General features: G+C 47.1%; 2 protein-coding genes across 2 annotated transcripts; one reads left to right on the top strand and one right to left on the bottom strand.

Moving 5' to 3' along the window:
* Positions 1–38,721: 38,721 nt before the first annotated feature.
* LOC139057626 (putative uncharacterized protein DDB_G0282499) lies at positions 38,722–178,494 on the bottom strand. The gene is made up of 10 exons (XM_070536178.1): positions 178,375–178,494; positions 172,978–173,000; positions 164,370–164,384; positions 156,963–156,986; positions 146,672–146,686; positions 142,641–142,655; positions 134,039–134,196; positions 100,811–100,908; positions 90,132–90,812; positions 38,722–38,843 (listed from the first exon to the last, which is right to left on the bottom strand). The coding sequence occupies exons 2-9, from the start codon at positions 172,988–172,990 to the stop codon at positions 90,191–90,193; spliced, it is 960 nt and encodes a 319-aa protein (XP_070392279.1). The 5' UTR covers positions 172,991–173,000; positions 178,375–178,494; the 3' UTR covers positions 38,722–38,843; positions 90,132–90,190.
* Positions 178,495–202,073: 23,579 nt separating this feature from the next.
* LOC139057625 (uncharacterized) lies at positions 202,074–238,796 on the top strand. The gene is made up of 6 exons (XM_070536177.1): positions 202,074–202,093; positions 214,311–214,509; positions 215,118–215,184; positions 216,487–216,803; positions 235,185–235,335; positions 235,717–238,796. Exons 2-6 carry the CDS (start codon positions 214,313–214,315, stop codon positions 237,403–237,405), a joined length of 2,421 nt encoding a protein of 806 aa, XP_070392278.1. The 5' UTR covers positions 202,074–202,093; positions 214,311–214,312; the 3' UTR covers positions 237,406–238,796.
* The last annotated feature ends 37,313 nt before the right edge of the window (positions 238,797–276,109 follow it).

Here is a 276,109-nt window from a genome sequence, read left to right as displayed (position 1 = left end):
AGGCTTCACGTGTGCTCACGGACTCTGCGAATCTTTTACGCAGGCATTTTGCTGATACCTAATCCTGCAATCCGGCTCTGGTGGCTTCGCTATCGTTGCATTTCATACGCTAGCAAAGGTGCATTTCCTACGCTAGCATCATCTTTCAATTTACGGAAGTTCGACTGTGGCACTACCCTTCTGCCCCGCTGGCTCATCTGTACGGACCCTCCAAAAGCACCGAGCACACCGCCTGCTCTTTCACTTGGCAGAAAGAGCGGCAGCAGGCTTCACGTGTGCTCGTGGACTCTCCGCATCTTTTACGCAGGTTGGGAATCGGTTCATTTCTGGATTTTCACTGTTCTTGCCGCTGCTGTCATTGCTGCCATTTGTATCAATTTGTGTTTTTGGCATAGCTATTTGGTTTAAGTATGTCCAAGGAGATCAGGGGTGCGATCTTGTACGCGTTCCAAAATAGAACGGAGGCGGTCCGTTCTACCGAGCCGCACATGGTTGGTCAGTTTGAACGGTGAAGAACGCCATGACGTCAATTGTGAAGTGATATCTGCTGTCAATCATTCCGTGTTGTCTGCTATCGGACAAACGCAACGGAACGGACCGCCAGTTTCGCGACGGAAAGAACGGACCGCCTCCGTTCGAGTTTGGAACGCGTACAAGATCGCACCCCAGGGGTGCGATCTTGTACGCGTACCAAAATAGAACGGGGGCGGTTCGTTCCACCGAGCCAAATAAGATTCGTCAATTTGAACCGTGCCGAACGCCATGACGTCAATTGTGACGTGATATCTGCTGTCACTCATTCCGTGTCGTCTGTTATCGGACGAACGGAACGGAACATACCGCCTATTTCGTGACGTAAAGAACGAACCGCCTCCGTTCTATTTTGGAACGCGTACAAGATCGCACCCAACATTACTTTTTGATGAGCTGAAGCGTGAACTTAGGGCGGAGTTCAAGGATTTCAAAGACACAATCGAGCGAGATTTTCGCAAGGAACTAAGGGATAATAAAACTTTTTTGGCTACAGCAAACAAGGAGAATGAACAAATTCGGAAAGAAAACCAAGCGCTGAGAGTTTCAAATAATGAATTAAAGGCACAGTGCTCTGATCTCGCACGACAGGTACACGACCATGAGAGCAGAATACTTCGGGCTGAGCAGTATTCCCGGAAGCAAATGTCGAAATCAAAGGTATTCCGTACGAGCCCTCCGAAGACCTAGTTGAAATGGTCATAGAAATTGGAAAGAAGGTGGGCGTTCCGCTTGCTGCGACTGATATCGGACGAGCGCACAGAGTTCCAACGGCACACAACCCAAGCAAAAAAAATGTCGTGCAGTTCGAGCAGAGACAAAGGCAGGATGCCTTTTTGAGAAGTGCGCGCGCAGTAGGCCTGAAGCGCTCTGATCTCGACATTTACTCTCGGTCAGCGGTGTTCGTAAATGAACATCTGTGCCCAGAATTGAAACGACTTCTTGGTCAAGCTACGGCGCGCAAGCGCGAGACCGGTTGGAAGTATGTCTGAGTGCGCGATGGAAAAATCTTTGCGCGGCAGACTGATAACGCACCAAAGATCAAAATGGAAAACAGTGATGATGTAAACAAAATGACCAGTTCTTCCTGAAATCGGTGCAGCGAATGAGGCGGTCTGTGTTATGGCCAAAAATATTACGGCGCTGCGGCAAAAGAAAACATCGGCGACTTATTTAATGCTTATTTTCTGTTGCCAAATAAGACAAGTAGCGCACATGCTCATGACATTGCTTCTCTGTTGGTTCATGAAATCTTTGCTTTACCATGTAAAAACAGCATTTTCGCGTATAAATTGTTTGGGAAAATTTATTTTACTTATTTCTATTTTCTTAGGATGTACCAAGGCTCGTGGTGTTGTAGCTTGTTTGTTACAATTTTTCATTTGTACAGCCTATCCTGTTTGGGGTTGTAAATTTGGTTCTACAAGGATAGCTGTCGCTGCTTTTGTCGTTGCACTGTTCTTCGAACGCAAAATTGCTTTCGCAATAAACTCGGATTTAACCATACACGATTTCTTGTTGACCTCTCAGAAACTAATATGAGCACTTATAGCATTAGTCCGTCAGTCTTAAGGTATGAAAAGGTCGAGAAATGCTATTCACCTTTAACTTTTATTCATCTTAATATGCAGTCAGCGCGTGGCAAACAGGATGAATTCTATATGTTTCTTAGTGATTTCAGTTTTTCTTTTTCTGTAATTATGTTGACAGAAACGTGGTTTTTGGCAAATGATAACATGCACCTAGAAGGTTATAACGGAGTTTTCATGAACAGATCGCTTAGAAGAAGTGGAGGCGTATGTATGCTTATTAAACAAGGCATAAATTATGAACTACTTGATCACCTATCTTCATGTACGTCAGATATTGAGTTAATATGTTTGAAATGCGGAAAGCTTCTTATCGCTGTGGTGTACCATCCACCCGACGGCAACTTAAATGGTTTTTTTCAGCAGCTAGACGCGATATTCTCTTATGTTAACATAGATCAGTGCAATTAAGTTCTAGTTGAGGATTTAAACATTGGCCTGCTTTGCAATACATCAAAACAAGCGGAATTTGCCATACTTCTTAATTCATATTTGTTGCCAAATGTGATACTGGAACCAACTCGCATTTCAGCAACCAGCGCCACGTTATTGGACCTGTTTATAAGAAATTTACCACGTGAAAGCCTCTTTTCTGTGACAGTTCACATTACACATAGTGATCATTTGCCGATATATCTAGTGATTCATAAGTGCCACATTGAATCAAAAGCCAACCTACATATTTCGGTGCCAGAACATAACTGAAAACTCTCTTTCGCAGTTTCGAGACGATATCTCCAGAACTAGTTGGGAAGCAGTGCTTTCGTGCTCATCAGCAAACGCCACATATGACAATTTTATGGAGATAATTTCCCCTATCTAGCGATATTTTCCATATAGAGAAATAAAGGAGCCGAAAAGTTCACGGAAACCATGGGCCACAAAGAAGGTGTTAAAAATGATTAATAAGAAAAATGGCACGTATCAACTATTCTTGAAAAATCGCGATCCAGACACATTGGATTCGTTTAGGAAGTACAGAAATTATTTAACTAAACTTATGAAAATGGCGAAGCGCAATTATTATTCTTGCATGTTCGAGTGTGCTGCAGGGGTTAAGGATATGTGGAGCAAAATAAATTCAATTACCACATTTCATAAAGCTAATTTTACTGTAGAAGAGATAACTGAAGGGGATCGAACATACAGGGGCAAAGCATTGGTAGAGAAATTTAATAATCGCCTAACTTCGTCGGTAGACAGCGTCAGGGACATTACTGCACTACATTACATGTCAGCCTCACAAGTAGCTTGGTCAGTTTATCTTTCCCCTACAGATGAACATGAGGTTATGTGCGTTTTTAAAAAACCCAAGAAAAGTAAATTGGAAGATATTGACGGTTTAAAGAACGCTTCAACCTGTTTTGTTATAGATATATTAGTCTTCCCTTTAGCGTACATTTATAACCTCATATCAGGCACAGGTATTTTCCCACAACGTATGAAGCATACAAAAGTTACAGTACTGTTTAAGGGGGAAGACGAAAATGATTGAAAAACTATAGGCTCATATCCGTTCTACCATTGTTTTCAAAGTCCATAGAAAAACAAATATTCATATTATTATCTAATTTCTTTACAAAACACTCGGTGATTACGCCGGCTCAGTACGGTTTTAGGTCAGGGCTGTCGACAGAGGTAGCACTGCTACAGCAAAAGGAAATTATATTACGCACTACAGAGGACAGGAAACTTACACTAGGTATATTTGTTGACTTCTCTAAAGCCTTTGACCGGATCAATCACAATACCCTTTTGCAAAATTACAAGAATTACCCTATTACGGCATCCGAGGCAGTGCACTGAATTTAATTGCCAGTTATGTGAGCAATAGGCTACAGTGTGTCAGTATAAACACAGAACAATCGTCCTTGAAGAAAGCTACTCAAGGTTTACCTCAAGGTAGTATATTGGGGCCACTACTTTGCATTAGTTATACCAACGACATGATAAACATAACCCAGACAATCCAATATGTCATATATGCGGATGACACTTCCTTGTTTTCCACAAGTGTAGACGTAAATGACAATATTTCAGCAGCAAACACAACACTAGGTGACTTGTATGCATGGTCGACGGTTAACTCCCTACAAATCAACTGCTTAAAAACCAAAGCTGTTCTGTTTCGATCGAAGGGAACAACGTACACAGATACTTCATAGCTATACATGAAAGATTTCGCTATTGATTTTTCTTCAACAGCAAAAGCATTGGGAATAATTTTTCACGCGCATATGTTATGGGATCCCCATGGTGAAATTGTAAGAAAAAAGCTAAGGCACTAGGCATGCTTAGGAGATGTCAATCATTTCTGCCGATTGCTCAGATGTTAAATATCTATAACACGCTTTTTTGTTCACAGCTAAGCTATGGTCTTTTTGTGTGGGGCAGTGGCACCCTGCAATCTAAAAAAAAAAATTACTCGCGCTTCAAAAAATGCATTACGTTCTATAGCAAATAACGAATATAATGCACATACCTCGCCTTTATTCAACAAATTCAAATTATTAAGATTTTAGAACATGTATGAATATTGTTTATTAGTCTCCTTGAAAACTTAATTTAACAAAGGCAATAATATTCTTACCTCCACAGCATGCTTAGAGCGCAGCACCTCCTCTCGACCTACTAGACAGAGCAATTATTGAAAGGTTCCTAGATGTCGAGCAAACTATGGTCTCCAAATGTTGAAACATTCACTCCCCCATATAATAAACACGCTCAATTTTTCATTAGAACGATTGCGCCTTCGTTCGCGACAGGATATGTCCAATCTTTCTTACTGACATTATGTATTTCTTGATGTGTTTTCTTGGTGCAAGAAATGCACCATGAGATGCTGCATTTTTACGATTTTTAATTTGTTTGTGTTCTCGAGAAGTGCAAATCTTTATGCGTTTTTCGTTTTTGTATATTCATATTCCTTGTTGTACCAATGTCACTATGTATTTATCTGCCTATTTACTTGTTTTCATGACTATGAATGCTGTCACTTTTCTGCCTTGTATTGCTGGGATGTGGGGCCTGTCAAGCTGTGTTTATGTCGCCGTTATCTTCCCGCATTCCACACCACACATTGTATCTTTGCCTCATGTATGAATATGTAAACATTGAAACACTGTGGTGAAATAAACTCCAACTAGCTTGACCTAGACTACAGCAATGTCTTCAGCTAGATTGACCTACAGCTAAATCCGCAAAGAGGCCGTGCAACACGCGATCGCCACAGTGCTTTCTAGTGTACCGATTTTCTACTGGCTCTTAGATGAGTGATGGCGACGAAACTCCGTGCCATTCCCATTTTTTACAACCCAGGCAACTTAGTGTTTAGGATGGGGGACATGAAAGGTTGCTAAACTACGGCGAAATTTGACGCGCGAAATTCGCAACTATATCGCCAACTCCTATTCAAACATGCTAGAAGTGTACGAGAAATGTATGAAATGTATGTTTAAAATAATCAGAAACTTATGCTCCAGTTTATAATTTTTTCAAGAAACATTCTAGCGTTATGGTGAAAATTTCTTCCTCTTGCCAGCCTGAGCTAGGAGACACCAATCAACCTGATTTTTTTCTAAGGCACACTGTATGACCGAGTTGTTCAAAAAGCGTGTATGACATACAGAGAAGTCATATGTGACAGCCAAAATTCCAATATTTTAAATATTTGAATATTTTGGGCGCTTCTGTCACTGCCACTACCGGTAAAAGTGCAAAGTTTAAATTTTTTCTCGAAACGCCGGAAAATCCAGAAGCCACAAATCAAATATTGAACGATATCCCAGTTGACGTGCTCTAGCCAAAAAAATAAATACATCAAACTTTGCAGGCTTAATGGAACGCCTGAAAAACACTTGTAGAGTTATAAATTTTTGTAATACCCCAGTCTGTGTTTTGGAAAAGCATCCCACTCGCTATAGGGCCAATTGCCCTTGGTACACTCAAACATCCATCCTGATACGTGTAAGCTAGGAGTGAAGTAAGTGCCCTCGTAGGCCAAATAGCACTAACGCAATGGAGTAGTTGAAGGCACAGGTTGTCCGTTATATCTTGGCAGGACAAAAGTCTGTAATGGCCAGGTCACGAAGATGGCAGAGGCCAGTGGGGCCCTGGACTGAGGGTCCCCTTGTGACCATGCCAACTTAAACTCTTTTCCTGTAAAATAACGTTTCCCTCCCTCTCTCCCCACATATATATATATATATATATATATATATATATATATATATATATATATATATATATATATATATATATTATATATATATATATATATATATATATATATATAATTACGTGTGGAAGGACACAGACGAAAGAGGCTATTTACACTGGAGCCAGGCAGCCAGGCCGACACTCGCTCGCGCCAAGGGCACCGACGAATTTCATCGCCGTTGTCGTCTATGGAGCATCGCTCGATGACATGGTAATACTACCAACCTGCTGGTAAATATTCAAGGCACGTGGCGAGTCGTAGGGCTCGAGTCGGGTGACGTGACCATGCCATTGGTTGTCACAGCGGAGGACATCGTGCGCCTGGCTAGATCGATTTCATAGGTGACATCGGTCACTTTGCGGAGCACGCGATATGGGCCTGTATTACAGGAAAGCAGTTTTTCACAAAGGCCAACTTTACGAGATGGTCACCAAAGCAACAAGAGGGTGCCTGGCACAAAATGTACAACACGGTGACGGAGGTCTTAGCATTGCTTGTGTTTGTCTTGAGACACTTGTAGACAAGCGCGCTCAAGTTTCCTAGCATGGTCAGCATGGGCTATTGCCTCACGGGCCTAATCTCTAGTTGGAGCTGTGGCGGATGGAAGCACAGTGTCCAATGGAAGCGTCGGTCCGCGGCCATACAAGAAGTAAAGTGGGGAAAACCAGCAGTTTCGAGACGGAAAGAGTTGTACGCAATGGTAATGTAAGGCAGAGCCAAGTCCCAGTCACGGTGGTCGTCTGAAACGTATTGGGATAGCATGTCTGTAAGGATGCGGTTCAAACGCTCAGTGAGGCCGTTTGTTTCGGGGTGTTAGGAGGTGGAAAATTTATGCTGTATTGAACAGGCATGCATGATGTCATCAATGACTTTGGCCAAAAACATACGGCTACTGTCCGTTAGCAATTGACGCGGAGCACCATGCATCAAAACGATATCATGCAGGAGGAAGCTCGCAACATTAGCTGCGCAACTGGTCGGAAGAGCACGGGTTACGACGTAGGGGTCGCGTAGTCCTCGGCGACTGCAACACACTTGTTTCCTTTTGTAGATTGGGGAAATTGGCCGAGAAGGTCTAAGCTGACACGAAGGAAGAGCTCGGCTGGGATGTCGAGCGGCTGCAGGTAACCAGCGTGTAGCCGGGAAGGCTTCTTGCGTCCTTGGCAAAGTTCACAAGCCGCGACGTAACGTCGTACAGAAAGGGCAAAGCCCGGCAATAAAGAATGGTGACGTACACGGTCATAGGTTCGAGATACGCCAAGATGTCCTCCCGTTGGTGCGTCGTGAAGCTCTTCTCGAACGATGCAGTGGAAGTGTTTAGGTATTGCAAGTACGAACTCAGAGCCGTCCGGGTGAAGGTTACGACGGTACAGAGTACCGTCGCGGAGGACGAACAGGCGTAGAGCAGCATCGGCCGGAGAGTGTTTGAAACGGTCGATGCGTGCTCTGATGTAGGCGTCACAGCGTTGCGCGTCGGCTAAATGAAACAGCTGTGATAAGAGAGTATACGCAAGAAGCACTAGCAATATTGGAGGAGTCGCAGTCGTCAACAGGGTACCGTTACAAGCTGTCAACGCATTGGTGCAGGCGGCGTACACTGTGGAGTATGAATATTCTTGTAGCCTCAAAGCCCTTTGACCAAGCCGGCCTGTAGGATCTTGAGCGATGAGAGCCAGCAGAGAGCATGATGATCAGTGACTACGGAAAAGCGTGCGACCGTAAAGGTAAGGACGAAACTTCGCAACCGCCCATAGGACAGCAGGGCATTATCGTTCTGTAATGGAATAGTCGCTCTCCGGTGGTGCTAGGAGGCGGTTCGCATAAGCAGTAACGCGACCTCGGCCACGCTGACGCTCGGCTAGGACGGCACCTACGCCATGACCGCTGGCACCTGTACGCAGTTCTGTGGGGGCATCAGGGTCGAAGTGGGCGAGAATGGGTGGTAAGGTTAGAAGAGCGACGAGACGAGAGAAGGCGGTGGCTTCTTGCACTACCCCGCGAGCTATACGCCTTTCTTCAAAAGATTAGTGAGGGGTCTCGCAATTGTCACAAAATCGGGAACAAAACTACGAACGTACGAGCATAGCCCTACAAAACTTCAAACGTCTGTGACTGTCTTCGGAACTGGAAAATCCCGGACAGCGAGTGTTTTGCCCTGATCAGGCTCTACTCCGGAAGCGTCAACGAGATGGCCCAGAAGAGTAATTTATCGGTGGCCAAAACGACATTTGGACGGGTTAAGTTGCACCTTCACCTTTCGAAATACACCAAGTATAGATGTGAGACGCTCAAGGTGAGTGTCGAACGTTGGCGAGAAGACGATGACGTCGTCGAGGTAGCAGAGGCCTGTGGACCATTTGAAATCTTGGAGCAAAGAGTCCATCATCCGCTCAAAGTGGCAGGGGCGTTGCATAATCCGAACCGCATTACTTTAAATTGGTATAGGCCATCAGGTGTGATGAACGAGGTCTTTTCTCACTCCATATCGTCAACAGCAATCTGCCAATATCCCGAACGAAGATCAATAGACGAGAAATAGCTGGAACCGTGCAGGCAGTCAAGGGCGCCGTCTATACGTGGGAACGGATAGACGTCCTTTTTTGTATTGCTGTTCAGGTGACGGTAGTCTACAGAAAAGCGCCACGTGCCGTCCTTCTTCTTACCAAACACCACAGGTAACGCCCTGGGACTCGAAGAAAGCTCAATGATGTTTTTTATCTAGCATTTCGTTCGCTTCATCTTGAATCACTCGGCATTCCGACGCAGAAAAGCGATACGGTCGTCGGTGAATAGGCGTAGCATCGACAGTAAGAATCTGATGCTTGACCGCGAGCGTCTGGCCTAAAGGTCAATCGTCAAATTCGACAATATCTCGGTAGGACGATAATACTTGGCAAATGTCTTCAGCTTGCCAAGAGGACAGGTCCGTCGCAACCATCTTATTTATGTCGGGACCGGCGCCCGAGGCTAGCGCGAGGGGCATGCTAAGCTCGCGAGAACCATCGGTCGATAACGCTGCCACGCATTGGTCGTCGAGATAATCAACAGTGGCAAGGCAAATACCTTGCGGTAGAATTTGCTTTAGAGACAGGCATATGAGTGCCGTTCGCAGTAATAGTAAGTATACTGTGAGTATACTGTAATGTATACATTAACATCATACTGTATTGCAATGTCGGGCAGAGAAGTGATGAGGTACTCGCTATCAGGAACTGGTGGGAAGGAGAACAGTTCAATGTGGGCTATTGACTTTGGCGGCAGGTGAAGAAAACTGGTGGGGCGTAAGCGGCAGTGGGGCGCGTTAGAATGTTCTGTGAGCATCGGCAACTCGAGGCGAAGAGCACTGGAAGAGTAGTCATTAAGAGCGGAATGCGCGGAGAGAAAATCGAGGCTATTAATGAGGTCGTGGGGGCAATGAGCAATTACGGTGAAGGGGAGAGGAGTGTGGCGGCCGGCGATGCTGACACGTGCCGCACACATGCCGATGATAGGCACAGTGCCACCATCCGCAACGCGGGCGGCGCGTGCCGATGCTGGGACGAGGAGCTTGTTCAGTCGTCATCGGAAGGCAGCACTCATTATAGAAAGATGTTCTCCTCTATCAATGAGTGCCATGGCAGGTTAGCCGTCAACGTAAACGTCAAGAAGGTTTCGATTCGTAGGTAATTTGAGCAGAGGATTTGAAGGCAGTGTCGACAACGCAGCTTGACCTCGAGAAGCTGCAGTGACTAGTTTTCCGGCTCGATCCTGTAGGCGATAGGTGGTGACGAGAAGCGACGGGGTTGGTGTGAACGAGACTGATGGTGTCAAGGTAAGAGCGAGCGGCTGTAGCGAAGGTTTGGTGTAGGAGCATCAGCGGCAGTGGGTTCATGGCGAGTGGCATAGGGAACAGAAGATTCAAGGGTGCGGAAATAGCGGGCAGCGTATGTCCGAGGTGGTGGTGGCCATCGGTTGCAGCAGTGACGAGCGACGTGACCGATGTGACAGCAGTGGAAGCAGATCGGGCTGTCATCAGGGGTACGCTGTTCGGAGGGTCTACGGCGAGATGTGGCAGAAAAGGAGTGCCGGGGACGAGGAGGGCCGATAGAGAGCTGGGGAATGCTGGGCTGAGAAGTGGAACACACGGAGTTCAAACCCATGTTCTCAAATTCCTGTCTGACGACGGCCTGAATCATCGCAATGGTAGTTGCAAGGCGGATCGGGAGGCGTTGTGGGGAAAGCTGGCGAACACGCGGCCTCGAGTTCGCGGCGAACAATACGGGTGATGTCGTCACAGGTGGTGGGCTGACGCAGTCTACCCTCACATGTCGACGTAGCAGCAGTGTTAGGTAGCCGCGTAACGTGGTGTGACATACGGCGGCTCCTAGGTTGTTGAAGGCGATGGCCTTCTTTTACGATGCCGTCGATAGTCGAGAGATTGCCGAAAACAAGCGAATTTAAAGCGCTATCAGCGATGCCTTTTACCCCATGTGCCACTTTATCTGCTTCGGACATATGATCGTCAGCTTTACGGCATAGAGCCAAGACGTCGACGATGTAGGAAAGGTATGGCTCTGTAGATGATTGAACACGAGACGTAAGAGCCTTTCTAGCGGCAAACTTGCGCCCGATGGGGTCACCGAACAGTTCCCGTAGCTTTTCTTTGAAACTGTCCCAAGTGGCTATCTCGTCGTTATGTATTTCGTGCCACACGCGTGGGGTGCCACCGAGATAAAAGATGACATTTGCGAGCATAGTCGTTGGGTTCCCCCTATTATTAGCACTGGCGTGTTCATAGAGCTTGAGCCAGTCGTCAACATGCTGTTCCTCCCGGCCAGAGAACACACCTGGGTCTCGATGTGGGGCAACCGCGGCGATTGAAGCAGTCGGACAAGCCGAAGCCGTTACAGAGGCTGATTCGTCACCGGGAGGCATGGTGACAATTTCTATGTGCCAACCACTTCGGAGTTTCGCGGCGAGGAGGAGGATTGATAACCTCCTTCAGAATGTTACGTGCGGAAAGACACAAACGAAAGAGGCTACTTACATGCTATGTACACTGCAACCTGAAAGCCAGGCCGACACTCGCTCGTGCCAAGGGCATCGACCAACTTCATCGCCGTTCTTGCGGCGGCTCGTCTCTGGAGCATCGCTGGATGATATCGTAATATATATATATATATATATATATATATATATATATATATATATATATATATATATATTTATATATATATATATATATATATATATATATATATATAAAATACCGAGACCGATAACGTTGCCCAGCGCTGTTCATTCCAAAAAAGGCAACGCCCCCAGCTCACGCACGAAGAAGTAGAACAGGGCAGATGATGGCTATGTACAAATGAAAACGACGAAGTACGTTAATACTGCTTACACTAACTTACCCCCGTCATGGAAGCGTCATGGAAGCAGGTTAGAGACTATCTAAACGGGGAGTGAAAGGCTTCATCCACGAGAGGTGAACAATTTCGGCATTCCGGCGGCGCCGGTCAGTGATGAAGTGTACTGGGCGGACGAGATAGTTCACTGCAGATGTTTGCTGCACAACGGTGTATGGGCCAATGTAGTGTGGAAGAAACTTCTCACAGAGACCTGGGGTGCGGACTGGAGTCCAAAGCAGGGCTTGGTCTCCAGGGCAAAAACTTAGGTCACGTCGTTTGTTGTCGCAGTCACGCTAGCGCTCAGCTTGGGTAGCTTCTCTGCTTTGCCGGGAGATTTGACGGCAATGTGCAACTCGGGCAGCAAAATCTTCTGGAAGCGACGCGTTAGGCGAAGGAAGTGCGAAAAAGAGTTCTCTATGGAATATGGTGGAAAGAGATCGTCCACACACAAGGAAGAAAGGGCTGTAGCCGGTAGTCCGTTGAATAGCACTATTATATGCGAATGTCACAAAAGGAAGAATTTTATCCCAGTCAGTGGGGTCCGGACGGATGCACATGTAAATCACGTCAGACAGCGTACGGTGAAAGCGCTCAGTAAGGCCATTTGTTTGCGGATGATAGGTAGAAGTAGATTTGTGGACGGTATTTGTGGCCCGAAGAACTTCCTCGAGAACTTGTGAAATGAACGCCTTGCCACGGTCACTGAGAAGCATGCGAGGAGCCCAGTGGCGCAAGACGATGGTGTGCAAGAAAAAGTCCGCGACCTCAAAAGCGGTGCCGAATCGAAGAGGGGCAGTCTCGGCATATCTTGTTAAATGGTCGACCGAAGTGACAATCCAACGGTGACCGGAGGGTGTCAACGGCAAGGAACCATATAAATCAATGCCAACAAATTCAAAAGGTGCGTCCGGACAAGGGAGAGGTTGTAGTAAACCGGCGGAGGGGATGTCGAACGTTTGCGGTGCTTATATGACGCACAAGAGGCAATGTATTTGGCCACCGTTGTGGATAGGCGAGGCCAGAAGCAGCGGGTTTTTATGCGGTCGTAAGGCTTGTGGAAGCCTAAGTGGCCAGCCAATACGTCATCGTGAATAGCGGTGTAGTAGCGGTGTAGCGTGTAGCGTGTAGCGTGGAAGTAGCGTGAAGTAGCGGTGTAGCACGCCACCTTGAAGGCGGAATTGTCGAAGTTGGCGTCGCAAGCGGCTGTTGGGTGGTTCGGTGAACCCACTAAGGCGATCCATGAGAGCTCGACAGTAGGAGTCGGCGAGCTGAAGCGAGACGAAATCAGAGCGTGATGAAAGCGTAACTTGGTCCAGAGGCGTTATCGAGAGTTGGTGAGAGGCAGGCGTAGCATCGGAATGACGGGGTGGGGAAGACGACGGCGCGTTACCGGGAGAGAGTGAGTGTGGGCAGCGAGACAATGCGTCTGCATCATGATGGCATTTTCTAGACTTGTACGTTATAGTGAAGTCATACGGTCATATGGTCTGAAAGCGGAGTATCTAGCGTCCTACGCGTCCTGATATGTTTTTCATTGATGACAGCTAACACAGAGCATGATGGTCGGTGATGATGGTGAAGTGGCGGCCGTAAAGGTATGGCCGAAATTTCTGAATCGACCAAACGATGGCCAAGCACTCTTGCTCTGTAATGGTGCAGTGCCGCTCAGGTGCAGAAAGATTTAGGCTGGCATATGCTGACTTGCTCTTTAGATGCTGTATTACGTTGCAGAAGTACTGCGCCAATACCTTGTGCGCTTGCGTCAGTATGGAGTAGGACGCGGGCTCGATTATCGAAGTGGCGAAGCACTGGTGCGGAAGTAAGATGCCGCTTAAGAGCTTGAAAAGCCGACTCGCTGTCACTAGTCCACGTGAAAGAGGCACCGGTAACCAGTAGCTTGTGTAGAGTAGCTGCTATTGCTGCGAAGTTGCGTGTAAATCTACGAAAATATGACGCCAAGCCGAGGGAACTGCGTAGATCTTCCTGTTGCTGGGGGTGCGGAAATAGGAGAACTGCACTAATCTTTTCGGGGTAAGGCTGGATGCCATCTTTTGAGACGACGCGACCCAATAATTTTATCGTTTTGCTTGCAAATTTGCATTATTTTCTATTGATATGCAGACCACCATTCGCAAGGCACTTGAGAACTTCGTCTAATCGATAAAGGTGTTGGTTGAAGCCAGACGAAAAGATGACAATATCGTCCAGATAACAGAGGCAGGTCTTCCATTTTAGACCACGAAGTACGTTGTCTATCATGCGTTCAAATGTGGCAGGAGCGTTACAAAGGCCAAAAGGCATCACGTTAAATTCATAAAGTCCGTCTGGTGTAGGGAACGCGGTCTTTTCTTGGTCAGTCTCGGTCATCGGAATTTGCCAATATCCTGGTCGAAGATCAAGGCTGAAGAAATACTCCGCCCCTTGTAATGTGTCCAAAGCGTCATCAATTCGAGGTATCGGATATACGTCCTTGCGTGTGATCTTATTTAGCGCTCGATAATCCACGCAAAAGCTAACGGAGCCATCTTTTTTCTTTACCAGGACTACGGGATACGCCATGGGCAAGATTAAGGTCGTATTATCTTCCGCGCAAGCATGTCAGCAATCTGTTGTTCAATGACCTTTCGTTCGGACGGCGATACACGATAGGGGCGTTGTCGTATTATAACGGAACCATCGGTTTCGATGCGGTGTATATCCGCAGGAGTTAGGCTCAACACAGGGGAACAACTTTCGAAACAGGCTTTGTGCTTTGCCAAGACCACCATTAAGGCTTCGGACTGCGCGGCTGTTAGGTAAGAACCAAGAACGGCTGGAGGAGGGAAAGATTCATCCAAACCTGAGGTTGGCGCTGGTGATGAAGAAGGGCAAAGCGTGACTATGGAGATAGGTTGAGTGTCGGCGAGGGTTGCCACAGTCATCCCTTTGGGCAGCATCACAGGATCTGAGGTCGTGTTGCAAGCAGACAGAAGGGCGCGGCCGCGTGAAAACCGGACAAGACAGGTGGCAATGAGAATTCCGCGAGAAGTACAGCGGGAAGAAGGGGCGACTAGGGTGTCTCCGTCGGCGATCTGACTGGATGTTACGGCTACGTCTTCGTGACTAGGATGCAGGACGTCGTCTGTAGCGATGACCAAGTTCACGCAGGAAAGTGAAAAGTCCGCAAGAGGTTCAAGCTCTGTAGCCATGGTGTGGACAACTTCCTCTGACGGCTGAAGCAGAATGTAGGAAGTCCCAACGGAGTATTAGTTCATGGATACACGTTGGAAGGACGATAAACTCGATGTGGTGGTGTATGCCATCGATGAGAACACTAGCAGTACACCGTCCCTCGGGGTGAATGAATGCATTATTAGAACCACGCAAAATAGGTCCAAGATAAGGCGTTTTTACTTTACGGAGCCGGGAACACAGATCACTCCGAAGAACAGAAACGGCGGCACCGGCATCGATGAGAGCTGACGCGGGAACATCTTCGACAGCCACAGAAAGCATGTTGGCTGGGCGAACAGGTGGAATTTTTGAAGACCGATAAGAAGCAGTTTCCCCAACAGTTTTCCGAGTGCTGGTCGACAAAACGGGAGGTGGGGCGAAGCGTTGATGTAGAGCGCTGGTAAGGCGATGGAGAACGACGCAAGTCGATGGAGAACGAGCAGCTGGAGGTGACGGAGAACGCTGTTGAGGGAACGAGTACGATCCGGGATAGTAGTCGTCTGATCGGCGAGTGCGGTCCCTTTCGTGCTCAGCATAGCCTCGTCTTTCATCCTGCTGGCAACGGCGGCAGGAGCGAGATATATGGCCACGTATACCACAGTAAAAACAAACTGGACGAGGTGAACGCCACTGAGGGTGCGATGGCGCAGCAAGTACTCTGGTTCCCATCGAAGCCAAATGGCCATAGCAAACGCCAGCAGGCACGGAAGTCACGGTAGGCGTGGGTAGCGAAACAACATACGCGTAGGTAGGTGTGGAACGCACTGCTGGAGCAAGATGGGTCGTGGGTGTAGTCATCGCTGTCAACTCCTGCTTTACGACCTCGCGCAAGTCGAAGGTGGGGGTTGGGGCGCAGGCAGCAGGTAGGCGCCATAGGTCTTGTAGTTGAAGTTCTTCGCGGATGATGGTGCGGATAAGAGCACGTAGATCTGGAGAATGGGGAACCTCAGGATCGCTGCTGTCATGTGGAAGACGAATAGACTGCAGCTCATCGAGGCGTTGACACGTTGAAGTGATGTCTTGGACAGAAGCCGGATTTTGCACGATTAAGGGGTTGAACGCGACAGGCCCGGTGCCTTTTAAGATGTGTCGAACGCGCTGGGCTTCCGTCATGCTAGGTTTCGCACGGCGGCACAGAGCCAAGACATCATCTATGTATGAGGTGTAAGACTCTTGGGGAAGTTGGCGGCGCGTTCCCGGCTTCTGTTTGGCGACTTCTGCACGGCCAGACGGGGAAGCTAAGATTTGCCGCAGATTGGAGGCAAACGTGGACCAATCCGCGATGTCGGATTCGTTGTTGAAATCCAACGTCTTTCCAACACCGGTCAAGTAGAAGGCGACGTGCCGCAATTTCTGGGTGTCGTTCCACTTGGAAGAACTCACGCGGTCGTAGTAGTGGATCCAATCGTCGACGTCATCACCGCGGAGTCCCGCAAAGACAGGGGGATTGCGCTGAGGGCTCGTCACAGTCCAAGAGGGTGCCGCAGGCGGGGTCGTCTGTGTGGTAGGGTTAGAGGCGCCGGAAGGGCCGGCGTTGGAAGTGTCCATTGTTGTAGGGGTAGCTGGGTGCAGGCGGCGACCGGAACGGAGCTCCAGGGAGGACGGGAACGAGACAGGACGTCGGGGTCTTGACGTACCTCCACCACTTTATAATACCGAGACCGATCACGTTGTCCAGCGCTGCTTATTCCAAAAAAAAAAGCCAATGCCTCCAGCTCACGCGCGGAGTAGTAGAACAGGGAAGATGATGATGGCTATGTACAATTGAAAACGACGAAGTACGTGAATAGTGCTCGCAATGTATATATATATATATGTATATATATATATATATATATATATATATATATATATATATATATATATATATATATATATATATATATATATATATATATATATATATACATATATACATATACATTGCGAGCACTATTCACGTACTTCGTCGTTTTCAATTGTACATAGCCATCATCATCTTCCCTGTTCTACTACTCCGCGCGTGAGCTGGAGGCGTTGGCTTTTTTTTTGCATAGCATACATTCACAGCTTTCTAATGATAAATCGCATTACTATAAGCCAACGCCAAACAGTACTGTTATATATATATATAAAATTAGCGTTCGTACTTAGCTTAAAACTATGTCATATCTATGTGTCAAACTATGTGGCCATCCTTCTAGCCGGTCACTGTCAAAAGCGGAAGGCAACTATTCTACGACCGAAAAAGAATGCCTCGCCATCGTTTGGGCTACAGCTAAATTTCGCCCTTATCTTTATGGCAGGCCATTCAAAGTCGTCAGTGACCATCACGCGTTGTGTTGGCTAGCGAATATAAAGGATCCTTCAGGACGACTGGCACGATGGAGCCTCAGACTACAAGAATACGACATCACTGTAACCTACAAGTCCGGACGAAAACACTCCGATGCCGATTGCCTATCACGCGCCCCCATTGACCCGCCGCCGCAAGATGAAGATGACGACGCCTTCCTTGGCATGATAAGCGCCGAAGACTTCGCTGAACAGCAACGGGCAGACCCGGAGCTAAAAGGCCTGGTGGAATACTTGGAAGGGCACACCGACGTTGTCCCCAGGGCATTTAAGCGCGGATTATCTTCCTTCACGCTTCAAAACACTCTCCTCGTGAAGAAGAACTTTTCACCAGTCCGCGCCAACTACCTTCTTGTTGTCCCGTCAGGACTTCGTCCAGAAGTACTGCATGCCCTACATGACGATCCGACCGCTGGACACCTCGGTTTTTCCCGGACACTATCGAGGATACAAGAAAAGTATTATTGGCCGCGCCTGACCGCCGACGTCGCCCATTATGTCAGAACATGCCGAGACTGTCAGCGACGTAAGACACCGCCGACAAGGCCAGCCGGATTACTACACCCAATCGAGCCTCCTTGCCGACCATTCCAGCAGATCGGGATGGACTTGCTGGGACCCTTTCCGACGTCAACAACCGGAAACAAGTGGATCGTCGTGGCGACAGACTACCTCACCCGCTTCGCTGAAACTAAAGCACTGCCGAAAGGTAGCGCAGCCGAAGTGGCGAAATTTTTTGTCGAAAACATCCTGCTTCGACATGGCGCCCCAGAAGTCCTCATCACCGACAGAGGAACGGCCTTTACAGCGGAGCTCACCCAAGCCATTCTGAAATACAGTCAGACAAGGCACAGGAGGACCACGGCCTACCACCCGCAGACGAATGGCCTTACGGAGCGGCTGAATGAGACCCTCGCCGACATGCTAGCGATGTACGTCGACGTCGAACACAAGACCTGGGATGTCGTCCTGCCGTACGTAACATTTGCTTACAACACGGCGGTGCAAGAAACAACACAGATCACGCCGTTTAAGCTGGTTTACGGCAGGCACCCGACGACGACGCTCGACGCCATGCTGCCCCACGTCACTGACGAAGAGAATGTTGACGTCGCTAGCTATCTCCAGCGCGCCGAAGAAGCCCGACAGCTCGCCCGCCTACGGATCAAGAACCAACAGAGGACTGACAGCCGACGCTACAACCTCCGACGACGCTTTGTTGAGTACCAGCCAGGCGACCGTGTTTGGGTTTGGACACCGATACGCCGACGAGGACTCAGTGAGAAACTACTCCGACGCTATTTCGGACCCTACAAGGTCATCCGACGTATTGGCGCTCTGGACTATGAGGTCGTGCCAGACGGCATTTCGCATTCACAGCGGCGCCGCGCACGATCTGAAGTGGTCCACGTGGTGCGCCTTAAACCCTTTTACGGACGCTGACGAAATTCCTTATTTTTTGTTGTTGTTTTCTTTGCTATGGGTGTTTTTATTTCGCTTGTATGTAGCATCGGGTCGATGCTTTTTAAGAGGGGGGTATTGACACGTGTACTTATCTTTATCGGGCGACCACGTTTCGCCGCTTAACAACTGTAATCGAACAGCGAGGGACGCGCCTGAATGTATCCGATGTTTCTGGAAAGTTATCGATGCTTCTACCTGGCTGTCTGTTGTCGCCGAACCTTGTGTTATCTGATTTCATCCCATAACGCGAATGGTGTAGAACTTTGTGGAAGGCGCACGGGTCCGAACGATTAGTCTGGAACGTTCGACGACTGCTCTATAAAAGCCGACGCACTTGACCCGCTGATCAGTTTTCCGACGATCGCCGACCGTGTTCGCCGCTATCGTTGTGCTATAAGTGTAGCCTGTTTTTGTGGGCACAGGTTCGCCCAATAAAAGCTCGTTTTGTATTCCACCGTATTGCTTCTTTCTTCACCGTCACTACCACGTGACAATATCATTAGATAGCTGTGCATGTCTTCTATTCAAGTAGTTTTTGCATGACCCTAATTGAATAGAAGACATGCACAGCTATCTAATGATATATGACATAGTTTTAAGCTAAGTAAGAACGCTAACTTTTTTTAAATATATATATATATATATATATATATATATATATATATATATATATATATATATATATATACCAGTACTGTTTGGCGTTGGCTTATAGTAATGCGATTTATCATTAGATAGCTGTGAATGTATGCTATGCAAGTAAGAAGCTACACGCAGGTCTTCTTTTATACACGCTAAAAAAAATGTTCAATGTTCGCGCGTGTGATCACGCCGACAGCATAAACATAGACCCTTTTTGTCCTTACAGCAGACTTCCCAGAAGGCTTCCAGTTAAGCCCTCTGGAAAAACACAACGCGCAGTAACCTATAAATTTATAGAGCCCTGCAGCTGGCACGATTTTTTTGTACAGTGGAAGTGTGCGACAAGTGAATGTTACTGTCAAGTGCAACACGGAATGTCTGAACGTGAGCACGACGCATGGCGCACGATCTTTATATGAACACTTCAAGATTACGTTCCTACAGCATAATATGCGACAACATACTTGCTTTTTCTTGTAGAACTTGACTAATAATATGCATGGCCGGAAGTTTCCGTCGGTCGTGAATGCACTGCTGCCAGTGCGCGCACGAAAAGGGTCTATATGGTATTGCAGCCTAGCAAGGAGATATTGTTAAGAAAATGAGCCTTATATACTGATAAACAAAGTGTAACTGCATTTTTATTAATATAAAAGCAAGCGATGTTAAGCGCGTCAGCGTCGACTTGTATTTTTCACATGAATGCGAAAAGTGTGTTATCAACCGCGTCTGAGCGCATCATGCTGAACAGGGCACAGGCGACTAGTATAACCTAGCACGTTCGGGCTTTCGAACTGCGTTAATGCGCAACACCAGAAGTCCTTGTTCACGCAGGTGTAGAGTTTCATTTATTAATGCGAATTGCTTTCCTATGGAAGTCCTTGGGCTCCAGGGAGCAAGGCACAAGGTGTCCTGCTTCCTGTTTGTCGCAATGAATGCTGATATGTCGCACTGTATTGCAGTGCTTTGCGTGAACGGTATCAGCGTTATTTCTCAATTTACTGGCTACTTAAGTGCAAATAATTCGTTTTGTGAACCGCACGAAACCTACATTCTAACTCCGCAGAATTCCAAGGCAAAATTAATGCGTCGTGATATTCCATGTGTATTGAGTGTTCAGTTCACCTGACACACACCACGGACAAGCCGCATTGCGCTAGAGCCTGAGTCCGTCGGCAATAAAACGCAGACCTTGACACCGCTTATCCGTGATCTCTGTTGCAGACGAAGCCAGCTTTGTCGTCTGCAACGTAGTCTGGCAAGCCGGGGCGCGCGTCAGAGAGAAGCCGGTGCTGACATTAAAATTCAAGAACGAATTCTTTGCACTCAAAAATAATACATTTTTTCACTTTTCCCATGAATAGAAGACATACAGGGCTGTCTAATGATATAACGGACGTATATTGAAGACGACCACCAATTCTTCTTTCTTGGCCTTGAACACCAAGCCTTTTGCAAAAAGCTGTACCTTACATATATTTCAAGCGATTGGCTGAACCTTTAGATATTTTGCGGCTATATATACTATGTCAGCCGGACTGCAATTTATATTTAATTTGCGGCATCTAGATTGTCTCGCGTTCCGAGAAACAAATTCTAACTTTGCAACGTTTCCCGCTTTTGCTGGTGCAAAAGTACCAAAGATTTTTAGATATTTCAAATATTTGTTACTTTGGCAGTCAGATCACTTCACTGTCTAGACACACGCTTTTCGAACGACTGGATCATACAATGTACCTCCGAAAAAAAAAAATGTTGATCGGTGCCTTGTAGCTCAGCTGGGCGAGTCCAATAAATTTTCACCAAAATCCTAGAAAAGTTTTGGGAAGAAAAATAAACAGGGATAATGAGTTTTTTAACTACATCTCTCACGGTCAAAAAAACGTTCGTTGATCTCTCGTGCAATGACCACACTGTATGGATGCATGTGGCGCTATGATGTCAGAATGCGCCCATCAAGCGCGGCCACTTTTACTTACACGGTGTGGCTTTCTGACCCACTTTACCTAATCTGGCTGCCATCTATGTACGAAGAGGCGGGAAGCTAAAAAAAAAAGGACCTTCGAACATTGTTTTTGCATACATGGCTCATACAAGGCATTTTTCTTATTTTGCATACTTTGTTGCTCAGCGCGAAACTTGCCATGGGCAGACTCTGCATTTTATTCCCATTTATACCTAACAGTATTGCCCTCTTCATGGCGACAAATTTTATTGTATACTCTTCTTACACTAAGCTCCCTTGTTTTAAAGCTGCTAAATGTGTGGCTGGGCCTGAGAGAATCTGGAAGCAGACTGTGCTGTGTTGCTGATCAGTCTTTATCGTAAATTTCACTTTTGAGTTACATTTTGAGAAATATGTTAAGGAAGAACGCACAAGGGTTCGCCTTGGTGATAGTGTCTGTTCCTTCAACTTTTTCAGTGCCCACCCGCCCTACCCGTCTCGCCTCGCCTCGCCTCGCCTCGCTCGCTCGCTTCCTTGCTTGCTTGCTTGCTGCTGCTGCTGCTTTGTACGCGGCGTAAAGGGGTGGCCCAGAGGATGCCTACACATGGAAGAGTCGTAGCACAGAGGAAAGGCGACGAGAGTAACTTGTTTGGACCTTTCCATCGCCTGGAAAGCGCACAAAGCTCTATGGAGCAGCCTGGGCGTCGGTAAATTAGCCTCTTCACAGCTGATATTATCTGTGACCCCTCGCCAAAACATTTGAGAAACATCTATGTGAAACAACGTCGAACCTTCGTCAACCTAGATGAGACCCATATAATGCATCGTTGCTCTTTATCATCCATTAATGATTGACTGCTTAACTGTCTATGCTGCGCGACGCCAAGCGCTTGAGCCCTAGGAGATAGGTGGCATTTCAGTCGGTGTTAGTACTCCCCAAGGGAAAGCCTATCCCACGACCACCGGAACGCATCGGTGATTTGGCGTGTTTGGCATTATATATTCGCAAAATCTGAATGTTAATAATGTGCACAATGCTCAACGTCTGCCTACATTAAATTTGCCTCATTTGATGTCTCTCTTGTACCGCCTGCAGAAAAGAACTGATTCATATAGTTCAGCTCTATTCCCCTTCTGCAAGCAGTGGATGGGACACCAGACTTAAGAACGCGGGGTCGTGAATTCAAATCTTGCCACTGGCAACGTTTTCTTTCTTATTTTGCGGGTTTATTGTGCTTTTGCATAGATTAATTTAGTGATTCACCTGACGTCACAGAGGGACGGGTTTCCTCGTTGGGTAGGCATGGCGATGCTTATGCACTTAAAAGCTGTGCAAATGTTTTCAGTATTCAGACGCTTCTTAATGAGGCTGATATGATACTCTGCCATAGAACATAAGGGCCACAAGTGTTTTCGTCAAATAAGAAATAAAGTGTCTTACCCGAAGTCTTCTTCAAGTTTTAGTAATCTTGGGAACCGCCTTGGAGGTGTGATAGCAAGTATCACGCCATAATCATCCGTTAGTTTAATGATTTCCTCGTACGCTGTCTGTATTACCTGTGAAGTGGCAGGAAACAAATTATTGTCATTTGGCGCGATAGAATAGGCTGTGCAGTGCGATACTGTCTTCCGTCCAATTGTATTAAATTGTGCACATTGTTTTTATTTATTTTTTTAGGATTAGCTCAGCTACAATTAAGGCAGATATACAATCGGCTTTTCAATTCTAAAGAACGCGGAACAGGTGGTTTAGCCGCATTACTGTTCTAAGCTTTTGAGAACATTTTCGCCCATTCGTTCAAGGCCGCTCTGTCGTCAGAGAAGACAACCATAAAGTACCTCTAGATTACTGCGAGCTCACACAAATATAGAGGATGCAGCATCAACAGACCAACGTAGCACACGATGTTACATCTTCGTTCATGTATTGTGGCCAACAAAAACGGTTTTTATGACAAGAATCAAAAGGAGATGGTGACTTCCACCACTTACATAGAGATGCTGCCTCGAGTATCTATCCGGAGTATTGAAACGAAATGTTGGTCTTCTCACACTCAAAATCTACCACTAGGTAATAAGCACCGACGCAATTGTTAATACCATGTTTACTCCATTCTAAGCACCCCCTTTTTTTCCCGGTCGCGATGCCCAAAGTGAGGGGGGTGCTTAGATTCGAAATATCTATAATGACCCCCCCCCTTCCTCTTTCCGCTGCGACATCCCGACAAGACGGGTGCGAGAAATAACATTTTATTTCGCAAACATTCAAAAGAAAAATCGGTGCACACAGTGAACCCACCGCTTGTGTCGGATGCTCAGTTACTATCACAGCCACTCGAGTTCGTCGCACCGCTTGAACTGCCGCTCTTGGTATCCCACATCAGGTCGTCTTCCGCTCCGTCGAAGTGGTTTGTTATCGAGCAATTCTTACATGATTTGCCTGCAACGTCCACTTGGGCCTACTTCCAAGCGTCCGAAATCCACTTTGCGATGGTTGATGGGGACGCCTTCTGTAGCTTTCGCCATACATCCGTACAGTCCGGCTGTACGGCGTACTCGCGCCGCGGACACCGTGCCACCTCGGGACTCCGACGGCTCCGGCTTGATGACAGAGTGAGCAAGCGCGCTTGGCGGCCTTGGCTACGCGCGCTTGCTAACAAATAGGGGGGTGCTTAGATTCGCATGCAAACTTTTTTCCCAATATTTTTCGTGAAAATAGAGGAGGGGGAGGGGGTGCTTAGAATCAGGGGGTGCTTAGAATCGCGAAAATACGGTATGCCCCTTAGCAGCCTTCGGGTCTCAGTAGGACCAGAGTCCTTCCATGTTTTTCTGGTCACGAAACTCCGCCGTCACGCTATGGGAGAGGTTCATATACTGCCCAAAGGTGCCGCGACGCGGCGCCACTGTGCCACAGAGGGCATCGTTCGCGTACCGAAACGCGCGCGCAGTGCGAGGCAAGCTGAGTGATCGGGTGCGTTATGTGCATGTGCTGCGCTATTTTTCGAGTGTTGGGCTGTTTGGTTGAAGTGGCGGGGTGGGACAACGATGCCGAACACGTGTTGCGTGCCTGGGTGCCGTTCTGGCAACAAGGGCACGACCGAAAAGGTGTCGTTGTTCTGTTTACCTAATAACAAGGAGCAGCGCGAGAAATGGAAGCGGTCCATACCGCGGCAGGGAAGTGGCGGTTTTAATTTCGAATCGAAGTATACACGTGTGTGCGCGAAACACTTTGACGCCTCGGACATCGTCACAGCAAAGGGGGTGGTAGGAAACCAACCAGTTGAAGCGGTACCAGTTAAAGGGACGCAGTAGGTATCACGATTATCGTGTAAAGGTGACCACTTACAAAAAATTGCAATGCTGATGATGAAGGAGAATAAGGGTGTTGTGAGATCTGATCAGGGCATTGATGACAAAACACATTTGCTTTATGCTTTGTTGCAACCTCAATTTGTGTTATACCAGGATAGAGTAGTTCACAGCAATAGCGCCCTTACCCCGAGCATCTATAAAGGTATAGCATTAGAATTCCTTTAAATGTAAGTGTTAAAACAGAATAATATTCATTGTTTTATTTTCCATTGTCCTTTAGTCTTGGCTATTGGTGGGCTACAATTCTTCAATTGCACGTACTTTTAAGTCTATAAGCTGCTATGAGTAAGAAGATTATCAGCACACCGTTAGCTACATTTGTATTGTGATTTGCTGAGCAAGTTTTGTTTGCATGTTTAAGTAACAGCCGAAGAAGTAGAAAGGTGGTATCTCTAACAGGCCATTTAAAAAAAATTGCTGTATTTGTGATGTGGCTACTTGTGTTCGTTTGAGAGTTCTTTAGCCGTGTGTTATGAAATGCTTATGCTTTACACTTGCTTGTTTATAGAAACAATCGACTATGCATTCTGTACTTATTGTCATTCGTTTGCTGGTGTTTGTTTCCTGCCTCCCAATGCATACCTATCACGTTTGATCTTATTTATTTATGCGTATTATGTCATGCTTTTAACAAACTTCTTGCATTGTGAATGGTGGACCATTTATGACCGGACGCCTCTGTGCTATCTGTATTTCCCTCCGCTTATTTTACATGATAAATAAATGATCGTGCTTGTATTTTGTTTTTGCACCAACACGTTTTATTTCTTTTCTTAATCGAATTTTAAAGGTTTTTTTTTCATTTTTCGACTATGATAAGAATATCAGGACCGGTGATTGCTACATTTTAACATATAGTAAATAGTTGCGAATTAAGAACCAAAATACCTAGTCTCGTCGTTTCTGCGTCGAAACCACGAGCAGCGTGAATAAGTGCTGGGCTTACTGACGCTTCTGAACGACTGCTTGCTAAGGCAATTGCCTAATTACAGCTAGATTCAACTGTGCAGGTCCTAACACTTCAGGTTCGCCTTAATCTGTTGTTAAAAGCCGCACCGAAGACATTTAGTAGCGAAGTTCGTCTTGCATTAATTCTACCTAAACCTTATTCAGAAATGGCATCGCTTCGCAAGAAATTTTAAGCGCATGGAGCCGCTCAGTTCCCCTTTCTTTGTCATTAAGTATTCTACGGTAGCAGCCCTTTGCAATAGCAATTTCATTCTTTTGATCTCGTTATAATTAAGATACTGCCCACAGAGTCCTTCTCTGCCACTGTTTAACAGAAACTGAACAGCTGTGCTCGGCGAACAATCTGGCGCCATGCGCAACGGAGAGTTGGCGCTTACTCATCTGGTGATAAGTGGGACCACTGGCGTTTTGTTGCGAATGCGCGGTGTTTAATTTAAGGCAAATATTAAAAAGCGGAGCCCACCGAAGCGTTGAGGCGAACGGTGATGACGAAGGAATCCGGACCGAGACCGCCCGGCCGTGTACGGCGGACGCATTTCGACAGGGGCGAAATGCAAAACACCCGTTTATTTAAATTTAGGTGCATTTTAAAGGATCCCAGGTGGTCAAAACTAATCCCGAGTCCCCCACTACGGCGTGCCTCATAATCGTATCGCGGTTCTGGCTCTTAAAATTCCAGATTTTTTTTTGTTTCGGTCTGAGACCGCCGGAAGCTCCATGTTATAAGCGGCTTTTTTTTTTTTTTCGTCCCGTGCGCTCATATCATCGCAGAAGACACGCTCAGGCAGTAATTTAATCATATTCAATGTTACAAATAGTTACGTGAGAGTAAAGCGATCGTTGAGGAAGTTGAGAAAGCTAGAATACCGAGGCTGCCCCACACACAACCACAGCGGTAGCGGCGTTCGCATGCCCTCTCATGCACGGTTGCGCCTCTAGCGGCGGGCGCTGGCGCTATATGAAACTGAGGCGGCAGTTTCGTGACCAGAAAAAACATGGAAGGACTCTGGTAGGACACTGATAACCATAGCCGTGTAGCGCCCTCCGTTAGGCGCCGCCTAGAACACGGATAGTGAGCATGCGCTTGGGAAGAAGTTAAAGACGGCGTCTGTTCGCGGCACGCGAAGCCACGGCTCGCGCTTCTTTTCCGGTGTGGATTAGGGCCAGCTACATTTCTCCTTCGCTCCTGAGGCATTAGCCTACAGTCGCAATCAATCTTACTGTCCACTCAAGTTTTGAAGAATATTCAGAGGGGGAGTGATGACAACAAATTAAGCCGACACATTATCTTCGGCTGCCGCTCTACGAATTTTGCAGTGCTTATTAGGCCAAAAATAAGGCCTATTTGTGCACGAGTAGCAGCGCGGAAGAGCGGTCCTAGCAGGGTTGAGCCCAAGCTATGCACATTCTTTACCTTCCTTGGCGCACAATAGCACTATTCGCTCATAGGACAGGTTGCAGAGAATCGGGACAATGCCCGCCCTACTCCTTGTATTTGGCGCACGGTGTACTACAGCGACGGTACGGCATCCTGGCTTGTAGCATTTTGCTTGGTGGTCTTGCATGCCCGTATTTAATAAAGCAGCTCCGTAAATACAGGATTTCCGATAAATATTTGTTATATCTAAGGACTAGAAGCATGCTAAATTACTCCTGATCCCATTGCAAAGAACGCTACGCAGTTTTCTTTTTCATATTCAACATTTTTCTTGCTATTGAATTTTTCTGACGTACTTGAACACAACCTACAAGCACGTTTTTCTTTTTTCAATGTACAACGCAATTAAGCAATGCCAACACTCTTCTGGCGCGGAACTTCACCTCTGAGCGACTGCAGCGCCCACGGACGCCGCTACGCGCGGACGCTAAATGTCGGCGCTCTCGAACGGCAATGCAAATTGATGACAAAAAATGTTGTGCGGCGCGTACTCGCGGCGCTAGCCTGCGACGTGCTAGTCCCTTCTAATAGCCTGCTACGCTGGTCCAATGGTTCGGGTGCTCGGCTGTGACCCCGCGGTTCGCGACACAACTAATTGAATCTGTTGAGGAGTCAGTACAACGAAGTTGACTTTATATTACTAGACCTTAAAGAATTATTCTATCCTCTATCGCTCCCTAAATTACTGCTGAAATTAAAAGCAATCATAGGCACTAATAAATACGTACGGTTTTCAAACGGCATGTGAGCCCTAACTGCAGAGAATTGTCGCGATGCGTATAATGGGGAAAAAGAACGCTTTGTTGGGAGAGCCGAGAAGGATGCTAGTTTGATGGGTGATGTTTTTCTGCGCGTTAAAGTGTTAGAGGTTGCGTGATGAAGCACGCGCAACAAATGGTGAGGGATGGACTGGGCGGGGGGGGGCGCATACGCGGCACCCGCGCTCCATCTTGGAGACGAACTGCGGCAGGTGCGAAAGTGGGCGAGCCGAGATGGTTGGCGGCTTCATGAGCGCTGTAAACCCGCATACCTAGTGTTGGGGGTCATATTATTTCGTGTTTTGTAAAGGCGTTGAAGCGAGAGGAAGAAGGAGACGTTCTGCCGGCGCTAGCAGAGCATTTCTTCCCGCTAGCCTTGTGACAGCGAGTGTTTGAAGTCATCGAGCGAAATCTCTTCATATGCGCCTGTGCGTGCTTGACACCATACTTGTCATATTATTTAGCAAGTTGATCTTTACTGCAACTTACACGGCCGATCACTGCAAACCTCAGCGTGGTTGCCGCATGCTTTGCTATATGTATCAATGATTCGCCTTTCTTGCGATGTTTAAGTTTTTGTTGTTACTATGACTCATTTTTTATTTTATTTGCTGATGCTTACTTTTGTACTGTAACCCACACCTGCGTTAGGTCTTAAAACAGGGTGCGAGCATTCAAACAAGTACGCCCTATTCCATATGGCTGCTGTTTCCACAATAACCTTGCTATACTGTGATTTTTCCACACATATGTCTTGTGTATTATCATTGACCCAAATTTTTCTACTGTTGTAGTAATGAATACTCTTTTCAAAGAATAGTTGGTTCATACTTAAAGCGCAGTGTCAAGGCGCTAACCGTTTTTTTTTGCGTTTTTAATGGCTTATTGACATATCGTCATCATTATTATTCACAACGCACAAGAGTGCGGCTACCTGTGTTATAACTGTAATTATCATCGGTGCTCGACCCTATATAGGGTCCTACCAATTCCATGACAAATTCGAAGGACGCACCCTCAATGCACTTGTAAGTGTTCAGAGTATCAACAGATGGTATTTGCGTTCTTTCCATTGCCCGGTTATATGATCGTAGCTTGCGCCTATGCAAGTCGTTTACATTGTATTGTTTTCTTGTCATTGAGGTTACATATTCTGGAATGAAATGTCAGTTTTCCACAACACTTTTCGCATTCTTGTCCGGGAAATGCTATAATCTAAAGAAATTACGATAGCATCGCTGTATGGGTGTGAGACTTTGTAGTGCATTTTGTGCTGAGAACTTGTGCCGTTAATGTGCCTTTTTCATTGTTGTAAATTGTGCGCTTAAACTGTACGTAGTATAAATTGCCAACTAGCCGCAACCAACGCTTTACTCTAAAGAAGGAGCAACCCGCATTTGGAGAAAAATGCCTACAGGTATAATGTAAAGTGGGCGCATACTTACCTTCACGGGATAAATAGCACGTAAGAATGTATTGTTTACATCATAGGAATCAGTGTCAATGTCCACTAAGCCAAAATATGATATCCTTGCGTTATAATAGAATCTTTTGGTGGAGGCGTCTGATTCACTGGTCTCAAACTGTTTCTGAAACAGGTCGCTGCTGAAACAAGTATAAAATTGTCACTTTGTAGCTTCGCACAGATGAGAAATTATTAAGAGGAGTGCAAACCAACATTCACGCACTGGCGCTAGTTTTCTCTGCTGCGCCTTGTTATATCTATCACAGCTGTGTATCACCAGTTACTTTATCACTCCACTGCTCTCTATCAGCTACAATAAGTTCTCCTCCGTGTGGCAAACTGCCAGACACACACTGCCAATTCAAAAGGCACCTTTTTGTGGTAGAATAGGTACAAATAGCCTTAACGAAAAATACAGCTTGTACGAGCTAGCGTGTACAAATCTTAAAAGTAGAGGAAGCGAGGTACGAGAAACGATTTTGAAAACAGCAGTGTTCTGTTAGCGCTCTCTCGGCTCAAAATGGGGACTATTTTTGTGTGATAATTGCTGCATTCCATAGTCAAAATAATTACTTGCGTTGATAGTGACGCTGGCAAACTTGCAAAAAAAAATTCAATCCGAAATTGTGCATCGCCTTCGAAAACATCATTTTCAAAAGTTTCCAGCTCGCTACATTTTCCCTAGCTTTTGTCACCGCGTTTGATGCTTTCGGCGTCAAATGCAACTGAGAACGCGAAGTGCGGGTGTGGGTGAGGAAATGCACAGGTCTGGAAAGGGGTTAGAAATTGTAACACTAGTTAATCGATGGTATGGTGGCTGCGTTAAAGTGACAAGATGCCGGTTTAACTGCAGCAAGAAAGCAGCGTTCTTGTTTCACTTCAGTCATTGTTCTTGTGGCCGCTTTATTTCGGTGTGCACTGTTTCTTCATAGAGCTTCGTTCACCTGCTTATTATGGTTGCTTCAAGGAACATTTTCAAATTTTTTTAAATATTACACATGGCCGATAGCAAAATTATAGTCCATGTACTAGTCTACTCGAAGAGATGGACATTGCTTGCACAAAAATAGAAATACACAATGAACCAATTATCAAAAATTTACCAAATAAATGTTTTACTAATTTCCTTATGACACACACTGCAGTTTACAAGTTCCAGCGGATGAGACTGTGAGGCATCTCCATTTTAAAAGACTCGTGTGGACGACACCATTTACGAGATATGTGCAGTCAAACGAGCGGTAAAAATGCACGGTCGTTTCACTTACTTTTTTAACTAAAAGTTGTTTTATGCATCGAAGTACAAAAATCACTGGAAGGGCTATGCCTTTCTCCGCCAAGATCGGGAATTAATATGTGAAAAATAGTGCCATTGTCAGAATTTTCTGTAAGCATATCTGCCGTGCGAATTCCCTGGCTGGAATCTGTAAATTTTAATATGTGTCACCAGGTAATGAGTGCACGAAAAGCTTAATTTGTGAATTTTTGAGTTATTTGAATATACATTTCAATTTTTTGCGCAAGTAGCTTTTTAAAAGTTTAAAACTGTTTGCTGAAACATTTGCTATATACTGCAGCCAAGAGGTACACCACTGTCTTGTCACAGTTTGGCGGTCGCCAACTTAGTCATTGTGTAGCGTTGCTTTAAACTTTAGGGAACGCTACCGTTGCACACTCGAATCGCATGGCCACGCTCAATGCTCACTCTTGATAGTCTTGATATGAGTCCATTACATTATCTGCGAAAAATACAGAAAGCTGGCAAGTAAATATTACATTGTTTGTGCACTCGACACAAAATTTGACATTTGAGATGACGCAAACATGCAATTATGCCGCTTTCGTTCGCTAATTTTTACTATTTACATTACCAAAGGTAGCAGGAACAACTTTACTGTTTCCGCATGGCACCAAATAATGAAACATTATTAGTATCATCCTAAAACAAAGTATTCTTCATAAATATATTAGGCGTTAGGTAGGTGGGATACCCCGTATAACTTTGGCACTCGAATCCCGCCGCTCACGCAAGCGTTTTGAAAGCTGTCTGTTCAAAGATTTCAGTTTAACACCCTCATTCTGCTCCTCTTGTAGCGATACATATTGCAAGACAGCCATCTTTCCCAAGTGCGCTGCACAGCTAGAGGTGGTGTGACAGCTGGCACGGTGTGTAACAACAACTGCCGATCGATCGGCTTGGAGACCGACAAATTGTTCGACATCTCTTTAGCGAAGGGCACGTATTACAATACAATACAATACAATACAATCTTTATTGTGCATAAGGAAAAACAAAGTACATATAGCAGGCCTACCAAAGCCTCAGAGGGCTTGACTGGCACGACCTGCACGACCTGCTCTTGTTATCTAATATAGTTACTAGCGTTGTTTCTATAAATAATTTTCGGATCTGTAGCATGCTTGATGCATAATCTACGTAATGGAACGTTGAATCGGTTATTACCACATGTCGACTGTTCTTGCAGAAAACGGAGCGCTCTCGGCATTCTAGCTAGAAAAATTCTAGCAAAATTGAAAGACCAGCTGCTGTAAGTATAATGAACGGAATTTTGTCGGAATCTGAAGACGTTCTGAGCTCGAAGCTGATAGCACCTCCGACCGTTTCTATTTACGGCCCTCCACTCTCAATGAAACAATGTAATCTTTTGCAAACGCTCAATTTCAATTAGCGTATTGCAACGCACTGAACCATGCCTCTCTGTGGCACTCGAGAGGGACCAGCCAGGTGTTCCGAAGTTGTTGAAACGTAATGGAACATGTAGCGCAAATGAAACGAACGCAGCATCATTCGCTAACTACGCGTCTTCGGTGATCTAAGTTTCCTACTTATCACCAGGACATATATGCCCTGCTATAAACCTGCCTCTGCAAAAATAATCAGCCAACTCAGCCAACTCTTCGAGGGAAGATGGAGACGCTACAAGTGAACGTCGTGACATTCTTTAATTTTCGCACATCCTATGCGGTCAAGTGGAGACCCTAACGTCTTTCGGGGAAGAACTAAATTCTCCGAAATTACAAATTCCCCTTTTCTGCAGCGCCAAAGGCGAGACTGCATGCCTGGTAGGGGCCATACGCTGCCCCAAGGACGCATCGCGCACAGTAGCGGACAGGGAGCTGACTGGCCAGCCGGACAGGGCGCCTTTCATCGCGCGCCCCAGTCACGCCTCCTCATGAAAAGGCGATGGCCCCGTGCATAGTCGCCGGCGAGCGGCACGCCAGAGCGGCTGCTCTAAAACCGGCCTCGGCTACACGCTTTCGTTGAACGAAGTGGAAAACATTCTTACATATAATTCTGCACAATCAAGTCATACAGCACAAATACGTGCAGTCACCCTAATTAATCTCTTATGTTCGTTCTGCCAACCTCACGCCCGAAATCGAAACTTGCAAAGGATAGCGGTTGCACCGTCACCGCTGTCAGCAGTGTTACAATCCAGTGGCACTGCGACAGCCTGTCCAATATTTATGCATGCGTGGTCGTACAGGTTTCTGAGCACGCGAGTTGACTGGTTCAGCAGCATTTGTGCCGCACACATTCCGATTAGAACTGTTCTTCGCTTTAGTTAGTCACGTGAGGCCGGTAACATATTCTAATACGGTGATCGCATCAAAACCTAAAACCGTGATAACAGGGATAGTTCAATGAGATCTGACACAGGCAAAATTAAAAGCACTGTATGCACTGTACTATCCATACTGAGGATTGTAGATATCACTGATGTGACACTGTTCGAGTTTAAGTATACATGGAAACAGTGGGCCTCATCCCACCAGTCCAGACTGACTTATTAGCGCCATGGGAACAATCACGGAGCACTCTTGATGCATATTGCCGAAAGCAGCATGTATATATATATATATATATATATATATATATATATATATATATATATATATATATATATATATATATATATATATATATATATATATATATATATATATATTGTGAGACGAGGTTCAGGAAAGCAGCCTCCTCTTTATTCTCTCGAGTGGGAGCCCCCCCACCAGGCCCCAAAACGGTGATGATGAGTATGTACAGGTGCGAATATGCTCGCACTAATTTCCCCGCGCGCGCAACCGGCCAGCCAGGCCGCGACTTAGTGAGGAGGGTACCGCCGAACGAAGCGTTTCAGGCGCGAAACATGAATGATCTCCGAACCACGATAACGATGCTCCGAAGAAACGTCTACGGGAGTAACGCGATAGTTCACGGGCGATGTTTGTTCATCAATAATGTAGGGCCAAGGAAGCACGATTCAAACTTCTCACACAAACCGGTTGTACGAATGGGCGTCCAAAGGAGCACTTCCTCTCCAGGACGAAAGGAGACGTCGCGGCGAGAGATGTCGTAACGTTGCTTGCGACCTAGCTGACTGACTTCGGTGTTGAAGCGAGCACGATGACGGCATTCCTCAAGTCTCGAGACGAACTGTTCGGGTATAATGGCCCAGATGTTAGTTGGGGCATAGAAGAAAGAGGCGTCGATGCTGAATGTTGGTGAACGGCCGTAAACAACGCAGAAAGGTGAGTACACCGTAGTTCGTTGGATAGCGGTGTTGTGAGCAAACGTCACGAAAGGTAAAAGTTTGTCCTAGTTGCTGTGGTTTGGCCCGATATAGATTGATATCATATCTATTAGTGTGCAATGAAATCGTTCGGTTAAGCCATTTGTATGAGGGTGATATGCATATGTCGTCTTGTGAACTGTGCCACAAGCTCCGAGTACTTCTTTGATCATTGTTGACAGGAAAGTATTGCCGCGGTCACTTAACAGTACACGAGGTACACCATGACGCAGCATAATGACATCCGGAGAGAAGATAGTAACGTCGGAGGCCGAACTAGATCGTAGAAGAGCGGTCACTGAGTAACGTGCGAGGTGGTCAACAGCTGTCATGATCCATAGATGACTTGCCGGCATTATGGTCAGAGGGCCGACTAGGTCTATCCCAACGATGGCAAAGAGTCTCGGGACATTGGATAGGCTGTAAAAGCCCAGCAGGAGGCAAAGTCGGCCGTTTGCTCCGTTGACATCGGACGCAAGAAGCGACGTACTTGGCCACAAAGGAAGACATGCCTGTCCAAAAGAAACGGCTCCTAACGTGGTGGTATGTCTTCTGGAAGCCCAAATGGCCAGCAGAAGGGTCATCGTGAAAGTCTTCAAGGACTTGTGTACGCAGCGAACGTGGAAGAGCAGGCACCCAGCGGTGTCCGTTGGAGTTGTAAATGTAGCGGTGCAGCACATCGTGGTCTAGCTTAAATAGTCGCAGTTGTCGACGTAATCTGGCATTTGGTGCAGAAACAGTTCCGCACAACCGCTGAATATTGCCGTCGCAGTAGGGATCAGAACGTTGGCACGAGGCGAGCTGAGTGAAGCGATTGGAACATAACCTGCCAGTAACCGCTAGAGGTAATAACGAGAGGGGAGACTTCGTCTCATCGTCAAGTGCCGAGCAATGGAGAGATGTACTCAAAGGTAATACTGGCAGGGGGTAGCGAGAGAGAGCGTCGGCATCTTGGTGCTTTTTCCCAGACTTGTAGACAATGTGAAAATCGTATTCTTGTAATCGGACCATCCAGCGACCAAGGCGTCCAGATAAATTTTTCATTGACGACAACCAGCATAAGGCGTGGTGCTCGGTCAAGACCGTGAAGTGGCGTCCGTAGAGCTATGGCCAAAATTTTTGTGTTACCCAAACTACAGAGAGACATTCCTGCTCTGTGATCGAGTAGTTCTTTTCAGCAGCCGTTAATCCACGACTGGCGAAGGCAGCAACTCTCTATCGTGACGTGCGATCACGCTGTAGAAGGACAGCACCGATCCCACGGCCACTAGCGTCGGTGTGCAAACAAGTTGGTGGGTTCTCATTGACGTGACAGAGGACAAGGTCGGTGGGTAATGCTTGCTTGAGGGCTTGAAAAGAAACTACGCAGTCGTCTGTTCAAGGGAAAGCAGTGCCCGACGTGAGCAACTTGTGCAGCGGTGACGTCACGGCAGCAAAATGAGTGATGAAGCGGCGGAAGTAAGATGCCAGGCCCAGGAAACTTCTTAATTGTTTGTCATTTTCAGGGCGAGGGAAGCGAAGCACGGCAGCAACTTTGTCGGGAACTGGTCGAACGCCATCTTTGTTGATGAGGTGGCCCAACACTTTCATGTTCTTTCTGGCAAAATGGATTTTCATTGTGTTGAGTTGGAGTCCAGCGTTGGAAATGCATGTGAAAAATTTGTCCAAACGCTCCAGGAGCTGAGGAAAAGTTGTAGAAAAAACAACGATGTCATCTAAACAGCAGAGATAGGTCTTCTACATAAGGCCACATAAAACTGTATCGATCATGCGTTCAAATGTTGCAGGAGCATTACATAAGCCGAAGGGCATGACGTTGAACTCGTAAAGTCAATCTGGTGTTGCAAAGGCTATCTTGTCCTAATCAGCTTTGTGCATGGGGATTTGCCAGTACTCGGATCGGAGGTCTAGACTAGTGAAATATTCTGCTCCCTGGAAGGAGTCAATGGCATCGTTGATCCTTGTCATCGGATATACATCTTTGCGCATGATCTTATTAACGGCTCGATAATCGACGCAACATTGTATAGAGCCGTTTTTCTTGCGAACCAAGACAACAGGAACGACCAAGAACTGGACGATGGCCGAATGATGCCTCGTTTAAGCATGTCTTCAATGTTATCCGCAATGACTTTCCGTTCTGCGGAAGACACGCGATACGGACCGCGCCGTACAATCGAACTGCCTTCCGTTTCGATGCGATGCACTGCGACGGAAGTGTGCCCCAGAAGCTTGGAGTGAACGTCAAATGAGGCGCTGTGTTTTTGCAAGAGTGCCAAAAGGTCTTCTTTCTGCGCAGCGGTCAGATCGGGACTTATCGCGGCCGTTAAAGCAGCGGCAGGAGTATGATAATCAGTTGTGGTAGACAAAGGTGGCGATTTAGTGTGAAGCCGTACCAGCGAAAAAGGTTCGGTATCAGTAAAGCAAGTCACAGTAGTGCCCTGGGAGAGCACAACTGGCGAAGAAGTAGGGTTAAGAAGACCGTCGAACGCTCTACCGTCCTTAAACCGCACAAAGCTAGGAGTAACGCTAAGCCCACCAGATAATCAGTGACCACTAGGCGTAAGGAACACATCACCGTTAAGAATAGTGTCGGAAGTCAGTGTGAGAATATGCTCATTGCCCGCGGGAATGAAACACTCGGTAGACGTGACGAAACGTAGGCTATGAGCATCGATAGCGGATAAGATTCAGTGTCCGTCAGATGAATAGTCCGCTGACGGCAAGAGATGAAAGCTGAGGTGGAGGACAAGAATTCCCATCTCAAAATCATCGCGTAGGTACAAGAATACAGCACGACCAACTGAATGTGGTGAAGGATGCCATCAATGAAAACACGCGCAGTGCAAATACCGGAGGGCTGAACAACAACTGCATTAGCATAACGAAGGGAAGGGCCATTATAAGGTGTCTGCACTTTTCGCAATCGAGAACACAAGTCAGTACTAACAACGCAAAGCGATGCACCTGTGTCAACCAAGGCTTCGATTCGGACACCAACACACAGCAAAAGTACATTTGACGGGCGCTCCGGAGGAGTTTCACGTTGTCCAAAGGACGCAACTTTCCCACCTGAAGCTGTACCATTTAGTTTTGCGGGCGGTGATCGGAAGACAAAGTAGCCGGTGGAAGAGGAGAAAAGGAGCGCCGCATCGGTGATGGAGAACGACGACACGGGAACCGCATTGAACCGGCATTGTTGAAGTCCTGTGGAGATGGGGAACGTCATTGATAGTAATCGTAGTAAGGACGCTGACGTTGTGGTACAGGGCCAGCCTACTCATCCCTTTCAAACCCGTCATAGCCATGTCTTTCATTTTGCTGACGGCGTCGGCAAAGCCTTGAAATGTGGCCACGGATGCCGCAGTAGTAGCAAACCGGTCGAGGTGGGCTCCATGCGTTGCAAGATGAAACAGGTGTACGTCTTGCAGTGATAGTATTCAGGGACACGTGCGGTGCAGGTGCCTGTTATGGCGGCTGCTGGGAGGGTGGCACTATAGAGGCAACCTGAGCATATGTTGGTGTAGGGATAGGGTGCGCGATCGCGACTTGTGAGCAGGTCACGGCAGCTTTCTCTACCCTCACAATATGGCGTAGGCCGCAAACAGGAACCATCACATGGAACTCAGGAAAGTTTGACGAAGCTTGGGCGTGCAGTTCCTCACGGATGATGGAGCGAATCAAGGCACGTAGCTCGCTGTCGTTGGATGCCTTGAAATCAGATGTGTCAGGGTGTAGGCGGAGCATATGAAGCTCATCTAGAGGCTGACACGTACTGATTATGTCTGCGACGGTAGTGGGATTCAGCCCTACAAGAGCTGCCACAGTCCCAATACCCTTGAAAACGTGGCGTACACGGTCACTCTCTGCCATCGTGGTGTTCACGCGACGGAAGAGGGCGAGGACGTCTTCCATGTACGAAGTGTACTACTCGTCCGAGAGCTGAACACGCTCAGCAAGCTTCTTCTGGGCGATATCGGAGCAGACAGACTAGTTCGCGAAAATCTGGCATAGGTGGTGTTTAAAGGTGTTCCAGTTGACGAAATCAAGCTCATGATTGTACAACCATGTCTTCGCAACGCCGGTTAGGTATAAGGCGACGGGAGAAAGTTTTGCTGATTCGTTCCAGTGGTTAACGTCACTCATGCGCTCGTATAGCTCCAACCAGTCTTCAACGTCGTGACCTGCAAGCCCAGCATACACCTGTGGGTCCTTCTGAGGGGTGGTGACTGTCGAAAAAGGGGTGCCCGCAGGAGTAGGCAAAGCGGATGCAGTGGTATTGGCCTGGCGACATGGTTTTTTTCACAACCCGAGCGGAGCTCCAGGGATGTAGCGTAGGTGAATCTGGAGAGAGACCGGGAGCGAGAGGACCAAGAAACCAGACTACACACTGCAGCACATGTGAGACGAGGTTTAGGCCGCCAGTCTCCTCTTTATTCTCTGGAGCGAGAGCCCCGCCACCAGGCCGCACAACGGCGATGATGAGTATGTAGAGGTGAGAATATGAAGCGTATAAATAATGCTCAGAACATATATATATATATATATATACACATATATATATATATATATATATATATATATGTATGTATATATGTTTGCGGTGGTCTGAATAAAAGCCAGAGAGAACTATCTAAAATATCGAATAATGTAAAATATATACGGTATATGCACTTACTAGGCATCGAAACCCAAGCCGATCTTGGTGATGTTGTAATAATGTCTCAGATCAATGAAGTCTTTTACATCTTGGTTCCAGTCATCGCGGTAACTTTTTCTGAAAAAAGTATACTTATTATTTCGGTACAAGGAGTCCAGAAGTATGAGGTCGCAGATGCCATCGTCCGGGAGAAGCACGCCTTTCTTATAGCGGAAGATGTTGAACGTGCAAGTGAAGGGAAAGCGGGTGTCCTCGCCGAGCACTGCAAACAAGTCCCGCAAAACAAAAAAAAAAATTGTTTTACGCTTTACAGTATGATACATCGTGTTGTCACTGTATGGCTCTATGAGGACCACTTGAGGGCCAAATCACTAAAAAATTCTAAGTTTGGTGGTCAGGGCGTCAAATTGTTATAATTATAGAAGCACAGCCAAAGTACAGATGTAGCACTAAGTAGACGAGCCTTCAGTTTATTTTCACTCTCGATAAATGTAAACAAGGAGCCGTTAAAATTATTCTGTTTATAGACAACCCTGTTTGTTATATATCTCGTTCAAACACCATCCTAAATTGGATAACAATAGAAGAGATGTTAAATACAATGTCTGGCAAATGATTCCAGTTCCTGTCCATATTAGGAGCGTTTTAGATAATTTCTAAACCCTGAATTGTTACCTATTTTCACGCGTTGAAAGATGGGTTTAGTTGGTTTTTCCGGTTCTGCGTTCTCGGTGAAATAGAAAGGCCACCTTGTTTAAATCTGAAGAGACTAACGGCCACCATGCGGGTAATGTTTAGGCACGGTCGTAGTTATGGCAGTGAACTGCGGCCTGTGCAATAAATTATGCCTTCAACGGTTCCGGAGCATTGTGAATGTGCTTCATTGGTGGTGGAAAGATGTGGCCCGTTGCACTGTCGTAACTAGAAATGGGACCGAGATCAAGTCTATCTAACATGACTGGACGGCTATCGGTAATTCTTGCATGAGGCTAAATGCCTGTGGATAGGAAGAGCAAATGCTCAAAAGGCGCTCTATGCTGGATTCCCGCTACTCTAGCCAATGTACCGAGTGGACTCTAGCTCAGGCGATATTTATATTTGATGTAACTAAGACGTAGGTTATTGGCTAATGGTTAAGGCAAAAGTCAAAGTAGGTGAGTTATTTACTGTCCGAGCAATAAAGTTCATTTTCAAGCGCTCCAGATCACATTCGAGTTTTACGAAGGCCGCGAACATTAGAATGCAGATTTATCGTGACTGCCAGTGTGAATAAGTTCATAGTGAGCAGAAATTTTCTGACTGCTAAGTAACATCGGTGAGCGAAGTAAAATGCCAGAGAATACAATACAGCATAAGGAACAAAATTGAGTTCCAAATTTTCTAAAGCCTCAAGTGGTCGTTTTCAACTACGTATGCCAATTCCTAGAGAGAACTCTGCGATACAGAATCTTATGTTTACTATAAGTAAATTAAGCCTAAGTAAAATCTTTCATTACATTTTTCACGTTTCTGGCCTGTTTAGGAGCAATAAATATAAATATTAAGCACTCGCTATAATGCTCCTTCATCTTGAGGTTAGCTTGGTGTATTTGTGAACTGAATGAGGCACCCTGCTTGTGTCTAGTAAAAATTAGTGCCACGTAATCGGTGCTACGTACGCAATGTCCAAGGTAGGGGCTTAATTCCGTCAGTTACAGTTAATTAGGTGTATAAGCAATCCGAAACGTTACGAGTGAGCTTTATGAGCGTCGAAAGATGTAGACCGCTGGTCTGGAAGACCTACGAAGGCCATCAAGATCGAATGTAGATAAAAATTTAAAAAATTTCTGTGCACTAGTAACTGCACATGGTGTCTTCTCAATTTCCTACTCATTACGTTTTCGAAAATATCATAGTACCGCTACTGGCTTTCCACTTTCCCGAAAAATCTCCGCCTGACAACTACTTGATATGTGCTTTCGAAATACGGCGTGTGCTAAATCCAACCTCTAGCAAAACTTTCACTATCCTGGCTTGATTAGAGAGGTGTCCAAGTAATTGCTAAATCCTTTTTTTTTGTTCCATGTTGCGTAAACAGCGCTACGCGATACAAGCGCTAAGGAAGTGATGTAATTGGCGCTGAGATGTTCCCGCCAATTGTTTACCGCTTGTGCGTGTCTGTGTTGCGCTGCTTAGACAAGATGAAGCTAAACCAACCTGCCAAAATGTCACTTTTGTTGATGTCTTTTTAGGCTTTATGCAAAGTTTCTGTTAAATCTACCCAGTGCCCTTCGTAAGCAGAAAAGAGCATCTTGACTACATAATTGATTGGGCAAAGCTAGAGATAACATGTAGGCAAAGGGCAATTTGTGTGCGCTAATTACAGTCTTTGCAGTAAATCGCAGATATAAGCGGTTCAGTGCAGTTTATGTGTCTATGACCAACGCAGAATCTGTGCCAGTGCCCTGCTGGGAGAGCTATGAACGCAACTAATATCAAGGTCCTCAGAATTGGGCGTTGACACTATGATCAATGTTTGGGCGAAGGAAAATATCTGAGGAGTAATTGCTGACTTTGTAATTAAAAACATTTACAAGCGCACAAAGGCCTTATCTGCCGACAAGGTTTCAAGCGGTACACTAATCCAGGGGTAACGTGTTAAAGAATGTGAAATATTTACAGGCACTCGAAACTTCTAATGGACGTCCTGAGTATGGTTTTTGGAAGTTCCCGCAAGCAAAACACGAGACTTGAAAGAAGCGACAACGCGAAGCAGTGCTGTCCCTTTCTTCCAGTGTCGTGTTTTGCTTGCGTTAACTTCCCGAAACCGTAATTCACCAGCTGGCCTGCAGTCACACTTTGCTGTGCTCCTGCATATAAATAGCTTCCCTGGAAAATAGCTTGCAGTTCTGCAACGTTACACAAGCCTTTTGCCTATTTTGACGAGAACAGCTTTCTTTGGAATTTCTGAAGTATTCTCGGTTGGTCGGTGCCCGGTAAATTGGTGCTCAAAAATCATTGGTTGAACTCGGCAAAAAAATTGTTCTTCGTTCAAACCCGCAATTAAACACTGTCTATTAAGTTTAATGCTCGCAGAAACAAATCGATTCCGGATCACTAATACATTTTTTTCTAAAGTGCAATCCTGGAAACGGCGCAATAATCAAAGAAGAAATTAAAAAGCTTTTATGCTTTTTGCCAACTGCAGCGTACTGTAGGCTGTAGAATTGTTAGGCAGGCTAGTGGTAAGTGATCATAGGTTAGTGATGTCTAGGATTGCTGTCAGCTTGAGGGGAAAATAAAATTACAACCGAATTGGAATTTGCTTACAATCAATGGAATTGGCTTTAGGAAAGCAAGATTAGGATAAGAAAGGAGGTAACGTATGAAAGCATAAGCAAACTAATTTCACAAGTTGTAGTTAATTTCACTGGCAGGACGCTAAGTATATAAAGCTATCCCAAGTAACAAACGACTTAATAAAACAATTACAAATAATTCCAGTGTCTAACTCGAGAGATCACATCGATTTCGCTGGAACATTAAAGTTGATACAGAAAAAGCGAGTGATATGTTCTAAATTAGAACATCCAGAATTGTATTGAAGCCCTAACAAACGGGGGCAGCAATTACTCAGCGAGAAAGAAACTTTGCGTAGCAAAAAGAAGACGTAAGCCATGAGAGATAAGCAAGGTAACCTCATCGGCAATTTTGATGAAATAGTAAATGCAGCAGAGATCTATGCAAATATGTGCAGTAATCAGAGCAACCACGCAAGCTTCATTTCAAGTAGTGACGAACAGAATAAAGAGGTTCCTTGTGTACCTAGCGATCACGTTCAAAGTGTTCTGGACCACATGTCCTGCGAAAAAGCAACGAGTAAAGATGGGTGAGCAGATTTATTCAAAAATGGAACAGATACTGCCACGTTGTAGAGACAATGAATAACCAGACACTAAGAAACATTGTTAGTTACGAAACTACCTATTCACTGGGCGAGCCTGTGCCCAGAAAAACAAGTTACACCCAAAGCGCAACGATCGCGGCGGGCACAGCTGGCGCTCGCCGAAAGAATCTGTGGGTCAAGAGCGTCAGGTATTCGTACATTACTCGCGGAAGATTCCAATGCAATTGCCGGTGCTCGCGTGCCTTCCCGAATGTAGAAAACCGGTCCCCTCACGCATGCGGTCTGATTATGCAAGGCAAGCAGACAACATAGACAACAGAAATAATCGGTTACAGAAATCGAGAATGTTCTCATACACGCGGGCACGCCTAGGCGATAAAATGTAATATTTGTTGGCCAGGGACCACAAGCATAAACAAGGCGTCCTATCAATATCATACTAATTTTGTGTTATTATAATAAAAATGCAGTGACCATGAAAGCGCAGCCTGAAGTAGGGCGTTGTGATAGGGAAAACGTCAACAGGGGCCACGCAATCGCATGCAAGGTCGTTTGCTTTTTTTAAGGCACGCTACATTCTGGACTTCTTGCGTTTTCACCATCGCCGCGACTTCATCAGAGTTCCTTTTAATAGGACGCTTCTTACAACTGAAAGCATGCTCATAAGGTAGAACAGACAAGATTCTTGGTACTATGTTCAGTTTGTTATATTCGTAATTTGTTATATTATAAAGAAGTTGTTTACGATACAATGGTTCTCAGTATGGCTCAGATGCCACCATTGGAATCTGAACATGGCAACGTTTAACACTAGAACGTTATCTAGTGAGCTGAGTCCAGGAGTGCTAGTGGAGGAATTAGAGGGCATTAAATTGGGTATAATCAGGCTCAGTGAAGTTAGGAGGAAAAAAGAAGCATATACAGTGCTAAAAAGCGGGCACATCCTGTGCTACCGCGGCTTAGCGGGGAGACGAGTACTAGGAGTCGGATTCCTGAGTAATAAGGATATAGCTGGTAACATACAAGAATTCTAAAGCATTAAATAGAAGGTGGCAGATCTTGTGAAATATAATAAGAGGTACAAATTGAAGGTCGTACATGTCTAAGCCCCTACATCAAGTCATGATGACAAGGAAGTCGAAAGGTTCTATGAAGACGTGGAATCGGCGATGGGTACAGTCAAAACAAAATACACTATACTAATGGGCGACTTCAATGCTAGGGTAGGCAAGAAGTAGGCCGAAGACAAGTCAGTGGGGAAATATGGCATATGCTCTAGGAATAGCAGGGGAGAGTTATTAGTAGAGTTTGCAGAACAGAATAATATGCGGATCATGAATACCTTCTTCCATAAGTGGGACAGCCAAAAGTGGACGTGGAGGAGCCCGAATGGCGAGACTAGAGATGAAATAGGTTTCATACTCTGCGCTAACCCTGACATCATACCAGATGTGGACGTGCTCGGCAAGGTGCACTGCACTGGCCATGGGAGGGTAAGAACTCGAATTAGCCTAGACTTGTGGAGGGAACGAATGAAACTGGTACATAACAAGCCGATCAATGAGCTAGCGGTAAGAGGGAAAATGGAGGACTTCCGGATCAAGCTACAGAACAGATATTCTGCTTTAACTCAGGAAGAGGACCTTAGTGTTGAAGCACTGAATGACAATCTTATAGGCATCATTAAGGATTGTGCAGTAGTAGTCGGTGGTAACTCCGTTAGACAGGATACCAGTAAGCTATCCCAGGAGACGAAAGATCTGATAGGGAAACGCCAATGTATGAAAGCCTCTAATCGCACAGCTTGAATAGAACTGGCAGAACTTTCCAAGTTAATCAACAAGAGTAAGACAGCTGACATAAGGAAGTATAATATGGATAGAATTGAACATGCTCTCAGGAACGGAGGAAGCCTAGAAATAGGAATAGGCAAGAATCAGATGTATGCGTTAAGAGACAAAGCCGGCAATATCATTACTAATATGAATGAGACAGTTCAAGTGTCTCAGGAGTTCTATAGAGATTTATACAGTACCAGCGGGACGCACGACGATAATGGAACAGAGAATAGTCTAGAGGAATGTTAAATCCCACAAGTAACGCCGGAAGAAGTAAAGAAAGCCTTGGGAGCAATGCAAAGGGGGAGCCAGCTGGGGAGGATCACGTAACAGCAGAGTTTGTGAAGAATGGTGGGCAGCTTATTCTATAAAAACTGGCCACCCTGTATACGCAATGCCTCATGACCTCGAGCATACCGGAATCTTGGAAGGACGCTAACATAATCCTAATCCATAAAAAAGGGGACGACAAAGGCTTGAAAAATTATTGATCGATCAGCTGACTATCCGTCGCCTACAAAGTATTTACAAAAGTAATCGCAAATAGAATCAGGAGCACCTTAGACTTCTGTCAACCTAAGGACCAGGCAGGATTCCGTAGAGGCTACTAAACAGTATACAATATTCACACTATCAATCATATGATAGAGAAATGTGCTGAATATAACCAACCATTATATATAGCTTTCATTGATTACGAGAAAGCGTATGATGCTGAAGGCAGAGAAAGACGTTTCGAAATCAGTATAGTAGGTTCGGATTGCCTCACATCCCTAATGGGCGTAACAGGAAGTCCTCAGGCAAATATATGGGGGCGGCATAGTTGCACTAGCGGATAATACAAGGCATTTTTGGAAACTGGCGAATTTGTGGAAATGCAGGGACAAAGCTAGGGCTCAAGCTTACCGTCTAGAAATCGGGAATTGTGGCACTTACTGAAGGGGCGAGTAATAGCTTGCTATCAATTCATTGGCAAGTTGTATTCATACTCTAGTAAATAAATACTTGATGTATACCTAAACCAAAGACCAACGTAATCAAGCATGTACCACGAGAATATAAAAACGAAGGGGAAGCGGAATGAACAGTAATTAAATATAGAGGACTTTTGCACACCAATAAATATGAGGTGGTGTGAGGAATTAGGAAAGCAGTAAAGTGCAAGTGCTAGCACTTGAAAATGCTAGTCGTTGCTTTGAAGAAGCAATCTTTTCGGGTTTCGACAATAACCAAACATCGGTAGGCCTGTTGGCTTTGAGAACCCAAAGTAAAACCACAAATCAGGCAGTGCCGGGTGACAAGAGACGGGCTTGTTTTGAAGTCAGAGAAGCACACACCAGACTTAGTTTTCAATATAGACTCGGAGGCACGGACAAAAGCAAAAGGGCACAAATACTTGTACCTGAAACGCGTGGACAGAGGATGAAGGAAGTCGTCAAGAATTTGGAAACCTAGTAGCCGTAAATCTATTTGTAAATGTAAATATGCTAGCACCAATCATCAGTAATAAAGCAATAGAAGCAGAGACAGTGAATTGGATGCAAAGGATGGGAAAGAAGCATAATACAAATGTGCAAGTATGTTAATAAAGAAATTCGCAAAATCAGTACGAAACCGCACTGTGCAGTGCATTGCTATTTTGAGGCCCGAGCTTTTAGCCTCGGATAAAAAATGTACAACAGCAAATATAGGATGAGGCATGCGTATACTGCACCAAAAATCCTGAAACTACTCTGCACATAGTTATGGACTACGAAAGAATTCACTCAGCGAGTCTCATTGCCGCGTCCGCTTTTGTGCAGCGCTGTGATGGAAAGCGAAGGATAGCAGCAACCTATTAGGCCTGTAGATTAGGAGACGTTTTAGCAGTGGTAGCGAAAAAAAAGCAGGACGGTGATTAATACGTGCGCATCTATTACCGGCATCGTTATTGGTATTAGGTAGACATCAAGGTTTTATATAAAAAATATAGCCCCTCGTCGGCGTTCGATTTCGCCCCTGCGTTGTCGAGCTCCCACTGAAAAGGGAAACTGACTGGTGGAGTTTCCGAGGCAAGAACTGCAAATACATCGACGTTTTGAAGACCTCATTTTTCGCCGCGAAATGTTAATACCGTTTTTCTAGAGGGAGCACCCGAAGTGGAACTTGTCGACACCGGAGCAGCCGTTTCCGCCATTCACGAGAACCTTTGTCGTAAATTACGAAAAGTAACTACAGCTCCCTCTGGCCTGGTGCTCGCTACTCCCAGCGCGCAGAGAATTCAATCTTCAGCTGTATGCACGGCCCGTGTGGCCATCAGCGACGTGCTCTACATAATCCAGTGTTTTGTGCTACCATCATGCTCTCACGACCTCATCTTTGGTTGGGATTTTCTGTCACGTCATCATGCTGTCATTGACTGTTCGCGTACAGAAGTGTCGCTTTTACCACTGTGGTAATCACTGCTGACCAGCTCTCATCACTTCACCGACAAACTCGCTGTTGATGCCGACACAACCATACACCCTGAGTCGTCCATGGGTGTTGTCCTGTCGTTCGATGCCTCATCTGACGCGACTGTAGTGTTCACGCCGTCCGATTTGTTGGCTCACCGCAAAGGCATTGTTCTTCCGTTTGCAGTGTTTACTATAACATCTGGGTCAACTGTGATTCTGGTCACCAAGTACTACCAGTACCCGATCAGCCTACTGCGTGGACAGACCGTAGTATACTTCCAGACGGTCGACTGCGTTGACGACCTCGATGTTCCTACCGACTCCCTCCGTCACGTTGACGCCATCGCTTCGGTCTCAGACTCGTCACCTTGAGTGGGTTTTGACAACGCCATCGACCCTGCTCTTCTCCATCTCATCGCCGCCAACTTCTCGCTCTCTTTCACAAGTTTCTTTCTCTCGTCTTTCGGCTGTCATCAGACGTCATTGGGCAGTGCCACTCGTATTTCTCAGACCTTCGACACCGGTTCCCACTCCCCCTTGTGACAGCGCCCGTATCGTGTCTCCGATGAAGAGAGCCGAATCATCTCAGAGCAAGTGGACGACATGCTCAAACGTAAAAGTCCTTGTAAAGTAAAAGACCAAGTCCTGGTCAAAGTCCTTGGTCTTCACCTGTCGTATTGGTAAGAAAAAAGATGGCTCCATTCGCTTTTGTGTCGACTACAGAGGCCTAAACAAGATAACGAGAAAATATGTTTATCCACTGCCTCAGATCGATCACGCTCTCGACTGTTTACAAGGCGCAAAATATTTCAGTTCCTTGGATCTGCGCACCGGGTACTGGCAAGTACCAATGGCCTAACCTGACCGTCCAAAAACCGCATTCGTTACACCCGATGGCCTCTACGAGTTTAACGTCATGCCCTTCGGGCTGTGCCACGCACCTGCTACTTTTGAGCGTGTGATCGACACCATCCTTCGCGACCACAAATGGAAGACCTGTTTATGTTACCTCGACGACTTCATCGTCCCCTCAACCAATTTTCCGACACACCTCGCTCGCCTGCATGATATTCTGACCTGTCTGGCATATGCCGGCATACAGCTTAACCTCAAAAAGTGCTGTTTTGCTCGAGCAAGCTAACCACCTTGATTCACGTTATCTAAAAAGACGGCGTCCTCCCGGACCCAGACAAACTCTGCGCCGTTGCAGGCTTGCAAAAGTCCACCTCTATTAAAACCCTGAGAAGTTTTCTTGGCTTATGTTCCTACTTTCGTCGCTTCGTACGCAATTGCTCATCCATCATGGCGCCCTTGACAAGTTTATTTTCTGCCGGCAACGACATAGCAGCGTGGTCACCTAAAGCTGATGCTGCATTTCAGCAGTTGTGCCACTTGTTGACCTCACCACCGATTCTTCACCTCTACGATCATGATGCTCCCACGGAAGTTCATGCTGACGCCAGCGGAATAGGTCTTGGCGCGGTCTTAGCGCAACAGAAGGCTGGCTATGATGAATACGTCGTCGCTTGTGCGAGCCGTACTCTAAAGAAAGCAGAAATAAATTACGGCGTCACAGAAAAGGAGTGCCTAGCGATCATATGGACGCTAAGCAAGTTTCGCCCATACCTTTCCGGCCGTTCTTTCGCAGTATTTACTTACCACCATGCCTTCTTGTTGGCTTTCTTCCTTGAAAGATCCATCGGGACGCTTGGGACGTTGGGCGCTTCACTCGCAAAAGTGCGACATCCGCGTCATGTACCGCTCCGGTCGCAAGCACTCCGACGCTGACGCGCTCTCTCGCTCCCCACTGACGCCAGATTTGGCGTCTTTGTCACTTTCCTCGTCCACTCTCACCGTTGACCATCACTTACATGCTCATAGAGCAGCGCTAGGACCCCACACTTGCATTGTTACTTGACTACCTTGCCGCGCCGTCTGACGTCCCTTCGACACGAGCACTGCGTCACCAAGCAACCTAGTTTTCCGCGCGGGACAACATTCTATATCGCCGCAACTACATGCCCGACGGTCGGAAATGGCTCGCTGTTATACCTCGTCATATGCACTCTGATATCTGCGCGTCTTTTCACGCAGACCCCCTAAGCGCTCATGCCGGCGTCATCAAACACACACAATGTTGCGTCAGCGCTATTATTTGCGAGGCGTGTATAACTTTGTGTAAATGTACATTCACTCTTGTACTACATGCCATCACGGCAAGACACCTACCCAGCGTTTAACAGGATCTTTGCAGCCGCTACCGTGTCCGTCTCGTCCGTTCGACCGCGTCGGCATCGACCTCTACTGCCCGCTTCCATGTAGCGGGTGTGGAAATCGGTGGATTATTAACGGCCTAGACCAACATACGCGCTACGCTGAGACTGCAGCTCTGCCAGCAGCGACCGTCCATGACGTTGGCTTTTTCATCCTTCGCAATTTCGTTCTTCACCACGGTGCTCCCCGAGAACTACTGAATGATAGAGACCAGGGGCGTAGCCGGGGGGGGGGGTCTTATCTGGCTTCAGCCCCCCCCCGAAATTGTTTCGTGCAGTCCATGCACCGCCGACCAAAGCGACCACCAGCGCCGGAAATCACTCTGGATTTTGTCTAGAATGTCTTTTTGACGCTCGAAAAGACATTTAACCGCGAAGATTGCAAACTCGGGCTGGACATCGTGGCAACGCCCATACACCGGGAGTCACATAACGCCAAGCAGCCCCATCCGAGCACAAAGTTTCAAGGGCGCTTTGATGGTGAGCGGGCTCGCCGCGGCATCTCACTGAGGCCACGGAATCTATGGAGCGCATGGATATCAAGTGCGAAACTTTATGGGTATAAATCTCATAAGCTCTTGATGTGAAGGTGCATTGACATTTCCAAAGTTGTGCTTTAGATTTTCAATTGCGGAACTTTGTGGGTTTAATGTTGTTATAAACATATGACGCCAAATGTCTATTGACTTTCCTAAAGTCTTACATCGAAACATACGAGACAAGCCAAATCAACACACTAGCAGACGAGTTGACAAAGCAGGCAGCGAGGTCCAATGAGACGAAGCGTTGGGGTAGTTCATTTGTGCCGTCATGTCACATAAAAAAATATTAACATTTTTTTAACCTACGCCAGAACATCCATGTCAAGACACTAAAGCCAGCCAAAGTGACTACGTTCTTATTTATTTTTCCTACTTTGCCTTTTATACGCAAGGACACATTGAGCCTCTTCAATATTTTTTCCTTGTTCTCACTACCCTACCCGCGGGCTGCCAGAGCCAGCCAGAGCGCATACGTTTTTCTCGTATGGCCCCGACCACCGTGCGATGCACTTCGGTGCGCGTTCGGTTTGCTCTGGCCGAGTGGATTTTCACCTGACAGAGTTTTGGACGCCTTCTGGCTAGCAGACGAGAAAAAAAAAATGGTGGCTCGCCGCCATCACTGTGGTGACTCGAAGGATTGCACCGCATTCCTTGAGCGTAACCTTTCCGGAAAGTCTTGTTTCGCCGCTGTAGGATACTGAGCAGTATGGGTATGGTTATCAGTGGACCAAGCGTCTCATGTTTTCTTTGTTATTCCTTCCGGAGCCCCATTAGGTGCCCGAAGTAGGCATTTTCTGGCCAACATACTTTCCTATGCGTTTTTTTTTTTCATTTCGGTGCCTCCGCCTCACAGAAAAAAATACATTATTGCGGCGCAGCGAATTGTCGCATGGTGAAAGTTCGATGTTGATACTTGTTTTGCGGAAAGTAATGGGCGACGGGACGCTTCAGTTGCCGGATCCGTTTATTATATTATTGCGAAAGCAATTATATGGACACTCCAGGCGCATTCATGCCGTCGCCGTCGCCCTCATGTTTCGTATAAAGTCCAAGGGTGATAACATCGTGACCACGCGCTGCATGCTGTATGTGCGAGTGAAAGCGTAGGAGGGGAGGGGGAATGGGTGAGCCGACGATGGTGGCTCAGTCTTGTGTGCGCAAAGGAGAAAAGCGGGGAGCAAGTGCGCCGCCTTCCGTCGCGCGCAATACATCGGGGGGAGTGGATGGAATGGGTGCGGAATCTAGGATTCTGTGAATCTATTTATTTATTGATTTATTTAGTCATACTGTTAACCTTCACTTGAGGGTCGTTACAGGGAGGGTCAGTAATTGCATTGTACATAGAACATAGAACAAACATTGGAGATTTGTAGGAGAACATTTGTATAAATAGAACATTTGTAGAAAAAAAAACACGCACAGCTACATGCAAGGAACAAATATCAGCTATACAGTGTGAGCGAAATACTTATCAAGGCCAACCTCAAAATCACTCATAGCATTTTTTTGTACCACCTAATTCGGTAATTCATTCCACATTTTAATAGCGTCTGGAAAGAAAGAAAAGCGGAATAAGTCTGTTCGAGCTACTATTGGTTGCACGAAAATACAGCGTGTTCTTCGTGGTAACCTTTTGTGAAAGAGCGTCAGATAATCATCCTTGTTTATTTTCACATCTGCATGTAATATTTGAAAAAGCAATTTCAATCGCTGCTTCTGCCTTCTTGATTCCAGTGGTTCCAAGTTACATATTTTTAACATTTCAGTTACCGAGTCACGTCGTCGATATTTAGAGCAGATAAAGCGAACTGACATTCTCTGAATTCTTTCTAGTTTATGTTTTAAAACCTTTTGATGGGGGCTCCACACAGCTCCAGCGTATTCTAGGCTCGGACGGATATATGTCTTGTATACAATCAACTTGACTTCTTTCGTCGCCTGGCGTAATTTCCTTTGCAAGTAGCGCAACTTCCTGTATGTTGATTGACAAATATTTTCAACATGAGGACGCCAGTTCATTTTATCTGTTATGGTTATACCCAAATATTTGAAGCTACATACTTTTACCAGTATATTATCAGCAATGTTATATGTGAACGAGATCACTTCCTTTCTTTTTGTTATATGTGTGTAAGTGGTTTTTTTTAAATTAATTTCCATACCTCACTTTTGACACCATGAGCTTAAGTTTTGAAGGCACTGGTTGAGTTTAAATTTATCTTCCCTGCATGTTACCGGACAATAAATTAGGCAGTCATCTGCGAAATGCGAAAAGCTTAATTTTTACAGGTGATTGGACAACCGCTGAGATATCATCAATGTATAGCAGAAAAAGTAGTGGCCCTAATACGGAACCCTGCGGCACGCCCGAATACACCTCACGATTTCCTGAAATGGTATCTGCCACCCTGACTGCTTGTTGGCGATCAGTTAAATACGCTCCTATCCAATCGAGAACATCCGCACTAAGACCGACATTTCGAAGCTTGAAGAGCAATTTACGGTGTGAAACTTTGTCAAAAGCATTCGCAAAATCTATGCATATAACATCGACTTGTACACAGGCATCTATAGCAACACAGAAATCATGAATCGTTTCGATCAACTGCGTTACAGTTGAAAGGCCACTGCGGAATCCATGCTGAAACGGACATAATAAGTCATTTTGTTCCAGAAATTGTCTGATGTATTTTGCCACTATATGTTCAAATATTTTACAACACACCGATGTGAGTGACACAGGCCTATAATTGCTCAACATTGTTCTCTTTCCACCCTTGAAAATTGGGACCACAATTGCTCTACGCCAATCTTGAGGTAGCGAGTGGCATTTTAAAGACTTCTGAAATATAATTACTAGGTAATACGACAACCACTCCGCGAATCGTCGCAGAAATTCATTCGGTATACCGTCAGGCCCACATGACTTTTTCGTGTCCAGAAGGAGCAGCTGATCAAATATGCCTTCTCGGTTAATAGTAATATTACCTACTTGAAGTGGTAATGTAGGAGCCGATTCATATTCTTTGTTGTCATCCTGGTCCGTACAGAACACTGACTGGAAATATCGATTGAACCTGTCAGCGATATCGGGCTTTTCCGTAATTACTTCCGTTCTTTCTACAATCTGTTCAATTCCTTCATTCGTTTCCTTAAAAAACAGCCAGAACTTTCGTGGAGAGCTCTTCAGAAAGTTAGTGAGGGTGTTATTAAAAAAATGTTTTTTTAGACTGCGCCATCTCTGCCTTCAAGTTTTCTTTTGCACGCGATATCTCCATCGGGAACCTTTTATTTTTGTGCAATCTTTTTATTCTGCGCTTCATCTGAATTATTTTTCGGCTTATCCATGGGTTTCTTCGTTTTGTTTTTTTTTAGTGCGAGTAGGTACGAAGTTATCTAAACAGTACTGCACAATTTTCTTAAAACGGTTCCAAAGCTGTTCAACCGACTCAAGCCTTGATATCATCTCAAATTCGCTAAACGACGTTTCAAAAAAGTCAATGATAGTCGTATCATCAGCACGACCGTAGTCTTTAACATGTGCATGAACGTGACGCTTTGCTCCAATGCTGATGTCACAGAACACGTCAACCACAACCATTTGGTGGTCCGATATACCGTCCTCAACTGATACGACGTAATCGGCCACTTTACTTGATATGAAAACCAAGTCTAACAATGACTGTGACGAAGGGGTGATTCTTGTGTAGTCTTTTACAATTTGTGTGAGATTATGAGAAAACATTAGTTCTAATAGCATGTCAGCGCTACGGGTTTCTACATGACCAGTTGAAAAACTTTCCCAGTTAATATGCGGTAAGTTGGTCTCCAGCCATTATTAGTCTTGTGTTTCCATTTACATGATCGCACAAAAACATATTTAAGTCCTCTAGAAACTCGGGTGGAGTGCTGGGCGGTCTGTAGACGGCCCCAATAAGATACGTAATGTTGGCGTAATTCACCTTGCACCACACTGTTTCTGGTAAATTGCAATCCACGTTTATTGCCACCATTGTGCTTTTAGTTATCACTGCCACGCCACCACCTCGAGTGTCCCTATCCCTTCGAAAAATCTTGTATCCCGGCGGTACAATGCAGTTATCCGTTATGACACTATTCAGCCATGTCTCTGTTATGACCATAATATGGGGACTGTATGTAATAAGTAAGTATTCTAAATCTGTTACTTTGTTTACAATGCTTCGCGAATTTATTGAAAGAAATTTGAGCTATGACCGCGATTGTGCAACATGTTTATTTTCCTTTTTTGACGCATTATATACAGTTACTTGTTCTTACATACATAGACTGATTGGAGACTTATACGTATACCTAAATATCTTGTTGCGAGGTTTTGTGTATTCATGCAGTGAACTTTGTTTACAGTGACACTTTTTGTCCTTTATCAAGCCGTATTTTCGCATTTGTATATCCCATTGTATCTTTGCATTTCTAATGTACGAGGGCGAGTCAAATGAAAGTGAGCCTACCCTAACCGCGCAATAATGGTTCGGTTCATTATCTGTGAGGCATGCGCGTAGGAGAACGGCATGTCTCATTTACAAAAGTGACACGCAGCTGTGTAGATAAAGGTTCTTTAATGCTCTCATACACTGGGTTGAATATGGTTGCGTCACATAATGGACACTTCAAAAGTTGAACAGCTCGGTTCCCCGAAGTTTTTGACAGCTGAAGGTGTTTCCAAAACAGAAATTAATCACCATATGACTGCCGTGTACGTTGAACAGTTCATTTCATTGACCACTGTGAAGCGTTGGAGCAAACGGTTCAAAGGACGTTGCAAAGGCATTCCGAGTCCGGGCCAAAACCATCGTGCAATCACCCCCCTTCCCCCCCCCCCCTCCACACACACACAATTTCAAAGGTTCATGACCTGCTGAAACAAGAATGGAGGATAAGCATCGATGAACTGGCAGACCGTCTGAACATCAGTCACGCTTCGGCTCACGCCATAATTCATGAGCTTCTCGGTTATCGGCTCTTTGCTGCGCAATGGATCCCCAAGATTTTGATCCATCGCGAGAAGACGGAGAAGTTTCGCGCTGCCTTGACTCATCTGATCGGGTATCACAATGAGGATGACTTCTTGTTTGCAACTGTGATCGGGGACGAACCATGGTGCCACTATTACGAGCCTGAAATACGAGGGCAAAGCTTACAGTGGAAACATTCGAATTTACCACGCCCAAAGAACGTAAAGGCCATCATTTCCGCTGGAAAAGTGTTGACTTTTTTTTTCGATCGACAGGGTCCATTACTGATAGAATTTGCTAAATTTTGAGAGGCTATCAATTGTTTCCGATATTGTGAAACGCCCGAATGGCAACGTGTCGCAATCAAGAACGAACAACGCGGAATATTGACGAATGGGGTCATCTTGTTCCACGACAATGCCTGTCCCCACGTCACTTATGTGGTTAATACAAAACTGGCAAAGTTCAAGTGGGAAACGCTGCAACATCCGCCATAGAGCTCAGACCTGTCAACTTGCGACTTCTACATTTTGGGGCAACCGAAAAAACAGCTCAAGGGAACCAGATACAGACTTTTTGAAACAGCAAACCAAGGAGTTTTATAAGACGGGAATCACGCAACTCGCTAGTCAATATTACAAATGTCTAAATTCTCATGAAGACTACTTTTAAATAAAGTACCCCGTTGTTGGCTCATTCATTTGACTTGCTCTCATATATCTTGCAGAACTCCTGCTTTTTATACGTGCTCTCTGTCGCGACTATAACTTCGGTGCAATTACTCACGATACACGACAAGGGACAGCTACTCCTGCGTAATACATTGGAACAAATGACAGCGTCACTGAGATTTTTCACTGGCCATTGCATATATACAAGAATGTAAGCACGGTTCTTGAATGACAAAGTTTCATTAACATATTTGTCCTCAACATGTTCAGTTCATCGCTTTTTAATTTTTCATATCAGCGGCATGCATTGTTTTCCTGGTTTCGAACTGATATAGTTCTAAAGTTCGTGTGATATTTTCTTTACTTAATAAATAGACAAAAACATGGAAGCATTGACGTCAGTTATGTTGGGCACAATTTTTGGCACATACGAGTATAATATTTTATAAAAAAATACATATTTTACTTGCATTTACAATGCATAGCTTTCAAGAATTCGTTTGCAGCATCTTTGGCAATGACAATGCAGTTTTATTCATGTATTTGATCCCAGGATAAATTGTTTAAGAGGAAGCTTTAGCTCGGGCCCAATCCGACGCGGCCTATTCAAATACTTGTAAAACGCAGAAACGCTTTTCTGAGATAATCCTGCTAATCGCTTTTATTGAAAATGGTTGCATTTGAGAGAGAAAGTGAAATCCTAGTGTCTGTTGGAAACATAACTTCGATTTAGGGCCTGAATTTTGTTTAAAATATTTTGAAAAATTCGAAAGTTTGAAAAAATAGAAGCACGACGTTTACAAACTAATAGCTATGCATGAAGAACAGATATTGTGGTTCTGTAAACGGCATTTATTATAACAGTCAAAGCGGACAAGTTTGTTATGTCAATTTGTGTCTTACGTGAATTGGTTAGGTTGTGCACAGTTGTTCTGCAAAAGCCGTATTTCCACAATACTAAATTTTTTTGAGATTCATGTGTAGCATTTCTATATTGTCCGCTGTAGATGTACTATTAGATCCAATTCACAGAATTGTGATATCATTTTTCATTGTTGAGTCACGGAGTTTTAAACATGATAGTTTCGTTTTCTGAAGATTTTCAATTTTGGACAATTTTTAATGAATAATTGACCACCTAAATGAAAGATTCGAAACCAGTAGTCACTAGAATTAAACTTTTTCTTTTAAATGCAACAAACCTCCTCAAATTTGGTGAAGTGGTTGCAGGGAAAAACGAATTCCCCTTCTACATGTACTTAAAGAGGAGCACACGAGCTAAAGCTTCCGCTTGAGGAGGTTGAGCTGCAACGTGCAGCTATATATATATATATATATATATATATATATATATATTGGGCCAGTGGCGTAGCCCCCCCCCCCGAACAAAATTTCTGGCTGCGCCACTGATAGAGACCGTATCTTCCTGTCGGAGGGCGTCCAATCCTTCCTCGCTGAGTGCAGGTTAATTCACCGCAAATTGACCGCATACCATCCCCAAACCAATGGTTTGAGCGAGCGCTTCAATCACACTTTTGGCGACATGTACGCGCTTTCGTTACGTTCACATACAACACCACGACGCAAGCGACCTTCGGCTTTTCTCCTTTTTCCTTGTGTGTCCATAGGATACCCTACTGCCGTACCAACCTGACGCTGGAGAGTATACTCCACGTTCCGAAGTCGCGAAATATGCTGAAGATTTCCCTCAGCTGGCACGCGCCCTAACTAGGGAAACACGAGCATGTCAAAAGAGAAGACATGACCGTGCTCATCAACTACCGCACCACTTTGCTCCTGGGTCGTTTGTGTGGCTTTGGGTACTAGCCCACGTTCCTGGCCTTTCTTCTAAACTCCTGGCGCGTTATCACGGTCCGTACCATATCATCGAGGACACTTCACCAGTCAACTACATCGTCCAGCCGCTCACAGTGTCACCAGACCGGCATTGTCGTGGACGAGAAACAGTAAATGTCAGCCGCCTGAAACCGTGTTACGACCCACTCATCTTCTCCGCGCCCGGGGCATTGTAATGAAGCAGACGCGCGCCTCTGTATGTGCCGACTGACGAGGAAGAGGAAGGACCGTGTCGTAATCTCCAGCGAGCCCCGTGCTACGGACAGCCCTTGCAGTGCCTTTACCAAGCGTTCCACAACGTTCTGAACGACAATACACCTCTTTGCAAGAGTAAGGAAATGTAGGCAAAATGCTAGACTCATAAATCTGTTAGATTCCCTGATTATCTCAAGTTGGCTAGGTGACATTATGTCACCGCCTTGTTAAAAAGAGGATGCCAGGGAGTCATCTTTTTCATCATCGCGTTTACGTTAACGTACTCGCACCCTTAAATACAAGTCCTTCAGGGACCCACGTCTGAAAGTATGACAAAGGCGACTTCGTTTAGCGTACAAAAAGACACAAACACTATTATATAGATGTCTTATAAGATAGCTGAATCAACTGCGATGTATTTAGCATCGTTGTCGATTGTCTGACAGGCACTGCTACGTGTACAAACTGGCTGCCATTAATAAGTGAGCGATGATGCTCCTTCGACAAACGCCTAATTCGCGACAGTTGCGATCTGTACATGGCGCGCCTAAGTTTCTCTGTTCACGCCCAGTGAGATTGCTTGAAGAACACGAATGGCCATGGCGCAATTCTTCGATCGCCGTAATTTTGACAATGATCTTTTTTGAGCCACGCATAATTTAGGTCTCAAGTCTCTGTTTTCACGGCCCTCTCTCTGTAGCTCTGCAGCGAAATTACTGTCAGTGGAATAACTTGGCCAGAGTGCTTTGCAGGCGCAGCATTTGTCGTTTATGGTCACCCTTTATGCTGCTATACCCTTCTTCGCCAATGACCATATCTCTAGACTTATCATGTATTCCTTCTGCCATCCGACAGTAATCAACGATCGATTGCCGGTTTCACACTTCCCACGTAATCCACCCTTCACACTTAGGACCTGTATTCACGATGTTGAGGCTATGTTGCTCACAAAGATCTAGCATTGACTTATCATTGCTGTTGGTATAGCCATCTAGATCCTGTATATGGACATTCCTATCACCTAATAGAATCATAATGGCATCAATCCCGACAGCCTTAATATGAGCACTTAGGCATTCCACAAACTTTTGATTCTTCTGTGTGCATATATTTCCTGTTCACAAATACGCTAAGCCCAGCCAAATTTTCTTTCCACTCATTGTACCTGATAACCAAAGATGCTCTTGACATTTTGAATTTACACTCTTCCGCTTGGCCTCCTGATGGCTGAGCATTCCAATTCGGCCTCCCTTTCTCTCCGACTAAGTGCTGTTGAACCCTTCCCAAGCATAATTCTCAATCACTGTCGGCTCTTCGGGGTCTCTAAGGTGCGTGTCTGTACTGCGCGAATATACGAATGATGCAGTATGCAAAACGAAAAATCCAATGATGATGAAGCAGCCTATAGGCCGCTTCATTAGGCCACGACTCCTGGATTACGCCTGTTGTACATTACCATTTAGCCTACAGTTGAAGCATCTCTTGATGCCCCTTGGTATTTTCTGTACAAATTTACCCGTGGAGCGGTTAACAGCCGTGTGCATGGCATATGAACCGCATAGGTATGCATACGTATGCCAGGGCATACATGGCATACATGGAGCGACATTTTATGCGCCGCTATCATGCATTACTCAATCTTAGAAGCGCGAAACTGGCCAACAATCCTCTAACGCTACCTGTCGGCATCAACACTGCCAAATTCGATGGCATCGATCGCTATACAGCTATACGATGGCATATCGCTTATCCGATACTGGCCGCAGTGGTCGTTTTCCATTATGGCAAACCGCCAAAACGCTCGTGTACTTACATACAGGTACGCGTTCAAGAAAGATTATTATGTGGCCAAAATAAGTCCCGGCCTCCCAACTACTGTCGTACCTTACAACAGTACAGTGGTAATTGCGAATAAAACACCAGAATTTATTTTTCGTTAATTTCAAAAGGCGACGCGCGCCTCCTCGACCTACCGACACTCAGGCTGCCCCTAGCGAATTCGGATATGTTTCTGGCCGCGTAGCACCAAAACAACTCAAAAATGAAGCCTGGACATTCGAAACAGCCAGCGAAACGCAGCTCGAAACAGAGCAAGGACAGTCGCGAGACGCTCAGTGCGGGTTTCAAAGGTTGGAGCAAAAGCGATTAGGTCGTCGAGGTAACACATAGTCCTCTTCAAACCTCGGAGAGGGGTGTCCATCATTCTCTGGAAGGTCGTTGGTCAAAGCCCGAAAGTCATGACTCTGAATTCGAAATGTCGGCAGGCGGAATATAGGCTGTCTTCTCGCGATCCTTGTTGTCAACAGCGAGCTGTCGGTAGCCCGATCGGAGGTCAATCGGTGAAAAATATATCGCCCGATGCACAGTCCAGTGCACCATATACGCGAGGCAATAGATACACGTCCTTCTTGGTGCTCCTGTTCAGATGGCGATAATAATTAGAAAATGTCCAGGTGTTGTCTTTTTTCTTGACCAGGGCTACCGGTGAGGCCCGCCGGCTAGCGGGAGCCTCGACGATGTTCTTCTTGAGCATCTTCGCAACTTCGTTTTGATTGATTGCGCGCTCTACTGCAGACACGCGGTAGAGGTGGCGATGGACGTGACTTGCGTAGCCGCAGTGAATCTGATGAGTGAATATGGCTGTCTGGCCGAGCGGGCGGTCATCGAAATCGAAATATCGCGGTAACTAAACAGAATGCGCCTATGGTCTTCAGTTACAGCTGGAGAGGGGTCGGTAAGGGATAATTTTATCGACGTCGGGGTAGGGTGACGAAGCCGAACGAGAACACGCGGCGATAAAGCTGAGAGAGGCAGAAATAGTAGACGCGACCGGAGATATATCGTACTCGTGCAAAGGTGTCAGACGGGCCACTGTCACGTTACCGGGAAGAACATGTGGAGCACATGAAAAGTTGAGAACGTAACAATGCTGATTGCAGCATTTGGGGAGCGCGACGCCATGCTGCAGAATAATGTCAACAAGCCAAGAGACGATGACGATGTTGTTGCCACAAGGAACATGTCGTCAAGCGTTAACATGCACACTACTGTGCCTTAAGGCGGCAAAGGGGCGAATCATGTAGACCAGACTGAGGGATGATGAGCATAAGAAAGCAGCTGACTGAAGAAAGGTCCAGCTGCACGACACCTGTAGCGCAGTCTGTTAGGGAAGAATGGGTCGAAAGTCCAGCCCCAAAATCAGTTTATGTGGACAGCGCTCTAACACAATAAATAAGGTGGTGGTTTGATGGCGGGGAATCGTTACTCGTGCTGCACACATGCCGACAACCAGTGGCGTACTGCCGTCGGCAACGTGTACTGTGTGGCTTGAGGACGTTTTTGAGTCTTTAGCGAACGGCGGCACTCATTACAGGCGTCGGAGCAGCGGTGTCGACGAGGGACTTGAATGGGACTCCATCCACCTCAACGTCTAATTTATTCGCAAGTTTAGGCAATGTGATCGTAGGATTTGCAGGCCGGGTTGTTGATTTAGCGTCACCTGCGGGAGCTGGACCGACTAATCTTCTTGTGGCACGAACGCAGGGGAGGAAGAGCGGCGGGACTGCGAAGAACGAGTCCAACGACTTAGAGGCGATGATGACCGGCTGGTTCGGAAGGTTGTATGCACTTTGTCGGTATTTGTAGATGAAAGGGGAAACTGGGGGCACCTTGATCTGGACGGTGGGACCTAGGGTCGCTCCACCAAGGGCGCGATGATCAACGACTGCGGCTTTAACGAGCGATATGTCCCATAAGCGACCAATTGAAATAAATCGGCTTATCGTCCGGTGTTCTCCAGTCGGCCGGGTTAGGACGGCGAGTTCGAACAGCTGAAAACGGAGAAGCAGAGGTTGGGTGGGGCCGGTCCTGGCTGACAGCGGTATTACGAATGGGCAGAGAGACTGGATGCCTAAATTTGCTATATTGTCACGTGGTGGTGACGTTGAATAACACAGTAGCAATACTGTGAACGACAAATCTAACCTTTGTTGGGCGAACCTGTGCCCACAAAAGAGGCTACACTTATTGCACAACGATAGCGGCGAACACGCTCGGCGATCGTCGAAAAACTGATCAGCGGGTCAAGCGCGTCGGCTTTTACAGATCAGTCGTCGAATGTTCCAGATTAACTAATGGGACCCGCGTGTCTTCCACAAAGTTCTACACCATTCGTGTCACGCGATGAAATGTGATAACACAAGGTTCGGCGACAACAGACACGCGGATAGAAGCGTCGATAACTTTCCAGAAACGTCGGATACATGCAGGCGCGTCCCTCCTCTGCGATTACAGTTGTTAAGCGGCGAAACGTGGTTGCCCGATAAAGATAAGCACACGTGTCATTACCCCCCTCTTAAAAAGCATCGACCCGATGCTGCAAACAAACGAAAGTAATAAATAAGCACTCGTAGCAAAGAAAACAACAAAATAATTGAAGTTCGTTAGCGTCCGTAAAACGGTTTAAGACGCACCACGTGGACCACTTCAGGAGGTGCGCGGCGCCTTTGTGAATGCGAAATGCCGTCTGGCACGACCTCATAGTCCAGTGCGCGAATACGTCGGATGACCTTGTAGGGTCCGAAACAGCGTCGCAGTAGTTTCTCGCTCAGTCCTCGTCGGCGTATAGGGGTCCATACCCAAACACGGTCGCCGGGCTGGTACTCGACGAAGCGTCGTCGGAGGTTGTAGTGTCGGCTGTCGGTCCTCTGCTGGTTATTGATCCGCAGGCGGGCGAGTTGTCGGGCTTCTTCGGCGCGCTGGAGGTAGGTAGCGACGTCAAAGTTCTCCTCGTCAGTGACGTGCGGCAGCATGGCGTCGAGCGTCGTCGTCGGGTTCCTGCCGTAAACCAACTTGAATGGCGTGATCTGTGTTGTTTCTTGCACCGCCGTGTTGTAGGCGAAGGTGACATACGGCAGGACCGCGTCCCACGTCTTGTGCTCGACGTCGACGTACATTGCTAGCATGTCGGCGAGGGTCTTGCTCAGGCGCTCCGTGAGACCATTCGTCTGCGGATGGTAGGCAGTTGTCCTCCTGTGGCTCGTCTGGCTGTACTGCAGAATGGCTTGGGTGAGCTCTGCTGTAAAAGCCGTTCCTCTGTCGGTGATGAGGACTTCTGGGGCACCATGTCGCAGCAGGATGTTCTCGACGAAAAATTTCGCCACTTCGGCTGCGCTGCCTTTCGGTAGAGCTTAGGTTTCAGCAAAGCGGGTGAGATAGTCCGTCGCCACGATGATCCACTTATTCCTGGATGTTGACATCTGAAACGGCCCCAACAAATCCATCCCAATCTGCTGGAATGGTCGACAAGGAGGTTCGATCGGCTGTAGTAATCCTGCTGGCCTTGTCGGTGGTGTCTTGCGTCGTTGACAGTCTCTGCATGTCTTGACGTAACGGGCGACGTCGGCGGTCAGACGCGGCCAGTAATACCTTTCCTGTATCCTCGACAGCGTCCGTGAGAATCCGAGGTGCCCAGCGGTTGGATCGTCGTGTAGGGCGTGCAGTATTTCTGGACGGAGCGCTGACGGCACCACAAGAAGGTAGCTGGCGTGGACTTGTGAGAAGTTCTTCCCGAGCAGGTTGTTTCGTAGCGTGAACGAAGACAACACGCGCTTAAATGCCCTAGGCACAACGTCGGTGTTCCCTTTCAAATACTCGACGAGGCCTTTTAGCTCCGGGTCCGCTCGTTGCTGTTTAGTGAAGTCTTCCGCGCTTATTATCCCAAGGAAGGCGTCGTCGTCCACGTCGTCTTGCGGCGGGGGATCGATTGGGGCGCGTGATAAGCAGTCGGCGTCGGAGTGTTTCCTTCCGGACTTGTATATTACCGTTACGTCATATTCTTGTAGTCTGAGGCTCCACCGCGCCAGCCGTCCTGAAGGATCCTTTAAGTTAGCTAGCCAACACAACGCGTGGTGGTCGCTGACGACGTTGAATGGCCTGCCATAGAGGTAAGGGCGGAATTTAGCTGTAGCCCAAATGATGGCGAGGCATTCCTTTTCAGTCGTAGAATAATTGCTTTCCGCTTTTGACAGCGACCGGCTAGCATACGATATCACCCGTTCAAGTCCTTCTTTCCTCTGGACTAGGATGGCACCGAGGCCTAGGCTACTGGCGTCAGTGTGGAATTCAGTATCGGCGTCCTCGTCGAAGTGTGCAAGTACCGGCGGCGACTGCATGCGTCGTTTGAGTTCTTGAAATGCGTCGGCCTGCGGCGTTTCCCAATTGAACTCGACATCAGATTTCGTTAGATGTGTTAGCGGCTCCGCAATGCGCGAAAAGTCCTTGACAAAGCGCCTATAGTAGGCACACATGCCAAGGAATCTGCGCACTGCCTTCCTGTCGATTGGCTGCGGGAACTTTGCGATGGCAGCTGTCTTCTGCGGATCGGGGCGTACTCCAGATTTGCTGATGACATGGCCTAGGAATAGAAGCTCATCGTAAGCGAAGCGACACTTTTCCGGCTTCAGGGTGAGCCCTGATGACTTGATGGCCTCTAATACTGTCGCAAGCCGCTTAAGGTGATCGTCGAAATTTCCGGCGAACACGACGACGTCATCCAAGTAAACAAGACAGGTCTGCCATTTCAATCCTGCTAGAACCGTGTCCATCACGCGCTGGAACGTTGCAGGCGCCGAGCAAACTCCAAATGGCATAACCTTGAATTCATAGAGGCCGTCTGGCGTGATGAAGGCGGTCTTTTCGCGATCCCTTTCGTCGACTTCTATTTGCCAGTAGCCAGACTTGAGGTCCATCAATGAGAAGTATTTAGCATCGCAGAGCCGATCTAATGCGTCGTCTATCCGTGGGAGGGGGTATACGTCTTTCTTCGTGATTTTGTTCAGTCGACGATAATCAACGCAGAAACGTAGGGTTCCGTCCTTTTTCTTCACTAAAACAACTGGAGACGCCCACGGGCTTTTCGACGGCTGGATGATGTCGCCGCGCAGCATTTCGTCGACTTGTCTTATAGCTTCGCGTTCTCGCGTCGAAACTCGGTAAGGGCTCTGGCGTAGTGGTCGAGCGCTCTCTTCGGTGAATACGCGATGCTTTACGACTGGTGTTTGTCGAATCCTTGATGACGTCGAAAAGCAGTCTTTGTATCGTCGAAGCAGACTTCTGAGCTGTTGCTGCTTAATCACGGGTAGACTTGGATTTATGTTGAAGTCTGGCTCGGGAACTGCGGTCGTCGGGGTAGATGCAACAGAATCCGAGAGGACAAAGGCATCGCTGGTTTCCTGTATTTCCTCGATGAATGCGATCGTCGTGCCCTTGTTGATGTGCTTGAACTCCTGGCTGAAGTTTGTCAGCAACACTCTCGTGTTTCCTCCGTGCAGTCGAGCGATCCCTCTTGCGACACAAATTTCACGGTCGAGTAGTAGACGTTGGTCGCCTTCAATGACGCCTTCTACGTCCGAGGGTGTTTCGGTGCCGACCGAAATAACGATGCTGGAGCGAGGCGGGATGCTCACTTGATCTTCGAGCACACTCAAGGCGTGGTGGCTACAAGGGCGCTCCGATGGTATCGCTTGATCTTCCGACAGCGTTATTGACTGTGACTTCAGGTCGATGATGGCGCCGTGTTGGTTCAGGAAGTCCATGCCGAGAATGACGTCTCGTGAACACTGTTGCAGGATAACGAAGGTGGCAGGGTAAGTCCGGTCATGAATGGTAATTCTTGCCGTGCAGATTCCAGTCGGCGTAATGAGGTGTCCTCCAGCGGTTCGAATTTGAGGGCCTTCCCATGCAGTCTTAACCTTCTTCAACTGGGCGGCGATGTGTCCACTCATGACGGAGTAATCAGCCCCTGTGTCGACTAAGGCGGTAACTTCGTGGCCGTCGAGTAAAACGTCGAGGTCGGTGGTTCTTTGTCTGGCGTTGCAGTTGGGTCTTGGCGTCGGATCACGGCTGCGTCGTGTTAAGCTGAAGCTGGAACGTCGCGTCGTCAGGTTGTCTTTCGTCGTCGTATTCTTTACTTCCAGACTTCGTCGGGACGGCGGCGTGTCGGTATATCGTCGAGGTAGTTTCTTCGGCGTCTTCGTCGGCGGCGGAGGATCTTCGTCAGTTCGACGAACAGCAACCGCACCTCCATCGGTTGCTGCTTTTAGTTTTCCGGATATGGGCTCGCTGACCGGCCCCGAGCTGGGCCAGTGTATGGTCGGCGCTGCGGCGACAGGTAGCGGCCTGGTGACGGCGAACGGGATGGTCGTCGAGGGCTCCATTGAGTAACGGCGAGGTAGTCGGCGATGTCACGTGGGCGCTCTCCAAGCTGTGGACGCGGCGCGTTGACGGCGAAACCTCGCAGTCCCATTTTCCGATATGAACATCGTCGGTAGACGTGACCCGCTTCCCCGCAGTGGTAGCAGAGCGGGCGGTGGTCAGGAGCGCGCCAAACGTCGGTCTTCCTCGGGTAGGTGCACTGGGCGACGGGTGGGCGCGTTGGCGGCGGCGGCGGCGGACGACGGAATTGCGTCGTTGCAGGACCCTGGCGTGGTCGCGGAGGGGGACCTTGACGGCGTACGACGGCGGCGTAGGTCATCGCTTCGGGCTGTGGTTGCGGTAATTGGGGTTGCACCTCCGGGACTCCAAGCGACCGCTGAACCTCATCTTTGACGATGTCGGCGATCGAAGCCACTTGGGGCTGCGACGAAGGCAGGACCTTGCGCAGTTCTTCGCGCACAATGGCCCTCATGGTCTCCTGAAGGTCGCCGGAATCCAGTCCTTGGATGGCGTACTGTGGCGTGAGCCCCTGGCGGTTATATTGCCGGGTGCGCATCTCGAGAGTTTTCTCGATCGTCGATGCCTCTGCAGAAAACTCAGCTACGGTCTTCGGCGGGTGACGAATAAGTCCTGCGAAAAGTTCTTGCTTGACGCCCCGCATCAGGAAGCGGACTTTTTTCTCCTCTGACATTTCCGGGTGGGCGTGCCGGAAAAGACGGGCCATCTCCTCCGTGAAGATCGCGATCGTCTCGTTTGGCAGCTGCACTCTGGTTTCTAGTAGTGCTTGGGCTCGCTCTTTTCGTACGACGCTTGTGAACGTTTGTAAGAAGCCGCTTCGGAACAGGTCCCATGTCGTTAAAGTGGCTTCTCGATTCTCGAACCAGGTCCTGGCGGCGTCTTCCAGTGCGAAATAGACATGCCGCAGCTTGTCGTCGCTGTCCCAACTGTTAAACGTAGCGACCCTCTCATACGTCTCGAGCCAGGTTTCCGGGTCCTCGAATGTTGATCGGCGGAACGTCGGAGGGTCCCTGGGCTGCTGCAGCACGATGGGGGACGCTGGGACTGCCATTGGTGTTGCCTTGTCCACAATCTTTTTGGTTTTCTCAGGTAGAAGTCCGTGCTCCGGGGGCAGTCCTTGCAGTCGGCGGCTAGCATGCTGGTCTTGGGCGACGTTGGTTTTGTCGTCGGGCTTCGGGCTAGGATCGCGGCTTTGCGGGGGCGTTCGGTACATGAACGCGCAAGCACCTCCACCAGATGTCACGTGGTGGTGACGTTGAATAACACAGTAGCAATACTGTGAACGACAAATCTAACCTTTATTGGGCGAACTTGTGCCCACAAAACAGGCTACACTTATAGCACAACGATAGCGGCGAACACGCTCGGCGATCGTCGAAAAACTGATCAGCGGGTCAAGCGCGTCAGCTTTTATAGATCAGTCATCGAATGTTCCAGATTAACTGATGGGACCCGCGTGTCTTCCACAAAGTTCTACACCATTCGTGTCACGCGATGAAATCTGATAACACAAGGTTTGGCGACAACAGACACACGGATAGAAGCGTCGATAACTTTCCAGACACGTCGGATACATGCAGGCGCGTCCCTCCTCTGCGATTACATATCAGGCACTTGGTTCGGCATTGGTGTTTTTCCGGTGGATTCTGCATTCCGCATTGCATGCACGCCTTCGCATTTGGCGTCGGGCAGACGTCGGAGCGGTGGCCCTGTTGGCAGCAAATGTAGCACACCTGCCTAAAGAAAGTCAGAGAACTGCGAGGTCGACAGCACCAGTCGCAGCAGCAGCAGCGCAGCAGCAGGGAGAAAGAACTGAGGCAACGCCATCCGAGATGGTTCAGCTCGGAGGGCGAGCGGAGCCGATCCCGGAGGCGATCCCGGAGCCGGTCACGGAACGGATCCCGGAACGGGTCACGGAGCCAGTCACGGAGCCGTTCACGGAGTCGGTCCCGGTCCTTCCCACCCCTGTCGCCCCCGGCCATAGAGGGCCAGCAGCAGCAGCAGCAGAAAAAAAAGAAGCCCAAGGGTGGCACTAAGGTGAGCTGGGAAGAAGGCCCTCCCAAAACTTTGTTTCCGCACTCGGGTAATAACCAGAACAATAGAGAGAAACAGCTAGAGGAAGAAAACAGGGCACTCAGGCGAGAGCTAGAAATTAGCCGTAGAGCGCGCGAAGAGCAGAACGCAAAAATCAATAGACTAATGCAGGAAGTACAGGACCTCAGGTCAGGTAGCGCTCCCAGGCCGCCATCAACACCCCCGCAAAGTCAACCTACCGAAATGACTCAGGCCAACCTCACCAAGTTTATAGCAGAAATACAGCAAGCTATGCAAAGAATGGAACAGCAGATAACCATGCAGGGAACAGAAATCCGCACCCTACGAAAACAGAAAATTACCGAAGGCGTCAAAGACAAGTTCAACCAGAGACGTCCGGCGTTAGAAAACTACAGTACTAGAGACGACGACCCCGAAATTTAAGCATGGACAGTACAACCATAAGAACTAAAAAAGAAGAAAAACTAGAAATATGGCAGTGGAACTGCAGAGGATATAGAAGAAAACAAGCACTACTACAACAGTACATCAACACACAACTAACTCCACCCGACGTAATAGCTCTACAAGAAACAGGGATTACCCCAACACTACAGGGCTACACGTGCTACGAGAATCCGGAGGAAGGGAGAAGAACGGCAATCCTAGTCAACAAAAACCTCATCGCTATAAGCCATGACAGGATAGCAGACACAGACGTAGAGCACGTAATAGTCGAGATCATACCAAAAAAGAAAAGGAAGGGAGGAAGCATATTCATCGTAAATATATACAGCCCCCCGAGACAAAGCAGGGCGAAATTCGACGCGCTGTTCAAAGGAGCAGACAAGCTGGCTAAAGGAAATGCACTAGTCATACTGGGAGATTTCGACGCCAGAGAGGAGAGCTGGGGATACACGAGAACGGATCAAAAGGGAAGAGCGGTAACTGAAGCAGCTGACAATATCGAGTGTGAACTCATCACGGAAGTCGATACCCCTACGAGGATCGGGAACAGCGTGAACAAGGACACGTGCCCCGATCTCACGTTCGTCAAAAGAACTAGGCAAGCGGAGTGGGACAACCTAATGGAAAACCTAGGTAGCGACCACTATATCCTCAAGACGCAAATCACAATAGCAGACAAAATTAGACGACAAATAGGGAAAGCAAACATAACGGACTGGAAAGCGTTCAGAGAAGCATGTGGCGATACAATAAAAATCATCGAATCTATAACAGACTGGGGGAACATGCTCAAAGAAACACAACGCAAATTCACCAAAGAAATTGAGCGTACGCCGCAGACGCCGGACGTGGACTCTAGGCTTCTCAGACTATGGGAAGCCAGAAGGGGGCTCACAAAAAGGTGGAAAAGACAGAAATACAACAGAAAGCTCAAGCTAAAGATCGCGGAAATCACGAAAAAAGCAGAAGAATACGCGGCGCAGCTAGCGAAGCAAAATTGGCAACAATTTAGTGACTCTCTAAACGGAACCTTCAGCACTGCAAAAACATGGCGTGTACTGAAGGCACTCCTAGATCCGGCAAAATCAAAGACCGAAAACAACAAAGTCATATACCGACTGGTGCACCAATACGAGGGAACAGATTCGGAACTATTGGACAAAGTACGCAAAAAGTGCTACGGCGACGGCGACCCAGCAGCCTACACAGAGCGCTACAAAGGAGACGAAAATGGAAGGCTGGATAGACCCATCACCCGGGAAGAGGTGTACGCGGCGATAAGAAGCGCAACAAAGAACACAGCCGCAGGTGCGGACAAGATCAAAAACGCGCTCATCCGCAACCTCGGAGACGAGCTAGTCGAAAAGCTTACCGAATATCTCAATGGACACTGGCAAGCGGGAACAGTACCAGAAGAATGGAAACACGCGGAAGTCATCATGATCCCGAAACCAGGCAAGAAACTTCAAGTGGAAAACCTCAGACCAATCTCTCTTACATCATGCCTAGGCAAGATCTATGAGAGAGTGGTTACGAGGAGGCTACAAAATCATATGGAAGAAAACGAGCTGTACCCCCACAGCATGTTTGGTTTCAGAGCCAGGCTCTCGACCCAAGATGTACTGCTGCAAATCAGAGAAGAGGTACTGAGCAATATCCCGCTCAACGGAGAGCACATCATCATGGCACTCGACGTCAAAGGCGCCTTTGACAACGTAAGCCACGAAGCCATCCTGACAGGACTAGACGACCTAAATTGCGGCATGAAAATACACAGCTATGTCAAGGCATTTTTGTCCAACAGAACAGCAACAATCGGCCTGGGCGAGCTGAGATCCGAAAAGTTCAACACCCCAAACAAAGGCACACCGCAGGGATCGGTCATCTCACCCATCCTGTTCAATGTTGCTATGATTGGACTGGCCCAATAACTAGACCAAATCGACGGCGTACGCCACGCCGTGTACGCCGACGATATCACTGTATGGGTCACCAAAGGCTCACTCAGGGAAAAGGAAGAAAGACTACAAGAAGCTGCGACATGCGTAGAGAAATATGTCAAGGCAAGAGGTCTAGCATGCTCAACGGAGAAGTCCGAGCTCCTAAGAGTATGGCGAGGCAAGAAGAATCGCACCGTCCCAGAGGAACTAAACATGAAGTTGAACATCCACCTCGAGGGACAGCCAATCCCGGAGAAGACGCTCATCAGGATATTAGGAATGTGGATACAATCGAACCAACGATGTACCCACACCCTAACACTACTTAAAACTGCAGCCAACCAAGTGGCCCGCATGATAACGCGGGTCTCGCGGAAAAGACACGGCATGAAGGAAGCAGACACACTCAAACTGGTCAGAAGCCTGGTGGTCAGTAGAGTGACGTACAGCCTCCCGTACTACCACTGTACGAAGCACGAAATGCAACAAGCGGACGCAATCCTGAGGAAAGCCCTCAAGACGGCGCTCCACCTACCGCAGTCAACATCGACCGACAAACTCCTGGCCCTGGGGCTACACAACAGTCTCGAGGAGCTCCAAGAAGCGCAGATAATCGCGCAAATGCAAAGACTAAGGCTATCGGCAACGGGCAGAAGACTCCTGAGCAGATACGGCGGTGAAGCTACCATAAAGGAGACACAAAGCACGGAGACGATACCGGACGAATACAGAAACACCATCAAAGTAGCACCGATACCCAGCAATATGGACCCGAACCTACACATGGCACGAAGACAAGCAAGAGCAGAGTATGTACAAAGAACACTGGCAACTAGACATGACACAGTGTACGTAGACGCCGCTACCTACACTCAGGACAAAAACCACAAGAAAAGCAAAGTCGCAACGGTGATCAACTCGGACCTAAAAGAAATCACCAGCGCATCAATTCGGAACTGTACGGTAGTTGAGGCCGAAGAGGCAGCCGTGGCTCTAGCGGCAGCGGAGGGCTACCGATCCAACAGGTCCTTAACCATACTCACAGATTCACAAGCAGCATGCCGCAACTACCTAAACGGCAGAATCAGCCACAGCGCGCTCCGCATCCTCCGCTCAAGTGGCAAAACCGTCAACAACCAGGCCAAACACACGATAGTTTGGGTGCCGGGACATACCGACATTACGGGAAATCAGGAGGCCGATAGGATAGCTCGAGGGCACGCAACAAACCGAGCATCCAACATTCCCGACCCCGCTGAGGAACCCGAGCCGGTAGCCCAAAGCTATTCAGGGATACTAAATTACTACAGAGGCATCAGACGAAAATACCCGCCCCCTCACAAACAACTAAACAGAGAAGACGCCGTAGCATGGCGACAGCTACAAACGGGAACATTCCCGTGCCTAAACATGCTAAGTAAGATCTACCCCACGCAGTACGAGAGCAAGTGCCCATGGTGTGGAGACAAACCAACCCTATACCATACCACATGGGCTTGCCAGAAAACAGAAGGGCTAGCCATAATAAAAAACCCGAGTGCGGAACAGTGGGAGAGGATGCTATCCAGCGACATCCTGAAAGTCCAACAAGGACTAGTAGGGCGTGCACGCAGGGCAGCTACCATCAGCGGAGCCCTGGACTAGGGGAACCGACCCTGGAGAAAAGATGGAAGACTCCATCTGATGCCGCAAAAATCACTGCAAAATAGAGGAAATAAACGTTTTTCATCATCATCATCTGCGATTACAGTTGTTAAGCGGCGAAACGTGGTTGCCCGATAAAGATAAGCACACGTGTCCATATCTTGCCTGACAACGGCCTGTATACCCGATACAGAATATGAGTTGGCTGGGCAATGCTGATGAGGAACCACGGGAAACATGGCTTCGAGCTCGCGACATAATAACCGCGTCAAATGTTCTTGTCCAGACAGAGGAGCTCCAGGTGGCTGTTCTTCCCACCAACATCTCGAAACTGTATTTGGTAGCCTGTTGGCTGCGTAATGCGGCAACTCTTCATCGGTTCGAAATTGCGGCACACTTTGATGATCGCGTCCATTGAGTCATAGTTCTTGCAGATAAGCAGGTTGAATGCGTCATCTGCAATGCCCTTCAGTAGGTGGCCAATCCTGTCGGTCGCGTTCATGTCTTTGTCAGCTTTACGACAAAGCTCGAGGACATTTTGAATATATGCCACGTAAGGCTCGACGTCTGAGCACGGGTTGATAGCTCCTTTTTCGCTGCCAGCTGACGGCCAAATGGCTTTCCGAAGAGATGTAGAAGCATCTGCTTCAAGAGGTTCCAACTCGTTATGTCGTGTTCGTGGGTCTCATGCAATGCTAGCGCCATTTCTCGGACGTAGAATATCACGTTCGCTAGCATTACCGTTCGGTCCCACCGATTATTTTCGCTCACACGCTCACGCGAGAGAATCCCGTTTTCAACATCCGTACCAAAGATGCTGTATTGAAGGTCTCTGGATCTGGTGGCTTGGACAACACGACTGAGGTCAGAGTCTGCGGCACAGGATGTCGGTGATTGGTCATTGTGGCGCTTTGGTTGCCGATCGTCGTTTGAGGGCTCACGCGGCCGCCGCTGCGGCACTCCGTGTCGTTAGCCAACACCTCCACCGAAATGTTGCGAGGCGGAGACAAGCCCAAATGTTATATACGCAAGGCGAATGCACAAGGCCCCAGCTGACACTATAACATGGCAGCCGACGCGCCCCAGCGACAACAACACTTCCCCATCGTCTTTTCTCTGCACGTATTGAGCTGCATCGCGAGAATATTTACACACCCAAGTGCAAAGTTTGCAGAACACTGATAATAAGCACACAAGTAAACAGGACAACAAGGACAACTGTCTCTACACACAGCCAACCGATCCTCCCTGTTCCTTCACCAAGTGTTTACGTCCAAGACTAGCGTTACATCGTGCGGCGTCTTACTCAAGTATCAGTTTAGTGATTAGAGCCTCGACTGAAAGGAATGGGTCGCAGACAGCGTTGGAGGAAACACTAAAATGTGAAGCTGACCACTGCTCGCCCGCCTCAACATTTTTTTTTTAACCAATGCATTTAGAATTGAGGGTAAACCAGCTACTGGGCTGTGTCTAGTCTCGTTGACACAGTTGTTAGACTTTAGGCACGCGTTTCGCAGTCTCCCCATCATGGCTCGCTGTCTCGCCTGTTCGCACACTCTTAGCCATTCGTAGCTACATGGGTGCCTCTGACTTCTGTCAACACGTTTCTGCAGACTTTGTCCGCAGGCTGAGCCTCATAGAATAACAGTAGTGATACGCGCACCGGCAATTAAGCACCCCGTACAAGGAGCGTTCTTTCTTTAGTATACCACGCTGTCACTACGCTCACATTTATGAGCTTTTGACGAGTGGGCTGTTCTTCAATTGGGGTATTCATTGCACCGTCTAAGCACACTTCATAGACTGCGGTAAAGGAGTTTGTCATTGTGGGCCGTCTGCAGTAGGCAGTTAGGCCTGGCAAAAGGATGTGCGACATCATGGCTTCCCATCCTTGATGACGGTGTCAACAATCTTACATTCATGAGGAACGATTAATAGGTAATTACCCCTGCGTTTGAGCGTTTCATGCACGATTAATAAAAACCGTGCGTAGGGAGAGCAGAAAAACTGTTTGTGTGCTTAGTGCGTCACGCCGCCAATTCTTCATGTTTGAGACATGAGCGCCTTAACACCAGCACGTAGCATCAAACTATATTTCCTAACTCACGTAAATACAGGAACTATTGGGCATGTTTTTTTCAATTATTTTGTAACATATGTGTATTGACGTCAATGTATGTATGTATGTATGTATGTATGTATGTATGTATGTATGTATGTATGTATGTATGTATGTATGTATGTATGTATGTATGTATGTATGTATGTATGTATGTATGTATGTATGTATGTATTGTGTGTGTATGTGCATTGACGTTCCGTGGCAGAAATGGCGTGAGGCCAGCTCTGCCACGGATGTGCCTAGGTTTCTGTTTACAAGACGGCCGTCAGGAAATTTGACGCTTTTGTCAGATATCCAAGCCATGATTGGGCAACAATTTACCATGGTATGCGATTTTCGGTTGCATTTTAATGAACTACACACACGTGCCACTTGTTAAAACTATAAATTGGAGTCCACTTATTAGTGGCATTGTATCTATGTATTAATCGCGATTTTGCATATTGAATGATTAGTATCATTCTAGTGGTCTGAATGTAAAAAAAAAGCGTGTTCAAATCTGAAGTACGCGACCAATGTTCCAAATGTGCGTAAGAACCTGTCAGTTGTACAACCTATTGAGTATCTTCATAGTATAGTACAATGTGTATGGGCTGATAAAAATATTTTAGCAATTTTCTAGCCAATATGAAAGTTAAGGACACGAAGTTTCGGACAGAAATTTAGCTGTATGCGCCAGTATTTCCAAACTAGGAAAACGGTACAAGGTGCCCTATTGTTACATAAAGAAGGTGGAGAAATTACCATCCTGCGATTGTTCATTTAATTGAGAGAGTGCGAACAAAAGATAACCGCCTTCAGTTCTGCTGCAAATATGCGCTGCTTCTGCTGCGTCATTAGGCCTTTACTCTCAGCAGGCACGCTTGCGTGCTCATTCATTATAAAGTGTTTCTTCTCCGGCATTCGGCAAGATTAATAGAGAGCGTGTCTTGGTCAACATCACTGGAAAATGTTTGTCTCTCTGTGTGTTTGTTTTTTAAGGCAGATCAACTTTGTTGTGCCGTACGCTTCTCTCTTGCCTTCTGAAGTCGGGGCCATATATATTGTCAAGTTCTATAGAAACAGGAAACAAGACAGTGTTCACTAAGCTCATATAAAGCACCACTTCCATGTGTTCGCTCCTGGTTCAGTGGTGCTGCGGTTGCAACGTATGCAGTTGCACATACATTTAAACATTACAACTGCTATCTACTCAAAAGATGTTTCAAATTGTTAACTGCCGCGACGATAGCTAAAAACGGTAGTAAGGAAAAATGGCGTTGCTTACTACCGTATACGCATCCGTAGGCAGCGTGACTTACATGGAATGGGTGGTTTTGGAATGCAGATGACCGGTGTTCGATAGGCCTTCGGTGTCTTCTTAGGAGACGGGGTCGTCGCCGTGATCGTTGTCGTTGGTTGTGGTCGTGGTCGCTTCGTTGTCGTTGTCGTAGTAGTCGTCGTGGTGGTGGTCGTAGTTGTCGTAGTAGTAGTTGTCGTGGTAGTGGTCGTCGGGGTCTTTGTCGGTGGTCGTCGTCGTGGTCGGGTCGTTGTCGTTGAAGTCGTCGTGGTGGTGGTCGTAGTTGTCGTAGTAGTAGTCGTCGTGGTAGTAGTCGTCGTAGTAGTCGTCGTAGTAGTTGTCGGGGTAGTGGTCGTCGGCTTGGCAATGTTCCTCATCGTAGTAGCGGTCGTCGTCGTGGTACTTTTCACAGTAGTAGTCGTGCTCGTAGTCATGGTCGTTGCGCCTGGAAATACAAATATTATATTATTATTATCCTATTAAGGAAAATAGTGAGGCAGGCGAATCTGTCAAAAATAATTCTGACAATAACTTTTACAACTACGCTTTCTCTTTATTGTTTAATCTGCAGGGCACTTTCCCTATTACGATGAATAAGACGTTCACGTAAACGCGGGCTTTCATAATCGAACCCTTATCAAAACTTCCTCAGCTCACTGAGGCGAAAGGCGGATATTGGGAGTTTAAGAATATTAGGCATTTAGAATACGACTCGAATAGCCACTACTATTTTGTTCGTTTTCGATTAGAGCGAGCACTATATGATGTTGGATATTTGTTTCTTTATGTTATGTAAGGGATAAAACCACTTACTGGGGTCACAAGGGAAAGATAACGATACATGTGAGGAATGTTACAGATGAGCGTGTGCCGCGTAGGGGCGTGATGCACAATGCAAACCTTTCAACAAATTTTGCCGCAATAAAATTATTACGCTTAGTGTAATCACCAAGCTTAAACGACTGATAGGATAACGAAGCTTGTATGCCCGCCGCTGCAAGCACTCGCGCTGCAGTCGACAAACGACGTGTCTGTAATGATAGCACAGGTGACAGACAGTAGTAAGGGTACGTCGATTTATAAAACTTACACAGTTGTCACAACTGCTGACATAAGAAGGAATTTCTACGATGAGAAGCATTGCGAACATAATGATGTCCTAAGGTTTCTTTGTAGAGATGTGGCTTGTCTATAGCAGATAGGTTTATCTCCCCGTAGATATGTATATCTGCGCCACACGACCTGACACGGCTGAACGTTGTAATTTGCTGTTACGGCCGATTGGCCAGAAGCCACAACTGATAGCCCAGGGTGGCGCATGCAGTCATCTTCGCGGGGCGCTCTGAACTGTCATGACAAAGTGCATTGAAGTGCATTGGACAGTCTTGGTTCATAATTGTATTCGGGGTGCGTTGTTGTGGAAAGCTGTGCTGCCACCTCCTGTCTACTGTATGATAGGCTGTGTTTGTGCGCGGCCTGACTTTTCATACTCGTCATGGTAGTGTATTGGGTTGCAGCAGATGGGTGTGTGACAGCCATTTCTAACAACTGGCAGGCTTGTCAATGGTGATTTTTAAGCACTTCTACCATTTCCTTTTTTGGTTGAAATTTCCCTCGCTCACAGAGCTGCGGGTTTATATTTTTCCCAACGCTTTTGAGGCTATAATTCTCTGTGCGAATTGAAACAACAGAAACATAAGAAGCCTAGGCGTTTCTCATTTTTAAAACTGATTGCTGGTGGGCAATTCGTTGCCGTGTTCCCTGCTGTTATAATCAATATCTTACAATATTGCTCACAGAATCAATTCAGCCCTAAGTCGAAGCGGCTTATTGTCTCCGCCCACTCGCGGCATACTCTGCGAGCGAACGTACGAGAACGACGGACAGCAATCCTGTCTATGAAGCGAATCGGGACGTCAATGCCATGAAATATAACAAAAGAAATTGCGAATAACATCACGTATCACGACTGATACGAGAATCAGGTAGACTGTTCGCACACGCGTGAGGCTGTGAAATAATATACACCGCATGGACGGAGCGAATATTCTTTGCTTGAGTGCGCTCATAGCCATTATTGTTACAAGAAACCGCATGAATATTCAATGTGGGCAACAACTTTTAAGCCGACAACACCTGTCGGCTTTGTCCATACCTATCGATTCTTATCGACTACAAAGTCCCGTGCCGGCAAGCGGCACCATTTTATGGGGCATCAGAGCGTCGGCATAAAGCGGCCTGCGATTTGATATGTAAGGTGTCCCAGCTAGCTTTAGCCCAGCTGTTCGACGAAAAAAGAGATTAAAGAACGTGGTACGTTCGCTCGTCAGAGCTGTTACGATAATGTTTTATAAGGTTTTATAACGAGACAGACAATGGGACACCCTTGCAGAACGTGACACGAAGCCTACCTATTATTTCTCCAAATTGTTAACGTTCTTTCGTGAACAAAGAACTGCAGCCTATAGTAAACCACCTGACATCGCGAAACCTATGCGCCCATGTCAGGGTGTCTACCAAGTTGATATTTTCGAATTCCCTGAGTTTTCCACGTTTTCCCTGAGTGACAAAGGACTTTATTTTCTGTAAACACAGGGCTGGGACACCAAATCGCCCGATGCTGTCACTCTCAAGTAAGCATTAAGAAAAAACCTAATTTAGTGTGAATAGAAAGCAGTAGTGTTTATTTTAACCAAGATAGAAAACTGAAGGGAGGGGATAATAACATGCCCAGCAAAAAATATCTTCGAAAAAGAAAAATGATAAAGGCTATTGCAGATCGAGTCGAAAATTGTCAAATACAAGTAAAAATATATGCATACAGAAGCATATATTTTCGAAAATGAGTTACTTCTCTCAAGCGATAGCAAGATCATTGGTATTATGCCCGAACTTTGACCGAAGTGAGATTTTCTCAGCTGCTGGAAAGTCGACCTCAACTATCCTCACATAATCTCAGCCGGCGCACAATGCCTCCGTTTTGTGTTTCACCGCCTTCATGAGTTTATTTTAACGCGATAGCGTTAAGGAGCTCGTGTCGCAGAAAAGCCGGTGTCGTCGCCGTCGGTGTCGGTGTCGGCGTCGGGTGTCGGCGTCAGCGTTTTGCGGCGTTGACCGTGAGCGATAAATCACGGCAGGCACTCCATAAATAAAAAGCAACTTCCAAGATTGGCCCGGTGGGAATCGAACCAGGGTCTCCGGAGTGTGAGACGGAGACGCTACCACTCAGCCACGAGTTCGATGCTTCAAAGCGGTGCAAACGCGCCTCTAGTGAATGCGGTGTTGCCTTCGAAACGAGCCGTGGAAAGTTATACTGCGGTGTATATCGGTAATTATGAACATGTAACGTACAGAAGTCACAATTACACGAGTTGCGAAGTGCGTTTCCGCTGCATTTCTTCTGCGCTTTCCGCACACGCAGAGCCATCTTGCGGCAAACACAGAAGACCCCCTCCTCTCAATGTACGGCGCTGCCCCGACAGGAGGCGCGCCGCGCGCGCATTGGGACCGCTGCCAGGCGCGTCGCGGGACTCCCTCTCCCCTGACGACGCTTCGCCGTGCTCCCGGTTTAGATTACTATCTATCTCTTTGCCCGTGCCGATCACGACGTTTGGCTGGCGTAGATCGTTTCCCCTCCGAGACACCGAGTTCTTTGGTTCGTTCCGTTCGCTCAGGCGCACGTTTCGTTGCCGCGCCGAACCCTGCGTTGCTCGACGCTCACCGCGTGATAGGTGGGCGCTAAGTCCGATGCGGGGCGCATCGTAAGCGATCGCTGTGCCGTAGCGCATTGTCTTATACCCCTTGGCGGGTCGACAGGAATGCTGTCGCGTCCCACTCTTGAAGGCGAAGCTTAAGCGTCCTCCAATTTTTGGTTTGGATGAGGGTCACCTTCATTTATGCGTGAGCTAACACTTTGCTTTTTGAGCTCAAGTTCCTTCAAAGAAGAGGCGGCAGGGTTTCTTTCCCGAACATTCCTTCATACGATAGCCATTTCTGTTATTGTCCTCGTTCTGCCGCGCGTTCGCCCCACGAACCATTTGAAGCATTCTCATTGTCAGTTGTACAGTCAACGCTCGATTTTTAGACTTCCAAGGGGCCACGAAAATGTCAGAAAAATCAAATCGAGCAGTTCGAAAAAAAAAAGAATGCATGTCTTTTACTCCCCTTACGGACTCAAATCGTCGCAGGCACGTCCTAAAAGGCTCTGAAGGCCAGCCAGTACACTTAGTAAGCATACCGGTGCTTGTACTGTGATAGGCGACGGCGGTGCGCGCGTGTATATAATTATGGTATGCGTACTGTCTCCCGGGACAGTTGCCCCTTTCCACGGTTGTTAAGCTTCACCGCACTACTTAATTTAAGCTTCCCCGCGTAACATAACTGTGCTGAGGAGAAGCTGCCTTTCGGAAACCGGCATTATGCAGCGTACCATACTTCCTAAGCTTCAAAGCCAATCGCGAGGACTACAAAGTCGGAGTCGGTGCTCGAAGCAGCTAAGCCTCGGGTTGCCGCGGTGGTGGCTACGGCTGCCAGCGGATCTGCGTGCGGGGGCGCTGGTTCGAGGCGGCGAGATAATCAGAATGGCGGTGTTGTCTTTGATGAATGCCGTTTCGGACCTGCGGTCGCGGTGAACAATCCGGAAATTCGGACAGCCAAGAGAATTCGTTACGATTCTTCTCTTTTAGTCGAGCCAGGAGTGGGGATACTTTCATTCCCTTTCAAGAAAATGGCAGCTACGTTTCCGTGATTGAAGCACAAATTCCCTCATTTTTCCTTGAGCATTGCCAGACTATCCAAATTCCCCGAGAATTCCCGGTTTCCCTGGCTCGTCTGTTTGGTATATACTATGTTTTCCTCCCCATTTTAAGATTGCTATTTATTAGGAAATGCGCAGAAGATGCGCACTTACGGTACATTTGAATGCCCAGATAAATCATATGAATTTGGTAAGGTTTCGGTTACGTAGACTACATAGGCTCGAGGAAAACACTCACGCACACCAGCACGCGCGTAAGCACGTACACACGACACACACACACACACACACCAATGTGTATATATATATATATATATATATATATATATATATATATATATATATATATATATATATATATATATATATTTATATATATATATATATATATATATTACTTATCTGAGTAAGATTGGACATCAACTTAACGTCGAGCCCCGCAGGAAAGTTCCTACGGTTAGTATGCAAGGCAATGCACACAATGGAATTCACCATTGCCACGGACACAATGCGCTCTTGCCTCAAGAGAAACCATGCTCAAAATTATCCTTGTACATTCCTGATTCCATTCATGGCTAGATTCATAACATTTAGCATAGTCGTAAGTAAATAGGGGCAGCTTACTTGGCCGCGGGGAATACGACGACTTCGTCGGGATGGACGCCATTTTCAAACGCGTCCACCGAGCCCTCCGCGCAATTGACTTCTCTCATTCTTGGCCAGATGGCAGCACATGTCTGTGCATTCCCTTGAGCAGGAGAAGTTGGCAGCAGCTGCAGTTCCGGCAAGGCCTTGAATGCTAAGACCGCGTGTGCAATATATTGTACGCTGTGTCTCACGAGGATTTACGTGGGTGCCCATTCACTCATTGACACGTTTACGATAGAGTGGGCGTAAAATTGCGAGCCAATTGGGAAAGATGTGCGTAGATACTGTGCTCAAAACATACTATGAGAGGAAGCGGTACTACTCCCTATAACGAGCGGTACCCACTCTTGCCAACGTTCCTGGGCTGAAGCACATTCTTTGAAGGATCGCGATGCAAGGATCGTGGATGAGCAAATTTCTGTATCATCGAGGAACGCCTTACATCTCGAAGTGCCGGTCACACGTACGGACAGTTGCGCCAACTTCGCTACACAGAATAATTCAATTCCTTAATAAATCAGTTACGATTTCTGCGACGAACTCCTGCACCCATCTTCAATGCACACAATTCAGTCCGGCATGATTGGAGTAAAGTGCATTAGCGAACACTCAGTTGAATTTCCGACAGCTGAACTCACATTATCAACGTGTGAGTGCTAATGGTTTCGTATTCGTGCGTGGTCGTTGAGGCAACAGTGGCATTCCACCGAACGCGCCATTTCACGGAACACACTACTCCGTGCAAAAGGTCAATATATGGTTTTGATTTTTTAGCTCAAGCTTGATGAATTTACAGATTTTGCTTACAACCACTCCCCTGCATGACGTCGTGATTTCCCTGAGGGTATGTTAAATAAATAAGTAAATAAAAGAAAGAGTAAAGGGGACCCACAGATGTGCGCAAGGAAATGTCACTTTATATTCTCTCCCACGCAAAAAAAAAAGAGTGCCCGATGGTTTTAAACCACACATTCTCTTGTCCGATATCTCCCCTGGCACATATTATCGCGGCATACTTCTGTGCATACGACTTAAATGAACAACGTCGATGCAGTATTTAGCATAAAAGGAAGTCCTGTGGCTGCAACATAAAACTATTTCAATATGTTTTTATTCTAACCTCCTGACGCCAAGTTCGCGTAACCGGCGACGAAAGCACCGTGTGGTCACCCGCAGAGTTGTCTGAACAGACCAGTCAAACGCTCTCCTCGTTCATAGGAGGTCACTTTTGTTGGCTTGAAAAACAAATAACATTGCCTACACTGAGCGGCTTCTCTTATCTAATTGGCTGACAGGAGGCGATGAGCATGCTAATCTGGAGAGGCATTCGATGGGGCTGAGCCACTGCACTGAACGTCGATAACTGGATGAAGAAGGTGGTGCCGGCGTCAGCCATTGGTCCGCTTTTCCTTACTTAGCTTGCGGTGGCTGGTGAAAAATCGCGGCTGCACGCAACGGAAGCTTAAGAATGACGCTGGAACAGATCCTCAGCAATGCAGAGTTGGCAGAATGAGGTCGTAAACGTGCCGAAAGTGCTCGAGAACGCTACACGGCCTTGCCAGACATTTTATTACACGCAAATGAACCCCTGCTCTCCAGCAGGGGCGAGTAGCCAGCGCCTTAGCGATTGGCGGCAGCCATCTTTTATTCATTTCGGAAGGGTGCAGCCTGAGGCTATTCCGAAGAAAATTCAGTTTTGTTCAGCATTTTATTGCATCTTAAATGCGTACGCGTCACTTTGACGCGGTGAGCTCTCGCTGTTTTGTGACGTTACGTGACAGGCAGGTGAGGTGGGTACAGCCCGAAAATTTTTCACCAATTGCCGGGGGGCTAATAGTGAAAAGGCGCCGAATCGGAAATAACTATCATAACTATTTTTTTTCTTTTTTCGGTGAAATCATACATAATCAGTGTGTACAGGTCATATCAGACGGCTAGCAATCGCGGTTTTCGTGACTTCGCGTGACAGACAGGTGAAGTGGGGGTGGTCCAAAAATGTTTTTGCCCAATCGCGGAGGGCCTATTGCAGAATTGTATTCGAAAAGTTTGGAATACTTTTACGTTATAGCCCCACAGTTTTACTTTGTGGCGCCCCTGCACTCCTCTGTTTCTAGGCACACTGGAAGCAATACCTTCGATCTGGCAAAAGATACATATAATGTTTTCATCACAGTTTCACAAGAATTCACGTTGAAAGTTTCAATTATCCAAAAAAGATGACATTTCTCTCTTTCTCTTCGCTCGAAACTACCGGCACCTGCCAAAATTTACATCGCGAAAGTCCAAGCATATATATATAGGCCACATATGCTTAGGGTATCTGCTACTCGAAAATAGTTAGATGTCATTTCCAACTTTAACATCAATGGACTAACATATCTCTAATATAATAAGCACTTATAGCCCGATCGGTTGCCTTAGTTCATATCTAGTTTCTATAGTAATATTTGTTTGGTGACCTTTGTACACGTATTTATCATAGATGGTTGCTACGTGGCCCTCACCATCCCTAATTGCTTGCACGAAAAATGCTGATAGGCAGAAACCGTGCTACTCTCGAAATATTCAACAGGTTGCTGTCCTGTGAGTGTTTATGTTCCATCATAATATATTGAAACGAAAACAGAAAGTAACTGTTCAGGATGTTTGTTACGCTCAAACACATGAACGTGCCTCGTGTCTAAGGTCCCCCTTTTGGAAATACTGCAACTGTCAAAAGTGCCCATGAACCTGGAAGTACTTCCAGGTTCATTCAGTACTTTCTGAATTGTTCGATATGAAATTTATGCTGATATCAGGATCGCTTTGCGAACGCTTAATGGCCACGCAGTCTCTAGGACACGTCCAGGTGCGTCACCTGTGTCGGCCACCTGCACCATGGTCGTAAGTTGGGGCAGTGAATCTTAGCCTCTGGTGATTTAATCAGCCATCTTCCTCCTAGCTCTGCATGCTTGACAGCAACAGAGCTTTTCGTGTGTGTGTGCGTGCGTGCGTGCGTGTGTGCGTGTGTGTGTGTGTGTGTGTGTGTGTGTGTGTTTGTGTGTGTGTGTGTGTGTGTGCACTCAGAAGTGCACTGCAGCCCACACCGGTCCGTGTCCGTGTGAGCTGTAGTCCTAGCTTTTCCCGTCTATACGTGAGCATGGAGGGACAGAAACATGGCGCGCCAATGTGGACATATATATGTTGGAATACCATCCGAGGCACACATTCCTTAAATTTGAGCGTTTACATGGTTCGCTGAATATAAGTGAGCCCAGTGGGCATAATGCTGTGAGTTTAATACTGCCTAAGTTTCATTCTGGTGAAATAACAACATTCATTTCGGGCACCCTTTAATGCTTAGGCTTACTCCGTTTACGGAAATGCGCTTCATAAAGGGCCCCTCCCCTGATCTGGCCATTTTGAGCTGGCAAAAGCAGAGCATACAATGTGCGATAACAATCGCGTCTCCAAGGTACTACATCGCTACGCACCGCGGAAAGATCTGAAATCCCCTGCGCCTACGTAATCGTGTCCGCAGTGTGACGTTGCTCGTGGTGACACGTCACTTGGAGAATTATTCATGACATACGTTATCTGTGGGGATCTGTTGCTTGAATTGACGAATTGAAGTTTAGAAAAATAATTAAACGCACAAACGGAATGTCTGCGTGTTTTGTGCTTTACTTCACACCGAAGCAAGATAGATGTAGTTCCGCTTCGTCTGCGTGTTCTCACCGTCGTGCGGTCACGTGCGCAAGTACCGAAACTACGTTATTTTCTACCCGGTTCCAGCGCATGATCACGCTCTGCGATCCGCTTGTTCCACCTCGCTATTCGTGTAGCACTGAATTATACCGCTGGTCACGTTTCCTTCAGCACAGCGAACAAAATCGTGCGCTGCGCGAACGAGGCAACAGCTCGCGCGCGACGCTGTGGGTGGAAGTGTGTAGCTCCGTAAAAGAATCCGGGAGCACAAAAAAAAATAAAGGCGGTGCCTGTGACGTACGCGTCTCGCGTGCTCGAGGACCAGTGTGGGAGAACGCGGGGAAGGAATTTCGCTTGTGTAGGCTAGACGAGGCATAGAGTTTATCACTATATTACCTAGAGGGAAATCTGGCGCTGCTGCGCTGTGGTATAGGTAAGAATGCTGATATATTGTGACTTCGGATTGGAATTGTTCTCGGACAGTGAGCAACGCACTCTTCCGGTGTCACAATGATTCATTTTCTACTAAAACTGCACGTAAAAAGCTGTTTTAGCTTTATTATTACACAAAAACATGTTTATTTAGCTATGAGAACTTGTTGTTGCATGTACAATTACGTGAAGCATGCGCTTCAAGTTAAGATTCATTTCTGAAAGCACGGGTGAGCACCGAGCTTTGTATGTTATCGTGATTCTTGTGAGTTTGAGTGCGAGCGAGCCCCGTATAGTTTGGTCGTCGTGAGTATCAGCTTAACCGCCTCAGAAGAATTTTGGTGAGTTTGAGTCCGAAAGTGCGTTAAGGAAAAATATATTCTGTTCGCGAGTCTTGGTGATGTTGCCTAAATTTCTCATCCTATGCATATAATTCTTCTCTTCGTTTTACACGGCTATTTCGTACATTCTTATTGATTGAGCTGAACGATACGGCAACAAACTCTTACATCCATCTGTTATAAAAAAACTTCTACTGATTTTTACTAGTGACACAATTCTACTCTTTAAACATTTATGAATATTTGTTACGTTGATTTCAACATAACTTCCCCTCCTCTTTGATCACTGGATATGGAGAACAGAATTCAGAAAGCTAACCACACACTGCGATACAATTAACAATAGGTCCACACGAGGTATCGCGTCCTTGTTGAAATGACTAAAGTAGGAATTACTGAGACCTCAAAGATCCAACTATATCTTAGAAGAAAGTAGCGAAAGTAGGCCACATAGAATGGACACATCTTCTCTAGCAACTATCATCTGTGTCTAACGCACCTCTGGAAAGTTACCGGGATGTAAGATAAAGTGTTTGAATAAAGTAAGTAAAATGCATAAAGGAAATAAGTAGCCAACCCCGTAGGCACAGGTCCTTATAACGGTATTTCATTTCTATTTTGAAGCTAGATCTAACAAAAATTTCGCAGTTGTGTTTAAGAAATGCTCGTTTAGCTCTGTCTTAACATCATGGCACATTGTGCATATTATTATAGGTCTAGCACTGAATAGCAACTAATAAACCTAGCTCCTCAATGAAATATGTCAGGCATTGAAATATCCTCAAACTGAAATAGAATCAAACAGGTGGTGAGACAGGCACTGTTGCAAATTCAAAGAGGTTGCTCCTTTATTGAGATGGCGCTTTAATCGAGCGATCCCGCAATCGGGGGCTTTGCCCGTAACTGCATATCAGTATGAGTTCCCTCCTGCGTTAAAGGCTATAATTTTACAACTGAAGGCGTTTCTTTCTGATGACACAGAGAAATTGGCTTATTAAAACGTCTGCTACTGCAGCCAGAAAATAAATCAGCAGGTTTTGGTGGCTCCTCTGACACTAACTGTTTACTGCGACAGGAAGAATATCTTACAAGAGACACAGTCCAGAAGAACATCACATATGTGATGCATGAGAAATCGTCCTCGTTTTCTGCAGCGTTGCCTTTTTTAGTGTCTCCCAGGCTACACACACACAAAAACTGGTATCGAGGTGTTTTGCTAGCTTGGCTATGCTGAATTTTTTTCTCTATGGAATACAGAAATGTACAGGTAACTATTCCATAGTTCCTCGAGTTAAGCTTGCTATTGTGCAAGTGCTAAGCAACGCATAATCCTTACTCGGTCAAATTTCCAGTGGAAGCTCATAAATTTAATTTATTGCTCCTGAACTGAAAGGGAGCTAGTCCAAATAGGCTAAGAGTTCACTGATATTGTCTACAGTTCATTACTAGAAGCGATAACAACTTAACATAAGCCAATATTCCGAAATATTGTTCGCTATTTGGTGAAGAAATTACTGATAAGGTAAACCTCCTTGGCAACTTTTCTATGGCAAGGTTGGGTTGGAGCGCAATAGGAGCAGAAGAAATTGCACATTAGGAGAGCCTGAACTGTTGTGGGGCAAGAGGCTGTGTGCCAGATTCATATAGCTAGTATTAAAGATGCTGCCGTGTCCGCTGTTCATGTTAATGACGCTAAGGTTAAAATGACTCATTTGTACCCAGAAGGCAAAGGCCGTGCCGAACCATATCTAACTTTATTCCCGTAACCATAATGGGAAGTTACAAGCAACCAAACAGTTTTGGATAATAGGCCAGAATCTGAAGCCAGGTAACAAAGCAAGTATCCTTAACTAGCTGAGTGCGAGTTACATTCAAAATGATTAACTACTTCGCATTGCCTCCAGAGCAAGAAACGAAGACGAATAGAAGGCGACTGCTATCTTTAAAAAAAAGTGTGCGGAATGTTTAGCAATTTATCGATGTTTTCTGCCTCAAGAAACGCTGAATGCGCACAGACACCGCAAATGCACGACGTGTCTAAATTTTGCTGTCTAAGAGCGTAAAATACAGTTAAAATTTTCAGATATAAGATTTTTAGTGAGCATAAGATATTTGGTGATTGCAAGAGTCATAAGAGTTGTAGTGACGAAATACTGCACTAGGGAGGCTAATTCCTTTTCTAGAGAGAGTGCGTGTGCTTGTTGAAGCTTAGTGGCCTTTCCTAATTTTGTTTCACCAGAACTAGTATAGCCCTACTGGCACTCGGCAGATATTTTGGCAGTGTCAGGTGTCAGGACTGGATGACGCTTCAAACTTCTTAGCTTCAGATTACAAACTCGCTATTCTACCTCTCCTCGACGGCACCATTCAGTCTCTAATGGCTCTAATGTCTCTAATGAATGCCGCCTTGGCCTGGCCAAGCCGGCATTCAGGCCTGCGACGTGGCAGTGTCTGCTTAGAATCCCTAGTGCCAAGAATCCCTAGGCCGCCACTGGAAACTGAACCTGGCAACGCTTAATTCACGAACTCTCTGGAGCGAAGCTATGTTAGCTGACTTTTTTGAGGTATTATTATGCATTGTTTGTGATATTACAGGCCTTAGTGAGCTTACAAGAACTGGTTACGATTTAACTGGACTGACTGACAGCCACGTCCTCTGCTACAGATGCCTTCCAGAAAAGGGGCAACACGGGGCACGATTTCAAACGCACAAGATAACAGCGGGTAAGATTGATGAATTCTGCGGGATTAAGTAAAGGGTAGCAGTCATCGCAATAAAACTAAATAAAAAATATAGACTAAGGATAATCAAGGCCTATGCGCATCTCGTGTCATGTTAATAAAATAATAAAGGTTTTATGAAGATGTTGATTTGGCAATGAGAAAGGTGCAAACATAGTATACTGTAGTCGTGGGCGACTTCAATGATAAAGTCGGGCAGGAGCAAGCTGTGGAAGAAGGTAATAGCAATTATGGCATCGTTTCTACGAAAACTGATGATAGAATTTGCGGAAAGGAATACACTCCAAATAACGAATGCCTTCTTCAGCAAGCGCGGAAAGAGAAGGTGGATCTGGAAAAACCCTAATGAAGAAACGATAAGTGAAATATATTTTTACGAGCCCACATTGAGCCGCTGCAAAGACAAGCACACTTTGTTCTCCTCTTCCCCTGTTCTTTCGGTAGCTTTAGCCTAACACTCGGCCCTTCACAGACGAAGCCCGCTGGGCAAATAACTGTAACGTCCACTCGGAGTCACGTGGATGACAGCGTTTTAGGCGGGTGACGAGAACAAGCTGCGTCTTCTTACACCGGTAGCCATTAAACGAGACGAGCAGTCGAATAGGTCACTTCAGTTAGGCGATTGGTGATGACGAAAGGCCCGGTGTAACCAGCCAGAAACTTCTGGCACAGATCGCGCTTGCGAAGTAGTGTCCAAAGCCTTATGGTGTTTCTTTGTAGTACAACACATTCTGATGCACAGTGATATTCACTGTGTCTATGACTTCAGGCACAGGCACGTTTACAACCACGAACTTTTCATGGATTAGCTGTGATAACACTACCTCTGCGATCATCGCTGGATACTAAAATTTGGATATTTGAAAACCAGACAAGAAATGGTTCACTCATTTTGTGACAGAAGAGTTTGGTTTGATGTGTCAAACTAGTTGAAATTGCTAAACTACTCAACGCCTGTGGTGTATATATTTACTTTTGGTAACTATTCTGACTCAGGTTGTAACCGAACCAATCAGCGTATATCACAACAATAATAAAGCTATCGTCACTGCTATTACTAAATTATAAAAATAAATACATGTACTCTTGTCTAACCTTGTGTGATGTGCCACAGCTTCGCTGGTCGTCCCCATTGAGAGTGAAATGGCTCATCAATACTTCCTTTCACCCTCGCACGGCCGCTGCCGCCACCGATGCGTGAAAACATGTGCCATCTTGTGGTGCTGAAGGAATCCAACTGCGTCCGCGGCGCTGGCTTTTCGCTGATTGGTTGAGTTTTTGCCCGCGGCCACAACAAATTCCAAATGCATTGGAGGGGGGGGGGGGCAGGGAGAAGTGTAAAGGTATACAGCTTCACTGTTAAAACTGCATAATATATTGGTCGTGCGGCTCAAGACAAGGGACCCAGCATTCGTGCGTTCACTGCTATATGGTATGTGAATGCGTAGCACGCGGCAGCAGGTTAGATAGGCTCATCAGCTGCCTCGGTAGCTGGTTCCGTCTAAGGCTATGGTCGAGGACGTCGTCGGCCGCCTACCAACAATAGGAGCCCTTCGGACAGGATCCCTGTAGAGGGCACAGAGAGCTACAAATGCAGCCCTAAAAATAAATGTAGAATAAGGCCGTGGCTACCGACACTGCCAAATTATGACAGAAATGACTACGTAACAGCCACACGTGCAAATTTAGCTACACAACACATTTTGCCGTTGTATCAACGCTCAACGCTTTTGCTTGGCTTGTCCTCAGCTGATAAAACACGATGATGCTTTGCACCAGGTCGAGAGTTTATTTTGCAGGTTCAAGTGGCGGGATTCTGCCAGAGGCAAATTGCACAAAGGCGCGTATACGTTAGTTTTGGAGACACGTAATAAATCCTGGGTTGGCGAACTCGGAGTCCGAAGCTTCTAATACGCTGGCTGTCATTAGCCCAAGTGGTGCGAAAGAAGTCAAAGCTCATCAGTCAACATCACCACAGTGATCAGCGCCAACGTTTGCATAAATTTGCCAGCCTCATAATAAGACACGTTAAAGGGCACGTCACATTACTACACACCGCCGTAAACGAAGCACATATCGGTTCAACAATCTGCGCGGCTTCAGATAAAATTGGTTCTAGTAGTCGACCTTGCGATTTAAAGTAGATGCACATCTGGTAAGAGCCCAAAGCTGGAGCCGGAGTATCCAAGCGGCACCGACGCCGTTCTGTATACATTGGAATACGGCCTTGGCGTACGAGGCGAACTGCTGCTCAAGAGCACAATTCCGTTAGAATTGCGAACGGATTTTGGATATTGTAAAACGTCATCGGCCTATCTGTGAACATATAAAGAGGCACTTCTATGTGTTCGCTCCTGGTTCAGTGGTGCTGCGATTGCAACGTATGCTGTTGCACATACATATAAACATTACAACTGTTATCTACTCAAAAGATGTTTCAAATTGTTAACTGCCGCGACGATAGCTAAAAACGGTAGTAAGGAAAAATGGCGTTGCTTACTACCGTATACGCATCCGTAGGCAGCGTGACTTACATGGAATGGGTGGTTTTGGAATGCAGATAACCGGTGTTCGATAGGCCTTCGGTGTCTTCTTAGGAGACGGGGTCGTCGGCGTGATCGTTGTCGTTGGTTGTGGTCGTGGTCGCTTCGTTGTCGTTGTCGTAGTAGTCGTCGTGGTGGTGGTCGTAGTTGTCGTAGTAGTAGTTGTCGTGGTAGTGGTCGTCGTAGTAGTCGTCGTAGTAGTTGTCGTGGTAGTAGTCGTCGTAGTAGTCGTAGTAGTTGTCGTCGTGGTAGTGGTTGTCGTTGTCGTAGTAGTCGTCGTGGTGGTGGTGGTCGTAGTTGTCGTAGTAGTAGTTGTCGTGGTAGTGGTCGTCGTAGTAGTCGTAGTAGTTGTCGTCGTGGTAATGGTTGTCGTTGTCGTTGGTCGTGGTCGTGGTCGTGGTCGTGGTCGTGGTCGGGTCGTTGTCGTTGTCGTAGTAGTCGTGGTGGTGGTGGTCGTAGTTGTCGTAGTAGTAGTTGTCGTGGTAGTGGTCGTCGTGGTTGTGGTCGTCGTAGTAGTCGTCGTAGTAGTTGTCGTCGTGGTAGTGGTCGTCGTAATCGTTGGTGTTGTCGTCGTCGGCTTGGCAATGTTCCTCATCGTAGTAGCGATCGCCATCGTAGTAGTGGTCCTCATCGTGGTACTCTTCACAGTAGTAGTAGTGCTCGTCGTTCCGCCTGGAAATAAAAAATACCTATTAAGGAAAATAGTGAGGCAGGCGAATCTGTCAAAAATAATTCTGACAATAACTTTTACGTGTACGTTTTCTCTTTATTGTTTAATCTGCAGGGCACTTTCCCTATTACGATGAATAAGACGTTCACGTAAACGCGGGCTTTCATAATCGAACCCTTATCAAAACTTCCTCAGCTCACTGAGGCGAAAGGCGGATATTGGGAGTTTAAGAATATTAGGCATTTAGAATACGACTCGAATAGCCACTACTATTTTGTTCGTTTTCGATTAGAGCGAGCACTATATGATGTTGGATATTTGTTTCTTTATGTTATGTAAGGGATAAAACCACTTACTGGGGTCACAAGGGAAAGATAACGATACATGTGAGGAATGTGACAGATGAGCCTGTGCCGCTTAGGGGCGTGATGCACAATGCAAACCTTTCAACAAATTTTGCCGCAACAAAATTATTACGCCTAGTGTAATCACCAAGCTTAAGCGGCTGATAGAATAAGGAAGCTTGTATGCCCGCCGCTGCAAAGACTCGCGCTGTAGTCGACAAACGACGTGTTTGTAATGATAGCACAGATGACAGCGAGTAGTAAGGGTATGTCGATTTACAAAACTTACACAGCTGTCACAACTGCAGACGTAAGTAGGAATTTCTACGATAAGAAAAATTGCGAACATAATGATGTACTAAGGTTTGTTGGTAGAGATGTGGCTTGTCTATAGCAGATAGGTTTCTCTCCCCGTAGATACGTATATCTGCGCCACACGACCTGACACGGCTGAACGTTGTAATCTGCTGTTGCGGCCGATTGGCCAGAAGCCACAACTGATAGCCCAGGATGGCGCATGCAGTCATCTTTGCGGGGCGCTCTCAACTGTCATGGCAATTAAAGTGCATTGAAGTGCATTGGGCAGTCTTGGTTCATAATTGTGTTCGGGGTGCGTTGTTGTGGAAAGCTGTGCTGCCACCTTCTGTCTACTGTACGATAGGCTGTGTTTGTGCGCGGCCTGACTTTTTATACTCGTCATGGTAGTGTATTGGGTTGCAGCAGATGGGTGTGTGACAGCCATTTCTAACAACTGGAAGGCTTGTCAATGGTTATTTTTAAGTACTTCTACCATTTCCTTTTTTTGGTTGAAATTTCCCTCGCTCACAGAGCTGCGGGTTTATATTTTCCCCAACGCTTTTGAGGCCACAATTATCTGTGCGAATTGAAACAACAGAAACATAAGAAGCCTAGGCGTTTCTAATTTTCAAGACTGATTGCTGGTGGGCAATTTGTTGCCGTGTTTCCTGCTGTTATAATCAATATCTTACAATATTGCTCACAGATTCAATTCAGCCCTAAGTCGAAGCGGCTTATTGTCCCCGCCCACTCGCGGCTTACTGTGTGAGCGAACGTACGAGAACGACAGACAGCAATGCTGCCTATGAAGTGAATCGGGACGTCAATGCCATGAAATATAACAAAAGAAATTGCTAATAACATCACGTATCATGACTGATACGAGAATCAGGTAGACTGTTCGCACAAGCGTGAAGTTGTGAAATATTATACACCGCATGGACGGAGCGAATATTCTTTGCTTGAGTGCGCTCGTAGCCATTAGTGTTACAGGAAACCGCATGAATATTCTACGTGGGTAACAACTTTTGAGCGGACAATACCTGTCGGGTTGGTCCATACCTGTCGATTCTTATCTACTAGAAAGATCCGTGCCTGCAAGCGGCACCGTTTTATAAGGCAGCAGGGCGTCGGCAGAAAGCCGCCTGCGATTTGATATTTAAGGTGTCCCAGCTGGCTTTAGCCCAGCTGTTCGACGAAAACAGAGAATAAAGAACGCGGTGCGTTCGCTCGTCAGAGCTGTTACGACAATGTTTTATAAGGTTTTATAACGACACAGACAATGGGACAGCCTTACAGAACGTGACACGAAGCCCACCTTTTATTGCTCCAAATCGTTACTCTTTCGTGAACAAAGAACTGCAGCCTATAGTAAACTACCTGACACCGCGAAACCTATGCGCCCGTGTCAGGGTGTCTACCAAGTTGATATTTTCGAATTCCCTGAGTTTTCCATGTTTTCTCTGAGTGACACAGAACTTTATTTTATGTAAGCAAAGGGCTGGCGCACCAAATCGCCCGATGCTGTCACTCTCAAGTAAGCATTAAGAAGAAAACTTAATTTAGTGTGAATAGTAAGCAGTAGTGTTTATTTTAACCAAGATGGAAAAATGAAGGGAGGGGATAATAACATGCCCAGCAAAAAAATATCTTCGAAAAGGAAAAATGATAAAGGCAATTGCAGATCGAGTCGAAAATTGTCAAATACAAATAAAAATATATGGATACAGAAGCATATATTTTCGAAAATGAGCTACTTCTATCAAGCGATAGCAAGATCATTGGTATTATGCCCGAACTTTGACCAAAGTGAGATTTTCTCAGCTACTGGAAAGTCGACCTCAACTATCCTCACATAATCTCAGCCGGCGCACAATGCCTCCGTTTTGTTTTTCACCACTTTCATGAGTTTATTTTGGTTTGGATGAGGGTCACCTTCATTTACGCGTGAGCTAACACTTTGCTTTTTGAGCTAAAGTTCCTTCAAAGAAGAGGCGGCGGGGTTCCTTTCCCGAACATTCCTTCACACGATAGCCATTTCCGTTATTGTCCTCGTTCTGCCGCGCGTTCGCCCCACGAACCATTTGAAGCATCCTCATTGCCAGTTGCACAGTCAACGCTCGATTTTTAGACTTCCAAGGGGCCATGAAAGTGTCAGAAAAATCAAATCGAGCAGTTCGAAAAAAAAAAAGAATGCATGTCTTTTACTCCCCTTAAGGCCTCAAATCGTCGCAGGCACGTCCTATAAGGCTCTGAAGGCCAGCCAGTACACTTAGTAAGCATATCGGCGCTTGTACTGTGATAGGCGACGACGGGTGCACGCGTGTATATAATTATGGGATGCGTACTGTCTCCCTTGACAGTTGCCCCTTCCCACGCTTGTTAAGCTTCACCGCAATACTTATTTTACGCTTCACCGTGTAACACAACTGTACTGAGGAGAAACTGCCTTTCGGAAACCGTCATTATGCAGCGTACCATACTTCCTAAGCTTCAAAGCCAATCGCGAGGACTACAAAGGCGGAGTCGGTGCTCGAAGTAGCTAAGCCTCGGGTTGCCGCGGTGGTGGCTACGGCTGCCAGCGGATCTGTGTGCGGGGGCGCTGGTTCCAGGCGGCGAGATAATCAAAATGGTGGTGTTGTCTTTGATTAATGCCGTTTCGGACCTGCGGTCGCGGTGAACGATCCGGGAAATTCGGACAGCGAAGAGAATTTGTTACAATTCTTCAGTTTTAGTCGAGCCAGGAGTGGGGATACTTTCGTTCCCTTTCAAGAAAACGACAGCTGCGCTTCCATGATTGAAGCACAAGTTCCCTCAGTTTTCCTTGAGCATTGCCAGACTATCCGAATTCCCCGAGAATTTCCGATTTCCCTGGCTTGTCTGTTTGGTAGATACTATGTTTACCTCCCCATTATAAGATTGCTATTTATTATGAAGTGCGCAGAAGATGCGCACTTACGGTACGTTTAAATGCCCAGAAAAATCATATGAATTTGGTGAGGTTTCGGTAACGTAGACTACATAGGCTCGAGAAAACACACATGCACACCAGCACGCACGTACACAGACACACACACTTACACGCACAACGCACACACACGCACATACACACACACACACACACACACACACACACACACACACACATATATATATATATATATATATATATATATATATATATATATATATATATATATATATTATTTGAATATACTGCAGGCCCTTCACGGCCCGTGCAGGATATATATATATATATATATATATATATATATATATATATATTACTTATCTGAGTAAAATTGGACATCAGCATAACGTCCAGCCCCCAGGAAAGCTCCTACGGTACGTGTGCAATACCATACACAAAGGAATTCAACGTTGCCACGGACAAAATGCGCTCTTGCCTCAAGAGAAACCATGCTCAAAACTATCCGTGTACATTCCTGATTCCATTCATTGCTAGATTCATAACATTTAGCAAAGTCGTAAGTACATAGGGGCAGCTTACTTGGCCGCGCGGAATACAACGACTTCGTCCGGATGGGCGCCATTTTCAAACGCACCCACCAAGCCCTCCGTGCAATTGACTTCTCTCATTCTTGGCCAAATTGCAGCACATGTCTGTGCATTCTCTTGAGCACACGAAGTTGGCAGCAGCTGCAGTTCGGGCAAGGCCTTGTCGTTGAGACCTAGTGTGCAATATATTGTACGCTGTGTCTCACGAGGGTTTAAGTGGGCGCCCATTCACTTATTGACACGTTTGCGATAGAGTGGGCGTAAAATTGCGAGCCAACCGGGATAGATGTGCGTAGATACTGTGCTCAAAACATACTATGAGAGGAAGCGGTACTACTCGCTTTAACGAGCGATACCCACTCTTGCCGACGTTCCTGGGCTGAAGCACATTATTTGAAGGATCGCGATGCAAGGATGGTGGATGAGCAAATTTCTGTATCATCGAGGAAGGCCTTACATCTCGAAGTGCCGGTCACACGTACGGACAGTTGCACCAACTTCGCTACACACAATCATTCAATTCCTTAATAAATCAGTTACTCTATCTGCGACGAACTGCTGCACCCGTCTTCAATGCACGAAATTCAGTCCGGCATGATTGGAGTAAAATGCTTTAGCGAACACTCAGTTGAATTTCTGACAGCTGAACGCACAGAATCAACGTGTGAGTGCTAATGGTTTCGTATTCGTGCGTGGTCGTTGAGGGAACGGGTGGCATTCCACCGAACGCGCCATTTCACGGAACACACTAGTCCGTGCAACAGGTCAATATATTGTTTTGCTTTGTTAGCTCTAGCTTGATGAATTTACAGATTTTGCTTAGAACCACTCCCCTGTATGACGTCGTGATTTCCCTTAGGGTATGCTAAATAAATAAGTAAATAAAAGAAAGAGTAAAGGGGACCCACTGATGTGCGCAAGTAAATGTCACTTTATTTTCTTTCCCACGCAAAAAAACAGAGTACCCGATGGTTTCAAACCACAAATTCTCTTGTCCGAAATCTCTCCTGGCACATATGAACGCGGCATACTTCTGTGCATACGACTTAAATGAACAACGTCGATGCAGTATTTAGCATAAAACGAAGTCCTGTGGCTGTAACATAAAACTATTTCAATATGTTTTTATTCTAATCTCCTGACGCCAAGTTTGCGTACCGGCGGCGAAAGCACCGGGCGGTAACCCGCAGAGTTGTCTGAACAGAACAATCAAATGCTTTCCTCGTTCATAGGAGGTCACTTTTGTTGGCTTGAAAAACGAAGAACATTGCCTACACTGAGCGGCTTGTCTTATCTAATTCGCTGACAGGAGGCGATGAGCACGCCTAACTGGAGAGGCATTCGATGGGGCTGAGCCACTGCACTGAAAGTCGATAACCGGATGAAGAAGGTGGTGCCGGCGTCTGCGATTGGTCCGCTTTTCCTTACTTAGCTTGCAGCGGCTGGTCAACAATCGCGGCTGCATGGAACGGAAGCTTAAGAATGACGCTGGAACAGATCCTCAGCATGCAGAGTTGGCAGAATGAGGTCGTAAACGTGCCGAAAGTGCTCGAAAACGCTACACGGCCACGCCAGACGTTTTATTATACGCAAATGAGCCCCTGCTCTCCGGCAGGGGCGAGTAGCCAGCGCCTTAGCGATCGGCTGCAGTCATCTTTTATTCCTTTCGGAAGGGCGCAGCCTGAGGCTATTCTGAAGAAAATGCAGTTTTGTTCAGCATTTTATTGCATCTTAAAGGGAAGCTGAAGAGTCTGTCGAATGCAATAAGACGCTCATATACGGATGCGGGAACCTTATAAACCATGTAGGCAAAATTTGTTTTTTTTTTCAATTAGGAGCGGCGTAATCGTCGGTTGAAATTGCGCTGTAGCTCCGCCCCCCCGTTGAGTGAGCGAGCGGAGCGGAGACCGGAAACCGCGGTGTTGTGACGTCACCTCTGTTTCGTTCCCTCGCAGCGTCCGCGACCGTGCCTGACCGCGCTTGTTTCTGCGTGCGTGCCATCGCAATCTGCTTCGATCGACCCTGCATTCCTTTGTTGGTGCGTCTGCGCGTATGTAGAGTGGTAGTCAACGTGGGTGGTAGTCAACGTGAGTGGTAATCAACATGAGTGGAAGTCAACGTGAGCGGTAGTCAATAGATGAAGGTTACTACACGTACTGCATTAACCGGGAAGCTTTTCACGCGTTTAAACCGTCTTTGTAGATTGCCTACAGCTTCGGGCCGCGCACAAACGCCGACGATCGCATCCCCGCTTACGTTCCACGAGGAGGCACGCAGGAACACAACACTACAGTTGTTTGACCGGAAACGAGCTCACTAGATCGACGAAAGATCGGCGAGATCATTAGATCGCTTTGCAAAAAATATGCCCACCATAGATCATTTCCAACACGAGGAGATGCCAAGACTTTGCTTTCATTCGCGTCGAAAGCACTGCTCCCACCAGCATCGTTTGCTTCTTCGAGAGGCCGGCTCTTCGCAATCGGCTCGTAATTGTAGGGAGTAACGCCGAACTCCTCAGAAAAACGCGGTCTCTCTAAATTTTCCATTACAGTCTCAGGAAAACAGCACCAAACTACCTGGCACCGTGCTTCATGTGTAGCGGCAGCGGTCGGTTACTAGAGTTGACGTCACGAGGTGCACCGACCAATCACAGGCGGATACGAGACGCGCGGGCTGGGCGTGTCCGCTGCTGCACTTTTCGTCGAAATAAAATATATTTGCGCTTTCTTTCGCTCAATTTTGATACGATATTCGAATTCGGAGGGTTGAAAACCGTTATGTACAGATGTTCACTCATTTTTTCTGGAAAACCTTTCAACTTCCCTTTAACATACCCTTATTGAATTCTTGTTCGCTTGGCAGGTTCTTGAACATTGCATTTGTCCTCTGCAAATTATTCTTCAACCTACTCGCACACTTAGTCGGTTGAGGTTCTCAAGTGACTGAGGCAGTGTGTAGCCAGCGTTGTTGAGCAGGGTGTTGTGATCGGCCAGGTGAAGGCTGGTCATGTATTAGCCGTTCATCGTCGCTCCTAATCCTTCCGAGTCTATTAGCTTGAATATATCTGATAAGCATGCAGTGAATATCATTTTGCATATAGTGTCTCCATGCCTGACCGCATTCTCGATAAGTATTTTTTCGATTACCTTAAAACATGTGAAGCCTGAATAATCTCCGAGGCAGAGTCGAAGCCTGAGGAGTTGTGGATAGGTGCGCTGGGGCTTGAACGTAAATATGGAAATCGCACATGAATGAAAGGATTCTCGAGCTGTCAGCCGAATGCTGCAAGCACAATGGTCTTGATGTGAAGTTCGTTCTGTCCTTCACTACAACCCGTAGGGCATGCACTTACACTGCTCATTAAACACAAATGTCGTAGGTTCGTCCAAACGCACTGAATTAAGGGATCAAATTGTGCGGCGCCAGGACATCACACAAGTCGGTATAATCCGAGTGATGTAAATGCTGTTCCTGCTGACACAACGCGTTTTAGTTCACTTGCGTTCTTTGCCGAATTTTCTTTCCTGTCATATTCACCTGACTAATGCGCAGCAGGCATGGAGCACCGCAATTAACCGGGATAGGCGGTCTAGTTGGTGGTCGATATTGGAATGCATCATGTAACCGCGCGAACAACAAGGGAGAAAGAAGGAAACGCACAGGAGAGCGGGGAACTTTAACGTTGAAGTTCCGTGCCTGTCCTGTGTGTTTTCTTCTTTGTCCCTTGTCGTTTGCGCGTTCCCATGATGCATTCCAATATCGAGCACCGTAAGACTGTAGCAGGCTGGAAGAAATTTGTTGCGCTGAATTCCCAAACATCAAGAGTCTCTTAGTGGAGGAGGACAATAAAGAAAGAACATCGCCCGAAGTGGCTTGAAGACGTGACTCGCGTTATTTTGCCCAGGACTGATGCCAGTCCAGAGTTTAGAATAAGCATATCCACCCAATCATATTACGACGACGGATGTTGTGCGCTGTCGGCTTTCTTTGTCGCATGGTCTTCGCACGGCCTGTTGCCTATTACTGGCATTGCGCATGCAAAACAAACTGAAAACGATGTGTCTCCAGTGATAAGCGTAAGTGTGCATGCGTGTGTAGGTAGGGGGGGGGGATAAGCCGACAATTCTTCGCTTCTCTGATGAGCGATATCATATCTTATTTCATAGCATCAATTTTGTTCGAGCAGTCCATATGATTTCCCCACAATTGGTGGTACGTGATTTTATGCGCCACGTATTTTTTTACATGTCGTCGTATTCATGTCCCGTTTCATATTAAATGTAGGATTGCTGCCTATAGCGCACATACGTTCACACACACCGTAGGCCACAAGATGAGCAAAACTGTCGGCACAGGCACTATATCGCCTCGATTTAGTGCTGAGTTGAATCTCTGAGCTATATAATATTCGGCTGAGGCTAACAGCAGTGAAAAAGAGAGCGAATTGCGCAAAAGCAACAAGTTTTGATAGAAACATCTAGGCGTTTTTTTTTTTGCTGATACATCGCCTATGGAGAATTATAGCCTCAAAAGCGCTGGAAAAAATAATCATCCGCAGCACGATGAGCGAGCTAAATATCAAACTAGAAAAAAAACAATGATGTTCTAAAAAATACCAATGACAATCTTGACGGTTGTCAGCAATGAACACTCTGGTCGCTAACACCCAAAACAGTGTCACGATGCGTACGAATATCCAGGCCATTGTGCGCATAAACTAATACAGGCCATCAGAAAATAGGCAGAACTTGGCAACGCAGAATTAACAATACTGCCTTCTGCAGCCACGCTTTCCCTATACAATTATGCGCTGAATGTGCTCAATGCGCTTTGAGATAACAAATCAGAGCACGCCAGAAAGATATAGGCATGCGCCGTGCTGGGCTGTCGGCTCTGGCCAATCGGCTGCGACAGCGCGTTGTAGCGCTTACCGCGTCAGATCGAGCGGCACAGGTAGGCATAATTATGTTCATTTAACTGCTGCCCCCATATCGTAGCAATTTATTCTTACGTCAGCAGTTGCGAGGGCCATTTAGGTTTCGTGAACGACTTGAAATTAGTTCTCACGCAAGTACTAAGCTTTACACATGTGCTACCTTTGCGTACGCGTCTTTTTTCTTTACTACAGCGCTCGTCTTTGCAGCGGCGGGCATCAAAAGCTTGGTCATCTTACGAACAGTTTTAGCGTTGTGAATACGATTTGTTTCTTGGGGCTATCCTTACGCCAAGATTTTTTCGCAAGTTTGCTTAGTGAATTTCGCGCCAGAAGCCTCCTGACGCCAAATATATAAAGACCTTTATATTAACGATTGTGATAAGACATAATGAACTTGCCTATAAGCTATAATTTTTCCTGTCAAGTTATTTTCATATATTTGGTGCATGCCACCTGCCTCAGGACCAGTATAATCAGATAAGAGATTGGTGCTAAAGGAAAGGCAAGGAGATCAACAAGACATCAAGTTCCCCTATACCGCGCTGCGCTGATGTAGAGGAAACGTAGAATACATTTTATGAACTTGAGAAAATACAGTCAGATAACGCTCACATATTTGCCATGCAAACATGCCTAAAGTTGTAATGTTGTATTACCAACCAGCCCAAACCTATACCCTTCCTAATGCATAAAGGAACTATTGCAGCGTTCAGTTAGGCTCTCGATATGTTTTAGCGTTCACTGTAGCGATAATAGCACATAAATAGCGTTGATTTACCAATATTTTTTTAAACAATTGTATGTTTCTTCTATAGAGGGTATTTCTCCAAATCGTCGAGTAAGTATCAGTATATAATATTAATTTGCTTATATTAAAGTCACAGGTTGTTCAGAGGCTCACCTGTGGTGGTCAGGTAGTACAAAGCGATAACCAAGAGCAGCTGCGCTAGCACAAGCACAACAGTCACGGAGCAGCACAGGCAGGTAGTAGATCGGGCTCTGCAAGTGAGTGGCACAATTTAAATATACTGCGGGATTTGTTGTCTTTAATAGCTGTGGTAATAACATTTTTAAAATCATGGCTGTTACTTAAATAAATACAGTGACGGAAAGCTAAGTCAATCGAAAATTATCCATATTCTCAAAATAGAAACATCCTACCATAAAAAAAGGACGGATGGAGTTTTACGCACCTTGGTGACCTTGGCAAAGAACATATACAGAGGGTGTTTCATCTACCGTGCATAGAATTTCACAAAAAAGGGGGCCATTATACGCAAGGATGACCAAGTGCATATTTTTCACAGTTGAGTATTGAAGCCACCACAATCTTTTTGTGGCCATTATAGTTATTAATTATTAGCAAATAGTTAATCTGTAATTACGGCTTTGAATGCTGTACTGTCAACGAAGAATTTTTCGAAAATTTAAGGAACCTAAATAAAGCTTCCATGTTCTAAGCCAGATACGTTCTGCCAGTTTATGCTTTGCGGGTGATAAAAAAAGTCCACCGAAAATGAAAAAATGGCTGTGGCTTAGCTAAGGTTAAGCCCAGGATGCGAAGCATACTAGCCTTTATTTTAGTTGTTGAACCACTGTTTAGCCTGGTGAACTGCTATTGCTTGGCTATATTTGGTTCGGCTAGACGAAGAAACAACTCATGCGTTACTCTGCTTCGCCTTCAAGAGTGGAACGCGACAGCGTTCCCATCGACCCGCCAAGGGGTGTACGACAATGGGCTACGGCGCAGGGACTACGCGCCCCGCATTGGACGCGGTGAGCGTCGAACAACGCAGCGTTCGGCGCGGCAACGAAATGTGCGCCTGAGCAAGGGACGCACGCCTGAGAAACAGCTCGTTTCTAAGGCAACACCGCATTCACTAGAGGCGCTTTCGTACCGCTTTGAAGCATCGTACTCGTGGCTCAGTGGTAGCGTCTCCGTCTCACACTCCGGAGACCCTGGTTCGATTCCCACCCAGCCCATCTTGCAAGAGTTGAGCCAAAGCCACTTCTCCTCTGTCGTGACGTCACGGTGTCACGTGGTGTTGACGGCGACACCGCCGCGCCTGAGGAGCTGGGTTGAGCTCTCGAAATATGCTTCGCATAAAAAAAAATACCACGTGAATCCAAGACGACAGCTAATCCAAGACAACGTAGTCATAGAAGTTAACAAACCAGAGTGGGTTTCTTACCGTGCTGGCATAAGAAACACCGGACTCATCGCAAACACAACAATTTCATTGTGCATGTGATACATTGACCCCAGCACTTCATACATTCGAGAGGATTTCTTGTTCTTTGCAGCTGTGGAAGACATGAGTGTTTCTAGCTTGGCTCACATGCTCAAGAGTGAGCTTGTTAAACTAGGTGAACATGGAACATATGAGAGGCCAAGGCTTCGATGGCGCCGCAGAGATGAGTGGAGCATTGTGTGGCGTACAGGGAATGATTCGCAGAGTTCCCAACTGCGTTGCACACGAACTGCGCATCGCACTCCCTCGGTCTTCACTTGAGCGCCGCCTTGAATGCTGAAGACATTGGACGCGCCTTCGGCACTATTAAAAATGTTTGCACTTTCTTCAGGGGATCGCCTCAAACAACTGCGGTCCTGAAAAGGCACCTTCCCATTGCCTCGAAATCCTGCCGCTTGCTACAGTGTTGTGAAACTAGGTGGGTGGAACTCTACGATATGGTCTCTATATTTAGTAAGGCGTTTCCCCAAGTATTCGACGCACTGAAGAGCTCAAGGATGCCTCCCACGACGCAACAAGTTCTTCCACCACGTCTGCCCTCCACCATCAAGTATGCTCATTTATCTTCCTCAGGTCTTACTTTTTGTGACACCTTCTTAAACATAACATACCGCTTCTGTGAGTACTTACAGAACACGTCTGCTGACATGAACGTCGCTTTAGACTACGTAGAGCTTGTGTTGAATAAGCTAGAAGAAATGGCTCTTAATTTAGAGGCGGAGTTTTTCCTATTTTCACAATGTCAAAAGCAGGAGATGATTTCGGCGTAAACTGTGAAATGCCGTGAGAACTTCGCATGCAGAAACATCGGGCTAACTCCTTTTCAACTGAAGTATACCATCAGTGAGTGACGTTTATTCCTTACACCGACAACCTTAGAGCTTCTCTGCAGCGCCGATTGGCGAAGAAGGACGAAGAGGCGTAGAGCAGCATTGGCCGGAGAGTGTTCAAAGCAGTCGATGAGTGCTCTGATATAGGCGTCACTGCTTTGCTCGTCGGCGAAATGAAGCAGCTGGGATACTGATAATACGCAAGAAGCACTGGCAATATTGGAGGAGTCAGAGTCGTCAACAGGGTAACGCAACAAACTGTCAGCGTCTTGGTGCAGGCGGCCAGACTTCTACACCACGGAATATGAAAATTCCTGTACCCTCAAAGCCCGTCGACCAAGCCGGCCTGTAGGATATTTTAGCGATGAGAGCCAGCAGAGAGCATGATGCTCAGTGACTACAGAAAAAAGGTGACCGTAAAGGTAAGGACGGAACTTCGCAACCGCTCAGACAACAGCAAGGCATTCTCGTTCCGTAATGGAATAGTTACGTTCCGATGGTGCCAGGAGGAGGCTTGCATAAGGAATAACGTGATTCTGGCCACGCTGACGCTGGCCTAAGACGGCACGTACGGCATGACCGCTGAGATCTGTACGCAATTCTGTAGGGGCATCAGGGTCGAAGTGGGCGAGAAAGGGTGGGAGGTGAGAAGAGTGACGAGACGAGAGAAGGCAGCGGCCTATCCAGTGCCCCACGAGAATTGTACGCCTTTCTTCAAAAGATTAGTTAGGGGTCTAGAAATTGTCGCAAGATCTGGAACAAAACGATGAAAGTGCGAGCATAGCCCTATAAAACTTCGAACGTCTGCGGCTGTCTTCGGAACCGGAAATTCTCTGACAGCGCAAGCTTTGTCGGGATCAGGCTGTACTCCGGAAGCGTCAACGAGATGGCCCAGAAGAGTAATTTGCCGGTGGCCAAACCAACATATGGACGAGTTAAGTTGCAGCTTCGCCTTTCAAAATACATCAAGTATAGTTGTGAGACGTTCAAGGTAAGTGTCAAACGTTGGCGTGAAGACGATGACGTCGTCGACGTAGCAAAGGCACGTGGACCATTGGAAACCTTGGAGCAAGGAGTCCATCATGCGCTCGAAGGTGGTAGGGGCATTGGATAATCCCAAAGGGTTTACTTTACCTTGGTATAGGCCATCAGGTGTGATGAACGCGGTTTTTTCTCTGTCCGTACCGTCAACAGCAATCTGCCAGTATCGCGAACGAAGATCAATAGACGAGAAATAACTGGAACCGTGCAGGCAGTCAAGGGCGTCGTCTATACGTGGGAGCGCGTAGACGTCCTTCTTAGTAATGCTGTTCAGGTGACGGTAGTCTACACAGAAGTGCCATGTGCAGTCCTTCTTCTTAACCAACACCACAGGTGACACCCAGGGACTCGAAGAAGGCTCAATGATGTTTTTATCGAGCATTTTGTTCACTTCATCTTGAATTACTCGCTGTTCCGACACAGAAACTCGATACAGTCGTCGGTGAATAGGCGCAGCATCGCCATTAAGAATGCGATGCTTGACCGCGAGCGTCTGGCCTAAAGGTCGATCGTCGAAGTCGAAAATATCGCGGTAGGACGATAGTACTTCGCAAGTTCTTCAGTCTGCGTAGAGGACAGGTCCGTCGCAACCATTTTCTTTATCTTGGAATCGACGCCCGAGGCTGGCGCGAGGGGCATGCTAAGCTCGCGAGAACCATCGGTCCATAACGCTGCCACGTATTGGTCGCCGAGACAATCAATGGTGGCAAGGCAAATACCTTGCGGTAGAATTTGTTTGCCAATCCAAAGAGACAGACAGGCATGCGAGTGTGGTTCGCAGTAATAGTAAGTGTACTGCAAGGCACGGTGACGTCATACTGTATTGGGATGTCGGGCAGAGGAGTGACGAGGTACCCGCCTTCAGGATATGATGGGAAAGAAAACAGTTCAGTGTAGGCTACTGACTTTGTCGGCAGGCGAAGAAAGCCGGTGGAGCGTAAGTGGCAGTGGGGTGCATCAGAATGTTCTGCGACCATCGGCAACTCAAGGCAAATGGTACTGGAAGAGCAGTAAATAAGAGCAGAATGGGCGGAGAGATAATCGAGGCCGAGAAAAGGTCGTGGGGGCAATGAGCCATTACGGTGAAGAGGACAGGAGTGTGGCGGCCGGCGATGCTGATACGTGCCGGGCTCATGCTGACTATAGGCATAGTACCGTCATCCGCAACGCGGACGACGCGTGCCGACGCTGGGGTGAGGAGCCTGTTCAGTCGTCGTAGGAAGGCAGCCCTCATAATAAACAGATGTGCTGCTGTATCGGTGAGTGCCGTGACAGGATAACCGTCAACGTCAACGTCAAGAATGTTTCAGTTAGTAGGTAACGTGAGCAGAAGATTTGAAGGCAGGATCAACAACGCAGCTTCGCCTCCAGAAACTTCAGTGCCTAGTTTTCGGGCTGGGTCCGGGAGGTGATAGGCAGTGAAGAAAAGCGGCTGGGTTGGGGCGAACGAGACTGGTGGCGTCGAGGTGAGGGCGAGCGGCTGTAGCGAAGATTCGGAGCAGGGGCATCAGCGGTAGTGGGTATATGGCGGGTGGCATAAGGTACAGAAGGTCCTAAGGTGCGGGTATACGTGGCGGCGTAAATCCGAGCAGATCGTGGCCATCGGTTGCGGCAGTGAAGAGCGACGTGGCCGATGCGACAGCAGTGGAAGCAGATCGGCCTGTCATCAGGGATACGCCATTCGGACGGGTTGCGGCGAGATGTGGCAGAAAAGGACTACCGGGGATGAGGAGGGCTGCTAGATAACTGGGGAACGCTGGGTCGAGACGTGGAACACACGGTGTTGAGACGCATGTTTTCAAATTCATGTCTGACGACGGCCTGAATCATCGCTATGGTAGTTGCAAGGCGGATCGTGGGGCGTCGTGGAGAAGGCTGGCGAACAGCCGGCATCGAGTTCACGGCGAACAATACAGGTGACGTCGTCACAGGTGGTGGTCTGACGCGGTCGACCCTCACATGTCGACGTAGCAGCAGTGTTGGGTAGCCGCGCAATGTGGTGTGAGATACGGCGGCTCTTAGCCTGTTCAAGGCGACGGCATTCTTTTATAATGGCGTCGATAGTCGAGACGTTGCCGAAACCAAGCAAATTGAAAGCGTCGTCGGCGATGCATTTTAGCACATGTGCCACTTTATCTGCTTCGGACATATGATGGTCAGCTTTACGGCATAGTGGCAAGACGTCGAGGATGTAGGAAACGTATGGCTCTGTAGATGACTGAACACGAGGCGCAAGTGCCTTTCTCGCGGCAGCCTTGCGCCCAATGGGGTCGCCGAACAGTTCCCGTAGCTTTTCTTTGAAACAGTGGCAACTGGTTACTTCGTCATCGTGCGTTTGGTGCCACATGCGTGGTGTGCCGCCGAGATAAAAGATGACATTGGCGAGCATAATCATTGGGTCCCACCTGTTATTAGCGCTGGCATGTTCATAGAGCTTGATCCAGTCGTCGACATCCTGTTCCTCCAGGCCAGAGAACACACCTGTGTCACGATGTGGGGCAACCGAGACAATTAGAGCAGTCGGAGAAGCCGAAACTGTTGCAGAGGTGGGCTCGTCACCGGGAGGCATGTTGACATGCTCGGTGTGCCGACCACTTCGGAGTTCCGTGGTGAGGACGGGGATCACTTACCTCCCCAAGAAATGTTACGTTTCGAAAGACACAGACGAAAGATACAATTTACACGCTATTTACACTGGAGCCAGGGAGCCAGGCTGACACTCGCTCGTGCCCAAGGCACCGACCAACTTCTTCGTCGTTCATGCGGCGGCTCGTCTCTTCAGCATCGCGCAATGATATCCTAATAACATATATATATATATATATATATATATATATATATATATATATATATATATAAATATATATATATATATATATATATATATTTATATATATATAGCGCTCTGCGAACCGAGTGTACTCTTGCGGTACGCGACTGGAACAGTACCCCTGCGAGGAATATATATATATATATATATATATATATATATATATATATATATATATATATATATATATATTCCTCGCAGGGGTACTGTTCCAGTCGCGTACCGCAAGAGTACACTCGGCGAGCGGAGCGCTAATCTTCCGGTGCAAATTTGATGCACGAGGCTGCAGATGGATGTTAAATATCTGGGAAGAGCAATGCAAAACTACATTTAAATACAATAGTGCCTGCTCGCACATTTTCCCGCTTACCCTTAAATCTTACGTGCACATACTTTCTACTTTGTCATTACATTTTTGTTGGAAGGGCGGGGTATCGCTGCTGCAACACGGAACTCCGCTGTGGAGACCGCATACGTCTCCAAGGCTCGCCCACTAATCTTCCTACGTCACCTACCGCTAATTCTGCATCTACCGCAGCACCATCGCACACCTTGGCGCAGCCTCGTGACCATGGAAGGTTCTCTGCGAATGGCAATGCCGACATTGAATATTGACTGAACTTGCATGAAGGCGTCAGTGTGTACCGATCGTCCATAACTTGGTTGTCCCCGCCGTGGGGCCCATTGATCCTGCTCTATCCGAAGTGGCTGTCCGATATGGACACCGCCACTGACACTCGGCAAACCTGTTTTTACTTTTGAATACAGCAAGTCGACTCGCCATTCTCAACCTATCAAAACGTGCATTAACATCTTCCTCCATACCGAGCGTCTAACAAGTGGTGACCCAGAACATCTACATGTTTTCTCGTACACTAGCCTTGGACGACGCTGCTCCTACTCTTTTTGTAGAGACGACGCCACGACTACGTCTTCTGTCATCGCTGTAGAGCTTCAGCATCCGAGGTGTCGGCACCAGAATTCTCGAGTTCGGTTTGTGCGAGTAGAGGCCCGTTTTCAACGCCGCCGCATCACTTCACAGACAGCAAGGTACCTGCGCATCGTCGTGCTACCTTCCGAAATCAACGATGCAATAGACGGCTTGATAGTGGATGCGCCTTCGGCTACATATTACGAGGACCTGAAATGTACAGTCCTGCAGCGCCTCGAGTCATCGCAACAAAGTAGGCTCCAACAGCTCCTGTCCGAGGAACTCGGCGACCAACGACCGTCACAACTCCTGCACTGGTTGCGTGAGTTTCTCGGTGGCCACGCCGCAAACGAGAGCCAGCTTACAATTTTGATCGACCTGTTCTTGCGGCGCCTCCTACAGTCCGCCAGCATGGTGCTCGCTGGTTCGGAAGCGGCGAGTCTCGATCGGCAAATTGCATTCGCTGACACATATGCGAATGCTGGTCTGCCGCACAGCTACCTATATCCGACAGTCTGAGAGTCAGGAAACCAACTTTTGCACCTAAAGGAAACAATCGATCGTTTTACCAGAGCACTAGAGAAGCTGGCGATGGGTGACAACATTGGCAACCAACTACGGCACACCTATTCGCCTTCACAGTCTAGCAACGCACCTAGACTCGCCGTGGCAGCTGTGCTGACAGCACAGCCACTTTTGCAAGCAAGCAAGTCAGTGCACCCAGCCCTGTTCCTGGACGGGAAACGCTCCGGCTAGACATTAGCAGCAGCATGCGACATCGGCCATCGCGCGAGCCGCCTATTCTTCGTATTTCACCACATTAATGGCACCCACCTCCTCGTCAACACTGGAGCCCCGCTTTCTATCGCTCCTGCAACGGCCACGGATGGCCAACGCAGCAAGTCCATACCCACGCTCCACGTCGTCAACAGCACTGCCATCGCGTCACATAGGCTCGAATCAATAACGCTAGATATCGGACTCCGGCGCTTGCACGGCAGCTTCTTTATACTGGGAGCCGACGTTTTTAGCCATTTCAACTTAGATGTGTGTGTTCGTGATTGGCGCCTAAACGATAACGTCACATCCCGCGATATACGCAGCCCGCTGCGTATCCAACCTCACCTCATCTGGCACCTGTACGTTTCACCTGTCTCAGCGAACGTCGAAACACTTGCTGAATACCCGTAACTCACGAAGCCTCGAAACGATGCGCTGCTCGTGAAACACAAGGTGACGTAGCATGTAACACCCCCCCCCCCCCCGCACACCTGTCGCCGCACGGCCAGGGAGGGATGCTAGATGGGGGTTGGAAGTCGCCCGCCATGAGTTCTACCACACGCCTCAGCAATGTGTTATTCGTATTTCCTCCAGGGATTGGTTTTCACCTCTCCAGCTCGTTCCGTAGCAGAACAGTGGCGACTGGCCGTTTTGTGGTAATTACCAAGCTATTATTGACGTAACTACTGCGGGTCAATATGCCCTTCCCCGCACAGATGAATTCGGCACTCGTCTCGCAGGAACCAAAATGTACAGCAATATCAATTTGATGCGCGCGTTCCACCAAATTCTTGTCCAACCCAGCGACACTCCGAAGACAGCAATCACAACTGCATGTGGCCTTTTTCAGTTTTTCCGTGTGCCTTACAATTGGAAGAATTCGGCGCAAACTTTTCAAGAGGACATGGACGAGGTTACGCATGGACACCCGCTGATTTTCGTATAACTTGACAATCTCGTTGCAAGTCGCGCAGACGGAGAGCACAAATAGAACCTTCGCCTTCCGTTTGCTTGGCTAGATCAAGAGGGCCTGGTCTAAAGCCTCGGTTATGCATTTTAGAAGTTCAAGCCCTGGATTTTCTCGGCAACTGTATTTCACGCGAAATCATCAAGCCACTCGAATCATGGCTGCGGTACATCGAGGGCTTCCACTCTCCAACCTCCTTCCGCCAATTACGCGAGTTTCTGGGGCTCATAAGTTTTCACTGGCACTTCATACCATTCTGTATACCAGTTCTTCAGCCGCTTACCGACCTGTTTGGTCGCGACTTCAAAGAAATACCTACCTCCCAAGGGGTCCTCGGAGCACGAACACTCCTTCCAGGAAGCCAAAAAACGGTTGTCGACTGCAGTGCTGCTAATTCATCCGTTGCCCGACACGCTAACTTCTCTTATGGTAGACGCGTCGACCATGTGTGGGTGAAGTACTGCAGCCGCACGATGGCACAGAGTGGAGGCCGCTGGGCTCCATCTGAAGACGCTTCAAGCCTACAGGAAGTTCGCTACACAATGTCCAGGAGGGAAATGTTGGCCATCTTTTGCACTGTCGAGCGTTTGCTTTTTTTCTTGAAGACTGTAGCTTTGACGTTCTGACCGGCCACAGACTGTTGGCCTTCGTTTTCAAGAACAGTTCCTCGTACTCAAAACGTGAACTTCAGCAACATTCCTTTATCTCCGAATTTTCTACCGGCACCCTTCATATATCTGGGACCAAAAATCAGGCAGCTGCCGCACTGTCGTCTATCGGCGCTGTGCCTGCGGGTCCTAATGATTTCGAAGCTCTTTGCTCGGCCCAGGAAAATGACGGAGAACTATGCCAATTGCGGGGAAAAGGCTCGTCGCTCCAGCTTGCAGAGGTGCCGCTTGCCTACACAACATTGTTCACATGCGACACATCGCATGCAGCTCCTCGCCCGTTTGCATCCATCAGTTTCGGCGACCAGTATTACATTCACTACATGCGTTATGCGATCACGACATAGGAGTAACACAGAGGCTTATCACACAACGCTTCGTCTAGCCATGGATCAAAAAGATGTTGGAAACTGGGCAAGGAGCTTCCAATCCTGTCACGCTGTGAAAGTGACCCGGCACACATGTTCAGCGGTGCAGCTGTTTGTACTACCACAGAACTGTTTCGATAAGGTTAATTCAGTCTTAGTGGGACCTACTCTGCCTTGTTAATGTTTCAGGTGCCTACTCGCATGTGTCAACCGGCACTCAAGGTGGCCTGAAGCGACGCCTCCACAAGTTAACACGGCCGATACCATGGCGGAAGCATTTCTCGAGACGGGGCCAACGCGGTACTGTTGACCTTTCCGCATAACTACTGGCCGAGGCCGGCAATTCTAAAGCCCTCTTTTTTTCTGCCCTGGCGAGACTGCTCGGCACGCACCTTCAAAACACCACGGCTTACCAGCCAAAGAGCAACGGCATGGTAGGGCGTCTCCACCGATAACTAAAGGCGCCATTGACTGCCACGCTCGACAGACAGCAGTGTGGAAAGGCTACCCCTACTACAACTCGGGCAGCGAACAACTATCAAGTTTCAGCCCGGAGTCAGAGCAGCCGCGATACTGTACACTTAAGCCGTCCGCGCTCAAGACAGTTTTTCGGCGCCGAGCAAGGCACTCCATCAGTGGCCGCGCAGCACTTAGAAAGGGTAAATGCCTGGCCAGACAATCTTCGACTTATCTCCCGCCCCCAGTATCGCCGTGGGCAACCTGTGCTTCGTTTCCCGACAGTGAACAACCACGCACGTCCTTTTTGACCATTGAATCCTTCCTATGAAGGCCCCTGTTGGGTTGTTTCGCGTTCAGAGAAACCCTTGGGGATTGACGTTCCTGGGAAATAAGAGACAGTTTTGTGCGACCGCGTGAAGCAAGCCTATCTTGCGCATTATCTGTTGATTCCTTCCGCCATTCACACCAAGGTCTTCGGCATTGTAGGGGGTAGCCCTTGTAGCAACCGTCCGTCACTTCGTTGTCCCCGTCGACGCGGCATTGGTTACTGCTCGAACCGAAGCGTTGGTACGACAGGGGCACCACCATTGCCACGCGAAAAACCTGTTTTTGCTCTGAATAAAGCCAGAGGACTCTCCGTTCTTAGGCTGTCAAAACATGTACTATTTTTCTCTGCTAAAGCGTGCTCCCAACAAGTGCTTAGAACCAATGAGGTATGAAGTCCATGCTTCCAAACGGGATTATGTTTCCAAGCCACACCACTTGTGTGGTTCGAGACTGATAAAGTGGAGATCACAAGCTGGGACATCTGCAAGCAACATATTCGACACATTTTCGGGGAGCCGCACGGTCGTCAGCACACAACCTAGAAAGAACTGATCACTCCTGTGCGAGCATCTACTGAGTCATACACAGCCTTCATGCAGGATACATGCACCCTCTGCGGCAAGGCTGATGACATGATGTTAGAATCAAACAAAATTTCCCACGTATTATTGGAATATTCTTTAAAAGAAATTGCTGATGACACTTATAATTTGTTCTTATTCCAGAATCGCGCTACAGTATGTGACATCATTCTAGAAAGACACCTGTTTTAGGAAATGATGAGCCTCCGAATCTGGCAGAAATTTCTCCCATTGAGACACACCGCCGTTACTTCGTCCTGGGATGACCACCCCATGCCTCACCAATCATTGGCAATTGAACACGTGGGGCCCATCGTGAGATGCAAGAGTGGTGCCGCTTCTTTTACTGCTTTTTCAGTGCCGGCACAATAAACCTCGACGAAAATTGCGCTTATTTAAGCTGCTTTTTGCCAAACCTTAGCGGATGTTGGTATCAAGCCCATCTCTATACTCAACTATGAGGATCTTACCCCTATTTATTCGTCCACTTCACCCCAGCACAGGCATCAATATTGCGACCCGGCAGAATGGCGCACACGTAATGACAGCCCTATCTGCTTCAAGAGCCTAGGAACTGGCCACGTCTCCCACCATTGGCACAAGTAAACGTGCTAGTCGCCGTGGCTTTTCTTCACCGCAAGTCGACAGGAGTCCACACCATCGCGTTTTAGGGACGACCTCCTCCCATTCCATAACAGTGACACCACATTGCCTGCCCGAAAAACTAACCACCCACCGTCACCACACCACAGGGTCGTCAATCTCGCTCACCACTGCTTTGTCGGATTCCATCACCCAATTTTTTTGGTCACGTCTTCTCGCAGAACTCAGAGACACAATGCCAGGAGGTGTCGCTGCATTGCTTCCCCGTACTGAAAATCACCTCTTGACTGTGCCCACAACACAAAAGATTTCGGACTTTCAAGTAGATGCTCGATGACGCCGGTGCAGCTATATCGGTAATGAGTTCCTAACTTCGTCATTCTCTCCGCAAAGTGCTCCCGCTTGCTACTTTTATTATCGTATGCGTCGCTGACGGTAGTAGACCGCTCATCATTATAATCCCTCCCACTGGCGTGAGCATGGCTGGACATCACAATACAGTTCATTTCGCCATCCTTGACAAGTGCCCGTATGGCCTAATTATTTCTTATGGCTTTCAGACGCCCCATTAAGCTCTCATTGATAGTGCCACTTGTCTCTTACAGTTGGAACTTCTTTTTGTCGATGCCACCGATAAACTGTTGTCACAGTTGTGTTTCGTCGAGTTCATTGGTCTGATGCTGAAACCCTCAATGTATGTTGTTCTGTTGCAAGTTGCACCGGTGCCTGACACTGACTACGTGTTATCACAGAATGTAGATCTTGTCCTGACGCAATACGTCGCTCTGCCTCAGGCTGTTGTGAGCGCTATTGATGATCGCGCCTACGTTCCTCTTCCCGACTTCGTGACCACACCAGAAGTCTTACCTCAAGGCTTCAAACAGACGAGTGTGCCTATCCTTAAAGAACACGCTCAACTCGCCAGAATCCCGATGATGCCTTTCCGTCTGCTTGTGACAAGACTTCGTCCACGCCTATCAATAATTTCGATAAGAAGATAGTTACTGAACTTGCTCTTTCTCCCTCTCAACATCTACGCCGCTTGTTAACATCAAAATCGGGGCGTATAAGATCTTGATGAGAGATCGCAGCGTGAAACGTCTACCGTAAACATCCTCTGTAATCGGCGACCTTACCGAGTGTTTGCGACTGAACCTAACGCCAGTCATAATGCGGTGGAAAAAATGCATCCAAAGGACACTATCAAGGCGTCTCGTGGTCCTTGGTCTTCCCCTGTCGTCATTGTAAAAAGGGATAACTAATGGGTCTTCTGCTTCGACTACCACCACCTGAGCAAGGTGCCTAAATGAGATGCATAACCTCTGCCACGGATCGATGACCTGCTGAATTGTCTCCACGGCGCAAAGTAGTTCTCTTTCGTCGACTTCCGTCGGGTATATTCGACAATCGCTGTGGGTAATGATTGGGAGAAGGTCACCTTTGTTACACCAGGCAGTCTTAATCAATTTAGGACATGTCGTACGGTCTCTAATGTGCCAGTGACATTCTAATGTATATTGGTGAACTGGAATTCGCTACATTGACGACGCCTTGTGTTTCGTCCTATATTTTTGTCACTTGTAAAGCACTTTAGCTGTTTTAAAATGCGTTTCGAAGATCTGGCCTTCAGCTGGATTCCTCCAAGTGCAATTCCGATCGCCATGAAATTAAAATATTTGTCTACCTTGTTGATGCTGCAGGTGCCAAGCTGGACCCCGACAAACTTCAGGATGTTGTGGATTTCTCTGTTCCCCATAAAATCAGGATGTTTGCAGTTTCGTCCGTCCCTGCTCGTCTTTTCTATAGTTTTAAAGAGCCTCGCTGCTATCACCCCACCCCTGACCGGAATTCTTAAAAACGATGTGCCTTTGTTCCTGCGGTCCATTAAAAACTTCTGAATTTACCATGCCGTTCACCCTGCTTACGTCCCTATTTATTCGGCTTCCCTTTGATATTTCCTCCACCACGGAAGTCCGCATGGATGCCAGCGGCAAAGGCATATGCGCTGTTTGGCCCCAGCAACAGCAGGAATGCGGCCACGTGATAGTGTTTACTAGCTGCCTTCTTTCTTATTCCGAGTGGTATTCCGAACTGCACTGCTAAAAGGGAATGTCTCGCTTTGATCTAGGGTGTCACAAAATTGTCACCTTTCTTCTAAGGCCGACAGTTATAAGGCGTGAATGACTACGGACCACTATGCTACCTTTTTTTCCGTGAAAGAGTTCACAGCCGCTTTGGGCGCGATTCTCTGTGGCTTCAGGAACGTTCCTATTTCATCGTCTACAATTGGGGGCGCTTAAATCACGACGCGGACTGTTTTCGGCTTCACTTGTGGAACTATCCGACTTTGACTCCAGCGGCACTACGGTCGGTCCTATGCAGATCCCAAATCTTAGTCACATCTAAGATAAACAAAGGCGGGGTGTCGACATGCGCCAATAATGGCACGCGTAACTATTCGGCATCTGATACCAACGTTGGCATGATTTTCCTCCGGGATAACATTTTGTACCGCCGCTTTCTGTTCTCTGACAGCCCAGACCTCGTCCTTGTGATTCCAAAAAACCTGCAGCCGACCATCATAAACACGTTCAAACGGCGGGTAACCTCGGCGTTTCTCGTGCATATAACCGCAAATACCGCCGTGTTTAGCGACACAACGTGTGCCGATCAATGCGCCTATCGTCATTTCATGCGGCCTCTGTCATCGTCGCACGTCTGTCCAGAAGAACCCTTCCGCCCCTAGGCATCCCTTCTGCGTGCTTCTTTCAGGTTGGCCTTCACTTGCGTGGGCCGTTCCCCGTGTCACACTACTGGAACAAGTGAAACCCCTCTGCAAGCACTCTAATGCTCTATGTCATACGGTATGCGATCACGCGCACCCTGCTAACCAGCTGCGCAACTGAAATAGCCTACGTTTTGTTCTGCGCCGTCATCCTTTATCACGGAGCTCCTAAATATCCCTTGCGGACAGAAGCTCGCAGTATTTATGTAAAATCATCGTCCGAATTCTTGGATCATGCGCGACCCAACACAAGCTTATAACAGCTTACCACCCTCAGACTAATGGGCCAAAAGAATGCTTGAGTCAAACGCTCACAGAATTTTCGCGGATGGATGTCTCTTTGGACGCCGGCGTTTGGCTTATGAGCTCACCATTTGTGACGTTCACTTGCAATTCATAACGCCATGACGTAAACCGACTGTCGCCTTTGTATTTGCCTTTCGGGTGCAATTCCGTTTTATCCATTGACGCTCTGCTCCCTTCCGCTCCATTTACCAACAGCGACTATGCCCACGACGCCATTGTCCGAGCCCACCACGCCCGTCAGGTTGCCCACCAATGATTAGCAACACCTCAAGAGTACCAAAAGACATTATACGACAAGCATCGCCGGCGAAACCGCTTTCGACCAGGCTGTCTAGTCCCACTGTGGACCCCAATGCGCCGTGTCGAGCTCTCGAAAAATCTCCTCTCGCCATACACTGGCCCTTATCGTGCCCTTCGCCAAGTCACCGACCTCACCTTCGAAGTCGCACCACTCGCCCAAACGCCATCGGCTCCTCGCCACCCATATATTGAAGTTGTGCGTGCTGTGCGCCTCAAACCGTACCGCGTGCACCAAACGTAGCCCTGCTGGCCCTGGCTCCCACTTCTCTCGTACTTCACAAGCTTAGAGTCGGTGTTCCTGGTGCGGGAGTTTTTTTTGACGGAATGGTCAGTCAGCGATACCCACAACGACGCGGCACAGTGAAAACGATAACGGCGCGCCTAGTCTCCCCGCGTGCATGCATTTGCCATATTGATTGAGGCTCTCAATAATCCTTAGAAATATATTCCATCTATTTCATTCCTAGTTACAATATGACTGCGTGGCTATTTAGTGTGCACAATGATTCCAATGGCTACCTCTGCCGTTCATTCTCTCGCGGTATCCCGTCCATCTCGCTTTATTTAGATTGCCCTAGACATTCTTTTCTTTTTGTTATTCTCTGAAGGGCGCTTGTTCATTTTGTCTTTAGCGGTGTCTAATGTATACCCTGTAATAAGACTCTCTTAGGTTGTTTTACTTATCTTGTTCGAGGTATTGTAACAGAACCTCGGCAATCGCGCGGCTAATGTTGTGCTATCTATCCCATATGTTTCGAGGACTTGTGATGTGTTACACACAAAGAGGTCCTCCTTGGCATACCACGGTGGAAAAAATAAAAAGACCGTTGTACTTGTACTCACTAGGATTGCTGTCTAAACATGAATTCATTCTACCTACGCTATAATATTTTTTGCCTAAAGGTGGCAAGAAAAGGATAAAAATTGGCTTGCCGTTTTTTCAAACAAATTCATTGTAGCACAAACGTGAAGCGTCGATTCCAAGAACCAGCGGCAGCTTCGCTGCCCTCAAATTTATTACGTACTGTTTCACAAAGCAATGACAGCCATATGAGGCAAGCACGGCCTGTGCCGTTGCCCAGAGTAAACAGCGCTCCAGTGGCTGCCACGTGTCATAGGAGAATCCGACGCGACGGTAAGCGAGTATGTGGCGAAAGTGCGTCGCTATAGCATTTCGGCGCCGTGGCGTACTCCACCGTACGCATGATCAAAGCTCAGCGACCGCGGCAACACCGGTTCTCACCTACCGGAAATGCCGTCCTCGCAGACGCTGACCGAGTTTGACAGCAACATATTTACAAGCACTGCAGTCAATAATACCATTCTGCAGGTCCGTGGTGCGTGGCATGCTGTCCACGATATTACTCAGCGATAAAATAAATGATTAGTAAATATCCTGAATAGTAACTATTCATCTAGTAAAGCAAATCTATCAAATTATTGTGTGACTAATTTTGTTACTATTAGAAGAGAGCAAATGGTAAAATACAACCACAACGACACTTATAAGCCTTGCCATGTTTACTAAGAGTCTCAGTGCTCAGGCTGCCGAGCATATCTTCTACGAGATTATGCAGTTATAAAACAAACAGTACTCGAATGTCATCACTGCATGAAACACACGCCATTAAAAGCACAATTCATTTAATAAGCCATACCCGTCTCACCATTCTATGGCCACTATCATACCGTTACGCTGCCAAAGTATCGCAGTTCGCGTACTTGCACGATGATGATTCCATAACATACGTACACCGGACAGATGTTTGCTTGGGCCCGGCAAAAAAAAAAGAAACTATCGTATTAAAATAAAGTCATGGGCATCCACAAAGCCGTTCATGTTATATTTACAGTGATCATGATCGTGGTTGGGTAATCTTTATTTATTTATTTGCAATACTGCTAGTCTCAGTGAGACCAAAGCAGGGGGGCACAGTTTTGTCATTGTACATAAGACGGTCATTGTACATAAGAGGTCATTGTACATAAGACGGCGTCCCAATTCTTGTGGCCAGCAGCGACATACATTGATAAACATGTTGGTTCGATTCGTCCGCTCAGTGAGGCCATTGGTTTGCGGGTGGTAAGGAGTGGAATGCCGATATGCAGAACCACAAAGCCGTAAAAGTTCTCAAACGACGTCGGCAGTGAATTGCCGTACACGGTCACTGATGACAACTCGGGTAGCCCAGTGACGGAGTACGACGTGATGCAACAAAAATGAAGAGACATCTGCTGCAGTGGCGGATGGCAGCGCCGCTGTTTCCGTGTATCGAGTAAGATAGTCTACGCATACTTTTATCCAGCGCTAGCCAGCTGACGTCCTTGGGAGCGGCCCAAGCATGTCGATGCCGACTTTTTCAAAGGGTAGCGCCGGTGGCCTAACTGGTTGTAAATAGCCTGCTGGGGCCGTCGTCGTTTGCTTGTGGCGCTGGGAAACAGTAAAGCTGGCGACATACTGTTTCGTTGTTTTCCAAAGCTTGGGCCACAAAAATCTCTGTGTAAGTCGGTGTAGTGTGTGTGCAAAGCCAAGGTGCCTGGACGTGATACCGTCATGCATGGAACAAAGGATAGCAGGGCGCAGATTTTCGGGCACAACTAGAAGCAATGGGGGACCATCCACCGAGTAATTTTTTTGTGCAGCAAACCATTACGAAAAGTAAACGGTGTTGTTCTTGCTGGCTCACGTGCAGCTGCCAGTAGGGATTTCAAGGTAGGGTCGTAACGTTACTCGCTCTCGAAGGTACTCAGGTCTGGAAAGTCGGAAGAGGTGGAAACTAGGTAGTCATCGAAGTCATCATTCTCAGCTTTAGTGTGAGGTGAAGGGAGACGGGATAGGCAATCAGCATCCGTGTGACAGCGCCCGCTCTTGCAGTTAACGGACAAGCTGTACTCTTGAAGGCACAAAGCCCAGCGGGCCAACCGACCAGACGAATCACGCAGCCCAACCAGCCAACAGAGTGAATGATGGTCAGTCACTATCGTAAATGCGCGGCCATGTAGATACGGACGGAAATTCGGAATGGCGTATATGACTGCTAGGCACTCGAGTTCAGTAACGGTGTAGGTTGTCTCCGCTTTTGTAAGTGTCCGATTAGCGTAGGCAATTACATGCTATCGGCCATTGCAGAGTTGAACAAGCACAGCGCCAACACCCACACCGCTGGCGTCAGTGTGCAGCTCAGTCGACGCCTCCGGATCAAAATGCCGCAGTACCAGTCCAGAAGTCAGCAAAAATTTCAGCTGTTGAAACGCCGACTCGCACTCAGCAGTCCACAAGTATGGGGTGTCTTTGCGAAGGAGATACGTGAGGGGAGAGGCAAGCTGTGCGGAATTCTTGATAAAGCGCCGGAAAAATAAGCAGAGGCCCAAAAAGCTTCGCAGCTCTTTCACCGTTTGTGGCTGTGGGAAGTCACGAACCGCTGCTATCTTTTCAGGGTCTGGTCGTATGCCGTCTTTGTCGACCAGGAAGCCTAGTACGAGGGCTTGACGCTCAGCGAAATGACATTTCTTCGAGATTAAAATAAGGGCAGCTTGTTGGATACAGTCAAGAACGATCGACAGGCGCTGATTGTGCTCGTGAAATGTCCGGCCGTAGATAATGACGTCGTCTAAATAGCACATGCAAATTTCGGTTTGAGTCCGCGGAGCATGGTATCCATAAATCGCTCGAATGTCGCTAGAGCGTTGCATAAGCCAAAGGGCATAACGTTGAACTCAAAGAGACCATCAGGTGTCACGAAGGCTGTCTTCTCCTTGTCTGACGAGTGCATGGGAATTTGCCAATATCCTGACCGTAGATCAACAGAAGAGAAATACGACGCGGAGTGGAGGCATTCGACGGCGTACTCTATTCGTGGTAGGGGGTACACGTCATTCTTTGTGACGGTGTTTAGGCGGCGATAGTCCACACAGAATCTCCATGAGTTGTCTTTTTTCTTCACTAGGATCAGAGGAGCAGCTCAAGGGCTACATGATTCTTGGATCACTCCTTTCTGTAACATTTCTTCGACCTGCTCGGCGATGACTTTTCTTTCTGAAGGTGAAACGCGTTAAGGCTTCTTACGAATTGGCGTTGCTTGCCCTGTATGAATGCGGTGTTCAATGCGAGTGGCCGGTGGTGTATGGGACGCTCGTTGGCCTTGAGCAAAATCAAACACTGTGGCGTAGCGAGCGAGCACAGCTTCCAGCAGACACTGCTCACTAGAAGACAGGGACTTGTTAATCATGCGCTCAAAGTCAGCAGAATTATCATGGTTGGAATGGGAGTTGGATTTCTTTTCGGCAGTTGACATTTCGACCGTTCCGACGCTGACAACGGCTTGCTCATCAAAACTTGCCAGTTTAAGTCCTAGCGGCAATGTTATGGATTGGGTTGAAACGCTCACTGTCCACAAACGAGTACAGCCATCAATGGTGACAACGAGGCAGCGAGGGACTATCGCATTTTTCTTGAACGCATTGTTATAGTCGGGCTCGGCTAAACCACAACAAGAACCTGTACGAGGGCGAGAAGTGTTCACAGCTACAAACATTGCAGTCTGAGGGGGCAAACACACATCTTGTGACACGGTGAGAACGTCGGCGGCATCACTGGTGCTATCTGTCATTGAAGCTCGTGCGTCGCGGCGAAGAGAAATCGGGTCACTTCCACAATCCAAAGTCGCCCCCTACTCACGCAAGAAATCAATTCCTAAAATAATGTCATGCGTTGTACGTTCAAGCACAGTAAATTCACTTCGAAATGTCTGGTACCCTATCGTAAATGAAACAGAACAGACCCCAAGTGGGCGTAACATTTCCCCACCAACTCCACGAATGGTAGCGTTCCGATCCCAAGAAAACATAACTGTTTGTCCAAGACGATTTTTGAAGGACAGGCTCATAACAGAAACTGCCGTCCCGGTGTCAACTAAAGCAAAAGCACTCACATTGTCAACTAAAACGCACACTTTGTTTTTAAACAATTTTACACAAGGGGGTCTTGATGAAGATGAACATATCGCGGCCTCACCCCCGTCGGTCGCACCAGCTAGTTTCCCAGCGGCGGCGGTGATAACGAGCGACGACGAGGTGATGGAGAGCGTCGTTGTCGTGTCGGTGGTGGTGTCAGGCTGCGATCGTAAACGGAGGAGTCACTGCGATTCGCGCGTCCCTGCTGCAGCCGCTGGAAGGAACTGTGATACGGCCAGGGCTCGTCAGTGGGCACGCGAGGTGTGTAGGGATTAAACCGTGGAGCACGCTGCTGGCGGCGGTGGCAATACCTAGCAATGTGTCCAGGCACACCGCAGCTGTACCAAATGTAGGAGTCGCGGCTTGTCGCGGGTGACAGCGGTGACATGGGTGTTATGGGTGGAAACGTGCTCTTAGGCTGCTTGTAGGAGGGAACAGCCCGGGGAATGAATCATTGTTGTGCATCTTGTCGGCGTCCCGGACTTGTCGGTTGCGGTGGCAAGTTGCTGCTCTCCGTACGATCAGCATAGGTCCTGCGAGGTTCTCGGTAACTCTGAGGTGCCCAGGTGGCCGGTGGCACATGAGCGATGATCAAATGCACACTGATGGCACACATGAGCGTCGTCAACAACTTTAAGGCGTTCAAGCTCTTCTTTAACCACTTGCCGAATCACCGAGGAGATGTCGTGGGTTCGGACGGACACACTTGCAATAGTAGTAACGTTGTCCAGGCGTCCAAACTTTGGTCCAATCATTCTCATTTCAGAGCCCAGCTCTTTGGCGTCTGTTCCTGGGTTTCGCGTCGTTGTCGGCATTGTCGTCGGCCTCGTAACCAGCTCCGCCCCCCTTTCATCCCCCCCAGCGCTAGCAGCGACCGACTGATACCGCTGGATGCCGCTGACGCCGCTAGAGAGTCAAGATAACGTGACTGCATAGAACACCGTCGCCGCCATGCAGAAAGAGGAGGAAAGGGTCCCCCCCCCCGTTCTTGTGTGGCGTATAGGGTGCTCTTCAGTTGCCAACGCGCCGGTTTTTTCACGTAGGCCCCGGCACGTCGACGAATACGTGACCACCTTCCCACGGCTAGACCTGGTTCTTAGCGCTGCGGAAGCGAGGGTATCATGTTGTTTGTGTCGGCATCGGCGGCGTTGTCCCTGAAACCAACTCCGCAGCTGGGGTTGACTCACTATCGGCGTCAGCGGCATCAGTCAGTCGCTGCTATCTCTTCCCTCCTCCCTTTATCGTGTTGTCCGCTTGCTGCGCGCGCTTCTGCCCCCATCGTTTGCCGCTGGGTGTACACGCCGCCCCCCTCCCCCCTCTTCCTGCGAGTCTCCGGTTGTCAAAGCGCCGGCTCGAACTTAATTCCTTTCTTCGCTCCTCCTCCAATGCAACCCCTGTGCGGTGGCAATCAGAGAGCCAGATCGGTGGCGGCGGATCTGTATATGTGCACCGCCCGAGCCGAAATTGCCGCTGCCGTTCACCCTGTGCGGTGGCAATCAGAGAGCCAGATCGGTGGCGGCGGATCTGTATATGTGCACCGCCCGAGGAATACGTGTGAAAAATAAAAAAAAAAAATTCTGTGATAGCGCATACATGTGTTGCTCGATTTCTTTGCCTCAATCTATCGAAAAGGTGAAACAGCTTATTTGCTGCGCTCAAATTTCGCATTAGGAAGTAACGTAATCGTCGGTATTTTTTTTTAGCGCTTCAAAGGCCAGGCAGTGTTTCCTTAGATCAGACGGAGTACTAAGATCTTCCTTCGTTATAAGAAAATAATAAACTTCTTCAGCGATTCCTTTAAGCAGATGTCCTACTTTGTTTTCATCTGTCATGGTAGCGCTGACGATTCCGCATAATCTCAGAACAGCCTGTGCGTACTTTGTACACGTTTCGCCAGGTAATTGAGCTCGTCGGGAAAGCGTCTGCTCAGCCTCCTTTTTCTTAGAGAGATCGGGTCCCCGAAGCACTTGGTGAGTTTTTCTACGAAATTGTCCCAGCTTGTCAGAACGCTCTCGTAGTTTTCAAACCAGAGGAGCGCGGTTCCGGCGACAAAAAAAAAAAAACACGTTATCGAGCTGCATCGTAGTGCTCCAGTGGTTGTGGCGAATCACTCTGTTGTAGTGTTTAAGCCAGTCGTCGACGTCTTCGTTCGCCTTCCCTGAAAAGGTGGGTGTCTCTCGCAGCAGTGTCCAGTAGCCAGCCTGACCTGTGTGATTGCTGTCTGGTCCGCCACAGGTGGGGTCCTCACTGCCTTGTACGTAATCGGCCATGTCCGCTGCTTGTGGTCGTAAACCGGCCTAGCGCCTACTCCGTCGGACAGTTCGTAGAGCTGGGTCGTTCAAGATCACCCAAGATTTACCCCGCACCTCCACCAAAAATGTTACGAATGATGCTTATATACAGGGTGAAACGAGGTCCGAGATAGAAGGTACAGGCTGGGCCCAGCCGGCGCAGAGTACCCCCGAGATCACACGCGCACACCCTGCTTCTTCGTTCTCTGCCTCAGTCGCGAAGTGCTGCGACAATATATATATATATATATATATATATATATATATATATATATATATATAAATGAGAAGAAAGGGGGTTAACCGAGGGGCTCGATAATTATTAGTCATATAATGAGAAGCCAACAAACACTGACACCAAGTACAACATAGGGGAAATTGCATGTGCTTAATAAATGAAATAAAGTAATGATAAATTAATGGAAATTAAAGTGGATGAAAAAACAACTTGCCGCAGGTGGGAACCGAACCCACAACCTTCGCATGTCGCGTGCGATGCTCTACCAATTGAGCTACCGCGGCGGCGTTTCCCCATCCACTTTCTTGGGTATTTATGTGTACTAGTAGAACCCTGGGAACCCGCCGTGGTTGCTCAGTGGCTATGGTGTTGGGCTGCTGAGCACGAGGTCGCGGGATCGAATCCCGGCCACGGCGGCCGCATTTCGATGGGGGCGAAATGCGAAAACACCCGTGTGCTTAGATTTAGGTGCACGTTAAAGAACCCCAGGTGGTCAAAATTTCCGGAGTCCTCCACTACGGCGTGCCTCATAATCAGAAAGTGGTTTTGGCACGTAAAACCCCAAATATTATTATTATTATTAGAACCCTGGGAGTGTTAGCCAGCGCCCCCACTCACAGACCTTGGCGGTGGACGTGGAACGTCTTTTTTGCCGCAGGCGTCACGAGAACGTGATCTTTTCGGGTGAAGGCAACTGGTCAATAAACCCACATATGCTACCTGAAGGCATCAATGTTGCCGGATTCGAGACCCTCGTTAGTTAATAAACGAGAAGAAAGGGGGTTAACCGAGGGGCTCGATAATTATTAGTCATATAATGAGAAGCCAACAAACACTGACACCAAGTACAACATAGGGGAAATTGCATGTGCTTAATAAATGAAATAAAGTAATGATAAATTAATGGAAATTAAAGTGGATGAAAAAAACAACTTGCCGCAGGTGGGAACCGAACCCACAACCTTCGCATGTCGCGTGCGATGCTCTACCAATTGAGCTACCGCGGCGGCGTTTCCCCATCCACTTTCTTGGGTATTTATGTGTACTAGTAGAACCCTGGGAGTGTTAGCCAGCGCCCCCACTCACAGACCTTCGCGGTGGACGTGGAACGTCTTTTTTGCCGCAGGCGTCACGAGAACGTGATCTTTTCGGGTGAAGGCAACTGGTCAATAAACCCACATATGCTACCTGAAGGCATCAATGTTGCCGGATTCGAGACCCTCGTTAGTTAATAAACGAGAAGAAAGGGGGTTAACCGAGGGGCTCGATAATTATTAGTCATATAATGAGAAGCCAACAAACACTGACACCAAGTACAACATAGGGGAAATTGCATGTGCTTAATAAATGAAATAAAGTAATGATAAATTAATGGAAATTAAAGTGGATGAAAAAACAACTTGCCGCAGGTGGGAACCGAACCCACAACCTTCGCATGTCGCGTGCGATGCTCTACCAATTGAGCTACCGCGGCGGCGTTTCCCCATCCACTTTCTTGGGTATTTATGTGTACTAGTAGAACCCTGGGAGTGTTAGCCAGCGCCCCCACTGGGTCTAACGAGGGTCTCGAATCCGGCAACATTGATGCCTTCAGGTAGCATATGTGGGTTTATTGACCAGTTGCCTTCACCCGAAAAGATCACGTTCTCGTGACGCCTGCGGCAAAAAAGACGTTCCACGTCCACCGCCAAGGTCTGTCAGTGGGGGCGCTGGCTAACACTCCCAGGGTTCTACTAGTACACATAAATACCCAAGAAAGTGGATGGGGAAACGCCGCCGCGGTAGCTCAATTGGTAGAGCATCGCACGCGACATGCGAAGGTTGTGGGTTCGGTTCCCACCTGCGGCAAGTTGTTTTTTTCATCCACTTTAATTTCCATTAATTTATCATTACTTTATTTCATTTATTAAGCACATGCAATTTCCCCTATGTTGTACTTGGTGTCAGTGTTTGTTGGCTTCTCATTATATATATATATATATATATATATATATATATATATATATATATATATATATATATATATATATATATATATATATACATGTATATATATAATGCAAGGGGGGGGGGGCGTTCGCCTAGCCGCACTCGTTTTAAGTAAGTTGTAGGGGTAGGCTTAAACAGGTCGGCTCTATATCGACGCGGGGTAGCAAGCACTTCTCTTCATCGCCTTCTATTTCACCAGCGCCATGTCCAAAGCCCAGTGCCTTCAGTACAATCACTCCCCACTGGAAGAGTAGCCCTCCTGGCGACCTAAGGACAGGAAAACACAGGAGGTTGATGGCGCTGCTTGAGCCGGCAGACGGACGATTTCCTGGCCGCGACGACGCCGGTCGGAAGGCGCTTCCATTTGTTTGATGAGGTAGTTGACCGCGGAGTTTGTTTCTATACCCGATAAGGACCGTGCTATTTGGAGAGCAGCTTAGAGGAAAGGCCTGGAGGAGTAGACAGCACCCACAGCCAGGCCAGCGAGCCAGGAGCAAATCACGTAGCCTTAGTGGATGAATCGTGGTGGTGCTTTTGGCGTCACTGGTCCTGGGATGTGAACGAACGAGCGAGCTGGCGACATTCTTCGGCGTAAGCACCCGCTCTAGAAACAGTCGTCCACCCCGAAACATCTGGCCGGTAAGGTAGAATAATGTCCATAGTGCATGAAGGTTCGTGTCCGTAAATGAGTAAGAAAGGGCAGAACCCAGTGGTGCTTTGCGTGGCGGTATTGTAAGCATAGGTGACGAAAGGCAAAATTCGATCCCAATTTGAGTGGTCAGATGAAACATACATGGCCAACATATCGCCAAGGGTGCGGTTGAAACGTTCTGTCATCCCATTAGTTTGAAGATAATATACCGTGGTAGTACGGTGAATGATGCGACACTCCTCTGGCAGTGTTGAAATGACGTCTGACAGGAAAACGCGACCGCGGCCGCTCAGTAATTCTCGAGGTGCTCCATGGCGTAAAATCAGGTTTTGAAGGATAAAACTGGAGACGTCTATTCGCTGCGGCAGATGCTAGGGCTGAAGTTTCAGCCTACTGCGTGAAGTGGTCGATAGCAACAATAACCCAGCGGTTGCCACTTGAGGTGTTCGGAAGCGGACCGTATAGGTCAATGCCGACGCGGTCGAACGCACGCGAGGGGCATGGTAAAGGTTGCAAGGGGCCGGTGGCATGTTGAGGTGGCGTCTTGCTTCATTCGCATATGGGACATGACCGGACATACCGGCGAACGAAACGGTACATACCGCGCCAGTAGTACCGAAGCTGGAAGCGAGAGAGTATGTATTTAATAGACCAGCGTGGCCACATTGTGGGTCGTCGTGGAACGTGGGGCAGATGTCGGAGCGGAGGTGTCGGGGTATAACGAGCAACCACTTGTGGCCGCTCGAATTGTAGTTGCGGCGGTACTGTAGGTTATCCCGAATGATGAAGTGCGCGGCTTGACGACGGAGGGTTCGAGAGATCGGCGCTGGCGACTGGCTAGACAGGAACTCAATAAGCGAAGAGATCAATGGGCCGTCGCGCTGCTCTGATGGCATGTCGGAAATGTTGAGGGGGAATGCTCCGTAGGTGGAAATATACGAGGGGACAGGACCAGAGGCAAAAGGTAACCGGGATAGAGTGTCTGCGTCTGAATGCTTTCGGCCTGAGCGACAAACAACGCGGATGTCGTACTCTTGCAGGCGCGATACCCAATGGGCGAGCCAACCAGTTGAATCATTTAGCGAAGATAACCAGCATAGGGCATGATGCTCGGTCACGATGTCAAATAGACGCCCGTACACATAAGGACGAAATTTTTCGATAGCCCAAATGATGGCCAGACATTCCTTCTCAGTAACCGAACAGTACGCCTCGGCTTTGGTGAGGGTGCGGCTAGCATATGCGACGACGTACTCATCGAAGCCATCCTTGCGCTGTGCAAGAACCGCGCCGAGCCCGACACCACAAGCGTCCGTATAGATCTCAGTTGGAGCAGAGGGATCGAACTGTTGCAGTGCTCGAGGAGAGGTGAGAACGCGTCGCAGTTCGTCGTCGTCGGAATACGTCGTCACACGCCGGGGACCAGGCTGAGAGGTCAGAACTGCCGGTGAGAAGCCGCGTCAAGGGGCGATGATAGAGGCAAAGTTACGAATGAATAGTCGTAAATATTACCACAGGCCAATGAAGCTGTGGAGCTCTTTAATGGTGGTTGGTTTAGGAAACTCGGATACGGCGCTAAGTTTCGTGGGGTCCGGGAGGATACCGTCTTTCGAAACTACATGGCCGAGAATAGTAAGCGTGCGAGCGCCGAAGTGGCATTTCTTTCCATTCCATTCCATTCCTTTATTTCAGCATTCAACTTTAGATGTACAAATGCTAGGACAGGAGCAAAAAGCCGCTATATTAAGCGGCTTGACAAAGGCCCCTGCCCCTAATGTATTTGGCAGCAGACAGTTTGGGAACACTTTTCACGCAACAATACACGGGTACATAAAATATATCTTCAGAAACATGTCTAAGGGAATGATAACATGCGTTTTTGAAAACACACTATAACCAACATTTCTTTTTTAGCCAGCAATACATGTCTTCTCCTAACAGAAAAATACAGATTTATGTAACGTGGTGAAACAACACATTTTTCCAATTACATAACAATATATAAAAGCACTTTCACATACAAGACAAATACAAAAATAATTCTATACTTAGGTTACAACCAACAAAAGGAAATGCAAATACAACATACTCTAATCACATGCAGTCGCACGGCTAATGAAATATTTCTTCAAAATTTTACGTGAAACAGTCCTAAGATCCATGTTTTCTTTTTCAAGACTGTTCAGTAATACCGATATGCGGTACGGTAGTCTGTCCTTACCATGATTAGTTCGTGAAAAAGGCACGGCCCAAGTTTCTCGCTCCCGAATGTCGTAGTTGAGTTGATGAGGTTTGCTTAGATTGCAAAGATCAGTAAATCAAATTTAATTGCAGCCCTGCAGTGGAGAGGCACGCAAGCATTTGTTCGAGGCGGCTGAGGTGCGATCCAAAGTCGGTGGAAAAAACACAATGTCATCTAAATAACCGAGGCCCGTTTTCCACTTCAGCCCACGACGAATGGTGTCCATTATTCGCTCGAAAGCGGCAGGTGCGTTGCAGAGGCAGAACGGCATGACGGTAAGTTCATATAGCCCATCAGTAGTTACAAAGGCTGTCTTTTGGCGACCGGTATCTGCCATTAGCACTTGCCAGTATCCGGAGCGTAGATCCAGCAAGGAAAAGAATTTAGCTCCCTGCAGATTGTCCAAGGCATCGTCGAAGTGCGGCAGATAATAAACATCTTTGCTCGTTATTCGGCTAAGGCGGCGATCGTCGACGCAGAACGAAATGAAGTCACCTTTTTTTTAGCGAACACAACCGGAGATGCCGTGGGACTGTTAGAGGGCTGCATGATGCCACGTTCTAGCATGTCGTCAACGTGCTGGTCATTGATACGGCGTTCAGCCGCCGACAGACGATACGGACGCTGGTGCACTGGTGTTTCTTGACCGGTGTTGATACAGTGAACGACTGCGGACGCTCGGCCCAAGGATGGGTGCCGAATGTCAAATGAGGCACGAAAACGATGGAGGAGCTTGATGATTTCTGTGTGCTGCGCAAGTGCGAGTTCTCCGTCGACGGCTCGAGCGAATACCTCGACAGTGGCATCGGTCGCGGCGGGAGGAGTGACGGCCCAAATCGGAAGTGATGCCGTATCACCAAACATGGGGCTCCATAACGTAAAACTATTCCAATATGTTTTTATTCCAATCTTCCGACGTCAAATTTGCGTAACCGCTAACGTAAGGATCGGGCGGTGACCCGCAGGGTTGCCTGAACAGACCAATCAAACGCTATCCTTGATCATAGGAGGTCGCCGTTGGTTTGCTTGAAAAATGAATAACGTTTCCTACACTGAGCGACTTGTCTTATCTAGTTGGCTGAATATAAGCGAGGTGCACCCTTACATGGAGAGGGATTTGATAGGGGCTGAGCCAGTTCACTGAAAATCGATAACCGGATGAAGAGGGTGGTGCCAGCGTCCGCGATTGGCCTGCTTTCATTTACTTAGCTTGAGGTCATCATCATCATCATCATCATCAGCCTAGTTACGCCCACTGCAGGGCAAAGGCCTCTCCCATACTTCTCCAACTACCCCGGTAATGTACTAATTGTGGCCATGTTGTCCCTGCAAACGTCTTAATGTCATCCGCCCACCTAACTTTCTGCCGCCCCCTCCTACGCTTCCCTTCCCTTGGAATCCAGTCCGTAACCCTTAATGACCATCGGTTATCTCCCCTTCTCATTACATATCCGGCCCATGTCCATTTCTTTTTCTTTATTTCAGCTAAGATGTCATTTAGCCGCGTTTGTTGCCTCAGCCAATCTGCTCTTTTCTTATCCCTTAACGTTACACCGATCATTCTTCTTTCCACAGCTCGTTGCGTCGTCCTCAATTTCAGCAGAACCCTTTTCGGAAGCCTCCAGGTTTCTGCCCCATATGTGAGTACTGGTAACACACAGCTGTTATACACTTTCCTTTTGAGGGATAGTGGCAACCTGCTGTTCATGATTTGAGAATGCCTGCCAAACGAACCCCAGCCCATTCTTAATCTTCTGGTTATTTCAGTCTCATGATCCGGATCCGTGGTCACCACCTGCCCTAAGTAGATGTATTCCCTTACCACTTCCAGTGCCTCGCTACCTATCGTAAACTGCTGTTCTCTTCCGAGACTGTTAAACATTACTTTAGTTTTCTGCAGATTAATTTTCAGACCCACCCTTCTGCTTTGCCTCTCCAGGTCAGTGAGCATGCATTGCAATTGGTCTCCTGAGTTACTAAGCAAGGCAATATCATCGGCGAATCGCAAGTTGCTAAGGTATTCTCCATCAACTTTTATCCCCCATTCTTCCCACTCCAGGTCTCTGAATACCTCCTGTAAACATGCGGTGAATAGCATTGGAGAGATCGTATCTCCCTGTCTGACGCCTTTCTTTATTGAGATTTCGTTGCTTTCTTTGTGGAGGACTACGGTGGCTGTTGAGCCGCTATATAGATATCTTCCAGTATTTTTACATATGGCTCATCTACACCCTGATTCCGTAATGCCTCCATGACTGCTGAGGTTTCGACTGAATCAAACGCTTTCTCGTAATCGTAAGCTTGATGTGGCTGGTCTAAAATCGCAGCGGCATGCAACGGAAGCTTGAAAATGGCGGTAAAACGGATCCTCTGCAAAGAAGAGTTGGAAAAACGAGGTCGTAAACGTGCCGAAAGTGCTCGAAAACGTTACATGGCCACGCAAAAAGTTTCATAATACGCAAATAAACCCATGCTTTCCAGCAAGTGCGAGTAGCCAGTGCCGAAGTGATCGGCAGCAGCCATCTGTTATTCCTTTCGGAACGGGGCAGCCTGAGGCTATTCAGAAGAAAGTCCAGTTTTGTTCGGCATAATAATGCATCTTTAACGAACACACTTCACTATGACGCGGTGAGTGTTCGCGTTTTTGTGGCGTATCGTGACAGGCAGGTGAAGTGGGTGCAACCCGAAAACTTTTGACGAATAGCCGAGGGCTAATCGCGAAATGGTCTCGCATCAGAAATAACTTTTTTTTGCTCGGTCAAATCATGCATAATCAGCGTGTATCCGTCATATCAGGTGAGGAGCTATTGCGGTTTTCGTGACATCGCGTGGCAGACAGGGGAACTGGGACTGGTCCAAAAAAGGTTCTTGACCGATCGCAGAGGTTGATTGCAGAAATGGAATAGAAAAATTTGGAATAGTTTTACGTTATAGCACCAATGGTGGCCGGGGAACGCAATCGCAAGCTTCAGAGGTACCCAGGCACTCGCCGCGGAGTAGGGATGATGGGCAGGTGGATGGATTTTACACGTAAAGGCCAGCAGAACAACCGCATAAAGTGACGACAGCAAACGGAAGCAGATAGTTCTGGCGGCGCGCACAAGTGGCCCACGGCGTCAACAGAACATATGAGTTTGAAGCAGAGTTACATGACACAGGAACCAGAGTGGCGGAGAAAGGTGCGATATCGATGTCAGAGGGAGCAAAAGCTTTAGGAGAATAATGGTCGTCAGGCTCAAAGCACGGCACTGATAACGTCAGTTCGGCACGAGCCCAGTCGATATCAGCTTGACTGACAGATAGGAAATTCCATCCAAGAATAACGTCGCGGGAGGAGCGAGGTAGGACGACAAATTGGATAACATGCATAACGCTTTGAATGACCACCAAGGCTGTGCACGACGCTGAAGGTTGAATGCGATGCGAGGTTGCCGTGCGCAGAGAGGGAGAGGTGAGGGGGATATTCACTTTGTTCAAATTGTGGCAGAGTTTCTAACTAGTTATAGAAACGGTGGCTCCGGCGTCGATAAGTGCGTGTACGGTGACGCCGTCTACGGAAAGTTAATTTCGTTCGGTGGTGCAGAGTGTGGCCTTGAAATGTTCGACGTAAACGCAGTTCTTGCCTCTGTAACTGCGACTATTATTCTTCCTCTCGGGCTGGGCTGGGTCCGCAAATCATCGGAGAAATGGATCCGTGACGTGGGGAAGGCGACCGGCGTGAATCGAAGGGGAGGCGACTGTAAGACGAGTAGGGAGGGAGGTTACATGGGTCCTGACGCGGAAGTCGAGCAAGCCTGTAGCTTGAGGCGCCCCCGCTGTCAGGTAAACTGGAGCTGGGATGGCGGCTGAATCGTGCTACGGGGCCCGCAAAATGGCAGGAATAGTATATCTACCGGTTATCAGATGTATGCCACAGGTTGACGACAGGAGCTCCAGCGGCAGAGTAAGGGACGATAATGGAACGCGAAGGCGGTGGCACATCGAAGGTGCCGGTGGCCCGGTAGGCATCAGCACCCGGAGGAGCTGGGCCGGGCGACAGCGTCAGCGTAAGTTAGCGGTCCAGCTGCTGGCTGCGGAAGAGGGTCAGATGGCAGCGCCGCGGCAACTTGCGTCTAAATGACGTGCCGAAGCGATGGAGCCAATGTTGTCGACGACTCGGGTGCGATATTCGCCAGAAAGTGTAGGCGTACAACTTCCTGACAGATGAACTGCTTTATCTCCGGCATTGAAACAGAGATGTCGGCTGCGCCGCGGTCGAAATCCAACGGTGTAGATCCGCGGTGTCCCTCTGAGCAGCGCGTGTTGATGCACGCTGCTTGCGAAGCTCGTCGTACTCCTGACAAAGCTGAATGACCGCGGCAATAAATCGTCCGGGGACTCTTGTCGACGAGAATCTGGAAGGCATGGTCATCAATGCCTTTCATGACGTGCTTGATCTTCTCAAGCTTCGTCCATAGATAAGTTGACGCGCTTGCAGAACGAGAGCACGTCTTCAGTATAACTGGTGAAGGTCTCGTCCTGGCGTTGAGCTCGACCACGCAAGCGCTGCTCAGCGCGAAGCCGTCTACCGGCGGGATGACCGAAGACTTCAGCCAAAGTTGTCGTGAAAGCCGATCAGGTGGTATAATCAGCTTCATGATTGCAGAACCATAGGTTTGCCACGTCAGTTAAGTAAAAGATTACGTTTGTGAGCTTGGCATGGTTGTCTCACTTATTATGGGCGCTTACATCGTCATATTCGGCAAGCCAGTCTTCCACGTCGTGGTCGTCTGTGCCGCCGGATCGCGCGGCCGGATGACACCAGAGCAGACGATGGCCGGGAGAACGGAAGCAGCAGCCTGGGACGCTCCCGGTTCATCCATTGCAAAAGGTGGTGGTAGCGTCCGAATGCGGTGTTCCAGGATGTCGAAGAGAAACCCAGCAGCTTCATTAAATACAACGGGGGTGTTCGCCTAGAAGCACTAGGTCTAAGTTGTAGCGGTAGGCATAAACAGGTCGGCGCTAAATGTAAACCTACTGTCAAGCCCAGGTTCTAATCCATTACTATGACAACAGGATTTCTGGGCGCTGACTGAGCTATTTCTAGTAACCCGACGAATGCAGTGTGGCGTCGCAGATGTCAAAATGCGGAACGAATTAGAACGCTCGCCGTGAACACTAGCGTGACGTCAAGGTAATCGGAGTATGTAAGCAGGAGAGGTATTGGCGCTAAAAGCAGCTGCGTTATCAATGCGGCGGACACGTATAGTTTATACACCCGAAGATCAGCATGTATACTAGCAGCATTTACAGTAATGTAAATGGCACCGGCGCGAAACGACCATCGAACAAGAACGTTCCCGCGATTGTGATCGAAAACGACAATCGCGATCCCGGGAACTTCCAAACGAGCAACGACGCCAGATTCTCAATGCAAGAAATGACAACCATACCACTCTGTGAAGATGGAATGGCAGAGGAAGAACTTTGCTTTTCTTTTATATCTTTGACTGCCATCCGCTTTAGCTGCCGTTTTATCTGCACAAAGTGGAATGATTGTCTTTTTTTCCATGACTTCCTTTTTTCGGAACTCAATATACGGTACAACAATACCCCTTGAAGTCCATAACACCTCTGATTTTCCATGCAAATATTTTGTTTGGGCAGTCAACTTTAGCATTACTTCGAGCTTTATGCGACAACCGCCTCTGACCTGCTTACTGCAGCTGCAACGTCCCAGCCATTTGGGCGTCTCACCGTTCTTCGCGATCCTCTTCCCGTGCGCCAGGCACAACAACGCGGGTAGCGGCGATGGTGTCTGTTGTACGGCTGCCGTACGGCTGGAAAACCGTCGTTGACGACCCCGTTCCCGTTGCGGCAGTCCCGGTAAAGCTGCTTGTAAAGGTTGACGCAGCCTGCCGTAGAATATTTTCATCAAGTGAGTAGAATTTGGGTACTGATCCTTCATTATCAGAAAAAAACATCAACACTCTAGCCAGAAAAATTCTAGTTAGGTAAGTGCAAATAATTTTGTAGTATTCATGAAGATATTGTATTCTATTTCGAAGCTTCTGTCAGCGAGCCATATGATATAAAATTACTTTCGCGAACCTTGTCTTTTGAGTTGTAAACTCATGGAATCAGTATTTCTTCCAAAACAGGTAAAATAGCTTAAACTCATCATACACCTTGCCATTTGGCACTCACCACCGGATCGCGTGTCTTTTGGGCTTGTATATGAGAGCTTGTAAGATATTTTAGCCGCAGAACAGAAGCGGTGTTGCCGAAAGCAACAAGATTTGTACACGTTAGAGAAAGAAGTAACCGATTACCATTATAATTACCGCGTTAAAATATAAATAATTATAGTTACAGATCAGTGCCCCGCAGAAGTGGTCATGCAATTACTCAACTTAGTCACTACTTTTACGTTACTTTCCTTCCAACGTTTATTGACGTTGTGCAGATACAGGAAACAAAAGCTAGCCTTCCTTGTTCATTTCATGCTTTCCCGCCGTAAAGTGCTGTATATATTCGCTATCAGAAGCTGTTCAAAATTTTGTATCGTAATATTCTCTCTTCTCTTTTTGAAGACATGGAGACACTGAAAGCAAATTCGATGTGCACGCTCGGGGCAAAGCCGGTACACTTTGTACCCCAGTACATCTTGTACACAAGGCTACAGTTATCGATTACCGCGATGATCGCCTAAGGTTGCCTTCAGAAATTCAGTGCTTCAATGTCGGTGGGGCTGCGAGAAGGTGCTAAGGTTAGAGCGGATGAAATGCTCCAAACATTGCCCACAGGAAATTTCCTGACATCACAGTCCGTGGACTCCATCCCCATCGAACCTTTGCAGCGCTGGTTCAACTCGTTAGTCACCATCCGTTGGAGCGTCAGCAAATTCACATGTCGTTCGGCACGCACAAGTATGAAGCCAACCCACTCAAAGTTTCCTTTCTTCGGGCAACCCAAGGACGCTAAATACGTTCCCAGCGACACAGCCACTCAGCAACGACACAGGTTTCTGGAGATCTATGTTAACTAAGTTTGGGAGGGCATCTATAATGTAGGCTTTCTATAAATGCACCGACAGCAATGCCTTTTGTCTAGTATGGCATCTGGTATTATTGCGGTAGACCTCAGAGTTAGCAGTTGTGTTTTAGCTGTAGGAAGCAACTTTCGGAAAGATGATCGCAAAGCTTGAATGTTGTTCACCCGAAGCAAATATATGAGGAAGCAATATTACTCTGTTTATACAATTATCCGGCTGATTTCAGCAAAGAAATGCCTATTCGACTGTTAACCGTAACTGCGCTAGCTCATGTAAAAAAAGCTGAGGCAGCAACATGTTTCACAAATGTCCCTAAATACAGAATGATGACGATGATTACTACAATTTTGTCCGTAGCTAGAATATTTTAGCCTATGCTTCATTTGTAACGCTCTATGGTATGTCGGTGATCAATATATCTACGCGGTCTCTCAATACAATATACCTATAGCTTTCAGTTCTGAAGAAGGCTTCGGTGTAGTAAACTTCACGTAAACGTTAGCAAAATTTGCAAAACGACGATGTGAAAAACTTACGGCTTCACTCCCAGTAGAACGTTTCTATTTACACAACAGGGGAACTCTTGTACAAGCCTCATGTACTAAAGGCGGATGATAAAGGTTGCATGGCATACATCCTGACACCAGATTTCCTAGTTAATGAGTGAAGATGTTTGTCTTTGGTCTAATTTATCTGCAGTAACTTAACCGTTTGCGGGTTTATGTCTTGTTTGTTCGCTATATTGAAATTAGTTGTTAGCGATGATATTGGAAACTTTTTTTAGTTCCACAGTAACGTATTGCTGAAGCAGCCGCGTTTAAAAAACTGGACATATAGAAAATGGCTCATTAGCACTCTTCATTAGAAAAAAAAAATTGCGGGGGCTATTTATATTCTTTGGTGGCGAGTTCAATCTATAGGTGGCACCAAGTTCGATATGTGAATGTGGATATCAATGTACAAACTGGAACATACACAACGGTGCTTCCTTGGGAGCTAATTGTGCCGATTTTGAACTAATAAAACACTTTGATTGCTGTTAACTGACAATATCTCGCGTTCTGATGCTGCATTTTTTACGAAAGGCATGTAATTCTCTTACTATATATGATAGAAACGCAAACTGTTTTGGTTCCGGCATTTCGTTCGCTCTTTGTGTGCGTGCTCGACTTGCGTTCGGCGTTTTTTTATAAAACTCCAATGCGGAACTCAAGGTTCTGCTATTCTTTCTCTGGTTATAAAAACAATATTCTTAATGTACAAGCCAGCTACAGTAGTAAATTATTGTGAACTACACTACCCCGCTTGTACTCCGTCAAAAAATTCGGATTTACGTGCAAGAACTATGATACCATTATGAGGAATGCCATAGTGGCGGATTTCGGAATAATTTTGAAAGCCTGGAGCTAGCCTGGAGCCCATGTCTATCAAATGCATGATTCATGAGTGTTTTTGCATTTCGTCCCAATAGAGATGTGGAGACGACGGCCGCAACTTGGTGCCTTGAAATCGGACTTAGCAGGGCACCATGATAGCAGTTAGGTTAGTAGGGTGGGTACCGCTTGTACTCTTATATATAACTAACCTTTTATCAATTCTCTAGCAAATAAAACATGAGTACTAAGTTGTGCTGCACGAAGTGCGCCACTTTGAGTGACATATTGCTAGCAGGATTGCCATTTGGCTTCGCATGCATTTCTTTTTAACGTCGTAGCAGCTGAAGCGGAAAGCACTGCTTGCATGAATGCGTGCATAAAAGTTATGCGAAAAAAAATTCAGTTTTTCTAGCGTCCCATCAAATTGCGTTGGTTTCCTTACATACGCGTTTATCGGCCGCTAACCTCCGTCTAACTAACAACGCTACGCCAAAGCGCCAATTATAAAAAAGATGCTCTTCATTGTTATAACATCCTTCGTCGAGCGTCTGCAACGTCATACATGATCGTCTTGTAATATTTTAAAATTCCACTTATATTTTGCTGAAAAAGCTCAAAGCACCAAAGCGGGAAAATTTTCCTGATTCAAAAAATGATTTCTGAATAGTAGGACCATCAACAAAATAAATGTACCCGTCAAGAACAGTTAAGGAAGGACGCGTAACAACGAAGCGACGCTGCTGCAATCGTGCGCTCAAGAACACGTGTATCCTGTGACATCATGTCAAGGCTGAGGAATCTTTTTCCTACCGCTGCATGTTGTTTGCGTCAACTCGGTCGTCTTTCCTGGTAGCCCTAAGAGGGTGGAATGACCAACCTATGGCGACAAGCGGTCGCCAAAACGCTGTAAGCGACTCTCGCAGCGACCACTTCATTTGAATAAAATGACGCCAAATGTTTTTCGAACATAAGGTCTTTATTGTTCAACTCAGTCGAGATTAGTGTATCTGCGGTTTAGCTATTTATGAAGTATAAAAATGTTGGTCACAACAAGACAAGAGGTCAGTATCAGTCACTGAGACTGCAAAATTATCAGTACGGGCGCAATTATTGCCATTACAGTGAGAAATTAGGCACTGTGCACAATAAATTGCACTATCTCTGTGTTTCGGCCCCCTAACTTCATGGCCAAAAAAAGAACAAATCACAATACAATCATGAATGAAAAATGCCGCGTCCGGGAAACGAATTGTCTTACAAGGGAGCGATGGAAATATTGAAAATATTGAGATGTATTGCAGCAAGCTCACAACATTGCATTATTTTTAATGCCACCAATATCACTACATATAAGCACATAAACGACGTACGTCGGCCTTTCCTTATATGCTTGAAGCACAATCCAACAATAAAATTAAAAGGATTGTTGTGGTCTGATGGCACGACGTTGACGAATTGCGCACTCGACACTTGCAGTTACTGATACTTTTTGTGAGCAAGCCGTAGAGTTCAAGGCAAAATGCTTCTCTACGTCGTCAAAAAAATAGACCAGAGACCCTATTATGTAAAACTTTGTCAATATGTTTTTATTCTAATCTCCTGACGTCAAATTCACTGCCACGAATCTACGAATTGAAGCTAACGCCTTTTTCGTATGTTAAGGATATGGGAGGAAGCCCCTCTCTCGTACTACCACCGCGTTCGTATGTACTGCTTTATTTTTCCCACTTCTTTAGTGTTCGCATGCTTATGTGAATTTAAGACTACACTGCTGAGTAGTTCAGGCATGAAGCACTGTGCAAAACATGGGAGCTACCGTGCAAACCTTGAGTTCCAGAAGCTGAGCTCAAGCACATAATGTCAACAGGAGAGCTGAACACCGGAGAACCGCAAAACAAAATCCAAATACGTGTGCACATAACGAAACCACATGTGATTCAGCCGCGGGTTGTCTGACGAAAACAGGACGGTTTTGCGATTGATCGCGATTATCTCCTATCGCGGTGCCCTAATATGAAAATGTGCGTTAACTGCGTGCACTAAAATACTGTAATAACCTTTGGTGAGATTTGATTCAATGACTGGCTGTAAGAGACGCTGCAGCTGTACGCATCTGCTGCCGTGTTGGAGCCTCTGTGGTTCTGCAGTGTTAAAGAGAGGGCAATTTTCTAGAACCATACCTTTGAAGTGTGTCTTGTTTTCTTTTATGCAGTCTTTAAAAAAGCTTCAGTCATGCTATTCAGAAAGTGTTCGCTATCTTATTCGAAAAAACTCAACAAAAGTGGGAACTGCAGTAGTAGTTATATTGTTTGGTATGCTACCCATAAAGCAGTTTTCTACTGCCATGCCGTAGGTGTAATGACGAATTGTTCACTGCAACATTTCAGCTGATATTTGATATTTCACCTGATATTGTGAATTTTAACTATCACCACATGATGTTCACCGGGAAAAAGACCTTCCCACGTTTTTAACATCTCTCACGATTTCTTGCCTCCGTGAGAAATCTTTTTATTTGCTAGAAAATTGGCAACCCACATGATCCGTAAAAAGAGCCTGTGAATAATAACATCGCCCGTTTCTAAATATGAGTTTTAAAGTGTGACCGCTTACAGCGTTTGCAGCTCTCGAAAAATTTGTATTCGGTTATTGCACAATAAAAGGCATTCTATCGATTGTAAAGCCAACATAATAAAGAATTGTAACGTGCCAAAACTGCACAATGAACGACTCTGTAGTGAAAGCGTATTAAACAATTTCCCCGTCCAGCCGCACAACATGCGAGCATTGTGATATATGCCCCAGAAACACGTATAGCTTAAACCGGCATTGCACAATAGTGCAAATGAAAATTTTTTGCAACTCGATCTCTTCAGTTACGCAGATGCTGACGTGTACAATAAATTTCGCATTCGCAGCAAAGTCCCGCTGGGAAGAGCGAGAACTGGTTTAACAAGTATACGGCGCACCTCCCGGCCCGTTCATATTGCGCAAGGGATCTGCGGAGTTAATTCTTTACGTCAAAAATTACTTGCGCTCTTTAGAGGTACACTGTGAGCAGTGCTCAATCAATCGTCAGAACCATACGAATGACCAGCACTGTGCATACTTACTGTTTGCTCTGACCACGGGAATAGAAGGCAATAATATGATTTGAATAACTTTGCGCCAAAACATCTGGACTCGTGCTCCGTTATGGAGAGTAAAAACAAGCTTTTGGAATTTAGTGTGCCAAACAGCACATTAAAATGTAGAATTCGCAGATAAAAGAGTATTTTATTTTGTAAACTTCATTAGGCCCTTGTTAATTGTGTAAAACAGCGCAGGTAGCTACAGTGAGTTGAATAGAGAGAACGTATAGGGCCATTAAGCTTGATTGAAAATGTTGTCGCTTGTTTACGGCTTCAATCGACCCGCGCCGCTAGTGCACTTTGTTGGCCGGTCATTTGATCTACGTCATTTCCTTTGTGTGATAGAAACTTGCACATTTGTAACAAAATGTCCCTGAGAATGCATTATGTGCAGCGGTTGTCGATGCCTTTATTGGTTTTAAAAACTGACTTTAGTCATTTTCAAAGATGGTAATATTGCGTGAAGTCAGAAATGAGATATGACGCAGAATTTGCTAATTCGTTTAGTTGTGCAAGAGCTTTTAGTGCACTAATGACGAAAAGTTTGCCGAGCCTAAATGGTTGATTTGGTCTTAAAAGTTAACATCACCATTTCTCATCTGCACAGTTTAGGCATAGAGGCGGAGCGAATCACAAATGCGATAAAAAATGTATTTAGAAAATGAGTTATTGAAAACGCACGTCACCCGTCACCTCTCTAAGGCTGACAGAGCGCAAAGTCTCGTTAGGTCACCCTGTGCCACTTTCCGGAAATGCGAAGCAAATTTACCTGACGGCATCTTACATTGTCAAGTCAGCTATCTTATGACGCAGCCAGCGACGCCAGCAGCAGGCATCAATACATTTTTCTTCGGAAATTGTACCGAAGTATATGATTCCTTTCTGCTTTCTATGTTGTGTTGTACAGCGTAAGTGCATTTGTTATCTTCATCTATATATCATCATCGTCGTCCTATATTTATATAGACTGCCGGGCGAAGGCATCTTCGAGCCATCACCAACTTCCCCTGTTCTGCGATAGCTGATTCCAAGTTATGCCTCCGAATTTCCTTTTTTCAACACACCACCTGATTCTCTGCGTCCTCGATTGCACTGCCTCTCCCTCAAGACCCATTCTGTAACTCTGGAATACCACCGCCTATTTTCTCCGTACATTGCAGTGCTTGCGCAGCTTGTCTTTTTCGCTTTGTCAAATAGAATATTTGATCTCTAATCCACAGCGCAGCCTTCTTGTCACCGTTACATCTAACATTTTTTGTTCCATCCTTTGTTGCGCAGTCCTTCACTTTTTAACAACCTTCTTTGCTCATCTCCAAGTGTCTGCCCCAATTTTTTTTATGTCTAATAACATATGGAGCTGAAACTTTCATTTCATTTGTCATTATGAGCCACGTGAACTGGAATTGTGACCGCAGCATGGGACGTGAGCGATGATCGATGTCCCATTTCCAAAGTACAGGTATGTTTCTTTTCGGTTTTTGTTCTTTTCAGTAGTGCAGGTAATGTCGATTCAGAACGCTAATCCTTTATGGTGACTTAGTATTTAGCATTAATGTACGTGTGTCTGTTAGCAGAAAGGGAGCAAACGAGAGGCAAGGAAAGCTGCTTTGGCACTGCATGTTTCACTATATATATTGATCGAGTGGAGGTTCTTTCAGGTCACGCAAGTCTGCCTAGTTTATAAAAGCGCGTCCTTCATTTTTCTTTGAATTCGATTTCACGGTTGCTGTGTTGCCGAAAGCAAAGTGCTTCGGCCACTCGGTATGTGTTAATTCTTTGTTAAGTCCCCAGAATGTGTATCAGGCACTCGTGCAGAAGTTTTTTTGAAGAGTTACGTGCATTTCCCTGTGTTTCAACTTATCTGTGCATCCACTACTCACCAACATTCTGCCCTCGAAAACACTATACACACAATTTGTCACTGTGACACAGATAGCTGAGAGAAACAGGTGCCAAGGCCATGTGCATTTCACCGACTACTGCTATAACCTCGTTGAATCAAGCAAGCTTAGTGTCATTAAGGTTTTGAAACTGCGTTGGATCTGCAGACCTCTTTTTAATACTACATGTCTTGAGCTCGCGCCCATGACTAAAGGGATGGCCATGACGGCCTAAAATCTCTCAAATAGCACAATCAAGTTTCTCAAACTGGCTTCGGGCAATTTAGTAAGAAAAATAAGCAAGTAATGAAACTTTGAGATCCTGCTTGCATGCAGTTAAGTGCGCTGAAGGCGTCTAATGTTAAGTGGGTAAGAACGTGAGGCAAGCATATTTGAAATGAAATACTTTAATGTGCAAACACCTGCGTGGGGTAAAATTTCTTTGATTCTACAAAAGCTCTAAACGTTCTTATCATAAAATCACGGATATACTGAGCTGCACTCTATGCACGTGAATACCAGAGTTATTGCAATGAACCAGCAAAAAAGCTGAGGTCTAAGAACAAGTAGTGCGCGAGCTGCTTCTTTCTTAATAGCATTCCGGCTTCATTTTCCAAAATACAACCATTAGTGGTTTCAACCTAATCGGGTCCTGAAGCTGGCGAGCAATGTTAGTGCGGAAATAAATCTCCATGTTGCAGGAAAACAAGGTAGACGATAAACCACGGACATCAACCAGAAATTAAGGTGAAGTTATAAAGTTTCTAATGATCTTATGCTTTTTATTTCTGACATTGTGAGATGTTCAAATAGGTCTGTGCTTCAGACTTTCGTTGCAATACACTGAGCAAGAGAGAAAATCTTTAATGCTGTTTGCGAAAGGAGAAAGCGTCGTGCAAACAGTTCCAGTTGTCTTACCTGTATCGGTGGTTGCTGTGAGTCCCATGAAATAAATAGATAGAAAAAGAAACCTTTTTTTGACCTCCTTCAAAATGTCTTCAACAGCATTCATCATTGTTCAGTATTCCCGTCACGTTTGCTCTGAATTCGAGTGTTCACACGTGTTCTATAAAATGAATCAATGCTGATTGCATGTGCTGCGTTCGTCGAAGTCAATTATGCAGGTGAAACTGATCTTGCCTACCGATTTGATCTTCTAGTAGGGCATAGGCGGCGACGAGGCAAGGCCTCGAAGTCCTCTCATGGGAAACCTGAGCCCGGGTCGTTAAACTTTGCCGGATTTTAAATAAAGCTGTTTCCATTCATCCTAGGCAGGTTCGGGATCGTAGTTCGTTGCTAGAAGAAGCACAAACCTTTCAGAAGAGAAATAGGTCTGCAGGCCATGATTTCAGAATGTCGTCGTTCTAATGAAGATCAGCTGCTGAGGTCAATAATGCCACCAGCTAAATCAGCTTAGACAAGCCACGGCCGCAACGTCTACGAACTTCGACAAATACTAGATGGCCACACTGGGCTGCACAGCGGCCGCGGTTGCTCAGTGGCTACGGTGTTAGGCTGCTGAGCACGAGGTCGCGGAATCGAGTCCCGGCCATGGCGGCCGCATTTCCATGGGGGCGAAATGCGAAAACACCTGTGTACTTAGATTTAGGTGCATGTTAAAGAAACCCAGGTGGTCAAAATTTCCGCAGCCCTCCACGACGGCGTGCCTCATTGTCAGCAAGTGGTTTTGGCACGTAAAACCCAATAATTTAATTTAATTAACTGGGTTGCATCACTATCCAGCTGCCGCTGTTGCGAGTAGGCTAATGTGGTCGATTTCAAAGGGATAGAAGATGGACTGAGAAGTCGGATGTGCATGGGGAGACTAAGTTTGCATCTAGTCAGTCGTTTCTTGTCCTAGCGCAGCTGAGACCTCGCAGAGCACGAGCAGGCTAAGGGCTGTCCGCGTGCTTGACCGGTCCAATCATTAGATTGATGGCATGCCGCGTTCCCAACCTCGCACCATACATAGTAAAGTAGAAGGCCGCCCAACACGGCTGGATCGGCAAAGGCTGAGGCCTGAATCCGGCGCGAGGACGCCCAGTTAAGCATCCCCATTAACTCAGGAGTACCTCTACGCGACTAATAACAGTTTATTTGGATTTCTAGAATGAATTCTTTGTTGCATATCACAATTTGTTTTCTAAAAACGACAATGTTTCATTCGTCGCAAGCGTGAGGCAGTTGCGACTCACGTATTAGGTATATTCTAGAACTGAAGTTTTGTTTTCTGCTATCACATGTAATGGGAATAAAATAAGTTACCTAAAATGATAAGAAAAGTGAGGTCAGTGGCATCTCGTGCATTTTCGTTATGCTCCCCTATTGGGCGTCGCCGTTCGACGTAACAAGTCTGGTTCGCTACAACACAGCTTCTACCTAGCTCTGGCACAAGACGAAGGAGGCCAATATAGCCCGCGCACGTTCCTCAGTTAGGGTCTGGCTCGTATTTGGTCAGTCCGAGCCAATGCAGAGCGCTTATTGAACACTCCTTCCAAACCTATCCAGCAACTAAGTTTGTAATCCTTCCTGAGGCCGTTTCCTCGGCCACCGTGTCCTTCATCAAGTGTATTAACGATCACGCGTAATGCTTCCGGGCGCAATGTGCCGAAATAAGGAACTGATCTGATTATTTGACTTGGCGAATCTTCTTCCTAGGGAATACGAAACAAGGTATTTCTGTACATCATATTCATCAAATTATTCGATGTTGGCGTCGGAGAAATGATGATAACAGCCAATATTTGTCTTTGTTGCCCTGTGTTAGAGCCATCCTTTCGCGAAAGAAATGTCGCGATTTCGCCCCGATGGTGAAGCATCGATTGCGATAGCAAAATAGTAGATTACTATACGAAGTCAGTATAGTAGTTTTACCGGCCGTAAAGACATGTACAGGTTCGCTCCCTCAACAAATTTAAATGCACAGTGTCACGCGCGCACAGGTAAACATGAACACATATCGATCGGTGACCGCGGATGCTCGCTGTCAAAGCTCTGGAGTGAGGACTCGTGGCAACAGGAGCGGACGAAATGACCTTCGTGCATTTATAGCTTGAACGCGAAGGAAAAGTCGAAAGCAAAGTGCGTACGAAGCTAGCGACGCTACTCACACTGCGCAAACATTGTAGATCGCTTTGTTATGAGGCCCGAGTGGGCGCGTCATCAGCAGCCGCCACCAGAGAAAAACGTCCTCCCCTCCCCGCCACCCCCGCTCCTTATCCGTACCTCGCGCGCGACAGGAGATGGCACGCTTGCGCCCCGCCCCGCCTTGCTCGCTCGCACACCCGAGAATGGCCCGCGCTCACTGGCTCACCTTCACACACCTTCACTCGCACATAGAGCGTATCGCGCGCGGCGACGATTTTATCGCCCTTGGACTTTATGAGGAGCCTCACGGCGACGGCAGAAATGCGCCTGGAGTGTCCATATAATTGCTGTCGCAATGATATCACGCTGTCTTTCTTTCCGTGGTATGCAATACGCCAAGGATACTCGAAGGTGAGCGATCTGTTGTAGGAAATTGCAGTTTGTGGGTTTCCATGGACAACATCGAGCAAATCGCTTAATTATCTTCCGCAACCACGAAACACTCGAGCTCGTTAGAGTGGTAGGATGATCAGTCTGTGAGGCCTCCGGGTGGCCTAGAAAACGAAGCGTTATGGCCACTGACACTTCTGCATCAAGGATGCGGTCTCAGGGCCAATCTGGCTGTTCTCAATATGGACATCTGTAGACCATTCCTCATTGAAATTGCACACAGCAGGCCGTTATTCAGCGTCACTACTTAATATCCACGCACATTCCTTGCGCTGGCCCCAGGAATACACTGCGCCTTACCTGTGAAGCTCCGTTAGGGAAGCGGCCTTTGGTTCGAATTTATCTAGGAACTTCCGCTAGTAGGATGCGATGGCGAGAATGACATTAGCCTAATTAATTAGGTTAATTAGTAATTACACCGTCATCGCTAGAAAGGATGCAAGAACCTCAATCGTAACGAACGAATGGATGATCTGGCAATTTTATGCGGCGCTTCAGCGTCGGTGCGATTTTTTTTAAATTTGCAAATAAGCCCGAGTCCGCCTTTCTCAAGGGTACCATATGTTTTCAAAAGTGGCATTCTTGAATGGGCAGCTTGGCGACCGCGTAAAAGGGACAAGACATCGAACTAACAGTTTGCTGGTGCGCTGAGAAAGTACTTGAGTGAAACGGTAAGCACGAGGAGTGTTCGTCGGCATACGGCTTAGGAGAGCCACAAGAAGCAGCCTTCTCGGAGAGGCCTCAAATAGTTACGCTGATTCCTTACTTTCAGTGGCGTCGTCAAGTCAATCATTATTAGGCTTAGTTATACGAAACCTTCTGTCAGAGTTTTGCTGTCGCACACGCAATAGGCATGAGAGGTCGTTTACTTTTCTTGTATTTATGGCTACAACTTTGAACCGTGTGAAAACCAAATAAGAAATTTCTAGCCGACTGGTACTTGATGTTTTCAAATGTGTAGCAAAATTTGGCTTTTGCAATTTTGCCATTGAACCCGTAAGTATGAAGTCGCGTTATAATTTGGCTATTATGCATTTAAGTATACCAAATGTAGCAAGAAGCGGTAGACTTGTGCCCATAGACCACTGTTGGTGCCGGCCTCGTATTTCACAGCCTCTTTCTTTATTATCTGATTCAATGCTAGTATGGAAAATCTGCATATATTTTGTGAGACAGCTGCGTAGAAGTATAATTGGCAAAGCACACGGCACAGAGGGCTAAACATTCATGTAAATATATCCGCAGGCTTATAAAGGGTTTCATTGCACAAAGAGCATGAACGATATTCTTTTAAGAAACAAAAGCAAGACATAAAGCAAACACGATAATTAAACGAAAAGACCGAAACAAGAATGTATTTTAGATTTCGTTGTTTATTACCACATTCAAAAAATAGCCATAGGTATACTTACGAAACAATGCCGACGCTAAACGCATTTATAAAAGAAAGAAAAAGAAAATTATGCATTCCACTGTCTTTAGCGCCAAACATGTTTTGTTGAGAGTAAGCTCAGTTAAATTAGTTTTCGCAACGTTCGTTATTAATCCAGCAATGTTGTGCGTACCCGCAGAACACTCAATAATTGCTGCAGTAGGCAATGAAGGCGAACTCAATGTCAGGTACAGTTCTATTGGAATAGTGATAAATAGTGTGGAAAATGGCCGCACAACCCTTTCAAGCACTTGTTACTGAGTTTCTATTTTTTTTTTTTTGCAGAAACTGCAAATTCAGTGCACAAGATATGCCACGCAGGCACATTGGCCATAATGTTCTCTGCATTTTCGAACTTGGTAACAAAACAGTTCTGCCAGGACAGCTCGGTTACTTTTTGTCCGTTCGCAAAATGCATTTAAAGTGCTGCGGAGCACTCTAATACTTAATATCTCGCAATGGCTGCGATCAGTCGAGACTTTAAATACTGTGCCTACCATTAAACGATATTCTGCCTCCTATTTTCACGAAAAATTTGGAGTACGCTTAAGCTTCGCCTTTAATAGTCGAACGCGATAGAATTCAAAGATCCCTTACTTATTCTCACGCATCCCTGCAACTGCAGCTTGTGTAATCGTAATATTTACCGGAAAACGCTAGCGGCGAGGGTTATGCACGAAGGCGAGCTTTCTGGAATAAACGTAGCCTCTTGTGCGGGCAGAGACGTGGTAAACGATGGATGGATGGATGGATGGATGTTATGAGCATCCCCTTTGGAACGGGACGGTGGTTTGCGCCACCAAGCTCTTGCTATTAAACTGCCTAATGTCCTACCTAGGTCAAACAATAAAAAACTACCACACCAAATTTTCTCGTCCCCTATCGCGAACTGTGCTTCTGTACATCTTCGTCTTTTGTCGTTTCCCTACTTTTCTTCCACAAACGATTTGACGGAGGCGAGTGCCATCTGGCGGTGTTGCAAGGAAGCCATGGCCGGTCTATGAATGGTAGAAGGGGTCCGTTGTTGAGTTTCCGCGTAACAGAATCATGTTTTACTGTGTATTCACACTACAATCCGACGCTATCATGTCTGTAGGCTGTATGTAAATCATACTTCATCATTTTTCTGACGTATCTTACATTGAGAAATCCGAATAGTGCAGTATCTTCATTGCGCTACACGGAGTGACTGTGTAATTCGCTGTGCAAGGCAATTATTTTTGCCGGAGCGATGGTCGACGCCGCACGCTGGACACCGGGTTTTCTCGCGACAGGCGGCCCTTAACGCTACCGCGTTGATATAAATCATGCCGCACCACACGTGCCCCGGGACACACATGACAATGGAGTGAAAACGAGGGTTAGTAATCATCTCCATGTCTAGTTAATTGAGAAAAGTAAAAATTTTAACACAAGATACACGTAACATGCCCCCCACTTTCACCAATGACAAATCGGTCAGACCGCGTTTTTTCGAGACACTGGTAAACAGCAGACAGCAGCATAATCACAATTTGAGAACTTCCTGATTTTTTTTTCCGGAAATTCGAGTTACGCTTGCCTGCATGGATCTCAGGATGTTGAGAACATCAACGTAAACCGCTACTTGGCGCCAAGCTTGGCGCGAGCAACTTTGCATTCCAATACTTCTGGCAGTTGCGACGCATTCCTGCCTTTCTTCCCCATCCTCTGACGAGTACCGGTGTGCGTACGCAATTTACTAAATTCATTTATGTTAGTTTTATAGCAATGCTTGCAAGGAACCTGCGCACATCTTCAATAGGTATGTTGCCTTTTTCGGTTAACGCATCAAGTTTATTTCTATTCAGTTCTATATAGCGCGAAACATAAAATAGCAGTGTGCCATGCTTTTAGAAGCGTTATCTCGCATCACGACTATGAATGCAAAGTGTATAATGCCCTCGCAATCAACAAGTATGTAACTTCAAGTGTAACTTATTATTATTATTATTCGAAGTGTGCGTTAATAAATACGATGAGTACTGGCCTGTTAAAATATCAGGATATGGTGTCTAGTAATGAGTTCACACAAGCTACAAGGTGTGAGAATATGAAAGGTTTCCAACGAGAAAAAGCTTCCGTCCGTTCTGCGTCCCTTAAGGCGATCGCTTTCAAAATAACTCGCACAGCAGCAAGCGAATTCGCTTTCGTGCTGCCTCTCCTTTCGAGGCGAACTTAGCGTGGCGAGAACACAGCGCTCACGGAGCTATCAGCACTCGCCGCTCTCTACCAAATCGCAGACCGCTTACAAGATAGGGGTCCGCGCGTCTCTATTCTACGACAAGAAAGGGATGAGAACGCAGCCCATGAAGCTATCAGCAGACAGAGCTCACTGTAGCCATCGCAGATCACTCTCAAGGTATGGCCCCCGCGGTCGTGCCATACGCAGCCACCGGTTGAGTACGGTTAATCGCTAGTCATGATGGTTCGACGCTAACGCATAAGGCGCTAAAGAGCGATAATGCCTTATAGTGACCGTTACATCAGCGCTCCTGGTGCCACCTCCTGTAGTGCTTTGCTCGCGTCATCCATTCATGTCGCGGCACCGTCCGCAACAGTTTGCGTCGCCGCAGCGGTGTCACTTATACTGGCTGGATCAAGGTTCGTAAGATTGATATTGACACAAGCCTGTGCGGACATGAGCAAGTGCACAATGCCTACACACGCTTGGAAAACTCCCATAGGAATTTCCTCATGATTGTTTATTTGCCTGTAGCGGGTAAAAAAATTATAGCCTTTAAGCGGAATCCTTCATACAGGTGACATTAGGTGCACGACCAACCAAAACACATATTGAACTTATTAAAAATGTTGTCCATTTGTCTTCCTAATTATTTACTTTACGGTAAAAAATTGCAATTTATGAGTTCAACCGGTGACCTTGCAAGGCGTATCCTCTTGAAAATAATTTCCAGAAATGCACTTATTAGGAGACGTGCGCCATCAAACTCGCCGTAAAAATTTACTGTTGTTCCACTTCTTTAAGAAAACGTTCTTCTACGCCTTGAAACACAAGCATATCTCTAACGCCCATGCAGTTCGCCCAGCACTTTGAAAATTAGTACCGCGTATGTAGTGTCGTCCTGAGAGTTGGGTCCAGGTAGACACGCCTTGCCGAATCAGTGGCTACAATCCATAGATTGAAATATTATTTCGTCCAAGCGCGTAAAAGGAACGCGGGGATCAAGAAGAAAAGGGAAGATGAGAAGAAAGACTGTGCAGCGGCCATTCCTGCTGTTCGTAGCCTGCTGTTCCTGCTCTCGCACGCCTAAATAAACCCATTTTCCCCGTGGTTGTAACTAATTGGTGGACGCTGCGGGGTACACATCGTAACCACGGAGTCTACGCTGCGACAACTTCGCCGAAGCCGTCGACTTGCCGGACGTCCGCCACCCTCACCTGACATGCCTGAATACGTCTGCCAGATTCCCGATGGATCTGATGCAGCTTCAAGGCCAGCACCTGGTGCTCCGCAGCAATACTACCGGGTACCACTCACTTTCGGAGGAAAAACCGCAGAAGACGTCGACCAGTGGCTAACGAACTACCGAAGGGTGAGCCGGTCTAACGGTTGGAACTCGACCAGACAGTTCTCCTATGTTGTGTTTTCCCTTACCGAGACAGCGCTCGTCTGGTATGAGAATCACGAAGGCACGCTCACTTCATGGGAGCTTTTCGTCGAGGAGCTCAGAGCGTGTTTTGGAGACTCTAGTGCTTAAAAGGAACGTGCTGAACAGACACTTTCGCAAGGAGCTCAGTTTCCCGGCGAGACCTGTATGACTTATATTTAAGAAGTGCTGAAACTGTGTAAAATAGTCAACTCTCAAACGTCTGAAGATAACAAAGTTGTTGCAAGGAGTAGCCGAAGACGTCTACAATTTTTTGATTGGCAAAGAAAGCTTGGATTTCGTGTCTGACATCATTCGCCACTGCAGGACCTTTGAGAAGCTGAAGATGCGACGGATAATACTGAAGTTTGGTAGCCTGCCTAATGTCACAGTGGTGGAAAGTGTAGACCCGAGCTCGTGTGTTCACCTTACATCAACAATATGGCCCATTGTACACGAGATGAAAAACACGGACGTTTCGACCGCATGTCAACCGACGGTTCACTCAGCGACTGTTGAGTGTATAGTTTTACCTCGCAAACGAGAGGGACCATGAGCTATCAAGGTCATGACTACGACCAACGCCCTCGCCGCACGCACGCCTCCTGGCGGCCGATGCCTAGCCATGATCAATGCGATCCACCTGCTGGCTATGCAGTCGATAGCAGCATACGTGACTGAATGGAGTAACATCGAAATTTGTGGCATCTACTGGTATGTTTCTAATGCGGTGTCGCGGGCTACACAGCGAGGTTTTGCAATCGTCGCCCAACAACGTGGAATGGTCGATCCGGGTCTTCAACAAGGACCACACTTTCCATGAGGACAACTCAAAAGCCGTACGCCACCTCATGGTCAGTTGGCGTCCCTCCCGGCAAGGGTTACTGGCAGAGCAGCTTTCAGAGCCGCTCGCCGGCCTCTGACAGGAGTTAGACGCCACCGCCTACTTCTCGGGAACCGTGTTTACGTTAATCCCCATCGCCAATGAGAGGCTCCGCCTCGCCTTCACAACCGGAAAACTAGCTAGTGCGGCCGATGGGGGTGAGGTCGCTCGACACGTGCATCGACAGAAATGCCCGCTGCAGTTGCTATGATTAAGAACGAAGTGCATGTACATGTTGATGGTGTTTCTACAATGGCTTTAGTGGATACTGGAGCAACTGTATCCTTAATGAGTCTCGGTTTTAAGGGTCGGTTGAGGTGCGCAGTTCTATTTCGGTAGGACCAGCCTGCAAGGTTTACTGGAGTGAGCGGCGAGTCGTTGTGCCCTGTTTGTGTGTGCACTGCTGAATGTATCCTTGGCTGGTGGAGTATTCGCGACGGAATCTGTAGTTCCCCGATAGACAGACGAAGTGATTTTGGGCATCGACTTTTTGCGACAGTGTAGTGTCACCGTCGATTGTCGAACGGGGGAGCTTGCCTCGATGGCCATGTTTCGTCGGCGCTCTTAGAGAAGACTTGCAGTCAACGTGAACTTGGTGTATCTGCAGATACGGTTGTGCCTGCGTCTACCTTTGTGTGCGTGCCGGTTGTATGTCGCGGTGAAGTTCCACACAGTTTCGATGCTTCCGTAGAGCCATTGCATCTAAATTGTGTGAAGAAGAACGTTTTTGTCTCTCATTGTGTGGTATCCATCAGCAACGGGCATGCTGACTTGTGGACGGCCAACTGCTCGGGAGAACCCGTCCTGCTTCCAGACGGCTTGAAATTTGCCTGCTTTGCAGAATACACGTCTTCGCCTGTAGCCATTCTAACAGACCCACCATGTGAACCTGCTGACCTTCTGTCTATTATAAATAAGTCGCTCAGCACCAGGGAGTGCCATACCTTCGTGGATACGCTTTCGAAGCATCTGTCAGTGTTTGACTTTGCGCAGCCGGACAAAGCGTTCTAGATTACCGAGTCACGAACGCGCCATACTATCGATACGGGATATGCGCGCCCGATCAAGCAAAAGCCTTATCGCGTGTCGCCTAACGTGCGCAAGATAATCAGGCAACAAGTGAGTGACATGATGAAAAATGGGATAATACATGAATCCTCGAGTCCTTAGGCAGCTCCGGTCATACTTGTCAGAAAAAAACACGGTAACTGGAGATATTGCGTCGATTATCGAAGATTAAACGCCGTGACTAAAAAGGATGTCTATCCGCTGCCTCGGATCGATGATGCAATTGATTGTCTTCATTCGGCCTCTCATTTCTTTTTCAGTGGACCTACGCTCAGAATATTGCCAAATACGGATACACCCGGCCGACGAGGAGAAAACAGCCTGCATAACCACGGGTGGATTATTCGAATTTAATGTGATACCATTTGTGTTGTGCAATGCTCCAGCAACATTTGAAAGGTTCATGGACACCATTCATGGAAACATACCGGACACCAGTTTCTTTCTTCCTTTTTTAGTTTTTTGTTTTTCGAGTTGCTTTTTTTTTCTTATAGTATGGGTGTACGACATACACTGCTGTTTTGCCGCAGTTGACACTGCCTGTAGGGCCTCAGGCCTCGTCAAGCTGCTCAATGAGCAGCTTTCTTTCTGGGGTCCATTTTTTCTTTCCTTGAGGAAAATAAAAGTGATACTGATTCTGATTCTCATTCTGCGTGGATTAAAGTGGAACATCTGTATGTGCTATCTTGACGACGTTGTTGTACTCGGGCGCACATTCAATGAGCACAATACGCGCCTAGATATTGCCCTCGACTGCATCAAAAATGCTGGCCTGGTTCTGAACTCCAAGAAATGTAACTTTGGTGACCTTCAGACCCTTGTGCCGGGTCATCTTGTTGCCAAAGACGGTATCTGGCCTGATCCCCTCGAGTCGGCAGCTGTTGAGGCATTCAGTGCGCCGCTGCCGGCGAAGCAACTTCGTTGTTTTCTGGGTATTTGCTCTTACTTTCACCGAGTTATTCCTGGTCTTGCTGACGTCGCTTATCCTCTGACAAATCTGCTGCATAAATACGCATGGTTTGAGTGCACATCCGAGTGCGATTCTGCATTTCGTCAGTTGAAATTCCTGCTGACCTTCCGACCTATCCTCCGCCACTTCAATCCTACTGCACCGCCAGAAATCCAAACAGATGCTTGTGGCGTTGGTCTGGGTGCCATCTTGGTCCAGCACTATGACGACCATCAGCATGTGATTGCTTATGCAAGCCGCTCATTAAGAAAACCTGAACGCAATAACATGGTGACAGAGCAAGAACGCCTCCCTGTAATATTTGATGTTCAGCGATTTCGCTCGTACTTGTACGGACACCCATTCCTAGTCGTCACAGACTACCATTCCCTGGATGGCTCGTGAACCTTCGCGACCCTCATGGTCGCCTTGCGCGCTGGGCTTTGAGGTTGCAGGAATATAACTTCACTGTTTCCCACAAGAGTGACTGAAAACATGCTGACGCAGACTGCCTTTCCCGTATGCCGTTTAACGCGATGGACTGCAACGGAGACAATTTTGATCATCTCGTCGCTTCTGTGACATCCACTTTTCCAGATATCGATGCGTTCAAAGCAGAACAACGGACAGACACCAAATTGGAGCCATTTTTCACTTCTGCCCTTTCAAGGGCAACAAGCAGCTACTGTGTACGTGACCTACTCTCGCACAAAAGCAACTACTCAAGCATGGGTGTACGCTTCCTTCTGGAGCATCTCCGGCCAGCAGTCCTTCAGGCTATGCACGATGACCCTACCTCCGGTCACTTAGGCACTGTGCGCACCCTTTATCGCATCCAAGAAAGCTTTTACTGGCCCCGGATGCGATGTTTCGTTGAGTTGTATGTCGCCAGCTGCATACAGTGCCAACGTCGGAAATGCCCATCCACTGCCCCATCTGGTCTCCTTCAACCTGTGCCGCCTCCCACCTCACCCTTTGGGCAAGTTGGAATTTATTTGTTAGGCCCGTTTCCTCAGTCATCTAAGGGGAACGGCTGGGTAATTGTCTGCGCCGGCTATTTCACATGCTATCGCGAGACGGCGGATATACCATCAGCCACTACCGCCGAAGTGTCGCTCTTCTTACTTCACGTTATTGTTGTGCGACATGGAGCGCCTGGTGTTACTATAAGCGACCGGGGCCGTCAAGTCACGGCGGATATCTTAGAAGAGCTTGTGGGTTTATGTAACTCGCGTAACAGAGACTCGAGGCCGTATCATCCGCAAACGAGTGGCCTCACTGAGCGCACTAATTGTGCGATCACCAATATGCTTTCAATGTATGTTGCGTCCAATCAGCTTTCCTAGCACAGATAAGAATTGGGATGAAGTTATACCCTTTATTACTTACGCCAACAACACCGCCAAATACGAGACAACCGGCTACAGCCCCTTCGTACCTCTATTCGCTCGGCCACCCCGGTATACACTCGACCAGTGGCCTCCCTTTTAACCACCACGACAATACTACGGTCGCCAATACGCTTTGCCTCGCTTAAGAGGGTCGGAAGCTTGCGCGTCTGCGGACTTTGCCATCGCAAGAAAACTCCAAAGCCCGCCACGACGCATGACATCGGGCTGTTACAAATCACCCTGGTGATCTCGCTTGGCTTTGGACTCCCACAAGGAACCGGGGTTTGTGCCAAAAGCTGCTGGCAAACTACAATGGACCGTATTTGTCACCCACAAAGTCAGCGAAGTGAACTATGCTCTCGCGCGCCTCACAAACATTGGTAGAGGTTCTGCTAGGACACAAGTCGCACATGTCGCAAGCTTTAAATCATGCACGCCACGACAAGCTAGTTGACTCGCCCAGTGGGCTTTGTCTGCGAGGAGAGGTATGTTGCGTCCAAGCGCGTAAAAGGGCGGCGGGGATCAAGAAGAGAAGGGAAGAGAAGAAGGAAGACTGTGCAGCGGCCATTCCTGTTGTTCGTAGCCGGCTGTTCCTGCTCTCGCACGCCTATATAAACACTTTCCCCGTGCTTGTAACAATATGTGCCGTAAAGTAAGTAATGACGTTAACTGGTGGCTTTGTTAGTTAGTTGATGTGTTAAAATTCTCGTAAGAGTAATGTCCGCCCCTTCGAATAATCTAGCTAAAGCACAAGATTTATGTTATCTGGCACAGGTATTTTTTAATGTTCTGGAAAGCTTAATCATCTATCTTAAGAAAGAAGATGGATTACTTTCGCATCACCAAAATTTGCGAACAAGCTGATCTCACTAGACAGACTTTTGCCATACTGTGGCCTGTGTCATATAATTTATCGGAATGTATCACCCTCCTAGTTAGCTGGCCGCGGTAAGCCTGCAAAAGGTGTCACCACTCTAAAAAATAGACTTGCACTTAAGTTCCCTAAACTGCACCATCCTGCTTTCCGGGCATCTAGTGCGCATGCGTAGCATGCGCTTGGGGGGTACGGCCTCCACAGACGCGAATTGCGTTTGGCTGCAAAAATGACGAAGCTGCGCGAGCGCAAAATCACTCTCTGCTCGGTCGACTCTAGGGGAACCAGGTTTGGAGGGGGAGGGGTATTCTGCAAGATTACACCTAGTGGACATCTCCATATCGTCTGTTGCTGAAATTATGACTGGCTGGGTCGGCGTACGCATCAGAAGGAGACAGGCGCTCTCAGCCGATCAGCAGTTTAGCACCAGATATAATAAACATCTTCGTAGACACTTGCAGAATAACCTGGACCCGCAAGGCCGCGCTCTGGATTCCGCTGATGACACGAGTGTTGTGCGCACACACACTAGCGTTCGTGCTGAGGAGCGATGTGCGTACCCCACCTGGGGCATAGATTGGTCGGAGCGGTATGCGAAGTAAATGTCGGGCTGAATACGCGTAATCCTTTCGTTGTGCGGTGACAAACACCGAAGGTTTACCATCAGGTACACACGCACATGCAAAATCTTTAACGTCGCCCCCTGCGTTCATCCTTATAACTGTCCCAAGCCTGGCACCTGCCAGCGCGCTGTCCCAGCTGAGAATCCCTGGTTGGTTTCCGCGCACTGTTGCGCCATCCGCATATTGATTGAATACCACGTAAGGAGGTCATGCCCAGATCCAAACCATGCTGTCACATTCTATGGGGGAAACAAGCCATTATACAGGGAGCTTGGAATTGCGACAAGTGCTCAAAAAAGTTGTATGCGTGTTCTCGCGGCATTGAGAAAAAGAATCCCCATAGAAATTTCTATTTCTAGTAAATGCGCGTTGTATTACAGGCATTATACAGGCAAATGATGAAGTGTGTGTAAAGTTGGGTTTTAAATAAAATTGCTGAATATTCGTTTTTTGTCAGTTTCGAGGTGTTACATGAAAAGCTTACAAATTTTTCACACTCCTCTGAAGGGACCGAATATGAAAGGAGCGTCATGTTTGCACAAATTTAGCAACGCTCCATTCTTTGTGCATATGAAAAGTTTCAAGTATGTAAGTTAAAGTTTTCGTCCAAAAATAGCTACTCAATAGACGGCTTCTTCAAATTTTTATGCGTCGTACCAGTTATGCATTTGCTCTTTCCCAGCTGTGTCAGTGAACAGTCGGAATTTTCATGGAATTTGCTATGAAGATAAGCTGAGTTATTGATCAAGCAATTTCAGGTGACCGTGCGAGAATTTGTATGGCATCGCTGCAAAAAAGAATAAAATAAGAGAAATCAAATACGATCACCACGATAAGGTTTGGTGATTGCTTACCGCTCTCCGATGTTGTTCCCTGCGCTGCAAAAAAGAAATCATACCATATCGATGAAAAAACTTGGCTTATCCAAAATGGCTTTTCATTTGGCATGGTAACGTTAATAAAATCGTGGTATCAAATGCACCATAAACTACAGAACTTCCTTTAGTATTCACAACTATCCTCAGTATTCCTGCGAGATCGCTACATATACGAAAACGCTGACCTGAATAGATCCCCCTTTTACCCTTTTCTCAAATAAGCGTTCAATGCGGATGCATGTATAAGAGGAAAACCTAGTAAAAGCGGAGTTCAATACATGTGACTCGTTATATTGTAATGATCTATCCGTTATTTTGTTAAGATCCAGTCTCGGGAACAAACAGGTTCCCGAGAAGCTTACAGGAACTAGTTAGCTTTGTGGCACGCCTTGGTTTTCTATCTTGAAGCCTGGCCTGCATAGGAGCGTGCCAGATGAAAACTGGTACATGCAATACTGCGAGCGTGCTTCTGTTCTATCAATTCTATTGAAAGGTAAATTCTGTGATTTTACATGCCAAAACCACAAACTTATGCAGCATTCTATAGAGAAAGGCTCTGAAATAATTTTGGCCACCTGGGATTCTTTACCGTGCACCTAATTCCAAGTGCAGGAGCGCTTTTCATCTAATTCCCATTGAAATGCAGTCTCCGCGCTACCGTGTCTCTATTACAGCAGTGACAGAAACCGAATACAAACAACACACGTTATACGCTGAATAATTCTAGACCCCTGTTCCCCAAATAAACCTGTTTATATAGTGGTTGTTTCAGGGAACACTTTCACACATTCTTCTTAAAACATTGCCTACTGGAGATAGCGCAATTCTAGTCCTTGAGCTGGTCTTCTCGAACAGGCGGACATTACTTGCACAAAAGGAAATTTAGGAGGCATTCCACTCTGTGAGGGCGGATAGCCAGCGAAGCTGTGGGACATCACACAAGGTTAGAAAAGCGTACATGTATTGAGTTTTATGGCTGGTAGTGGAGATACTGGTACAGGTAATGGTAGTGGCAATAGCTTTGTGATTGCTGTGATACACTTTGATTGGTCAAGTTACAGCCTTAGACGAGAACCTTGGCCAATGTTGATTGCTGTGATACACTTTGATTGGTAAAGTCACAGCCTTAGATGAGAACCTTGGCCAAAGTTGAGTGTATACATGACCGCCGTTGGGTAGTTGAGCGATTTGTATTGGTGTGGCACTTGAAACCAAAATCATCTAGCTCAAACTGAGCGCACCATATTTTGCAATGTTTTGAAAAGTCCACGTTGGTCTCCAATGATGATCACATGCGTAGTGTCATCGCAGTTAACCCATGCAAATTGCATGGTCATCAACTTCGCGATATCACACTTGGATTTGCCTGGAGATATATACACAGTGGCTATCACTATTCCCTCTTTCGTTTTTGCGGCACAGTGGCTGGCGTTGTCCCTTTGCGAGTCGATGGCGTATGCTTGTACATATCTTTTGTCCATAGTATATATGGCAATATCTCCTGGTCTTGAGTTAATGCGCTGTTCACAAACGATTCCAGTACAACCATGGAGTCGAAACAATGCAATTTGATTGATGTCTCATTTATTATTATTATTATTATTATTATTATTATTATTATTATTATTATTATTATTATTATTATTATTATTATTATTATTATTGGCAGAGTAGTTGAAGCGTGCTTGACGTCCGCCGCGGCACGGCCAACTATTGCACTAATTCTGGGATCAGCCCACATTTGTGCCCACCGGCATGACGCATGCATTAGGGGGTGGAGCGATACAGCCTGGTGTAAAAACTTGAAATGCGTAATCGACTAATTAAAAGAAAATCACCCATACATTTTGTATGTGTTGGATCTGGGGAAGAGTGCGGATATATCGAGATGGCCAGCTGTCGGCTCGTCGTGGGAAGCCTGTGTGATTTCTTCTCAAAGGCTGTTGGGCAAGACGAGAACGCATGCAGTCTTTGTTGCGGGCAAAATTTTTCTTCACGGCAATGCCATTTTGCAGCCTGAAGGATGACAAACCACGTCTCAACGTTGAAAGTGTTGATGAAGCCTTGCCTTGCAGGTACTCTATTAGCCGTTCTAAATCGGGGTGTCAGCGCTGCTAATGAGCGAAAATGCTAGGCCAAGGAAAAACGTCCTCATCGTCATCGTCCTTCGGAGGGGGGGGGGTGATCGTCTTAACACGCCATTAGCACCTAAATTCTTCCGTGCAGACTTGGACACTACGGTGACGAAGCACTATTCGAGACACATGCTCCATCGAGCGAGGCGGCCGAATGGACCCTTCGAATTGCCAAGCCAGTACAGCGTATGGTGATCGCCGAAAACCGCGAATGTTCGCCCGTAGACGTTCGGATGGAATGTAGATATCGCCCAGATGACAGCGAGCCACTTGCGGTAGTCGAATAGTTAGTTCTGAAATAGCACTGCGCCCACTACTGGTTTTCAGGCTTTGAAGGTGTTGGTCAAAGCAAGCCGCGAAGACAACAACGTCGCCCAGACATACGAGGCATGTTTGCCACTTGAGGACATCTGACACCGTGTACATTACTCGTTAAAACGTTGCTGGTACAGAATAAACCCCGAGCGCGATGAACTAAAACAAAAATAACCAGTCGAGGAGACAAAGGTAGTCTTTTGACTGTCTCTGTCGTCGATTTCAATCGGCCAGTACAAGCGATTGGGGCCAGTGGACGCGAAGCATTTGACGTGGAAGTGAAGTTCGAGGGTATCGTGGATTCTTGCGAGCGGCTATGCGATAATTATGCGATATGCGAGTATGCGAATTATGCGAGTATGCGATAATTGACGCAGAGCAGTAAGCTCTCATCTTTATTTTTGGCGAGGATGACAGGTAAAGCCCAAGGACTCTTCGGAAGCAAAATGACCTAACCGCGAAGCATCCGTCCCCTTGATCCTGGTTAGCTTAGCGTTCCTGGGGAGACACGCGGCAGGGGCTCTGGCAGAGAGGTCATGAGTTCATCGGTGACAATTCGATGCTTGGCAATCGGCCTTTGGCTGACCTTTTACACTGGCGCAAAACAGTCCCTGTAATACTGAAGGAGACTGCAGATTAGGTATTGTCGGTCCATGGGCCAGGTTTGGTTGGAGTAGAAGGCAGGAGAGGGGTTTTGGCTATGCGAATCCTCTGGGGATTGACCGGAAAGCGAGAAGGCGTCTCGAATGTCCGCTATTTCCTCAAATATTACACTTGTGGCGCCTCTGTTAAGGTGTCGGAATTCCTTGCTGAAGTTTACCACCATTGCCTCGGCGTTTTCATTCCGGGAATCAGTGATGCCTCTCACTATCCCCAGATCTCTGTCTAAGAGCAACTGCGTGTTTCCCCCGATGATGCACTCTACTTTCTCTGTATTTCGCGTAATAAGCTAACTGCTTCATAGAAGACATTCAGGGCCGCGTGATGCCCTAGGGCTGTCTTAGAAAATGTAGCTTCTGCCACGGAGGTTGTGCTGAGCTTGGATCGAAGGTAGACGATCGCTCGATGCTTATTAGGGAACTCCATGCGAGAGATGACATTGAGGGAGCAATGCTGCAGAACTATGAAGCTCACACGACAGCGAGGTCCATTAACAGTCACTCTTGTCGTGCTTTCGCCGATCGGCGAGAAGAGATGGACTCCGGCTGTGCGGATTTGCGGATCACACAATTCGGTCGTCAGGTTTTTCCGCCGCGCATCGAAGGCTTCGCTTACTACGGAGTAATCCGGTGCCTTATCGATTAATGCTGTGGCATTACGGTCGTCTATGCCTACAACCAGGTCAGAGATCCTTGTCCCAGAGTTGCATGTCATTCTTGGCTTAGGATCACGGCTTAGGCTGGTGATGTTATCACGGCTGGGGCACGTCCTTGTCACTGTGCTATGTGGCCACAGCCACGACATTTTGAAATCGGCGTGTGTAGTGGAGCTGCTATGTTGGCGCAGCTATGTGGGTACAGCAGTAGCCGTAGAATTGTCGCGTGGCGTGAACATAGGAGCACCTTCGTCACTTTGTCGTTAAGCAATATCTCATCTCTAGAGGTTGCTTTATTTTCTTTCACCTACAAAGACTAGTTAACCTGTCTCGCCTTGTCGCTGCGTAGTGGCGGCTTGACGCCTCGAAACATGTGGGTGAAAAAGACAGTGACCTCAATGAATTACAGAGCGAGTAGTCGACGCTGCGCAAATAGTGTCCATTTCGCTGGGTCGCTGTCCGAGAATTAATCGTCGTTCGTTCAAGGGTGAAACGTCGAAGAACCATGCCTGTTCATGGGCAATGTCGCAGAATGTGACCGGGCTCACCGCATTTGAAGCACAGTGGGCGTTGATGGTTGGTGGTCATAGAGGTCTGTTTTCTTTGAGGGAGCTACTGTAAACGTGGGTGGGCTACTGCTGTCGCACTCATTGCACATACCGCTCACGGCTAGGGTTGACAGGACGCCTCTTGCTAGATGATGTAGCGGCTTTAGGGTTTCGATCCGGAGTCGTCGGCTGAGGAGGAGGATGTACAGTGGAGTTTGAACTTGTTTACGGATGACGTTGTCGAGCGACGCTTCTTCAGGCTGTGATGGCGATGGCAGCAGACCGTGCAGTTTGCGGAGAACTTCACGTACAATGTTTGTGCAAGCAGTCGATGGTTCCCTTCTTTGTGTGCACGTTTAAATCGGACACAGTCTCTATGCGGCTATATGGGCGAGTCCTGCTGTCTAGCGTGCTTTTAATGGGAGACGCTCCTCGTTCAAATTCGGTAGCCGTTTTCGGCGGGTTGCGCACGAGGTCAGCGAAAATGAAATCATTTATGGTTGGCATTACAAAGCCGTATTTAATTTCTTCTGCCATGTTCGTCTCCGTTCACCGGAAAATGAGCATCCGTTCTACCCACAGTTTTATTTGGCCTGTGTGGGCTCGTGAGTGCAGCAAAATCTCAAGTCGTTCTTTACACAGGATATTGATAAATGTCTATGGGAGCTCAGATTTGAAAAAAATCCACGACTTCAACAAGGCCTCTTCGTTTTCATACCACCTTTTCTTTGGCTGGCGAGGGCAAATAATACATAAAGGAACTCCATGTCTTTATCCTACACGTTGGATGTATCCACATGCAAATCTTGGTCCAGCCATTCTTCTGGGTCTTCTCCAGGGCAGCCGTTAAAGGTTGCAGGTACCGGTGGCTGCTGCACCATGGCAGGGGTGCGTGACCACCGCTCGCAGGGTCGTAATGGTCATCAAAGCTTCTTTGCATTCTCGATTACGCTGTTGTAAAGCTCTTTCCTCATGCGATAGCTCTAGAAGTCGGCAGCTGCTTCGAATGTCGTCGCTGGGGTTCATAATCAGAGGCGCTATAACGTAAAGCTATTCGAAACTTTTCTATTCCAATTCTGCGATCAGCACTTCACGATGGGTAAAAAAATTTTCGGCCCACTCTCACTTCACCTGTCTGCCACGCGATGTCACTGAAACCTCTGAAACGTTCCGACGGATATATGTGCACATTGATTATGCATGGTTAGGCCGAACAAAAGAAACAATGTTATTTCTCATTCGACGCTTTTCTGTCAATAACCATCTGCTTCTGGTCAAACGTCTTCAGACTGCGCCCATTTCGCCTGTCTGCCACTCGACGTCACAAAACCGCAAAAACTACTCACGTCCAAGTAGCGTGTATGCATTAAAGATGCATTATTATACCTAACAAACATGATTTTTCTTCTGAATAGCCGGAGGTTGCTCCGTTCCGAGAGGAATAGAACATGGCTGCTCACCAATCGCTCAGGCACTGGCTGCGCGCACCTGCCGGAGAGTATGTGTTTACTTGCGTATAATAAAACTGTTTGCGTGGCCGTGTAACGTTATCGAGCCCTTTTGAGCACGTATACGACATCGCTCTGCCAACTCTTCTTTGCTGAGGATCCCGTTTAGCGGCATTCTTAGCATTCCATTGCATGCCACCGCGATTTTGGACCACCCACCACAAACTGAGCAAGGGAAAGCGGACCAATCACAGATGCCGGCAATACCGTCTTCATCCGGTTATCAATTTTCAGTGCACTGGCTCTGGCCCCACCAAATACCTCTCCACTTGGGCGTGCTCCTCGCCTCTTGTCAGCCAATGAGATAAGAAATACCGTGCAATTCAGCCAACGTTATTCGTTTTTAAGCAAATAAAAGTGACTTCCTACAGACGAGGAGCGCGTTTGATTGGGCTATTAAGAATTGGAGGACGATTAAGCTTCGCCTTCAAGAGTGGAACGCGATAGCGTTATCGCATCCCGTTCGCACCGCCTACTCAAACGCGCTACGCCAGCCAAACGTCGCGATCGGCAGAGATAGCCGGGCCCCGACGCGCCATGAAGGCGGACGCGGTCATGGGGCGAGTGGCGCGCCACGTGTCGGGGCAGCGCCGTACATTGCGAGGAGGGGGTCTTCAGTGTTTTCCGCAACATGGCTCTGCGTGTGCGCAGAGCGCAGAAGAAATTTAGCGGAAACGTACTTCGCTACTCGTGAAACTGCAACTTCTGTAAGTTATGTGGTCATAATTACCGATATACACCACAGTATAACTTTCTACGGCACGTTTCTAAGGCAACACCGCACTCACTAGAGGCGATTTTGTCCCGGTTTGAAGGAATGGACTCGTGGCTGAGTGGTAGCGTCTCCGTCTCACACTCCGGAGACCCTGGTTCGATTCCCACCAGCCCATCTTGCAAGATGTTTTTTATTTATGAAGTGCCTTCTGGGATTTATCGCTCATGGCCAACGCCGCTGACGCCGACAACACCGGCTTTTCTGCGACATCAGCTCCTTAACGCTGTCGTGTTAATACAACGCTGCAGGTCACCTCCCGGGGCTTGCGTCAGCATTGACGTAAATTTGATATCAGGGGCGGTATATTGTAGCGATGCCTTTTCTGATTCAATGCTTTTCAGGCTTTTCGCGCTTGACCAGTGGTCAGAGCGACGGTATGCGCACATTATCAACGGTATCAGGCGGCCGTGTGTGGTGGATGATAAGAATAGCATAGAATAAGGCTTAAGGCATCCCTTCAAAATAGCGGCCCAGGATATTAACACAAAAACATGTTGGAATAGTTTTACGTTATAGGGCCCCTAGTCTTTTCCGGCGGCTATTTATGAAATAACCTCGTGCATAGCCCTCGATTCGAACAGATGTCACCTAGTAGTGAGAACGCCGGCGACAAAAGGGAGGTAAACTGTCGTAGCACTGATACGAGTCTTTTATTGGAATCACTTTTTTGGGGGGGGACTGAACAAAATTAAAATGAGCTATAGTGTTTGCGCAACGAGATTAGAAGAAGATATTTCCGATTTTTTCCATTATTTACAACAGATAAAATCATTATAGCTGTACTTACAGAACAACGACGATCCTAAACGAATGAAAGAAAAACAGGAAATTCATTTCAGCACATTCTGAAACCTTCATCAATAAATATGTTTGGTGATCTGATGTTCATTTGAAACACTGCGTTCTATTAGTAATTATGGCGTTCGTAATTGAGCTTTACAATATTTCTTTCTCCACGCATCATCCCTTGTTCTGCTGGCATGCGCAGCTAATGCGAACTCGGCAACACGTGCAGTTCTCTCGGGTCTCTGGCAGTTTTTAAGGAAAACGGCCACACATCCCTTTTTGAGCACTTCTAGAGCGTTCTTTCAAAAACCGCAACTTCAGCAAATGAGATAGAATTCGCGTTTGATGATGTCACGAAGCAAAAAAAAAAGCATGTCACGAAGGAAGAAAAATTTGGCATTTTCAATATGGATCTTGCTTTAGTGTAGAAATCATGATGAAATTGATCTATCAAATGCCCCGTAAGCTACAGAATTTTCTTTGTTGAGGATATCTGTCCTGAATAATGCTCGAGGGATGGTACTAATGTGTCAACGCTGAAGTGAAAATATTTTCCAATTTCAGTTTTCTGAAATAGGCGTTGATAACAGATTCATATATATTAGCGAATCCGAGTGAAAGCTGAGTTGAATCTAAGCGGAACGTTATTTTGTAACGATACATTTAGTGCTCGGTTATATTTATATATAGAACCAACAGGTTCCTGAGAAGCATACTAAAACTGGCAAGCTTTGACTATAGTCTGTGAATTAGACTCTGAAATTTAATCCGCGTTGGCTTGTGCCATGCAAATAACAGGTATCTGCTGTAATTCGAAATCATTGTTGTTGTGCTCATTATGTTGGAACTTAGATACAAAAGATTATGCGCCAAAACAACAATCTTATTATGAGCAACGCCATTGCGGGGGACTCGGAAATAATTTCGAACACGTGGTGCTCTTCCACATGCACCTAAATATAAGCACTGAAGCGTTTTTGCATTTCACCCCCATCAAAATGCAGCCACCGTGCTGTCGTGACACTGTTACAACAAGGAGAAAAAAAAGAAACAAAGCGCGTCATAAGATCTCTAAACCTGCATGAATGTTGATCAAACGAATTGGCTTATATCGCAGAGACCATAAAAAACGCATGTGATATTTCCTCTTGATATTACTGAACGAATTAAACAAGCCCGAAGTGTAAGCTCTTAATTATGCGTGTTAAATAAACGAGTGAACAAAGCGATAAAGCTAATCCCATACTATGACAAAAATATACCATGCGCATACTGTACTCGTGAATATAAAGTCACAGATCTGAATGGGACCAAGCGCATGAGACTAGGAAAGTAATGAGGCTGAAACATTGGCCGTTACAGCGCATCCTTTGATGCGCTGCCTGATCATCGTGCTAAAGGTTCCGACAGAATACTTTTTTCACCTATCCTTGCGAAAATCCGCTGCTGGCTTATGCCGATGGAGCTGCTGTTTTTTTTTTATGCCAACACGTAAACAATAGCGGGAATGTAGATCCCGTAAGCGATGTCCGCTTCAAAATAAAGAACTATCGGGCACTAACATTGAAAATAAAGATTAACCCTGAGGAATTTCACCAAAGTTGACCAAGAGAACACTTAAAGTGCACAAATCTATTTTCTTGATTTTCCAAAGAAAACGACAGGTACGGCTCATAAATATCCGCGTCAAATCGGCGGTAACATCTTCAGTGAAACACGGTATTTCACATAAGCGATCTGTGCACTACTGCGTAAATGCATGCTGTACGATCTGCGTTGAAAAACATAACACTTTCTTTTTCTCGCGACCTTCAATTCAATAAAACTGCATCCCAAACAACTTCATTCTTGAACTGTGCTGCTCAGGTCGCGGTAAATCTTCACAAGCAGCACTTAGAATGGACTAAGGATAAGCACCTTACCAATACAGAATACCCATCTTAACGGAATTCTATTTGTTCTTGTAGATGTTTCATTTGGACAATCGTTTAAATAGAATTAGTTGCTGATGAAATTATGGGCTCGGTAATTGGATCCAACATGTTTGTGTTTCACAGGCTATGCATTCGAATTACTATAAATCTATCAAATGGTACCACAGATAACGCGTAGAATTGGAGAGGTATGCTCATCGCTTTTTATTTTTATTTGATAAAGTCTGCAATCACCATGCGGTGATTTTAGCAGGGTGATACAAGCTTATTATATACAACGGTATATACAGAAAATACACAGGTTAATAAACTATTATATGAATAAATACAAGGCATACAAGTTGGGCACACACAAGGTTACACCAAAGAAATAAAACACTGTCACTTTAAACATGATACAAACAAAATAACGTCACCGTAAACACGACAAGAAGCAATGTAATGTTGGCGCAGCGTGGACGTTATTTTTTAGCTGGTTCCAGTCTGCTATTGTACGCGGGAACAATGAATAACTTAACGAGTTGCTACTTGAGGAGATGGGAGATATAGCGATTCTCTGTGTTTGCCGAGTAGCGTATCTGGACGAGATGGGTACGATTTCCCTTATGCCAATTTTGCAGTGCGCCTTTATTAGTGGATATGAGAATTTCAATCGCGAACAACGATTTTCTTGTGCCAAAGAAGAAAGATTAGCCCCGTTTAAAAGCCCTGTAACTGAAGTTCTCGTAAATGGGTTATAAATAAGACGCACGGCTCTTCTTCGTACATGTTCTAGTTTAGCAGTATTAGTTTTTGTGAAAGGGTCCCATGTCATTACAGCGTAATCCAAAATAGGCAGCACAAAGGATTTCTAAGCCAAGCAGTGAACTAAGAGGGAGGAAAGCTTAAGCGCTCGCCTGGGGAAAAGGCGTTTACGGTTCGCATTTGCTGTGAGAGAATTATTATGAGTATTCCAATCGAGATCGTTGGAAATCCACGGCCCTAAATATTTACAGTTACTAACTTCGGAGAGGAAAGTGTTATTGATATTGTATTCAAAGTGTAAATGTTTATTTTTATGTGCTAATCTCATCAAAGCTTATCTTTCAGCGTTTATCACCTTCTGCGATTCTCGACACCGAGAAGCAATCTTCTAAGGAGCACTGTTCAGCAATACTTGATCCGATGTGGTATTAATTTCGGATTACACAATTCAATTGTCGGAAAAAAGTTCAGTGTGAACTGAAATATCTCGTACAATATCCTTGATATATAGGAGGAACAAAACTGGCCCAAACACCGAGCCGTGGGGTACTCCACAATCCACCGTTACTGATGCGTACAAGCTGTTACGAAAGGAAACCAACTGTTCTGCGTGGGTTAGACCACGCGCCGGTTTCACGGTGGCAGCCGGTGCGCTTTGCTCTAACAAGTGTTCTTAGGGAAGCGCGATAGAACAGTCCCGCTGCACTACGCACCTCATACATAACTGGTTCCGACGATGACAACGCGTTTTGTCCTGAACGTATCTCAATGTTAATGCATTACCATCGACCGTCATCGCAGGATGGGTTGTACCACATTCTTTACGGCGAGATCATTACGTGGCTCATGGGGCGGATAATCCGGCGTTGGCGTGACTACGCTTTGCTCCGAAAAGGCTGCGAACCACCAACTTTACCACCAACTCATGTTGCTGGGCGTGTGCTACAACTTACAGGCCGCCGTTCAAGGAAGCTCTTTAATGCCAACTTGGACTGGGCACCTGAAACTAGGCACGTGCGACATTTCTATGAGCCTCTTCGATGTCACTTTGGGTCGACGGGTGCGTGCAACTGTGTGTGTACCGCGCTGGTAATTTGGGTATTGAGCCCTATTGCACGTCACCCACCCACAGAGCCTGCAATTATTTTGTTTTATTCTCTGTTTTCAGCAAAGATTTTCATGCTCCTCCGTCACGCGATAAAGTCGAGGAGCTCAATGCACTTAGAATTCAGCGCTCGCGTTTGTCATGAGTACCTGACATAAAAATAATGAAAAAAAATCCGGAGTGTAGCTCAGAAGGTAGAGCACTCGCTTAGCATACGAAAGGTACTGAGAGCAATACCAAGCACTTCTGCTGCAGTTCTCATTTTTTTTGCAGCATGGTAAAAAAAGAACTAAATTGTGTAGTTAAATGCCCCGAATTCGATAGTGGTGTCTGAGGGACAGTGAACAGATGCGAAATAATTTTAACCAGCGGGGATTCTTCGACTTCGACTCGAACACAAGGGCATGGGTTAGAGTGACATTATTAACCCTACCTTTATTAACTGTGCCTCAATTGACTTCGCCTTATTGAACACCAAAGTTCGTAGGTTCGACTCCGACCAAAGATCGTCGGTGCGGCTCCTTAAATTGACTCGACTTTATTTACCTGTGCCTTATAAAGACCAATGGTCCTGCGTTCAACTTCCAACAAAAGGTCGAAGGGTCGTAGCTTTATTGGACCATGGCGTAGTCGCACCAACGCCGTATTCTGCGCCTCCTGAGCCACGTAATGATTTCACAATAAAGGATGCGGCACAACGTGAATTGTTATGCGTTAATATTGAATTACTTTAGCGACAAAACGCATTGCGATCGTCGGAACGCGTTATGAATGAGGCGCGTAGTGCAACGGGACTGCTCTCTCGCGTTTCCCTGTAAAGGTTGTTGACATCCAGCACAAAGGCCACCGCCGCAAAACCAGTAGTGGCCTCCGAAGTGCACAAAACAAATAAAGTAACAAGCGTGCATACATGCATACATACCACCTGTAAAGTACATGAAGCACCCTCAGAATGCCAACGCATTAAAATGAATGGGCGCAGTTGTTAATTTGGCAAACCACCACAACAGACTGGGTTTATAACCTTCGCGTACACATTTGGCCTGTGTGTCGCTGGCGGGGCTTGGGAGAACCAGCGAGCCATATTATTTTGTTTTTGCGTGCTTCTTTCTCAACAAAGACCTTTGTCGTTTGCACGGCACCAAACCCTTAAAACCTTTTCCCACCCCAAGTCTCTCCTGCCCATATCACTGCCGCGCACGTTCTTCTGCCGAGCTTCGACTCCACAGTCGCAATGAAAGTGACACCGTGTCGAACAACCTATTTTCAACAACCTACAAGGCTAGTTCTCCGTGCAGCTAATTACGCGCTCCACGTAGAGTCGCGAAGTGCGGCTGCACGTAATTGCGGTTTCACCGGTAATGTACACTGGAGTGTACAGTAATGTACAGTAATGTACAGTAATGTCCAGTAATGTACACCGGTAGTGTACATTACCGGTTTCACCGGTAATGTACACTGCAAGGTGTTTGAACCCACCACCTCTCATGTTCGAAGCAAGAAGCGTTCATCGCATCTTGTCAGGAAGCTCGTTATTACATGATAGTCCGTGGTGGTATATGTGCCTGTCGGTGGCGTCATTGGTTGTAGATTGCGAGAAGGCGAATGCAGTGGTAGAAATGATCTCTGAGCTTTGCAGGACAACCTATACAGTTTGGCGTGTTGTGATTGGAGACGTGGGAGTGTCACACAAAACATGTTATTGTTTTATTGTCATTATCAATTGATTGCGATAGAATTATTAGGGAAGTTCATGCACTTTGCACTTACTGTCTGCACGTATGGCTGCCAGTTTCTCTGTGTCTATACCGTTTTCCCGCCAACTCGGATCACTGGATAAGTATACGGCCTAGTGGTTCACAGCACCTCTCAGCTGTGTGGTATCAGGGAACCGGATTTGCAGGCAATCGTCCGGCCAACTTGGATCACAGGAACCCGACATTGCATATGTCCCATTTTCACGCCAACTCATGTTATTTGGCGTGTGCGCCCAGTAATCCAAGTTGGTATGAACGAGGTTCATGGAACGGCGGCACGTAAGTTGTAGCACACGCCAAGTAACATGAGTTGGCGTGAAAACGGCACATATGCAATGTCAGGTTCCCGTGATCCAAGTTGGCCCGACGATTGCCTTCAAAGCCGGTTCCCTGATAACACACAGAAGAGAGATGCTGTTAACCACTAGGCTATAAACTTATCCAGTGATCCGAGTTGGCGGCAAAACGGTAGAGACAGAGACAAACAGGCAGCCATACATGCAGACAGTGTGTGCCAAGTGCTTGATTTTCCCTATTATTTATACCGCAATAAAATGATAATGGCATTAAAACAAGAACACGTTGTGTCCAGCCCTCTCACGTCCCCAGTCACTGTAGAGGTGGAACTGTACAGATTGTCCTGCAAAGATCACAGATTATTTCTACTACTGCATTCGCGTTGTCGCAATCTACGACGCAATGACGCCACCGACTGGGACACATGCCTCTACGGCTTAAGGTGTCATAACCAGCTTCGTGACAAGATGCGATGAACGCTTCCTCCTTCGAATATGGGAGGGGGCGGGTTCAAACACATTGCGGTGTATATTGTAAACCCACTACCGGTGAAACCGCGATTACGTGCAGCTGTACTTCGCGACTCTACGATACCGCGCGTAATTAGCCGCACGGCGAACTAGCACTGGAGGTAGTTGAAAATAGGAGGCTGTTCGGCACAGTGTCACTTTGATTCCGGCTGCAGAGTCGAATCTCGGCAGAAGAATGCGCGTGGCAGTAATATGGGCAGGAGAGATTTGGGGTGGAAAAAGGTGTTAGGGTTTTGGTGAGCGCAAACGACAAAGGTCTCTGTTGAGGAAAAAGCACGCAATAACAAAATAATTTGGCTCGCTGGTTCTCCCAAGCCCCGCCAGCGACACACAGGCCAAATGTGCACGCGAATGTTATAAACCCAGTCTGTTTTGCTGCCTTGGCAAATTAACAACTGCGCCCGTTCATTTTAATGCGTTAGCATTCTGAGGGTGCTTCATGTATTTTACAGGTGGCATCTATGCATGTATGCACGCTTGTTGCTTTATTTGTTTTAGGCACTTCGGAGGCCACGTGTCGGTTTTGCGGCCTTTGTGCTAGATGCCAACAACCGTTACAGGGAAACGCGGGAGAGTAGTCTCGTTGCACTACGCGCCTCATTCATAACTCGTTCCGACAATCGCAATGCGTTTTGTCGCTAAAGTAATTCAATATTAACGCATAACCATCGACGTTGTGCCGCATCTTTTAATGTGGGATCATTACGTGGCTCATGAGGCGCGCAATCTGGTGTTGGCGTGACTACACCATGGTCCAAACATTCTACAAACCTTCGACCTTTCAGTGGAACACGAACCTACGATGTTAGGTGATAATTAAAGCAGAGTTCATTAAAATCGACTTTATTAAAGCACTCGCACCCTCGAGCTGTGATGGGAGTCGAACCCATGGCCTTCGGTGTTCAACAGGGCGAAATTAAATCAGCCATAATTAATGACGGTAGAGTTAATTAAGGCCCTTTAACCCACGCCATTTGGTGGGAGTCGAAGTCGAGTGCAAGAACCCCAGCAGGTCAAAATTATTCCTGAACTGTCCACTGTCCCTCAGAACGCACTGTAGAAATTTGGGGGCATTAAATTGCACATGTATCCCTTTTTCCCATGCTGCAAAAAAAAAAGGTTCTCCAGTGGAGTTGCTTTGTATAAACCCCTGTACCTGTCGCATGCTAAGCGAGCACTCTACCCCCTGATGTAGACCCCTTATTTTTTTTTCATGATCTTTACTTCAGGCACTCATTACACCTGCGGGGAACAAACAGATAAACGAGCTAAGAAATCTATTCTAGAAGCACGGCGACAAAGAGGCATAATAGTGTTTTCTTTTTATAACACCGGTGACTCATTTTAAGAAGTATTTTGGCTGTGTCTAACATCATTTTTCGGTAAAAATGATGTCCGTCTTGCTGTCTCGCAAGAAGAAATGTAGAAAGAATCTCTGGGTCAGCGTTCACTTTTACAATTGTAGTAATTGCTCTTCATGCTGCAACCAAATCGAAGTAAATGAGCGCTTCAGCAGTTCGTTCAAACTTAAATGTAGGGCAGGTAATCGATCCTGCACCCTCGGGTTCAGCAGCATCAAGCCGCACCCTCTAACCTTCCGCGGCTGCTCGTTTTTCTTTTGGCATATGATGCTGAGGAGTAGCCGAAGATAATGGCGAGCTATAGATACCGCGCACTCGAAGTTGCGGGACACAAACCGCAAGGCTTACAAGACACCACAAATGAAGTGCAAAAAAAAAAACTGACCAAGGCCCTTCAATAGGTTTTGAGTTGCCGCTCTGGGAAATTTGCTTGGGCGCGGTATTTCTAAAACAGCCTGATATGCAGTTTTAAATTACTCGTTCTAGACAATACCAACTGTTCAGTACGGACTATTTCATTTGTCTTCAGAACATCTGGTTATTTCTAAACCACAAATATCTTTCGCGAAGGATTCTTTAATAATCAGCGTGGGTGCCATATTAAGGCACTGCAAAATACGTGTGGTGCGTCGAATGGTGGCGTTTATGTATCAAATGCTGACAGGTCTGGCAAATGCCTTTAGTCAAAAGAAAAGCGAGAAAGATTGTGCTCACCCGGATAATTCCAATTTTTTCGATTACGCCAATGTTTATTATGAGAACAACGCTATATGGTCTTATTTAGAACACTTTTGAAGCGTCGCAAATATGCACCAACAGGGACGCATTCAGTTTGTGCTGCAATGTACCACAGTCGATGAATAATGTTTTTGAATGCTTACTGGTCTCCGTCATTGTCGCTTCCCTGTAAAGTACAGTCATTCATTGAGTGCAGGAAACATTACTTGATAAAAACGCGGCTTCGCTGAAAAGTTCTATTTCTTATGTAGCAACTTCAAGTACACCAGTGAACAACAAAAAAAGTTTATGTGGCCTCCTAGATTTCAACAAGGCTCTAGTGGTGTTCCTGGATGTTTTCCAATATTCATATAAATTTTGAGGTTATCGTTTTCCACTTCCAAAATTGCGCTACATGTCTTACATCTATCTACATTTAGAAAAGCATGCGTGGTTGGAATGCTTATCGGACACAGGCGTGGCTGCGGACTCTGTGGTGTAAAGCAGACAATCAGATCGGCGCTCACAAAGTAAACAGCTTAGCGCATTGTAGTCTCGCCTTTCTCTCTTCCTCCCCACTTTCTTTGACACATCAGCAGAGTCTACACGCAAGCGACGCGCTTGTTCGTTGTTGACTACACTAAGGTATATCGACTAAATAGCAGGAGTCACACGGGCGTTGGTAATGCCATTTGGGATAAATAAGAAATGCGCGAAATGACCAACGCTTCTGGAAGAGAGCCACACCAGTCGTACGCGTCACCGCGCGAGAACGACTGTGCGATCGCCTGGTCAAGATTGCAGTCTGGCAATTTTCGGAGTAGGCTATAGGAAGTGAGCGTGTTTGCGTCCTGAACGGACTACCCCGCTCGTCTATCACGTGGACCCTCTTAACCCTTCGACGACGAAAGCTCTTGATTATTTGAGGTCACCTAACAGTGTCACGGTTCCTCACATATTACTGTCCGCAAGCTGATCACTGCTATGCCAGACGTGTCCATTCACATGAGCTTAATCCATGACGGTAATTTACATCGACCCAGCGCACAATATGGCTGCATAATGGCCTTGTTGGCACGTCATGACTGAGACCTATGGTGTATGGCGCCAAACACGAGACGAAGGAGTGGCTCCCTGTGTGTCCTTGTACCTGGCGAGCTCCTCAAAAAGTTTGCAGCCAAGGTACACGTTTATTTATTTATTTATTTATTTATTTATTTATTTATTTATTTATTTATTTATTTATTTAACATGCTTCCAAAGCCCAGGGACGTTACAGGAAAGAGAGTTAGAATACAGACTTTATGCAGGTATAGAGATAGGGGAAAAACAATTAGCAACAATAACAAACAGTATTAGCAGAAAGCCGTATGCCAAGCTTCAAGCTCTTGGTCTCTGTGATGGCGGCGGTTGAAGCAGGAACGCGGTTCCATTCAGTGGTTGTCTTATGAATGAAATAATCCCTACAGGCACTAGTGCAGCAAGACGGCACGCAAACTTTATGAAGTTAAGATCCGCGTGAGATGATACATACACGGGAGAAGAAAAAACATATTTTACGACAGGAATAACGATGATAGACTACGTGGAACAACGAAAGGCGAGAGCATTTACGACGCGATGAGGGCTCAGGTGAGCTGCGCGGAAAGGGGGAAACAGCGTGGTGACGGCGCCTGTGGCCCATGCTTCTGTGGTTATGACGTCACGCACATGGGAGGGGGGGGTGCCCATACGGCTGCAGCAGCGGTTGCAGCAGCAGCATGGAAGCTGCGGTGACCGCGGCGGCGCTTGTGTCGGCGTAGTATGGCTCCGTATGACAACCGATGTATTATTTCATAATGCACGCAGCCCATGCATGCAGCCTAAACAGCTTCGCTGGCAATCCGTCCCCATATGAATGTTGCTGCCCCAAGAATTTTGCTTTTAGTAGTTGCATGATCCCTTTTTTACACCATGAAGACATTGTTAAGGTCTTCCTGAAGCCTATGACTATCTAAAGTGGTACGTACTTTTTTATAAGTCACGCAACCTGTGTGCCTCTTAGAGCGGGCGCTTTTTTAGCTCCCTGCCCTAACATAGCTACACATGCCACCAAGACCAATGTAGCAGTGACGTAGTAAAAGCTATTCCAAATCAGTGTGCCGAGTGATATACCTCTACAATAAATATGCATCTAACAAAAATTTTTAATAATGTGATCGAAAGCGTTACGACACCTTTTTTTACAGTGTTTCCCGGATCCTCAAGGAAACTCTACGCTAGAGAAAGTTTACGTTTAGAGAAAACCAGACGCACGTTTTTGTCATGTGTGCGCAAATTCGATATTATTTAGGTCGATTACATTCTCTGCAATAAACTGTGTAATAAAGCGTTCTAGAGCAGACATGATTGCCTTTTATTTGCGACTCAAGGCTTCGCAAACAGCCATTGCTTAACTACTAATGTCACGGAGATCGCACTTTTTTTTATTTTTATTTCATAATACCCCTAAAGGCCCCCGAAGGGGTATTACATAGGGGGTACAGATACATGAAAAAGATGTGAGCTTTGCGCGTTACGGAAAAAAAAACTTGCCAACAATAAGGGGACCACTATGAGAAATCTCTCAGCAAAGATAAATGTGCTTGCACCAAATGCAGCGCTTGCAAAAAAAAAAATTCTTTAGGTGTTTCCATATCCCACGTTGCGGGTATTTGGCGTGTTGCCTCATGCCCGCGAGACATTCTGCATTGCACACTTTTCATACATAAGAAACAATAACCGCACTTTTAGTGAACTGCATCCCATAATCTTAATATTACTGGTTTAATTATGAGCGTTAATAATTATTCTTTTTGTTCAAATTATATTTTTTGGTGTTTCCCTGCGTTAGACCATGTACACCCGGTGTCCTCGATAGGGCTTAACTAATATAAGGGCCTAGCAAGCGATGTGTATGGAAAGATAAAAGTGGGTTGGCTGTGAGTGGATTTTGAAGTAGGTTGCTTATTCGAGCGCTCTGCATCAATATGAGGTCATTTAACGAGTGGCCGAGAAATAGGTTCACTGCCCTGACATAATACACACGCCACCTAAGTCACATTTCGCTAAAATGTGGAAGACACTCTGACAAATTTGTGTGCGAAGTGAGATACCTGTGGAAAATATAGAATCATGTATGAAACCTCTTTAAACATGTGTTTGAAAGCATTATGCGAGCGTTTTAGGCAACGCTTACCATTGGTCCTGAGGGAACTTAAGTTACTCAAAACATATATTTAAGGAAAATAACGGACACGTTGCGCAAACCTGCCAGTGTTTCGGTAGATTAAGTCCTGAGCAAAAAAATGGGTAACCCACATATAATTCAATATTAGGACGGGTGCAATATTTCGATGCAACCACTGGGGAGGAGGGGTTACGTACAGGAAAGCCAGAAAGACTCGCGGACTATCTATTGAATACATTGTACAGAAAACAAAAAAGCAAGAAAGGAATGAATGCAATAAATCACAATATTATTGCACATTTCCAACATAATGACATCAAACATGCGCCTAAGAGCCTTGGTAAAGGGAAAATTACATCATCCAGAGCCCCCCGACACTTTAGTGTGCTGGAGGGAAGGATTACTTCTGAATGTTTGCACGCAACTGTGCGCCACGCATTTGAGAGGCCACGCCCGAATGTCGCGGGCGTGCCGCTAAATGACACATTGTGAGCAGAAAGAAGGCCGAGAGAGGAACCCGGCTGCAATACACGCTTCTCACATGACGCGTTTCGTCTGTTCGCATACTTGAATAGTCATCGTAGATGAGTACTGCCCGAATGGTTTGCACTACAAGCAAGTCTGAAAGCTGATGCCCAGCACGAAATGCGAAGCACAAAGCTGCCAAATATGACTTGCTCATGATGATGGGTCCTCAAAATGGGCGCCCGTTCACGGCATACGTTTAACGTTCGATCGTAATATTGCTCGGCTTTGCCGGCAGAAAGAAAGGCTTCGCTCTTTGTTACCGCGGCATTTTCCTTGCATGTACGCCAAGCAAGGTAAATCCAAGTTAAACCATGGTTGCATGGCACACTTGTTTTTGCCTTGGGACGATGGACACTTTATTGTTTCAGCGCAATAATCATGGTGACATAAGTTCTGCGTTTGGTTGTGTCTTATGGTGAGGTGAGTGGCCAGCAGCTTTCAGTATCTATCGTTATGAAAATGTATTGTTGCTTGATATAGCACAAATACTGAATAACATACACTATCTTCACTGGGGCCCTTACCTGTGTCTGCATGTAGCTTTTTACGAAGTGTTTACGTGCGCGCTAGTGCACGCAAACACTAGTGCACCCTCTTACCACTGCTTAAGTAAATCACGGAGGTTACAAAACATGTGCGATAAATTTAAGTGTACGCCTACGACGAATATTGCAATAGCAATGATAATACGAACACCACATTGACCTAGGCTCACCGTTTACCTAAACCACCTTGACATGCAAACCACATAACTCAAGCAGCCAACAGCTCTACATAAGGCAAAAAAAAAAATCCTCTATTACTTTAATGAGTGAACATTGGCGTGCCACAAGCACTAAAAGCAATGCAAAGAATAGTAAATGTCATCACCACTCTTTGCTATAGGGCGATGTGCATCTCCTTGCGAAATGATATCACTGCAAAAATAATGTTTGGGCCCATGCAAGGACATCACCCTCAAATCAGCAGCGCAGAATATGGAGAAAAAAAATTCCAACTGAGATACAAGTGCATTCAGTGTACCGATGCCACACGTGCGAATCAGGGAATTTTCTCTCGCAGCTACTTGAAAGCAAGAGAAGGCGATGACGGGGCATTACGGCGGATTTCATACTGCTAGTGAGAAAAACTAGGCCGAATGGCGCGGTACCAGGCAGGGCCCGCGCTTCAATATTGCAAGAAACGTGCGGCGCTTACGGGAGTCGGTACGGTATTTGCTACTGGTGCTGTTTTCCTGCACAGCTTTATTCATAGCCAATATGGGTCTCCGGCTAGAATGAATCCACGGATTCGGCTTCTCACGAAGCTCTAACCGCAGTAGCCTTCTACTTTTTGCACAGATTTTTTTTTTAATTATGGGGTTTTAGGTGCCAAAACCACTTTCTGATTATGAGGCACGCCGTAGTGGAGGACTCCGGAAATTTCGACCACCTGGGGTTCTTTAACGTAAACCTAAAGCTAAGTACGCCAGTGTTTTCGCATTTCGCCCCCATCGAATTGCGGCCGCCGTCGCCGGCATTCGATCCCGCGACCTCCGTGCTCAGCAGCCCAACACCATAACCACTGAGCAACCACGGCGGGTTGTTTGCACTGATCCATAATAGCCGTTTTCTTTCACCTTTTGGCGTGCTATCTGCCGAAATTTAGCAAATTTGTAGCAAGGAGCAAACATTGATCTACCTCAACCAGCAGCAGCTAAGGAGCAAAAGCCGCTAAACGGTAACGCGTTCTCACCGCCAGGTGAGGACGGAAAGGGGGGGGGGGGCGGCGGCTTTTTATCTAATAGAAGTCACTGCATATTTTCTAGAACTGATCAGGCACTTACCTGTGTCGTAAAGCGACGAAAACAATGCGTAGCCGAATCAAGACGTCACTATCTGGAACTGGAAATTGCCTGCGAGTGAAGACCGAGCACCTGATGGCGACCGACCAGACGTAGCCGCACTTCTTCTTCCTCTTCTTCTGCCTTCTAGCACCAGCGCTCGAGTTTCAGAGATTTCGTCGTTCCATTGATTTGTTTTACATTATGAACATGACATTCCGGCATTCCAAAAACCGGAAACGAAAATGAAAGCTCAAGACCAAATAAACCTTTTTTCACTATTACCCCTACTCAACAACAAGTTTTTTGGAATTCCAGGAACAGCAAAGCGTCTTCCTCTTCCTTGCACCTCTTTTGTGCTAGCACCCCGTACGAACAGTCGACGGCAAGAAGACACAAAATTTTCGCACTGAAGATTTTAGCGATCAACAAAATTTATTGCCATGTGTCAACAGCCGTGTTTCTTGGATCTCTTGGGTTGCAGTGGTTGTTTGGAGTTAGGATATAATGGATAGATTGACGCTTGAGCCACGCATGTATCAGCCAAAGGAATCTGTGTAGAGCGTACCCACAACATCGTCTGCCTATTTCTGGTGTTGATTGTGCAGCGACTCCACAGAAATTAGGCCATGGGGTTCCGGGCCTCCTGTGGTCAGCCTTGAATTGCTTAGCTGCGCTCAAGACAAAGTCTTTTATATTTAACAGACGAAGTAGAGCACAAGTGTAACTTGTAACTGCTACATTTAGAGCACATATTTTTATGAATGTACGGAAATAACAAAACGACCGGCAAAAGCAATCAGTGGCGACTTAAGCTCAATCCTAGACACTTTGAAAATTCTGAAATATTTCTTGGTTTCGTACGGGCTCGGATTTAGGCTTCTGAATATATTTTGAGTTCAGCACCGGAGCAGAAATATACAGGTTCGAAGTGGTTAATACAGGTTAATATCGCTTCAGTATCAAAGATACATGAATTGTTATTGTTGCCAACCTCACTCGCACAGTTATTTGGGCGAAAAATAGTTTATTTTTACAGTTATGTGTGCGCATCGATGTACGATCTCTGTCTCACAAGATACTGCAGTCAATCAGCAGAAAAATTCCGGCAGAATCTATTGCACGGTTAATGCTGGTGGTAATGCAATAAGGAAGGAAGGAAGGAAATCAACTTTATTCAGGTCCTGCAGGCCACGAGAGCTTTGGGCTCTCATGGAGTGGGCGTCTCCCACGACGGAACCGGGAGGTTGAGCTTCCTGGTGGAGTCGTGGACCTGCTGGATGGCCCAGAGTTGGGGAGCGAGTTCTTCGCTCCCCAACAGGTCTTTTCGGAGGCATGTCTGCAGCCACATTCATCTCTCGTGTTTCCCACAGCGCATGCTGCGCCATCTAGGGCGCACAAATATTTGGGCATGATGTGTGTGCAAATACAGTGCATTGAGACAAGATTTCTTCGCTATATATCTCGAGGGTTTTATTCCGGCCAGTACCACTGAAATTTAAAAAAAAATATTTTGCCAATGAAGAGTGGCATTTACCTAAAGGCGCTTATTCAGCTGTCCGAGTTGGCGCAAAAGAGGTTAATTCAAGAACGGCCCATTCCAAGTGGCGCTTCCAAATTTTCGTAACTTTAATGAAATTGAGAACATTTTACGAATGTTGCGTCAAAATTTGTGAAGGATGCTGTTTGTGAAAAACTTTCTCTCGTTGATCTCCGAACTTCCCGCTGGAAGTTTTCCGGTAGTGGAGGAGCGCAAGAGGTGGTGGGGGTGGTAAAACTTTATTTCACAAAGTAGGGGTTCTGAAGGACACTTGGCTAGACGCCAGGTGTAGAGGGCACCTCCCACGTGGGCACAGAGAGCACGAAGCTCTCCACCGCTACGCGGGCCTTCTGAACAGCCTGAAGTTGGTCGTGTAGTGAAGCACTTTTTAGCACTTTGTCCCAATGTTCCTTGTTCTTGACGTAAGCATCACTCTACGCACAACCACACAGCATATAGCTCAAGTCTACACGTTCACTGCAATGTCCACACACACATTTTGTCCGTCGTAGTCTGAGCCGGTGTGCTTCATGCAGCATTGTTTGGAGTATGAGTTCGTTTGGAGCAAGCGTAAAGTGGCCGACTGGCTGCGCGTTAATTTCTTATTCGGGAAGGGGAACTCTCTTCCGTCCAGATTAGAGTGCTTAGTGAGCTCGTTGTAAGTGAATGGTAAGGTGGAAGTAACATCCCCGATCACTCCAACGTAAGGTTCCCGGCACTTATGGGCAGCTTAGGAGGCTGCCTGCGGAATCTCGACGAGATCGCACACGAGGCGGCGCGAAGACTCATCGACCGCGTCCCTCCCGTTTCCCCCGCTACCCCACATATCGAGTACAGGGAGCACAAGAGGAGCTTTGTGCTCGAATACGTTGATACACACAAGTTCCTGAAACGGGTGAAATGCGCAATAGCAAAATCGCTGAAAGACTTACTGTGATGTAAAAAACGATTCGTTCCTGCTTAGCCTCGGCTGTTCCATGTTTCATGCTGCTGATTGTCTGCTACGTCTAGAGCTACACACTCGGTAATACCGGGTGTCTGTTCCGTCAACGAGTTCTATGTGATATCTTGAGTTACATATTATGCTTTGTCCTTGCTTCGTTAGTTCCTTGGTTACTTAGGAGAGATTACCCACTGGTTGCCTTGGCGCTTTAGTTCCCTATTCATGTGCTGCTGCTGAAGTCAGCCTAGTAACAGTTTCATTCATTGCCACTGTGTGGTCTTGATCGTCCTATTCTAAAGCTGCATATTTGTTTGCGAGTACCAGCGTGAATTCGACTGCTTTTAACGTTACTTTGCCTGGGGTGGCCAGTTTCTTAGTAATTTTGCTCTTTCTCTCTTCAAACTGAGAGCAATTCGAGACCACACTAACCTATGAACACTGCGCCCGCCCCCTTTACCCTTCCTAACACTTCTACATCCTATACACTACTAGGATCGGCAGAAAGCTTGAAATCTATTTCTTGTCTTCCTTCTCGATTAGAGCGTTTCCAGGTCTGCTTCCAGTTACTTCGCTTCCTTAAGAAAGTATTTTATCCGGAGTGTATTCTTTATGCGAATTCTGCAATCATCTCTCTTATAGTATTCCCGTTATTGATGCCGTAATTGCCAATTGCTTCTTCGCCATCCTTTTATCCCACATTTACATTGAAGTCGCTCATAATTACAGTATACTGAGTTTGCACATTTCTCTTTGCTAATTAAGCAACTTTATAAACCTGTTCAATTTCTTCAACATCTTGATTGGAGGTTGGAGCACATGCTTCTACTACTTTTAATTTAAATCTCCCATTTATCTTTATTACGATGACTGCTGCATTCTCCTTAATGCTTTAGACTTCATCAATGCAGCCCGCTACGTCGTTATGGGTTAGAAGTCCCACTCCGTTTTCTTGCTTATCTGGATGACCACTGTAGCAGAAAATATGGCCGTTAGTGAGTTCTGTAGAAGCCTCCGAAGCTCTTCTAGTCTCACTAAGATTAATAATATCCAAGGCAATGCTTGATGATTCCTCGAACAGCCATGTTAATCTAGCCCCACTCGAGAGGCTAGGCGTGGTAAATGTTGCTAGGTTATGTTTGCCGTGGCGGTCTGTTCGGTTACAGCGATTCTTAGCACTCGCTGTCGCATCGCAGATTTGACAGCCACCTTGGTCAAGCGCTGCTCGGCCTCTGTGTACTGATGGCTATGGGATAATTCCACGAGTCATGAGGAAGGAAGTGGCTGATTACTCCACCAGGGAGGCCAATTCTTCTTCTTATGAGGAAGTGTGTTTGCTGAAGCTTAATGGCTCTTCTTCATTTGGTTACCCGTTGACTACTATAACCCCACTGGCTGTCGGCATTTTTTTACCGGTGTCAGAAATATCTATATTGACAACACAGCTACCTCCGTTATTCACAAACTATAAAATTGTTTGTGGCGTCTGTTGTTATGACATTGGGGGCGGACAGGTAAACTAGGTGCCCAAGTCCATGCGGGAGAAACTAGGAGTATGCGGGGGTGCTGCCGCCGTTAAGCAATCTACAAAACATCATCTTCTTCTGATACGCCCGCTGACCACCGATTATTCTCATTCACAGCCGGATGGCGTCGATGACAAAGCTGTTTACGCTTACATTCCCATTCAGGTCAGCGACTAGCCGGTCACTCCATCGTTGACACTGGCGCCGAGTAGATCGTTATGTCTGCTGAATTTGCCGCTGAACTGGAAAAATGCATAGCGGCATAACACAGACCATGGGCCATATAACGTAAAACTATTCCAATATGTTTTTATCCCAATCTCCTGACGTCACATTTGCGTAACCGCCGACGCAAGCATCGGGCGATCACCTGCAGGGCTGTCTCAACAGACCAGTCAAGCGTTCTCCTCGATCATAGGTCACTTTTGTTTGCTTGAAAGACGACTAACGTTGCCTACACTGACAATTGGCTCACAAGAGGCGAAGAGCACGCTCAAGTGGAGAGGGGTTCGATTGGGCTGAGCGAGTGCACTGAAATCCGATAACCGGTGGTGCCGGCGTCGGCGATTGCTCGGCTTTCTTACGTCGCTTGCGGCACCTAGTCGAAAATCGGGGCGGCATGCAACGCAAGCTTCAGAATGACGCTCAAAAGGGTCCTCAGCAGAGGTCAGTTAATAGAACGAGGTCGTAAACATACCGAAAGATCCCGAAAACATTGCACGGCCAAGCAGAAAGCTTTATTATACGCAAGTAAACCCATGCTCTCCTGCAGGTGCGAGTACCCAGTGTCTGAGTGATCCGCGGCAGCCATATTATATTCCTTTCAGAAAGGGGCAGCCTGCGGCTATTCAGAAGAAAATTGAGTTTTGTTCGGCATATGAATGCATCTTTAACGCTTACGCGTCACTTTGACGCAGTGAGTTTTCGCGGTTTTGGGATGTCGCGTGACAGGCAGGTGAAGTGGGTGCAGACCGAAAACTCTTGAGCAATAGCGCAGGGGTAGCAGCGAAAAGGCGTCGAATCAGAAATAACTATTTTTTTCTTTTGTTCGGCCAAATCATGCATGATGAGTGCGTACACGTCATATCAGATTGGGAGCTATCGCTGTTTTCGCGACGTCGCGTGACAGACAGGAGAATTGGGGGTGTTCCAAAAAAGTTGTTTACCATTTGCGGAGGGCTTATTGCAGAATTGGAATAAAAAAGTTTGGAACAGCTTTATAATCGCATACCCAATATGCTGATGGGAAGAGGGGAATAAGCACATTAGTCTCGAACAAATGTGCGTTCATAGCCCACGATCTGAATCTGCAATCCAATAAGGTTGAACACTCGCTTGTTGAAATAATCCCCAGCGGACCATTCAAGACAAGTATCTTTATACTTAACATATACAGTACACCCAAAGACCTCAGGCAAAGATTCGCGGCAATTATTAACAGGGCTACAAGCAAGGCCAAGACATTTCCACTCCTGGTGGCCGGAGACTTCAACGCTCCGCATCCAGCATGGGGGTACCAACAAGCTAACCGCAAGGGCGTTGACCTATGGCAAACTACAGTCAATAATCACCTCACGCTTATAACAGATCCGGCTTTTCCGACCAGGATTGGCAACTCCTGCTCTAGGGATACCACACCCGATCTCTTTTTCATACGGAATGTGGAATCGGCATCTTGGTCCAACCTCCAAGTTGACCTTGGCAGTGATCACAACATCCTGGCCACCTGCGTCAACGTAAAAAGCGGGGACCTCAAAGAGTTCATTATTACAGATTGGGATTACTTTCGCAAGATTCGGGAAGAGCGAGCACAAACGCATGACTCAGCACTTAGCCTCGAGCAGTGGGCTGAACAGTTAAAGGAGGACATCAGCGCGGCGACAAAGAAAATCCAGACTGAACTGGAGGTAGACAGGATGGACAGCCGCCTCGCTCATCTTCTAGAAGCTAAGACGTCACTTTTGAAACGATGGAAAGGGCAGAAACTCAACCGAAGGCTCCGAAAAAAGATCGCGGAGCTCAACAGAACTATAGAAGATCACTGCCAAACCTTGAGCAGACAACAGTGGGATGAGGTCTGCAATTCTGTGGATGGCCAGATGAGAGTTGGAGCTAAATGGAACCTACTCAAGCATCTGCTGGATGATACCAATACCAAGTCAAACCAAAGACAAGTGATAGCGAAGGTTCTACACCAGGCATCACAATCAGAGACATTGCAGACCGTACTCGACAGATTAGCTCGCAAGTATCTGCCACTGGGCAACTCGAGTGACGAAGACTATCCCCCCTACAAAGGCTCATCTTGCCCCGAGCTAGATAACCCCTTCAAGGCATGCGAGGTAAGGGAAGCTCTCCAGCATCTAAATGGCAGGTCTGCCCCTGGTCCTGATGGCATCCCCAACCGCGCCCTCCGAAACCTGGACGACTGCTCTATAGAATGGTTGACAGAGGAGATTAATGGAATATGGGAACGAGGGGTTGTCCCGGAGTCCTGGAAAATGGCCTCGGTCATCCTCATTCCAAAGCCTGGAAGACCCCCGAGTCTCTCAAACCTCAGACCCATTTCCCTCACGTCCTGCGTGGGGAAAGTAGCGGAACATGTCATACACAATCGTATTTCTAAGCACATCGAGAAAAAAGGATTGTTTCCGTACAACATGATCGGCTTTCGTCCGGCCCTGTCAACGCAAGACGTCATGAAACTCATCAAATGTCAAATCATTGACAACACCACAAGAGATATAAGAGGCATCCTAGGCTTAGACCTAGAGAAAGCCTTTGATAATGTATCCCATGCTCACATTCTGAACTCCATCTCAGAGCTCAATTTGGGAGACGCCTTCCACAGATACATCAGCTCGTTCCTACGGGATCGCAAGGCCACGCTCAAAATCGGTGACCTCAAGTCCGACAATTTCAGTTTGGGCCCCAGAGGCACGCCACAAGGAGCGGTAGTCTCACCACTGCTTTTTAACATCGCCATGACGAAATTATCGCAAAGACTCTCCAACATAGAAGGGATCAATCATACGCTCTACGCTGATGACATCACAATCTGGTGCACCGGAGGAAGCGAGGGAGCTGTTGAATTAGGCTTACAGGAGGCTGTAGATCAAACAGAGATGTACCTGGAAAATACGGGGCTTAGATGCTCCCCGAGCAAGTCTGAGCTCCTCCTCTACAGGCCAGTCAGGAGAGGCCCCAAACCTAGAGGATGGAAACCGTTGTCTGACATAAACATCAAACTCCACACTAAAAGCGGCTGTACAATCCCCAGAGTAGACACCATTCGGGTCCTTGGCATGTTCATCGAATAGAATGGCAGTAATAATACTACGCTCAACAAGCTGACAGCCAAGACTGAGAACATGATGCGACTCATCAACAGAGTCTCGAATAGGCGTGGAGGCTTAAAGGAAGACAACCTCCTCCGGTTGTTCCACGCCTTCCTCATGAGTCATATAGTTTATGTGGCCGCCATGCACAACTGGTATAACTCCGAGAAAAACGATTAAACACTCTCATCAGAAAAAGTATAAAAAAAGTACTAGGCATTCCGTTACGGGCGAGCACGGACCTCCTTATGCAACTATGAGTGCACAACACATTGAACGAGATAATCGAGGCCCAGGAGTCAGCTCAACTGGCCCGTCTATCCTGTACCCCGGCTGGAAAGAAGATCCTGGCAGTTCTTGGGATCAACCCTATCCTCATGGAAGAGCGGAAATATGAAATATCAGAAAATCAAAGGAACAACATACGAGTTGCACCGTTTCCCCGTAATGTTCATCCTCGACACAACGTAGGCAGACGCAGGGCAAGAGCCCTCGCCCTCCTCAAGCGTACCAAAGACGATCCCTACTCGGCATGTTTTGTCGACGCAGCCCAATATGGACAGTCGTCTAACTTCGCCATTGCCCTCGTTGATCACAACGGACAGATAGTGAATGCGGCTTCCCTGAAGTGCTCAACACCAACCAGAGCGGAGCAGGTCGCAGTTGCTATAGCACTCCTAGACAACAGCAGATCACAAATCTTCACTGATTCGAGATCGGCGGTCAGGGCTTTCGCTTCAGGATCCATCGCTGAGGAGGCTCACAAGATTCTCAAGAACAAGATAATCTCTCCGCACACCATCACGTGGTTTCCGGCTCACCTCGACCCCCAGCTTGACTCGTTTCCCAATCTTAATGACATTGCCCACTCCCAAGCGCGCGCACTAACCCACCGCGCGGGAGCAAGATTGAGCTCAGACTCTGGGGTTCTCGAGTTTCGGGACACTCTCACTACTTTCAGCGAAATTACTATGCACTATCACCTGGGTAGGAGGACTTATCCTCCCCCTCACTGCAAACTGGCTAGACCTCAGGCGTCCACTTTACGCATGCTTCAGACGCAGTGCTATCCGAACCTGGCCATTTTCCACATGATCACTCCAGAGGCTTTCAGCTCTACTTGCCCCGACTGTGGGGCTGTTAGCAATCTCGAACACATGCTCTGGCGATGCCCCTCGTTACAGGGACCCAATCGCATCACAGAACAAGAATGGAGCTCTGCCATCCGGAGCTCAGAATATGCACATCAAACTTGGGCTGTCCAGAGAGCCCACGATGCGGCGGTTAGGCTCGGCCTACCAGTCCCCACGTGGGAGCGGCCCGCAGTTCTGCCCTAGGGCAAAGCGTCTCAGGACCTTGCTATTAAAGTTCCTTGTCTGTCTGTCTGTCCCTTTATAGCGCACCATGCCTCCGAACAGCAGGACATCTCTTGACGCTCATTAGACGATGCACCGCCGGGCTCGAACTGGTCAGTCGACGTACATTTTCTCCTTCATCGTGTTGCACGAATGCTCCAGGAACGTTATCCTTACGGTAGATTTTAATCGCGAGCGCGGAGCCTTTTATCCATCTTCAGGAGCTCATTAGGACGTCTTATAACATCTACACCTCCGACAGCGCGATAATAATACGCGCAAAACAGCACTGCAGGTTGTTGATGACACTGTTGACACGTGCATAGTCGTTTTGGGTGACTGCGTTTCACCCTCTAAGGAATGTTAATGGTGAGTGCAGAACGCGCCTGCATATGTCGAAAGTTTCTCGAATGTAATCGAGGGTTTTTTCCGCTGTCTGTTGTGCCGAACCTTGTGTAATCTGATTGTTCGTATGCGCGATTAGAATTGTGGAGAGCTTCCTCGAAGACACGCAGGCGCCAACGATCAGGCTAGAAGGTTCAATGACTCATGTACAATGGTGAGCGCAGAACACGCCTGCATTCATCGAAAGTTTCTCGAATGTTATCTGGGGTTCTGTCTGTTGTCACCGAATCTTGTGTAATTTGATTGTTCGTATGCGCGACGAGAATTTTGAAAAACGTTCTCAAGGACACGCGGACACCATTGATCAGTCTAGATGGTTGGATGACTCATGTACAATGGTCAGTGCAGAACACGCCTGCATACGTCGAAAGTTTCTTGAATGTAATCGAAGGTGCTGTCCGCTGTTTGTTGTCAGTGAACCTTGTGTAATCTGATTGTTTGTGTGCGCGGCGAGAATTTTGGAGAACATTCTCGAAGACACGCTGGCACCAACGATCATTCTAGAAGGTCCGATGACTCATGTATGAAAGCAGACGCGCAGGTCCCAAAGATCAGACTTCGCCGATCGCTGACTGTCTTCGCCGCTGTCGTTCTTCTTCAAGTGTAGCCTGCTTTTGAGGGCTCAGGTTCGCCCGATAAGACGCTAGTTTCGTCACTTACAGTTTTGCTGCTTTCTTCATCGTCACTACCACGTGAGATTATGACACTACCGCCACGAACTAGTATGGTCATAACTGTTGAAAGCGACTGTGATCATAGCAATAGCATTATCACTGAAGTAAATCTGTCGGTACACATGACTCTGCTAGTCAACGTCGCACGTGACAATTCTCAAATTACCTGCGGGATGACTGAGCTCTTAGCTACGAACTTCAAAATCGAGTGCCAACACTTGGTGAAGCAATTGACCTTTGCTGACTTTGAAGACGGAGGGAATAGATTAAGTTTTACGCTTGCTGCCTTTCTATTAGCGTCTAATACGATACCGCTTTTGTCAGTAAAGTCAATGTAAATCCTCACATTTCCGCCACATGAAAACAGCGTATACCCAGTATCTTCTACATAATCAGTGAATGCATTTCATCTACGTCAAAAGTAAAGTAGACTCCCATCGTGATTCGGCGTAGTATAACAGACCTGACGGAACGACCCCTGCGTCAGCACGCCTTTCCTTTTTCACAAAAGGACCAAGACGCGACCCCTTTTCAAGTGAAGCAAATGCTCAACGAGGACGATCGACAAAAAACGGACGGCACTATTCCATTTTTCGTGTACTACTGCAAGCCGAACAAGCTTACGATAAATATGTCTACCATCTTTCCCGCATAGATCACTCTATAGCCCGCCTTCGACATACCCGATACTCCCTCAACGCACTTACGAAGCGAATACGGGTAAATTGAAGATACGGAACATGATCGCAAAAATGCTGCGTTCGTGACTCCTGACCACCTGTACGAATTCAAGATACTGCCCTTTGGATGATGCTCAGCTCCCGCAACCTCCCAAAGGAAGATGTACACCATTGTGCTGTAATGTCTTAAGTGGGAACCATGTCTCGTATAATTAGACGACGTCGTTGTTGCCTGTTCACATATTTGAGCAAACATTGCTGTGACTTAAGTCTGGTTTTCCTGCCATATGTGGCGCAAGTCTATCATTAAAACCCAAGAGATATCATTTCAGTGATCGAGACCTTGAGTTCCTCGAGCACGTTGTTTGTCACGATGGTGTTGGGCCACACCGCGAAAAAAGTATGGCTGTTGCCGCATTTCCACTACCAGCGAACAAACGGGACATACTACTACATACTGCGCATACTACAGACGTTTTGTGAAGAATTTCCCCAAGATCTCTGACCATTTGAACCATATAACAAAGGAGGAGATCACGTTTTTTGGGAGTCAAAGCAAAGACACACCTTCTCAGAACTTGAGTGCCACCTCCAGAGACCGCCCTTACGCGGACACGTTAACGAAGATGCCGACAATAAACTCCGCACTGATTCTAGCAATATCGGCCCTGGTGCATTCCTCACGCAGTGGCAACATCTGGCTGAGCATGCTATTCATTACGCTAGCCGCCCTTTCACACATGCAAAAACGAACTACTTTATCACTCAAGAGGAATGGCTAGGTATCGACTTGGCGATGGCTAAGTCCCGGCCATAGATTACATGACCGTTTGTTCAGCGTGGGTATCGACCATCATGTGACTTATTGGCGAGTCAATCTCCAAGACCTATCAGGACGTTTCGCCAGGTTGAGCCTACGGCTTCAAGAATCTAGTGTAGCAATAGTCTACAAGAGTGGCCGGAGGCACACTGATTCTGACACTCTTTCACAGCCTCCACTCGCACCGTTGTCAAGCCATACTGGGGATGACCGCCATTTCCACTGCAATGTCAATGTGGCTGTGATTTGTCTTAGCAATAGCAGGACGATTTAGAATTCAGACAACTGTCGATTATCTCGAAGGTCGTAGTTCACATCGTTTACGCACGTTCCCGCATTCCCCATCTTTGTTTTGTCTCTATAGCCATGTCTTGTACAAAGCGAACTTCTAACCACTGTGCCTAGACACTTCCTTGTCATTCGCCCACGCTGCGTGCCGATATTATGTCCGCCTATCTTGAATAGCCATCCTCTGGCCATTAAGGATTCACGCCTTCGTCGGCCTGAATTCCTCAACGCTACTCTTCACCTAAGCTAGCCTAGGCCGTCAAGGATTATTGAAAAAGGTACCACGAGTCCCAGCGTCAAAAGGCTCCGCCTCCACCTGAAGCGTGTTACCCTACCAACACCGTTTCAACGAATCGGCATGAGTTTGGTCGGGCCCTTAATTAAGCAATTTGCTAGCAACCAGTCTATCCGGGTTTCAACTGGTTATCTGGTGTGATATTGCGAAAGTCACGCCCAGTGATGTTTAGCACTTTTTTCATCCAGAACATCATGCTCCGACATGCTGCAGCAGCAATATTCATAAACTACTGCGGTACAGCTTTTACATCACAGATGATGCATGACGTCATGGCGCTAAGTGGAAGACCTCTCCGCCCTGCCGTTAATGCCATCCTCAGGCCAAAGAAATTACGGAGAGATTAAACAAGTCAATCGCTGGCATTATTTCAAATTATCTCGGCAGCGGCCACAAGTACTGGGATGACGTTTTGCTTAGGTTCATCGTAATCATCATCATCAGCCTGGTTACGCCCACTGCAGGGCAAAGGCCTCTCCCATACTTCTCGAGCAACCCCCGTCATGTACTAATTGTGGCCATGAACTCCCTGCAAACATCTTAATCTCATCCGCCCACCTAACTTTCTGACGCCCCCTGCTACGCTTCCCTTCCCTGGGAATCCAGTCCGTAACCCTTAATGACCATCAGTTATCTTCCCTCCCTCATTACATGTCCGGCCCATGCCCATTTCTTTTTCTTGATTTCAACTAAGATGTCATCAAATCGCGTTTGTTACCTCACCCAATCTGCTCTTTTCTTATCCCTTAACGTTACACCCATCATTCTTCTTTCCATAGCTCGTTGCGTCGTCCTCAATTTAAGTAGAATCGTTTTCGTAAGCCTCCAGGTTTCTGCTCCGTAGGTAAGTACTGGTAAGACATAGCTAATATACACTTTGCTCTTGAGGGATAATGACAATCTGCTGTTCCTGATCTGCGAATGCCTGCCAAACACAACCCAGCCCATTCTTATTCTTCTGATTATTTCCGTCTCAAGATCCGGATCAGCCGTCACTACCTGCCCAAAGTAGATGTATTCGCTTACCACTTCCAGTGCCTCGTTACCTATTGTAAATTGCTGTTCTCTTCTAAGACCGTTAACCATTACTTTAGTTTCCTGCAGAATAATTTTTAGACCTACTCCTCTGCTTTCCCTCTCCAGGTCAGTGAGCATGCATTGCGATTGGCCCCCTGAGTTACCAAGCAAGGTAATATTATCAGCGAATCGCAAGTTACTAAGGTATTCTTCATCAAATTTTATCCCCAATTCTTCCCAATCCAGGTATCTGAATACCTCCTGTAAACACGCTCTGAATAGCATTGGAGAGATCGTATCTCCCTGCCTGACGCCTTTCTTTACTGGGATTTTGTTGCTTTCTTTATGCAGGACTACGGTGGCTGTGGAGCCGCTACAGATATCTTTCAGTATTTTACATACGGCTCGTCTACACCCTGACTCCGTAATGCATCCATGGCTGCTGAGCTTTCGAAAGAATCAAACGCTTTCTCGTAATCAATGAAAGCTATATATTGAAGCTATATATTCCGCACATTTCTCTATCACCTGATTGATAGTGTGAATATGGTCCATTTTTGAGTAGCCTTTACGGAATCCTGCCTTGTCCTATGCTTGACAGAAGTCTAAGGTGTTCCTGGTTCTATTTGCGATTACCTTAGTAAATAGTTTGTAGGCTACTGACAGTAAGCTGATCGGTCTATAATTTTTCAAGTCTTTGGCCTCCCCTTTCTTATGCATTAGGATTATGTTAGCGTTCTTACAAGATTCCGGAACGCTCGAGGTGATGACGCATTGCGTATATGGGGTGGCCAGTTTCTCTAGCACAATCTGCCCACAATCCTTCAATAAACGTGATGTTACCTGATGGTCCCCATCAGCCTTGCCCCTTTGCATAGCTCCCAAGGCTTTCATTACTGCTTCCGGCGTTACCTGTGGGATTTCGAATTCGTCTAGGCTATTCTCTCTTCCATTATTGTCGTGGGTGCCACTGGTACTGTATAAATCTCCATAGAACTCCTCAGCCACTTGAACTACCTCATTCATATTAGTAATGATATTGCCGGCTTTGTCTCTTAACGCATACATCTGATTCTTGCCAATGCCTAGATCCTTCTTCATTGCTTTTAGGCTTCCTCCGTTCCTCAGAGCATGTTCGATTCTATCCATATTATAGTTCCTTATGTCAGCTGTCTTACGCTTGTTGATTAACTTCGAAAGTTCTGCCAGTTCTATTCTAGCTGTAGGCTTATAGGCTTTCATACATTCGCGTTCCTTGATCAGATCTTTCGTCTCCTGCGATAGCTTACTGGTATCCTGTCTAATGGAGTTACCACCGGCTTCTATTGCACACTCCTTAATGATGCCCATGAGATTGTCATTCATTGCTTCAAAACTAAGGTCGTCTTCCTGAGTTAAAGCCGAATACGTGTTCTGTAGCTTTATCTAGAATTCCTCTATGTTCCCTCGTACCGCTAACTCATTGATCGACTTCTTATGTGCCAGTTGCTTCCGTTACCTCCTCAGGTCTAGGCTAATTCGAGTTCTTACCATCCTATGGTCACTGCAGCGCACCTTGTTGAGCGCGTTCACATCTTGTATGATGCCAGGGTTAGCGCATAGTATGAAGTCAATTTCATTTCTAGTCTCGCCGTTCGGGCTCCTCCACGTCCACGTTCGGCTATTCCGCTTGCGGAAGAAGGTATTCGTTATCCGCATATTATTCTGTTCCGCAAACTCTACTAATAACTCTCCCCTTCTATTCCTAGTGCCTATGCCATATTCCCCCACTGCCTTGTCTCCAGCCTGCTTCTTGCCTACCTTGGCATTGAAGTCGCCCATCAGTAGTGTGTATTTTGTTTTCACTCTACCCATCGCCGATTCCACGTCTTCATAGAAGCTTTTGATTTCCTGCTCATCATGACTGGATGTAGGGGCGTAGACCTGTACAACCTTCATTTTGTACCTCTCATTAAGTTTCACAACAAGACCTGCCACCCTCTCGTTAATTCTATAGAATTCCTGTATGTTACCAGCTATATTCTTATTATTCAGGAATCCGACTCCTAGTTCTCTCCGCTAAGCCCTGGTAGCACAGGACGTGCCAGCTTTTTAGCACTGTATATGCTTCTTTTGGCCTCCTAACTTCACTGAGCCCTATTATATCCCATTTACTGCCCTCTAATTCTTCCAATAGCACTGCTAGACTCGCCTCAATAGATAACGCTCTAACGTTGAACGTTGCGAGGTTCATATTCCCATCGTGGCCTGTCTGGTTAGAGCTTAGGTTACAGTTGCATATAATAATGCCGTTCAAGAAGCTAATCTGTTCACTATTTCCAATCGGTACACGGCCGTGAGACATGTTCCTGCCTATGTTACTACGCTATGTTCCTATCCGACCGATACATTACCATTATTGCGGATGAATTTATCCGGCTCGCAGACGAAGTTCGCAAGGTTGCATAAAAGCAAATTTAGTACCAGCAATGCATAGACTCCCTGAGGTATGGCGCTCACACTGGTGAGCTTACTTACCTATCAACTGATCAACTTTGGGTATGGACTCCCATTGGGCCACGCGGCCGGTCGGAAATATTACTGCACTGCTACTTGAGGCCATATTAATATGTTGTGCCACGTCAGCGGTGTCAAATATGAAGCCGTTTCGGAAGACCCCACTCGCAGATCACATCGTGTTCAGCAGACAGATATTGTCCATGTTTCCAAGTTGAAACCGTACCGCTAACGTTGACGAGGTTATTCTCATTTCCACTCGCCTTCATCCTCGCTACGCGTCGATGGCCCAGAAGGCCGCGAAAGCGCTCTTGAAATGCCTCAAGTTGACAGTTCTTGGGAACCGTGTGTAGACTCGGTGCGAAGCTGCAACTGTGCGCGAATCTGTGCTCTCTCGCTCCTCTCTTTCTCTTCATCCCCATACCCCCTTCCCCCAGTGTACAGTAGCAAACCGGACGCGCGTCTGGTTAACTTCCTGGCCTTTCCTGTCTTCTATATATCTCTCTCTCTCTTTTCATGCTCGCTTGCGCGACTCTTTCCTCTTCACAAATTTTATAAGTGTTACAGTGCGTGGGTTCTGTATATTCTTTTAAATCGACGCTTTCCTTGCCTCTCCCTTCGACTTTCCCACTGCTACTGTTGGTGCTGCTGCTACTGTTGCTGTCGGCCACACTACGCCAAACGGGGGTTGAGAGCGTGTGTATGCATGACAGAAGCGAGTCAGGGAGAAAAGGCAACGCGAGAAACTCGTTTGGACGCTAACGCCTAAAATGCGCACAAGGCCACGTGGAGGCCCATGGCCATCGCCACATTAGCCTCTAGAGAGCTGTATTTATCCATGACCGCCCCCAAAAGCAATGCAGCTTCTGCAGCGCTTCCCGTTCCATTAACGTGCGAGTCCAGAGGGGACATCTGGATAGAACTGCAGAGAGTAGGGAGGATAAGAGACAATTTCCTTACAGGGTGGGGGGGGGGGGGGTGACGTGAGAAGGCCAAGAAATCCTACTACTACACGATAGCAGTTGCGTAGAAACTGGATGAGCTCACGTTCAAAGCATGGTACAATACGTTCCTGCTATTTCTGGAAGAAAAACACCATGCAGATATGTCAAGGTGGTAAATTACGCAGGGCGTGCACAAACAGAGCCGCAATAATTAAAGCGCACCTCAAGGTCCAGACGACACTACGCAGGAGGTCGGCAGTCAAATCAACACTTCTGTGGCCACCACGTGAGCTTTGCCGCTATGGCACTGCGAGTGTTGGGGATTTTGTCTCGACCACGGCAACCGCGTTTCTATGGGGACAAAATAGAAAACGCACTTGCACTCAGATTTTGGGACATGCTAGATAACATCACGGTGTAAAAATTAATCTGAAGTCCGCCACTATGGAGTGCCTCATAATCCCACTGTGGTTTGGCCGCGTACAGCCCCATAATCCGATTCAAGTTTAATACTTCTGCCGCAATACAATCTGCCATCTGAGACAATGACGATGCTCAACCCTCTCAGAGGCTGTGAAATATGGTGCGCAACAACGCCTCTAGCAAACACCTATCCCTCTGTGTTCTGTGTACTATGCAGACAATCATCAGTGGTGCAGGCATGGTAACGTTTAACATTAACGCAGCACTCTCGTGTTAGGCTAAACGCAAAAGAAATTAAGCATTCGCTATAAACATCACCGCTTGTTATCATCAATGAAAGCAATCAATACAGAAAGCTTCACTTACATCGATTCCCACAGTGCGTGGGATCTGCATAATACTATCTGTTTTATCCGTTTTGCATTTGAAGCATCTAGACGACACTTTCTGGAAGAGGGATAATGCCAAGTATCTAAGAGCAGGCTCGTTCCTGAATTTGCCGTTTCTACTGAAGCTAAAGACGCCGAAGTGAGCAGAGGCTTCACAACGACGTGGACGCACTCTCAGCCAATCTGTCGGATGGAAGCTCTGTGCTTCATTTAGATTAAATTTATTAGTTCTTCATTTATATAGTAACGTTAGTATATCTACTGTAAAATATTATCTTATCCTTCCTCTTCTTGCTTCTTGTCACAAAATTACGCATTAGTCTCTATCATAATTTTATTCATTGCTTCGCACCAGGCAATGCATACATCAGACAAGCACTTGTATATCAAGGCCAGTGTCGCCTATAACACCGTTTATCCCGTGCACATCCGTACGAAAGCTTTCGAAGCAGTTTTTATCTACATGCTGCAGGAGACTGGGACGTCCTTTCTGCCCACATTACCACGCTATAAGACTGTTCCCAGTTTGGGACAGTCATAGAGAGCGATTACTTAACATTTTAACAGAAATCCACTGCCAACACGGGTCATCATTCATGTAATGAACGACTGCAATTATATTGACACTCTAGGCGCACTTCCGTAGTCGCCATCGCCGTGAGGTTCTGTATCACTGAAAGCGTGTGAGGGTTGTTGTTGTTTACACGTCCTTATTCACATTTTTGCCCTTAAATGGCTGCGGCGAATTGGCTTGGGGAGCGGCGGCAGTGAGAAGAGTGAATAATTGGAGACTTAATTATCTACATCATGGGGTCTGATGTTTTCGCTGGTACGCTCGAGATAAAGAAGCCTGGTCCCAGTGGCTGGAGCCTCAGGACTATCCAGGAATTGGTACAGTGACCGCCAGAGCTCGTTGGCGGTCGCAGCACTGCAGTGTCTCGCTAGCGCCCAGGTCTGTAGGGAGGTTGGTCGCCATTCCGTTGGGAGCGAAGCTAGGACCCTTTGCATGCATGGGGCCAGAATACAGCGGGCAGTCCCAGATTAAGTGTTCGAGATTCACCCTGGTGTTGCAGGGGCTGCAGGTACCCGCACGCGAACATTCCAGGCCACGAGGGTCCTCCTTTCTGCGAAAACGCTGCACGAGGAAGGGAGCAAGGAAGGTGCCAGTCTGTACCTGCCGGAGCAGAACCTGCTGTCGACGAGTAACAGCCTGGGAGGGAAGGGGAGGAATGTCCATGGGATTGGACGTAGTGAAGAGATAGCTGCGTCGGTGGCACTTGGCTTCGGCTATTGCTTCCACGGGATCGCACCACTGACTGTGTATTTCCGTGTCTTCAGATACGTTTTTCAGTAATTGCTCGGGCGGTTTCGGCAACGCGGATAGTATCGTGGAGCGCGCTAGTCGATGGGCCCGTTCATTTCCTGGTATACCCGTATGCCCCTGGATCCAGTGTAACTGAAAATCGTGACCTTGGTCACGCAGACGACGCACATGGAGGCGGAGTTTTTGAACCACAGCAGTGGTTGTGCGAGTGTCCTGGCAAGCTCTAAAGGCATTTTGAGTGTTCCTAAACACTTTATAATGGTGCTTAGCATCTCTTGGAAATTTGTTGGCAGTGTGTTCACATGCTTGGCAAAATCTAGGATGGCATACAGTTCTGCCGTAGAGCTCTGAATGACATGTCTTGTGAGGTGGAGTTTACTGCCCCGTTCGGTTGCTTCCATCTTTGTCCACGCCGTAGTGAACATTGGCTCCTCCTCTGGTCCTCCGATAGAAGCATCCACCTAGTATATGGCACCTGTCAGAGTTGTCGTTGTCCCACTCACGTAGTTGTTGCGTATATTTCTTATGGCGTTTGGCGTGGGCCTGTCTTCTTGCCAATTGATCTTGTCCCATGTTCTTCGGCAGTGGCTTGGGATCTGCAATAGGTACGTGCTCCAAGGGGCAGATATCCGTGGAAGCACCGGAAGGTTAGAGATATCATGCCCAATTTTAACCAATGTGGCCCTGCCTGCGTTTGTGGACTTGAGGCGTGTCACATGAGTATGCTAGTGCATTGAAATAAGATCAGCAATGTCACCCAAAGCGCTGCAGCTCTTGAGTGCAGGGAGTGGCGTGTACTTTGGCAATCCTGTCATTACTCTCCTTGCCTCGTCGTTGAGGCGTTCCAGAGAATGTAGCTGTGTTCGAGTGATGGGGTGAAAAGGGGCGCCATACAGGATGCGAGAATGCAGGAAAGCCTGCACAAAGTGTCTCATTTCTTTTTCTTTAATGCCCCTTGTACGCTTGGAAATCCTGTGGAGGATTTGAGTAACCTGCTTGGTGACCTTCACTGTTCGATTGTACCACGTTATAGATATACACTGTTCATCTAAAAACATTTCGAGTATGCGGATGACCCGCTTCCTTAGAATCGGTGTCTATCCGATCGAGAGATGGACGCTGGCTTTCTCCTCGTCCTTTGACTTTGACCTTTTCCCACCATGGACAACGACAAACTCGGTCTTCTCCGGTGCTAGTGTAAGCCCTATCTCCCACGTGAAGCTCTCGATGGTATTCAACGCCGTCTGCAGGGCCTCCTCTTGTTCTCCTAGGGAACCTCGCGTAGCCCACAGCGTCACATCATCTGCGTAGATAGCGTGCTCAATGCTTGTGATTGTCTCTAGTTTTGCAGGAAGAGCTGCTAAGACGATGTTAAATAATGTTGGAGAGATTGCGGCTCCCTGTGGGACTCCAACCCCGTTATGATGATAGGAGCTGAGGTCGCTGCCTACTTGAATTTGAAACGTTCTGTCTTGCAGGAACGCAGCAATAAAGTTGTGCAGGTTGCCTTTGATGCCCATTTCTTGTATCGCCTGCATAATAGAGGCGTGGAGAAGGCTATCGAAAGCTGTCCTGATGTCCACCCCAACAACCATGCGAGGACACGAGGACGAGACATCGAGCACGTCCTCTTTTAAGCGGATCATAATATCCTGAGTATAAAGACCAGGCCGGAAACCGTACTGAGTGTGAGGCAGAAGACAATTTACCTCCAACCACCATATTAACGTTGCGTTCACCATGCTCTCCAAAAGTTTGCACAGACATGACGTGAGCGAAACTGGTCTTAAGTTTCCCAGGCAGTTCGGTGGTTTGCTCGGTTTCGGAATAGGCTTGACAAGAGAGTGGCGCCATTCTCGTTGGAGAGCTCCGCTCCTGCTTTCCATATACGGTTAAACTCCGCCAGAAGAGTATTTTTGCATCATTCGGTAAGGTTTTGGATGTGCGCTGCTGTGATTCCATCAACCCCTGGCTCGCCATGCGTGTTCATTCTGCGTATGGAGTCTTCGAGCTGGCTGGCCGTGCAGGGCTGGTTTAGATCATCGTGTCCGCCTTGGTCATCGTCCCTCGCATAGGTTATATTTAAGGTACCATTTGACTGGGGAAAAATATATCTGCCGCTTTCTCTGCGAGTTCGGCATTGGCGATGCCTTCTTTCAAAGCAACACGGGCTGCGGCGTCTGAGGTTTTACGTTGCCCAAGAAGATATTTCAATATAGCCCACGCCCTGCTTGAATTAGCCGATCCGTTGAGTTGCTCGCACACCTGCATCCAATGCTGGGAACCTAGCTCTCCCGTATACCTATCAATTTCCTCTTGTAAAGAGCGCAGTTTAGTTCGTAACGTCCGGGGGCACCCCTTCGCTCGATAAGAAGACAGAAGTCTGAGCCTGCGGTTCCATAGATGCAGGAGGTGCCTATCCGGATCAGGTTGGTCCGGAGAAACCCGCAGCGTCTTAGTTGCTGTGCGCTTGGCACGCGTCATAGCTTGCGTTAAGGAGTCAAGATTGCTTACTGGGCTGTTTTCTTCTAGCAGCATCCGATATTTGTCCCAGTGCGTAATCGTACAATCCGGTTTGTAAGACGACGGGCAGCACGAGGAACCCTTTGTTCTCACTGTGATGGCAATTGGAAGATGGTCTCGAGGACCATGTTAAGTCTGGCGTCGTGTCTGCTTGCCTGGTGTCCTGTCCGAGCCTCTTATGGGATTGCGGCAGATTAAGGAGTATAGTCCATAATGGTCAAACTCTTCCATGATACGACGACCGCGTGGGCTGCACTTATTATAGTTCCAGGCTACGTGTTGAGCATTGAAATCTCCAAAGATTAGAATTATATCCTTGGGATAGATCTTCCGAAAATGTCGTAGGTAGCTAAAGTCTACCGAGGCGCGCTTAATCTTCTTTCGTGCGTTTTCTGGAAGTATGTACACAGAAAAAAACAATAATTATGCTTTCGGGCGTGAGTTGAATCCGGCATCCGGTAACATTAGCAATATTCGAACACCAAGGCTCAGTGTCGAGCTTTGTGTGAGTGAGTCTTCGATCCACATACACAGCTGTGCACACAGGTGTGACGGTGTCTTCGTGGAAGCCACAGCCATCGTAGTATGGTAAGCGTGCCATGAAGCAGTTCACCTCCTGCAATGCCAGAACGGCGGGTCTGAGACTGTTATGAGACAGGCCCTAGCGTAAAATCGTGTCTGCTTTTTTCTTCTTGAGGGAGCGGCAGTTTTACTGAATCACGGTCGGGATGGCTACCCCTACATCCCGACCGTGACCGCGAACATTAACTTGACTGGTTAGCTGAGCCATGTTGTGTGTGAGTTGTCTGCATCGGAGCTGTCTGTACAGGCAGAAAACGCGCCGTATTAACTGATGCGGCCGTGGTAAGACCTCCGAAGGAGAGCGTTCCATTGAGCATTAGGCGCTCCATGACGGTGCGAACGCATGTTTCGATAGCTCGTTCTATCATCGTTTGCACCCTTGACATGATGTGTTCCATTTGTGCCAGGCGCGAAGAGAAGATGGCTTCGTAGTCAGGCTGAATTTGTGGTTTTGGCGGCGTTTCTAGCAGCTTATGCTGGCTCTGCTCTGGTGCCCCGTGAGGGCTCGAGAGGTAGCTTCATGGACTTGTCCGTGAACACGTGCACCTTCATTTGCTGAGAGTGAGGCGGGGACAGACTGACCTGTAATCCTGGCGTGACTCGCTTTCGCGTGTTCTAACGCTTCGCTGTTAGCCATCTTGACGACGTTAGCAAAGGTATGTTTGCCGTGGTTGGAAAGCGGTTTATATTCCGGCGGTATCGCAGTAGTTGATGGAGCGCGGGAGGCCCAGTGTAAAAGTTGTGTCTCATGGTCCCTGTCTTTTGAGGGCGCTCATGAGCTTGCGCTTGTAACCCCATGGAATTCTGGCTTTGCTTTTGAGGTCGTTTTGACTTCACGCGCAGCTGTTTCTTGATCTTTATGCGCAGGGGGCAGTCTTGAGCCGTTGCAATGTGTTTACTCCCACAATTGCGGCATTTCGGCCCCTGGTTGGGACAGACCTCGTCACTGCCATGCTGGGTTCCGCCACATGTGGGACAACACGGGCTGTTAAAATCCGGACAATGCTGTTTTCCGTGTCCTAACTTGTGGCACGTCTCACAAGCGTAAACCTGCGACTTGAACGGGTAGACTCGGATTGCGAAAGACATGAGCCCGATTTTGTATAGAAGGCTAGTCCGTTTAAAAGTGACTACAGCTGTGCGTTTCTCCCCAATGGGGCCAGCGCTGATAATGGCGCACTTCCGGCAGTGTAGGTTCATCATAAGCTGCTCGGCAGTCATTCCTCCTGCGTTGCGGATAATGCCCCGGATTTGATCCTTTTGTATGGCCTCGTATGCTTGAAATGCCGCTGGTTTGCCATTTATTGGAAGCTGTAATAAAGTCAGAAGGGCATCCGGCGTGTCGCAATCATCGGTGTCCACCGCTATTTGATTACTCCTGTCCAAATATCTGATCTGAACGATTGGGTCAGCTTCCCTTTCATGCGTTGAGGGAGCGTTCTGAATGTGATTGCAGATTGCCTCATCAATAACAATGAAATTTTCAACCATGATTCTGCATGGCTCTAGAGGTTTTAGGATCACAGTGTGAGTGTATGAATGGGGTTGAGCGCGAGCGTTCGCTTGTTTCTTCCCTGGATTGCGGCATTTATATGTGACGGTCTTCCATGCTCCCTGTTCCCTGTCATCTTCGAGAATAGACGCCGAGTCTGAGTCGTACGCGTTAAACTCTGGAGTAGCGTTGCCGTTGTAGCGAGAGACGCCATAACGAAACGCAGCCTTGGGTTTAGCTGCTGCAGCTGCAGCTATCGCGGACAGGGTTCCGCGCGCGCGTTTCTGCCCATGCTTGGCGGTGGGTACAATGAGTAGGTTTGAGACGAGTAAATCATCGCACTTGCCTTTGCTTCCCCTTGGTGGCTCAGGTTCAGCAAGTGGAGCGAACGGATTCACGTCTGGACGCAGCGGCGCCTTCCTCGAAGCGGTGGCGTCTACCATGGCGTCGGTCGAGGTGCTCGTTAGGGTTGGCGTACCCTCTGGCGTGAGGGCGTCTTCAAACTGCTGTAACTCCATGTCCTCGGGTAATGGAACGTTCAAAGCTGCCTCTGGGTCATCCATGGCCACGGTCGATGTGACTATTGGGCCCTAAGGCCCAAAGTAACAGAAGGAAGACAGTGACTGTCGGAGACGAAAAGACACACGTCCGTTCAGCTCGGCCACCTGGTGGTGAGTCCAGCCTGTGAGGGTGAGCCGGCGAACGTAGTTCAATGTCTGGTGCACGAACGAGGAACACCGCCCAGAATCGTGCCCTCTTCTCTGGTGCGCGAGGCCGGGGGGTATGGCGAGGGAGGACGGGCATCTTATCCGTCGGCTGATAGGGTGTTTCGATGTCCTCGTTGCCCTACGCTCCGTACAGAGTGGAGACAGCCCGGTGTCTGCTACGGCGTTGGCCACGAGAATCGCGGACGCCGTAGCAGACGCCTTAGGGGCGCGTTGCCGGGGCTTGTGTGCCTTGAAAATGATCTGCGACATGGCCAGAGAGTGAGCCCACGCGGGCCTCATATTCAACGCGATCTATGATGTTTGCCGAGTGCGCGTAGTGCCAGTACCTTCGTATGCACTGTGCTCTCGACGTTTCGTTTGCGTGGACACGACAGATGCTAGGAGGTCAATTGGCTCGCGGCTGCTGCCGTGATTCCTAATTCCAGCGTTTTCAGAAACAGTTTCCGCTGTCATCAAGTGACATGTGCTCATGTTTACGTGTGCGTGCGTGTCACCGTACGGGTTAATTTAGTTGAACGCGTTGATTGGTTGGTTTTAATCCATGACAGAATGTGTAAGCGCGGCTGAACAAGGACGTAGAAAGAAGCCGACACACAAAGCCAGCACTGTCTCTGTGTTTCTGTTTGTTTCTACGTCCTCGTTGAGTCACACTTGCACATTCTATCATTCTTAATTTAGTTAGTAAGCGAATGTTTTCAAGTTTATACGACCGATAAGACTACTATCCTTACTTCGTACAGCTATCTACTAATTTGCTATCGCAATCGGTGCTTCGGCTTTCGGGCGTAACTGCGAATTTTTCGTTCAGTAATTTAAATTCTTCTAGAACTCCTTCCAGATAAACATTAAAGTTAGGCATGAAGATATCCAGGAACACTGAATGGGCGTTATATGTCACCTGCACTTTAGATGGAGGGTCACAAAAATCTGAAAGGCGCGCGGTTGTCCTGTGCCTTTCTGCGGAATGTAAAAGTGTACATTAGAAACCAAATGTAAGCAGCAGGTGTTTCCATACATTAATTAGTGAAAAAAAAACAGCATCGTTTTGTTGAGTTTACAGGTGAGGGTAGGTAACGTGAGTGTCTGCTTTAGCTCCAGAAGGTTTTTAACACAATCAATGTTTAAATATGGATGTGAGCTTTTTTCCATATTTTCGAGAAGTTCACAATTTCACCTACAAGCGACATCCCCGACAACAGAGGCGTGCTTAAGAACTTAAAGCATACACTCTGATATAAAGTTACAAATGGCCCAGGTTGTTTCAAGTTTCTCGTCACCAGACATACTATGCCGAGCGTTCGAAGTGCACGCTGCCTCCTGTGTTAAGCGTGAGGCGAGAAAGGTCCTTTGTGCCCTGTGCTCTTGGCCGAACTTCTTTAATGCTATATGGAAATGGTCCTATCACTCTTCAGCTTGAAGCTTAGAAATTTTTTATGCGAATCATATTACTAGAGCTCAACCCAGCTCCTCAGGCACGGCGGTGTCGCCTTCAATACCACGTGACACCGTGACCTCACGACAGAGCAGAAACGGGGCTCCAACTCGCGCCGTCGCTCGCGGCGTCGCCTTCAAGGCTGACCACATGACACCGTAACGTCACGGCAGAGGAGAAACGGGGCTCCAACTCGCGCCGTCGCTCGCGGCGTCGCGGTGGTATATAAGCAGCTGCGCTTGCCTCTGCTAGACACTCACGAGGTGAGATGCCTCCTGGAGACAGAGCTGCTCGTTGGAATGAGAAGCGAAGGTTGCGACGTGCTACAGAGACTGTTTCTAGGTGGCTTTGCAATGGCGCAGTGACTACGCGCCCCGCATCGGACGCGGTGAGCGTCGAGCAACGCAGCGTTTGGCGCGACAACGAAATGTGCACCTTTGCAAGCGTCGCGCGCCTGAGCCGACGTCGACGACACCGGCTTTTCTGCGACACGAGCTCCTTAACGCTGTCGCGTTAAAATAAAGGCTAGTATGCTTCGCATCCTGGGCTTAACCTTAGCTAAACCACAGCCAGTTTTTTTGTGCATTCATGATCAGCTTATTTTCAGGGCACCATAGCGCAATATTTCCAATGTCCTTTGGAAGAGCGTCGCAATTACTAACATTTTTACCGCTTTAAAAGATTGCGCGTAATCGACATATAATGAAATTGAAGAGTTTCGAGGGGCTCCGGAAACGTCGTTAATAAACAGCGAGGAAAGAAGACGGCCAAGGACACACCTTTGAGGATCTCCACTTGTAGCTGCATAAACTTCGGACGATTGACCATTTACGCTAACGTAGGAGTATCATTCGCGTAGGTAGCTTCTTGTCGGCGATGTGACACAGTGGTGCAGATCAAGTTGTGTCAACTTTTGAAGGATTAATTTGTGGCATGCGACATCAAACTTCTTACTGAGATCAAAATAAATGACATCCAGCTGTCCTTTTGTTACACTCCTTGAAAGGCGTGCATCGCGAAGCTAATGATGTTGGTAGTTGTGGGGCATCCCGATAAGAAACCATGGTGCTCTGGAATGATAGTATTTTCAATAGAGGATGAACTTATTCAGTGCCGAGTTGACTCGAATAATTCAGATGCTGCGCATAGGAGAGAAGTAGGCCTGTTATTTCTCTGCAGCAGTTTTTACCCCTGACTTAAAAACGGGAGCGACCCGCACTGTATTCCAAGCCTTTGGGAATGTGTTCGTCTTTAAATCAGAATTAAAAGTACAGGTAAGCACTGGAACACTGCATGACCCGTACGTTTAAATAAAAGCAGGTGTAATGTCAACAGGGCCACATTAAAAAGGCGGTTTGAAGAATTTGGTGCTCTTAAAGACAAGTTCCTCTGAGACCGATAGACCTGAATCAAGGGAAGGCTGATTGGAAAGCTTACTAACTCCGTCATTATACCCTTCACGATACACAGACCCGAAGTGTAGGGCGAAGGCGCCCGCGACATCTGCGACAGCTGCGCTGTCGCTACTGAGTAGAGAGATTTATAGTTTCGTATTTTTGGACGATTGTTCACGACCTTGTCTCCAAGAAGATGGAATTTTTAGAAGTACTAGCTTTAACAATTGCCATGTAGATGGAATGATCACGCTTGTAAATATGTTTAGAGGGTGTCCTCTACATTCTAAAGCCTATATGCCAGTGAATGAAGGAAAAATCAGACATCCACCCGTTCGTAGCAATTGCTACAAAGGAAACCCATACGGGTTCCTCGAAAGAAAAGCCTCATAGTTGAAGCGAAATTCGTCCTGCTCCGGGACTCGAACCCGGGACCACCGCCTTTCCGGGGCAGCCGCTCTACCATCTGAGCTAACCAGGCGGCTAGCAGATGGCAGGGCGAAGTCGAATTTGTCGACAACACGAAGCAAAGGCAAGAGGCAAGAGTTTGGCGTAGTAGTTCTGCGGAAACCCGCAAGGTGGAGAGAAGAGTGTTCCTGATTTGTACATTTTGCCTTCCTGCGAGCATGGTATTTTAGTTTCAAAGTTGTTTTCAGTTCAACAAAAATCCAGGGGAAATTTGGAGCGTTTAGCACCTTATAGTGGTATAAAATTCTTCATTCCATCGTGGATAATATTCGCGAATGCCGTGACATGGTCATTAACATCTCTTAGTTCTACTACTGAATACCAGCCCCAATTATTAGGATGGTGGTAAAGACCAACGCAATCTCCACTTGACAAATTTAAAAGACCGAGGTGTTGCAGTCTCCTTTAATCCCCTGCTACTAGATATCGCGAATTGTAATGAAATATGAAGCGAGGATAATATTTATCTGGTTTACCAAGGGGAAAGTCACCACATGACACATTCACAGCTTCTGCGTTACTAAGGCATAGGTCTAGTATGTTGCCACAAGAGTTCAGAATATGTTAAATTGGCGCAGAGGTGCAAAAGATACAAGATGAAGCAAGATGTTGCACTTGGCAGATAAGTAAAAATAACGAGTTGAAAATTCACCAGTCTGCCAGGAAATGCCAGGCGTGTTAATATAAGCAGTTATAAGTATTTTATGGTTTGCATGGGCCGATATACCATCTCAGTAATTGCAACAATAGTCTTGTACGTATAAGGCGCAACACAGAAATTCCCTATTTGTAGAGTATTACTACCAGCACAGAAAATCTGCGCCCACACACAGTCATTTTGACACTCGACGAGGCGCCGATTTGAGAAGTGTAAACACCCAGAATATCGGGGATGTAGATAGGCCCAAACGCTGGAACATCCCACACCCATCAAAAACTAAAGGCGTCGCAGAAGACGCGGCAAGAATCAGATATGGCCTAACTTAGTGAGAGACCATCAGCCTGGTCAATGCATTCGTAAATAAATGCATCATAGACGCCTTTACATAGCTTTGACGAACCAAGAGATAAACGAACAAACTCAATAATCAGAAAAGACTTCAAAGCCACCCTTTGTCTTCTCGAATGTGCTAGCACAGAGAGACTCGAAGGACTAGGTCTGCACAACACATTTGACGAGTACGCAGTCACGACATTTTATGATCAGAAAGAACTACTTTGTTATTTAACTCACGACAGAGAAGAATTGGCGAGTTTAAGCTTTGCCTTGAGACCCCCCTGTTGCGGAGAGGAACCAGCACAGATACACATTCGATTGCACATTGCAGTGGCCCCTGTTCCCCAAAACACTCATCTCAAGTACCACCCCAAACGACGCAGAGCATTGGCAAAGGCTCTTCACAAATGTTTCGGCAAGGGACCGGGAGTGTATTACGCGGATGCTACTGGAACCAGCTTCAACAACTTCACCGTAGTCGCTACGTGTCAGGACAACATAACAACGGCATCCTTCAAAAGCTCCTCCGCATGCCCGACCATCGCCTTGGCCATTTAGGGCATCGAGCGCCAAACCAATTCGGCTGTCGTATTATCGGACTCACAAGTGGCTTGCCGCCTGTTTTTAAATGCGATGACACGCCATTCAATAATCAAAATTTTAGAGAATCAACCGGAAAGGCACCACACTATCATATGGTATGCGTAGACCTTATACCTTGAAGATCAAACGTCCGAGCAACGGCATGGCCCAGAAACGACCTTCCACCGAATCCTCGTGACATCTTAGATAAAACACAGAAGCGGAGACGTCTTGTACATCCTCACTCGAATGTATACAACCAACAGGAGAGGGACTGGCCGCGTATTCAGAAAAATACATGCCCCAACTTGCATTACCTACACATACTACACCCCTCGAGGTTCACTGGCGAGTTCCCGTGGTGCACAGAGGCAGCCACACTAAAGCACCTCACATGGGAGTTCCCCACGAGGCCTCCGCACACAGGCAGCCCCATAATACACAAACATCCGCTAGCTAGGGATAGATAGTTAGACGCACGGCTTGCGGAAGAGGGCATGGAGAGCCAGTTGGCTCTTCTAGACCAACCCTAACGAGTCGCTCTTGCCGCTGGGGCCCTGGAATAGGGGCCCCAACCATCGTGCCTTACTTTGATTATTTTCAGTTAAGTATGTCCATGGAATTATCATGCACCGGATGCACCCCACCAAATTCGCATACCTATGCCGATATTGTGAGGTACCAGACACCCTCCAACACATGGTGTTGGTGTGCCCACATTACGATAACAAGAATGAAGATGACGCCTCAAAACCGCTACAAGCGATCGAAGAAATGTGGGAGGCAATGTTAAAGGCACAGAGCCTGGAAGTTCAGCGAAATCTGGTGGACCGGGCCCGGGCTGTGGCATTAGCCAACGGCTCTCTGGACTAAGAGAGCCGGCCACCTAAGGCGAAGAAAGAACACTTTCTCGCGGTTTCTCACAATAAACGTTCATTCCTCCTCCTCCCCCTTTCAATGAAATTTGTATTCACTCACTCTGGCAAGCGTCGTCTCCAACCAGTATGCTTTGCCGGTAGCCATTTCATGCTTAGATCTCCTCTTCATTACGGGAGAGACATAATGTTTTGTTTAATTTTTATTTTCCCTATATGTCATGCGGCAAATCCTCGCAGAAAAAATTATTACTTCTTCAATTACTATTTTGGGCGCATGAGTGTGCCTTATGAGCATGGGCCTTTGGTAACTATGGTAGCCGTTTAATGAAGGGAACATAAAAAACACACTACGCTTAGGACACGGCTGATAGAGCAGTAGCAATACATCACTTGATTAGCTCATTTAGTAATGTAAATTGTATAGGTGTTGCTTGAATATGGTGCGCGACAGTAGTTTCATGTTGCTTGAATGCTGCTGCCTGAATAGTGCTGCCAGGCAAAGCACAGCGCTTCCTCTCCAGACAACCTATGCCGAATGCGCCCTGGCTCGCCACTGGGCTTGCAAACAACAGAAGAGCATAGAGTATTGACACGTGTATTTATATTTATCGGGTGACCAGGTTTCGCCGCCTAACAAATCTTATCGCACAGCGCGGGACGCGCTTGCATGTATCCGAAGTTTCTGGAAAGTTATCGACGCTTCTATCCGCAGTCTGTTGTCGCCGAACCTTGTGTTATCTGATTTATTCGCCTGACGCGAATGATGTAGAACTTTATGGAAGGCACGCGGGTCCCAACGATTAGTCCGGAACATTCGACGATTGTGTATAAAAGCCGACGCGCTTGAACCGCTGATCAGATTTTCGACGATCGCCGACCGTGTTCGCCGCTATCGTTGTGCTATAAGTGTAGCCTGTTTTGTGGGCACAGGTTCGCCCAATAAAAGTTAGTTTTGTCTATCACAGTATTGCTACTGTGTTCTTAACGTCACCACTACGTGACAGTATGTTGTGACATCTTTGCGACCAACCGACTAGGGGTATGATAAGTCCCGTGATATGCCCCATGAACATTGATTTAGACGCGAGCGGATCGAAGAGCATGATTTTGCGCTGAAATCGGCAGAAAATAAGATATAGTTTCATTCTCTACGGGTTCGATTCCACCATGTGAGAACAACCCGACTAAACGAAACTGCATCTTTATTGTTACGGTATAATTAAAAGAAAAAACACGCAGACATTCGGTCTGTGTATTTCGTTATTTTCTGCGACTTTATTTCGTATATTCAATCAACAGATGAAACATCTCTTGTTGACCTAACAGCAGTGCGAATTACGCAGGTGCAATTGTGCTTCTAACCTATATACACACCTGCTGGGAGCGGTGCGCCTGCGAGCAGAAGCGCTCACGGTGTTTCATTCCAAATCTCCGTTGTGATTGCGGCTCGTAGCGCTGATTCAGTTCAGTTTCTCAGTCAGTTAGGGCAGTTGCGTAAGCGACACATTTGAACGCAGTCAGACTTTACGCAGCCCTATTTTTCTGTAATCATCGAAATTGCACCTAAGGCCCAAACAATGAAACGTTCCTTTCCTTCGAGCGCTTCCTAACCTTACGTGAGGCCTCCTTACAGCGAAGGACCGATGGAGGAAGCAAGCATACTCTGAAAGCTCCCTTCACCCGTCCTCACGTAAGGAGCGGTTGCCGCCATGCCTGGGTTCGAGATTATCTCTTAAAAGCTTTAGGCGAACACCAGAACACCACTATTCAATAAAAAAGGTTGTATCGTCACACAATCTTTAAGTTGATGAGCTAATATAGAGAAGCGTGGACGCTTTTTTCTAGTTTTGTTTATTAAACCTAAAGAAGTAGCGTATTACGGTGCAAAACTTGATGTGATCCAGCAACGCTGGTACGCCGGCGTCGTGCAACGCCTAGCAACGCTTCCATGCCGCACGCGTGACTGAAACGAACGTGCCTGGCAAAACGTACCGTGCTCGCGCTTCTCCGAAGGTGGGCGACAGCACGCACGCGCAAGCAAACGTCACGTGGTTAAGCAGTGAGGCGAAGCGCTCGTTCAGGGCCAGGAGCGGCGTAAGGACGCGTGAAGGTAGCTTGGTCCAAACAATAAAACGTTCCTTTTAGGTGTGTGCGAATATTGAAATTTTCGATTACGAATCGAATACGAATAAGGCGAAGAACTCTCTTCGAATATCGAATCGAATATCGAATACATGTGTAGTATTAAAAAATTGCAAGAGAGGTAACAATAGCTTTATTACCCTTTTAAAAATAAGATTGCATTCTACAAGGTTGCTTCAAATTAAAGAGGTACTCAATTATAGATAATGGACTCAGGCAATGCCCTCAGTCAGGTAAAACGCTTGTTACAGATTGTAGTGAAGGAAAATTAACTGCTCAATATGGCCAGAAAGTAAACGCTCTCTATGCACTGTCACATTTCTACCGGTAGAAAAGACTCTTTCACTAGGAACTGAAGTGGCAGGGATCGCCAAGTACTTCCGGGCGAGTGCACTTAAAAGCGGGTACCTGAAGCGGCCAATGGATTGCCACCACTCACAAGGATTCATGCCCCTTTCCAGAAGAGGCTTTTGCGCGTAGTCTGTAACTTCCCCCTCAGGGGCAGATGCCAAATGTGTCTTCTCTTTGTTCATCACTAGATCGTCAAAAGCATTCCATACACTCGATGCCACCAGTGGACACGAAGTCGACGATGGCATGGCGGTGTCCCCACGGTGTTCCACGACGGCTTCCTGGAGCTCCCTTGTCACAAGGTTTTTCAGCCAGATCATCTGAACAGATGCCTGATGAACTGTGGCCATAAAGCGCGGATCAAGAAACATGCCTAGGCTGGCCACTTCATCAAATTTCCACTCCGCACAAAGAGCCTTGATACATTTTGAATCAATGTTAGCAAACCCTGAGTTGCCTTTGCAACCTTCAAGGCAATGGGGCATTCCAAAAATAATTGGAATTATAAAGCTTGGTGAAAAAGAAACCGAAACTGATCATGTCTCAAATGCCTGAAGCAGATAGACTGAAACAGAGCATACAGATAATGAGCGGATCATGCGAAGTTCTCAGTTAATAAACATGTTCTTAGGAGAATGCGGAGCAAGCATACAATTGGTTAATTGCTCAATTATTCGCAGTCTATCCGAATATTCGCCGTTTCCACCGTTATTCGGCCGTCCTCGGATATTCGTGAATTTCCGAACATGCATTTCTCGAATGGAATACGCTTCGAATATGGAAAATATTCGATTCGTATTCGAAATTCCGAATATTCGCACACCCCTAGTTCCTTTCCTTCGAGCGCTTCCTAACCTTACGTGAGGCCTCCTTACAGCGAAGGACCGATGGAGGAAGCAAGCATACTCTGAAAGCTCCCTTCACCCGTCCTCACCTAAGGAGCGGTTGCCGCGTACCTGGGTTCGAGATTATCTCTTCAAATCTTTCCGCGAACACCATTATTCTATTAAAAAATGTTGTATCGTCGCACAATCTTTAAATTGAATAGCTAATATAGAGAAGCGTGGACGCTTTCTTCTAGTTTCGTTTACTAAAGTTAAAAAAAGTTGCGCATTACAGTGCAAAACTTGATGTGCTCCAGCAACGCTGGCACGCCGGCGTCTTGCAACGCCTAGCAACGCCTAGCAATGCTTGCATGCCGCACGCGTGACTGAAACGAACATGCCTGGCAAGACGTACCGTGCTCGCGCTTCTCCACAGGTGGGCGACAGTGCGCATGCGCAAGCGAATGCCATGTGGTTAAGCAGTGAGGTGAAGCGCTCGTTCAGGGCCAGGAGCGGCGTAAGGACGCATGAAGGTAGCTTTGGAGCTACCTTATGCTGAGGAAGCACCAAGGAAGCCTTCACCGAGGGCCCCTCAGTAAGGAAGCTTTCAGAGTGACATAAGGTAGCCTCACCCCAATGAAGGCTTCCTTAGTGAGGTAAGGAAGGTTTCATTGTTTGGCTTCTTATGCTGAGGAAGTACCAAGGAAGCACCAAGGAAGCCTTCACCGAGGGCGCCTCAGTAAGGAACCTTTCAGAGTGACATAAGGTAGCCTCACTGCAATGAAGGCTTCCTTACTGAGGTAAGGAAGATTTCATTGTCTGGCCCCAAGAATAAGTATTCACAATTGAATTTAAAAACTCAGTCGAGGCAGTTTCGAAACCGAGCTCCTCCTGCTGCTACCTCATATGTAAGCACAAAAACATCTGTGACCGTGGGGTGTTTGAATGATGGCACGTCGCGGCAAATCCAAGCGTTTCACTCAGCCGCGCATACTTTCCAAGCAAAGCGCGCCGTACCACTACTTTCCGCGACTGGCCTCAAACTATGTTGCCCATGTCGTCACGGCATATTTCGTTTTAATGCTATAGTGCAGATCTTTCCTGCGGCTTTCAGCATGGTCGGAATCACTATGGCTTGGATTTATCATTAAAAGTCGACCAATATGTCGAAAAATGTGCGATTGTCAAAATCTAAAAGACTGAGAGTGGGCCAAAATGCAACTGCGTGTTAAATTGTCATTAAGTCGGTTTCTCCGAAGGTACTGAAATGTCAGCATTTTTTTATTAGCTTTCTCAAGATCATGATATTTGCGGCAAAGCGTGCGTGACTAACATAGGTACTCTTCTGCGTAAGCGACATATAAATTTTTGCTGACCTTACACATTTCGAATTTTAAAAACTTGCATGTTCTAAGAGACACAGTTTCGCCCGAAAAGTGAAGCATCGATTGGGATAGCAGATCAGTGGACAGTAAGGACGGTAGTTTTATCGGTCGAATCAACTTGTAAACGCAGTCATGCTAACTAACCCAACAAGCAATGGTATCACGCGTGCATAAGCAAAGGTTAACACATCTCACTCAATGGCCACGGAAACTTGCTGTCGAAGCACTGGAGAGAAGAAGCGCGGCAACCTCTCAGATCAACGCAAACTGAGCCGCGAGACCACAGCGCACGATGGGCTCGGCACCGGCCACAGACGGCTTTCACGATACATGAGCTCCGGCGGGCGCGCGCTGCCGCCCGTGCCACCCGCACTAAAACGTGCCCCACCCCTCCCTGCCCTCCCCCAAGAACCTTGTACGAGACGCTAGACCACTCGCTTGTTCCATGCTTTCCGCCCGTGCGTGTGCGACAATGAGCCGCGATCCTCGCCTCACGCTCGAACGATTTCAGTTGCACAAACAGCGTACGGTGCGCGGCGATGATTTATTCGCCCTTGGACTTTCCACGGAACCTCATGGCGAGGGCGACGACAGAAATGCACCTGTAGTGTCTATGTAACTGGTGCCGCAATAAAGCTTCCTGCACCTTCACGCATGCGCAAACTTCGCGGCGACGTTATTAGATGCCGAAATGCGTCCAGACAGGTGCTCGAGGCAGGAGCCTGGCTGCATGATGCCTCGTGTCTGACGCTTTCCGGCGGCTGAAATAGCTCTGTCGCTACCTTTCTTCAGTGCTCATGGTGTTAGCCCCGGCATTGATCGCGAGAAAGGTACTTCAGTATTTTTTACACATATGCCGCCTGTATATATGCGTTTCTATAACTTCGTTTCCTGATTTTTTCAATATTCATATTGCATTGGGTGGCGACATTGTACTACAGTAAGTTCGTTGAAAAGTGTGCGCCTTCTAAACTACTGTTGTCTTTCATTTGGTTGTGCAAATTGGTCAGGTATTGCATTGTCGTTGAGCTGATTTTCAAGCTTGATAATATTGTTACGTAGGAAGACGCAGACGGAAAGCTGTATACAAGTATATATACAAAGAAATATACCACACTTGGCCAAGAGGCAACAGCCCGTGCTAGCCTCTAATCGTCGTCGTCGTCTTCACACTGCTCGCCTCTTCGTGATCGCAAATACTGTTCCGTAGCAATATGCACTAATTTTCTCATTACATGGAGTACATATTAATAATTGTATCGAAAATTACATACGTTACAAACAGTGTTCTTTTTTCCTTTTTCATCGGTTCTTTTTTATTTCGTTGTCTATCTTCGTTTCTTTTTTTTTTCGAATAATTATTGGCGGCGTCCCAGTGTGGCACCCAACTCGCGTGCCTTAGCGCACTTACGTGGGCAAAAAACTTAATAAAACGATGACTTAAACTTATGCAATCTTTTACTTGCCTTTTGCAGAATTATTACATAATCTGCAGTTTTTGGAAGTGTAATAGGTGTGAAGGTACTTACTCCTTTAGGTTGACAAATTCGTGTTCAAGCTGAAGAAGAAAAAGACGGAGAACGCCACCACTGATGGTCCCCTTAATTTAGAAATCAGGGATCGCCACTATTTCGACGTTTGATATCTTGAACTGCTGAGGTAATTTGAGCCCAGTTCCTCCACGTCCCGTCTCGGTAAATTTTGTAGCCATGAATGCTGTCCACGCTGTTGCCGATTCCGGGGAGTTCGTGCCCGTCCAGTCGGTTGGCTCGGTTGCTTCACCCGCCGCTGTCGGAACTGCCGCTGTCTCGTCACCAAAGCGGCACAGGCACCACCGAAAGCGTGGAGGGAAGCCCCAGGACAAAGCGATGACGCCGCAACCCGCCGACAATGATGTAGCGGGAAGGCAAGTAAAGTGTAAAAAGTATAGTGTGCAGGGGAAAAAATCCCATGCGAGGAAATATACTACCGGTGCTTCCAAAGGTTCCTCGAGAGCTTTCAAGTCATTAAAAATAAGACAACTTAGCAGTACGATTGGCGTGGTGTTTTGTTTTAAGTACGATGATACTTTTGTTTAACGGAACGCGTCTCGCTGCATTCTAGACGGTTCAATCCGTGGCGCGCTAGCCGTGCAGCCAACCATGTCGAGCACAAGCTACAACGGTAGGAAGCGTCAGAACACACTATCAGGCGATAACGCAGGCAAAGTCGCCAAATTCCTTCACATCAGTCTCGTGGTCTGTACTGCGTTGTTAAGTGAGTGTATTCTATACTTAAGTGTGCCGGCGAAGTCTGTGGCGCTCCTATAAGTCCGAAGTCTGTGCCCTTCCATTCCTATCCGGAATTTGCACATCATCGACGTTCATGGAGCTATGAGGTCGGCAGCAGCTTTACGAAAGGGCATATCAGCAAAGCCCACAAGGCCCCTGCCAAAGACGTGTTTATACGTGCTTATGTGTATGGTAAACCTTATTGTCTTCGTTCTGATCCTAAGCATCTGAACTTTTCTTTCAGCTCCGGACAAAACGCATACAAGCCGCTCTCGAGCGTGTCATCGCTGGCGTCACCGGAGCCGGAAAGTGTGAGCAACTGCACATGATTTTGTTTTTGCGGTGTGCTACCTTCTTTAGCCACCTTCGTTTTCTTAGCACTTATCTTCCCAGTGCACTTGCAGAATGAGCACTCGGCGATACCAAAAACAGCAATTTTCTCAGGAAAAAGCCCTCAACTTTCACAGCCCTACATATATGCTTAGCCCGTTATTTCAAGTGGTTCTTCTCAAGCCATTAAGGGAGGCGATGCCGCATTTCAACTGCCTGTACTGGGGCACCTAGGCCATTTCTCCGTAATAATGTGGTTAGTGCAGAGCAGCCTACCAAGAAGTGTTGTGCACAAATCTTCCGTGCATGCGTGTTTGTGTGCGTATAAGTTGTAGCGAGGCATGGTATGCTACTCGAATGTTGATAGCCGTTTTTCAAAGTCCTGCTAACGAACATGCATGGAAGGCGTCACTAAAACAAAATGACTAGTTCAGATGACATTAGCCCTACGGTTGTGAATTTTCGAGTGTACGAAGGCGGGACAGAAAGGCGGCGACGACAACCTCTGGCAACGACAACCATGTCATGGTCATTGCCCGGAGCCGCCAAGCAATTGCGAAACCTAATGATGTTTCACAATTGCTTTAATCCTAGCATAGCGCGATGTACAACCACAAAGGAGCTGAGTTTTCTGGCAAACACAGCAACATCTATAGTTTAAAGCGCTGTAAACGGTCAGAGCCCCCAGCGTAACTAAATTCTGGAGAAAAACTAAATCGCTTCTATGTTAATGACAATGCAAGAGGAGACAGAAGAAATGAATGTACAACCGAGCTATCATAATTATAAAACAAGAAACATGCTTCAGCATTTGTAATCAGGCACAAAAACTGCAGAAGTCGGGACATACGGGCGTCCCAAATGGGTCGTCCTTGTTCGGTCGCTGGACATTTACTCAATAGTCGAGACCACCTCGCCGAATTCAGGACGGTTGGCAACCACAACCATTTCTGTTCTCCTTCTGAAGACTACTGAGTGCACCTACAGTGAAGGAACGTTCGAGAACGCGGGAGAGCTTGGCACTTTCGGCAGTCGAATTCTGAAAGCATCATAGAAATTGCTTTCTTTTTTAACCTCGCGCGTCGTCATTGAACTATTCGTTTAAAAATTATTCATTTTTATGTAATTATAGGTAATTCTATTGATGGACCTTTAGATGAGAGCTTGTGTAAATTTAAGTTGATCTAACTTTTGCCTACTGGAATCCCCACAGTGGGAAATTACCTTGCGACAAGTGGCCACTTGTGAAATCCGATTCCTCACTTTGAAGACGTTCTACGTAGTATGGACGACACACTGGTTCGGAGCAGCGGCTCATCGACAGATCGCAAGCTCGTCATACCACTTTGGAGACAAACAGCGGCCCATCATCCAGCTCCGAAGCACCGCAGTACGTGCTGCTCGTCGGTGCGGTGGTCACGCTCGTGTTAGTGATCGTGGTCAATCTCTCGCTCGACTACCGGCAGCCGGCGTCTCCGGGTCGTCTGCGGTTCCCTTCGTGCACGAGCGAGACTTGCCGCCACTACGCGCAGCTGTTCACCGACTCGATGAATCTGAGCGTGTCGGCCTGCGACAACTTTTACGCCCACGTTTGTGGCAGGTATGCACCCAGTCTTGAACACGTGGTGTCTAAAAGACAGCGGTCATGTCATACTTACGGCTTCCAGCATATCGTCTGCAAGATTGCGCCAGAGTTTCGCTTTTGACTTTTGCAACTGCATGCCGTCTTGTCAAAATAATATAGTGCCTGGCTTTGAACTGCTTCCGCTTTAGCGGTGCCCAACCCAAGCTTTACTTTGCGACTTCGAACACGGAGTGGCAGAAGCGATGGGTTGTTGCGATCCGCGGGCAAGCGGAGGATGGTAGCAGCTCTAAGCTCTTTTCCTAACCTTTTCTGCGTGGTATGACGTTGGCTGTAAGCATTTTGTGTGAGAGTGCGTTGCTGTTTTAGAATGGTCCTCTTGATTCAAGGGAATAGAACTGCTATAGCAACGCCGACTGCGTGCCGCATCTGAATTCTGGCACAACGACGCTAGCACAACCCGGTGGCTTCGCATTCTTAAAACGTTCGTCTAGCTGCGAGCAAACATTTGACGTTATGACCGCATTGCGGTGTGATAAAGTGGCAAATCGTTTTCCTGTTTTCGTTTCGTCATAACTGTTACACTCTCATTGGGTAGTCGCGGGCTTGGTGCTAAGACCTTTAGCGGCCTTAGTGAGATAGATCGGCTCTAACGAATACTCTGTGCACGCTATAAAGAGTACTTATAATTCGTTCCCTATTGTATTGAAGCTATTGGCAACTCCAAAATATATTGCCTGAGCTGGCAACACTGTCCAACCAACAAAGAAGATAGCTACGACATTCAGGGTCAGGGTGGCTCTTTCGCTCGTTGCTGCAGTCACGTTACTGTTTCTTCGCGTCTACTCGAAGTGTATCGTGGAAGCCGAGAGAGTGCCTGCTGCGGGTCACCATATTTGGCTTGGTCTATATATATATATATATATATATATATATATATATATATATATATATATATCTTCTACGTGTGTTGCGCTCGTCTGCGTCCGATGACTGGCGCTTGTTTGTGCTCGCAGTACGGAGTGTTCGAGGTAAGGCCATGGCTCCGGAACAGAGTAGAAACCTGCCGCCCGTAAAAATTGTCAAACCCAGTGAAACGTGAAAAGTGAATAAGAGGATCAAGTTGAGGGGCGTTGGGGGGGTGTGACTTCCAACAGGTTTCCAAATTGAGCGAGAGTTTTCTTTTGGCAGAGTCAGTATCATTAGTCAAAATGACATAGTTTGAAGCGAATTGAACAATTAGTAATGTAATTGAACTGTGTACACGATATGGAAACGCCAACTTGCGGCACTGTCCGCAGGTCGAACGCTCTTAAGCTGAAACGAGTGTTATTTGCAGTTGCTTCTAAGTTTTATGGAAGAAAATGAACTGCCATTCTCCATGTTGAATGAGAAAACAGCACCTTCTCCTTGTACCGCTAATCGAAAGCATATGATGACGCACCGTGGTTCTACAGTTATTATGGTCTTGGTGTTCTAAGCACAAGATCGCGCGATCAAACCTCGGTCACGACGTTTGCATTTTGGTGGGGGCTAAATGCGAAAACACCCGTGTACTTACATTTCGGTGCACGTCAAAGAACCTCAGGGGGTACAATTTACTCCGGAGCGCCCCACCATGGCATGCCTCATACTCAAATCATGCTTTTGGCACGTAAAACCCCACAATTGCGTCGCATCTAGAGTTCCGCAAGAAAATATCTTAGGCCCTTTGTTCTTTTAATCTTCATCAAGGACCTACCGAAGGGATCACATCAAAAATTAAATTATTCGCTGATGACTGTGCAGATCATCGTAAAATTTGCTCGGAGCAAAGACCACATAAACCTAGAATAGGACCGTGATGGATCACTAACTGGTGCTTATCTTGGCAGATTACTCGTGACACGAATAAATGTAACTAGCCTTCAGCAGTAAGCGCACCATCCCTAGGTTTAACTGTATACTTAACAATAATTCTGTAAATGAATCATCTTTGTATAAATGTGGAGGTATCCATGCGACACCAGACTTATCTTGGTCCAACCATATCGAAAAAATGATCACAACATCATCACGTAGGCTTGGTTATTAAACACGAAACCTTCAGGGTGAACAGTCAACATCAAGAAGGCTAGCCTCCCTAGTATGTGCTCGTCTTCAACTTCACCTTGCATAACCTATATAGTCACCTCACAAAGCATACCTAATCCAGTCTGTTGAAGCGATAGAAAACCGTGTGCAGAGTTTCATCATTGGCGATCATAAACGACATTCAAAAGCGTGAGCGAAATGAAGCCGAAGCCGTCACTTCCGTCTCTCGAGCCACGTCGGAAGATTTCACTCATCTGCCCCCTCCATAGAATAATTGACGGCCATCACACATCTACGCTACCTCTTGCTGAGGTCCATCGTGCTTCTCATCGTCCGTGTTCACCAACGCTTGCAACGCCGGTTCAGCCGAACAAAACATTTAATTTATAGGCTTCCCCGCGTGCTGGGTTGCACTGGAACGGTCTTCGAGATAGAGTGGGCGATATGCGCAACCGTGATGCATTCAAGGAGAAACAGCACATTGTCTCGTGTCACAATGCCCTCCGTGAGACATGGATGCAATTCCTGTCAGGAAAGATACGTTACATTTTGCTTCTTGTTTTTCTGAATGTTAGGTTTATTGCTTGTCAGCTAGCATTTAGTCGGCAGGTACATTATATTTTGGGTTTTTAGATCAACTCGATTTTCTTTATTGTTTTTTGCCTTCTGTATAGCCATTTACAGCCAGAAATATTTTTTTATTCTTTTAGACTGCATTATGTAACTTTATTAGTCCTCATGATGCTTCTGTGTACCTAGAGTTTTTTTTTTATTTGGGCAATGTTGCAAGAGCTATAGTGTGAAGTAGTAAGAACAGGGTATGCTGACTTCTAATTTGAAGGGTTATTGTGAAAATGCAGTGATCTATACAGGATATCATAGAATAGTACAGCAAGAAAGCCTGACGAAAATCAGTGTTTTATGAAACCAAACATAATCAAAAACAGGAAAGAGAGAAAATAGAAATACACCAGTCCAGGGAAAAAGTAAATATTGTGATCACCCACTGCGCACGCGACTACCTTCCAAGAAACTTTTCTTGCCAGAGGTGTGAAACTTGAAGAGTGTGCTCGCAAAAGCAAGCTGTCAGTCTGTCTTTTGGGGGAAAAAACTTGCTTATTGAAAGGTGCGGCTGGCAAGCACGATTGGTGATTCTAAGAATTCTTTTTTCCTGCAATCAACTGGAATCTTTATTCGCATTTTCTTTTTGTGCGCGCGGGACGTCCGCGGCACTCGCCAGCCCGCCGCCCAAGAGCGGCCCTTATCTTTTCCGCACCCCCAAGTAACCCTGCCGCGAGGCGGCGCTAGCAGCGCAATACTCGCGTCATCTCTCGCATTGCCCCTCAACCACTCCGACCACCGCGGGTACCACGCCGTGCAGCGGCGCCGCACTGCAGAAGACAGCAGCCGTGCGGGAAAGCAAGATATCAGGGGACGCGTGAGAGTCGCGCATCCTTTACATCCCCCCAACCTTAAATGACTACATATTCCGGCGAAACATGCCACTCGGTGTAACATCAACGCGTGCTTCGCGAACACGGTAGTACATGCAACAGCGGTCGCGCCGAAGAAATGTCCACATGCTGTCAATAGCATGCGAGCCTACCTTGTCCCTGGATACACCACTGGCGTCCGCCGGTCACAGCAGCAGCTTTGCAGAATCGACGGCACGATTCCAGGCCAGGAATCCGGAAACGACGACGCAGTAATCGGTACGAGCAAGCGTCGCTCGCGCCGACGCGCCCTGCTGGCAAGAGCCGCCGCAGCTGTCGGTGATCACCGGCTCTTTTCTCCGCCGCCGAGGGTTGCGAGCTGGATACAGGCGGCCGCCGAAGTCGCTGCGCCGAACTCGCCACAGCACCATTGCCCGGTGGCTCGATCGTAGTCCGGGGCAGCAGCGCAGACGATGTGCAGGTGACGGCAAACCAGGGGTGACTCCATTGACGCTGCGTACACTCAACACACTCGGCAAACACTATCGTAGTGCAAGGGAGAGGAATTCTGCATGCGCATCGCCAATGTGGTACGATGTTCAACTCGGCTAGCAAAAGATCGGGCAGCTACTCAGATGCTATGTTCACGTGAACGAAGCTCGCTTCCTTGAGTCGAACGAGTAATTTCAATTCGTGCGAGGCTAAATAGTATGAGGGAAGCAAATTGCAAAACCTCAACGCCACGGTCCACCAGGTTGTGTCGCTCCACGTGCGACAGACAGCTTCGTAAAGCCTTAGGCCTAAAGCTTCGCTACCCTAACAACCGGCATCCAAAAACAACACCCAAAATGAGCGCAAAACAGGCAGCCGCGAGGGGACGTCAGCTCTGTTAGGTGGTCCTACCCCACTCGGTGCACACAGCATCCGAGTTGACGGCGCCCACCGTCCCAGACAGTGTCGGAGCGCCCGGTGCCAGGCCGCAATACCAGTCAGCCCGTAACGGCACCCGTGGTCCGCGGCCACCCGGCTCCTAGAGCCGCGACTTTATCAGAGTCAAAGAGATAGAAGAAGCTATTTACATAAGAAATTCGGACCACACACGAGGCATCCGTACTCACTCGCTTCTGGCCTGCCAATGCTCCGCGGGCGCAAAGCCTCGCTCTCCCAGGACGCAGACCACGTGGCTCTCGTACCGACGAATGTCATTAAAAAAACACTTGTTCAAACACACTACAGCCACCGTCGTCTCGCTCAAGAAAGCACGCCACCGACGCTAGCGATCAAAATCCACGCTAGGCCTACGCTACAGTTTCAACAAAGGTCTCGAACGAAGCAAAACTGTTAAAACTATCATCCGATGCCCCAAGAGCCCCACATTGGGCGCCAGATGTGGGGTTCTCACACCCGTGCTCTTGGGACAAAGGAACGACAACACCGTAGTGCAAACAAGCACAAGGGCATTTATTGCACCTTTCATAGATCGATGCCTCCTAGCCGAGTTGCTATCCCCAAAACATGCCGATGGGCGCGCGACAAATCTAGAAGTCCGACTCACCGCGACCGGATAGCGAGCGAATATGTTCGCCCCATGCTGGATCCCATTGCCTGGTCGTTCGCGCGTAAGGTCACGTGAATGGGGGCGCGTTCGAAGGAAGGCCACGCGAGGCGGTCTAGCAGAAGCATGGATCGGCGCGCGCGCTAAACGTCCGCGGCACTCGCCGGCCCGCCGCCGAAGAGCGGCCCTTATCTTTCCTGCACCCCCAAGTAACCCTGCCGTGAGGCGGTGCTAGCAGCGCAACACTCGCGTCATCTCTCGCACTGCCCCTCCACCACTCCGACCACCGCGGGTGCCAGGCCATGCGGCGACGCCGCAATAAAGAAGACAGGAGCCATGCGGGAAAACAAGATATCAGGGGACGCTCGAGAGTCGCGCATTCCCACACGGTGTGCGTTGTCACTGCCACTATAGCAAATCAATAATTTGCTCTCTGTAGAGTATACTAAAGTTCAAAGGAAGGGCTAACACGGGTGCAGTAGGCATACACAGTGTGCAACATATTCAAGGTTTATTGGTTAGTGTTCAGGGGAAAGAAAGATTCTAAATCAGAGAAGATATGCAACATAACGTGCGTAAAATATTCAACACCAAATTGACGACGCTGTTTATCCAAGCCAAGGAGTTAATCCTGCCATAGAAAATTCATTACGATAATCTGCACGTTTAGCATGTCAGCTTTAATAAGTGAGGAAAGATAGTCTTTCAAGATGCATCGTGAAATCCCTGCTTGAAAACAGACAAGAAAATAATGCAACTAAACGTTCCCGTGTTCAGCACAACGTTGAAACGTCTGGTACTTTGCTGCCGTGCCACATGCCGAAGCTGAAATTATTCAAACTGTTCCGTACGCGCGATTGTTCTCTGCTACTCCTCAAAAGAAAATTGTGGCGACTCCAAAAGGCCATGTCGTCTCGTGGGGACCAAACACCTCGTAGTATTGACAAATGGCAAAGGTGTGCGAAGGAAACGTAAAAAACGCGCGTCGTTTGCTACGTAGCGTGTAAACAAACGCATGGAAATGGGAGAACGGAATCTGCGTTACAAGCTATTTATCTTCCCTTCGCGTAGGTACCGAATTCGGCAATCCATGTCTCCGCGCATTGCACCTATAGAGCGAGACGCCACGCTCTAAAAGAAATCGCGAAAGAGCTCTAGGCGCAATTACGCCAGGAAGCCGCAGCGATCGATGCGACAATGTGACCAACAGGTTGGTTGGTCACAACGTCGCAACGCAAAAATAAAGGGGTGGGGTAGACGTTGGGACTACGATTGCGATTGTCGTCGCATGCGATGCAACTCACACTTACGTTGGTATCAAAACCACATCATGTGAAACAGGGTCCTATGCAGGATGCGCCAAATTTCTCGTTCACACGAGTTTTACCGGAGCTTACTCGATCGCAGTCAGTTAACGGGCACAGCATAGAACGCGCATAAACAGCCGAAAAAAATACTCCCATGGCACACGATTTGTGGCCGTCGCCACACGCGTTGGAGTCCTACACCACGCCTGCAGCGTCACTACCCTCACTGCCAAGACGGCTGAAGAAGTGGACATCGCCCTGGCTACTTTAGATCCCACCTGTCACACCATAGTGTGTGACTCTCGCTCAGCGTCGCTAACTTCAGCAAAGGCCGTATTTCTCGCCAAGCCCTTCGCATCCTCTGCCAGGCACCACACTCTAAAGACAGCATAATCTCCCTAACATGGATCCCGGCCCATGCGGGCCCTGTCCACCCACACCTCCCCAATCTCAACGAGGTCACCCACTCCATTGCGCGAGGCCTAGTCAACCGCGATGGAGTCACTGGAGATGGACGCCAGGGACAATCTGACAACTTATAACGGTATCGTTAAGGCCTTTTACCTCAGTCGCCGAACCTTCCCCCGGCCTCACCCAAAGTTCAGCCGGGCGCAGGCTACCACCCTGCGTCTACTACAAACGAATACGTACCCTCCACCCGCCCGCCTCCACCTTATATTTCCAGACGTCTACACTACCCCCAACTCCGGTGCTGTGGAATTCACCCGGCTACGCTTCCGTATATGCTATGAAAGTGCCCAGCACAATACACACAGACTAACACCACGACTCTCTCGTCGAGGTTGCTTGAGGCTCTGCGGAACTCCCCCCTCAACGACCAAACCTGGGCGACCCAGCACGCCCGCGAGGCGGTGGCGAAGCAAGCCCTCGACGTCCCTTCGTGGGAGGGTTAGGCCAGGTCATCATAAAATGCTGGTTCTACAATAACAGTTTATTCCTCCTCCTCCTCCACGTGAAAAAGCCGCGTAGGACAACATGCACGCATCCTGCTTCCGCGTTTCATGCACAGAAGGCTGCGCAACGGAATCCCCTGTGCCGCGCATGGTTATCAATGTCTTATCCCAATTTAACAACGTCAGTGCGCTGCTGTGGACGAGTTAGGCGAAGACTCGCCTGCGGAGGCAGCGCGGTGGGCAAATTACGCTTTGTGAGCACAAATAGGAGTGACTGGGATGCGGAAGAAGCGTTCGTGCGATCGCTTCTCGGCTCACTCCGGCTACAACCGCTGTGTGTCCATCACGACTCAGCGTCAGGCCAGGTCCGGCGGCGTCATCGGAGTACTGGAGCACCTGCAAGGACGTGGGGTTCAAGCCGCACAAACCAATCTGCGAAGGCGAGGTGGTCACATTATATAAGAAGACTCAGGATGGACGCCGGGCTGTCTTCTGATGCAACAAGTGTCGAAAGCAGTTGTTGCAGTTACATGATACCACTGCGCTGCAAGAGCAGAGAGGCGAAGGAAGTTAGTTACTTTGCCATCGCGGGCACCCTCGGTCTTCCGAACATCCACCTCTCCAGTCGGCAAGTGATTTTGCTCACATATTGCGTGAGCAATAGCCTAGACTTGTGGCTGTTAAAGATGATGACCAGCGACTGGTTTCTTCTGTCGGACCACGCCGTTGCCGACTGGAGGAACTACGGCTTCGTAGTCTTAAGGGAGGAGAGTCTGGTGCGACCTCTACTCGCTGGAAGATAGTGCAAGTTCACGAGTGCCTGCTTCGCAGCAAGCGAAAGTACAATCGAGGTCGCCTGACGACAGGTTACAACGTCCCACGAAGCAGATAAAATTAGTAGCATTGCAGATTGCAGATATTGGGTCTACGGCATGATCTACGCGTCCACAGTGGATCTGCGACTTTTCAATGTTGACCGACGAGACGCGTTGACTCTAGGCCCGATTATTACAGCCAATGTTCAAACGGAGACCATAATTCACAGTGAATAATGAGGCACATAGAGCTGTATTGAAATTTAGTGAATGCTAACGGGTCGAGCCACAAACTCCAGTGAGAGCGAGTCAACCAGATCATGAACTTTTTGAACTCCATTATGGGCGCTCACACGGAAATCACAGAAAGGTATCGTCAAAAATTGAAGCGCCACCTCATGAGCAGCGGGTACAGGCTACCTGCAACCCCGCTAGATTTCCACCTGACATGGACGTGGTTGCAGTCACTTAACGGTCACGTGAGTTGCGAATACCCTTTCTTGCGTTGGTTGTAAGCTATGGATCGCTCGGGGGTAAGCCGTACGAAGACTCTTTCCTGCGGTTAGAGAGAGAGAAAGAGAAAAAACTTTATTTGGTTCTTTCAAGGATTTAGCGTCTCGAGGTCTCCGTCGTCTTCTTAGGCACCGGTGACTTGGAGCCTCTTCCGGCAAGGGTGGGCCCCTATTCCAGGGCTCCACTGAGCCTAGGTACCTCACTAGCGTGCTGCACTAAGGCTCTTTGGGCCGTGAGCTCGCAGCTGGTAAGCCGATTCTCCCATTGCTCTGCTCTCTGATTGATTGATTTAATGATTGATTGTGTTGACATTCCCATGTGACATGATAGAGTGTGGGTGTGGCCCCGCACCATGGACAGGCGTCTCTGTATTGTGTTGGGTACATTTTGTTTAGGATGTATAAGTTTGGGAAGGAGTTTGTTTGCAATCTGCGCCAACTCGTCGCTTCCTCCTTCGTTAGAGACTTGTGCGGTGGGGGATATTAACCATCGCTTGGCGCTACCCACTGTAAAGGTGCATGATAAAGTAACAGAAACTAAAGCATCGTTTTTTTTTACCATTTGCTTGTATGAGTATTTTCCGGCATTCCTGCGTGCTTATGCAGCATGCGCGCTGCAAACCAGTTTTGCGCTAAACGACACTACTGGGTCTCGCAGCCTTACTTTAGCCAATGCCTCCTTTACTAGATGCCTGCCGCGTTGTCCGGTAAACTCGATTCCGTACCCTCTCCTTTTTCTCGTCTCCGCGGAAAGGCAACAATCGCCTCTCTTGGCGAACACCTGCAACTTAGATCACGTGCTGCAGCCTCTGAGGTAACCATGACATTTGTCACCGTCTTGAAGGCCCTCGAGAACGCTCGCTAAGAGACGCCCGCGAATATCGGCTCTATGAACGCATCGGCGAAAGCATTTGACCGCCGCTGCCGCCACCGCCGTAAGTTGAAAAGGCAACGAGCGCCACCGCACGAAATTTATGCTCAAATAAGGGAACCGCCGCTACAGTGGGAAAGCGAGCGACGCGGCGAGCATCTAGTAAAGGAGGCATAGCTTTAGCGCGAGCAACGAGCGATGTGTTGAAAGCCCAGCGCTGAAACCAGACGCACACCTTTTTGTGCTCGGAAATGCCAGCGCAAGCACGTTGCGAGCCGCTCCAATCCAATCCAGAGGAAAGAGGAGGGGCGCGTTCCCTAGTGGTATAACACGAAACGTAATAAATTACATATCAGTCAGTTTGCGTCTTGTAAACATTAAAATGTTTCGTAACCACAGTAAAGTGACTAATAATATTGTACTAATTTCATTTATTGTGTAACTTGCTTGCGCATGTTATTTACGCCGTGGAATGACAAACAAGTGAAAGAAAAAAATTTAATTATGGTGTTTTACGTGCCAAAACCACTCTCTGATTATGAGGCACGCCGTAGCGGAGGACGCCGGAAATTTTGACCACCTGGGGTTCTTTAACGTGCACCTAAATCTAAGTACACGGGTGTTTTCGCATTTCGCCCCCATCGAAATGCGGCCGCCATGGCCGGGATTCAATCCCGCGACCTCGTGCAAGTGAAAGAAGGCACAGACCATGCACCGATGGCACGGTCACGTGAGGTCCAGTTTGTGGACTACCCATAAGGTAACGCCAAAGGCATGATAGCCCCCCATAGGGAACTTAGGTAAACCAATGAAACTGGAGGCGTGCTGAGGGACAAACTTTGTTTTGGCACCATTAGTTCTTTCGTCTTGGGGCTTCGCCAGATTTCGTAAACATCCCCAGTTTAGCCAAAGTTGGCGCATCCTGCACAGCACCCACAGCCTTCGAGAGACGTGAGCGAGCGCGTCTCTCTTCAGCACAAAGAACCACCGAAAACAAAGCACGCGGAGTTATGAGTAGTCGGCACTCTTTGTCGGCATTGCAGATCGCTTTCAAGGTGCGAACCACGCGGCGGTGTCATACGAATCCGCCGCCTGAGTAGGTTTAATCATGGTTTATAATTGTTTGACGCATATGGATAAAGCGCTAAGAGCGAAAACAGCTTGTAATAATCGGAAGGTCATCAGCTCACCTAGTGCCTCAACCTGCAGTACTACGGTTGCGTCATCGATGCTTCTGGCGCCGCCATGGGCACCACTTCGTGTCACCTCTGCGCTGTCGTTAGTGCTGACCTGATGAAGTTTTATCACAGTGATAAAGTCACCGGGCTGCGTGGAGACGAGCAAGTGACACAATGCTTATGCATCCTTAGGCAACTCGCAGGGAGGTTTCTGCGTGAATTTTTCATTTGAGGATGTACAGAGGCAAATAATTTGAGGCCTAAATAACCGCACCAACTAGCAGTGGGCCGGTGCTGTGAGGACATACGCAGAGGGAGGAGCGGTATGCGAGGGCTGGCAAGATGAGCGACATCAGAGCCAGCTGTAGAAGACGATGACGAACGCGCGAGCAGGGGCGTGAGCGCTTTCACGCGGTTGAAAATAGGAAGCTAAAACTAGGAGCGCGCGCCTCATATCCGTATTCTAAAATAACACCGCACAAATATATGTGGAGATACATGCATAAATATTTACAAATCCATTGGTTACCCATAATTCTCATGAGCACTGAACGATCACCAGAGTTACCTCCTGTAATGTTTGTAGGAGACTGATTTCAAAGACGTGGCTCGTGGACTAGCGCGGTGGTGATGCTGCTGTTAGGAATTCATTGGCGTAAGGGCCAAAAGTAGCCAAAGAACGCCAAGGCTGTCACTCCGACGGCGTCTCTGCGGTCTGAATTAGCGACCGGCTGCAAGGAGCGAAAGTGCACCAGAAGAATGGGAGAGGAAGGGGGACAGACCAGAGTTAGGGAGCACACTGAGAGAATCCCGGCCTCGACCCACGAAATTTTTGTCATAGTATGCGAGCTAACATTTCGTTGTGATTGGTTGGGAGCAGGAGACATAAAGAATGGCCGTAATAAGAGGCTACCGATCCAGCATGCCGCTGTAGTTTTCAGATCCTCCAGCAACCTTTGTTGCATCTGGGTCGCAAGCCCCAAGGGTAGCGTTGGCCTGGCGGCCTGGGGCACAGCTGGAAGCATCCGAAGGTCCTGGCAAAGGATAAGTCGACTGCTAAAAGAACAACTTGTTTATTATAGCATCGCAAAAGAGCGGCCGGTCAAGTCGACCGAAGTGGAGAGACGGGAGAGCACGTTACTCGACGGAAGAATTCGAAGCCTCCCTCTCGGCGTCCGGGGGCAGCTGCTTTTATACTCTAGGAGTCGAGGGCAAGAAGGAACGGCTCGGGATGAGGCGCACGTGACGGCGGCGCACGGACACGTTGAGAGGAGAAGTGACGCATCCGCCGGGCCGGCGCCGGTCAGACCTCCTCGCTTCACAGTTGGGGAGCTCCTCTCCCCGGCTGCCACGCTTTGACAAGCGTGGGCACCAACAAGTACACACACACACACACACACACACACACACGAAGACACGTGGCATTGAAACATGCCTGGACGCGCTTAACAGCAAGCGTTGCGGCAGCGCTGAACGGGCCAAAATGTCCGCCGCTTATAACGAAGCCCCGCCGTCCGTTGCAACCGCGCCGGCTATACCGCGCGTCGTAGGCGAAACGTAACAGACCGCCCCGCCGGGAGAAGGATATCCCGATGGTCAGGGGACCGCATCCGCTGTCCGGAGGCATGTCGCTCGATGATGCTCATAACCGAAGTCGATCGTCCCTCGGCGTTTCTTGAGCGCAGCGCACAGAGAAGGCCTCGTTCTCAAGTTCAGGTTCACACAGGACACTGCAAAGGGACTTCGGGAGAGTTGCCATTTTCGTTCTCGTTCCCAGCAAGGGTTAGAACTACGCCGAACCTCAACCGCTCAGTCAGCAAGCACGACACAACCCTCACTAAGCCATGCCAGGTTCTTTCCCCTTTTATACTACTGCCTAGTTCCTTACAGTAGTCTAGCAGCACTCAGAACGCGTCCACAAATTGGAAAATTGCACTAGAAAGCACGTCATGACTTTGAAACACTAAACAAAAGCAATATGTTAAAAATCCTGCTTCAGGAAGAAAAACATCAGTAACAAAAAACTTTGAGGCTGATTTCTACGTTAAGGGCCTCGACTTAAGCCATCGGCGTTACCGTTGAGACTCCCCTTTTTGTAACACACCTCAAAGGAATATTGTTGCAAAGCGAGGCTCCAGCGCAGGAGGCGGCCATTTTTGGAAGAGATGGTCTACAGCCATTGGAGAGGGCAGTGATCCGTCTCGAAGCATGCGAAGCGGAGACCGCAGCGAGCGACCGTACACCAGCTCAGCTTGCGAAAACCCCGTAGCCGCATGCGGCGCGGTCCTTAATGCAAACATCACCCCAGGCAGACACAGCTCTCAGTCAGTTTGTTGTTCAAAACACAATGCTCTCAACACGCGCTTCATGACGGAGTGGAGCTTCTCAACGGAATTCGACTGTGGGTGGTACACTGAGCTGTGTAACAGCTTTGCCGCGCACCTTTCGGGAAAGGCTGTCGCGAAAGCGCTAGTAAACTCTGTGCCCTGATCCGACTGGATTTCCGTAGGAAAACCAACTTGCGCAAATATGGACAGTAGTGCATTGAATATCTCAGCTGAGCTGAGTTCTTTAAGCGGCACTGCTTCAGGGAATTTTGTCGCTGGGCAGATCACAGTCAAAATGTGTCTGTACTCCGTGGTTGGTACCGGCAGAGGTCGCACTGTATCAATAACGAGCCGTCTAAAAGGCTCCGTAATGATAGGTACCAACTTCAACGGCGACCTCGATTTGTCCCCTGGTTTGCCCACCCACTGACAGGTGTCACATGTCCTCACAAAGTGTTCTGCGTCACAAAAACACCCTGGCCAATAGTACTCTTGCAAGAGACGGTCCTTAGTCTTCCTAACTTCTAGGTGTCCGGACCACGAGCCCCCATGCGACAAGCGCAACAGATCAGGACAGTAGCACTGAGGCACGATCAGCTGATCGAAATCCACTCCCCTGCGGTCTAGACACTTCGGGTACAGGATCCCACTTCTTTCCACAAAACGAGCATTTTTCTTGGAGATACCTTCCTTGACATTACAGCGCATGCCTTCTAGGCTGCCATCTTTTTTTTGCTCGGCTATCAAAGCCGACGGGCTGACTTTTAGCAACCAATTTAGTCCATCTGACGTAGGCGCGATGAGCAAATCTGCAGATAGCTCTTCTAACTTTCCCGTGTCGGGCGTTTCCTCTGCAGTATCTGGTGCCTTCAACGCTACAGCCTAAATTTTATTCAGTTCGGACGTGCTCTGAATATCAGCTTGCTGCGCCTCCGACCCTTTCTCATTGTTCGACAGCGTCGGCCCTGCAACTACCGCCTTTGCAGGGAGCTCCCGAACTCGCGATCTGGTTAAGGCCTGAACGCTAGTCTCACCAAACAAAAGCCCCTTCTCGCGCAGGAAATGATCGCACCTGTTCGAAAATAGGTACGGGTACTGGGGGGGGGGGGGGGGCAGCATAGATGACACTGCGGCCTCCGTCTCAAGTGCTCCGAAAGGTCCTTCAATAAGCACTTTTGCTACGGGCAGACACCCGCTATGAGTTTCCACGGCTTGCTTGATCCACGCGCACTCGCCCGTGAACATATCGGGTTCTACGTAAGAGGGGTGAACTACATCCATTGTAGCTGTGGAATCACAAAGCACTCGGCACTCTTTCCCGTTCACGAAGAGGTCTCGCGTGTAAGGCTCGAGAAGCTTCATGTTCTCGTCAGTGCTGCATAATGACAAAAACACGACTTTTGTTTTTGTTTATGGACACTGCGCCGAAAAGTGACCCGGCTTCTGAGACGTATAACACACGCGCGCTTGCCTGGTCTCGAACCGCTTTCTGCGTTCGACTTCGGCTGCCGCCGTCTCCTTACGTTAGGTCGGACTGCTTTCACTCGCGTCCGCGCTACGTGGGTCCCCCCTTGCTCTCATTGGTGTGAACTTCGGCCTCTCAAACTTGGAGCCAAATTCACCCTTTTGACCGTCCTTAGCTCCGCGAGCCCGACGCGTCACAAGCTCCTCGGCTAGTTCGGCGGCTTTGGCCACCGTACTAACGTCTGGCCTATCCAAGACCCAGTACCTCACGTTCTCAGGTAATCGACTATAAAACTGTTCCAGCCCGAAACACTACAGAACGTTCTCGTGGTCACCAAATGCTTTCTCTTCTTTGAGCCACTCCTGCATGTTTGACATTAGCCTGTAGGCAAACTGTGTATATGACTCACTTCTGCCGTTCTCATTTTCCCGAATCTTCCGATGGAACGCCTCCGCTGACAGCCTGTACTTTTTTAGCAGACTCGATTTCACTTAGTCGAAATCCTCTGCCTCCTCTCTCTTCAAGCGAGCGACTACGTCGGCCGCCTCGCCGCGTAACAAAGTGAGCAAGCGCTGTGGCCACGTTTCCGGAGTGAAACCCTGCTTTTCGTACGTTCGCTCAAAGTTCACAAGGAACAAACCAATGCCCTCTCCAAGCTTAAACGGCCGCATCAAGCCAGTCATTTTGAACGATACTCGTTCTCCTGCACCGTGCGCCTCACTTCCATAACGAGCGCGTTCCATCTCTAGCTCGAGATGCTTCATTTCCAAAGCGTGTTGACGGTCGCGCTCTTCGTTTTCTTTTTGCTCTTTACGTTCGCGCTCCTGTCTTTTTGCCGTCTCCCTCTCCTCAATGGTCTCAAGGCATTCCGACAGCTCGCCATCCTCAGCTTCTAACTCAAGAATAGCCCTTACCAGTTCTGGTTTTCCGCGCTTGTCTGAGACGTCCAGACCCAACTCTCTTGCAAGCTCCAGCAATTACGGTTTGCGCAACGACTTCCAATCCATGGCTGCTCTGAATGCTGCTTTCTCTTCTGCCTACTATTGTTTTGCCGCAAACTAACCCGGCAGCAACAACAACAACAATTACCAGCTCTGTTTCTGACACTAACAAAAGCCTGGCAAAACTAAGAAGGAGACAGTCCCGCACTCACCAAACCTCGCAGCCAAGAATTCAGCGCAATCATTCCACTGCTGTTTGATTGTGTTGTTCATAAAGGAGCTTGTGGCCAAGTGCTGCACCAGGGTGGCCAATCCGGTGAGGGAGGGAGTGCGTTACCGGTTCTGGTCACCGGGATCAGGCCACACTCCAGGCCTGTTTATGCAATTTTATCACACGCGGATTTTTCTTTTTTTTTTATCCGATGGAAAATTGCTGGCACCGGGATTCGAACCACGGACCTCTTGCACGCGAGGCGGGTGTTCTACCTTTACGCCACCGCTGCACCTCAGATCTGTTCTCAGATCATGAACAGCAGGTTGCCATTATCCCTCAAGAGAAAAGTGTATAATAGCTGTGTCTTACCAGTACTCACCTACGGTGCAGAAACCTGGAGGCTTACGAAAAGGATTCTACTCAAATTGAGGACGACGCAACGAGCTATGGAAAGAAGAATGATAGGTGTAACGTCAAGGGATAAGAAAAGAGCAGATTGGGTGAGGGAACAAGCGCGAGTTAATGACATCTTAGTTGAAATCAAGAAAAAGAAATGGGCATGGGCAGGACATGTAATGCGGAGGGAAGATAACCGATGGTCATTAAGGGTTACGGACTGGATTCCAAGAGAAGGGAAGCGTAGCAGGGGGCCGCAGAAAGTTAGGTGGGCGGATGAGATTAAGAAGTTTGCAGGGACGGCATGGCCACAATTAGTAAATGACCGGGGTTGTTGGAGAAATATGGGAGAGGCCTTTGCCCTGCAGTGGGCGTAACCAGGCTGATGATGATGATGATGATGTTCCACTACAGGCAACCAGTCATCACACAGGGCTGCTCCCGGCTGGTCGTTGTGTTGCTCAGCATTCAGTCGAGCGCATATCTTCGCTGCTGGCCTCTGTTGTCGCGATCTCACCGCTGGCAACCAGTTGATGCAAATGGGTCACAAGCCCCAAGGGTAGCGTTGGCCTGGCGGCCTGGGGCGCAGCTGGAAGCATCTGAAGGTCCTGGCAAAGGATGAGTCGACTGCTAACAGAACAACTTGTTTATTATAACAGCGCAAAAGAGCGGCCGGTCAGGTCGACCGAAGTGGAGAGACGGGAGAGCACGTTACTCGACGGAAGAATGCGGAGCCTTTCTCTTGGCGTCCGGGGGCCGCTGCTTTTATACTCTCGGAGTCGAGGGCAAGAGGGAACGGCTCGGGATGAGGCGCACGTGACAGCGGCCCACGGACACGTTGAGATGAGAAGTGACGCATCCGCTGGGCCGGCGCCGGTCAGACCTCCTCGCTTCACAGTTGGGGAGCTCCTCTTCCCGGCTGCCGCGCTTTGACAAGCGTGGGCACCAATATGTACACACACACACACACACACACACACACACACACACACACACACGCACACACGCACACACGCACACACACACGCACGCACACACACACACACACATACACACGAAGACACGTGGCATTGAAACATGCCTGGACGCGTTTGGCAGGAAGCGTTGCGGCAGCGCTGAACGGGCCAAAATGTCCGCCGCTTTGAACGAAGCCCCTGCGTCCACTGCAACCGCGCGTCGTAGGCGAAACGTAATGCCTTGAAAAAAAAAAGCTTTAACTAGCCCTGTTATATTTCAAGAGGTTTCGAACACTTGCACCAGTATTCGCATGTAGCTTAGGATGTCATGTGGTACCATGTCGCTCATATGTGACGCGCCTATGTTTTAAGCCATTCTGCAAAAAACCTTAGCACTTGGGTAGTTTCGATCATCTAAAGAGCCCGGTTTGTTATTCTTAGGACAGGCGTACCATTTCGATGCTTTATTTTCATGGCGTCTATGTCCTTGTTAGCCCAAATCTCTTCCTGTGTTTTTGGTATTGACACGAGAACTTGTTTATCTTTTAAGGGCGAGCGCTTTTACCGTCTAAGAAATGCTATCGCTCAGCGCAGGACGCGTCTACATGTATCGGAAGTTTCTAGAATGTTATCAATGCATGTATCCGCTGTCTGTTGTCGCCGAAACTTGTGTAATCTGATTGCATGTATGTGCTACGCGAATGGTGTAGCACTTTCTGGAAGACACGCGGGTACCTGCGATTACTCTGGAATGTTCCATGATTCATGTATAAAAGCTGACGCGCTTGAACCGCTGATCGGATTTCGACGGTCGCCGACTGTGTTCGCCGCTGTCGTCGTTTTTTGAGTGTAGTCTGCTCTTATGGACACTGGTTTGCCCAGTAAAAGTCAGTATCGTCTTTCACAGTATTGCTACTGTGTTCTTTACAGTCGCTACCATGTGACAGTATTTATTTACGGGAAAATAGAGCTGGTCTCTCGTTAACCTCTTCAGAGTAGGCTGTCGTGTCGTTACCGACAGTTTTTATTTATGGCTATTAATTTTTAATTGTGATCATAGCTATGTTTCAGAGGTGCGGTCATTAATTTGCAATGCTAGTATGTACTATATTGGCTGTGCAATCGAATTAACCCAGTTAATATATGGCTACAGTGGCAGGGAAACTGCGCTCAGACAATAAATGAAGTATAGGCTTTGTCATTGAAGCGTGTGTTAACTCATCGCAGTAAGAAGCTCTTACTTAGAATATCACTCTCCGAAAGATGCGATAATATTGCAGTAAATATTATATTTATTGGCAGCCGGTTAATAATTACAATAAACGCCACTGTGATTTTCACGCTGCCTTCATTCAGTGGACGGCCATTCTCTACAAAATGTGCACATTTCAAATGTTACAAGAGTCACGTAATCCTTGTTTTACGAATTTGCTTATATAAAGGTGGGACTCTTCCCGGGTGCATACGGGCGAAGAGAGCACACTGGTCGAGTCCTGGAAGCGGCTAGCGAGGAGAGTCGGTTCACGGCTGAGCCTGGTTCAAGTTCCCTCGCAAAACCTCGAGCCCATCCACAGAGCGGCGCGCTACATTAGGGTACGAAAAATACAAAAATATATGCTTTTAACTTTTTCTGTTCATCCTTTATATCCAATGACCATGCTTATTGAAATGAAACAGTTTCCGTGTGCAAGGAGTACAAGTACGATCTTTAAGTGATGCTATCAGGTCTTCGCGGAGCGAAAAAGCGCTAATATTCTTTAAGTTGCCGGTAGATTGGAAGAGAGCGCAAAAGAAATATAATCAGACAGAGCGTTTAGAGACAGCTGTTCATCTGTGTGCCGCCAGCTCTAAATCCGAGGTACTAAAAGAAAACGGAAGGCGGCCAAGACGTAAATGGCTAGTTTCGGGCAACGATTCTATTGCAGTTATGCTAACAAACGATTAACGCAAGTGTACCATACTGACTTCACGCAGACCTGCCTGGCGGTACTCGAAAAGCCAAGCATCCAAGAGATCAAAAGTGTGCTCGACGCTGGAGGCATCACGTGGCCGCTCCGGAACCGACGTCCGGACTTCCTCAATGCCCTGTTCTACATGGCGACGCGCGTTTTCCGCCCCGTCTTCTTCAACATCGAGACACTTGCAGAGAATCCGGAATCATCACCATCTGCTGATCACCTCACCCTCTTTTTTGGGCCTTTCCGACCGTTCCAAGAAAACCTCAACGCACTATTGAAACTTCTTAAGGCGGGCGAGCTCCGAGATCACCTCCGCTTGACATACGAGATGCTCAACGGCAGCGCGGACGAAATGAGGCTGAAGGAACTCGCCGGCTATTACGAAACTGCGTCACACTTCTTCGAACGCTACCAAACGCCGTCCAAGTATCTCAGTAGGAGCGAGAATGTGTGCTTCTTCCTACAGTACACGAAATCCGTCTCAAAGTCCCGCTGGAAGGTCCTGATGAAGCGTTACCTAAATGCCACTATTTGTGACGGTTCTGGGAATGTGAGTCACGGCAGCAGCAGCAAAATGTTAGGAGGCGTGGTTATCGAGAGCGCCGACTACTTCGCGGCCCTGTTCCAGATGCACGCCACTTACGGCGAGCAGGTCATGAACGACATGATCGAGGGCCTGTGCGTGCAGAATCTCGTTGAGTATGCTAGCTTCGAACTGCTGGCCAGCCAGCGCGGCAGCCGGGCGCTTGCGACGCAAGTCGTCTACAATAGGTGCTTCTCGGAGACGTACGCCTTCTACGAAAGGGCCGTCATCGCTCATTTGCACCAGCCGCTGAGCACCGAGGCCACAGACCTGGGCAACGTGGCCACGGACGTGAGCAATGCATTGGCAAATGCGTTGCACGAAAACAGATCAAGCCTAGCGGGCGGCAACCATAGTTACGTGGGCTCGCGCGGCAACTTTCACTTCGCCTGCCTCGCACTGGACATGCTTGACCCGAACTCGTTCGCCGAGCATTACGAGAAGTACCCGGTGCCGACTGACAACGCGCTCGTCAATTCGATGCAGCACCGAGCCTTCTTTAAACTTGACAGGCCGATGGCTGCCGGGGGTCACAATAACGCATCAAAAAACCGTGGTTCCACAACGATGGCGAGTTTCTCCTCCTCCGTGGACGATGAAGCCATCGGCGACCCCCGACGCGCCGCAGGAAGGTTTCGTCATTTTCGGTTTGCACTCCCGCACTTCGAGGATCCCTTCTACGTCACCAACGTCAGTTACGGTGTGCTCATGGCGGGCGTTGGTACGCGCATGGCGGCGGCACTCTTCTACGACCTGGTTGATGACGACGAAGTCTATGCCGCCAAGTATCAGGAATGCTTACTCCCCGGAACGTCAAGCCACCGAGAAAGCGGCTCTCTCGATCTCGAGATACTGGGCGCTGTCGCTTCGATCGGCATTGCCTGGTCGGCGCTGCAATCGAAAGTCCCGTCGAATGAGACGGGTGGCGTTGCTGGAGACGTTGCGTTTCTTAAGAGGAACGAGGTATTCTTCGTCTTCTTCTGTTACCTTTTATGTGGCGACGAAGATGGTGAGCGCATGTGTAATTTGCCGCTACAGAACAGTGCGGCGTTTTCGCGCGTGTTCGGCTGCAAGGAGGGTGCTCTTATGAACCCGACTAATAAGTGCCGCATAGTAAAGTAGTAGCTGCATCTTTACCCTTTATCTTATTTTCAAGTCTTTACACACCCACTACATTGTTCACTGCATTACAAGGAAAGTTCAGATAATGCGTATACCGTCACGTACAGGGGCGCTATGACATAAAACTATTCCAAACTTTTCTATTCCAATTCTGCAATCAGCCCACCGCGTTTGGCCAAAACTTTTTTGGACCACCCCGACTTCACCTGTTTGCTACGCGACGTCACGAAATCTGCGACAGCTCCCCATTTTATATGACGTGTGCACACTAATTTTTCATAATTTCACCTAACGAAACAGAAATAGTTATTTCTGATTCGACGCCTTTTTGCCAACAGCCCTCGGCTATTGGTCAAAAGTTTTCGGGCTGCACCCACTTCTGCCTAACACGTGACGTCAGAAAACCGCCATACTTTACCGTGTCAAAGTGACGCGTACGCCTTAAAGATGCCGAAAAAAACTGAATTTTCTTCTGAATAGCCACAGGCTGCCCCTTTCTGAAAGGAATAAAAGATGGCTGCTGCCGATCGCTCCGGCACTGGCTATTCGCCTCTGCCGGAGAACATGGGTTTATTTGCGTGTAATAAAACTTTTTGCGTGGCCACGTAAGATTTTAGAGAAATTTCGGCACGTTTGCTATCTTGTTTTGCCAACTCTTCCTTGCTGAGGATCTGGTTTAGAGTCATTCTTAAGCTTCTATTGCATGCCGCTGCGATTGTCGACGAGCCACCGCAAGCTAAGTAAGAGAAAGCGCACCAGTCGCAGACTACGGCACCATCCTCTTCGTCCGGTTATCGATATTCAGTGCAGTGGCTCGGCCCCATCGAATCCCTCTGCACTTGAGAGGGCTCATCGCCTCTTGTGAGCCAATTAGATACGCCGAACCGCTAAGTGCAGGCAATGTTATTCGTTTTTTTAAGCAATCAAAAGTGACCTCCTATGAACGACGAGAGCATTTCATTTGTTTGTTCAGACAACCCTGCGGGTGACAGCCATATCGTTTCGTCACCGGTTACGCAAATTTGACATCAGGAGATTGGAATGAAATCATATTGGAATAGTTTTACGTTATACGGCCTGTAATTCTGTCAATAACTTTTACATACAAGTTTTCTCTTTATATTTTATTCTGCAGGGCACTTTCCCTATTCCGATGAATAAGACCTTTACGTAAACGGCCTATTTCAATATGCCGTTTCGTATGTGAAGCAGCTCCTTCCTGCTCCTGCCGGCGGGCAGCAGCACAAGTCTGTTCCAGGGCCAGCTTTTCAGACGACATTTTTACCATAGGCAAAAACAGTTTCTCATTTTTATCTTAAACCACAGGCAACTAACCGCTCCAAGTGTTATACTAAACGAAGCAGGCAATAAAATGCGATCATTCTGCAAAATTTGAGCAAATAGAGTGCAGCGGTGGGTGCAAAATCTTTTTTTTCATCACACGCATGAATATTCAGGATCCTGTACGTACGGCAGTTGCTAGTTTACCTAATCTGCCTGCCTGCGCAAGCCTTATCGTTCAAGCAGCCCCATACTCACTTTTACTGAACAACAATACACCACTCTAGGTGTTCTGTGTCCATTTGTTTGTTGTCCTTTATAATGAACTAATATACAGAAATTCGTGCTTTATTTATTAACCTGCGGTCGAATTCACAAAGCCTTTCGTTCGTAAGTGCTGTTTTTCCTTGGCTGATCGCCTTCACTAATATTATGTCCTACATCACTATTGGCTGGCACGAACACTTCCAGGGTAAGAATGTTTTTTTTTTCTAATTCGTGCGATGCTTTTTAAATAAACTGTGGCCTAACATGGCAGGGCAACGCACTAAAATGCGGAAAAACACACGCGTAAAAGGGGACGCGTGTGTTTCAGACTTTCAACGGCGTGCACCAACTTTATGTTCTAGCTATGACTTGACGTCTCTCCTCGTTCTGTTTTAGGTGGTTCTTGTTTGTCAGTGTAAACGCTGCTCCAGTGACTTTGTTTGGTGGGCGCACCTTCGTTCCCTAGTGCTCCTGTTGGAATGCTGCATTCTTATTCGTTTGGGCCAGCCAACGGAGCACTGTGTTTCCTTGTTTCTTCAATAAAATGCCAGCGGTCATTGTCAGGCATACCGAATTGAGACTTAATCATGAAACATCACGTCCAGTGAACAAACTAGAGTATACGCGTGCCTTGGAAACAAATCGAAATCTTTCAGCACGATATCCAAATTGCGCGCTGGCTACATCGCCATGCATTTGAGCGCAAATTTTAGATTACTCGTTGATGATTTAACTCTTTTTACTCAAAATATTTAAGTCTATCGTTCGATGACAAGCGATATTCAACCATACTTTACTCATCGTTCTGCAGAGGAGGCTCAATATCATGATCACATTCAACGCAGATATTAAATTTCACTATGGATGATAATGTCGCGACTAGACCTGCTTGATGCATTCTAATGAGTGTAAAACCTCCAAAAAGCATCATTTCTCCTGTGAAAGCACAAAGACATTTTATATATTGAAAGATAAAGTCTGTATCAGAATAATCTCAGTTCCCTTCCACTCTGTGAAGACGGATAACCAGCGAAGCTGTCTATGTGGACCCCGCAATGGGAAACTGCACCTCCGCTGCGGGTCGGGCTGGCATCGCATTATCTCCGGGATCGGCCCACGTATCAGGAGTTTTTTGCTTACAACAACGGCACGAAAATTGCCTTGGACGGTAGAGGTAGACAGCTTCGCTGTAAAAATTCACGCCCTTTCAAGTCAGCGAAGATGGTCGTACAGCGAAGCTGCATTAGTTACACTTAGTCTTACATCATGCAAGTCTCCGCAAGCATTCTATATTGTAAGTCTTTTGTTTCCCCATTCTTTCACCTCCTTTTCGTTATTGCGTACTTCGCGTGGTGACCATGCTTTAGGAGTCAGTCAGTCAAGAACTTTAGTGAGGTCCTGAGGAGTTTTAGGCCGTTGGAGATCCCACGCGGGGAGCTCCTCGGGCCGAAACCCGTTCACGAGCCAACTCGCGCTGAAGCTCGAGGCAGGCAGACTCCTCTTCAGGAGAACGCACTACTTATGGTGTTCCCATGGTTATAGTTTGGATGGAGTGAGCGGAACCACTAATCCAAAGCTCCGTATAATAATCAAAGGCCCACCACTGGAGACGTGGGCGCTGCAGTCGTTTTCACGATTGGATGGATTGGTTTGACGATTGATGTGTTTGTGTTTCTTAATGAAGTTACGCTCACATTCGGCTGCGATGGAGAGAACGATGTCACTGACGGTATGCCCAAAATCCGCCGTTGTCACTTTCCTTCGATGTCTCCAGTTTGTTCGGTGGCATGGTTAGCAACATCCGCCCGGCATTGCCTTTTGTGACTCTTCAAAATTGAATTTCTTCAAAATGAAATGTGTCCGTCACGTAAGACACTGGATGTTTCATACCCCCCTTATGCAATGGCTCATACTCCCGTAAACGCATCCTCCCATTTACGAAGACAGTAGAGAAGTGAAATTCTACGCTGTAATGACGAGCGGCAACGGAGCCACCTGTGGAAGAAGACGACAACGCTCGAGCCATGGCTGATGATGAGTGCTTTAGCGAACTCCGACAACGACGGCGCAGGGTCTGCGCAAAGAGTTTCGCTGTGAAAGCATATGCAGATATATGCCCCCATGCGTATGCATTCCATTTCTATTCTTTTCGTCTACTTGTTTGTCTTTTAAGCGCTTCAATCACTCATTTCATTAAGCTCGAACTTTCCAGCTTTGTAGTCATAGCTTGAAAATATCAATGGTGATTGTCCAGCGTCGGTATTCGAACAAAGCCTCTCTAAGAACTGTAGCTCGATACCGTAATCATTAGGCCACGGGCGATCGCCCCTCAGCATGCGGAATAGAAAATACCCTCAGGAATTTCCCTCTTGCAGGATGCGTTTTGTAGTCGCCATGGCACTTTTGCTTCTGCTCAGGCGTTGCGTCACGGCATTACGTTTGGTGCAAATACGCTTATACTTTGAACACCACTCGATGAGTCGCCATTGTAGTTTTTGCCCATCCAACGTGCGGCTGACACCCACAACGGGGCATTGGTCAAGAAATGAATTGATTATTCCTTAGAACCGCCACTGAACTTTCAGGACTCCTAATTATCCTCGAAAAGTTTTAGTGGCGCCCTCTCGCTTATGACGTGCGCAGGCGGACTCCGTAGGCACGCTGCGCGCACGCGCGCGCCAGATGAAGGCTGCTTGACGGGGTCGGTGGACCTCATCTGTTCAAGTATTTAAAAACACGCCGCTGTGCAAATTTGTGCTACATTGTATAAATTCTCAAGAAAATATTTGCCATAAGAATGAGTAGAGGCCTCACCTTGCCAGCGGTCTGGAACGCGCTTAGTGCAGATTTGTCATCGAGTCGTCCGTTAGTAATAATGGTGTAGCCACGCATGTGTTGGATGGTGATATCGCGTTATGGCTTAGTACCGTGCTCATTGCGCTTTCGTATTAGATTACCTGCCCTTTCTTTTTGAATGATGGACTCCAGCACTGGGTGTGTCGGTACACCATCTTGGCAATGTAATAAATTAAAAGTTTGCCTGCGTACACCACGCCCTCGCACGTTGGTCTCATACTCCGTTAGTGACATGCCCTAATTTTATTGCAGCGTAGAACTTAAAACAAATATCGGAGAGCGTTTGATGCCGATATAAACAAATTAAGTTGTAGCTCCTGTGCGTTAATGCAGTCATCTGCAGCAAAATGAGGCACGTTGCAGCAACCTGGAACGGCGAACGCGTGAACGAAAACAATGAACTCGTCTACAGAGATATTGCGCCTCAGGTTTAGGTACTGGGTATCCCTGGCATTCTGTAGTGTCATCTGCTCTAAGAAATCTTTAGCTTTTTGTATGAAAGCCATGTTCCTGAAGATATTATTACTAGTGCACAGAAACCGGGGGGAATTAAAAACGAGAAAATCTACCCCACTGACAGTGAAACCCCGCCGCTTACCGGCAACCCCCTTACACACGATATCGGCGATTGGAAATGTCTGGAATAATTAACGTGCGAAAAAATTCCGATTCATTGTTCGGAAACATAAATCGCGGTGTAAGTACAGTTCGAGAGTAAGCTCTTGCAATCAAAATTACCTGTGTTTTTTTTTTCTAGTGAACAATATATGGCGTTATGCAATCGCAGAGAACTGAAATCATGAACGCAATGTAAAATATTCGCTTTCAACTGTGTTGGGGCTTAACCGACGCGCCATTTTCCAATCTAGCGGTAAGATTGTGCTTTGATTACAAAGCTGCTTACACTCTTGTTTGCTCACTGGGCGTGATGTCTTTGAGTCTCGAGATCAGTCTTGAGATCGTACTCCTCATTGTGACAGCTGCGGTGTTAAACAAGGAACATAAGAAACATAACTTCTATTGGCCTGGAGGAATAAGAAGACGCCGTTCGAAACGGCTGCGCTCACATCAGGCTACGCATATTTGGGCTTTCGGGTAAACTACCTTCTGGGACCGGCCCGAAACGATCACCACCATCTCCAAGAAGTGGTCCGGCGCCTGTGGAGCCCAGCTGCAGGTCAGTGGAACCATAATTAGGCGTTTTAAGGCCGATTTTCCACCTTCAGAACGTAGCGAGCTGCTAACCCTAACTTTAGTTAAGGGAGCCGCGCTGGCGGCGGCGGGCGAGCGCGCACTCGAGCATGGCGACCTTAAAAACTCCGGCTGCGGCATCGAACCCGCGACGAATTACAACATCACGACTTGAAGAACAGATGGATTTCACTGCATCTCCGGTGGGTGAAGCAACACCGCACCACGAACGCAATAAGGCAGCTACGATCAACAACAACATGCAAACCGCTACTGTGGTCGACGAAACGACAGCAGAAGCCGGATGGGAGTGCGTGCTTTCTCTGAAGGAAAAGAAAATCTCGCTCAGGAGCGACGCTCCGCGCAAGGAAGCGCACTGCCATCAGGTCCGATCACCAACTTATAGAAACCCATGGCGCATCGCGGGTGCCCATGACTCAAGCGTCTTCCGCCGCTACCGAAGGGTGACCTGAAGGTGGTCATCAGACCACACCGAGGGCTACCACTCAAGAATGTTACCAGACAGGCACTGGCGAGAGCCGTCATGGAGGCGTGCCAGGACAGAACCACCGACAACACTTTTATTCTAAGGATCATGTCAGGTTCCAACATTGCACTGATATGCACCCCGAATCTGGATACGGCCAAGGTCATGCAAGCCATTAAAGCTTTGAAGATGAACAGACGACAACACCCGGTCAATGCGTACGTTGTGGCAGAAGACACGAAGCGGGGAGTAATTCACAAGATAGAAGAGCACAACCATTCTGACGTGCTGCGATCGAACCTGCGTATCCGAACGCAGGGACTGGAGTTGATTGACGCAAGAATGATGGGTCACTCACAACGTGCTTTGCACCCCTTCTATGGCAGCCGAGTTCCCAGGTGTGTTTATTACTTCAAGGGGGGGGGGAGAAACTTTGCACACCCTACCGAAATACGGTACAATTCTGCCGTGTCTGTGGCACCGTGGGACACCGCACCGACGTATGTCCACAGGCGGACGTACAGGTGTGCAGCTCGTGCGGGGTGCGGGAGCCTGCCGATGGACACATGTGCAACCCCCAAATGCGCCATCTGTGGGAGTGATCAGCCAACGGGTGACCGCAGATGTCCCAAAACACTAAAGGCAGACAGGCAGACATCAATACCACGGCCAACGAAACCAACGAAGACCCAGCTACGGTGGTTCGCCACCGAAGACGAGGACTTCGAGTTGGAGTTCCTTCCGGCGATTGATATCCGGCACATCCTTCCGGCACATTGATATCTGGCAATGGAATTGCTGCACTCTACGCACTACATTGGCTACATAGAATCGGCGTCAATCCCTCCCGACGTTATGTGTATTCAGGAAATGGGGAAACAAAATCAAAAACTCAAAGGATACGAGCTTTATGCTCACCCGGATTACCCTCAAGTAGCCACCTTTGCCAAGAAGGATGTCGCGATTAGCGTAAATTATTTTGGGGGGGGGGGGAACCTATTTAGCACCAGATAATCACGGTTTGGCCGCTAAATAGGGGCAAACCTAAAACTATTATTGTCAACCTTTATAGTTCTCCCAGAGAAAAACAGGAGAATTTCGAAAACATGGTCACCTCGGTGCGACTCGCTCAAGGTAGGGACAAATAATATTGTTAGGTGACTTTAACGCGCAACGCACAAACTGGGGCTACAGTAGAGACAGTCCGAAGGGCATCTTGTTAGCTGATGTTGTAGAGCGCTATGGACGTTTCCGGCTTACTCAACCGGATCTCCCAACCCGAATCGGGAACAGCGTGTCCAGTGACACTTCCCCCGACCACACGTTCACCAACAACGTAAGTGAGACGCGATGGATGAACCTAGGTGAAAACCTAGGAAGCGATCACTATATCTTAAGGATATCGGTTAATGCAGCCAGGGTTCGAAGAGCTGTTGGCAAGGCAAGGCTATCCGACTGGACCAAATTTCGTGAAAAAACAGAAAACAATCGGCAGCATAACAGACGTAGGAGATTGGGCCGAGCGGAACAGAGTTATTCACTCTGGGGTCACAAAAACAATTGAAACGACAACGGAGGCTCCAGCCGTGGATCGTCACCTCTTGCATCTCTGGGAAGCCCGGAGAGGCCTCACAAAAAGATGGAAAAGGCAGAAGCTCAATCGCAAACTCAGGATACGGACAGCTCATCTAGCGCAGGAAGCTAACGAATACACACAAACGTTAAGCGACAGCAATTGGCGTCAGTTCAGCGACTCGCTTCGGGGCACGTTGACTACAAAGAAAGCATGGCGCATTCTTCGAAGTATGATTGAAGCGGGGGGAACAAAAACACTGACTAATCGCAACCTCAAGCTGCTTGAAAACAAGTTTGAAGGTCGGGAAGCTGACTTGATAGACAAAATTAAACAGATATACCTAGGAACTTTTCCGACTGGGCAATCCACCAAACCCGTTTACGAAGGACAGGACCCACCGGAACTGAACGCTCCCATAACCTTTGAAGAGGTCTGTACAGCGGCACACTCCTTCAGGAAAAATACGACCCCAGGATTAGATCAGGTCACGAACGCAAAGATTCGCAATCTAAGTGACGACATGCTAAAGAGCTTGACCAAATTCTTTAATGACACCGTCTGGACAGAGGACGGCGTCCTTCCAAAAGATGATAGATGATAGATGATAGACAGTAGATGATATTAACACCCATTAACATATTAACTTTCACTGTCTTTTAATCAGATGACAATGATCCAGTTCAGGATTGTTGAAAATATGAAATAACAATTTACTAGTCATTAAACTGGCATTATTTATAGTTTTAGAATTATTGCCATGCATACCAGCTGAAGCACATACCATAAGGTTATTTAAAAGTCTTGTGATACCTTCTTCCGTTATTTCATTGGCTGTCATGTAGCAGTAGTTAAAATCGGGAACTCTGGGAAGGCTAGAGTGACCTGCCCACGTGAATACTGATGAGAAGAATGTGTTGAATATTTCGGGGCACTCATTGTCCGGGACGGGAGTGTTGTTACTTTGGAAGGAAATGGAACTCGCATCACAACGAGATCATATTTAGTTCGAAAATATTTAGGACTAGTTTTCATAAGTGATGGAAGAACATGTGCAAAATATATTGCGCGACGCATAAGGTAGCGCAATAGTTTTTTACACATACACTCTATCTGCCCCAAGCGAAACGGGTACTCGCACGCTTAGCACTCCGGTATATCCGCATTTTTTTTCTTCCTTGGTTGCTGAAGCTTCCTAGTGAACCAAGAATTAGATTTATCTTTAGGTATTGTGATTAGATGGACATACTAGGTAACCAGAGTTAGAACCCTATCTCTAAAGAATGTCCAGTTTTCTTCACTGCTTTGGCTGTTAAATGAACGTGGAAATGTATGCTAAAGAAGGGTTCAAACTTCTGTGCTGACAGCTTTGAAATTAGCTTTATATTATTCACACATAGCCCATATATGTAACTGGAATCTTTAAATTTAGCTGAAGTAAGTGACGATCACTAAATACATCCAAGCGTGTTGTGTTGCTGCTCTTATCGTTTCTCTCGTTGTTACAAGCATTAGATCTAATATGTTAGTCTCGCGGGTGAATTGGTTAGCGACTTGAGTCAGGTTGAAACCAAATGTCAAGCTACATAATTCTGCTGAAATATGACAAGATGATGATGATAGTTGAGCCCAGTTCATTAAAGGTTAATAGAATCTCCTATGAGACACGCTATCAGCAGGACATTGTTCAGTTGCCTTAGTAATACTGACGCGCTGCTAATTAACAAAACACTGACAATAATTAGGCGGATGTTAACAATTCTATAAATAACATGATGGAAGATTTTACGTAGGCTTCTCAAACAATCTCGAGATTTGAATTGGCGTTATTTCAGTATGATGCTATTGCCTTCTTTATTCCTAGAAGGACGTCACCGCCTCTCTTATTTATTCGATCACACCTGTATATGTTGTATGAATCCCCACCGGGAAGAATGTAATCGTCTGTAATGTTAGGATTCAACCAGGTTTCTTTAAGAATTTGCGACTCGCTATTTTCTAGAACCGTAAAGAGCATATCGCGTTTCGACACAGCGCTGCGGATGTTAGCACATTGACACGTGCACTTGTTTGTCTTTATCAAGCGACACGCTTCACCACATACATACGTACGTTACATACGTTCCATACGGCAGGACGCGGTCCTGTCGTATGTAACCTTCGCTTACAACACGGCGGTGAAAGAAACAACACAGATCACGCAGTTCAAGTTGGTTTACGGCAGGAACCCGAAGACGACGCTCTACGCCATGCTGCCACACATCACTAACGAAGAGAATGTTGACGTCGCTAACTAACTCCAGCGCGTCGAAGAAGCCCGACAGCTCACCCACCTACTGATCAAGAACCAGCAGCGTACCGAAAGCCGACACTACAACCTCCGATGACGCTACGTCGAGTACCAGCCCGGTGACCGTGTTTGGGTTTGGACCCCGATACGCGGACGAGGACTCAGTGAGAAACTATTGCGACGCTATTTCGGACCCTACAGGGTCATCCGACGTACTGGCGCACTAGACTATGAGGTCGTGCTAGACGGCATTCCGCATTCACAGCGGCGCCGCGCACGATCTGAAGTGGTCCACGTGGTGCGTCTTAAGCCCTTTCACGCACGCTGACGAACTTCCTTAATTTGTTGTTTCTTTGCTACCGGTGTTTTTGTTTATTACTTTCGTTTGTTTGCAGCATCAGGTTGATGCTTTTCAAGAGGGGGGTATTGACGCGTGTACTTGTTTGTCTTTATCGGGCGACACGTTTCACCGCCTAACAAATGTTATCGCCCAGCACAGGACACGCCTGCATGTATCGGAAATTTCTGGAATGTTATCGTTGGTTAAATCCGCTGTCTATGACCGAACCTTGTGTAGTCTGACTGCATGTATGTGCGACGCAAATAGTGTAGAACTTTGTGGCAGACACGCGGGTCTCGGCGATTAGTCTGAAACATTCGACGATTGACGTATAAAAGCCGACGCGCTTGACCCGTCGATAAGATTTTCGACGATCCCCGACTGCGTTCGCCACTGTCGCCGTTCTTTTAGGGTAGCCTGTATTTGAGGGCACAAGTTTACCCAATAAAATGCTAGTTTCGTGTTTCCCAGTTTGGCTGCTTTCTTCACAGCCACTACCACATGACAATGTGACAATGATAGTGAATCATGATTGATACGTACACTCGGCTCATGTGTTTCGTTTGTACATTTACTTTGCTCTAGGTATCTAGCTATCTGTTCAAGGGCACAACACTTTCTGTGATGGTGTCATATACGAAGGTCTTACCTGCCACGTGTAGTTTGTCGAAAGACAACCTGAAGGGCTTGTATGAGCCCAGGCAAATGCCTACAGTTTCTCTCTCATTCTTGTCGTTTTGAGCGAAAGATATTCGCCGATGGAAAAAGGTGTTCTCTTCAGTTTATGTGCATATGAAATAATATGCACTTTGTCCTTCAAATAGATCAATCACGCTGTAACTGGTATACGGTTATTGTCACCGCACTTTCCTAGTCTGGAAAAAGGTGAAGCTTGCGTCATCGTTCCCTACCTGCGGCAACTTGATTTTCCATCCATTTTCATTTCCGTTATTGTATCTTTTCTTTATTTCATTTATTAAGCACAAGTACTTTTACATACGCTGTCGTAGGTGTCAGTGTTTGTTGGCTTCTCATGATATGACTAATAAAAATTGGGCTCTTCGATTAACCCTATTTTTTCCTAGTCTGCGTACTCTTGCGAACTGCGTAGTTGTGATAGCTATGCCCAGATTTTCTGAAATCTTTTACGTTAAGCTCCCAAATACTGTGTAGTCAGTAAAGCTGGCGGAATGGTCGGTTACCTACGTCGCAGCATTTCAAGTACAACTTTATAAAAAAGACTAATGCTGTACGCTTCTACGCTGTAACCTGGAATAGGCAAGTGCGATGTGGGGCATGTGTACTCTAAGTCAGGAGTATTCCAATAATCAATCTTAATCTGTGAAGAATCGAAATGCGCGCTTTATTTTATAAAATAGTTCTCTGCTTTCGAGTGGGTCGTCTGTGAAAGCATTGTTACACCCTCCACGCTTTACCTTAGGCACGAAAATGTTCGGGCTAGTGCTATTTTATAAAACATTTCGTAAAGCAGCACTGAGAGACAAACCACTCCATGAGCTTCGCACGCTTCGCAAGCGACATGCCACTGCCAGACAGTCGATATTTTCATTTTTTTTGGAGGAGGAGGGGGGGAGGTAAACTAAGGGCTCTATAACGTAAGCTTATTCTAAACTTTGTTATCAATAAGCCCACAGCGATTGGTCCAAACATTTTCGGGCCACGCCCACATGGCCTGTCTGTGACGCGAGGTCACGAAAAGCGCGAGAACGCCCCGTATGATGTCATTTGTGCACACTGACTACGCATGATTAGACCAAACGAAAGAGAAATAAAAGCATCTGGTTCGACGCCTTCCGCCATTAACCCACTGCTATTAATCAAACATTATGAGGCTGCACCTATTTCGTCTGTCTGTCACGCGACGTAAGATAACCGCGAAACCACACCCGTCAAAGTGACCTGTACGCGTTACTAACGCTTTAATATGAAGAAAAAAATAAACTTTTTTTCTGAATAGCCAAAGACTACCACGTCCCGAAAGGAATAGAAGATAGCTGCCCGCCGATCGCTCTGGCACTAGCTACTCGCACTTGCCAGGAGGCGTGGGTTTATTTGCGTATAATAATAAAAAAAACTCCGTGGCAATTTAACGTTACGGAGCCCTTTCGGTACGTACACTACGTCACTCTGCGAACTCTTTCTTGCTGAAGAACCATTCTGGCAGCATTTTTAACGTTCCGTTACAGGCCACCGCGATTTTCAACCACCCATCGCAAGCTAAGCAAGGGAAAGCGGACCAATCGCAGACGCCGCCCCCTTCCACTTGGTCCGCTTATCTAATTTCGCTTTGCTCCTCGCCTCTTTTCAGGTAATTCGATATGAAAATACGCTCAATGTAGCCCATGCTATTCGCCTTGAAAGGAAAAAAAGGAACCTCGTATAACCGAGGAAAGCACTTGATTGGGCTTTTCAAACAACGCTTCGGGTTACCGCTCGATGGTCGGGTCGCTCGTTACGTAAATTTGACATCAGCTGATTTGAATCAACAGCAGATTGAAATAGCTGTACGTTATAGCAACCTAGCTTGTCTTTTTACTCCTTCATCCAAATGACTGGGTCTGGTTGGAACCACCTGCCCACCGCCATTGCCAGAATTATTATTTCCGCATTTAAAGCATCCATGAATGAGTACTGTATGCAGGTACTACTTCATAGTGTAACCACGTCATTGTTACCTTTCATCAGCAGTCCCTTCTGTAACGCTTTGAGGTCTTGAAGTTAACGAAATACATAAATAAATAAATAAATAAATAGATAAATAAATAAACTCTTCATCTCAGTATTTTCGTGGTGCGGCTGTGTGCCAATTGCTAGGATGCACCGGCTTGACCAGAGTGTACCGCAAAGGCGCAGCAGCTAAAGCTCTCCATTCATTCATGTTACCTCACACCCTAGTGTATAGTATTGATTCGCATGGTAGCTTACTCAGGCGACATCTGCACGGTATGCACTCATGGTTTAGAACTCTAGATTGGCGACACTGTATACGCCCGGTACACCTCATGCGCCTTTATACGTTTGACGTACAAGTGACATTTTTGCAGACTGACACTTTCAATTTTGCTTTTGATGCCAAAGCGTCAGTGGCCCACTGAGAGAAAAGGCCTCCAGCATCTGTAGCAGCAGAACGGCCCCTAGATGCCCATCACCTGCGAAGCCACGTCCCGAGCGGGCCTCTCGCGCTCCTGACGCTGGCTCGGGCCTCGACGGAGCAAAGCCGGTGTGCCAGAACACTTGCTGTCGTGCCTGTGCCTCACGTGTTGCGTCACAGGCGAAGGCATCGCCATGACGGCAGTGCACCAACGTGCCTCCACGGAGCAGATACAGCGAGCCGACGCCACTGCGTTGTTGCGCCTATGCGCCACGGCCCGTTTGTCGCCGCTGCTGCTTCCTTATTTTCTCGTCGCGCATGGCGTCGATGGCATGCGACTACCTCGATATCTCGGCAATACCATCCGAATTATTCCGGTCTACAGCCAACATGATGCGGTAGAAACTGTACAAACACGTATAACCCGCCGCAACTTAATCGCGAAACTAAATAACACGGCCAGCAGGAAAACTCCAAAACAATAGTCTCATCGGAAAGCTCAAAGCACCGCTGAGCGGCGTTCAATTATACATCAATGCTTTCGCATTTACGAAAATCTAGAGCTTATGTGCATTTGTAAAGTATTTCTTGCATAACTTTTATAACTTTTGTATAGTAAATAAAAATATACATTAAAAATGATCTGATGAGGCATTTGTGATGTGCACCAGAGGCCACAGTAGGCAATGCCGTAGCGAAAGACTAGAACTCTTTGCGGATACAGAATTACTTTTTCTTGATAATTTGGTGGTGTCCGGCATTACAGCTCCTCCACAAATAACAGTACGGTAATCTATTTACACAGACTGAATTGTGCTTATGCGCGCACAGACCAAGACATTTACAGACACACATGCACCCACATAATGTAAAATGGTTTGTTCGTACTCGAGTTATCTCGCCGCAGAGCCACTATCCAACTCATGGCATGTATTAACAGCCTCCATATTTTTTGCTTTTCGCATGGTTATGCTGTATAACATACTGGGCGGCTGCGGGAAAGAAAAAATGATAGAGACATCTGGGCTACGTTAATGCCAATGTTGTTTAAACACTAGCCTTCGGCTTCGGGGTCAGCACACAACGAGCGGTACTATGAGCACCCAAATTGGTGCGATGCTCTGAAGTACCACATATATAAGCGTGCTGGATTTTGATAAAATGGTATGCGCTGCGAGTGACGGTTTTAATGGGTGAGTATGATAACATATATATATATATATATATATATATATATTCCTCACGTGTTCATAGGAACATCTCCTACAGATCAGCAACATTTTCTTACTGTGTTCAAAACGTCTTCAGGGTCATGTTAAGTAGGTTGACCAAAAAGGTAGCGGTAAAAATTCATAGGCAGTTTGATTAATAAATTTCACAACAGTTTATTGCTGTCAATCACAATAAAAGCAAAGCCATAGATATTTTTGTGGCGGACCTTAAATAAACGGCAATAACATTAATACACAGGGAAGTGGCACTAGTTCGTAGGAAACGTATGATTATACAATAAAAGGCCAGACTTAGTGGCGAACGCATATTATGTGATTAACTTGCAAGCGCGTTCTTCAATGGGTGACTTGTAATTTTCCGCTAGAAAGGCAACCAGTCTCTTCAGAATCTGAAGGCGGCTGTATGAACCATAGCCGCAGAAATTGTCAAAGTCTTCGTACTGAATGTCGTCGGCAACGATGTTATAATGCAGATTCGTGAAGTTCCTCTTGGTCTCGCAGAGCTGCCGAAAAAAATATGTGCGACGTTAAAAGCCTGGCATTGCAACGAAAGAGCATGAGAGATAAGCATGCGCATTAAATATTTGTGTAGTATGATTTATGCCAGACGTAGCCCAATGGCATAAAAACGCCACATCTGTAGTCCAACCATTGTGTTGCCAATATATATTCTGTGCTCCTCGTTCGAGTTTGCGGTGGCACCATTTCTACAAAACAAGCAACCAAGTTGTCCGTCTAATTGCAACAAGCATTCATATTGACATGGGTACTTGTTTATCTTTTTCGGGTGCTCACTTTTCACCGTCTAACAATCATTATCGCTCAGCGCGGGACGCGCCCTGGCGTATGGGAAATTTCTCCAATGCTATCGACGGTTCTATCTGCTGCCTGTTGTCACCGAAGCTTGTGTAATCTGATTACATGTGGGAAGGCGAATTGTGAAGAACTTTCTGGATGACACGCGGGCACCAGCGATTGCTCTGGAACCTTTCATGACTTATGTATAAAAGCCGACGCGCTTGACCCAGTGATCAGATTTTCGACGAGCGCCGACTATGCTAGTCGCTATCGCTGTTCTTTGAATGTATCCGGTTTTTGAGAGCAGGGGTGCGCCTAATCAACCTCTAGTTTCGTCAATCACAGTTTCGCTGCCTTCTTTACTGTCACTACTACGTGGCATCTGGTGGAGTTGTGGGTTAGATGCGGGAGGATCGGAGGCCGCAAGAACACTGCTGGTTTCTACAATATTACCGATGTAGGCGATCGCCGCGCCCTTGTTCGTGTGCTTGAACTCCTGGCTGAAATTTGGCAGCAGCACTTTCACTTTCCCTCCGTGCAGTCGAGCGATCCCTCTTGTGACGCAAATTTCATGATCGAGCAGTAGACGTTTGTTGCCTTCGATGACGGCTTCTACATCCGCGGGTGTTTCGCTGCGGATGGAAATGACAATGCTAGCATAGAGAAAGGATTTCAACAAGAGGGGACACTCGGCGAAAACTGGCAATAGGAAATGCGTCACGCTAGTATTATTATCCACCGCTTGCTGCTGCGATCATAAAAAAAAGAATTTGACATGAAGTTAACAAAAATTCTTTCAGTTATTCTATCGCTGAAAAACTAAAGATATCCGCGTATAAATTAAATTACACCTTGAGGCTTACTTTTCTTCCGTTGCCTAGCCACAGGCAGACACGTCGCCGAAGCTAGCGAGACCGGCTGCGCATCTGAGCGTTGGCCTGTTTGACGACCCGTCTGCATGTGTTTTTTTTTATTCAATTTTTAAAGTGAAAGCTTTACTGGCCGCGAACTTGCGATTTTGCCATGGCCGTGCTCAGAGGAGGCACATGACGTCATACCGCATTCCTCGTCACACCGCGTTTTTCGTTTTTGCGTTTGCCTCCGCTCTCTTCGCCAGCTCCGTCGCATGCCTGATAACATGTCGGAGGATTGAAAAGGAGAGCTCGCGTGCACCGCAACCACAGTTGAGGCGGCAGTATAGACGGCGACAATTCTGATAAGCAGGAGGAAACATGGAATCGACAGCGGAACGAGATGAAGAGGAAACGAATCACCCAGGAAACAGACAAACAGCGCGCCGAACCACCGACTAAATGCGGCACCATAGCTAGACAGCAAGACTAGCCTGGACTTGCAATCAAGATTAACCAAGGCTTACCATGCTGTGCCTTAGCTTTCGCTACGTGTATCCTGGCATAGCCGAGCTAAGCCACGGCTAAATTTCGATTTAGCTTGGTTTTTTGGGCTCCTGACGAATTCTTGCGTTCCTTCTGCACTTCGCCACAGAACCACTGCACTTTGGACTACGCCAAGGTGAGAAATTTTTTTTCGACAGCCTGCGACGCATTTCAAGCAATTAGGAATTTTGAATACTAACATGACAAGCTTTATTTTATTTCCACGTGTAGCTGTTATTTTTATTTTAAATAGAGGTGATGCGCAAATAAGAGACGATTTGTGTTTTTGTTAATAGTGAAATAGATCTCTTCATCAGCGCTCCAGACAGAACATGGGGGAGGGCAGGGGGGAGACGCACCCCATTGTTCCCCAGCTCGAAAAGTACGTCTGTTAGAAACACCCTCCTCAGATGTTTTAGAATTTTACTCCTCCGCGTGTTTTCCGAATTCCAATGGAGCAAGTTTTACCCTTGCTCAGAGCGGTGTTTCAGAGGCGGGGGACAAGGTGAATGAACGCGTTCTCTAGAACGCCATCACATGAAGTGAGCAAGGTGCAAAGGACAAACATCCGCTACAGCAGTCTTCGTGCTGCTTTTGTGACCGACGTGCCCGAATCTTAGGAGCAGTTGAGGTTACCCAGTGTACGCAAGGCGACAAGTTTCCCCATAAGCACGACACCAACTCATTTGTAAAGAAATGGTTCCTTTCTCGAACACTCTGCATTTTCCCTGCTCATCATAACAATTTTGTATGTGATTGAATGATTAATTTATTGATTGGTTCATTAACTTGCTGACTGATTGATTGAGGTGTCGCACCCACCTTGTCCCTTCGTACTGCAAGGTTTTCGAATCCATCGCAGGTTGTGCGGTATACACAACACCACATAAGTTACTTACTTATATATGTGCCATGGTTCGCTCGCATGCAGCGTTCATGCGATTCTTCAAAACAACAAAATATAAGTTGCTTTAACTCGTTCTAATCGCAAATCACTTCTTTCTTGAAAAACCTGCCGGTGAAAAATTTTAAAAAGGGCATACTTTTATGACCGACACGGAAGACGAAAATCAGCTTTTGAAGTTTTGCTAAAAATATATCTATATCTTGCTTATTACAGCCAATTACGTTGTGTTCGTATGTTCTCTAGCCAATCTATCATTGAGTTAACTCTGCATAAATATGCGCATTTGGCATTGCGATTGTTTTGTGCAATGCTTTTGGGAACGCATAGTGCTGATGCACATTCATTTTTCGTTGACACAGTGCGTGTGGACTGTGGACTGGCATCAGTGTATAATTATGCTTTTGTGGTTTTTCTCCATGAAGCTCAACGATTGTCAAAAATTTCAGCACAAATGCCAATTAATTTTCTTTTATCTCAAACTCACCATCATAGTGAAGCACACTTCTGCACTTTAGAAGTGCCCTGCATACCTGAAGAACAATGAAATAATGCAAATACATATATCACGTGTACCCATGTGCTTAGCCGGCTAGAAGAAAAATTTACTTCAGGGCCAAGTTATTGCCAAGGTTACGAACAAACACCGACCTGACGCTCGCAGTGAAACGAAAGAGTGGCGGCTGTAAGCTTAAATTTTTTTGGTACGCCAGTAGACATTATTCCGCATTTGGTAAGGATTTGCTTCTAAATGCCCAGATTGAATCAAAGCACGTAACATCAAGCGTAGTTTGGAATTGCCAATGCCTAGTCCACAGTATACTCTGTCAAGTAGCAGGATATTTACAAATACCACTGTAAGCGCAAACGTAAGAAAATAACAAAAATGACATTACTTTTCTTACCGAGTCTGATGTCAGATCCGCTTTTTTTCCCACTGGTAGCATCCCTTCCTCACGTATACCGCTACGCCCCATAGACAGCTACTAACCACGGTTTTCTAAACGTATGGACTGCTATAAAAGCTTCGCTACCACGTGAACATTTACTTTGCCTTACACACAAGTGAGCCCCAATAGCACAATTCAAGTTGCTTCTACGCATAAACGGCCATCTCAGCTTCACCCTCCCCGTCCACCGCAGCCATCCAAGAACTCGCGAAATGTGAGACAAAACAGATTGTGAAGCGTCTGGTGCCAGCGCTGCCACTCACCCACCCTCACCTTCAAGCGAAGTGTGGAGGCACTCTCGTAGGTGAATAACGCCAGGTCTGACTTGTCGTACGAAAACTGAGCCTTGAAGGTGCTGTCAATGCTAAAAGATTTGTTGTAGTTCACGTCTTCACAAGCCTGTTAGAACAGAACGAAGTTTTACGCACAAAAACAAGGAAAATAAAGTGGCAGCTTCGCCCAAAAGGCGAAGCACTGCTCGCGGTAGCATTTTATTAGACAAGTATGCGCAATTAGGTTAATAGTTTTGTCATCTGTACAAACTACTGCAGCCATTCGTTTAAACTAAATTAACAAGCATGGTGTCACGCGCGCACAGACACAAATGAACTCGTCTCACTCGATGGCCGCAGTCACCCGTCAGCAGCCTGGCGTGCGGAAGCGCAGCAGCAGCGGCGAGCGAATTGCCCTTCCCGCTGCCTATCGCTTCAACGTGAATTAGGTGCGCGAGAACACAGCGCACGCGAAGCCATGACCTACATCTCGTGTAGGTTGACCTTCGAACCTCCCGCAGGTTACCTCGAAGATAGGACGCGCGCGGCCGCTCTTAGTCACGTCATGCGCAGCCACGGCCGGAGCAGACAGGGAGACGCGCACTACCCTAACCTCCCCTCCTCCTCCTTGCGCGTCCGTAAAGTCGGTTCGCACCCACCCGCCTTCCTCCGTTGCACGCGCGAGAAGACGCCCACCACACCAATCCACCAGTCTTCTCGACTCAGCTTCGCATACTTTCCTTTGTATCTACAGCATACGGCGAGCGACCACTACGTTATCACACTTGGGCATTATACGGGAAATCATGGTGACCGCTGCAATTCGCCTGGATGCAATAAAATTTGGGACACTTTCGAGTGATAATGTACTGAATCCTATTTGGCAGCGTGTATGAACTGCCGAGATCTATATAGGTGAAAGCAGAATGAACTTGCACATGCGTCGAGTGCATGGGTCCGGCTGCTACGTAGTGGAACGAAATAACACGGTCGCACACGTTGCGTCAAGGGAGTGCGATTTTCTAAGGACGATGACGTCGTTTGAATGAATTGAATTGTGGGGTTTTACGTGCCAAAACCATTTTCTGATTATGAGGCACGCCGTAGAAGAGGACTCCGGAAATTTTGACCACCTGGGGTTCTTTAACGTGTACCTAAATCTAAGTACACGGGTGTTTTTCGCATTTCGTCCCCATCGAAATGCGGCCGTCGTGGCCGGGATTCGATCCCGCGACCTCGTGCTCAGCAGCCCAACACCATAGCCACTGTGCAACCACGGCGGGTGACGTTTGCGCTAGTACTCTAAGCAGAAATGTCAAGTAGAACCTGAAACACTGCAATTATGGTTCACGTACCCAGTAAATAAGGGAATAAAACCGGCCGTCTTTAGCGGTTTCAACTGGGTCATTATTAAAAGGATAATCTACGGCACTAGAAATATTTCTTTTCTGATGTTCTTAAGCGAGAAGTAGGCAAAATTAAGGTGTTCATTGATAATCAAGGGCGTCATATTTCTGGCAGTGATGTTAGGAGTCGCAACATGGCAATATAAATAAAAGTACATTTTCTTCAGAGTTCGCTAAAACATACAAAATCAGAATGGTTCAGTTGTGGTAGGGAAAACAGGGCTCAAAGTGTGTAGATAATAGTTTGATGAGAGTAGCATTGTTTTAGGTGATGAGGTGTACTTATAAATGATTGCAATAGTCTTTAGATCCTGATTTAGTGTTACCGTGCTCGATGTACCCCTTCGTCACTTGGCAAGCGCCAAGTGGCTGGATAGCGAGAACTTTGTCTTCCACCCTTTTAGATAAATTTTATTGTAGGACTTCGCTCACAGAGTTGCCCAGTCAAGTCAGTACAAGGTATTCGTCGTAGCACGGGCCGCGTAAACAGCTACAAGCAATAGTCACAACTCATATGCCGCATGGTTACTCTGGGATCCTCCCAACGGTAGCTGCGGCAGCTCGGGCTTATGGAACTTTCTCGGCTTTACAAACTTACAGTTTGCTGGATCACTTTAACGGATTTACAGATCCGAGAAAGTGTACCGCTTCAAGTGTACTTTCTTCATGCATTGATTGGCACACCCGGTGGCCTGAAGCGGCTCTCATGCCTGGCATCACGGCGGACAAAATTACCCAAGCTGTACTCTCTACCTGGATCAGTCGTTTTTGTGTGCCGTCGACGCTGGCTGCTGACCTGGGCAGATAGTTCGAGCCCGCCTTTTTCACAACGCTAACATCTCTACTCGGCTACGCGCGCAATCGCAGGACTACTTATAACTCAGCATCCAACGGCACTGTGGAGAGGCAGCACCGATAGCTCAAAACAGCCCTTGTTGCTCAGCCTCTAACTGACGAATGGGCTTCACATCTGCCAGCCGTGCTGCTTGGCCTTCCATCTATCTACAGACCAAAATTCGCCGGCTCTGTAGCTGGGATTCTTTATGTCTGCACCATACGCTAGCCGGGTGATCTCGTCGCCGCATTTCGCATGCCGCCTGTACTTGACGCAGCCTATTTCTTCCAGCGTCTGCGGACATTCATACAAATGTTGTGTCAGTTCTGCTCACACGACTCCTCATGAAATTTTCAAGCCCTCAAGCAGGCCAATGTTCTCAAGTTTTCTTGCCTATTTACATGGCTCGTAGTCCTCATCAACCTCGCTATGATGGCCCCTTCCTAGTCGTCAAATATTCTGGACATCACCTTACTGCGCAACGAGCATGGGCACACAGTCGCTCTAGAGAGCACCCAATATGCAACTATCATCAGCGTACCCACCTCTATGGCGTTTCAAGTGATTACGACAACTTATCTGCAGGGGGGGGGGGGGGGGGGTTCACCTGTGGCACGTCTTTCTTCTGGCACAGCTATGGTAAACCGTTGAGCTGGTGCGAAGACCAGCACGAAAAACTAATGGATGGCGTTTAGATCCACAGTAGGGTCTCTCGCAGCCATTGAAACAAAGTGCACACAAACATACATGCACACATCTCACTTGATGACCACGAACACTGGCTGTCCAAATGCTGCAGTGAGGAGGACCGGCAGCAACAGCGAGCTAATTGACCTTTGTTCTGCCTCTCTCAGCAAGGCGAACTAAGCCGCGAAAGCACAGCGCGCGGCGAATTCTGTCTCTGTGGCAGATGGCATTAGAATACAGCGTCCTCGGGGCACACGCGTGGCCCCCTCCCTACCATCCACCGGAGCCTTGCTCGCGATGGAAGACGGTGCGCTTCCTCCCCGCTTTCCTCCATTTGTTAGATATATTAAGCCGCGATCACCCACTACCCCTCACGCGCTTTCGCTTGCACAAACAACACATGGCGTAGGTACCGCCCCTGAACTTTAACAAACCTTACGCCGACGACGACGCTGATGGTCGCAACGCGCCTGAAGTGTCCATATAACATTTGTCGCAATAAAAGACCTGGCACAAAAATGCGCACTCCCAACTGAAACTTCAATGAAAGCATAGACATTTTTGTAGTACAATTCGTGCTGATATGATTTGGTCGCGCGTAAGCATTCAATGAAAACCACCAGAAGAACAACGCATGATGTGGATCCCACGCACTGTCGCAATCAACGTAAAGAAAGCTTTCTGCGCTGTTTGCTTTGATTGACGATTATTAGTGGTGGTGTTGACGGATAATTGCTAATTTCTTCAACGTTTAGACCAACATGAGAATGGTGAGTCGGTGTTAAACGTTACCTTGCGTGCACCACTGCTGTTTGTCTGCGTATTACACAGAACTCATAACGGGAGGTGTTTGCTTCAGGCATTATTTTGCGCCGTACTTAACGTCTAAGAACGTTCAGCCCATTCATTGCCTCTCAAGGCACATCACTACTTGGCGAAAGTACTAAACTTTAATTGAAATTGGGATCGTGCGTGCCAAAACCGGTGAACTCCGGATTAATTTTGACACAGTGGCGTTCTTGAACTTGTCCCTAAACTGAAGTGCCCGAGCGGCTTTCACTTCGCCCCCGTCTAAATGCGACTGTTCCGGTAGAGTTCAAACCCCCGACCTCGAGCAATGCCACAGCCGCATAGCTAGCGCGGGGGCACAAAATTGTTGAACACCAAACATCGTGGGTTTCACTCCCACCAAGATTCGAGGGTGCAATTGTCTTAATTAGCTGTTTTTTATTGACTGGGCAGTCGTTAACTTCGCCTGAATTACCACCGAAGGTCGTGGGTTCGACTCCTACCAAAGACTGTAGTTTCAAGTGCCTTAATTAACTATATCCTAATTACCTGTTCCTTCATGGGACCTTGCGCCCCGTAGCTCGCCGGACCTTTCATTAAAGTTATTCCATCCATGCATCCGTCCATTACCTTCACGTTTTATAACACCAAAGGCTCTGGATTTGACTGCCACCGAAGGTCCATAGTTCGTAGCCTTTTTGCACCGTCTTTTGGTTACATCGACAACGTTGCTTTTTTTTCGCTTCGTGAGTCATTTGATGCTTTCGCATTAAAAATAACTTTGAAGCAGCTCTTGAGAAATCACCATTACAAAACATGTTACTTCTATATTGTAGGACTTCAAGTTAGACTTTGGCTTGTTAAATGTTTGTACGGTATAAATAGTGCAAATCTTCCTAAACAAACAACAACGAGCGTTGACTTACATCAATTGTTTTAGCATTGGATTTGTGTGTATACAAGCAACTTATTGGTTTCTTTTTCAAACTACTACCGCAGCAGAGACCACTCCACCTCCCCTGAACCGCTGTTTCTTCTACGCCAGGGCATGCGAAATGTACTCTCTTCATCCTTTTGATATGGCTAGCTTACAGATTTTTTTTATAAATAACTGCAGATAACTGTGTCTACAAACGATTTGAAGCATGGAAAGGAGAACGTGACTTTTCCGAATAAGTATTTGTAAGGGACGTTGTTACGTAATAATGTGGCCTGTAAGATATACTGCAGATAGGAGATATTTCCGCAATGTTGTTTTTTGTATGGTATCTCTTCCTGAGCAAAAGTTATAAATAAAATAAAAGAAAGCTTTTTGCAGCTTCGTCTACTCTGCCGCACCACTGGCTTTAATGAAACCGTCTGAGCGGGACGTTGGACCCATCTGCGCAGAATCAACACGCCGTGCCAAATCATCGAGCTGCTCCGAACCACCCGTGGCACTTCAGGCCGACGACAGGCAAGATATCGAGTGGACAGAGTCCATTATTCCAGACTTCGCGGCAGCGTCGGCGGGAAGCAACCTGCGCTAAACTGCAACTCTGCTTTTCGCAGGTTGGTGTTCCCTCTCGCGCTTGGATTTTGAACAAGTGTTTGCTGCAGCTGCGGCGTATCCTGATATTTCTGCTGTGTGCGCTTTGTTTAAATACTCTGTTCTCGCAACCAAAGTGTGCAGTGACTACAGACGTCTGCTTTTCATGTAACGACACGTTCGCATCAGGTGAAAGTTTTGTATTGTGCGCTCGCTTTAAACACCCAAGGCATTTTGGAAATTCTGCCGCGCGAACATAAAAACCATACAAAAAGTCAGGAAAACATAACTCGGCTTGCGCAACACGCAAAACTACGAAGCGCAAAATATAAACCCTGAATAAAAAGACAACTAATGAGGAGACAGCCGACATAATATCAAACCTAGTTAGCATATATTGAAAGCTAGACGAATTGATGGCACTGAAAGAGACAATTCGTTCCGACATTACACCGCAGGATATTCACCCTTTTACCTTTTGTATGGTCGCGACCCTACTTTGCCCTTTGAGACCCATCCTACCTTCTGTGCCCCGCGTTGCACTGAGTACACTCGTGAAGTAATCGATCGCGCTCACATGGCGCGTCTGCGCCAAACATGGAAATATCAGTGCGGCTGATGTCAGAAAATGTGATAAAATTCTGGAGCGACTAGCAACTCAAGAAAAGGACGTAAAAGAAATGCGTAAGAAACTGGAAGCCCCTAAATTAAATGCACAAAAAGCAGACGCACAAAATGAAACTCTAAGAAGTGAAATTAACGACTTTCAGTGACAGAGCAGAAGGCTAAACCTTGAATTTCACGGAGTTCAGGTACCCACTGATGAAGATCTGTTAAGCAAAGGGAATTCTGTGGCCGACTTGATCGGTGTGTCCTGGCTTAAATATGCAGACATTGATGCTATTAACAAACTACCGTCTAAACCTGATAAGATTCCCAGAGTTATTGTCACATACGCCAAGCAAGCAGTGAGGGTCTTGTGGTTTGAAGAGACGCATAAACTCAAGGAGAGCAAACGTAGCACTTTCATTCTATAAAACTTGACAAACCATAACCATCACTTGCTACATCAAGCAAAAAGACTGGGCCAAGCGAAATGCAGACCAGTACGTCTGCCACAGAAACGCTAAAATTTGGATGCGGAAAGGCCATGGGGATTCAGTGATTGTGGTGCGCAGTGTACGTGATTTTCCTTCATTGTTCTCCCTGTAAGTCCATGCCATTTGTCTGCAAGTTATTTTTGATGTTTATTATAGCTAATCGCAGTTTTCTTTTTGATGCTGTAAGCACAGTTGTAGCAACCTATAAGCAAACTTCCCTAAAATATCTTCGCCTGAACACCCGTTCAATGTATAACAAGGTAACAGAGGTCGACACTTTTATCTCCAGATTTTCTGGTTTGTTTGATGTCGTCATGTTGACGGAAACTTGGCGAAAAGACGGCCAAAATAACTACAAGCATTCTTCTTATCAGTCGCTTTCGTTACGTTGATCCACGCGTCACGTTGCTGGTGCTATCTTGCTGATAAAGCCAGGTGCTAATTCGGAACTGTTTGATTTGTTTCGTGTTATTTGCAATGACTTTGAAATTCTCTCAGCACGTGTGAACAAACACGTACTATCCGTTTGCTATCGGCCTCCTGATGGAATTGCGGCAAACTGCTTTTCCTTTTATGAGCAATACATGGATCTCATTTCTAACAATGGCTAATACGTGATTTCTGGAGATGATTTTATTATTGATAAGCTGGAATATAATATACTGCAAAAAGCATTGAAAACGCTTACCACCACAAGTGGGTGTGAAAATACAGTTTCATTACCCACAGTACTAACAAAAGACAAACATTACTTGACCTTTTATAAGAAACATTGACAAAACGAACGCCCCGATGGCAGCAGTTGTATTCTCCGATCTTAGCAATCACCTCCGGATAATTCTCGTGATAAAGAAACAAAATATGGAAGCCCGTAAATGCGACAACACGTTGTGTGTCAACCCATTACTAATCTAGACAGTATTAGAAACGAATTACTGCAGTCTGACTTTAAATGGCTTCTGGAAATAGAAAATGCTGATGACGCATACACGTTTACAAATAAAATAACGGTTTATTAGGAACATGTTCTGCTAGAAACGTTTACTCTAGGTATATATGTCTGTAAGCCCTGCATTACATCCGCACTGCGGAGCTAAATTAACCATAAGAACTCGTTTTGCCATTGATTTGTTAAAAGATCCGAATCTTCTCAAGTAATATGAAAAATATCGAAATAAGCTAAGCAAAATTATTAAACCGAGGAGATCTCGTTACCTTTACTCTGAATTCAAGAGTTGTTTATACGAAAGTGATCAACTGTGGTAAAAACTAAATACCTCTATGAAGCCTATAGAATCGACAGCAGGAACCTGGAAATTGTCGTTGGATGGCAGGGAAGTATGCGGTAACGTACTTGCCAATGCTCTTTATGATCACTGCCTTCAGTACTCTGACTATGGACTACTTAATGAGTTCATCGACTTCATGCCTGGTCACAACCAGTCATGCGCTTTTCTCAGTCCAGTAACCGGGTCTGAGGTGATGTCAGTATTTTCGTCTTAAAGAATAGCTCAATCTGTGGGGCAGAACGTATGCAAATTCGTCCAATTAAATACGTCCTTGACATTCCGCGTCCCTATCTAACTTGCATTTTAACCTCTGTTTGTCGGAGGACTCATTTCCAAAAAGAATTCAAGTCGCAAAATCACTGCACTGTTAAAAAGGAGGATACGAATGACATGAGTAATTATCGCCCTATTTCGGTACTTCTCTGAAGGATTAGAGAAACTTACCCACGTTGGAATGTCCTGTCTTTTGATACACACAATTTAATCTCACCTGCACAGTGTGGGTACAGAAAGAAATCTACGGAATTGGCGTTACTTGAACAGAAGGAATTTATTTCATCGCAGTTTGAAAAACAACTGTTAGTAGAGTATTCATGTGCATTTCTCTCAAGCCTTAGACTGTACTCATTAGTACACACTAGTCAAAATGCTTGAAATTTATGAAGTCCGCGGATATTTCCTACAACTAATTCTGTCACACCTTAGTTACCGGCAACAGTTTGTAAAAATTCACTCACATCAACCTGACCTAAAACCCATTATTAGAGATGTTCTCCAAGGGAGCACTCTGGGTCCACTGCTCTTCAATATTTATATCAACGATCTTACAAATATCTGTACTAAATGAAAATATGTCCTATACGCAGAGGACGCCACTATTTTTATGCCGGGTCCAGACTGTAATCAATTGGTAAGTACGCAAAACTCCCTCGTTACAAGCCTGAAGATATGGTCAATAGTAAACCAGCTGAAATGAAATGCGAATAAAGAAAAAGCTGTTAGATTTAGGCCAAACTCAAAGCAGTTCAACGTTCCAGGAAATTAAACGTATGGGGGCGAGCCACTGAAAATATCTGATCAAATTAATATCCTTGGAGAAACTTGTTCTACAGGGTGTCTACCAAGTTGACACTTGCAAACTTTTCCAGGTTTTCCCTGATTGGTTTTGAAAAATTCCCTGAGTGACACAGAACTTTTTTTGCGTCGAGACGGGCTGACACCGCGTCGCCCGATGCAGTCACTCTCTAGTAAGCACGTTAAAAAACGTTGTAGCTTCGCCCGAAAGGTGAAGCATCGATCGCGATCGCAAATTAGTAGACAGCTATACGGACTAAGGCTAGTAGTTATATCGTCCATATAAATTTGTAACATTTACTTACTAACTAAATTAACAAACATGGTGTCACGCATGCAGAAGCAAATGTGAGCACATCTCACTTGATGACCACGGAAAATCGCTGTCGCAACGGTGGAGTGAGGAAGCGCGGCAGCAGCAATGAGCGAATTGATTTTCGTGCTGCCTCTCGCTTCAACGCGAACTAAGCGTTGGAAACAGGGCATGGCGGAACCTGTCCCCGTCGCAGATTCCTTTCAGGATAGAGCGGCCAAATCGTGGGCGCACGGCCGCCCTAAGTAGAACGCCCCCCTCCCTTCGCCGCCACTACCGTTGCCCACGAGACTGAGGGATGGCCAGCCGTTTGTGCGCAGGCGTGAGTAACAGCGGGCGTCAGCGAGAAAATCTGGGGGCTGTTGCTCCTCGAATATACGACTCTGCCTAGGCGCTATGGAGGAGGTTTCTTAGCGCGTGTCGTATTCGTTTGTCCCTAGACATGCCGGCATTGCGGAGTACGGAGTCCGCCGGCTGCCCGCGCGAGGGCAGTGAGGCAGTGGGCACGGACGCCCCATTTGGTGATCGCTGTGTCTGAAGGGGCAAGGGTGTATAAGTCGCGGGTCGCTATTTTCATTCAACGATAGATTGGATTTTTTACAAGCACGGCTCCAGGAGCGCACATGTAACCGTCAAACGGAGGACTCGGGAGAACTCCGTTGGTGATAATAAAGCAGACAGCGCTGGATCTGCAGGGCACCCAACGGGTAGCGGGGGGATCGAAGTGGGAGCAGGGCGTCCCGTGGGTAGGTGCCGCTGAGGCCGAAGCATACCAGGGGGTGTTCGCATAAAAAAGTGGCTGTGTGCTATAGAGGACATACCATCTTATACACCCCAGGCACGCGCAGGCCTCGGCGAGCCCCAACCCACGGACCAGTCCGGGTTCTAGCTTTGGTGTCCTGGAAGTGCCGCCAATAATTCGAAATAATGACACGTTGTTACAATTAGTAAAGGAGACGATTAAATAAACATAATTACGTCAAGCCGCCAACTTGTGACGCTAAGCTCGAGCACTACAGCGATCGCGACTTCTGCAACACCAGAAAGAACTTTGCCTGTGAAGGTACGTCGCACAGACATTCTTGCACCCGCGGCGCAGGTACTGAGTCAGTCATCGTCAATGGCGGCCTTTCCGCCACTTGCTCTCAACTGACTTAGCACCAGCGCCGCAGCCGCGAGACAGCATGTCCGACGCAGCGGCCGCGAAATTGGGCGTCGGGGCCCGCTGCTGCACCTGTTTTTCCGCGCCGGCAGCCAGCATCGGAGCCTAAACAAACTCGACCCCACTCCGCAATGCTGACACGCCTGGGACAACTGCCTACACATATGCGCTAAGAAACCTCCTCCATAGTGCCTATAGGCAGAGTCATATATTCAAGGAGCAAAAGCACCCAGATCTTCTCTCTCGCACCCCCTTTTACTGGCACTTGCGCACAAATGGATGTCGATCCCTTAAATGAACATCTCGTCCGTTCCCGTTGTGCCTTACGCGCGACGGTGCACTTCCTTGCCACTTTCCTCCCTCGAGTGCGCGAGATTGAGCGGCTATCAACGGCTCACCCGCCTAGGCCGACACTCGCACATACAGCATGTGGGGCATGCCGACGATTTTATCGCCCTTGGACATTATACGGAGAGTCACGGCGATGGCGACGGTAAAAACGCACCTGCAGAGTACATATAATCGCTGCTGCAATAATAAAATACCTAATCTTGTTTGAATAGTAAGGTGTAATGTTTAATTCATTCAAAAAGAAAACAGAAGGAAGGAGTTAGTAAAATGCACAGCAAGTAAAATGTTCTTGTTAAAAAAAAATGGTAACACCCTTTGCAAATTGAGTCGCATATTGTTAAATACGAATAAAAAGGAGACGCGCACAGAAGCAAATATTTTTCATAGTGAGCTATTTTTATCAAGTGATAGCAACAAGCTTGGTTTGAGGCCTGAACTTTATCACGAGTGATTCTCTTTCAGCAGCTACAAGGTCAACGTCAACCGTCGTGATATACGCTCAGCTCGCGCACAACGCCCCAGTGTTGCATTTCACTGTTTTAGAGAGTTTACTTCAGTTTGAATGAGGGACACCTGCATCTCGGCGTCAGCCAACACTTTCTGTTTCTTTTTTTTTTAACTCGAGGTGCTTCAAAGATGCGACGACACGGTTCCTTTCTCGTTCGTTCTTGAGTGCGTCGGCCCTTTCTGTTTTCATCCTTTCTAGCTCCTCCTTCCAACGTGCATTCGCCCACGGACCATTTGACGCATTCTCTTGGTCACTTCTACGCTGGCAACTCCTCCAGCCAACGACACGGCATCAAAGACCATTCGTTGGACGACCAGAGATTGTTCCTTCTCATTTTCCACAAGACAGCCTTTGTTAACAAAAAATCCCCACTCTACAGACGCATTTCCATGCGAAACAGAGAGAATCATCTTGGCAAAAGTGAGTAGTGCCTTGTGTGAACCACCAATTCCTGCCCAAAGGGTATCCAGCCGACCCATGACCTGTTAAAATTTTTCAACGCTGCTTGCGCCGAGGCTAAGGAGCACACAATTATGTAGGACCGCATTGCCCGATCAGCTTCTGCTCCGGTCACCCGTCGGTGTTCCGTCACAGCTTCGAGTGCATCAATTAAACGCCTTTCCCCAAACTCGGGAATGAGCGCGCACGCGGGATTCAGAGAGGACGATCCCCTCGTCAGCTTGAATTTCAACGGCGACGTTCCCGCGATTATTCTGGCACAGTTCTTTATGAAAGTGGCGCAGTCCCTTCTGAACTCAAAAATAGTACCATCTGAAAATTTTGGAGCCTTTCGGAGCGCATAAATGACCGCTGCCCAATCTTCATGATTTTCTTCCCCCCCAAAGTTCACAAGAATAGTCGAAGGGACGCAATCACAGTGCAGTATATATCAGACGATGCTTCACTTTTATTTAGGCGTGACATCAGTGCTCAGGATTGGTCTTTTACATTCGGAATAAAAAACGTGAATGATACATATTCTAAGTTCATCGAACTTTTTCAGCGAATATACGCGATACATTTTTCTTTTACCAGTTTCAAACCATCAAAAAGAATAAGAAAACCTTGGGTCACTCCTGCCCACAGGAAAGCTATCAATAAGAAAAATCGATTATTTCACACCTTCTTACGTACAAGAGTACCGTCTGATTTGAAATATTTTAAAACTTTAAGAAATAAACTGAACGCCGAGCTTAGGCGGCAAAATTACGATATTATCAGCGGTTGTTTTCTGATATAAAGAAACAGCAACCTGACACCGCTTGGAAAGTGCTAAACAGGGTTCTCGGTCACGAAAGTAAAACGGAAACGCCCTCAAAGTTAACGCACAATAACCGTGAAATAGTCGGTCAGGCGCTTGTTGATCATTTCAACCAAGCGTTTCTAGACCACCCCCTTCCAGAGAGTAACCTACAGGTTATCAGACCGTCAAGCAATTGCCCTGCTGAAAGCGTTGCTCTGCATGATATAAGTGAAGGTGAAGTTTATCGAACATTTCTAGCTCTAAAGAACAGCAAGGCTTTAGATATAGACAACCTACAAATAAACCCCATAAAATATGTTATCGAATGCATTACACCTGCGCTCGCTCACATATTCAATCTTGCTATCCAATCAGGTCAAATTCCTGACGCACTGAAACGATCCAAGGTAATAGTCATTTACAAGGGAGGCAATAAATATGAGACAAAAAGTTACAAGCCAATATCTGTGATACTATTTTTTTCTAAAGGCTTAAAAAAATATTGTTTTCTCGGCTGACTAACTTCTTTGGCAAAATAAATCTTCTATCCGACACGCAGTTTGGTTTTAGGAAAGGAGGCTCTACCGAAACAGCTTTATTACCTCTGAAAGAAAGTGTGCTACAAAACATTGATAATAAACACATAACTCTCGGTCTTTTCGTAGATTACAGTAGGGCATTCGATTCACTTAACCATAACATACTTATGTTAAAACTGTCGGACTACGGGGTTTGTGGTAAGCAGCTCGAACTATTCCGTTCGTACTTAGCCAACAGGTCTCAGTCTGTGTACATTGGCAATTATCATTCATCTCCCCTCGATATAAAATGTGGTGTACCTCAAGGAAGTGTTTTAGGTCCTCTTTTGTTTAACGTATCCATAAACGATATTGTCCCCATTGACACAAGCTCAAAATTTATCATATATGCCGATGATAGCACTATCCTACTCTCCGGAACTGATGAAGCCGATCTAGCGTCAAGATGTAATCAGTTCCTTGAGAAGCTCTTATTCTCGTCAAATTCTAACTGCCTCAAGATTAACCCAGCTAAAACCAAGGTACTTTTCTTCCGTGCAAAAAATTAAGTAATTAATTTAGAACAGGATATATACAGCGACGGGCACAGGATTGAAATTGTCAGTGAATATAAAATTCTCGGAGTAACATTTAGCTCTAATCTTACATGGGATTTGCATGTTGACAACTTATGCAAAAAGCTTTCAATGACCACAGGAGCTCTATCGCGTTGCCGTGCAATTCTCCCAGTGGAAACCAAAAAACAAATTTATTCTGCATTGTTCGCTTCCCATATTAATTACTGTAGTCTCGTACGGTTGACCACAACACAAAGGAATATTACGAGGATTAGTATATTACAAAAGAATGTTGTTCGCAACATCGCAGATATCGATTATGTAGCTTCCACAGAATATTATTTTAGGTTGTACAACATTCTGAAAATGCAATATATATATGAATTTCGTGTTTTGCGTTCATTCTATGTGTCTTCACCCACTTTTAAAAACTTTATAAGTACAATAGCACTGCTTCAGCAAAATACCAATGTTCGTACACGTTCTCTTTACTTTTGAATAATTGCGCGTTCCCGCACTTTTTACAAATTGCAGTTTTTGAAATATAATCTTCCGTTAATCCTAAACAAATACAAAGATATAGTAAAGCCCACACTAGCATTACTTCAACAGCTCTTTTCTTAAAAAAAAAATACCATACCTACCACTATTGCCGTGAAGCTACGCACATTCATAATTCTTCTTCTTTTTTTTTTCTTGTAACAGAAGCTAAATACTCCTGTGCCTGCTTGTATTTTACATTGCAGTGTTTTTGGAATGTGATATCTTATCCTGATGTATTATACGTGTTTCTGTGTATGCATGTGTGAAGTCATGTATATACATGTATGTGTGCATATATATATGTGTATATATATATATATATATATATATATATATATATATACACGTTAGTTTCCCTCTTGCTTTCATTATATTTGACTTTTATATATATGTGTGTATGTGTATGAATGTGTATATGTATGTATATATATGTATATATCTGCTTCTGTATATAAAGCATTATATCTGGTATTATGTATTCTTATTCTGATGACCGATTATTTTCTGTACGTTTTTGTTCAGCGGTCCGACATTCACGTCGAGGTCAAGCCCTGCCTTGAATATGGTGTCCGGGCCTCTGTCAAGCTGCAGACTGCAGCTTTTAGCCCTGTCAACCACGAAACTTGTTTTGGGAAATACAGAATTTGAAATCGAATTTCAATTTGAATTCTTCGTAGGAAAGCCAAGGTCGATCTTTGGCTTCGCAAGAGCGTTCTCATGCTGGTGCATGTCAGCCTTTATCAACTTCAACGGACCGTCCACCGCCATCATCACTTCTTTCTTCACTATTCTACTCATTAGTTATCGCCGAAGATTTTCCAATGCTGGACCAAGAAATGGAAGCATAGGAGGATCCGTCGAGAACTGAGCCAGGAACGGCTGCAATTCTTCCGCCATACAAAGCATAAAAGTTAGCTTTGCAGACAACAGAGGATCGTGGATGGATGTTTTGACGACGCCGTCACTAGCGCTGGTCGGTCACTTGTTCTCGTTTCGACACGACTCAACGTACACCTTTAGGTAAGGCAGTACCTCAAGAGCCCTCGAAATTACACAAACAGTTTCAAGCCATCGCACAGAGCAAAACTTCAAAGGGTAAATGTTGCTCCCGGTAATGCGTGCGTATTCAGCACGACGGACAGGTACGCATTTAAATAAATTGTACATAGCCCGAAGAAATCGCACAAGTTGCCACCCTATTGCCGCGTGTGCGGTTTTAAACGCGCCGTTCGCAACATGAAAGCCACAGCTTCCAACGTCGAGAATTTGGAGGCCGTCATTGAAGTCACACAGTTCTTGCTTGATCTCAGGGAGAAACTTCATGTTTACGTTTCACCCGTCCATTGATATCTGAAGAATTTTCGAACGTCAGAGTCCATTAGTGGCACTTTTAAATGCGGACACCAATGCTTCAGCTCGCGTGCGCCCAAGAAAGCATGACGTCAGGTAGCGTGTTTTCATGCGTTCCTCTGCATACGACCAAAAGCGAACCAACACGTCCATTTACTCCTTTTGTGCAACTTTGTTTAACGATTCGTCAAACGCTAAGACGAGGTAGGAGGCTTGGTTCAATTCCGACACGAGGCTCTCTCTAAAGAAAGGTGCGAGGCCACAGAGATTAGTATATCCCGCCTCATCTTTGCCAAACTGCAGTTTCTTGGCAGTAGCTAATGATGGGAACATCAACGGGAACAGAGAAGCCGATGCCGCGGCAGCACGGAATGATGTGTTAGTCATAACAGCAGTGATACACCACATCACCTCAGCATTTCTCACTTCTGTGTCACGTTGAAAAATATCCTTTGCCGCAAGCTCGGGTTGGATGTCCGTAGCTGTGGTTGCAGCAGATGAAGGCGGCGCAAAACCTGACGCCACTGGCCCAGCTTTGATCACAACAGCGCACGGCGGTTCACTTGCGGGTGGCGCAAGAAAGAAAGCTACAGAGGGTGTCCTGGTTCCGTTTGCAGCAAGTCGGCGCTTCTTACTTACAGCGTGACTTGTCACCGCTTTTCTTCCCATTTTGCTCAGCGAAAACTGATTTCTGCATAGCGTACACTACGCTGCGCTCACGTTATTTTCAAAGGGGCTTAACTCAGGCTGCAAACTCGCAATGTTTCGGATTCGTCCAATCCTGGACGAAAGTACACTTGGACGCGCTCATACTTGACACACCGAACAAAGCTTGCCTGCTGCACCACTGCAGTAATTAAGCCGTGTCAGGTCGTAAAGGTGTCACTAAATATTTATTAAAAAACGCGACACAGTTCGATACTTCGTATCTCTGCTGGCGTCGCCACGAAGCTATAGTAGCCCTCTGCTTTGCCGCCTGCGTCCCGCATGTGCTATCCCTCGAGGTAGAATCCTCGACAATCCTGGAGGTAGAATCGTCTTTTTTGAATGGGAAATAAGCTTATTGTTATTCATCTTATCATTATTAAAGCGATCTAACCTACCACCTAATGTCCTGCTGAAACGCAATGGCCGGGCGTGGTGGCGTACTGGCTCGAGTATATTGAACGGAACGTCATAAATCTTAAAGAAAACAAGGACACAACTGCTGGCGTTTATTATGTGTACACACACAATAAGAATTTAAACGAGAAGAAAGGGGGTTCACCGAGGGGCCCGTTTTTTTTTTATTAGTCCTGTCATAAGAATTGAACAAACACTAAGGGGAAATTACTTGTGCTTAGTAAATGAAATAAAGAAACGATAAGCTAATGGAAATGGAAGTGGTTAAAAAACAACTTGCCCCAGGTAAGGAACGATCGCAGCCTTCGCATTTCGCGTGCGATGCTCTGCGAATTCAGCTACCGCGGCGCCGTTTCTCTGGCAACTAGTTTTTCATCGTTTGTTGGCTTCTTACCATAAGAAGTTGTCATTCGAAGAAGAAAGCGGCTAGAAAATAGAGCTCTTCGAACAAAACAGTCTGCAACAGCAAACGCAACTCAGGCTTGTACCCTCTTGCGTCTGCCGTAAATTCCGCGCTCGTCGAGGCATAGCGATCACAAGCGCAGTGGCGTCTAGCCCTCGAGCTTCAACAAGACCGCTGCCATCACAGAAGTTTGATGTTTTTAAGCATGAAACGCTTTTGGTTCCCGCTATAAGCGACATTCAGGAGACTTTCAGCCAAATTCCAGAACCGTTATTCGGGCACTCAACACGGGAATAGAGCGAACATGAAACAAGGACATCCGGGTATCATTGCGAGAGGTAAACAAGATCATCCGGGGCAACCAGTGAAAACTTAAGAAAATGCGGTGTATGGTCCCCAACTCTTTGCATAGGATGGCATTACATAGGGTAGTTACTGCCCAAAGAAGTTCGAAAAAAATATTGCTTCCGATTTCTTCCTAATTCTTCTCCACAACATCGCTCAAGCTGTAAGTGCTGGTACGCTAAGGTCTAATTTGTCATTTCTAATAGCAACGTTCAAATGGCAAATAAAGTGCACAGTGCATTTGATTGTGGTCTTTTGGCACTGAGACACAGTTGTCTGTGCTCTTTTCGATGCCAGGGCTCCTTGAGTTCCGTGGCGCTGGCTTTGCGCCGCCTCCCCCTAGAGATGGCGCCGCCCCGTGTGACCCGGCCGGCAACGTCCGGTGAGCCACGGAAGATATTGAGATGGTTGTGAGTAATCGTCGTAATTACTCCAACTAATCTGCTTTGCCGGTAGCCATTCCATGCTTGTATTCACTCTTCATTACGGGAGAGCCAGCATTTTTGTCTTCCTCAGCAGCATGGCTTACCAGGTACCAGAGGAACAACTGGTGCTATTGACGCAATTCCTGTTTAACTGCATGGAATAAAAGCTGGCATAGCAGTGTAAAATTCGGTTGCACCGGCACTCAGAAATTGACCTCTTGGTAGTAACTCAGCAATGTATAGAAATGTCAATCAGAAATATTTCTTACGTGAATGAACCATATATATTTGTTGTCTTCTTACCTCGACAATGCTCGATATCTGCTTCCGCAACTCAGCATCTCCTCGAACGGTCTTCGTGCAATCATGACCGAGGGAGTAGTTTCCGGGAGTGCCAATAAGATTATCCGGGTACTTCGGAATGTACCACCGTCCACCCATGCCGAGAGACACGGCAAACGCACTTGGAGTTGCCAACTTGGTTTTTAGTGTCGCCAGTGCTGATAAAACTCTGTCCTGGGATTAGGCAAGGTACGTGATACTAGTCTAAGTCACAAGTTTGCAGCGCAGAGAATGTCTGCCGTTAGTGGCCGCTAAGAAGCAATGAGGTCATAAAAAACGCACACGTTCATGAAGTACATGCCTTTGTTCGACACGAAAGCTATAAAGGAGCGGCGATCACTTTGTGGTTCTCCCTGTTTTATTACTGTTTTGAAGTTGTCATTCAAAGAAATCTGCGCCTACGGTATCGGAAATTCCTTGCATCTTGTCGACAATCCTGTGGCGGCAGAGTCTTCTCGAACCAAATTGCGCGGGCGAGGTGATTTATGTTGTACATTCGCGAATTTCCCTAGCCCCAGCGGCTTCTGCAGAATATTACAGGATACAAGCCAAACTACCAAACCTAACCAACCTAACTGATCTCGCCGCCATCGAGTTGATGGGAGCGCATGTTTTCTGGGTTCGAGCTCCTAAATAAACAGTGATACCTAACACCCAGTTTCGGCTTTGATTGGTTCAGCGCCACCAAGGTAACGTGGCAGCATAGCCCGCTGCCGATTGGCTGAAGCCTGTTCTTTTGTCTCCCTTCTTCACTGCTCCAACCTTGTGGTTGCTGCTATGAAGACACGCACCTGACGTGAAAGTACTCGGAAGATGCTGCAACCATCGCGACATCAGGTGTGTTTTGCAAATTCAGATTATTGGAAAGATCTCACGCAACGTGCACATCAATATAAAGCGAAGTACTTTGTAGGTACCTGGCTACCCGCGGCGGTGGCTTAGCGGCTGTGGTGTTGCGCTGCTTAACTCAAAGTCACGGGATCAATCCTGCCCGTGGGCGACACCATAAGTCAAACGTCTAATGATGATGTCGCCGCAGATTTTATTACTAAATTGATGATTTCTTTTAGACGTACTGCTGTATCGTCATCGATAAGACGAATTTCTTGTATTGCAGATTTATAATTGCGCCAGTTGACAGAAAATCCAAAATTAACAGAGACAGAAAGAAACATCCATGTGATGTTAAATCTGTATCTATGTGCTTCGGAAAGCGAAATACGCTTAGATCTGAGGAAACTGTACAAATTGACTTTCTATCCAAGTGCGTTGATGTGCTGATACAAGTATGTGCTGGTGCAACCCGCAGAACCAGATACTTCTTCAGAATTAGAATGCACGAGTTGACAACAAGGATCGACAATAAAGAGGCATGTGCCAAGGGTTTATTATTTGGTCTAAGGAGCACAGGATTTTAGCTTCAGATATTTTCTCGTGTGTTTCTTTCTCTGCCTCGCAGTGTGAATGATGTCGTGGCCTGATGAGACGCTAACTACGCAATGCATCATTTTATGTGATTGAGCGCCAGAAACTTGACACATGACATGCAACTCTTCACTAGACAAGCCACTGAAACACAATTATCCCCGTAATATAACGATTAGCACAACGTTAGAAACTACCACATTCCGGAACACGGAAAAATAAAACGGAAAAGGCCGGGCATTCATTTTTCCAACTTCTCCAATATTAGCTAAATATTTACATAATAAAATTTTGTCTTGAGATGCTAAAATATGCCAAGTCTTTATATGCAACTCTGATATGTTTAAAGATAATAATAAAGGTAATAAATAACTGAATCTCATTGGCACTGGAAAATATTTATGTGTAATTGGGTAAA

The sequence above is a fragment of the Dermacentor albipictus genome, chromosome 3 (assembly GCF_038994185.2).
Source record: "Dermacentor albipictus isolate Rhodes 1998 colony chromosome 3, USDA_Dalb.pri_finalv2, whole genome shotgun sequence".
Lineage (NCBI taxonomy): Eukaryota > Metazoa > Arthropoda > Arachnida > Ixodida > Ixodidae > Dermacentor > Dermacentor albipictus.
This window is presented reverse-complemented; position numbering and strand designations above follow the sequence as displayed.

Coding starts and splice junctions, on each gene's coding strand:
- LOC139057626 (XM_070536178.1), bottom strand. Junction 100,909..134,038: donor GAAGAGGATCGCGAAGAACG/GTGAGACGCCCA, acceptor ACTCACTTGCAG/AGCCCGATCTACTACCTGCC. Junction 90,813..100,810: donor GTACTACCTGACCACCACAG/GTGAGCCTCTGA, acceptor TTTTATTTCCAG/GCGGAACGACGAGCACTACT.
- LOC139057625 (XM_070536177.1), top strand. CDS start 214,313: ATGAATGCTGTCCACGCTGTTGCCGATTCCGGGGAGTTCGTGCCCGTC. Junction 214,510..215,117: donor GACAATGATGTAGCGGGAAG/GCAAGTAAAGTG, acceptor CTTTTCTTTCAG/CTCCGGACAAAACGCATACA. Junction 215,185..216,486: donor CGTCACCGGAGCCGGAAAGT/GTGAGCAACTGC, acceptor CGTTCTACGTAG/TATGGACGACACACTGGTTC.